Below are 288,358 nucleotides of genomic sequence, written 5' to 3'. Positions count from 1 at the left end.
AATGCTTGAAAATAGCCAAATAGGCTTTACAATGATGGCATGTGTGTGTGAAATCAAATCATGTGCTATTTGCCCACTGAACAATTGGTCAATGTCTCTGAACACTCTAAATTCTACTCACTAAACTGTGAAATGTTGGGTTTCAGGAAATGTAATGATGTGAAACCTCATGTGAGCGAAGGGGACTAACTCCGAGTAGGAATTTTTTGGCATGGATTCAATTGGCTGCTTTGGAGTTCTCTCTGCTACAGATGATCTAATCTACTCTGAACTAGATCTAGACCAATTGTCAAGCAATGAAAAAGCAGCAAATAATTCATTTTCTATGTTCGTTTTAGGTGATGGGTTAGATGCGTCGATGTAGAGGCTAATGTGCATGCAAGAAGTGGATTTATCACCATGGCATATGATGAGGTGGGTTGATGACTGGATACTGATGATGTAGCAGTTGATTAGTCAAAGATGACATGGCTCTGTTGAGTCAGTAGATGACATGGTACGGTGCTCGAGGATGCTGATGTGGTAGCTAATGTGGCTGCCTATATGGCAGCTGACATGTCAACAGGGATCAAATCTGCTGATGTGGCACTTTTGGATGGGGTTGCCACATGTCAAAAAACTGACCAACCCAGTCCTCACCCTAAGGTGGGGTTTCCAATCTGCCACATGTCAAGCATACACTAAGCTTAGGGTGATAAGAAATCTGAAAAGATTCCAATGGACCACGAAGATTTTGTCGTCTCAGATAAGCCGGTGGGAGTAGTTGTCATCGATGTTGGGTTGAGGCGTTGTTTAAAGCGGCGTCGTAGCAAGCTCATTGGTGCTATGGAAGACTGCACATCATCGGGAGCATTAAGCTGTTGTGTGGAGGTCGTGCTGAGAAGTCAAAGAAGCATGCTACACGCTAAGTGTTGTGGAGGCTTTGGTGAGTCGTTGCGGCTCTGTTTATTGAGGAACGTGCCTTGGAGCTCATGGCAGCTATGGCGTTGGTCAACGTGTTTAAGAGTCCCTATGGTATGGAGCTTGTAGAGGTTGAAGCGCCTATTGCTTGGTCTGTAGTAGGAGTCGATGGAGGAGGTTGTGCTGCAAGAGGTCACTAAGGAGCCTCGTAGAAGGAGCTTTCGATACTGCTTTTCGCTCAGGCTAGAGCTACATGCTCTTTAGCTATGTAGGAGCTGTTGTAGAAGCCGCAGGTGTATGGACATTGCTGCTATTGCAGATGGTCAACGATTGATGATGCATGCAGTTGGTGTTAAGGTTGGCGGGTCGACTTGAAGCTTGGAGGCATTGCTTTTGGAGCTTGGGCTGAGCAGGAGACCTTGGAGCGTGTTGAAAATGACAGTCGCCCGTTGTGTAGCCTCGTTTGCATGGCCTCGCTTTGGGCTAAAGAAACAAACATGGAGGAGCTATTGGAGCATGGGTCGTGCCATTGCTAGGACATTGGAGCCACTTTTAGTTGCCTCAGCAAAAGAGATAGTCACGAGAGTAAGTTCGTTGGTCATTGCGCAATTGATCGAGGCTACCGACGACTGGTCACGTTGATGGAGGCTTGGCCTTTGAAGACGTAGGCTGTTGTAGCAGTCGGGAGCTTTGGTTCGGGATTCTCTCTGTTGACAAACTCTCTATCTCTCTCTCTTGAGAAGAGAGATCTCTCATATTGAAACACTTTAGCACTCTGTCAAATAGATCTCTTTGAGAGGGAGTCTCTCTCTCTATCTCTCTATTGCTCTCAATAAGAGAACTCACAAGGAATCTCTCTAGCATGAAATCTCTCAAGAAAGAAACAAACCAAAATCTAGAGCAAAAAACCTTTTTCTCTCCATATGACTCACAAGAGGAACAATCACTCTCTCTCGCATTGGAATTTCTTTCTCTCTTACACAAACAAAAGAACAATGGACAGAAATTTCTTTCACCAACGGAATGAAAGATGGAACTCAATCACTCAATCTCTCAATCTCTCACACAAGGATCACCATGTCTCAGCGAAAGCCAAGGATGCTCTGATACCATGACAAAATATGAAGAGGGGAAAGGAGAAGAGTGGAGATGAGGAGAGAGGGCACAGCTAGAGAGCACACCACAAATGACTAATTATACACTAGATTTAGTTAAAATTGTAGAATATATATAAGACCTTTTAGGGATAGGGTTAGGGTTAGGCCATCTAACCCTTTTCTTTATAGCACTCTATCGGGTTAGTGCTATGCACATATCCAATACATGATGTTGAGCATGGTTTCTCAATAATCTTTTATGTGGTAGACTAAATAGCTTAAAGTTGGATAGGTAGGGATGAAAAGTGGATGGACAAAAGCTTGTGCAGCTAAACTTGCCTGTCTATCCCCTGCTTAAGCTTTGAATCATGGATCCCAATGGGGTTTAACCTACTTGGTGACAAACATGGGCTTGTGACATTTGCATCCCTGCTAGCTTACTCTATGTGTAAGTACACCTGCCCATCCCTCAAATTGGACAAGTATGAGGATAGTGTGTAACCACCCTCATTGCATGTCCTCGAAAGCCCCTTTTTGATGCATCTCAAATTGATATTTTGGACATCTCCTCTCAACCAAGTGATATCAATGCCATTTATGTTGATTAACCACCGATCGACGTTGGGCCGTTAATCAAAATTTTTGAACCCCACCCCTTATGGGCTTTAAATATTTGATTCATAGGCTCCCGCAACCTTCTCTAGATTACCTCAAAGTACACAAAACTAGCTCAAAGTTATCCCCTCCTTATGTATTTGATCTTCATAGACTCCCACAACCTTCTCTATGTTGAGATATCGAGCTCCACTCGCAATATGCCAGGTGACTGTTGTGCATTTATGTCACCGACTTGTTAGCTGCAGATGCAGTTGGTACACTGCCCACGAATAATAGCTGGATGACAACTATCCTTATCTACTCTAGTTCGTGGCTCAGTTAGTATGCCACCTTAGTTAGTTGAGTTTGGTTTGAGACCCACATATAGGGTTCTTCTATTTTCTTGGTACTAGAGTTCTTTTGGCTTTCACAACTAAGAAGAGGAAAACCATTTTCAGCCTCCACCTGTGTGTGTATTCCCTCATTGTGTATGTGAGAAAGCCGCAAGTGAGACTCCTTCCCTCTCTCCCACTATCTTCACATGGTATCAGAGCCTTGTTCGTGGTAAGGAGCTCAAGAAAGCAAACCAAGTTCGCGGTGTCCTGGTAAGAGGACCAGTGTTGCTTTCCTATTTCGAGTTTGGAAGCAAATCTCTGCAGGTGGCACAGCCAGAAGTGCAAGAGTGCACTATCTCAGATTGAGACACTCTTCGCGGTGTGGCAAGAGGACAGTATATGCTGCGGGAAAAGGCCGAAGCCCTTAGTGACTTTATTTTTCTGATTCGAGGCCATTTCGAGGCCCGCGTTTTGAAGACGAAAGTTCTTCACAGGCACTCAGAAAAAGGCCCTGTTTTTGCTGTGCGACCACTGATCGGCTAGTCGGTGAAAAGTTACCGTAGAAATTGCATCGTATGCCTGTGTGCAGAGATATTGAGAGTTGCAAAATCATGCTTGTTGCCTGTTGATGCAAAATCGTCACTAGGAAGTGACTGTGTGGTCAAATACCACTTTCGTCAGTTTTGCAGATCTGCTCGTGTGAGACAGAAGCTGTGTTTTTTGCAGTGACAGAATATTGTGTTCTATAATGGCGTCTAATTCTCTTTCACATATTGTCACTGAAAAGCTTGACAAGAACAACTTCCAGGCATGGAAGTTTAGAATGACGAATTTCCTTATGGGAAAAGGCTATTGGGAGTTCATTACAGGAAATGAAGAAGAACCAGTTCTTCCTAATATTCCCAATCAACAGGAAATGCAGGCATTTAAAGGATGGCATGAGAGAGCTAGAAAAGTTATGTACTGGCTGTCTATCAGCATTTCGGATTCTATGATTATGCATATTCAGGATGCAAGTATGCCAAAGGAGGCATGGGATACTTTGGCAAAAATATACAGCACAAATATGTAAGCCAGGAAAATGCAGCTCAAACAGGAGTTGCATAATGTGCAGAGAAAATTTGAGCATCAATGACTGCCACATGAAGGTGAAGAAAATTGCAGATGCACTTGCTTCCATTGGGTTGCTAGTGGAAGATGATGATCTAGTTTTTGTGACCTTGAATGGTCTAGGAAAGGATTATGCACAGTTCCGGACATCCATTGCAGTCCGTGAAAAATTTCCTGATTTTGAAGAGTTGTTTGCTATTCTAATTTTTGAAGAGTAGAGAAATGGAGGTGCATCTTCTTCAGGAGAAACTTCAAAAAAAACTGTCTTTGCTGGAAGACGTAGAGGCAGAGGTAGAGGAGGCCGATCTGCAGGCCGTGGTAGAAATCAGAATATGCAGCAAACTCAAGAAAACCAGTCCTATGCAGGAGGACGTGGCAACTCTAGAGGTAGGGGGAGCCAAAGAGGCAGTGGTGGATGGCAGAGAGTCCAAAATGCAAGCAACAATGTTGAATGTTACTACTGTGGTAAAATGGGTCATATGGCTAAGGACTGCTACAAAAAGCAGAATGACATTATGAATGAAAAATTGCAGCAAGGCAATTATGCATCTTCCAGTAGATAGGGCGATAACAGAGATGAGCATCTATTTATGGTGTAGTACATGATCAATTCTGTGACAAGTGCAGAAGAACGAAATGATGTGTGGTATGTTGACTCAGGTGCGTCAAACCACATGACAGGTCATGCAGAATGGATGCAGGATGCAAAGAAAATAAAAAAATCAGGATTTGTGGAGACTGGTGATGATACTACACATCCTATTGTGCAGATTGGTAAAATTCCTTTGTCTATGCAGGATGGGAAAAAGAAATACCTGTCTGATGTATTTCATGTCCCGAACATCACCAAGAACCTAGTTTCTGTTAGTCAAATGGTTGAGCAGGGCTTGCAAGTCAGATTTAATCCTCCTGGATGCTTTGTTGAGATATGAAAAATAACGGTCGCTTGATAGCAAAAGGAAAGAAGAAAGGCAGGATGTTTACGTTGGATGTAGACATGCCTGAATTGAGTGCAGCAATGTTTGCACATGGGACCGGTGTAGTTGCAGATATTGATATCTGGCATAAACGCATTGGTCATGTTAATATACAACGACTTAAATTAATGCAAGCCCAAAATATTGTTACAGGATTGCCTAAATTCAAGGTTGCAGAAATGCACAAGGTTTGTGAAGCCTATCAATTTAAAAAACAGGCAAGAAAACCATTTCCTAGACATGTTCAAGAGAGTAAAAAGACATTGAAATTAATCCACTCTGATGTGTGGACTACTAAAGCTACATCTATTGGAGGCTATCACTATTTTGTCACTTTTATTGATGACTTCAGCAGAAAACTTTGGGTGTATTTTATGAAAAAGAAACGTGAAGTGTTTGGGCACTTCAAAGCTTTTAAAGCTATGGTTGAAAAAGAAACAGGACTGCAAATAAAATGCCTAAGGTCAGATGGAGGGGGAGAGTACCTCTCAAATGAGTTTACAAGGTTCCTGCAGGAGCATGGCATAAAGCAGCAATATTCATGCAGTCATACCCCACAGCAAAATGGACTTACAGAAAGAAAAAACAAGCATATTGGAGAGGTATCTCGGGCTATGCTAAATGAAAAAGATCTATCAGATTATTATTGGGCTGAAGCAGTTACTACAGCAGTTTACATAATGAACAGGACTCCCACTGTAGCAATACATGGCATGACGCCAGAGGAGATGTATACTGGTAGGAAACCAGACATTTCTCATTTGAAAATTTTTAGTTGCATTGCCTATGTTCATGTGCCAGATGAGTTGAGGTCCAAGTTGGATCCAAAAGCTGAGAAGTGCGTCTTTATTGGTTATTCCCTGCAGCAGAAAGGGTATAGATGCTATAACCCTTCTACTCATAAGTTTACAATGAGCAGATATGTTGTCTTTGATGAGATGAGCAGCTGGTATAAACCAGTAAATGTGATGATTGATGTAGATGCACAAAATGAAAATGTTGCACAGAATTCAATGCAGCAGTCACAAGATATCAGTGGACCTCTAGTGTCCTCTAGCAATGGTTCACATACTTCACCATGGACAGGCAGATTGAGATCAGGAGAATCTCCTCAAAGCAATGCAGATAGTGATACACAGGTATCACGAAAAGGAAAAGAGAAGGTAGATCAGCCCATGTTTGATGTGAATGCAGGTCACTCTTATGTGGATGGTGAATCCAGTGGCTCAAAACAGAGCATTAATGATGAGTTGGGTATTCCTTCTGTTGTTACACCTAGAGTAAGGAAGACCAGGGATGTTTTGAGAGCACCTGAAAGTGAGCCTATTTCTATTTTGCGCAGGTCTACCAGAGCTAGGTATCCTGTGGATAGACTGAAATATGATGGATTTACAACCATTCACTATGCCTATATGGTCAAAGTGATACAGGAACCAAAACCCACTTCTTTTGAACAAGCCATGGGAAATGAAAAATGAGAGAAAGCCATGGATGAAGAAATGGATGCCTTCGAAGCAAATGCTACATGGGAATTGGTGCCTTTGCCTAAAGACAAGAATGCAATTGGCTGTAAGTGGGTTTATAAGATCAAGCACAATGCAGATGGTTCTGTGAATAGATACAAGGCAAGACTAGTTGTCAAGGGGTATGCACAGACATATGGCATTGAGTATGAAGAAACATTCAGTCCGATTGCAAGGATGAAAACTGTAAGAGCAGTCATTGCTATGGCTGCATCAAAGGGATGGTCTTTACATCAGATGGATGTAAAGAATGTCTTCTTGCATGGTGATTTACAAGAAGAGGTCTTTATGAAGCAGCCAGCAGGTTATGTTCATGCTATTCATCCTGAGTTTGTTTGCAGAGGTTGAAGAAAGCCTTGTATGGCTTGAAGCAAGCACCTAGAGCATGGTCTGACAAGATAGGATAGTATCTTGTCACTATTGGCTTTCAGATTTTCAAGGCAGATTTCTCACTCTATGTGAGAAAAACAGAGAAAGGTATTATGCTGCTTGTCATTTATGTTGATGATTTGACCATCACAGGTGATAGTGATGAAGATATCCTTCATGTGAAAATGCTATTGAAGCAGAAGTTTGAGATGAAGGATTTGGGAGAGCTGCGTTATTTCTTGGGCATTAAGGTGATTAGATCACCAAGTGGGATACAGCTCTTGCAGAGGCAGTATGGATTGGACATGCTATCCAAATATGGGATGACAAGCTGTAAGCCTATTTCAGTTCCTTTGGAGCAGAATGTGAAGCTGAGCACAGATGCAAGTGAGCTTCTGGAAGACCCTACTATGTACAGACGCATAGTAGGAAGTTTGATTTATATGAGGATTACTAGGCCAAATTTAAGCTATGCTGTTGGATTGGTAAGTCAGTTTATGCAGGCTCCAAGGAAACTGCATTTGGATGCGGCTAGACGCATACTCAGGTATGTGAAGTCCACATTGCAGTATGGACTATTTTATGAGGTTGGGGTTCAGATACAGTTGCATGGATACATTGATGCTGATTGGGCTAGTAGTATTTCCGATAGACGATCTACCAATGGATATGTGTTCTCTTTTGGGAGTGTTACAGTCACTTGGAGCAGCAAGAAACAACCTACAATTGCCTTGTCGAGCACAGAGGCTGAGTACAGGGGTGCAGCAATGGCTACATGTGAGGTAGCTTGGTTGCATAAGCTACTTTATGATATGCATCAGTGTACAGATGTGCCAGTTGTCATTTATTGTGACAACATGAGCAGTATACACTTGGCAAATAACCCAGTCTATCATGCTAGAACAAAGCACATTAAAGTGCATTATCACTATGTGCGGGAGAAGGTTTTACTAGGTCTTACTGATCTAGTTTATGTCAGCACAGAGGATCAGGTAGCTGACATATTCACGAAGGCATTGGGTGCAGAGAAGCTGCGCAAGTTCAGAGACCTGCTTGGTGTGCAAGGATTCGGATTGAGCTCGAGGGAGAGTGTTGAGATATCGAGCTCCACTCGCGATATGCCAGGGTGACTGTTGTGCATTTATGTCACCGACTTGTTAGCTGCAGATGCGGTTGGTATACCGCCCACACGAATAATAGCTGGATGATAGCTATCCTTATCTACTCTAGTTCGTGGCTCAGTTAGTATGCCACCTTAGTTAGTTGAGTTTGGTTTGAGACCCACATATAGGGTTCTTCTATTTTCTTGGTACTAGAGTTCTTTTGGCTTTCACAACTAAGAAGAGAAAAACTATTTTCAACCTCCACCTGTGTGTGTATTCCCTCATTGTGTATGTAAGAAAGCCGCAAGTGAGACTCCTTCCCTCTCTCTCACTATCTTCACACTCTATACTAGCTCAAAGTTCTTTGTTTTACACAAAACTAGCTCAAAGTTCTATCCACCACTAACCCATTTACAATTCATTGCATTTCATTACAAAAAACTTAAGATGGTGGCTCTTAGAATGAAAATTCGTAAGAAGTGTGAGATGTGTCCTGGCCCTCCTCCACTATCCATCAACACTCCCCTGGCCCTTGAGGTGGGGGTCTCTCTCTTGTAGCTGACTAAGTTGCATTAATTCAAGCGTTTTTTTCTTAATTCGAAAAAAATGACCAAATACGTGTTTTTTACGATTTAAAACGTTCAAATCTTTTTTGATATTTTATTCGTACGAATAGGTTATTCATACGAATAACCTATTCGTTCAAATCGTATGAATAGCTCAGTTTATTTGTACGAATATACATAGTATAAACTTGAAGCCACTGCCATTTTTTATATTCGTACGAATACATCCACCTTTCTTGCCACCTCAACCACTTGCTTGCCAGCCCTGCCACCTCCTGCTTGCCTACCTGCTACCTCCTACTTACTTTCATACCTACCAGCTCTCGTCATAGGTATCTTATTGCACCCTTGCTTGTGTTGCAGCCTTTCGTTAGTAATTAATATTTTATTTTGTTTTGTTTTGTTTTGTTTAGAACTGGCACTCATCTCTCTTAGGAGAGTTGTGTGTTGCAGTCTTTTTAAATTGTTTAATATTTATTTTATATTGTATTTAATTTTGTAGACGGCTAGCACTCATCTCTCTTGCGAGAGTTGTATATTGCAATCTGTTTTTATCGTGTGTTGCACTTTTAATTATAATATAAATAATTATTTTTTACCTGAGACTGGCACTCATCTCTCTTAAGGGAGTTGTGTGTTGCAGTATCAGTTTGTATAAAAATGTTTGTTTGTAGGAACCCTTAGGCTGTGGCACTCATCTCTCTTAAGAGAGTTGTGTGTTGCAGTCCAAGCTTAGTGATGTTTTCATAGATGCTTATTATGACACTCATCTCTCCCTTGAGATTTGTGTGTTATAATCTAAGTTTAGAGATGTTTTCAAGCACTTAGTCTGACACTCAAATATCCTTTGATAGTTGTGTGTTGCAATCTAAGTTAGATATCATGCGACATGCTCTTAGACACTTAGTCTGGCACTCAACTCTCCCTTGATAGTTGTGTGTTGTAGCCTAAGTTAGATATCATGCAATGTGCTCTTAGACACTTAGTTTGACACTCAATTGTCCCTTGATAGTTGTGTGTTACAGTCTAAGTTAGAAATCATGCAATGTGCTCTTAGATACTGTTATGGATAAATTTGACCAAAGTAAAAAGACATAAATATGAGTGTGTGCTTGTATGTGTGGCAATATGTTGAGAGATATGGTGCCATGAGCACATGTAGAGCAAAGGTATGGGCAAAGGATAAGCTGCCACATGGCATGGAGGAGATATCCCACATGTGAGCAAGCAAATGGATGTAAGTACCCTCACCTATAAAAGGGAGGTTCATTTGAAGGAATATCAATCAAGCACTTTGCACTATCTCAAGATTCTCTTTATGAGTCCAAGTTAATCTATCTTGGAACCTAATTGACTTGAGATACATGTCATGAGCACTCTCTTCATCTTGCTTGCACTTAGGTTGCATCCTCCGTAGATTAGTGTTGTATTAGGATGTTGTCTTAGTGACTAGGAGAGTAGGATCCTCACTTTCTCATGGTATCAGAGCTTAGGTCTAGTCTCCTAGATTAGTTGTAGGTTGCCTTAGAAGCACATGTTTTCTCTTAGGTTAGTTTTAGTTTTAGATTGAAAACAAATTTCCGTCCATATTTCCGTTGAGCTCTTTGAGAGAGAGAGATATAGATTGAGAGAGAAGCTCTTGATTGGACCTCATGCTTGAGTGGTAAGTTTACACAAATCTACATGACTTCTCCTTGCATGCAACAGATCTACAGACCGCCATCAATGCCTTAGTAGCCTTCACAAGCTCCAACGCAGTCTTCCAACAGAGAGCTTGCACAAACAGCCCATCGACAAAGCCAAGCATTCGACGATTGTTCCAAAAGCCATTCGAGGCTCTAGCTCTCAGCTAGCTTCCTCAAAGCCCCTCACGACCAATGAGCGGCCTCCACAACAGCCAGCCCGCTCTAGCAAAAGGAACTCTGGGCAGCAAGGGACCTCCAGAAGCAAAGAAGACTCTCGCATCAAACGGCTCCTACGACGACTCGCTGAGCTCCAGCCTCCTTTGACCATCCATACGCGCTGAGAGATTCACCCGAGGCGAGCAACCAACTGCTCATGTAACCTTTGCTGCCCGTCAGCACAGCTCTCCTACCCGACGGAATCAGCTCACCAACGCTCCTCTGCAATAACCCGATTCAGCGACCTCCATCCTACCATAGGCGTCCGCTCCCAATGTCACGGGCAAGGTGGTCTCCAAGCAGGCTGAGACGAGCTGCGACTCCTCCTCCAGTCATCCTCAAGCTCTCTCCGTCGAGGCCGCATCGTCGCCGTCGTCACCTCAAACCTTTTCTTTGCTAAGGTTCCTACAAAAAGACACGTGGCAGATAAATACTTACCAGGGTTAGCTAGAAGCACCCTTGGTTGAGTTTGAAATCAGTATGGTTAAGATAACCTTGGGTAAAGTTTATGGTTAGTTGGACCATGGTTAGTTAATGTAACCTTGGGTTTAACCAAGTTGGGTTCAAAGGTCACCACAGTGCCTTCTAAGCACACAGCATCTTGTTAAGCACAGTATGGAATTCAGCATGTGAATCCCTGTGCCACATCATCAAAGGCCCTCTTCTTCACAAAAGCTTCAACAAACCATAACTTGCAATCCAGGAAGAATTTACACACGCTCCAAAAAGGAAAAGTGATCGTCTTTTCGAGCTCTACGCACCTGTCAACTCAGATTTTCTGTATGCAATTAGACACTGCCAGATTTGAAAGTATCATCAAACTGGTAAGACCTTTGCAATGGCAATCCGCACTCCAACTGTTGAGAAGTTCACCGGGGATGGATTTCACACATGGTCTACACAAATGAGATATCTTCTGATGCACCAAAAGCTTTGGAAGATTGTAAAAGAAGATATACCCACTGCACAAAATGATGCTTGGAAGGAAAAAGATGAAGCAGCACTATCACTCATTGGATTGCACTTGGGTACATAATTCATCATATAGACTCTAAGGATCATGCCCAGGATGCATGGGATGAGTTGAACACAGTGTTTGGTGCAAAAGCCAAAAACCAAGAAATCCATCTTAAGATTGAATTCTATGGTATGCACATGGGCTTCAATGAATCCATGGCATAATTTGTCAACAAAATCAAAAGCATTATGACTCAACTAGAGGGCATAAATGCAAAAGTAGGAGAGAAAGATGCACTTGCAATTCTCCTTAAAAGCATGCCTGCAGAGTATAGTGCATTGACAACCACTTTGAAGAATTTGCCAGATCCAAAGTTTGAAGAATGTGTATCCTCTCTTCTCGAAAAAGAAAGAGAGTTGAAGGCATCGACATCAACATCGACATCAACACACAACAGCTATAATGAAGAACAAGCACTATTCAGTAAAACATCAGTGAAATGCTACCATTGCAGAAGGATGGGTCACTATCAAAGTGACTGCAGATTGAAGAACAAACCAAAGTGTCACCATTGCAAGAAGCTCGGACACAAGGAAGAAGATTGCAGATTGAAGAATCAACAAGTCAACTACGTGGAGTCATCATCAAGCCATGAGCCAAAAGGTGACATCAATGGAATGTATTGAAAAGCAAAAACCTTGCCAACCTTGCCTATTATGTTTTGTAATCAAACCTGACCACCTGAGAGTAGCTATGAAAGCACCCAGGGGAGGTTTTGACATGTAGAAGCCACACTTGACCACCTTAAGTAGCATGCATGCACTAAGGGGAGGTGATGGAATGTAACTCACATCTGACCACCTTGCAGTAGCCAAAGGATCATGGCACCAAGGGAAGGTGTTGAGAGATATGGTGCCATGAGCACATGTAGAGCAAAGGTATGGGCAAAGGATAAGCTGCCACATGGCATGGAGGAGATATCCCACATGTGAGCAAGCAAATGGATGTAAGTACCCTCACCTATAAAAGGGAGGTTCATTTGAAGGAATATCAATCAAGCACTTTGCACTATCTCAAGATTCTCTTTATGAGTCCAAGTTAATCTATCTTGGAACCTAATTGACTTGAGATACATGTCATGAGCACTCTCTTCATCTTACTTGCACTTAGGTTGCATCCTCCGTAGATTAGTGTTGTATTAGGATGTTGTCTTAGTGACTAGGAGAGTAGGATCCTCACTTTCTCACAATATTATAATAAAATATGGTGTGCATAGGGCCCAGGGTTGAGGTGGCAGGGCATGACCATGTACCACCCTTCCACGTAAGAGGACCCATAAGGTGTGATATACATAATCCATGGTAGTAATATTATAAAATATAAGGTGGCATGGCTCCTTCATGTGCCACCCCTCCACCTAGGCTGCATTTAGTAAGATATGGCTAAAACTCCATGGGAGAAGTAATATAAAATAGGTGGAGATTGATATTATATTGGGTTATTCCCTCCATATAGGATAGACCCATGTGGGGGAGGTATAGAAGGTCCAAGAGTGCAAGTTAAATAATGGGGAAAGTAGGATGAGGTGGTAAGATTCCTTGTGCTAACCCTCCACTTGTCCTCCTAAATGTTTGAACGTATAGACTAAGGAAGTATCATAGACTTGGGATATGGGAGTTGATATATGTGAAAAAATGTAGCCAAGCATTATCGCACACAATTGAGAGTGCGTAACTGCCTATCCCACATGGGAGACTCTTCCACACACACCATGCATGTGGGAGGATGCATTTATTGGGAGAGACCCCCTCTCTTGGCTATAAAAGAAGGGAGCTATTCCTTGATGAAACATGCTCATTCTTGTAAAGCCACCTAGCTAGTACTTTGGTTCCCTTTCTCTTCCTTTCAAATAAAGCATGGTCCTCTTCCCTTGATGTCTCCATCCTTACATTCCTCCTCCCATCATGTACATGCTTCTCTTCCCCCTCTCCCTTTCCCCTTGTGCCATAGTCTCCCTCTTCATTCCCTCCCCTTCTGATCCCTTTTCCCCTCCCATGATAACATTTCACCCTCACGTTCTCCTTTCCTCTATGGCCCTTGAGCGTCGCCATACCTATCCCCTAGCTTCTTGGATTGATTTCTTTTCCGACTAATAATACTTAGTCTGACACTCAACTGTCCCTTGATAGTTGTGTGTTGCAATTGAAGCCTAGTGTTAGATGGTGAAGTCCATGATTAGGTTATACTTAGGTCATTTTTTGTGCAGGTTACATACTTCTTTTTTATGTTTTGATTTTCTATAGTCTGTTACATGATGTGAGCTTGAGTTGAGAGATTATATCTAGGTAATTTCTTAAACTACTTGCATTGTTAATTGTTATGGCTTAATGAGTTTCTTATTGCACCTGACAATGAATTATTTTTTGAATTCTGTGTTGTAGCTTACTACATATGAGATGACTCGTGCAGGTGAGAAGAGGAAGTGTCAGCAACCTGATCTCACTAAGTTTTAGAGAAAGGTGCTGAAAAACGAGAATGTACACTTTGTAATGAATGTCGATCAGCACATCATTGAGACAGCTTTCCAAAATGGTGAAAGCGGTATACAGAATTTTGTGAGGACAATGGCAGAGTGTGGAGGGAGGACCTTACGTGATCGATTTTCATATGTTTTCACAGTAGAGTCTATAGACCATTATTTGTACCACTTAGCAATGAAGGGTTGACGATGCCTCGGTCAAATAGATCGAGACATATACTCATGTGACACAAAGTGAGAGGGTCCTGCTGTAGATGCCAGGGTCACGTACATCAAGAATGCATAGCGAGGTTACAAAGGCAAAGGAGCTGCCTCGACCTCCCTTCCATCAATGCACCCACACCTCCAAGCACAACCGCAACCACAAGCATCAATGCACCCACGCCCCCAGTCAGATGCCGCATTACATCCACCGCAACCATAAGCACCAATACACCCACGTCCCCAGTCACATGTCGCATTCCATCCAACGCAGCCGCAAGCACCACTGCAACGACGCCATGTGTATGCACCAATGCATCGATCATAACATGTCTTTCCCCGTATCCCTTTCTCCCAAGATCTTCCATACCCAGAAGAAGTTCCTCCTCCTGGTCCACATCTCCCACCACATGCACGATCATATTTCACCACATCTTTTGCTTCTCCATTTGTGCCTCCTACCACATGTGCAGATCAGTTTCCATCTCCCGCATACTCACCTGCACGACAAATGCACACTCTATCTACACAAGCAGATACATTCTTATCTCCGTCATTCTCGCCTGCACACGCACCATGCACATCACATGGCTTGTGTGATCGTGTAGCAGTGCCAAGACCCATGCGACCCATATTGTTGTTTCAACGAGACATTCGATTCACGCCTAGTTCAGTTGTGGGCATAGGCACGAAAGGAACAATCAACATGTGCAATATTCTTGTTACTCCCTTTGATCTGCACAAGATTTATGCATATAAGGTACTGAGGGTTTCTGTGCCAACTGACGCATTGAAGGCAAGAGCATTGGAAGAAGCCACGTGCTTGGGCAATGTTGTGCATCTGGGCATCATCCAACAATAGGTCGTCCATGACGATATCCCAATGATACTATTTTCGTTTTGAAATGAAAATCATTTGGAAAGATGGCTAACCTACCTCGGACATGACAGAAAGCGACCATCTCCGGTGTTTCACAAAGATGATAGAAAATACCTGCTAGAGCTCCATGGGTCCGTCAGCATGTATTTGATATTTTAAGTGCACCAGTTCGCACTATTCATTACATGCACCAACACAATGTCCTGCATAATGATTTGCATGCGCAAAACATTATGCTACACTTCTCGGAGTCATTCGAGGAGGTGTATCTGGGCATTTGTGATTAGGGAATGATGACTCCATGCAGCACTAGACAGCACTATCCCACATTACTCAGTGACAACCCCAACACTGTGTGGAGTTCCATTGCTAGGTTTCGTCGCGTTGCTCCAGAGTGCCTCTATACCAATCCCCCACCTTTTGATATTACACAAGATGTATACACCATGTCTCATCACATCCTGAAGATCTTGAACATTTGTGTACCATCACCAAATACGGGACCCGCAAAAGCTTTAATCGGATGTCTATAACGATTTGCAGTTCAGGGAAAGTCAACCGAACCGAATAGACGTCCAAGTACTGCAGATTTTTATGGAGTTTTTAACATTGCTCCAAGATATGGTATACAACTCAGTCCCAAACCAAGGACTTAGACCAGCAAATGACTGAGTCTTTCTTGGACGAGATGTAACATGAGTGACCGATCATGAATACTTGTAACATTGTTATTTTTATATATCATCCAAGTTTGGATCCACTCCATTGTTCAAGTTTATATATTTACAGTGACATGATAAATGATGCGATAAGTAATGTTTAAATATCGTTTGTATAAGTAAATGATGCGATAAAAATGATGATCCAATTGTCAAATATGATAAATGATGCAATAATTAATGTTTAAATATTATTTGTATAAGTGAATGATGCAATAAAAATGATGGTCCAATTTTAAAATATGATAAATGATGCGACAATAAATATTTGTATAGGTTTAATATTGTTTAATTGATTAATATTATTTATCGTTACAAATTAATTCTATCTTATTGTCATTTTTTAGGCTAAGTATGAGCATGGAGGGAGAGAACTTCGAGAACATTCTCCCACAGGATCCTTCCCAACCAGAGCAACCTCTAGTCCAAGAGGGCCTACAAGGTGCTTTTGTGCCTCAAGATGCTAATTTAGCAAACCACCTAAATCACACCAAGGCTCAGGCTATCTTACAAGCGCAAAGAGAGATGTTGGATAGAGAGGAGCTAGGTATTTTCGTTGCTAGTCCAGTGGACGACGATACCATGTAAGGCGACCCGGTCTCTCTTCGATAAGTACACAGACTATGTCCATCAAAGTTTATAAGAAATACCTTGTTTCTTCATTCAAGAAATGCTATGAATAAATATGCACAGCCCAAGTTATCAAACTTGCGGCACAAAACCCTAGCCCGCATCCTTCTCCAACGATTCATAGAGGTGGAAGGAAGCATTCCCAACAACCAACAAATACCCATGTATTTCATTCAACAGGTGTATGTCTACGATGTCTTGCATCGACGCGTGGATTAAAATGACAAGCATCACTTATCATGAGCAAAAAAAGGACGTTCTACAGAGCGCAAGCGAGCAAGGACAAAGAACAGAGAGCTCGTGTCTCAGAGACCTCGTGTGCTAACTCCCCAGGCACACAGTGATCTTGTTAACTTGGCCACATCTGCCATACCTCTCCGTCAACAAGGTGTTACTGCTGAGGAGTTACAAGATCACGTTGCATCACAAGCCAAAGAGATCGAGAACCTGCAAGCATGCGTATAGACGTTGGAGTCTGAGCTTGCATGCTATAAATAGTCCTTTAAAGATTTGGATGCAACTAAGGATACCGACATTTTTTATTTTAAGAACCTCACTAATATAGATTCGCAGGGTGTAGGACCAAGCACTCAGGGAAAGGTAGATGTGGATCCTACTGCATAATTATGTACATTGTAAACTTCATATATAACTTTATAATACTCTTCTTTTGCAATGATGGTTCAAGTGATATAAGTGAGTTAAGTGATTCAAGTGGACTAAATAATATAAGTAGACTAAGTGATTTAAGTGAACTAAGCAACTTAAGTTATTTAAGTGACTTAAGTGATTTAAGTAAACTAGGTGATTTAAGTGAACTAAATGATTTAAGTGATTTAAATGGCTTAAGTGATTTAAGTAGACTAAGTGATTTAAGTGATCTAAGTGCACTAAGTGGTATAAGTGATTTAAGTGATTTTCAATGGATTAGGTGGACTTGTAAAGCTAATGCAGAAATATTAAAATATATCGACATGAATTAGTGCACATAAAAGCTAGATCAACCCTTGAGACTTGAAGATATAAACTTTGATTACACATATGCGAAACTTTCTGATGTTGCCTTGAAAGTATTTGTAAGTCACAAAGTTGTCTCTAACTATTATGTATACCAAAATCATCCACAATCTCAATAATTACAACACAACATCGCTTGTAGCTCACAAGGTTCCAGCTTTCAAGTACAAAAGGAGATGAGATGAATACGAGCATATGCGCTCTTCTTCCATCACTTGACATATTCTTCCATCCATCCCCTCACATACAACATTATATCTGATATAATTAGAGCTTCATCCACCGATTCTATCACCTATCATATTCTTCTATCACTCTATATTGCATTCAGCACAGGTACAATATCGTCTATCTCTTCAACTTCACTATTGTCAGTGAGTAGCTCAAGCTTGTCTTTCTCTTCGCTAAATGCACCCTCAGCAACTAATTCTGTAGTCAATCGTTGTCCAACAATTCTCATTACAGCGACTTCGCTTGCTGCCCTAGCCGCAACATTGAATCCTTTCAACAATCGTAGATTTCCAAAGCAAAATACCAAATCTGCAACTCTTAATGAATTTAAGCGATTGCGTCTCTCAGAATGAATAAAATCGTATGTACTCCGATTTCGCTCACATGCACCCAATGATGCAGTAACAGAGAGCACACGAGTTGCAATATGTTGCAACTTCAATGTCTCTCCACCATATTCCTTCCACCAAGTAGGTGCAATAGTCGTCTTAATAGCATCATAAAACCAAGGATCTTCAAAAGAGTCTTCGCGATTCGTATACCTCACTCCTTGCTTGTAGGCCAGTTTTCCTTGATCTCCCGGAAGTAAGTTTTTACAAACCTCTCGAAAGTTACTTATGACTTCAGGATTCTGTGATTGAGCATGCATTTGATATTGTGGATGTACTGCAAATGCAGCTCCATGCAAAGGGGTGTGTATTTGCTTCCATCTCTTATCGGCCAAATATACCACTTGTTGCTTCTCCCTAGGTGCAAAGCGCACAAATTCTTTAACTTGTCGTATTGCTTCTGACATCTTTCAATACACTTTACCCATAACAAAGGCATCAACGTCGATCATCCTCAATACTGTTACAAATGGCTCTACACCTTCTTTTATTCTTTCGATATTTTTTCAGAATAGAAATGATTGTACAAGATGCATATATTTAGAGCATGGTATTGTGTACTGCGTCTTTTTCTCAAGCTAATTCACCCATTGTCTATCAGCAACAGTCTCGACGAAAGCTTGATGCACTTCCAACAATCTAGCAAGAACTAGAAAAGAAGTGACCAATCTAGTTTGACAAAATTACCTGAGTTACGCTTCACAGAGTGCTCTCTGAATACTACATGCAAGTATTGATGACTCTTTCTAAAACTCACTACAACATTAGCATCTTGTAGTACTGGTTACAAAAATGACAATTGTCCAATATCCTTCCACAATAAGTTAAGAGTATGAGTGCCACATGGTCAGAGTGGGATACTTTGCCATGACCATCTCACCTGCAGTCTTGTAATTCGATGCATTATCTGTTACTAATACAATAACATTCTCACTACCACCAACTTTACGAATTGCTCTTTCATATATTTTTACAATATATGTTGAAGTTTTTTCTTTTAGAGACGTATCAATACTCTTCAAAAACATAGTTCCCTTGGGAGTAATGCATATTATATTTATCAAGGGTCTGACCTGCTTGCTAGTCCATCCATCAAAAGCAAGAGTGCACCCATATGTAGGAATAAAGTCCAATATCTTTTTTTTCAAGTAATCCGTCACAGTTTGTTTGACTCTATCAAGATGATCCGTACGCATTTTATTATAATCTGGCAAAATAAATCCTGGTCTAGCACATGATTTCAAGGCATTACGAAATGTGTCATCTCTCATGACATTGAATGATATACCATTTTTAATAAATGCTTATGTCCATCTTAAGTGCTCTTTATGCACTTGTCGAAGAAAATCCATCCTCCATAGAAGATTATTCTCCCTTTTTTCTCTTCTTTACCTGATAGGCATTAGTCGCATCTAAACTCACCTGTGACCTGCTTGCTAACATATTTATATCACCTTCATATATGGATACACTCCTTACATTTATTGGTGCTTCTCCTTTAACCGTCTCATTAACCTCAGCGCTCACATCTTATTGACTTGAACAATTTCTTAATAGGATCGGATTAACCACTTTCTTCACTTTCTCTAAATACGATTTGCATAACGGAAAAACATAAGACGGAGTGCATGTGCAAGCTCCAACATCACTATCTATTCCGAGAAAATATTGCTTGATGTGAGTAGAACCGCCTATGAACTTGTGTCCACAATATTTACACTGCAAGAAAGAAATCGAGGCATGTACTTTTCGTATCTCCGTCACGTATGATCAAATCTTACCGCGCACCATGCTTTTGAAGTTGCCAAAAACAAAATGCAAAAAAACTAATTTGAGTATACAATAACAACATACTGCAATACACATTTTATAAAAAACAACACATATCCTTTAAAAAACACGTTCAAGCATGCAATATATTAATTGTCATTCAATCACGCTCTTTTAAAAGAATATAAAATATTCATTTAAAAAAAACTGTAAGAATAAATAATAAAAATTAAGGCATTGATTCATTTCTATTGAAAGAATATACTCAAATTGAAAATTATTCATTCACATTCTATAGAAATATTATATATTCATTCAAAAGAAAGTGAAAGAATTGAGTAAAAAAAAGAGATATGGATTCTTTTTTTTTTTTAAGAATACAATCAAATTGAAAATCATTCATTCACATTCTATTGAAAGAATATTAAATATTCATTCAAAAGAAAGTATAAGAATGAGACAACTCTTCTAATAATATTTAAAACTTCCAATTCGTACACTTTAAAACTCTTTGTATTCTTTCACATTCTATTGAAAGAATATTAAGTATTCATTCAAAGAAAGTGTGAGAATACAAACACAAAATAAAATCATATTTCTCATAAGAGATCTAGGAAACTCAACGAGGAGATCCTAGAACTTCCACATACAAAAATTCTCACAAGAGATCTAAGGAACTCAATAAGGAGATCCTAAAACTCCCATAAACAAATTTTATAATTTCATAGATACGAAAACAAGCCCATTTCTCACAAGAGATCTAAGAAACTCAACAAGGAGATCCTAGAACTCCTACAAACAAGTTTCATAGATACAAAAACAAGCGCATTTCTCACAAGAGATCTAAGGAACTCAACAAGGAGATCCTAGAACTCCCACAAACAAATTTCATAATTTCATAGACACAAAAACAAGCCCATTTCTCACAAGAGATCTAAGAAACTCACCAAGGAGATCCTGGAACTCCTACGTACAAAAATCTATCCACATGAGATCTAAGAAACTCAACAAGGAGATCTTACGACTCCCACAAACAAATTTCATAGACACAAAAATAAGCACATTTCTCACAAGAGATCTAAGGAACTCAACAAAACTCTCACAAATAAATTTATCTCACAAGAGATCTAAGGAACTCAACAAGGAGATCCTAGAACTCCCACAAACAAATTTCAAACACATAAATATCTAAAATATTTTTATCATAAGAGATCGAAGGAACTCAATAAAGAGAACCTAGAACTCTCAAAACCAAAAACCTCACAAGAGATCTCAGAAACTCAGAATGAGATCCTAAAGCTCCCTAACAAAAAATCCATCTTATTTTGGATCTTCTAGATTGCTTTCACAACCTTGAGGACTTTTCTTCTTCTTTTCCTTGTTTGATCTCTTATGCTCGGCTGGGGAACCAAGCATGAGATAAGAGTCATTGGCAAACAGTGAGCTTATATGCAAAAACGCAATAACATATTCGTCCTAATACAGGTTTATTCGTACAAATACTTTATTCGTATGAATACCTATTGGTACGAATAAAATTTATTGGAACATTCGAATATGTGGGAATGACGTGGCGATTTATCTTTAAAAACGTGACGTCATCGCTTTTTAAACCGATTTTCGAATCATTCGAGCGATTTTTCTAATTTTTTTGAATCACAAATTTGAATTTTTCTACTTAGGTAGCTGAGTTGCAAGAGTATGGAGCTTTCTACTACCGCTCTTTGGGTTACTTGTTTTCCATGACTAGGATTCTACATAGGTCAAAATTGTTAGATGGTAAGCTACTAATGCTCTAACGATCTCCCTCAGATCAAATCTCACCTTTGATTCTTTATCTTTCCTCTCTCCCTGTCAAATCGTGGTACCACCTTGAGGTGATAGAGAAGCAAGGCCAAGGCGATGATCTTTACACGACCCCCATATACCTCCGATGTCTTCATTTGTTGTTTTGTAGGTTAGCCCTTCTCTAACTTTCCTTTCACGCCTCGACGCTCTAAAACGAACAGTAGTTCATGTTGACCAAGTCTTGGGGTATATCGCTTCCTCTCGTATAAATGTCCACTCTGGGAAGTTATCTTAGTAGGTGTGGCCTCTCTATTGTGCTGGCCAGCAGATTGGTGCAATATTTGCGTCCCTATCTTTCCCCTACTGAGTAGTTGGAGTGTTCGAATGAATTGTTCCGGTAGCAAACTCCTTATGGTGCGTACTATTTGTTCCTAGCGATGTCTTTCTCATAAAATAACAATGGTTTTTTGCCTGCTCTCTGGGTAGCCTTAGCAACGATGCAATTTTGAGAGAGCAAAAATTAGGCATTTCTTGAATTTTTTGAAAGTGCATTTTTCCTATTGGCTCTTCTTCATTGGACTTCAATGCAGAATTTAAAGTGGTTGACTTTCTCTCTCTCCCTCTCTCTCTCTCTCTCTCTCTTTCCTTCTTTATCTCCTCAAGTCTTCTTACATAGGATCTCCACCTTTTCTCCCACACCCTCCGTTCTCTCTCTCTCTCTCTCTCCCTCTCTCCCCCGCCCTTTATCTCCTCAAGTCTTCCTCCACACCATTTCCAGTGGATTCCTTTTTGTTTACTTTTTTTATCTTGGGCAGGCCTTATGAATGATTATCATTCACCTTGTTTCAATAGCAACTATTGACATCCATTACAATTATTACTCATTGTTGCATCTGTATTTTAATTAGGAACCTTAAACTGAGCCAATACTATTATTGATAACAATTGCAATAAAAATCACAGCAGTCGTTTACAAAGAGTATATTGATTCTTTCCGATTGGAAAATATTGATGTGGCGAGGTAGGGAAAGAGTATCACATTCAATTACTATAGATTCCAAGTTGATGGATGTTGAAATCATTAAAAAACTTTTCTTTCAACTTCATTTCTTCCATAAAATTATGGCATTGTGCTTGATGAGAAATCCATGAACAAGTTGATTTAGGGTAGTGGCTGTAACGACAAGCCAAGGACAATGATCAAAAGTTCTCAATTGATTATCCTCCACATGAAAGAGAGGATTTGTTGGGGCCATTCCCTTTGAAATAGGGGGAAGTGACTAGCTTGGGTGTTTATTGGTGTGACATTGGTTCTTTCAAGTCTAAATGAGTATCTTCATATCAAGATTGGGTATTCAATCCACCATGTGCGTGTATGGCATCAATAACCTACACCATGGTTGATCGAGACAGCCCTTTCCATACTAGGGAGGTTGGCATTAGTTTGAGTCTTTTAAATAAGTTCACGTAGCATAAGTTTTTTTGGATAGCTAGAGTAGTGGATGACCAATTGTAAGACTAGACAAGCACTTAAGAAAGTGGAACGGAGATGTTTGTTGGAGTTTAAGTTGAGTGGTGTATGCCCGGAGGTGCATGAGGATTTTATCTTAGATAGTCCATGAGGAACTTTTGTAGTGGCTAAAAGAAGGCTTTGGTAGTTCACGAGGGGCTAGAAAAGAACGTGCACACTACGTGATGGCTCTAATAGTTTATGAGGGGCTTGACAAGAAGTCAAATTCCCTCGTGCCCAAACATCCATGTGGATGGTTCCATGATTGCTTGTGCATAGTCCAAGTGATAATATTGTAAGATGAGGCGCTAAGCATTTTTTGTAAGATGAGGTGCTAAGCATTTTTTGTGGCAACCCTCCACTTGTCCACCTAGATGGATCTTGGGGATTTTAACATTGGGAAAAAGGCCTAAGACTTATATTACATATAGGGATGGACTTTTGTGAAAATGGAGGCTTATGCTCAGATGGAAGATAACCCCTACCCATTTTGTGCACATCGGATGCCAATTAATTGATGAAGAACAAGATAGGGTTGCCTACCGTGGGATCGTCTATAATACGGGGACTGTCCGATACATTCTCTAATAGGGGCACTTACCTAATTCGAGATGGTCTTTAATAGGGGGACTCTTCAATACATTCTCCAATATTCATATAACCTCACATGTAGTGCCACCAACCAAACTTTATTAAGTAGATTACTAGTAATAATAAACTTTTTAAATAAATAAAATACAAAAAGTGTCCAAATAAATACCCCTCAAGGCTTTGTAAATTTGCACAAATTGTTCAAAGCACAACGATGGTGCATGGATAAAACATGTTAAAAGCCAATAACCAAGGAAACATCTTCAAAATATGGAAGTTTTGAGAAAAGCAACTTTGAACAAATCAATGAGGCAATATGGATGCATAAGGCACAAATCAATGAGCTTGGATATTAAATTATGCACTATAGTGTCTATACTTTGACCTTTTAACATCTTTGCATAAGAGTGTCTTGGGAGGATTGAATGTTAAAGTGTTTTCTAGAAGGCATTCATCTAACAAAGCTAGGTAGCCATTTGCGAAGATATTCCAATTAATGATTCTTTTTGCAAATATGTAACATCCTAATAATGAGGAGTTTATTTACAATTTGACCTTTCAACAAAGTGCCAAATGGAATCTATAAAGTGCTCCAATTTCTGGCAGTTTGAACCCATCCCAAGTCACAGAATCCCACAAGTGTCTTGTTTTGATCATGAATGTTATTTGAGAAAAATGTAGTTTTCCTTCAATGTTAATGCTTGATAAACTTGCTGTATGTAGATGTTTTAGAGAGAGATTATGTTGTTCTATTCATTACACCAACTTAAAAGTTCCAGTAAGTTTGCAAAGATTATTTCACCGATAAACAAAGAAATTAAATAATCCTTTTAAGGACTCAAATACATTTGAAGACATGGGCAAGGATGTGCTACAAAACTAGTTAATAAGGGAATTATTGAGGATCAATCTCAACATCATGCATCATGTCTCATAGTGTGAATATGCACTAACCTATATAGAGTGCTAAAGGCTAGAAACCCTAATCCTAACTCTAAGTAGATACTCATTTTGTTCATAATACAAAAAGTCTATACTTACTCAAGTGGTCTCTCTCTCCTCTACGTTTCATGTTGGTGTGTATGAATTGGTTCTTATAACTCCCAAATCCACCTTATTCTTGTCATGGTTTCATAGCATAGCAAAAGCCTATGAGAAAGCCTTGGTGTGACTATGAGTGAAGATTGTTAGATATCAATGCTCCACTCTCATGTAACTACGCAGGAACCAGCTAACTCTACTTGTAAGCCCCCCATATGAGGAGAAGGCATTTAAGTAGCTCGGTTATCCGGTAGGTCCTGGTTTGGACACCAGATGGGGGCCATGTGTGGCATGATGGCTGGACGGAGTTGGTACACTGCCAACTAGGCTACATGCAAGTGTGGGAAGGCATCCCATGACTGACCGCATTGAGGGTAGACGGAGCATTTCCCGAGGCAGCCCACTCTCGGGTTGCACGGCCCGTTCGGAGTCCCAGATGATCCCGGATGGCTGTGGGCCGAACAGAGACCGTAGGGTAGTTGCTCTATTTTGCGCACCGGTTCTATCTCGTGTGGTCGGTGGCCTATTTCGGGACCGACCCCCAGTCGACCGTTTTAGGCGGACTGGGTCGGTCACCCAATTGAGCCCAACCGACTACGACTGGTGGTGGCTATATAAGAGCAAGCCTGTAAAGCCCATTTCATCACTGGCTACAGCAACCCTGATTCCTTAGCATCCAGCCTCCGTCCTCTACTGTTTTCAGCTCGCCATCAAAGCTTCTTTCACAGGAGCGCACGGTTGGGAGGCAGCGCCATCTATTGTATCAGTTCTATAGTAATCAAATTTTTTATTCTCCATACTATCTTTGATTTTTTATTCTCCATACTATCTGTTCTCTCTTACGTACGAGATCCTGTTCTCTGTTGAGCACAGATGTTGTATTGTTTTCTTACATATTATCAGAGCCTGGACTCTAGCAAGAAGATTTGGTAGTGTGTTTCTGTTTGCAAGCAGATTGTGAGAGATGGCCCAGCCCACAAGACTGCGAATCCCACCATTCAGCGAAAGCAAAAAGTTGGACAACCCTAACTATCCACTCTGGAAGTTCAAGATGAAGACCATCCTAAGCGCATACGAGCTTTGGGACACTGCTACTAGGATGGACGTGAGGCCGATTGCGAGACCGGATCCAACCAATGCAGGACAACAGATAGTACCAACTGCGGATGAGATTCTCGCGTGGACAAGAAGAAATGCAGATGCACTGTGTTCTATTGTCTGCAGTGTAAGTGATTCCATCATGACGTTAATTCAACATGTCACCACAACGGAGGAGACATTGACGGTCTTGAAAAATCAGTACGAGACCACGAATCAGACGTGGATTCAGAATCTGGAGACTCAACTCGCGAACGAGAAATTGTCTGAGTCTGAAGCGATAGAGAAGTTCATCACCAGGGTGAAGAATCTATGCGATCATATGACTGCGATTGGCATCACCATCACCAGCGAGAATCTAGCACGAAGGTGTATACGGATTCTCCCACCAAAGTACGACGGTCTTGTTATGGTGCTGAATACGCAGAACAAAAATCCACCCCTCAACTTTGAGGATTTTAGCACGATGCTTCTAGAGGAGGAGATGCGTCAAAGGACGAGGACTGGAGAAGATTCGACTTTCTATGCTGGATCAAAGAAAGGTAAGGGTAAGGACTCTGGTACCCCATCTTCTTCTTATGATAAAAAGAGAAAGAAAAAGATCAAGTGCTTCTATTGCAACAAGGCAAGGCACAAGCAGAATAAGTGCCGAAAGAAGATTGCAAATGAGAAGAACGGAGTAAAGAAAGAGTCTAGCAACAGCGCGCAAGCAGTACCAATAGAGCTGTTCGTAGCAATTGAGGAGATTTGCACGGAGGCAGTTCATGTACCCACGGATGAACCGTGGATCATTGACAGTGGTGCATCGCGCCACATGACCAGTCGCAAGGATTGGTATACCTCTCTACAGCCAGTAGGGAATGACATCCTGGTAGCAGTCGGCAATGATGCAAAATGTCCAGCAAAAGGAAAAGGTACAATTGCTCTCAAGTCAAATGGAGTTGTAAAATAGTTGTCCGATATTCTTTATGTGCCAGATATCAAGAGGAACTTGTCCGTTTCTGCGATCACGGATCGGAACCTCAAAGTTCAATTCGATAAGAATGGTGCACAGATCCTGGATCTTCAAGGAAAGGTCATTGGTAAAGGTACACGGCGCAACAACATCTACGAACTCTCAGCTTTCAGTACGAGCCGATGTGAAGAACACTAAGCTGTGGCATGAGAGGTTTGGTCATCTAAACCTTAGTTCTTTGAAGGAGATGCATAAAAGTGGAATGATTACAGACCTACCAGAAATTTCAGATCTGCCCGATGTATGTGAAGCTTGCATGATGGGCAAGCAGCATCGGCAGCCCTTTCCTAAAGAGGCCAGCAGGGCAAAGGCTCCTCTAGAGCTCGTTCACACGAACCTCTGCGGAAAGATGGAGACAGAAGCTTTAGGTGGTTCCTACTACTTCATGACGCTGATCGACGACTACAGTGAACTCTCAGCTTCCAGTGCTCGAGCCGATGTGAAGAACACTAAGCTGTGGCATGAGAGGTTTGGTCATCTAAACCTTAGTTCTTTGAAGGAGATGCATAAAAGTGGAATGATTACAGACCTACCAGAAATTTCAGATCTACCCGATGTATGTGAAGCTTGCATGATGGGCAAGCAGCATCGGCAGCCCTTTCCTAAAGAGGCCAGCAGGGCAAAGGCTCCTCTAGAGCTCGTTCACATGGACCTCTGCGAAAAGATGGAGATGGAAGCTTTAGGTGGTTCCAACTACTTCATGATGCTGATCGACGACTACAGTAGAAGGATATGGATATACTTCTTGAAGACTAAAGACGAGGCTTTTAGTAAGTTTAAGGAATGGCATGTAATGGTCGAGAAAGAAACGGGGAAGAAGGTAAAGAAATTGAGATCAGACAGAGGTGGAGAATTCACATCAACTGAATTCGAGAGTTATTGCAAAAGTCACGGGATCAAGAGGCAGAAACCCCCGCCACATACATCACAGCAAAATGGAGTAGCAGAATGCAAGATGTGCGTCATCTGTGAAATGGACATGAGTATGATGAAAGGGAAAGATTTGCCAAAGACTTTCTGGACTGAAGCATATAACACTGCAGTTTACATTCTGAATCGTAGCTACACGAAAGCTGTGAACAGGATGACTCCACTGCAGGCCTTTTCTGGTAAGAAACCTTCAGCTGCACATTTCGAGTTTTTAGATGTGATTGTTTTGTGCATGTCCTTGATGCTAACAGGACCAAATGGGAAAAGAGCCGAAAGTGTATTTTCTTGGGCTACAGTGAAGAGGCGAAGGGTTATCGTCTCTATAACCCTGTTTCCAAGAAGGTAATAGTAAGTCACGATGTGATCTTCTCAGAACAGCCGCATCAATTGGAGGAGGATGCTTCCTTCCCAGACAACCAGGACCAGGATATCCATCCAGTACCACCACCAACAGTAGACCGAACTCCCCCAATGGTGCTTGGGAGGATTCAAGATAAAGAAGATGAAGAAGAGCCTGCAGTACCACAACGGCAAAGGCCATTCCCGAAGTAGGTAAAGCAGCTTTTGGACGGCAGAGAACCTCCAGCCATTGAGGAGGAACCATCCGAACACCGCCGGCGGTCCAAGAGATTAGAGGAGCAAAGAAGAGCGGAGGAACACTTGCTCAACTATGCTTTGATGACAGAAGTGATCCGTGCTGATGAACCCAAGTGTCTTGAAGAGGCACAGGACGATGATAGGTGGATGGAGGCTATGCAGTCCGAGTATGGCTCCATAATGAAGAACAACACTTGGGACCTTGTGGATCGTCCACCAAAATGCAAGGTAATCGGCACCAAGTGGGTGTACAAGACCAAGTACAAGTCTGACGGCACGTTGGATAAGTACAAGGCTCGGCTCGTGGCAAAAGGATTCACACAGGTACATGGTTTTGATTATCATGATACTTTCGCTCCCACAGCTCGACTAACCACAATTCGCAGTGTTTTGGCTTTAGCTGCCCAGGGAAGTTGGCCCGTGTTTCAGATGGATGTAAAATCCGCCTTTCTGAATGGGGATCTCAAGGAGGAGGTATACGTGGAACAACCACCAGGTTTTGTGATCCCCGGTTCATCCCCGGTTCAGAAGGTAAAGTTTGTAAACTAAAGAAGGCACTTTACTGCTGAAACAGGCCCCACGAGCATCGTACCAGCGAATCGATGCCTACTTTCTGCAAAACGGGTTCAGGAGAAGCCCATCAGATGCAAATTTGTATATCTTCAGAGGAGGCAGGTGTATGATCGTGGTCCTTTATGTGGACGACCTTGTCATAAAAGAAAACCATGAAGAGAAGATCTCGCAGACAAAGCATTTGCTAGTAAGAGAGTTTGAAATGACAGACCTCGGACTGATGCATTTCTGTTTGGGGATTGAAGTTTGGCAAGAGCCGAAACAGATCTTCATTTCACAGCTGAAGTATGCTGGAGAGATACTGAAGGCATTTGGCATGGCTGAGTGCAAGACAGTTGATACCCCTATGGAGGTTGACGTGAAGCTCTCAAACGAGGATTCATCACCACTGGTGGACGAAGCGAAGTACAGAAGGCTTGTGGGCAGTTTGATTTACTTGCGTAACACACGGTCGGGACATCAGCTTTGCGACTGGTGTACTAAGCAGGTTTTTCAATAAGCCCCAGGAGAACCATTGGAGGGCAGGGATGCGGGTGCTAAAATACATCAAAGGCACACTTGATTATGGCATCACCTATACCAAGGGCAACATCTTGACCAGATTCTGTGACTCGGATTGGACAAGAGACGTGGACAGCATGAGATCAGTGACAGGTTACTGTTTCTCACTTGGATCTAGAGCTGTGTCATGGGTCAGCAAGAAGCAACCCACAGTTGCTCTTTCTTCTACCGAGGCTGAGTACAAATCAGCATGCTTTGCTTCTTGTGAGGCAGTGTGGTTGAGGAGGATTTTGGGGAACATGGGTACAGTGCAAAACAAGCCTACGCAATTATCATGTGACAATCAGAGTTGCATGGCAATTGCAAAGAACCCTGTGTTCCACGCTCGCACAAAACACATTGAGATTTAATATCACTTTGTATGCGAGCTCATCATGGATGGAGAGGTCGACTTGGTGTACTGTCCGCCGACTATAGAGAATGTTGCGGACATCTTCACAAAGGCTCTTGGAAGAGACTTGCTAGAGAGGCATCTTCATCAACTTGGCATTGGACCGAAAAAGTAAGTTTGCGGGTGGACATTGAGGGGGGGTGTTAGATATCAATGCTCCACTCTCATGTAACTACGCGGGAACCAGCTAACTCTACTTGTAAGCCCCCCATATGAGGAGAAGGCATTTGAGTAGCTCGGTTATCTGGAAGGTCTTGGTTTGGACACTAGATGGGGGCCATATGTGGCCTGATGGTGGCACACTGCCAACTAGGCTACATGCAAGTGCGGGAAGGCATCCCATGACTGACCGCATTGAGGGTAGATGGAGCATTTCCTGGGGCAGCCCACTCTCGGGTTGAGGGGCCCGTTTGGAGTTCCAGATGATTCCTGATGGCTAGAGACAGTAGGTTAGTTGCTCTATTTTGTGCACCGATTCTATCGTGTGGTCGGTGGCCTTTTTCGGGACCGACCCCCAGTCGACCGTTTTGGGCAGACTAGGTCGATCACCCAATTGAGCCTAACCGACTACGACTGGTGGCTATATAAGAGCAAGCCCGTGAAGCCCATTTCATCACTGGCTACAGCAACCCTGATTCCTTAGCATCCAGCCTCCGTCGTCTACTATTTCCAGCTCGCCATCATAGTGAGGGTTTCGTGAGAGAAATCGTGCTTTTGAGCTTGTGTAAATGTTAGCGAGCAACTATGAGGATTCCTAAGTGAATGGGAATGTTTATGAGAAAATATGAGTGTTTCTAAGTGAGTGTTGTCCGAGAGCTCATTCAGCCCCGTACAACACCCTATTGCAAATTTAAAGCTTTTGTTTTAAGTCTTGAGTGATCTAGCATAAAATATGGCAACCTCAACACCAAATTTCGTTTTTCCAACGACAGTTAATATTTTGAAGCTTGAAACTCTTCTTACATAAGTTTATTTGACTTATGAAGATGTTTTTCAAGAGGTTTATGGCCAACAAAGGGATCTACCGCCAAAGAGCATCGTTTTAGTGCAATCTCTAGAGTAATCTATAGATCTACTAAAAGAACACATGGTCATTTTCAAGCCTTTAATACAGATCTTGATTGTGCTTGAAGAGTCAGCAGTAGCAACAAGTTTAAATTGAACGTTTGGCCATTTCACTCAACATAAAAGATTTGAAAGATACAAACCAAAGCGAAGTTTGATTTGCGCTTTTCTCAAAATCTCTACAAGCTTCACAATTGTCATGTTTCCTAGAATTTCTTCGACATGTTGATTTGATTCTATGCTATTGGGATGCCTTCTGTCTCGTCTGTGCTCCATGATTTGTTCTCGCCTTTGTTCCACGACTTTGCTCTAGCTCTTCTATTCATTAATTCATTGCCCTAGGACGTGGTGGTTCCCTTATCCCAACAAGAGGTTCTTTTCACTTAAGGGCGTGGCTAAACTTATTTGCTATCTTCGTCTCTTCCTTCCAGCAAATGCCTTGCTCATTCAGCTTCTTTTCACTCATTTGGATCTTTCCTTGCGATCGTGTGACCACTTGTGCCTCCATGTCCGCCAATACCCTAACAATCAAGGCACGGTCATCTTGGTCGCATGCTATTTGTAGCATGTCCAACTGCTTTTTCCACAACCGGCCTTGCTTTTGTGGTGGCCTTCCTTGCCACCATAGAACTAGCATGCTATGTTGGTATTCTTTGGTCTTTCTCTTGTAGGACCTTCTGCCCTCCCTCTCATGGACCTTTGCGGTCCTCTTGTGCTTGTCAAACCAGCACTGTTCGGTCATGTGGTCCGAGCAATTGCAAATGTTGCAATACTTACCTGACCAACACTCATTTGTTGTATAGCCATCCACCTTGCACTTGTGGCACCAAACATCACCTTTTTTGGAAGCATCTTGTATCCCTATCTCCTTCAGAGGCTTTTTAGTTCTTCTTTGTCAAACTTGGTGTCCTTTTTTATCACCAACTCATCGTTGTCTTCTTCTTTGTTGTCCACCTCACATGACTTCTCCTGTGTTCACTAATCCCTTTTTCCATCACAATAGCATTGTGTCGTCGTACATCGTCATTGGGTATGTGATCTTCGTGTTGCGCAATTCCGTGACATTGGTGAGACTGCTCAGCAACTAGGAATGCAACTCTCATGTTGTTTAGCTAATTGGTCAACACTCTCGTTCCCACCGCAAATTCATACACTAATTCGCCCACCTTTTGTTTGATTCGATTGAATTTTGAACTCATGTTGAAGCCTCTTGAAGAAGGCCTCATTCAATTTGTCAAATGTGGCAAAGTGAGCATCTAAATATTGATCAAACCACTCAATGGCTTTGTTTATGAACACGGTAGGAAAGTACATCAATTACTATTCCTCCACATTGACTTGCAATATTACCACTGTTTGCAGAAAACTTTGCACATGGGATTTGGGATTTGTCCCATGTATTTTTAAAATTTAATCCTTATCTTCAGTCCTCTTGTTGCTTTTGCATCTTTGCAGTGGGCTTCCACCGAACACCTTCATTTACAACCCACACTCGTCTTTGTTCACAGTCCAAAGTCCACTTACTTGAGCTTCTATTCCCGTTATCCACTCATCTCTTGGCTGCTATATCTTTGTCGATGTCAAGTGGCAAGCAGTTGATTTGCTTTGTCTAGATGTGCTTTGTGCCTTTGCATTTATTCTAGGTAATGCGGGCTAGATTGCCATTTTTAGGGATCAAGTGATAGCACACTTTGCGTAGAATAAGTGCTAAGTGTATGCGATGATTAAGCAAAACGTCGGGTGCAAGAGTAAACATGTTACTTTGCAAAATGAACAATAAAGAGAGAACAATATACTCAAGCGAATGATAGAATATGTCTATCTATTACGTAACTCCCTAAGAGAGTATACAAGGCTTGTTGACAAGTCAAGGTGGTACTACCCACGCACATATACATTCACTAGCTTTTTTTTTGTGGGAAGAAATCTTTTATTTCTGTAGAATAATTACATTCATAGTTACTTCAAAACGAAGTAGCTACTACTCAACTAAAGATCTCAGTATAAGCTGTATACACATCCTGATCAATCAAACGAGTCTGAAAACAATCGTAGAATGATTGTTGCAGAGATCGTTTGAAAAAAAGAAAGGATGAAAATAGTGGATCACCAAAGACTCTATGATTTCTATCCATCTATAAAGTCCATAGGGTCCAATATCGCACTCATACAAAAAATAAATCAAAACCCTGTCTCTGTGGATGAAAGCCAAACAACCAGAAAAATCTGCCAAAAGTAACAGTAGGAAAACGCTGTCAAAGCCTCTGTCTGATGAGAGCAATGAGATCAGAAGTATTTGGACAGGACCAAAAGATGTGAAACACTGATTCAATAGAGTGCGGGCATCTGTGACAAAGAGCTGAAGCAATATGTCTGTGTGCGAGTAACTGTCCAGATGGAAAAATGCCAAGGAGAACTCGCCATAGGAAAAGCTGTTGTCGAAGAGGGACTTTGTAATGCCAAAGGAGACGCAGCCTTTTTCTCCACCACTTCATTGGACGATCCATATGCCAAACAGTATTTGCTCTGTTGGAAATCCAAGGTGGAGATAATAACACTTTATACAGTGATGACACTGTGATATGTGAGAGCTTCAAAGGACGGACATATGAGGAAGGAGAGCGTAAAATCCAATCCTCAAGCCGATGCTGAATTTCCAAATGAGGTACCGGCAAGTACGGTTGGAGCATTGCTGAAATTTTATGCCATAAAGGACGATAATGAGCTCCCAAGCCATATTTGCGAGCAGCCAAAGAAAAAGATAGAATTGTGCCATCATTTTGAAGTACATCCGCCACAGATGAAATGCCTTTGAAGGAGAGAAAATAAGAACGTCGGGGTTCTTGTATGGCCAAAGGTGGGTGGAATACTTTAGACCAAAAGAGATTCTCTACCCTCAAAGAGTTGCCCGAGAGAGAGTCCCTGCCTTGCCATTCCAAGTGGGATAGAATGTGTTTCCAATCAAGAAGTAGAGAAGAGACAAAAGGGCATCCTCTGATCTTGCCTTGGATAGAGCCAAATAAAAAATCCCACTGAGTAGGCTGCCAATTCCCAAAAGCAGATGTATGAAGATGTAATAAAAGAGAGCGGATCATGAAAGCCCAAGGCTGATCTCCTTGTATAAACTGCATCATCATTTTCCCTCTGTGAGCAAGTAAATGCATTTGAATATTGAGAATGTTCAGACCCCCGTGCATCTTTGGAGAACAGAGACGATGCATGGAGAGTAATCTGAGACTTTTCTTGCCATGTTTTGAATGCCAAAAAATTTCCATGATAGCTGACATAAATGAAACCAAATTTGCCTTAGTGAACATAGTGAGAGGCAGATAAAATTGTATGTATGCTATCAAAATGGATTGTGTAATTCGCAGACGAACATGTAATGGCCAAGTTGCAAGCTTCCAATATTCAAGTTTTGCCCTTATCTTTACTAGCACCCAATCAGTTTGTTGTGAACAGGTGAGTCCCCAGCCTAGAGGATAGCCAAGATGTCAAATGAATTAAGAAGCGGGGACAATTTCCCCGGGCCATAGAAGGTTGTGCCATTCCTGTGCATGTAAAGGCAGCAATTTGGATTTCTGAAAATTTACCCGAAGGCCAGCAGCCAATCCATATGTAGAAAGAGCATGCATAATCATGGACAGATCAGCCCGAGTATTTTTTGGAGTAAAGAATGAATCATCAGCATATGCCTGAGCAATCATGCTGCGACTGCCAAGAATCTCCAAACCGTGCAGCTGGTCAGTGTCCAAGAGGTGATCCAGATATTGCAGCAGTGGATGAGTGGCTATGGCAAAAAGTAAAGCACTCAGTGGACATCCTTGTCTGACAGAGCAAGCAAGAGTCCAGGATGGAGAAATATCTCCTGAAAGTATGCAGGCAGCTTCACTATCTTGATATAGCCAATTGATGAGTTGCTGCATTTTTGTGCCAAAACCCAAAGCCTGCATGGTCGATGAAATGAAATCCCACTGAACTGTATCAAAAGCTTTGGCAATATCAACTTGCAATAACAAAACATCCTGCTGTGTGTATTTGGCATATTCAATTCCGATGTAGGCATTAGCAATGTTATCTGTGATATGCCTACGCGGGACAAAGCCATATTGCGCAGGATGCAACCCATCATGTAAAAACCCCTTTAGCCGATCAACAATCATTTTGGTAGTGACTTTGTAAATTACAGGCATAAGAGTGATAGGTCTCCAATCTGCCAAAGACTCACAAATTTGTTTTTTAAGAAGAAGTTTAACAAGACCTCTCTTCCATGTGTCTGATATTTTTTGATTTTGCCACGCAGCATTCACCATATGTAGTAATGGATGCTTCAAAATAGGCCAGTATGCTAGAAAAAACTCAACTGTTAAACCATCCCATCCGGGGGATTTCCATCTGCCACATTATTTGATCGCATCTGACAGTTCCCTCTCAGTAAAAGGTTCCTCCAATTCCAAAGCCTGAGTAGGGGAAATGATTGGAGAAACATTTTGCAACAGTAAATTTCGTGCAAGCAAAACCTGTTGCGAGGGAGGAGCTGCAGAGCCAAATTGCTGAGAGAAGTGATGCACACAAACAGAGGCAAGCTGTGACCGTGAAGTAGTCCATGATCCATCGGGCATAAGCACTCTGCAAATTTCTGTTTTGATTCTCCTCTGATGTAAACTCTTGAAAAATTCTTTGGAAGAGCAACCTTTATCTGTGAAGGCTCTTTGTCTTGCTCTAGTCTCCCATTCACCTCTCTTTTTTGGGCAGCAAATGGTGCATGTCTTGCCATGGTCTCCCACAAGGGACTTTCAGGCTTTAATCCGACACAGATGCCCAGTCTGGGTTGAAGTTGTTGATTTCCCCCAATGCATGGCCTCACTTTTGCCTAAAATTGCAGCCTCTTTAGGTAAAGTGGTTTGCCCACCACGGCCAAATGGCAACTCAAACAGATTTTGCATTCTCTGGGATACTGATAATCCCACACCGGACTCTTATTCAGTCACGGTGAATAATGTGAACATGGGAAGCGCATTTTATAAACTCAAATGGGGTTTATTTGCAGGGGCCTGTTTTGAATGCAAAAAGTTTGGACACATGGCTTCACAGTGTCCAATGAACCAACATAAAATGCCTCATGTCACTTTGCCAGTCCACATGCCTACTAAAGATGCTCCTACTCCAGTTGCCAACAAAAATAAAAGCAGTAGACAGCATTCTGGGAGTCAGGATAAAGGCAAAGATCTAGTAGCTACCAATGCGAATCTCACTTCACATTCACCTCCTGCTACTCAATCCTTGCCCAAAGGAAAGCAACCTTCAACTGATGGCTGGCAGAGCCCAAGAAAAGTTATTTCTGCTCGAAGAATTCCACCCCCCCCGCACTTGGAATGGTGCATCTTCTAGCGGAAACACCCCAGAGATAAATACAGGAATTGGGATTACATGGGCTGCAGTAACAGCCAGCAGAACACTCTTCCCTGAAGAAGAGGTTGCTGCTTTGCTGTCTTCTTCTCAGGCGACGACTTCTTCTCAGGGGCGAGGCCCCAAAAGCATTTGTCTATGGAACTCATCCACCATGATAACCTCGAAAAAGCCCCTGGCTGCGTAGTGTACTTTACGAACAAAAGAGCCAGCCAATGTGCGTGTCAGCCAGTTGCCTATCTCTGCAGCAGGTGGCATCCGGCCTGGAAAGAATAATATGACTGCATTCTTGGCATACTCTCTGACTAGATCCACAATTTCATCGACCTCAACCATGAGGCCAATTGAAGGAACCGAGTCTTTCCACTCTTTTCTCGTATCTGCAAATCCTTCATGCATTACATCATATACTAATTGAGCCTCAAGCGTGTCATGCATCGGGCCATGCTGACCCTCAACCTGCTTTTGCTTCTTGCAGGGAGCCGAGCACTCCTTTTGAAATGTTTTTTCATATGAATACTCTGCCATGACTTGGTAAGAAAAGGAGCTTGAGAATGAAGAACCTGTAAAAGGATGGTGAAAGCCAAAAAAACCAGTCCCAAAGGAATATCAGAGGAAGCCCACAAGAGAGAAGAGGAAGTGTATAACTGGTAAGGAGAGAGCAAAGGGATAGGTAGGATTTGGCGGAAAACACAGCTAGAGAAGACACCGAAGGGAAACCCCAAAACTAGTCTGGCTGTACGGGAAGGCTGGGTTTGTACGGAAACGTACAGACGTATGGACGCCGTACGGCGGACGTACAAATGTACGGGTGCAGATTATGCAGGGTTGCTGGCGTGAAACGGAGATGCTGACGGAGGGCAAACGGACTGAAACGTACGGAGGGTGGCAGAAATGTACGGACGCACAGAATAGAGCTTCAGAAATGAAAAAAGGTATCGACGCACACACACGCAGGGCTGGAGCGGGATCACACAGGTTTGGTCGTACGGGCTGTCCGTACTGACGTACGGCACCTGTACGACTGCCGTACAGGTGTACGGGCAGAAGGGGGAGCTGTACGGGGCTCTCACGACCTGATCACCTCTCTCACCCACTACACACACACACACACACACCATATACATTCACTAGCACCTACCAGTCATAAGGGTAGGTGCCATCCCTGAGCAGGTCACAGTTTTCAAAGATTTTGTCTTTCAAAATAAGGTCTTCTTCAGGTGGCAGGGTTCTTTTCCCTGTTGATTTTCCGCCACTTGGTTCCATTCCTCCCTCCTCGAGCAGGAGGTCTTCCCCTGTTGAGGGGTTTGTTTCCGCCACTAGGTCGAGTAAGGTGTTCCACTCTACATCCTCCCGTCGATGAGGATTATTAGTTGGAACATACAGGGCCTAGGTGGCATCCCACATCGCCGCCGTAGACAGCTGATCTGGGATCAGCTTCATTCAGGTGTTACTGGGGGTTCCATTGATATCTTATTTATTCAAGAGCACAAACTGGATTCTAGAGATTGTGCCAAGTCAGGCAAGTTGCTTTCTGGCCAAACTTTTTGGTTGCCTGCCTTGGGCACCAGGGGGGGCACTTCTATTTCAGTTTCGCAGTCGGTTCTCCCCTTAGTTGTTGGACACGGAGTCATTATTCCCTCTAGAGCTCAGTGTATTATTCTTTTGATTGGAGGGCGTAAGGTTGGTTTCCTTAACCTGTATGCCTCTAACATTAGAGGGGAACGTGTCCTTATGTGGAAGAATTTGCTCTCCTGGGCCCCCATTGTGGATTCATGGGTGATTCATTATGGACTTCACTCTTTGTGGAGAGCAGCTTGGGATGCCTTCCTTTTTCACTTCTGTGGCAGAGATACTTGGTGGAATGATGCCTTTCTTATTCAGCCACAGTCCCTCATGTTCTCTTGGTCGAACAAGAGGCAGCAGATGCCTATTCATGCACGCATTGACAGATTCTATGTAGATGATTGGGCACTAGACAGAGGTGGATCGGTATGCATTGCTGCTGGGGTTTCCACTTCAGACCACTTTCCTGTTGTGCTGGCTATCTCAGAGCCTCACTTGAGAGGCCGGTCTACCAGCATCAGGATTCCAGATGCCTTTTACACAGAGGAGGACCTTACAGAGGCAACCTTGCAGATATGGGTTTCTCATGTCCAGGGTGGGCAGCCATATCCATCACATGTAGCCGCTACCCTTTTTGGTATTAGCGACTTCTACCGCTCAGTTGCTTGTACCAGGAGACGAGATATTCTCAGACGTGAGATTGGTGTTCGCCAGCAGTTGGCAGCTTTGCAGAGAGAAGAGCAGAAACGGCCTTCAGATGCTTGGATTCAGGAGCGCCTTGCTGCAGTAAGGGCTCATCAGCAGTTATTGCTTGATCAGAGAGCAGAGTATGCCTTTCATGCACGGGAGTCCTTCTGGATTCAGATGGGTGGTAGAGTCAATAAACACTTTTTCTCTACTCTTGGCCCTAGACATAGTAGAGAGAGTGTATCCCAGCTTATTGACTCACATGGGGTTTTACAGACAGAGCCTGATGATGTCTTATGCATAGCTTCAGATTTCTATGCCACCCTTCTTACTGTTGATCCTGAGACACATGATAGAGAGGATGCTAGACAGGCTATTTGGCAGAGCATCCCTGTGTTGGTGAATCCGGGTATGCATGTTCTACTCGATGCGCCTTTCACCAACACAGAGTTCAAGACTGCACTATCAGCCCTTCACAAGGGCAAGTGCCCAGGTTCGGATGGCCTCACCCCGTCTTTTTTCATTGCATTTTGGGATATGATTGGAGACTATATTACTTCAGCCCTGCAGGCCATTTGGGACTTCGGTGAGATGCCTGGGTCGCTTACAGCGGGTCTCATCCACCTTATCCCAAAAGGAGGTTGCAGAAATTTAGTGTCCCAGTGGAGGCCTATCACACTTCTGGGGACTTGTTACAAGATTCTGGCCAAGGCTATCAGCCTCCGATTGCAGCCCCTTCTCCCTGATCTTATTCATGACACTCAGATGGGATTTGTGCATGGCAGAAGCATTTTTTATAACATTTTCTCTTTCTGGGAAGCTTCAGAGTGGGCCATGCAGAGTGGCCAAAATCTAGCCATTCTACTTTTGGATTTTGAGAAAGCTTATGACGGAGTAGATTGGGGTTTTTTGGAGGGCACCCTTCTACGCTTTGGCTTTACTGATGCTTGGATCAGAGGTGTTTCCTCTTTGTACAGATCAGCCCACAGCCAGGTACTTATTGGTGGGGTAAGGGGTGAGAGATTTCAGAATTCGAGATCAGTCCGTCAGGGATGCCCCCTTGCTCCTTTCCTTTTTTTGTTCGTGGCCGAAGCTATGAGTATCTATGTTAGATCTCAAGTTGACATCTTTGGGCTGAGACTTCCCATCAGAAGGGAAGAGGAGCTACTTGACAGTAAGTTGGCAAATGACACAGCAGTTTACTTGGATGCCACTCCACAGACGCTCACTTCTTTCAGGACAGCATTGGATTTATTTTGCTTAGCGGCAGGGGCGCAGATAAATTGGCATAAATCCAATGTCTTTTGGATCAGTGATGAGGACACTCCAGTTTGGGGGCTTGACATAGGATTCACTTGGGTTCAAAGGGGTGAGCCTATCAGGTATTTGGGCTGCCAGGTCGGCTTGGATATTTCTACCACGCAGCAGTTTGCTCCCGTTTTGGAGAGCATCAAGAGGAAGCTTCTTTTTTGGAGCTCAGCCAAGCTGGATCTTGCCTCTAGAGTTGTGGTGGTCAACATGGTCCTCTTGGCAACGGCCTGGTTTGTTTGTTCATGCTGGTGCCGTTCTAGGGACTGCGTCATTCAGCTCAGAAGACCGATCAGAAACTTTCTTTGTAGTGGGCTTGATGGCACAGCAGATGCCTTAGCCAGGGTGGCTTGGGAGACCCTCATCCTCCCTTCACAGGAAGGGGGTCTCAATATTATTGATCCAGATTTACAGTGCAGAGCTTTACTTTGCAAGATGGTGGTGCGGGGACTTATGCTAGGGCAGGAACCGTGGAAGGACTTTCTTATTAGCAGCATACAGAGGTGCACACCTTCTTCAGGAGGAGACTGGATGAGCAGTGGTAGGTGGATCTTCACCACAGCACACCTCAGATCACCTTCGTCCCCTCTCATGGTTGCCATTCTGAAAGCTTGGGCCAGTTTTAGAAGCACTCTTCGGAGGATTCCTCCTTCCTCTCGTGAAGAGATTGATAGGCAACCCATCATGTGGAATGACAGTATTTTAGATGATCATGGCTCTACATGCAGTGGTCCAGGTGGGAGAGGGGACCTGCATCATCTATGGGGTCTTGGAAAGCTTTCCGCAGGCTTCCAGAGGAGACCAAATCAAGGTTGACACGACATCTCAGAGGGAGTGCAGGGAGGATCTTGCAGATTGAGGCAGCCCTTCCAGAGGTTTGGGTAGACACAGATGATATGCCACTCACTTCCTCCACTTGGGCAGGTACTTTTACGAGAGGCGGTGTTCCGCTTCAGGTTTTGGCCTTTCAAGATGCACAGGAGGATGCTTTAGTTTTTAGTGTCCAGGATGGTGGCAGATTGCTCAGGTCCAAGGAGGACATCTTGCTTGAGTCTGCTTTTCAGCCTATCAGGGTTGTAGGTCTTTTGGTGCAGGGATCAGATTCAGAGTGGTTCCTAGACCCAGACCCCCGGCTACTCTCCACCGGTTCTTGGAGGCTCTGGCTCTATAGGGGAGTTCCCATCAGGTATTTGTAGTGGGACCCCGGAGAGTGGGAGTGGATTGACGCAGGGCATCGAGAGAAGAGCATCCCCTTCTTTCGTTACACAGTCAGTAATGCCAGGAGATATCAGCTCAGTAGTAGAGGTTGGAGACCTTCCAGAGTTCCTCATTGGGAGACATTTGATATCACTGTGGATCTGCAGAGGTGCTTCTGGAGGAGACTGTGGAAATCCCACAGGAATAGAAAGATCACTATCTTCTTTTGGCTTTCTATCCATGGTGGGATTGCAGTGAACCTTTGGAGGTCCAGGTTCGGAGCCGACCCTACTTGCCCTTGATGCCTCTCTGCTTCGGAGACTATTCAGCATTGCTTATGGGATTGCAGACAGGCGAGGATGGTTTGGATGGGGGTAGCCAGGATTTTCAGTCACTTTGCCCACTCCCCATTTTTTATGACATGGGGCTCAGTGGCTTGGCTTTCTCTTATAGGGCCTCAGGTATTCTATGAGAGATTTGACTCCTCTCGGGCCATTTCGGTTTGACGTCATCGGACTGAGTCCTGTTCGTTGGATGTGGTACCACACCTTCCTTTTACAGCTGTACATGCCTCTGTGGATACTTCTTGGGAGATTCTAGCGAGCATAGCATCCTGGCATATCTGGAGAGCCAGATGCACAGAGGCTTTGGAGGGTACTCAGGTTCATCCCTCGCACACATTGGCTAGTATCTGGATAGACACCGTACATACTTTGATGGCCGTATGGACGGGTATGCAAGGAGACTCCCATGCAGCCTCAGCTAGGAGGGCTTCTTTCTTCAGGGAATGGAAGGATTCTCCTTTCTTCTCTGAGACTACTACAGGGTTGAGGTGGCACTTTCAGCCTCAGCCTTGGTTGTTTTCCACCTCACTCTGAGGGGGTTTTTTATTTATCCTCATGATTTCATGATGTATTCCGCTTTGAGCTTGCTCTCGCGGGTTTTTTCTCTTACTTAATAGAAGTCTCTTTCTTGAAAAAAATAAAATAATAATAAGGTCTACAAGACAGTGAAAATTTATCATCCAAGAGTTGCAGCCTGCTCTCCGACGTCACGCTCTCCCTCTCTCCTTGCTCCCTAGCTCCTTTCTCAGCCCTCCCCCCTCAGCCCTCTCACCTCCCTCCCTCCTTTCTCACCTCCCTCCCTCCTTCACATGTGGCACCTGGCTGCAATAGCAACTTGCACAAACACCTACTTCGACTTGCTTTTTCCAAAGATGGCATTAAAGGCCTAAAATTCATGCAATCTTGCTGCCCTCCAGGTGGCCCTTAGCTGCCTTCCATTTCTCCTTTTTCACTTAGTTCGTATTCTGTAGTAACAGATGGAAAACTCAGTTCTATCTCCTCCAAGACTTCATTCCTTCAACTTCAGATTGAAGTCCTAACAGCAGAAAAACAAGCTGGACCAAGGCTCCAGATTGGAGTTTAATAGCCAACAAACAGTTCTACCAGCAGCAAATCCAGCTTCAAAAAGGTGCCTTTTAGGGATTCAAATTCAAAAGTGGTGGTCGTTAACCAAGTATAGCAAGCCATTGGATGGTTTCTCTTCTTGGTGCCATTCTAGGGACTTCATCACTCATCTCAAAAGGCTGATAGAGAAATTTCTTTGGAGTGATCTGGATTTTTTAACCGACACTTGAGCTAGGGTGGCTTGGCACACGTGAGAAGGAGGCCTCCATAAAATAGATCCAGACTTGGCAGAGCAGAGCTTTATTATGCAAGGCTGTGGTCAAAGGACTTTTACCATGAATGGGAACCTTGGAGAGAATTTTCATTAGATGCATAGAGTCCTCTTCTCCTTCCACAGGTGGAGATTGGATGGATAGTACCAAGTGGATATTTACCTCAGCCCATATTAGGGATCCCTCCTCCCCTCTTATGGCTGCTATCTTGAAGCTTGGCATAGCTTCAGGAGTACTCTTCGGAGATTTTCCCCTTCCTCTCTACAAGAGATTGATAGACAGCCTACCACATGGAATGATAGAATACTCGATGAGCATGGCAGACCACTTGGTACTTCACTATATGCAATGGTCTAGATGGGAGAGAGGCCTTGTTTGCTTTATGGGTTCTTTGAAGGTGCTTTCGATTTATCAGTAAGTCACATCAGAGGGAGTGCAGGGAGAATCCAACAAATTGAGGAAGCCATACCCTTGGGTTGGGTACTTCTGGGTGATAGACCTCTTTCACAGTCTACTTGGCTAAGGGCCCTTACGAGATCAAGGATCCCACTTTTTTGTTTGGCTTTCTATTCGTAGAGGGATCGTAGTAAATCAGTGGAGGGTCCATATCTAGTCGCATTCGTTACCATTCTACCAAGAAGTCTTTTCATAGGAATGCGAACCTACAAGGATCATCTGGAAGGGGATTGCTAGATTATTGAGCACTTTTATGTGTTCTTTTTTCATGACCTGGGGCTCTGTATATAGGCTCTCTCTTTCAGAGCCCTAGGTGTTTGACAGAAGGCATGACTCTTCCTGGCCTACCACATGGAATGATAGAATACTCCATGAGCATGGCACACCACTTGGTACTTGACTATATGCAATGGTCTAGGAGAGAGGCCTTGCTTGCTTTATGGGTTCTTTGGAGGTGCTTTCGATTGATCGCACACTCCAGTTTTAGTTAGTCACATCAGAGGTCGTGCAGGGAGAATCCAACAAATTTATGCAGCCATACCCTTGGATTGGGTATTTATGGGTGATAGATCTCTTTCACACTCTACTTGGCTAGGGGCCCTTATGAGATCAGAGATCCCACTTTTTCGTTTGGCTTTCTATTCGTAGAGGGATCGTGGTAAATCAGTGGAGGGTCCATATCTGGTCGTATTCGTTGCCTTTCTACTAAGAAGGCTATTCATAGGAATGCAAACTTGCAAGGATCATCTGGAAGGGGATTGCTAGAATATTGAGCACTTTTATGTATTCTCCTTTTTTCATGACCTGGGGCTCAGTATATTGGCTCTCTCTTTCAGAGCCCTAGGTGTTTGACAGAAGACATGACTCTTCCTGGGCTCTTCTGGTTCCATGACACTTGGTTGAGTCATGTTCTCTAGATGACGTTTCTTCCTTTCCATATAGACTTGTGCATGCCTCTGCGGATACTCCATCACAGATTCTGGCAAGCATGTCAGTGTGGCATATTTGGAGATCCAAATGCACCGACGATTTGGATGATTCACAAGTTTACCTACACACACATTGACCAGTATTTGGATATATATAGTACACACCTTGATAGCCATTTAGGGAAGCATCTAGGGATCTTTACAAGCAGCCTCTACCAAAAGGACTATTTTCTCAGCCCACAGCCAGGTACTTATTGGTGGGGTAAGGGGTGAGAGATTTCAGATTTCCAGATCAGTCCGTCAAGGATGCCCCCTTGCTCCTTTCCTTTTTTTGTTCGTGGCCGAAGCTATGAGTATCTATGTTAGATCTCAAGCTGACATTATTGGGCTAAGACTTCCCATTAGAAGGGAAGAGGAGTTACTTGACAGTGAGTTGGCAGATGACATAGTAGTTTACTTGGATGCCACTCCACAGACGCTCACTTCTTTCAGGACAGCACTGGATTTATTTTGCTTGGTAGCGGGGGCGCAGATAAATCCAATGGCTTTTGGATCAGTGATGAGGACACTCCAGTTTGGGGGCTTGACATAGGATTCACTTGGGTCCAAAGGGGTGTGCCTGTCAGGTATTTGGGCTGCCAGGTCGGCTTGGATATTTCTTCCACGCAACAGTTTGCTCCCGTGTTGGAGAGCATCAGGAGGAAGCTCCTTTTTTGGAGCTCAACCAAGCTAGATCTTGCCTCTAGAGTTGTGGTGGCCAACCAGGTCCTCTTGGCCACGGCCTGGTTTGTTTGTTCTTGCTGGTGCTATTCTAGGGACTGCATCACTCAGCTCAGGAGACCGATCAGAAATTTTAACAAGAAAGTGATATTTTCCATTCAAAACGAATCATACAACAGGTGGGAGAGAAAGTACTCTATCCCTAGCCTCAACAATGTGTCAAAAAAGCCATGGTGGTGGTCTAAAATGCCACGACATCCCAAAAGGGGTCAAATGAAAAAATAATGAGCAGTCCCATGTCCTCATGAAGGATAAAAGTCTACCACGAGCTGCCAAAGAGGTGCCTGTACACCGCTCCCACTGACTCCTGAGAGTGAAGATAATCTCCGCCCAAATGGAAGCAAGAATGTCAGCCTCCGTGCATAAATGACCCCCAAGGACAAAAGAACATCGCGAACACCATATCCGCCATAGGGTAATGCTAGAAATCACCTCCCAGGCTGAACCTGCAGGTGAAGTAGGCCTGGAATCCTGAGTTGGTACTGGTATCAAAAATAAGTCTTGTGGCTCCATGATGCTAATATCAGTGGGACCCCGTCTCTGGCGACACTGCATGAAGAAATCGTGGTCTCCTGGCTCTGACTCATAGAGGGCAAAGGCTCCAGATCCTCTCCCCCAAAGGGCAGCACCCCATGTCATCAGAAAGGACTCGGATGTAACATATGAGAGCAACTTGAAGATACCACTCTAGAGCTGGGGCAGCTCCATTTAAAATGCTTACTAGATTCCTCTGCAAGCTGACAACGCATACACAAGGAGGGTCTACCCATCTGCTGAAGCAAGTACCCACAGGTATACCCCTATGAATAGTGAGCCAAAGGAAGTAGGAGACTTTCCTGGCTCTACTAATGCCCCAAAAGTGAGTCCAGTAGCTCTGCAAGAGCTCTGCAGTAAGTCCCTGTGCGTGCCAATGCTGTGAGGCAGATGGTAGGTGATGAGAGTCTCTCTGCTGAAGCCTGTAACCTGCCCTCGTCAAGTATTGGAAAAAAGGAAGAGGACGAGCGCCTACCACCGGAGCAGGCCACGCCCACTCACCTAGGTCCCAGTCAAGCTCCACAAGAGGTCGACCCTGAAAAATCCAAAGTCTCCATCTAGGATCCTCTACCATGGTCAACCTGGATGGATCTGTGGCCCATTCCTTACCCAGGCAGCCAATGACCCTGACTCTCTGCCAAAGGAGCTCCTGTCGATCCAGTGGCTGAGTGGGATACAATCTGTGAGAGGAATCCGTCTCAAAATAAGTAAACGGTGCCGGTCCTAAACGAACTCCAATGCATAGCCCAGACTCACTAAAACAACCTGACCAAGTAGAGATGGGATGAACATAGTCTGGATCTGTAAGCATATCCCTCCACCTCTGAGGAATAGCTCTCATGATCAATAATCTGGTGGCAGCAATCTGTCCAAGTGGCCCGTGTCTATCTCTGATCACCTCCTCTGACATCTCCACACCTCCCCTAAACCAATCTCCAACTGTCACAACCCCCTGAGCATGCTGGCCAAAGGAGTCCTAAGTTTTGTACCAGGGGAAGATCCCTGATACCGAACTAGGGGGTTATGATAAAGTGACTGTCGGGCAATTTCCTCTCTGGAGGAGGGAACTGCTCTGATGAGGTGTTGTCTAAAATGATCCCATATCTAAATAAGCCTCTTCACTAGTGGTGAGGAAGGCTGAGAATGCTGGTCCGTCAGGAAGGTCCAACTGACTCTACCTACCCACTGGCCTGCTGCTCTGGGGGTGCACTGGTGAATCCCATGTAGTAGGAACTGCTTCCACGGCTGATCTCCTGGAGTCAAACCTCTAACAAGAAGTTTGACTAAAAGGGCCCTGCTCTGCATCTCAGGATCAAGAACTCCAAGTCCTCCCTGCGAGGCGGGTAAAATGATAGTATCCCATGAAACCCTAGCCCTAGTGTCCTCAGAACCATCACCACCACTCCACAGGAAGTTCCGGAGCAATCTCCTCACCTAACGGATCGAGTCAGCATGAAAGCACCAACATGACGCAACATACCACATAGTCGCTAGTAGAACTTGGTTGAGTACCAGTGCTCTTCCGGCCAAAGAGAGTCTAGCCGTACTCCAGTAGGCTAGCTTTCTCCGGATACTCTCAAGAACTGGGACAAACTGTTGCATCGGGGACACCTCAATGCCAACCTGGAAGCCTAGATATCTGGTGGAGGTGCCTTTGGGTATCCATACAAAGCCTCTGTCTCCTCCCCATGCTGGTGTATCCTGCTGAGCTCCAGTCCAGATGCCTTTTGATTTGTTCCAATTGACAAGTCCCCTTGAGGCTAGGCAGAACTTGTCAATTGCATCCGCAGCAGTAGCAAGACTATATGCATCTCCTCTAATTGTCAGTGCCGTATCATCAGCAAACTCAGTGTCCAGAAGCTCCTGCTCCTATCGGATAGGTAGATGAAGGCCCAAAGTGCCATGACTGGTAGCTTGCATAAAGTATCCCATAGCCTCCGCTACGAAAAGGAAAAGGTAAGGTGCAAGCGGGCATCCTTGTCATACCGATCTGGATAACTGAAAAGCCGGTCCTCTGCCTCCACAGACCACCATCCTGCTAGAAGAGTGAGAGTAAAGTGAGGAGACCCATAAAATCCATCTATCACTGAAGCCTAGCCTCCTCATAGTGCCCTCCAAGAAACCCCAGTCCACCCTGTCATAGGCCTTCTCAAAATCGAGAAGGAGAACTGCAATCTCCTGCTGACTCTCCTTCGCCCAATGAGTGGCCTCCCAAAAAGTGAAGATATTGTCCAAGATACTCCTATCTTGGACAAATCTTGTCTGAGTAGCTCTGATGATATCTGGCAGCATAGGCTTTAAACGAAGGGCCAAGGTCTTTGCTAGGATCTTATAGGCTGTCCCTAAAAGTGTAATGGGTCTCCAATTTCATAGGACTGTCTTGTCTCCCCCTTTCGGGATGAGACAAATCATACCTGTGCATGAAGCCTCGCCCAAAGATCCTGTATCAAGAGCCTCTGAAAAGGCAGAAAGTAGATGAGGCCCAATCGTATCCCAGAGAGCTCTAAAAAGAAGAGGCGATAGACCATCCTCCCCCGGGCATCTGTCTCTGGGCAGCTCATGTAACGCATCTGTGATCTCCATGAGTGATAGCGGGCTATCCAAAACATGACTCATCCTGTCTGAGACCATCTGGGGGACATGACTCCAAATCTCCTCTCTGGCTCTGATCATCTCCTCAGTGACTGGATCGGCGGTGTAAAGAGTGGAATAGAAACCAGAAGTGATCTCAACAAGATGATGAGGATCCGTTTGAAGATACCCGGCCTCATCCACAAGTCTGCAAAGGCTGTCTAAAGAGTATCTCTAACCCACTGCCTTGAAGAACTCTCTAGAGCATCTATCCCCCTTCTGGATCCAGAAGGTCTGCTGGGAGTAAAACCTGAACTGGGCCCTCCTGCCTTGAATCTCCTCTAGTCTCTCCTGAGCCTCTGAAAGCTGCCCTCTGATGAAAAGAGAATGAGGAAAGCTCTGAATCTCAATCTCTGAAGTCTGGATACCTCCGCTCTAGCGTTCCGATCTCTGATCCTGAGCTTTTCCTTCTCCTCTTTTGCCCTCAACTGGCAGGCCATGCTGACTCTAGCCAAAGCCCCTTCTACACAAATCAACCAGCCCTGATCCTCAGGAGTATCCTCTGTCAACCAAACCTCTCTCAACTGTTCCACGAACTCTGTGTCCTGAAAAACAAAGTCCGGAACTCTCACAAAGCCTATGCTCTCCAATCAAGAGGTAGGGAAAATCTGTAATAGGACTGGAGCATGGTCAGATAAAACATAACCCGGGCGGCTGTCCTCCTTTGGCCTGGCCCCAATGGCCAATATAAAACCTGTCAAGCCTAGCCAAAGAGAGGGAGCCATGGCAAACCCCAGACCAAGAGAACTGAAGACTATCAGCCAAGTGGCGAAAGTCGTCCAATCGAGCTGCATCATGAAGTCCAGCATGCAAAACAAAACTATCCCACTCCACTCTCTCCCTATCAGAAAGTCCACTCTCTGTCTGGCCCGACTTGTCTTCAGAGAATTCAACCATAATGAAATCTCCTCCAACAATCCAAGTGTCTGCCTAAGGAAGGGACTCTCTGAGCTGTCTCCAAAATGCACGTCTGCGGGCTGGATCCGTGGGAGCGTACACATTGAGAACACCAACTGTTGTGCTCTCAATCTGAAGAATAACAAAGCAAGCCCTGCTCTCCACTAGTGTACCCTCGTGGGTGATCTCTGGGGCCCACTTGGCTGAAACTGAAATGCAGACTCCACCCCTCGTACCATCCGCTGGGCTCCAATAAGTCCGGCTCTGTCCTCTGAGTAAGGATCTGCATCTGTCAATCCTGTCCTGGGAGAGCTTATGCTCTTGGATAAGTACAATGTCTGGAGGGGACCCTAAGGAAATAAATCAAAGGGAGTCCCTAAGCAACAGCAATCTAGGAACTCCGGATCTACGACCATCTGCATCTGAAATAAATCTACAGCTGTTCAGTCCTCTCACATTCCAAGAAATGATGGACAGCCTAGACATCGGATGGAAGTGATGGGATGCCAGTGGCAGCAGCACAAATGACTCTCTCTGACGGCACTATCCAAAGTCGATCTCTGATCAAGCTCCAAATCTGCCCCAACTCATGTAAAATAGCTCCATCCAATGGAATAATACTCTGTCTCGAACTGAGGAGCTGAAAGTCAAACCAACCGGCACTCCTGGGCAAATCGAAGTCTCCCTGAACCTCAAAGAACAAAAACAGAAAGGCCCTGCCACCAAAGCCAGGTCGAAGAGTCCTAGGGCAAGAATGAATCTGCGAGCCGAGAATACGGTGAACCGATGAGAACTGAGTCATGCTCAAAAGCTGTCTATCAATCTCGCTGTCGAGTAACTCAGCTGACCAGCTTTCGCTCCCCCGAGAACGAAAGCTGCCTGCAGAGAAACGAAGAATGTGCCCCTCTCTGGATAGAGTAACAGATCCCAAGTATTCCTCTACCTCCTCTGACCGTCGACAAAATACCGGGAGAAGTTCCAATCTAGTGAGGGAGTCTGTGGAGACCCCTCGAGCCAATAGGGACTCAATGGGCAGATCTCTGTCAACCATCCTGGGGTCAGGTCTAGGAGTCAGAAGAGCTGAAAAAGGCTGAGCCGTCCTGACTCTACACCTGGAATAGGTGAGAGGGAGAGGAAGAATCTGCGACGAGGTGCCTGTACGCAAGGGTGACTGAAAATCTCGCTCAATCTCATCTGCTAGGATCTCCCAACCCTCACGCCTATCTAGGTACTGAGCGAAATCTGTGACCGCACTCGCAAAAGATCTGGATAAGCCAAGAGTGAAAAGCTGCGAGGACGAGGCTGTACTGGGAGGTGTGTCTGAGAGGACGCTCCGCATAGCAACAAAAGAAGGTACTGTGTGACAGGGAAGAGAGAGAGGTCTCGAGGGAACCTCATACAGGCGCATGAAATCCTAGGACGGGCTCTGGCTCTGACCTGTGTCATGAAATACCTCTCTCACTGGACTGTTGTGAAGAGGCATCCATCACCGTGTCCGCAGCCTGAGTAGCCTCCAGCTGGATAACTGTCTCAGAAACCAATAAATGAACCTCCGGGGTAGAAGTGTCAAGAGTCATCAAATCCTGAGCTGCTGTCTCCTGCACAGTGTGAGGCCCTGCCTGCAGATGGTCCTCTGCATCTCCCCTTTCCGGGGTCTCCTGCACCCAGCCAGCTTGATTCGGCACATTGCAGCAATAGCTATTTTGAGTCGGTGAAGACAATGTTGACTTAAGCAAAGGGGTTGCACCCGGCCTTGTTTTGGTTCTCCTTGTGTTGGTGCCCTTCGCTCCTAGGCCTTTGTTCATTCAGTCGGGTTCTCTATTGAAACTTTGTCTCTTCATTCAATGGGTTCAACCATTGTCGCTTGTTGCAGAGAGGGACGGGAATGAGCCGGTCACCTTTGGTTCTTTGATTCATGCACCCTAGTCCAAACCACCTCCAAAGGGACGACCAAAGTGGTTTGTGGCTGAGGCGGTTGGGATTCTCAATTGGATTGGGGACAGGTCCTGCCACCCTTGCCCTCCTCCTAATGGTCCATAGGGCCCTAGGGACAAAAGGAGGGATGGCTCATAAAGCATGGGCAAGCTGGCTAGGTGGCCCATCTGCCTATAACATAGGCATTGCCCTGGCAGCATGAAAAATTGACCCGTACCTCCTCTGGTAGGGTTTTCAGGTCATATACAATCAACCATGCCTTTGGGACTCCATCATCTAAGTGTACCAATGCTTCTTGGTTCGTATCTCAAGTACAGTGATGAAATAGCCCCAATAGAAGACAAATGGATCCTTAATGGAGGCCTGTGAAGTGCAACATAATGGAATACCTCGGTACATTAGACGATGTCTCCATATCATCCACTGTGAAACCATGATACCAAGGAATGATGAAAACCAAATGAGATCCAAGGTAAGTAGGCTCTGCTCACCTCTACTTGAGTAATATCCAAGAAGCTAAGCAAGAGTGGGAAAACAATGTTCCCATAGATGGTGGTATCTTGGATGAGCTCACCTTCCAAACCAAACTTGCATGGACCCAATCTCAAACCCTCTGTCACATAGGGGCAAGGCCAACAATGCATCCCACCACAGTTGTACACCATGCATATCATGAGAAAAACCTAAGAAGGTTAGCCCTAGTTATCACAAAAGCCTAGTAAAGATCCAGGGCTGAGGCTGAAAGTGCCACCTAAAACCTGTAGTGAATTCCAAGAAGAAGGGACAGCCTCTCCAATCCCTGAGGAAGATAGTCCTCCTGGTGGAGGCAGCCCAAGAAGACCCCAAAAATAGGGGGCTGGCAGGAGCCCTAGAAAAGGGCATCGAATAAAAACCCTTAGGGGGGCAGGGGACAGGAAGGCCAGAGGTAGACGGAGAATAAGGGGAAAAGCCCTTGTGAGAAGGTAGAAACAGTATAGGAAGAAGACCAGCCCATTATTAATTAGATCCATTTTTATATTTGAGCTTGGGTCTATTCATCTCTATTGTAAATTGGATTTGGTAATGACAATTCAGAAGTAATATGATTCACCTTGTCATGTACGACTTTGGTTCAGTTGTACCTTCAAGAGCTTTGGGTCGATGATGAGAGAGACCCAAGGATTGCAAACTATGTTGCTAAATTTTGTTATGCAATGATAATATAGTATTGGCTTAGTCCTATAGATTTTCGTAATGAGTGTATTTAAGGCTATAAAATAAACATGCATTATTATGCAGTTCTACAAGCTAGCTGGTTCACTGCAACCAACCTGGTGGCTCATTTTTGTAAGCTAGCTGTTAACCAACCCGGCGGCACAGTTCTGCAAGCTAGCTGTTTCACTGCAACCAAAGTGATGTCTCAGTTCTGCAAGGTAGTTGGTGGTTTATTACAACCAGCCTCGTGGCCCGGTTCTGCAAGCTATCTGGTTTACTGTGGCACAGCAAGCCTAGTGGTTTCTTGTCAGTACACTTGGACCACCCCATTATTAATTAGATCCATTTTCATTTAGTTTGGGTCTATTCATCTCTGTTGTAAATTGGATTTGATAATGAGAATCTAGAAATAATATGATTCACCTTGTCATGTACGACTTTGGGTCAGTTGTACCTTCAAAGAGTTTTTGGTTGATGATGAGAGAGACCCAAGGATTGCAAACTATGTTGCTAAATTTTGTTATCCAATGACAATATAGTACTGGCTTATTCCTATAGATTTTCATAACAAGTGTATTTTAGGCTATAAGATATACATGCATTATTACATAGTTCTACAAGATGCTGGTTCATTGCAACCAACCTGGTAGTTCATTTGTAAGCTAGCTGTAACCACCAACCGGTAGCACAGTTCTGCGAGGTAGCTGCTTCACTACAACCCAACTGATGGATTAGTTCTGCAAGCTAGTTGGTGGTTTATTACAAGCCAGCCTCGTAGTACAGTGCTGCAAGCTAGCTGGTTTACTGTGGCACAGCCATCCTAGTGGTTTCTTGTCAGTACACTTATGATAGATTCGTATCTGTGCCAGATGTAAATTTATTATGGAATTAACGGTATATATGAATTGAATCATTTATTTGTGATGTGAACCAATTCAATGGCAAAATGAGGCCGGGGGAAAGAAGAAACGGAATGAGCAGGAATAGATGGGAGTGGGAGGGGAAGAAAGACAGGAAGAGGGGGGGGGGGGGGGGGAACGGGCTATCAGGGAGGGGAAGAAGACAGGAAGAGGGGGGGGACGGGCTATCAGGGAGGAGGCTGAGCAGACAGCAGCAACTCTATGAACATTTCTACAGTGCCTCATGACCCAGATCCCGTTTACCTCAAATTAATGAATCGATCAAAATCTAGAGCCAGAAGTAGAAGGGAGGAGATGATGAATACGTAAGAGAAGCAACAAGATGCCACCCAATCATCATGGGAAAGGAGCTAACCAAGAGTAATGTTCCAGCACAAGGCGAGCTGGCCACCCAGTCAAACCATGCTGGGAGAAGAAAGCGAATATAGATCCCAAGATGTATCATACCAGGGGAAAGCACACGAGATATGGAAATGAAAGAAGTGAGGAGGGTGAGCAGGAGGAAGGAATAGTGAAACAAGAGAGGAGAGAGAGTCCAATTGGGAGGCTTGAGCTACCAAAGCTTACCAAAAATCCACTTTGAGGAGTGTTTGGCTATCTTTCACTTCTAGGAAACACGCACTTGGTTTTCACAATTCACTCTCTTGCACGACAGCCACTCAAGCCTTCGTGCTTGTTGTTTCGTCTTACGACACTCTAACCTTCCTTATGTCTTTTCCTTATCGGAGCACTTTCACGTGCATTTCCCTAGAGGATTGAACAATAGCATGGTGACCATGATCCTGGTATATACGTGGCCCAAGGTGACCTATAACACATCAGGAATTTTGCAACCTACTCTCCCATAACAACATAAACTTGTTTGAACACAATTCTTAATGCTGTGAGGGAATTGAAGTGTTATAATACATGTTGAACAGTCCAGCAAACTCTAAATATCACTCCCAAGGCTTTCTGAAACGGAATTGAGAGGAGATAAGGGAATAGAAGAGAATATGGAAGAAAGAGTAGCATACTTTCATGGAGTGCAACAGTTCAGGGTGGGTCTCCCATTGGACTGCCTTTGTTCCCCCATTGATTCTCACAAACTGCGTCCATTGTCTGCCTCCTCCTTTCGTATTCTTTCTTCCTCTTCTCTATTGTATATGGCATTCAATTGGCGTTCGAGCTACAAACAGAAAAGGAATAAAATCATGCCCTAAAGTAAGATGCAATGAAGGTTTGAGATCACATACAATGAATATGTGATTCCACATGTGCTCATAACTGCACACCTGAGTATTTCTCAGCTTGATGGAAACCAACTCATTTGTGAGGCTTGTAACCCTGTACAAGTATCCATGTTTGTGAGGAATCTTCTCTCTGAGTTGCAATTATTCATTTCAAACGAGCATATCCATTTCAGCTTCAAATACAAAAAGGAAAATTCATGTTCATACTTGCTTTGCAGCTCATGGACTTGACGTTCGAGGTCAATTTCCTGACCCAAAAATGAGACCACCTACATGCAGCTTCATAGGATTGCATGGTAAAAGCTTATGAATTGTCAAATTTATCGAAATTGCATTTTATCACTGCATTTTTCTCTCAGAAATATTGCATCTTTCTTTGACAGTATCATTATGCTCTGTCATCAAATTGTGGGAGACGCTTTATTACTTCCCACCAGCAAATAGATTTCTATTGTAGACAACAAGATATCAATTAGGCTTCTATTGCAAAAGGGAAAATAAGAAAAAGTATAGAAACAAACCGAATATAGTTCTCCATCGCCATTTGGTTTGTTTTGGGAAATTGGGACATGCAAAGAGCCAACTGTGCAACAAAGACAATACCATAAGGTGAAAACTTATGCACAAGGTTTGGAACACAACAAGCATGCTTAAGGAATAGTCTTACAAAACAACATGCTGAAAGAGCAATGCAAATGAATTTATAATAAAAACCTATTAAATCACTTGCATTATACACCCTTTGAATATAAAGAGTTAATAAATATGCATATTGTTTAAACTCTTATATCTACAGATTTGGTTAATAACTTGTAGGTTGCGAGTCGGCATCAATTCTCCTCCTCTACTGCAGATCTTCGACGAGCACCTCATCATCATCCCACGGCAGCGCCTCACCAACAAGCATCCCATGGCCAGTTTGCATTTCTCTTAGCAGCCCTCAAGTTCACGGCTTTGGCATAGCAAGGGCTTCAACCCTATATATACGCCTTCGGGGCTATTGGAATTGTGAGGAGACACGAAGTGGATAACGAACACGAGAGTGTAGTCCACACACAAAGCTCCACTGAATAGTTCAACAATAGAAGTACAAGACTTGGGATATATATGAAACCCAAGTATAAAGTGAAAACCCTAGACTAGAATAACTTAGACCAAGTCTAGCCTCAATACCATACCATTGTATGTTCTATCAAATCCCCCCTCAATGGTATGGCTGAAGTACTCTGGAAACTCCTTAGAAGTACCCAGGGTACCTAAAGTACCATGGTTGCACAAATTCATCCAACAGGATATAGCAACCTATGGGAGTATTACAAGAAAAAAAAATGTCATTTTACAACCCCGCTTGACATTGTTGTAATGTCTCTGATTCCCAAGCCTGTTCAATGACGTACAAACACTTCTGCTGACAGGCTCTTAGTGAAGATATCTGCTACATTGTCCTTAGATGGACAATAGATGAGGCTAATGATGCCATCTGCTATACAATCCCGTATAAAGTGATAGTGATTTTCCACATGTTTCATGCGAGCATGAAAAACAGGATTGTTACCAATCTTTATGCAACTTTGACTGTCACACAAGATAGAGGTGGCCTGATCATCTTGTGAATGATGCAAGTCATAAAGTAGCTTCCTTAGCCATATGCATTTTGTAGTAGCTGCATTTGCTGCCTTATACTCCGCTTCACTAGAAGAAAGAGAGACCCTGGCCTGCTTCTTACTTAACCAAGATATGCATGCGGAATCCAAAGAGAAACAGTAGCCAGAAATGGATTTTCTATCATCAATGTCCCCTGACCAATCAAAATCCCCTGACCAATCAGAATCTGTGAAGCCACATAGATCAAGATCACAAGCATTGGTATAATGCATCCCAAGAGTAATAGTGCCATGCACATATCTGAGAACATGCTTGGCGGCATTCCAATGAGTGATAGTGGGACAATGCATAAATTGACTCAATACTCCTACAACATAAGCAATATCAGGCCTTGTGGAACACAAATAGATAAGACTCCCCACCAACTGTCTGTACAAAGTGCCATCAAACTTTTAGCCTTATCATACTTAGACAGTTTGAGACCCTTCTCAAGAGGTGTAGCTGCAGGCTTACTATTCTCCATGTGAAATCTCTGTAATATACTCTTGGCATACTTAGTTTGGGACATGAAAATACCATCTTGAGTTTGCCAAAACTCAATGCCCAAACAATAGTGCAGTAAATCCAAGTCTGTCATATCAAATGACCGAGACAAAGCCGATTTTACTGATGCAATATTTCCCTCATCACTGCCAGTAAGCATGATATCATCCACATAAAGAATAAGAATTATGATTTCTGATTTTTCTTGAAGCACATAGAGATTTGGCTCAGTATGAGTGCTAACAAAGACCTGTGATAACAAGAACTGATGGATTTTATGGTATCAAGCCCGAGGTGCTTGTTTCAGCCCATATAAAGCTTTGCGAAGCTTGCATACCTTTTGTTCCTGTTCCTTAACCACAAAACCTTGGGGCTGCTGCGCATAGACCTCTTCCTTTAGGTCTCCATTCAAAAAGGCCGTCTTCACATCCATCTGATAAACAGGCCAACCATAACTTGCAGCAAGAGAAATGACAGTCCGAATGGTTGTCATCTTGGCTACAAGAGCAAAAGTCTCCTCATAGTCAATTCCTTCCTCCTGACTATACCCCTTGGCAACTAAACGGGCTTTATGTTTCTCAACTGTGCCATCAAAATGATATTTCAACTTATAAATCCACTTGGTGCCAACTACATTCTTCCCAACAGGGAGATCGACCAATTCCCAAGTGGCATTCTTTTCAATGGACTGAATTTCAGATTTCATAGCATCTTCCCATAATGGGTGTCCCTGAGCATCCTCAAAACACTGAGGTTCAATTTCATCTTCCATAACTGTGCTCATCAAGGCATAATTGACCTGATTTTGTGCTTGCCTTGTACTAGACCTTGTTCTCCCCAACACAGGCTGATTTTGTGCATCCTGAATGGTAGCCCGAGCCCATCTAGGAAAGGGCTGACTGGCTGCAGCAGGCTGAGACTGATCTGCAAATTTTACCCTCCTCCTTTCATAGACAATAGGTTGATTTTCATTGACTGATTTCTGAACTGAAATTTCAGAAGTGCTACTTTCATCAATATGGGGAATTTCTCCAAATGTAGTGGAGGAAGGACTTGGTGTGTTAGACACATGTGATGGCATATCTTTTGACTCAAAATGAACAATATCCAAAGGTGTAGTGTCCTCAATGGGCATATGTAAATCATTAGGCATAAAGCAATCATTTTCATTGAAAGCAACATCTTTGCTTATGATAATTTTCCGTGTTTCAGGATTGTAAAGCCTATAGCCCTTGCTTTCAGTACTATAACCCACAAATATGCATTTGATTCCCTTATCATCAAGCTTGAATCTGTGTTGATCTAATACTAATGCATATGCCACTGATCCAAAAATTCTGAAGTGGCTAACCTTTGGCTTATATCCATAGAATGCCTCAAACGGAGTCCGATTCACCAATGCTTTAGTTGGACATCTATTTTGGACGTATGTGGCTGTAACTACAGCCTCACCCCAAAATACTCTAGGCATCTTTTTGTAGCTCAGCATGCATCTGGTCATCTCCATGAGAGTCCTATTCTTTCTTTCAGCAACATTATTTTGAGCTGGTGTGTAAGGGCATGTCTTCTGATGATGAATCCCGTGATGAGCCAAATAATTCTTATAGGCATGAGACATGTACTCCCCTCCTCTATCTATCCTGAGTGTTTTGATCTTGGCATTAGTTTGGTTCTCAACAAGTGCTTTGAACTCCTGAAACCAATGAAACACCTCAGATTTCTCTTTCATGAGAAAGATCCATGTAAATCTAGAGTAATCATCAATAAAAGACACATAATACTTGGCACCGTGATGTGACCGCACATTCACCTCACATACATCACTATGCACAAGCTGCAGTATATGTGTGGCTCTGACTAATCCATCCTTTTTGAAAGGCAAATGGTGCAACTTTCCCATAATACACCCTTCACAAAAAGAACTAGATGGTTGCTGCAATTTTGGCATCCCTTCAACCGTTTGATTATTATGCAAGTATGCCAAGGCTCTATGATGTGCATGACTAAATCTAGCAGGCCATAAATCACATGAAGATGCATTAGACGCAGCCAAGGCATGCTGCACATGGGGCTTAGCATCCAACTTATAAAGACATCCAACTTATAAAGACCCTTATCATAAGTGCTAGTGGCAACCACTGCATATCCCTTTCTAGGATCTTTAATTCGGCATTGATCATCCTGAAACTCCACAAGCATGTGCTGATCGTGAGCTATGGATGGAACTGAAATAAGATTCTTCCGCAACTCTGGAACATACCAAACATCACGAATATACTTGACTTTGCCATTATCAAGCTTAATGGGAATATGTCCCACTCCTGTAATGTCTTGAGAAGCATCATTGGCACAATTAACCTGCCGCCCATACACAGGTTTGATGCTCCCAAACCACTCCTTATGAGGAGTCATATGCTGTGAAGCACTGCTATCCAAATACCAATTCTCATTCACATTAAGTGAATAGACATCATCATTATTGCTATGAGCAATAGCGTGATCACAATCACAATCCCCCCTGGAAGATATCTCAAAGAGTGTGGCTGCAAATACAAAATTCTGATCATCCTGAGCAAAGTGTGCATGTGAGCCAGATGCATTGTTCTCAGTATGAGCCACAAAATTACTATTTGAGTTTCCTTGCCTCTTCTTCTCATTTGCAATGCGTTTCTGACATTCTGCAATGTAATGGCCTGGCTTCTTACAGTAATTGCCTCTGCCCTTTTTCACCTTAGCATCTTTGCTTGATCCGGCATTATTGGTACTATTATTTGCCCCTTGTGGCTGGTTGTTTTTAGGCTTATATTTCTGAAATTTTCCCCTCTCCCCAGTGGCTAGAGCTTGCTCACTGCCATGAGAGCCACGAGAAAAATTATGAGCTCTTTCTTCTTCCTGCAATAACAAACCAACCAATTCTTCAAAAGAAATAGATGCAGCCGTAAGAGTGATGCTCAATGATGTAGCAAATGTACTATATGAAGGAGCAAGACTATTAAGAGTGATAGAGACCAATCTCTTCTCTTCAATTTCCTCATCAACATTTGCAAGCTGATCTCGCAAATCTGTAATTTTTGCTACATGCTCTGTGATGGTTTGACCATCAATCATTTTCAGATCCTTAAGCTGATTGTTGAGTGCAATCACCCTGGCCATATTCTTAACATTATGCATATAGGACAACTTGTCCCAAGCATCCTTAGAAGAAGTACAAGACTTAGTAGTCTTCATGATGTGCCTCTTCACTGACAAGGAAATCAAGGAAAATGCTTGAGCATTGCGACGGTCAAACTTCTTTTGCTCCTCAGAAAGAGGATGAGATGAGCTAGCAATAGAACCTTGACTGCTAGGAGTACTAGGAGCTGTCACAGGCCTAATTTCATCTCCACTAACAATATCATCTTGCTCATCAACTTCAGGTTGCTCTTCAACTAGCATATCCTGTGGCACTTCTCCATGAAAAGGCTTCAACAAGCTAACATGGAAAGCATTGTGGATTGGTCCACTGCTCAGGTAACTTCAACCTTTAAGCTACCTCATTGATCTTCTCAAGAACTTGAAAGTGGCTGTAGTACCTCATATTCAGCTTGGTGTACAGCTTCACCTTCCCTTTCTTGCTCCTGAGCCATGCCTTAAGAAAACACAGCAACACCCAATCACCTTCTGTGAAGACCAAGTTCTTGCGATGCTTATCTGCAGCTCTTTTCTGCTTGTCTTGGCTGCGTTAGAGGGCATACTTAACCTTTTCATAGGCTGCCCGCAAGTCCTCCACTTTGGTTCAGTGGGGTCATCCTTTAAAAATTGACCCCCTAGAGATCCTACAAACTAGGGTCATTGGTTCCCAAGCATTAGGGTCATGGTGTGCCATCCACCCCCCCTAGAGGCATTAAAATCCCACGCCTCATTTTGCCATGTGTATGTGTGTGGAGCTAGTGTAGCCTCTCTGCTTGCCTTGTGGCACCTAGGTGTCACCTCTGGAAGGCCCTGGAGCCCTTCCTTGCCTTTCCATGCTGTTTTGAGTCTTCACCCCTACCAGAAGTCCCTCATTCTCAAGATGGCAGATTTTTGAAGCTTCTCTCTTGCTGGCTGAAGTCGATTTTCAAGCTTTCTTCGCGACAATTCTCCTCCCATTGGTGCTCTCTGCTGTTGGCATGCTTCTTGGACCTGGACACCTCCATTCCGCGCCATTTCTAGAGGTTTTCTCGATTTTCTTTGCGACAAAAGTCTTCCTTTCTTAAATCTGAGCTCATATTCTTGGATGCCTCACTTCCTGCTCCTGCCTGGTGCAAGGCGCACTGAGAACGGAGGTGCTGGTGAGCTCGAATCTCCATTCTTGTGGTCGCAATCATGGCGGATCTGTTTCAGCTTGCTGAACCTCTCTTTCTTGATCTTTTCTGGTGCTGGAAGTCACTCATAGGCAGCTCACTCCTACCAGATTCTGTTGTCTGTTGCTCAACCAACTTCTGGGGCTGTTCTAAGCTGAAACAGACCCTTTCTGTTGGCTGGATTCTTATCTTCTCTTTCTACTCTTTGCTACTATCATTCTTACTAAGATTCTGCAAGGTTGGATGCCCTGCCATTGGCCCAGGAGATGGTTGTGATACCCTCTTCGTGGGGGTGCAGTGGCAAGCCTTGGGCTCAGTAATGGCTTGGATATATGTGAATGCATTGCTTGGCATGCTGCCAGGTTGTTCTACTTGTGTTATGCATGGCTATTGAAAGGAACCAAGAGAATAGCACTGGGAGTTGGTCACTGGCACAGCCACGGGTTGGCATTGTACTGGGTTGCACCTGCGGGTGAGCTCTTGAAGGGAGCCCCTTGTATTTGAGCTAACTAGTAATTAAATAAATACTGCAAGGGGCACCAAGTGTTGGGGCCAACAGGTGTCACTTTTCATGCTTTTGAGTAGGGGCATTCTAGCCTCCCTTGTCTTAAATGGTTCAGTGATGCTAGGTGGTGAAGATATATGCTCTAAGTTTTGTTTGTGGGCACTGGCAATGTTTCGAGTTGGCTGTATTTCAGTTTTATGAGATCATAGAGTCAGTTACACTGCCCTTTGTCGGTCAAAGGCGGTCTTGACATCCATTTGGTACACAGACCAATCATAAAATACAGCAATAGAGATGACAGAGAAAATGGTAGTCATCTTGGCCACTGGAGCAAAAGTCTCCTCATAATCTATCCCCTCTTCTTGTGCATACCCCTTTGCAACCAATCGGGCTTTGTACTTCTCAACTGTACCATCAGCGTGGTACTTGATTTTGTAGATCCATTTTGTGCCAACCACATTCTTGCCAATGGGCACATCAACCAAGTCCCATGTAACATTCTTTTGAATGGATCTAATCTCAGCTTCCATGGCTTTCTGCCACACCGGATTGCCCTAAGCATCCTCAAAGTGTTTAGGCTCAATTTCAGCTTCCATCACTTGGGTCATGAGAGAAAAATTCACCTGGTTGTTAGCATTCCTAGTGCTGGCCCTGGTTCTCCCCAATATAGGCTGATCTTTAGCATTTGCAAGTGTCAACCTAGCCCATCTAGGAACTAAATTCTCATCTGTTCCGCTGGGAATGGCATCTAGAAGTGCATATGGAGTAACATCCTTTGCACGGCGCTGATACTGCTTCCAAATATTGGGCTGCCTCCATATGATGATACACCTCTGGACATCATTCAGTTTAAGGATGATGCTAATTTGGGTTGTCCAGTTTCAGACTCCCGCAGGGTTGCCACATGTTGAAGGTTTTTTTCCCTCAAATGTTTCAGATTTGCAGCCAACTCATTTAATGCTTTTATCATCAAGCTTGGATCGGTTTTGAGCTGGTACCAAAGCATATGCAACAGGCCCAAACACTCTACAATGATTCACCTTGGGCTCGTACCCATAAAATGCCTCAAAAGACTCAGCAAAAATCATGGCCGAATTTTTTGCACAGCTACTGCTCCTCCCCGCACGACTACCCCTCCCTCCTCTGAGCCTAGCCTCTCCTCTCTCTCAGCCCCCTCCTCCTCTTTCTCAGCTCCCTCTCTCTCAGCCCCCTCTTCTCTCTTAGCCTCTCCTCTCTCTTTGCCCCCTCCTCCTCCCTTGCTGCCCCTCCCTTGCAGCCCCTCACCCCCACCCCTCCCCCCCTCGCAGCCCCTCACCCCCCCCTCGCAGCTCACCCCTCCCCCCTCCCCCCCCTCGCAGCTCCCCCCCCCCCTCACAGCTCCTCCCCCCCCCCCATCGCAGCTCCCCTCGCAGCCCCTCGCACCATCGCAGCCCCCCCCCCCCCCCCCCCCTCGCAGCCCCTCCCCCCCCCTCGCAGCTCCCCCCCCCCTTCCCCCCCGCAGCTCCCCCCTACCCCCCTCCCAGCCCCTCGCCCCTCGCAGCTCCTCCCCCTCGCAGCGGCTCACCCCGCTCAGACCCTCCCCCTCACAGCTCAGCCGCTCAGGCCCCCCCACCCCGCTCACCCGCTCATTGGCAGCGCTCGCCATCTCCCGCTTTTCAATGCCGCCGGTTTCCCATTTCCCGTAATTAAACATGGCCGACATCGTCGAGCATGTTACAGAAGGAGCAACAGCAGCAACATCAATGGCCTCCACGACCGACATGCTGCACTATAGTAGAAGAGGAATTGCATCCTCTTCAAAGGACAGAGCAGTACCCGCACTTGCCGCACTCCCAATCGCAGGTACACCGGTTTCAGCTCCACTATCTCATCTTCCGCCCAGCACAGTGCCCGCACTTGCCGCACTCCCAGTCACAGGTACACCGGTTTCAGCCCCATTATCTCATCTTCCACCCTTAGCCACCTTGTACCCGCAGTTTTTTTCACCCCTCCCCTCTCAGGTCCCTTCTTCTCCTACCCCTTCTCCAACTTTAGCCTTCCCCTCCTCTCCATCCTCGGTACCCGCTTTCTCTCCCCCTCTCCAGCCTTCTCCCTCATCCCCGCTACCCACCTTACCGGTTTCCCCCCTTTCTCCCTCTCTTTCTCCTTCCATGCCTTGCACTGTTTGTCCTTGCCAGCACATCCTACCAGAGCTTCAGCACTTTCAGACCCGCCTCCGAGATGCCCTTCAGATGCTTCACAGGAAGGACGAGACCATTGCTCTACTTACAGCTCAGGTTGCATCTCTTACTGATCGAGTGACACAGCAGGACCGGGAGATCTTGTCTATTAGAACAGATCTTCAGGTCTTACAGGCGACTCATAGGACTCTTGCTGGAGAGATTCATGGACACACAGAGCGAGTGCAACAGATCGAGACTCGCGTTCAGCACTTAGACACATCTCCCACTACAGCAGTAGCAGCGGTTGAGGAGCGTTTGACCTCCCTTCAGACAGAGGTCCAGAGAGCCACAGAGTGGGTGGATGTCGCCCGCCGTCAGCCATCACAGCCTCAGAGATCGACTGTATCAGCTACATTGGCCGAGTCACAGCAGAGGGCCACAAAGGCCCTCAACATTCGCATTCGTGGTATCTTGCCCTCGGAGACAGAGTCCACGATGACACAGGCTGTGACCTTTGTCTCTCAGACATTGGGAGTACAGGATCATGGCATAGTAGGAGCATATAGAGTCGGGAGAGATCGTACTAGAGAGCAGCCCCTCATTATCAGATTCAGAGATGCCCAGGCACGTCTAGCTGCCCTCAGGAGGAGAGGGACACTCAGAGACCACCCACAGATTTCCATGGACGAGGATCTGACTCAGATACAGGTTGAGGAACGCAAGGCGCTCATGCCTCAGAGAGACGCAGCCCGAGCTCAGGGCAAGTGGGCAGTGATCAGGGATGCAGACTCATCACAGGCACCTTGAGGCGTGCTCCCACAGTGCCTAGGGATGACAGACCAGCAGATATGGCCCCACCTCCACCTCCTGCTCCGACCGCCTGACGGGACAGGGCTCATGGGACACACCACCTGTCAGATAGCCTACGCATCGCTGTATGGAACTGCAATGGTTCTTTTACAGCACAGCCAGGCAATCTACGGGGGGCTTTCTTTGGGAGAGATATCATTTTTTTCACAGAGACACACGAGAGTCCAGAGAGACCTTTGCCACGAGTGACAGGATATACATGGAGATCTGCCTTCAGACAGCACACTCGAACATTTGGAGTGAGAGGATCTGGAGGAGTGGCCATTTTGTACAGAGAGCATCTCGATCGGATCATCACAGTGGAGAGAGCGGATTCACATGCCCGATTCTTGTGGGTACGCATCCACCGCAGAGCCCCTCAGCGAGATCTCTTTATTGCAGTTTGCTACTTCCCCCCGGCGCAGTCGTTTTATTCTTCCACTGGACCAGGCCAGTCCATATTTGAGGATCTCTCAGCGGACATTGCAGATTTTTCACATCGCGGAGAAGTCATCCTCTTAGGAGACTTCAACGCGAGGACCTCAAACAGACAGGCCCTCACTTATGACTTCACGGAGGATCCGGTCATACTTCCGGCATCTCACAATGATAGCCTCTGTCGGACTTCATCAGACTGCACAGTACAGCCCACAGATCAGGGACGTCAGTTACTGGAGCTCCTCACCTCGCACAGTATGGTCATTTATAACGGCTTGTCCAGGTGGCCACAGTCTTCCATGCCTACATTCTCTTCTGCTTCTGGGCGTGGCACTAGCGTGATCGACTACATCATAGGTCCCCCGACTCTAGTCCCTTCCATCCATAGCCTTACTATTAGCCCCTTCATGCCCTCTGCCGACCATGCACTCATCCACTTTACTTTGACTCATGTCTCCCATGACCCACCCCCCCTCGTCATCACGACCGCCAATCCTATTATGAGGTTCATTTCGACCACCAGTTCGATGATGTATATAGCCAGAACCTCAGCCGCCTACTCCGTCCTCATCTATTAGATGCTCTACCATCCACGCAGGACCGGTGGGAACTTGTACATTCTTCACTCGTTTCTGCCGCCCACATGTCCTTCCCTGCCACGTGTCATTCGTCTAGTCCCCCACCGGTTGGTCTTGTTCCTTGCAACGGTTGGTATGACGAGGAGTGTAAGGAACTCCGCAGGAAACTTCACCTTGAGACCAAGGAGAAGTCTCCCCTCCTTACCGAAACCAAGAGAGACTACAAGTGGTTGGTTAGGCGCAAGAAACGCCAATTTCTAGCCCAGAATGAGGAGGAGCTGAGAAGCTTGCTTTTCAGCTGTGACTCCAAGGAATTCTGGAGAAAATTCCTCCGCTCGAAGTCTCAGAGCCCCCTTACAGATCCACGTGTCTGGTCTGCATATACTTCAGCTCTATACGATGTTCCAGATCAGCCAGCCATCGATTTATCCCATTCCCCTAGGCCAGCTTCATCTATTCTTTTCACACCAGAGAGTGTCCGTGCAGCAGTCCACCGATTGAAGAACGGGAGAGCTAAGGATCATGATGGATTGCAAGCGGAGTATGTACTCCATGGGATTGATGCCTTAGATTCTGTTCTTTCCCGTCTCTTCAATGAGTCTGTTTGTACAGGCCTACCACAGTCCTGGTTAGGCAATACCATAGTACCTATCCACAAGTCGGGGGACCCTATGGAGCCGTCGAATTACAGGACCATCATGATCGGCCACGTTATGGCCAAGATCTTTGCATCAGTTTTGGAAAGCCGTATAAATGACCATGCCGAGACGACAGGACTCAGAGCCAGAGGGCAGGCTGGATTTCGTAGGGATCATTCGACACTTGACCACATCCTCACACTTAGGGCACTGGTGGAGGAGGCGAAGTCACGAAGGCAACGGCTTTATTGTTGCTTCGTGGACTTCAGGAAGGCATTTGACACAGTTCCGCGATTCAGATTGTTTCAGAGGATTCGCCAAATGGGCTTTAGTGGAGAGATACAGTGGGCTATCATGGCTTTGTATGAGAGGGTCACTGGTCGGGCTCGGACACGTGAGGGGCTCTCAGAGGAGGTATGCAGCACGATTGGGGTGAAGCAGGGCTGCCCGCTCTCTCCTACTCTCTTTGGATTATATATTGATGAGCTAGAGATGTTTGTACAGATGACAGGCGGCGTGGGCTCTACTCTCTCAGGATCCTCCATTCCTATCCTCCTGTATGCGAACGATGTGGTTCTCATTTCCTCTACTGCTCAGGGCCTCCAGGCACATATTGAGGCACTCCACAGGTTTTGCCAGGACAGGGGGTTGACCGTAAACCTTGGCAAGACCAAGGTTATGGTTTTCAACACCTCTGATCGTATTTACAGCACGGATGAGTTTTGCTTCACTTATGACGGACAGCCCATTGAGCTTGTTAGAGAGTACACTTATTTGGGGGCAGTTTTCAGGGGACCGGTCTTCACCATGACATATGCAGCACAAGATAGGATTAGTAAAGGGTATGCTTCGTTGGCTCATCTTGAGCGTCAGTGTTTTCAGTCCCACTTTCAGCATCCCGATACGAAATCCTTGCTTTTTGATACAGTGGTGAGACCAGCTGCGATGTATGCAGCTCCTTTCTGGGCAGGAGACCTCGGCGCTGCAGATTGGAGACGAGTAGAGAGGTTACAGATCATCATGTTCTCTCGGCTCATTAGGGCCAAGGCTACAGTTCCGCACGAGATCATGCTAGCAGAGTTTGGAGCTACTCCCCTTGCATTGGATGCAGCGTTTCAGTCGGTCATGTATCTGCACAGGGTCAGGGAGTTTGGAGACTCAGCAGCAGGCAGAGCTCGGTTGCCATGGTTAGCACTTGCATCTTCTATGGAGTTGGCACGATCAGGGACCCGATACTGCTGGTACTTCAGACTCACTAAGTGGCTCACATCCCTTGGACTAGACATGGATAGACTGCCTCCGTTCCGATACAGCATAGATGCCCCTCATCTCGAGTTGACTCGCCACGAGCTTAGCCAGGTCACGAGAGCAGACTTGCTGCAGCTTCATACGTATCGCACTTGGATTTATCCCACGCAGCTTCCGGTGAAGATGGCCACATATCGTGACCACTTCCTTCGGATCTCAGAGGATGGATTTGTCATCCCACCAGGCTATACAGGTACCCACATGTCCCACTCACTGAGGATTGCCCTCGGCCAGCTTAGAGTCTCTTCGCATTAGCTCGAGATAGAGGCTGGTAGGATGCGACGCATGGAGGATGGACGGCGACCAGGCCGAGAGACCAGGATCTACCCTTGTTGCACCATGGGAGAGGTGGAGTCAGAGGAGCACTTCATTTGCAGATGCCCGCTATATTATGAGATCAGAGGTAGATTCCACTGTCTCTTCACGGATGGCTTTGGACCTCTCTCACGAGTGATGGACTACGAGGATCAGCATTGCCTAGCCCTTTATGTCAGGGAGGCCACTATGCTTCGGCGAGACTACCTCAGAGAGCACAGACCGGAGCGTGATAGAGCCCAGCCTCATAGAGCTCAGGCACACGCCATACCAGAGGACAGAGACCAGGAGGAGCACGAGGACGGCAGAGCCCACACAGGACACATGCCTCCACCATGTGGATGTACATATGAGATGGTTTGTAGACGCCGCAGGATCTTGTTACATAGGGGACGTACTCGCCGCTTCATCTCCAGACGATCCAGGATGATGGCAGCATTTCGGAGGAGACTTACTCATGGAGATCTCGCCCCACCAGCCGCTCACCTCACCTTTGCCCAGATTTGTACTCTCATAGCAGGAGGCAGAGTCGATGGACAGGATTTCCAGTATTATTTTGGTTCTCAGACTCTGTGACACCTGGACTTGTATCTTTGCATTGGCATATTGTGCTCATCCCCCCCATTTTGCCCGGGGGCGGTTTCCCTGCATCTAGTTTACTCTGTATTTAGGCTCAGATTTGACATTATGTACTTTCACTTGCATTATATTGCGTAGCACTTAGATGATATTCGACGATGCCTCTTCTTTGGGGCACGTTGATTTTGTGCTATCTTGTATGCAGAGTTCTTGATGTCCCATGGGCCCATTTTGGCCTCTAGTCGACAATAATACACTTTCTTTCTTTCTTTCTTTCTCCGCCCTCTCAGCCCGTCTCCCTCCCTACCTCTCCTCCCTCTCCTCTGGCTGCCTCCATCTCAGCCGCTCCCTACCCCCCCTCCTCTACCCCCCGCCTTAGCGCTTTCCTCCCTACCCCGCCTCTTCCCTCTGAGTCGCTCTCCTCCCTCTCAGCCCCGCTCCCTTCCCCCTGCCTCCTCTACCCCCGCCTCTTTCCTCCCTCTCCCCTGCCTCCTCTACCCTCTCCCCTGCCTCCTCTACCCCCTTCTCAGCCCTCTCTCCCATCTTGGCCACTGCATGTAAGGAGAAGCTCCAAGTGGTCTGCCAAGCTCATCCAAAATCCTATCATTCCACATGATAGGCTGCCTTTCAATCTTTTCACGGGTGGATGGGGGAATCCTGCGAAGAGTACTCCTGAAGCTGGCCCATGCTTTCAGGATAGCAACCATAAGAGGGGAAGAGGGAGACCTGAGGTGGGCTATGGTGAAAACCCATCTAGTACTGTGTGTCCAATCCTCTCCTGAAGTGGGCGTGCGAGACTGTATGCATCTGATAAAAAAATCCTTCCAAGGCTCTTGTCCTGGCATAAGCCCTCTCACAACGAACTTGCAGAGTAAAGCTCTGCACTGTAGATCTGGGTCGATGATATTCAAACCCCCTTCTCTTGTAGGAAGAATCAAGGTCTCCCAAGCCACCGTGGCTGTAACATCAGTTGTGCCATCTAGACCACTCCATAAAAAGTTTCGTACTGGCCTCTTAAGCTGAGTGATACAATCCCTACAGTGGCACCAACAAGAGCATACAAACCATGCTGTGGCTAGAAGAACCTGGTTAACCACCACCACCCTGGAGGCCAAGTCAAGTTTGGCTGAGCTCCAGAAAAGGAGCTTTCTTCTAATTCTTTCCAACACCGGAGCAAACTGTTGTGAGGGAGAGATGCCCACCCCAACCTGGCAGCCCAAATATCTGACGGAGACGCCCCTTTGTACCCAAGTGAAGCCAATATCATTACCCCAATCCGGGGTGTCATCCTCGCAAATCCAAAAACCACTGGATTTATGCCAATTAATGTGTGCACCTGCAGCCGTGCAAAACAAATCCAAGGCTGTCCGGAAGGAAGTGAGTGTCCTAGGGGAGGCATCCAAAAAAACAGCCGTGTCATCTGCCAACTCACTATCCAGAAGCTCTTCTTCCCGGCGGATAGGAAGCCTCAGCCCATAAATATCAGCTTGAGATCTAATGTAGATACTCATAGCTTCCGCCATAAACAGAAGAAGAAACGGGGCAAGAGGACATCCCTGGCGGACAGATCTAGAAATCTGAATCCTGTCCCCTCTTACCCCCCCAATGAGCAACTGGCTATGGGCTGATCTGTAGAGAGAGGATACTCCTCTAATCCATGCATCTGAAAAACCAAAGCGAGATAGAGTACCCTCTAAGAAATCCCAGTCTACTCTGTCGTAAGCTTTCTCAAAGTCCAAGAGTAGAATGGCCAATCTCTGGCGGCTCTGCATGGCCCATCCTGAGGCCTCCCAAAATGAGAAAATGTTATAAAAAATACTTCTACCATGCACAAACCCTGTCTGCGTGTCATGAATCAAATCTGGAAGAAAAACCTGTAGCCGTAGATTGATGGCTTTCGCAAGAATCTTGTAAAAATTGCTCAAAAGAGTGATGGGTCTCCATTGAGACACAAGACTCCTATTACCCCCCTTTGGGATGACATGAATGAGACCATCTGTGAGTGAGTCCGGCATCTCACCAGAGTCCCACACGCCCTGCAGGGCTGATGAAATGTGATCACCAATCTGCTCCCAAAAAGTAATAAAAAAGGAGGGTGTAAGTATATCTGAACCTGGGCACTTGCCCTTGTGAAGGGCAAGTAATGCAGGCTTGAATTCTGCATTGGTGAAAGATGCATCCAGAGAAACATACATCTCATCCTTCACCAATACAAGGATACACTGTCAAATAACCTCTCTGGCATCATCAATGGCCTGTGCGCCTGGATCTGCAGTAAGAAGGGATGCAAAAAAATCTGAAGCTACACGCATGACAGCATCAGGATCTGACTGTAACACCCCATTTGAGTCAACAAGCTGCGAAACACTATCTCTACTATGTCTGGGCCCATGAGTAGAGAAAAAGTGTTTGTTGACCCTGCCACCCATCTGAATCCAAAAGGATTCCCGTGCATGAAAGGCATACTCTGCTCTCTGATCCAACAATGTCTGCAAATGAGCCCTTGCTGCAGCAAGGCGCTCCTGAATCCAAGCATCTGTGGGCCTCTTTTGCTCCTCCCTCTGAAGGGACGCTAACTGCTAGCGTATACCAATCTCACATCTGAGAATCTCACGTCTCCTAGAATCAGCGACTGAATGATAATAGTCACTAATTCCGGATAAGGCTGCAGCTACCTGAGATGGATGGACAGCTCCACCCTCTATGTGAGAAACCCAAATCTGTAAAATATCCTCCGTGAGGCTCTCCTCTGCATAAAAAGCAACCGGAATCCTGACACTGGCAGAGCGTCCTCTCCAATGAGGCTCAAGAATCTACAACACCACTGGAAAATGATATGAGGTGGAAACCCCAGTAGAAATACATACAGATCCTCCTCTGTCAAGTGCCCAATCGTCTACATAAAATCTGTCAATCCATGCATGAATGGGCATGTGTATTCTCCTGTTCGACCAAGAGTACAGGAGTGACTGTGGCATAATATGAAAGGCATCATCCAACCAAGTGTCTCTGCCACTGAACTGAAAGAGAAAGGCATCCCAGGCTGCCCTCTCCAAAGAATGAATTCCACCCTGTCTGCCTCCCTTTTTGTCTGAAGGCAACTCAACCATGTTAAAGTCGCCACGAATGATCCAAGAATCTGCAATGGGGGCCCAAGAGAGTAACTCCTTCCAAAAGGAGATCCGCTCCCCTCTGTTGTTGGGAGCATAAAGATTGAGAAGACCAATCTTACGCCCTCCGATCAAAATAATGATCCATTGAGCTCTAGAAGGGGAGATAATACCATGACCAGCAACCAAGGGGAGAATAGAAAGAGAGACCGAAATGCAAGTACCTCCCCTTGTGCCCATAGCAGGCGACCAGAAGGTATGTCCTGAAAGCAGTTTGCCAGACTTAGAGCAATCACTGGCATCCAGCTTGTGTTCCTGGATAAAAAGGATATCAATAGCACCTCCAATGACGCCTGGATGAAGCTGGTTCCGGATCAGCTGCCTACGGCGACAGTGTGGAACTCTGCCTAGGCCCTGTATGTTCCAGCTGACTATTCTCATCGGCAGGAGGATGCTGGATGGAAAGGCTTACCCGACCTAGTAGAGGAGACCAGCTTCCCCTAGGCCGAAACACTCCTGCTGAGGGCAGGAAACTCAACAGGTGAAAGGATCCCCACACCTGCTGAAAGGGAGGCCCTGTCAAAAGGAATCCCAATGACCGGGACCCCTAAGGTGGAGGGCACAAACTCCTCATCATCCATGAAAGTCGCCGAATCTGCCAGTGCCGAAAAAGAATTCCTGATAAGCAAGTCTGGCCGAGGAGTGCGAAGAAGACCTGCACTCGTGGAAGATGGAGGAGAAGGACCTGCCAGGCCTCTATTAGCAGAACTGGAGCTGGGGGTTGAGGAAGCCTGTGGCTGGGGTGAAGAGGAATCAGGAGCCCTCATCTGCGCCTGCACTTTCTCGGTTGTCCTGACTGTGGCAGGAACAGTCTGTGGGGAAGAAGTACCTGTAGTCCCCTCGTGGTCAGAAACCAAGGGGTCAGAGACCAAAGTGACTAGGGCTGGTGGATCTAAAGGCCCCTCCTGATGTGGAGCTATAGTGTCTGGGGCTGCAGCAACATCCACCTCTGGAGTCTGGAAGGCGTCTGTCTGAACAGGATCAAAAGTCTCCTCTTGAGGTAAGGGAGCCGCTCTGATAGCTCTCCATCGTGGTACTGGGTGTGCTGTGGGCATTGGGCGCCCTGCTGCCCCTGGTGGTCCTGGGGTGCACGAAGCAGGGTGCCCTGTTGCTCTTGGTGGTCCTGGAGTGCGTGGTACAGGGTGCTGGGAGGTGCAGTCGTGGTAGTACGTGAAGGAACCGCACCAGAAGACCTCTTGGGTCTTTTTTCAGTCTCTAGCAAAATGCCCAAGGGTCCTACAAATCCTGCACTAGTCCTGTCTACCTTGAAATCTTGACTCTCTGTCAAAAGAGAGAGCCGTCTGGATGCTGAAGCATAATGTGGTCATCTGAGATGTTAGGGTCAGAGACAATGACCCTAACACGAGGCACCCCGTCTGCACTGACTGCCTCTGCCAAGGAAGAAGGCATGCCAGGAAGGGAGGGGATCTCCGTGACCACTGCGAATGTGGCTCCGATAGTGGCAAGCAGTCGATGGTAGACCTGAGGAAGACCAGGAAACCTAATGAACAGTGATGTGACCTGCCTGTCCTCCTCGACCGGATCGAAGCCCAAGGTGTAGGGCAAAAGAAAGATCCTCCTAGAACCCAAAGCCAGGTATTAGCTTTGAGAACAAGGGCTGTGGACTCGTGGGAGTCGAAAACCACTTGGAAGAATCCACGTCCCAAAAGTCGAATATCCCTGAGGTGAGGGGCGAGGTCTCCTGGTAACGTCGCCAGCATCCAATCTCTAGCCTGTGATCTGGAAGGGTGTGACCCAAAGATGCGGGCGAAAAGTGATGTGGAGCCCTCTAATTCCACATCTTTCTTGAGCTGCTGTAGCTCGTCTTCTGAAAAAATGACAGTTCTCACGGCCGGTGGAGGTGGACGGAGATTGGCTGAATGGGGATCCATTCGCCAATCGATGTGAAAAGGCCAATTCCAACACTGAAAAAGCTCCGTCCGTGAAACTACTGCCCAGGATGCCCTCAACGCGGGTGCAAGAAGAAGGAGAAAGAGAGGGTAGGAGAGAGGGGAAGGGAAGGGAAAGAGAGGGGCAGGAAGAAGGAGAAAGAGAGGGGAGACGGAGGTAGGCTGAGGGGGAGGAGTGGGGAGCTGAGATAGGGAGGAAGGGGGCGGGGAGGGAGAGGGAGGAGGTTCCCCCCCCCCCAACAGCGGGGGGGGGGAGAGCGTGGGGGAGGGAGGGGGGCGGGGGAGGAGAAGGGGGCAGGGGGGCTAGCGGCGGGGGAGAGGGAGGGTGGAGGAGAAGGGGGCAGCGGGGAGGGGGAGAGCAGCGGGGGGGGGGAGAGGGAGGGCGAGGGGGGGGGCGGGGGAGGAGAAGGGGACGGGGGGGCTGGTAGGGGAGAGGAGGGGCGGAGAAGAAGGGGGCAGCGGGGAGGGGGGCAGCGGGGGAGGGGAGTGGAGAAAGGGGCAGCGGGGAGGGGGGGCTGGCGAGGGAGAGGGATGACGGGGGAGGGGACAGGGGAGGAGAAGGGGGGCGGGGGGGCTGACACGTGGGGGAGAGGTTGGCCGGGGAGGGAGAGGTAGGGGGTAGCGGGGGGGGGAGAGGGAGGGCAGAGAGGAGGAAGGGGAGAGGGAGGGAGAGGGAGGAGGGAGAGGGGGCTGGCGAGAGGGGAGGGACAGGAGGAGCAGCGAGGGGGGGAGAGGGGGGGGCAGCGAGGGAGAGGGGAGAGGGAGAGGGAGAGGGGGCTGGCTGAGAGAGGGAGAGGGGAGGGCAGTAGCTCACGCGGAGGAGCAGCAGCTCAGGCGTTTGTGGCATAAACCATTTCAAAGGCCCACGAGCTGTTGTTCTAGAGGTGGTGGGCATATCATTCGTGGTGCTCAACATGGAAGCCGCGACACCAGAGTATAGCATGCTCTTGGGTAGGCCTTGGTTGCGGCAAGCAAAAGTTAAGCAAAATTGGGAGCAGAACATCATTTCAATGTGGAGAGGAAAGAAGAAAGTGTGCACAGGTCACAATGGGAGTGGTGGCACGTTTGGCAGATGCGGTACGACCTGTGTTGGTCGAGACGGATTGGAGAATGATGAGGAGGAAGCCTTTCTCAAAGCAAATCCGGAGTTGGTTCCTATCTTCACCATTGATGTGGAAGACATTATGGACAATTACATGCATCAAAGTTTTCTAGCGGATGCGGCCAGCACAGTTCTGGAGGAGGCGATTGAGCCCCAGCAAGTAGCAGCGGATTTGGATATACGGGATCTCCTGCAATAGAAGAGAGAATTTGAAGAACGGATGAGCCGAGTCACGCGAGTTCAGGAAGATGCTCTGGATACGGTTTATCTTGGAGCAGATGGAGCATCTAAACCAATCAAAGTCAGCACGTTGTTGAAGGCTGAATTCCGCAGTGAACTGATTGCCCTCTTGCAGGAATTTTCCGATGTGTTTGCCTAGGATTATGCGGATATGAAGGGTCTGGGTCTGAAATTTTACCAGCATAGGGTCAACCTCAAGCCAGATGTGACGCCGACAAAGATACAGAGGTATCGTATGAATCCGCACGTGGCCAAGCAAGTGCGTGAAGAACTAGAGTTACGGGTGGGATTCATCGCACCAATTGAGAATCCAGAGTGGATTTCCCCGATTGTCATTGTGCCAAAGAAAAATAAGAAATTGTAGATTTGTGTTGACTACCGCAAGCTGAATGCGGCCACTGTACCTAATTCATTTTCCTTACCATACATGAATTCTATGCTAGACAAAGTCGCGGGGCATGAGGTGTACTCCTTGGATGGATATAGCGGGTATAACCAAATATGAATGGCTCCGGAGGACCAGGCCAAAACAACGTTCATCACATCATGGGGGGTCTATGTTTGCACAGTCATGTGGTTCGGATAGCGGAATGCTCCCTCGACTTTTCAGTGGGCAATGTAGGAGATCTTCGGTTGCTATTTGACAGATTTCATGCGGATTTTCCTAGATGACCTTAGTGTGTTCGGCACATTCGATGAGCACCTAGAGCATTTGTGGAAGTGTTTCCAATGATGCAGGGAAGTCTCCTTCAGTTTGAATCCTATGAAATGCGTGTTCGCAATCTATAGCGGCAGACTCCTAGGGCATGTGATCTCGACGGAAGGAATTGCGGTGGATCCGGATAAAGTGGCATAATTATGCAAACCCTGGCACCAACAACACCTAAGGAGTGCTTGCGATTCTTGGGCCAAATTCGATGGCATGGCAGACATCTCCGGTTCCTGGCTCACATGGCGATTCCCTTGAATGCATTGGCACATGTGGAACCGAAGGCATTTGTGTAGACCGCAGAGTGTGACCAAGCGTACCGACAACTCAAGATTCAGCTTTCCAGAGCACTGGTGCTACTGTCTCCAGATTGGGAAAAGAATTTCCATGTGTTCGTGGATGCCTTGGATAGGGCTATTGGGAGTGTCTTGATGCAAGAAGATGCAAATAAATGGTATCGCCCAGTCTACTATGCAAGCCGACGGCTCTCAACGGCCGAAAAGAATTATTCTGTCATGGAGCGGGAAGGACTGGGCATGATCTATTCCATCAAGAAATTCTGGCATTATTTGTTGGGCCGACCTTTTGTATTCCATGTTGATCATTCCGCATTGTTGTATTTGGTAAGGCAACAAAGTCTTACGGGCCGATTGGCACGATGGGTGTTGCTCTTGCAGGAATATGATTTTGATGTGATTCATCGACCGGGCTCGTAGCATGCGGTTGTAGATTACCTTTCCTGACTGAAGTCTGGAGAGCTGCCAACAAGAGTAGAGGACGAGTTTCCTGATGCGGAGCTAGCGGCGATTTTTCGGGCGGATCCTATCACGGCAAAGGCCGAAGTCGTCCTAGAAGGACCTTGGTCATAGTATGATGAGATGCTCTCGTTCCTATCTACTAGCATCATGCCCAAGTACATGAATTGAGACAAGAGGAAACGCTTGGCATTGCGGAGCCGATCCTTTGAAGTAGTCCTGGGATAGTTGTACCGGTGACACCTGACAGAGGCGCTGATGCGGTGTGTTCCACCTCATGAGCAGGAGGCAATGTTAATGGAAGCCCATTGTGGGGTTTCGGGTGGCCATTTTGCAGGCGAAGTCACCGAAAAGAAAGTTTTGCAGGCAGGTTTATGGTGGCCGACCATGCAGAAGGATGCCCAATGGTTTGCAAAAAGTTGCGACCTTTGCCAACGGTTGGGCCAGCCCATTGATCGAGATCGCTGTTAGATATCAATGCTCCACTCTCGTGTAACTACGCGGGAACCAGCTAACTCTACTTGAGGAGAAGGCATTTGAGTAGCTCGGTTATCTGGTAGGTCTTGGTTTGGACACCAGATGGGGGCCATGTGTGGCCTGATGGCTGGACGGTTTCAAATAGAGTTGGCACACTGCCAACTAGGCTACATGCAAGTGCGGGAAGGCATCCCATGACTGACCGCATTGAGGGTAGACGGAGCATTTCTCGGGGCAGCCCACTCTCAGGTTGCGGGGCCCGTTTGGAGGCCCAGATGATCCTGGATGGCTCTGGGCCGAACGGCAACCATAGGTTAGTTGCTCTATTTTGCGCCACGGTTCTATCGTGTGGTCGGTAGCCTATTTCGGGACCGACCCCCAATCGGTCGTTTTGGGCGGACTGGGTCGGTCACCCAATTGGGTCTAACCGACTATGACTGGTGGCCATATAAGAGCAAGCCCGTGAAGCCCATATTCATCACTGGCTACAACAACCTTGATTCTTTAGCATCCAACCTCCGTCCTCTACTGTTTTCAGCACGCCATCGAAGCTTCTCACACAGGAGCGCATGGCTGGGAGGCAACGCCATCTATTGTATCAGTTTTACAGTAATCAAATATTTGATTCTTCATACTATCTGCTTTTCTCTCATGCATACGAGATCCTGTTATCTGTTGAGCATAGACGTTGTATTGTTTTCTTACAATCGCATGCCGCTTAACCCCATATTGCCTCTGGAGCCATTTCAAAAATGGGGCGTGGATTTCATGGGTCCATTCAAGCCCGCAGCTGCCCACACAAGGAATTGTTATACTCTGGTAGCTACGGATTATTATACCAAATGGGTGGAAGCTTGGGCTTTGCAGGACAATACTGCAAAGTCGGTCGCAAAGTGCCTATATCGCGATGTGTTCACTCGGTTTGGGTGCCCAATTGAGATTGTCAGCGACAGGGGGACTCACTTTGTCAATAAGGTCATCAAGCGGATGAATTCTTTTTGTATGGTGATTCACAAGAAGTCTTCCTCATATTATCCACAGGCGAATGGATTGGTAGAGTCTACAAATCATACTTTCAAGCGGATTATGTCGCTATTGGTAAATGAGCACCGCACGGAATGGGATGAGAAATTACTGACAGCATTATGGGCTTACCGCACATCATTCAAGGTGGCCACAGGGTTGACTCCTTTTAAATTGGCATTTGGGCTGGAAGCACCGCACGGAATGGGATGAGAAATTACTGACAGCATTATGGGCTTACCGCACATCATTCAAGGTGGCCACAGGGTTGACTCCTTTTAAATTGGCATTTGGGCTGGAAGCAATTATGTCGATCGAGCATATTGTTCCAAGTCTAAGGATTGCAGTGGAGGACAGACAGGCTTCTTCTGCATGACTCTATGGTATTCCGGTTGGATGTTCTAGATTAATTGGATGATCTGTGGTTGGAAAGCTATCATCTCACCCTGGAGGTTCAAGCACGGCGCAAGCAGAGGGTGGATTTGGCTTTGAAGAAGAAATCTTTTGAGCGCAGGCAACTGGTTCTTCTATTCAACACTCACCTCGGAAGGATGCCGGGGAAGTTGAAATTGCAATGTTTGGGTCCATTCTGGGTTTTTCATGATTGTGGATTGACATCGTTTTATCTTGCGGATTTGCAAGGGCACACACTTCCACATCTAGTTAATGGTTTTTGGCTTTGTCCATACCATCATGACGGCAGTCTTCAGTGTCCATTCCCCATCTCTAATGAGGCGCAGATTTCCTGGGTTGAGGTGGAGGCGGCAAAGCTATCGCATGAGGACATGTGGCAGAAGGGTTCGCGGCATGATGACAACAGTCTTCTACGAGGTCCTAGCCTAGCCGCCATGCAACTATTTGTCGTAAGGGTGGGGTATTGGCAATCTGGATTGCAGCTCTTGAGCATTTGTTTGCATGTACTAGTTGCTTGTTGCTTTCTCTTCATCGCACTTACAGTTCTCTTGAGTTCATTCGCCTTCCAGCTTTCATCTGCGTTCAGCGTTATCTCTTTTCTTCTCCTTCGCATCGCCATGGGAATGGCTCATGCACAGTTCCTTCCTCTTCTTCCATTGGTGTATATTGATTCCCAGTCGATTGATGCTCGCCTTTAGCTGTTACGGATTCGAAGTTTCAGCAGCATTGATTGGCAGAGGGTGCATGTTCATCCAGCAGCGTCGGCGCTTTGCCAGCAGTTGGCGGTAGGATATGTTGTGGAGTTTTTAGATGAGCATCAGGAGCTGACGGTTCAATTGATTTATCAGCGTCTCTTTTTGCCTATGGATGGAGGGTTGAGTGTCCATTCCCCATCTCTAATGAGGCGCAAATTTCTTGGGTTGAGGTGGAGGCGGCAAAGCTATCACATGAGGACATGTGGTAGAAGGGTTCGCGGCATGATGACAACAGTCTTCTACGAGGTCCTAGCCTAGCCGCCATGCAACTACCTGTCGTAAGTGTGGGGTATTGGCAATCTGGATTGCAGCTCTTGAGCATTTGTTTGCATGTACTAGTTGCTTGTTGCTTTCTCTTCATCGCACTTACAATTCTCTTGATTTCATTCGCCGTCCAGCTCTCATCTGCGTTCAGCGTTATCTCTTTTCTTCTCCTTCGCATCACCATGGGAATGGCTCATGCACAGTTTCTTCCTCTTCTTCCATTGGTGTATATTGATTCCCAGTCGATTGATGCTCGCCTTTAGCTGTTACGGATTCGAAGTTTCAGCAGCATTGATTGGCAGAGGGTGCTTGTTCATCCAGCAGCATCGGTGCTTTGCCAGCAGTTGGCGGTAGGATATGTTGTGGAGTTTTTAGATGAGCATCGGGAGCTGACGGCTCAATTGATTTATCAGCGTCTCTTTTTGCCTATGGATGGAGGGTTGATCGTGCAACCAACGTGTACACCGGTGGCGATGGAGGCGGAGTTTGGAGTTCATTCTAGGGGCGAGTACAAGCTGAGTGGGTGTCACGATGCTCAGATGAGGGATTTGTATCGCTGGATACTTGAGTCGGTGTTCTTGTAGGCCAAAATTTACACCATCACTCCTCGGACTCGAGGGATGATCGCGGTTGCTGAGGAGCGGGTGGTGACATGGGCTCGAATCCTGAAGGAGTGGGTTCATGTAGAGGCTTTACGGTTGGTGACAACAGTAGATAAGAAGCAAGCGGTGAATTCAAAGATTGGGAAGGTCCTGGAGATACTGCTCCCCTTGCATCTGTAGTCTATGGCACCTCGACGATCGACTGCCTTGGTACTCACTCTTGCGCCTGAGGGGCCTGCACAGGACGAAGATGAGGACGAAGATGAGGGATCTGTTGGAGGAGTGGCTACAAAGCAACGGAGGAAAAAACCTCGTCTTAGTCAAGGGGTGGTCTCTATCCTTGCCTCCTTGACTCCTTCCCATGCAGGTGGCACAACGGGTGTCTTCACCAGTGGGGTGGTGTCCACGCAGCTTTCTGTGTCTACACCACTGGCGTTACCGGTCATGGAAGAACGGGTGGCGGTGACTCCAGCGACCATTGCATCGGTGATTTTCAGCGGTACTCCATTGGTGGGCGGCTCCCTTTCTCAACGGTGGATGGAGCAGCTTCAGTAACGTTTAGTAATGACGACTACGGTGTCCTCTACAACGGCAGTGGCGGTATTTGAGGTGGTGCGGGTGTCAGCACCAGAGGTGTCCACAGCGATCTCCGAGTCTACGGGTGTTTCTCCGGTGTCATCGATCAGGTTTTCTTTTCGAGCGCAGCCTCTGAATGTTCAACTGCAATTTTGTTCACAGTTGCTCGCTCGTTTGGCCTCATAGTATGGTGCGGGTGGTGATTCTGCGAGAGTGACAGGCAGAAGTCACGTAGCTATGGATGGTGGAAAATGAGACTCTGCGGAGTCAGCAGGAGCGGGTGCAGCAACTAGAGGACAAGATGGCGGTTCTTGAAGCCAGGGTTCAGGTGGCGGAAGCGCATTCAGAGGCCACTCACAGCAGCTGCATTCGGAGTATGTGTCGGGCATTGAGCATGAGTTACTACGCCGATGTACTACCGATGCATTGGTGGGGCCTTTCCGGTGAATGTCAGTGTGAATATGAAGCAGATGGGCTTGCTCTTGGAAGCTCTTCAGGGAGATGTGCGGGCGGAATGGGATAGACAGGTGGCAAGATGGAGTGTGTTGTTCCCCAGACATGTCGAGAGCTGGTTCCACATGAACGCCAACCCAAGAAGGACGGAGATGCAGGAGATGGTGCGGGTTCCGGTCGGGTTCCGGTCCGCAAAAGGGTTCGCAGGTGCCGACTAGTTCTGGACCAAAGAGGTCTAGCACATCTTTCGGTGGTGGTGGTGGTGGTGGACATAAGGGGAAAGGAGTGGTTGCGGAGTCAGTGCAGATTGCGGAGGATTGGCAAGCCAAGCATGAAGAGTTGGCATAAGGCATTGTGGAAGCCGTTGTTCGCAACGGCAAAAGAGTGGATGCGCTGAAGCGGCAGAGGCGTTCACTATGTCTATGGTTGGAATTGTGCGCCCATTCCTTCAGTCTAGCACTACCTCCTCGTCCTCCTTGGTGGAAAGAAGCGGATAAGTTTTTGGGAAAGTTTTATAATAAGCACACGCCTTTTCCTAGATTGCCGGATCATCCTTCTTATGAATCGATGGTGATTCAGAGACCAGCGACGGCACAGAAACGATGGCAGCAGCAACAATTACCACCGGGTGCTTGGATAGATGAGGTGCTGCCACGATTGCGAGTCGATGACGATGTCAATGAAGCGCTCGGCAGGAATGCCCCAAAATATGTATTGGTGAAGTCCATGGGTAGCTACATGGAGCAATTACATGATGACTCTCAAAATGCAGGAAGGAGAGTCACCAATGTCGAAGTAGAAGCCTTAGGTACCACGACCAATCGAAAAGTCAATCAATGCGAAGTACCTCAAGCACCGATAGAATAAGCAATGTTGAGGAAGTCACTTCTTGATGTAGAGTGGTCTACATCAAGCTCGATGTAATACACTAATCGCATTAGCTACTTGGAGGACATCTCTTTCACAAAGAGCTATTTTTATTTATTACTACATGCTTAATGTATTTTGGGGTCCCCTGCTCTGCGTAGTCCCCCTAAGATGATATGTATTGAGTGTTTGGTTTTCATTGAGTCTAAAGGTCCTCTGCCTTGGATAGTCCTTCTAAAAGTGTGGCTTCCTAACATGTCCTGTTATGAAGCCAAGGGGGGATGTACTGTGGGAGCCATATATATTGGCTTTGATAGGCCTGGCTTGAGAGTTCCAGGATGTTGGTGCATTGGTCTCCTAGACCTCTGAGTTGGTCATGCATCCATGCATGATGAGCCTCTGAGCCATGCTAGATGAGATTTCTATGTTATGCTCACTAGCCTCTAAGCCATGCTCACTTGCCTCTGAGATTGTGTGGGAACCATGTCTAGTTCTAGACCGGCATGCACAGTTCTGATGACCATCATTGTCATGTTCTGTTCTTGGTTCCATTCCAGTAGTCTCTCACCTTGCCTTCAGGGGGGGGGGTTTGGAATATGAAGCCAAAGTGAGTCAAAAATGAGTGAAACCGAGCTGCTGCTCCTCCCCGCTCCTTTGCTGCCCCCTCTCCTCCAACCCCTCCCTCAGCCCCCTCCCTTGCTGCCCCCTCTCCTTTAGCCCCTCCCTCTGCATCAGCCGCTCCCCCTCCCCCGCCCTCAACCTCTCCCCTCCTCCCCCTTCTCTCCCTCTCAGCCTGCCCCCTCACCTCTCAGCCCGCTGCCCCCTCCCCTGCTCCCTCTCAGCCCTGCTCCCCCGCTCCCTCTCAGCCCGCCCCCTCACCTCTCAGCCCTGCTCCCCCTCCCCCGCTCCCTCTCAGCCCGCCCCCTCACCTCTCAGCCCGCTCCCCTCTCCCCTGCCTCTACCCCTTCCCCCTGCCTCCTCCCTCCCCCTACCTTCTTCCGCCTCTAGCCCCTCCCCCCGCCTCTACACACCCCTTCGCCTCTACCCCTTCCCCTCCCTTCTACCCCTCCCTCGCCTCTACCCTTCCCCCCGCCTCTACACCCCTCCCCTCTACCCGCTCCCTACCCCCGCCTCTACCCACCGTCTCTACTTCCCTCTCCTCTACCTCCTCCTTCCCTCTCTCGTCAGCTGCCCCCTCCCCTCTCAGCAAGCTTCCCCTTCCTCACTCCACCCTGCTCCCTCCCCCCACTTCTGCCTCAGTCCTCCTTCTACCCCGCTCCCTACCCCTGCCTTTCTGTCTTCTCCCTCTTCCTTCTCCCGCAACGTTTTTTTGGAGCGGAAGGAGCCGCAAAAATGTCAAAGTCGGCCTCCTCACCTCGATTGGCGATGGATATTCCGTCAGCCAATCCTACTCCACCTCCACCAGCCACGAAAACTATTACTTTTTCTAAAGACAAGTTGCAGCAACTAAAGAAGGACATAGAGATTGAATGCTCTACCACGTTGCTAGCACGCATCTTCGGGTCTCACCCTTCTAGATCCCAAGCCAGAGACTGAATACTTGCGGCTCTCCCCCCCAGACCTCACTCCACGATTGTTAGATGTTCGTCTTCTGGGACGAGGTTTTCCCAGGCTGTTTTTGACACTCCAGAGGCTACGAGCACTGTGCTCAAAGCTGAGTTTTTACACCTGGGACACAGGAAGATCTTCTTTGATGCCTTTCATAATGGTTTCGACCCAGTGGAGGCAGATAAGGAAATCTTTTCGCTCTTCATCAGATTTCCCGGGCTTCCCCAGGTTTACCATCAACTTCTTTCTATTATTGGGGAGCATTTTGGTGCGGTTGCTGAGATTCCACCCCTCCCTGGGTTGCCATTGACTGCAGCAGAGGCAACCAAGGCTGATGGGGTACCTAGAGCTAGGGTCCTCTGTAAGGATCCTAACCTCATGTTGGACCATGTTATGATCCAGCGCCTGGATGGTTCCTTTTTTTGCCAGAGAGTAGAGATTACAGCCAGGCAGGACCAATGCAGGATATGCAGGACCATTGGACACTTTGTCAGGGATTTCCCCAAGAAGAAGAAAAGGCCCAAGAAGCCCTCTGGTACAGCTATCGCCCCACGGCCTCGACAGGGGGGTGGTACAGGTCTAGCACCTGCTCCTCGGCCTCCCTCCAGTCTCACCTCACACAGTCCAAGACGTTGAAGCTTCGACCTCCTCCCCGGTTGCAGCTTCTCCCCTAGAACCAGCAGTGCCAGACACTCTCCTTGAGGCAATAGAGGTCTCCGCAGCTGGGCAGACAAAGGATCGAGAGCAGTCCTCACTTCCTCCCTTGGATAGGGGGAAGGGGATGCTTTACAGTATTGATCCTCTTCCCTCAGAAGGGATCCTTCACACTCCGGCGTCTGGCTTGCTTCACAGGAACTCATTTTCAGCCCTGGCAGATGCTTCAGATTTCCCAAAGGAGTAGTTTGTGCCCTCCACTTTTGGTGAGCTAGTGATTGGGTTTCCTGTTCACAGGGCTTCTTCTTCAGGCAGCAAGGTTCTTTCCCGTGTTGATTTTCCGCCACTCGGTTCCATTCCTCGCTCCTCGAGCAGGTGGTCTTCCCCTGTTGAGGGGTTTGTTTCCGCCACTAGGTCGGGTAAGGTGTTCCACTCTACATCCTCCCATCGATGAGGATTATTAGTGGGAACATATAGGGCCTAGGTGGCGTCCCACATCGTTGCCGTAGACAGTTGATCTGGGATCAGCTTTATCCAGGTGTTACTGGGGGTTCCATTGATATCTTATTTATTCAGGAGCACAAAGTCAGGCAAGTTGCTTTCTGGCCATACTTTTTGGTCGCCTGCCTTGGGCACCAGGGGGGGCACTTCTATTTCAGTTCCAAGTCGGTTCTCCCCTTAGTTGTTGGACACGGAGTCATTATTCCCTCTAGAGCTTAGTGGATTATTCTCTTGATTGGAGGGCGTAAGGTTGGTTTCCTTAACTTGTATGCCTCCAACATTAGAGGGGAACGTGTCATTATGTGGAAGGATTTGCTCTCCTGGGCCCCCATTGCGGATTCATGGGTGATTGGAGGTGACTTTACCATGGTTGACTTACCGTCCGACAAAAAAGGGGGTAGAGAAGGAGGACTTCACTCTTTGGAGAGAGCAGCTTGGGATGCCTTCCTTTTTCACTACTGTGGCAGGGATACTTGGTTGGACAATGCCTTTCTTATTCAGCCACAGTCCCTCCTGTTCTCTTGGTCGAACAGGAGGCAGCAGATGCCTATTCATGCACGCATTGACAAATTCTATGTAGATGATTGGGCACTAGACAGAGGTGGATCGGTATGCATTGCTGCTGGGGTTTCCACTTCAAACCATTGGGGTTTCCACTTCAGACCACTTTACTGTTGTGCTGGCTATCTCAGAGCCTCACTTGAGAAGCCGGTCTGCCAACATCAAGATTCCAGATGCCTTGTACATAGAGGAGGACCTTACAGAGGTAGCCCTGCAGATATGGGTTTCTCATATCCAGGGTGGGCAGCCATTGCCATCACAGGTAGCTGCTGCCCTTTCTGGTATTAGCGACTTCTACCTCTCAGTTGCTTGTACTAGGAGACGAGATATTCTCAGACGTGAGATTGGTGTTCACCAACAGTTGGCAGCTTTACATAGGGAAGAGCAGAAATAGCCTTCAGATGCTTGGATTCAGGAGCACCGTGCTGCAGCAAGGGCTCACCAGCAGTTATTGCTTGATCAGCTTGATCAGAGAGCAGAGTATGCCTTTCATGCACGGGAGTCCTTCTGGATTCAGATGGGTGGTAGAGTCAATAAACACTTTTTCTCTACTCTTGGCCCTAGACATAGTAGAGAGAGTGTATCCTAGCTTATTGACTCACATGGGGTTTTACAGACAGATCCAGATGATGTCTTGCGCATAGCTTCAGATTTTTATGCCGCCCTTCTTACTGCTGATCCTGAGACATGGGATAGAGAGGATGCTAGACAGGTTATTTGGCAGAGCATCCCTTCGTTGGTGAAACAGGATATGCATGTTTTGCTTGATGCACCTTTCACCAACACGGAGTTCAGGACTGCACTTTCAGCCCTTCACAAGGGCAAGTGCCCAGGTTCGGATGGCCTTACCCCTTCTTTTTTCATTGCATTTTGGGATATGATTGGAGACTACACTACTTCAGCCCTGCAGGTCATTTGGGACTCTGGTGAGATGCCCGGGTCGCTCACAGAGGGTCTCATCCACCTTATCCCGAAAGGAGGTTGCAGAAATGTAGTGTCCCAGTGAAGGCCTATCACAATTCTGGGAACTTGTTACAAGATTCAGGCCAAGGAGATCAGCCTGGGACTGCAGCCCCTTCTCCCAGATCTTATTCATGACACTTAGACGGGATTTGTGCATGGCAAAAGCATTTTTTATGACATTTTCTCTTTCTGGGAAACTTCAGAGTGGGCCATGCAGAGCGGCCAGGGTCTAGCCATTCTACTTTTGTATTTTGAGAAAGCTTATGCCAGAGTAGATTGGGGTTTTTTGGAGGGCACCCTTCTACGTTTTGGCTTTATTGATGCTTGTATCAGAGGTGTTTCCTCTTTATACAGATCAGCCCACAGCCAATTTATTGGTGGGGTAAGGGGTGAGAGATTTCAGATTTCCAGACCAGTCCGTCCGGGATGCCGCTGTCACGGGGGCGTGAAATTCTAAGTACTTTAATGTACTACAAGACCGTGACAACTTTGGTTTTAAAAGTCCAAGCATGGGCTTAATAATGTGTAATTAAACGCGGCATGTTGCCTAGCACATAAGCGTAATTTATTCTTAGGCCCAAAGGCATTCCAAGGAATTAAAAGAGTGGTTGTTGGAAAATGATGATGTGGCATTTTTAATGGGCCCCCTAGAGGGCCATGTACCTTCAATGGCCCCCCTAGAGTTCTAGGTGGCTCTAGTGCCTTCTACATGCTCCTTTGCCATTCTTGGACCTTCCTGGGCCTTCTAAACTTCACATGTGTGGTTTTCTCCCTTTGTTGAGATTTTGGACTGGTTTTTCAGCCTCCTTCAGCTGAATTCCGTTTTTCTTCATAACTCCTCACCTGTTTGGATTCGTCGACTTCCGTTTGGCCCAATGGCTTCCCCTCTGCCTCCCCTTCATAGTGATATGCTTTTCCCTCCGTGCGTTTGGTAGAACGGGCAGAGCTGAGCACTTCTTTTGCTGGTCGAATTTGCAAAAGTGGCTTTTTCTGGACCTTTTTGCTTCTACTGCCTCCTGGGCCCCTCCTCTTGAAAAGCTACAGCTTTCTGTTGAATTTCGAGTGGTCCCACGCGCTGGTTGACTGTTTTTTCTCAGTTTTGGAGGACTTTCCGGCGATGAAACTTCTCCAAAACCTTCTCAATGCATTCCTCTCTGAAGCACGCTTCTTTTGAGCCCAAGAACTCCCATTTCTTCGCGACAAAAGTGCTTCTTTTCGCATTTTTTAGTGGAATTCTTGCTGGTCGGCTCTTGTAAATGCTCTTTCTTCATGCCTTTGCACTCCTCTTTGGCTGAGAATGCAATTGGGCATTGGCTACTATGTCCTCTTCGCGATTGAGGACTTGGTTCGAGTTTTCAGGGCTTGGTGAGTTGTGATTTTGCTGCTGCAATTTCTTTTTGCCATAAGCTATTGGTTGGCCTCGTGTGCCGCCTCTTTCTTGGCTCACAGGTGCCCAGGCAGTGCTACATGAGTCATTCTTTGGTTGGGTACTTTGCTGGTTTTATTTTGGAGCTTTGAAAAGCTTTGTGAATACCATCTGGAAACCACTCAAAGAGAGTGCAGCTGGGGTGCAGTGTGATTGCATCTGGACAGCCAATGGAATTGCACTCGGAAAAGAGAATGCCTTTGGGTTGAGCCTATGGGTTAAGTGCACTTATGTGATGGTGTTCTATGCTTGAAAGCCTTGCGAAGGCTTAGTGAATTGGGGCTGCGTGCTCAGTTGTAGGGAAGGTCTCCCAGATGCAACTTGTAATCATTTCACTGTGAAATATAAAGAAATACTGAAAGGGATGCCACGGTGTTTGGGGCCAATCGGGTGCACTTGTCTATGTTTGTTGAGCAGGGGCATTCTAGCCTCCATGCCTTTTTCAATGGTTTTGTTTGTGAACAAATGGGTAAATGCCAAATGGTGATCATGCAATGGTCAATGGTTGTGATATATGCTTTGTGAGCTGTAAATAAGTGCTGAAGTGATTAAAGGTTTAGTTCCACTGCCCTCTGAGTGATTAGAGGTCAATTTCATTGGTTCCATTGCCGGGATACCACACACTCTTTCTCAAGAGGTGGGCCTCAATAGTTTGGTGGAAGGATACCTTTGCTGCACTTTTTGACAGCTGAATATTACAACCATAAATATGGTGAGTACCCATGAGCAAGAGAGCTCCACAACTCCTCAAAGGAGAAGGCAGGAAAGCCTTAATGATCCAGCTAGTGTACAGCTGCAAGGAGCACAACAAATGCCTTTTGAGTAGGCCACACATGAAGCTATAACTGAGCTCAACGGTGATACTAGTTCTAGCAGTGAGTCAGATGATGCTACTATGTTGAATGCACAGCTTGCAAGTGCAGTGACTGCTTTGACTCAGCTTGCTCAAAAATTGACTCAGATTGTGCAAACAAATGCCAAGAAGAAGAAGAAATCAAGAAAGCGCACGGAAAGAGTGAGTACACACATGCATCAGCTTCTCATGGTGGACCGCACACTCATGCATCAGTTTCCCATGAGGGACAGCCATCATAAATGACTCAGAAAGTGACTTCCAAGAGAGAGGAATCACCCAAAAGAGCACTTGAGAAAGAGGTACAAAAAGTACAGCCAGTGCAACAATATGAGCAGCCAGCACAAGGCCTTGGTTTGGGTACTTCTACTCCTCAAAATAATAATGTGCAGTCCATAAATGTGGCTCAACCACCTCAGCCATATTTGAGGCAGCAACCTGAATATTTTGGTATAGATTCTATCTTTGATGCTATGTTGATTTCACCGCCAATTGGGCATAGAAAGCAAGCCATGTATGACAATGTGGGAATGCAGCCAGGCATGCAAGCCACATCATATGCTCCCATGCCTAATGTTCAGTCAGCCAAGCATGTTTCTCCCTAGTGAAGGGAATGCTGCAAATAGCAGCCATCTTTGGGACAGCCAATATCAAATGTTTATAAATAATTCAAGGATGGTGGTTCTCATGTCAAGTTTGATACATATAATGGAGTACAGGACAGGTACAAAGCCCTCATATTCCTTCGACAGTTTGATGCTGCATTTCTTGGGGGTTTGTTTACAGAAGCATCCAAGATGAGGAAGGTTGCCACATTTTTGAAAGGCAATGCACTTAAGTGGTACACCAACCTTATGCTTCATGGAGATGCACCTGCTACTTGGGTGGAATTTAAGCAAGTGTTCTCTTCTACTTGGCTTACTCCAACTTTTGAAGTTGAAGTACTTTCACACTGGCATGACTTGTCATACAAACTTTGCAAGAATCTTGATGATTACACCCAGAGGTTTTGGGATGTTGTGCTGCCATTGAGCTCTTACAGGCATGTTTCTTTGAAAGAGCAAATAGAGAAAGGTACTGTTGTGGATTACCTAGTGAGCTACGTGATTATTGCATCAAAACCAAGGTGGGTTCTATGACTCAATTAATTGAGAATGCAAGGATAGCATATGCATGGATGTAGAAGAAGAATTTGGGCTTTATGGACAACAAGAAAGAAGACAACTTGGGGCTCCAGGTTCGGAGCCGCCCCTACTTGCCCTCGCTGCCTCTCTGCTTCGGAGACTATTCAACATTGCTTATGGGATTGCAGACAGGCGAGGATGATTTGGATGGGGGTAGCCAGGATTTTCAGTCACTTTGCCCACTCCCCATTTTTTATGACATGGGGCTCAGTGGCTTGGCTTTCTCTTACAGGGCCTCAGGTATTCTATGAGAGATTTGACTCCTCTCGGGCCATTTCGGTTCGACGTCATCAAACTGAGTCCTGTTCGTTGAATGTGGTACCACACCTTTATTTTACAACTGTACATGCTTCGGTGGATACTTCTTGGGAGATTCTAGCCAGCATAGAATCCTGGCATATCTGGAGAGCCAGATGCACAGAGGCTTTGGAGGGTACTCAGGTTCATCCCTCGCACACATTGGCTAGTATCTGGACAGACACCGTACATACTTTGATGGCCGTATGGACGGGTATGCAGGGAGACTCCCGTGCAGCCTCAGCTAGGAGGACTTCTTTCTTCAGGGAATGGAGGGATTCTCCTTTCTTCTCTGAGACTACTACAGGGTTGAGGTGGCACTTTCAGCCTCACCCTTGGTTGTTTTCCACCTCACTCTGAGGGGTTTTTTAATTTATCCTCATGATTTCATGATGTATTCCGCTTTGAGCTTGCTCTCGCGGGTTTTTCCTCTTACTTAATAGAAGTCTCTTTCTTGAAAAAAAAAAAAGAAAGAAGACAACAAACGGGCCGCCAAACACCAGGATAAGGACATCAAATCTGAAAATAAAAATTATGGCAAACGACCGTTTCAAAAGGGAGGAAAAGCCCAATTCAAAGCTGGTCAAAGGCGTGGACAGCCTAATAAACAGCCCCGTACCAAGTTATCTGAGGAAGAGAAAAAGTCACTCATGGAGGAAAACAAATGTTTTATATGCAAAGGAGAGGGACACCGCTCTTATGATTGCCCATCCAAGAAAAGAGACAGGTCTGATGATGATAAGAATGGTGATAAACAGGCTGATCGGAAAGGCAAAAGGTCTAAACCTTCCGTAGGACTTCTTCCAGATGTGATTGGGAGTTTGCCACATGCACATGATGAAGAGGAAACGAAAAAGACTGAGATGTGCATAGCATGGGGAAAAATCAGAAATCAGAATTGTTTGTTTTTCTTTGATTCTGGGGCAAAGGCGAATTTCATAAGTCCTAATATGGCAGGAAGGCTTGGCATCAAGCCTGAGGAAATGGGGCCATCCGGCATGTGTGATATGGCCAACCCTGAACTCAAGACACCTGTCACTCCTATCATTGGCAAGTTGAGGATGCATATCCAAGGATATCAGGATGCAGAGGACTTCTACATTATGCCTTTGCCAAAGTGTGATGCTTTGCTTGGGATGCCTTGGATGTACAGGGTGGAGGCTGATGTGCAGATGAGAAACAAGAAGATTTATTTAACTCATAGAGGCAAAAATCATGTACTTGATGTAAAGTTGAAAGGGGACTCCATCCCTGTAGTTTCAGCTTCTTGTATTTCCAATGTAATAAAGCATCATATTTCCGCGTACTTGATTTTTGTCAAAGAGAACAGCCAACTAGTTCAGGAAGGCTCTACTCTTTCTGCTTTAGATAGAGAAAGGGCTGCTTTTATTTCAGTTTTTCAGGATTGTTTCTCATATGCACTTCCTCAAGAATTACCTCCCAAGAGGCCCGAGGATCATCAAATTGATATAATTCCAGGAAGCTCACCTCCTAATATACCTCCCTATCATGTCAGTAAGGCACAACAGGAAGAGATAATGTCACAAGTGAAGGAACTCTTGGAAAAGAAATTAATACAGCCAAGTAATTCTCCTTACTGTTCCCATGTGTTGCTTGTGCAAAAGAAGGATGGCAGTTGGAGAATGTGTATTGATTATAGGGCTTTGAATAAAGTCACAATTAAGAACCGTTTTCCAATTCCACGCATTGATGATATATTGGATCGGTTGGAAGATTCCTCAATGTTCAGTCGTATTGACCTTAAAAGTGGATACCATCAGATAAGGATACAGCCTGAAGATGTCTACAAGACTGCCTTCCGCACTTCATTTGGATTATATGAGTTCCTTGTAATGCCTTTTGGTTTGACTAATGCACCTGCCACTTTAAATAGAATGATGGACAGAATTTTTAGAGCACACAGAAAGTTTGTGGGCACTTTCTTCGATGACATCATTGTGTTCTCTAAAAATGAGCAGGAGCACAGGAAACATCTCACTAATGTGTTTCAAGAGTTGAAAAGACACAAGCTATTAATAAACACCAAGAAAAGTGAGTTCTTTATGCATGAGATTCATTTTCTCGGTCATATAGTGTCAAAGGATGGAGTTTAGATGGATCCTGCAAAAGTTGAGGCCATAAGGAGTCGGCCAATTTTGAAAAATCTGCATGAAGTCAGAAGCTTTCTTGGGTTGTGTTCATACTATCGGAGGTTTATAAAGTACTTTGCAGAAATTGCTTCTCCTTGCATGCTTTACAAAAGAAAGCTGTACCGTTTCGGTGGGGACCAAAGGAAAATGCAGCTTTTGAAGAGCTGAAGCAAAAGTTGTGTTCTGAACCCGTTATTATCTTGCCAGATCTTGCAAAACCCTTTGCTGTAACTTGTGATGCATGTGGAAACAGCATAGGAGGCACTTTGATGCAGGATGGCAGAGTGGTTGCATATGAGAGTAGAGTTCTCAAAGATGCTGAATTGTACTTGTAGACATACGAGAAGGAAATGTTAGCAGTGATACATGCTTTGACCACATGGAAACATTACCTTCTTGGAGCTGATTTTTATGTGCAGACAGATCATCAGTCACTTAGATATTTTCTCACACAGAGAAAATTATCTGAAAAGCACATGAGATGGGCTAACTTCCTCTCAATGTTTCATTTTCAAATTGTACATGTGCCGGGTAACAAAAATGTCGTGGCTGATGCACTTTCCAGGAAACCACAGCCTAAAGCAGTCTCCAAGAAACCTAGTGTTTCAGCAGTGAGCATTGCTTACAACAATGTGTTAGATGTGATGAAAGATCAATATGTTAATGATGCTGATTTTTCAACTATTTATGATCAGCTTTCTGATGGTCAAAGGCATGATCACTATATGTTGAAAGAGGGTTTCATTTTGATGCATGGACGACTCTGTGTCACTGATCAGATGCGACAGAAAGTCATAATGGAAAGTCATGCTCCTCCATATGCAGGACATAGGGGAATTACAGCAGTGGAGCAATACTTTTATTGGCCATCTTTGAGGAAAGATGTGGAAGAATAGGTGAGAACATGCATGGTTTGTCAGAAAGTAAAGTTTGACAGGCAGAAGGCACCTGGGTTGTTGCACCCTTTGCCAATTCCGGATAAACCATGGCAAAGCATAGCTATGGATTTTGTGTTTGATCTTCCATGTACTCCTACTGGACATGATGGATTGTGGACAATAATTTGTAGGTTTAGGAAACAAGCCCACTTTGTGCCAGTAAGAAAGAAAATTACAGCAGATCAAATGGCCAAATTGTTTCTACAGCATTCTTCAAGTATCATGGGATGCCTGAATCCATAATCAGTGATAGAGATCCGAGGATGACCAGCCTATTTTGGAGAGGGCTGTTTGAAAATATGGGCACTACGCTGAATTTTTCGTCATCTTTTCACCCTCAGTCTGATGGACAATCGGAGCAGGAAAACTCTACCATCTTGGATATGTTTGAATGCTATGTCTCAGACCACAAAAGCAAATGGGAGCATTATTTGCCTTTGCTGGAATATGCTTACAATAATACGGTGCACACATCCACAGGTAAAGCACCTTTTGAAATAGTGGAAGGTGCCAAGAAGATACCTCCCATTTTGCATACAAAAGAGATGGCGACCATGCAGGGATCCTCTCGAGCAGCCTCCTCTAGGAGAGTTGCTTTTCTCTGAGATTGAAGAGACTTTCCCTTCTTTGCTGAGACTTCTATAGGGTTGAGTTGGCATTTTCAGCCTCAGGCTTGGTTTCTCTCTACCTCATTCTTCTGAGGTGTTTTTTATTACATGCTTAGCATGTTGTATTTCCGCTCAGAGCTTGCTCTAGCGAGTTTCTTTCTTACTTAATAGAGTCTCTTTTTTGCCTTTAAAAAAAAATCATGAAAAGTGACACCTGTTGGCCCCAACACTTGGCGCCCCTTGCGGTATTTATTTAATTACTAGTTAGCTCAAATACAAGGGGCTCCCTTCAAGAGCTCACCCGCAGGTGCAACCCTAGTACAATGCCAACCCGTGGTTGTGCCAGTGACCAATTCCCAGTGCTATTCTCTTGGTTCCTTTCAATAGCCATGTATAACACAAGTAAAACAACCTGGCAGCATGCCAAGCAATGAATTCACATATATCCAAGCCATTACTGAGCCCAAGGCTTGCCACTGCACCCCCACGAAGAGGGTATCACAACTAGTGCCCCCAATTCTCTCTTGGGACAATGGCAAGGCATCCAACCTTGCAGAATCTCAGTAAGAATGACACTAGCAAAGACTAGAAAGAGAAGATAAGAATCCAGCCAACAGAAAGGGTCTGTTTCAGCTCAGAACAGCCCCAGAAGTTGGATGAACAACAGACAACAGACTCTGGTAGGAGGGAGCTGCCTATGAGTGACTTCCAGCACCAAAAAAGATCAAGAAAGAGAGGGTTCAGCAAGCTGAAACAGATCCGCCATGATTGCGACCACAAGAATGGAGATTCGAGCTCACCAGCACCTCCGTTCTCAGTGCACCTTGCACCAGGCAGGAGTAGGAAGTGAGGTGTCCAAGAGTATGAGCTCAGATTTAAGAAAGGAAGACTTTTGTCGCAAAGAAAATCAAGAAAACCTCCAAAAATGGCCCAAAATGGAGGCGTCCAGGTCCAGGAAGCATGCCAGCAGTAGAGAGCACCAAGGGGAGGAGAATTGTCGCGAAGAAAGCTCGAAAATTGACTTCAGCCAGCAAGAGAGAAGCTTCAAAAATCTGCCATCTTGAGAATGAGGGACTTCTAGTAGGGGTGAAGACTCAAAACAGCATGGAAAGGCAAGGAAGGGTTCCAGGGGCTTCCAGAGGTGACACCTAGGTGCCACAAGGCAAGCAGAGAGGCCACACTAGCTCCACACACAGACACATGGCAAAACGAGGCGTGGGATTTTAATGGCCCTAGGGGGGTCAGATGGCACACCATGACCCTAATGCTTGGGAACCAATGACCCTATTTTATAGGATCTCTAGGGGGTCAATTTTTAAAGGATGACCCCACTGAACCAAACCAATGACCTTAGAAATTGAAACCACTCTAATAGCACTAGGAGCTGCACTTATTGCACATGAAATCATAGGTACTTTTTGGGCATGTGAAAAATCAGATAAAATAAGGGGGGAAATTTTGGAATTATTATTCAACATTAATATTTGAACAGTGCAGTCCGTTCTCATTTGACATGATAGATCTGGGCCTCTTACACTACTATCTTGGCATTGAATTTTGGCAAACCCAAGGGGGGATTTCTATGTTATAGACCAAATATGACAAGGGGTTGTTGCAGAAATTTAAGATGGAGAATAGTAAGCGTGTGGCCACTCCATTGGAAAAAGGACTCGAGCTGAGTAAGCATGATGAGGCTGAAAAGTTTGATGGTACTTTGTACACGCAGTTGGTTCGTAGTTTGATTTACTTATGCTCTACACGGCTAGACATTGCCTATCCCACAGGGCTTCTCTCTACGCGGCCAGACATTGCCTATCCCACAGGGCTTCTATCTCAGTTCATGCATTGTCCCACAATCACGCATTGGAATGCAGTAAAGAGGGTAACTCCGTTATGTACATGATACACTTACCTATGGGCTGCATTATGCTCTAGATGTGACATTTCTCTAAGTGGCTTTACAGACTCAGATTGGTCAGGGGACATAGATGATCGCAGGTCCACTTCCGGCTATTGCTTCTCATTGGGATCAACATGTATCTCGTGGCTCAATAAGAAGCAAGACCGAGTGTCTCTCTCCAGTAGTGAAGCAGAGTACAAAGCTGCAAATTCAGCCACTATGGAATGTATGTGGTTGAGGAAGCTTTTGCATGACTTGCATCATGCTCAGGATGGTGACACAACTCAGATCTTCTGTGATGACAGCCAAAGTTGTATTGCTATTGGAAACAATCCTGTATTTCATGCTCGCATGAAACACATTGAGAATTGCTATCATTATGTGCGGGATTGTATTACAGATGGCTTCATCGACCTCACATATTGTTCCACTGAGGACAATGTGGCCGACATCTTCACTAAAAGCCTGTCAGTGCCTCTTTTCACACGACATCGACATGGCTTGGGGATACGAGACATACAAACAATGTCAAGGCGGGTTGTAAAATGACATTGTTTTCTTTTGTGCTCCCATAGGTTGTTATATCCACATGTGGATGAATTTGTGCAACCATGGTACTTTAGGTACTTCAGGTACTGCATCAAACTTGTGCCAAGTGGTCATAATTCCACGTCAAAGATGGTTGTCAGCCAAGTAGTTGAAACACTTGCTTGAACTCCACCCAAGTTGCAGAAGCCCTACCCTACAAGAGCAAGTTTGTCCATCACCACTGAAGTGCATTTCCTTTTAGAGAGGTGGCTGCCTTTCTTACCTTTGATGACTGAGTAAATTTCCACCAGCACAAGTTGCATCAAACTATTGCACAAAGGTTAAGGCCTTGAGCCTATCCTGCATTCCATTAAAAGTCTCAAACTTTATTGCAGCTCCACCTTCGATGTCCTTCAACTTACGGTGGCTGCAAAAATGGAGGTGGCATCATTTGTCCCATGCTCTGTGCATTACTGCCACTTCCCATGGTCGGGTTGACCATTCCTAGTCCCATCTCTTTCATTTGAGGCATGCTTTGAACCACTCATCATCCCAGGCACTCCCATTTGCATTCCGAGTTGCATTCCTATATTGCCATACATCATATTTTGCATTTCCAGCCTGCATACCTCCCATCATAGGTTGCTGAAAACTTTGCATTCCTGGCTGCATATTTGCCAAGTGCCAGGCATGCCATGTCTTCTGTGGGCTGTCCAACCATTTCCTGAACGATAGACCCTCCTCCAAAGTACCCTGGATGCATCACCAAGGGAGGAAAGGTTTGCTGTCCTTGGTTGACTGACTGAAAATTATTGGCTTGTTGGGCATTTCCCATTCCAGCATCAACTGAAGGCATCATGGGTGACTGTCTGAGCCTGGGCATCTACCCTTACAAAAGGCAAGAAAAGGTGCATCTAGTGAGACTCTTATGTTTGTTTTCACCAATCCTGGAATACTCTGCCAAAACTCTATGTCTAGCATCCTCTCTGACTAGTGTGTCAAGATTTGCTGATAGAAGGGAGGCATAAAAATCTAAAGCTATACGCAAGATGGCATTTGGATATGTCTACAAAACTTCCTAGAGTCAATAAGCCGAGAAACATTTCCTCTATCGTGTCTCAAGCCAAGAGTGGAGAAAAAGTGTTTGTTGACTCTTCCTCCCATATGTATCAAAAAGGACATGAAAGGCATACTTTACTCTCTGATCTAACAAAACCTACTAGTGGGTCTTTGCTGCAGCAATGCGCTCCTGAATCCAAGCATTTTTAGGCCCTTTTTGCTCTTCCCTCTGTAGGGCTGCTAACTGCCAATGGTTCTCCTTTCTAATAATCCCAAGCCTCCTAGTGGTAGCAATAGTATGATAAAAATCACTAACACCAAATACGGCTGCTGCCACATGTGAAGGGGATAATACTCCATTCTGCAAAACATACTCTGTGAGCCCTCCTCTGTATAGAAGGCATGGAATCCTGATATTTGTAGAGCGGCACCTAGCATGAGACTTAGAAATCATAAGAGCCACTGGAAAGTGATCAAAACTCCTGGTGTGATGCATACCGAGCCACCTCTGTCTAATGCACAATCATCAATATATCATCTATCGATCCATGCATGGATGGGCATCTGCAACCTCCTGTTCAACCACGAGAATATAAGCGAATGAGGCAAAGTGTGAAAGGCATCATCTGTGCAAGTTTTGTTGGAATATGAAGCCAAAGTGAGTCAAAATTGAGTGTACTAGGTGTCTAGGGGGTGTTTTATAGTCTATTGAGTCCTAGACATGCCACGTGTCATATTGGGAGATATCCCATAGACACTGTGACTTTCTAGAGTCTAGTGTCACACTATGTAGTGTTGTATTTATCTTGAGTCATTTACATCAGTCAACATCAAGCTATCAATACATTGTGAGTATTTTGGTTATTGCCTTGCACTTGTACTTTCCTTCCTTTCCATTTTGCCTTTCATTATGCTTTCCGTATTTCCATTCCGTTCCTAGCTAGCTACCATGTCTGTTCATATGGTATTAGAGCCTTCCTTCCTAGCCCTTCTCTTCCCTTCCTCCTTGCTTCTCCATGAGGTAGAGGGTGACTGGAAAGAGAAGCTGCCCTCTCTTCTCTTGAAGGAGCTCCCCTTCCCTACTCGTCTCCATTGAAGGCTTCATCAACATTGGGATTCTCCTCCAATGTTGTCTTCTCCAACTTGAGCTTCTGACACCTCTCTTCCCTTTCCTTGGTGAGCTCTTCTCCTTCCTTCAGCTACAAAGACGTCCTGGAGTGGTGCTGTTTCTGTTGCTTTCTCTGTGACCTGCGGACAATGTGATGCTTCTATCTGGATTTGGAAGCAGAATCACGACTTTGTCTCTTCAAGAAAGTTGTAGAGGACCTTGAGTACTACAATTTTCGTTTTTACATCATTGCAATCCGAGTTTTCTATGAAACGATATAGCTTCTGCAAAAAGTGACAAAAATTATTCATGCACGCGGATTTTGTTTTTGAGCTCACGGGATGATAGTTTCCAGCCTAGTGTCACTATCTTCATCTCCACCTCCAGATTTTTCTACTCCAGTTGGTGCCCACGAAGCTAAGTTGTAGCTAGCCCACGTAGCTTCGCCTATTGCCCACGTAGCTATCCTCTATGCCCGCCATCTAGCAGGCCACGCAACTGCTCTTGCTGCTCACGCTTCTCCTGTTGCCCACGAAGCTCTATCTTCTCGCCATTCGAGCTGCCACATTGCACACCTCATCCGCCTTCTATAACGGTGTGTAGAATCCACACTAATTTGCAGCAAGAAGATAAAGAAAAATGATCTTGATGTGAGGTACGGTTACTTTCCGGCTTCTCCGATTACTTCTCTAATTGCCTATGGTGCTAGGCTTGCACATTGAGTGACTCTACTAGTCCTTGTGGCACCTTCAGCCTCTACATTGATTTTTAGGTGACTCTCCATCTTCTATCTTGAGAGTCATGCCATGACCGCTCCATGTAGCTACCCCATGGACTTCATCGACACATTTTATGGGGCATCCATGCCTAGTGCTACATCGACATCATCATCGACTCGCAAAGACGTGCAAACATGTGTAGTGGCTACTTGGAGGACATCTCTTACTCCTAAGAGATCTATTTTTATTATTCCTACAGCTTGATGTATTTTGGGGTCCTTTGCCCTAGGTAGTCCCCTAAAATGATATGTATTGAGTGTTTGGTTGTCATTGAGTCTAAAGGTCGTCTGCCTTGGATAGTCCTCCTAAAAAGATGTATTGGTTTTCCTATTTTGGTGTGTGGCTTCCTAACATGTCCTGTTAAGGAGGGATGTACTGTGGGAGCCATGTATTGGCTTTGATAGGTTTAGAGGGGGTGTATTGTGGGAGTAATGTGAGCCTTTGAACATGTTGAGTCTCAAGCCATGAGACTGCTTGGATCAACCTCTGAACACGCTCAGAATTTAGCCTCTGAGTTACATAGGGTGCACAATTTGATGACCGTCATTGTCATGTTCTGTTCTTGGTTCCATTCCAATAGTCCCGCACCCTTTTTTTTTTTTCCAAGAAAAAGACTTCTATTAAGTAAGAGAAAAAACCCGCGAGAGCAAGCTCAAAGCGGAATACATCATGAAATCATGAGGATAAATTAAAAACCCCCTCAGAGTGAGGTGGAAAACAACCAAGGCTGAGGCTGAAAGTGCCACCTCAACCCTGTAGTAGTTTCAGAGAAGAAAGGAGAATCCTTTCATTCCCTGAAGAAAGAAGCCCTCCTAGCTGAGGCTGCACGGGAGTCCCCTTGCATACCCGTCCATACGGCCATCAAAGTATGTACGATGTCTGTCCAAATACTAGCCAATGTGTGCGAGGGATGAACCTGAGTGCCCTCCAAAGCCTCTGTGCATCTGGCTCTCCAGATATGCCAGGATGCTATGCTCGCTAGAATCTCCCAAGAAGTATCCACAGAGGCATGTACAGCTGTAAAAGGAAGGTGTGGTACCACATCCAACGAACAGGACTCAATCCGATGACGTTGAACCGAAATGGCCCGAGAGGAGTCAACTCCCTCATAGAAAACCTGAGGTCCTGTAAGAGAAAGCCAAGCCACCACGCCCCATGTCATAAAAAATGGGGAATGGGCAAAGTGACTGAAAATCCTGGCTACCCCCATCCAAATCATCCTCGCCTGTCTGCAATCCCATAAGCAATGCTGAATAGACTCCGAAGCAAAAAGGCATCGAGGGCATGTAGGGTCGGCTCTGAACCTGGACCTCCAAAGGTTCACTGCAATCCCTTCATGGATAGAAAGCCAAAAGAAGATAGTGATCTTTCTATTCCTGTGGGATTTCCAGAGTCTCCTCCAGAAGCACCTCTGTTGATCCGCAGTAATACCAAAAGTCTCCCAATGAGGAACTCTGGAGAGTCTCCAACCTCTACTACTGAGCTGATATCTCCTGGCATTACTGACCGTGTAACGAAAGAAGGGGATGCTCTTCTCTCGATGCCCTACGTCAATCCACTCCCACTCTCCGGGGTCCCACTGCAAATACCTGATGGGAACTCCCCCATAGAGCCAAAGCCTCCAAGACCCGGTCGAGAGTAGCCGGGGGTCTGGGTCTAGGAACCACTCTGAATCTGATCCTTGCATCAAAAGACCTACAACCCTGATAGGCTGAAAAGCAGACTCAAGCAAGATGTCCTCTGTGGACCTGAGCAATCTGCCACCATCCTGGACACTAAAAACCAAAGCATCCTCCTGTGCATCTCGAAAGGCCAAAACCTGAAGCGGAACCCCGCCTCTCGAAAAAGTACCTGCCCAAGTGGAGGAAGTGAGTGGCATATCATCTGTGTCTACCCAAACCTCTGGAAGGGCTGCCTCAATCTGCAAGATCCTCCCTGCACTCCCTCTGAGATGTCCTGTCAACCTTGATTTGGTCTCCTCTAGAAGCCTGCGGAAAGCTTTCCAAGACCCCATAGAAGATGCAGGTTCCCTCTCCCATCTGGACCACTGCATGTAGAGTGAGGCACCCAGTGGTCTGCCATGATCATCTAAAATACTGTCATTCCACATGATGGGTTGCCTGTCAATCTCTTCCCGAGAGGAAGGAGGAATCCTCTGAAGAGTGCTTCTGAAACTGGCCCAAGCTTTCAGAATGGCAACCATGAGAGGGGACGAAGGTGACCTGAGGTGTGCTGTGGTGAAGATCCATCTAACACTGCTCATCCAGTCTCCTCCTGAAGAAGGTGTGCACCTCTGTATGCTGCTGATAAGAAAGTCCTTCCACGGTTCCTGCCCTGGCATAAGTCCCCGCACCACCATCTTGCAAAGTAAAGCTCTGCACTGTAAATCTGGATCAATAATATTGAGACCCCCTTCCTGTGTAGGGAGGATGAGGGTCTCCCAAGCCACCTTGGCTAAGGCATCTGCTGTGCCATCAAGCCCACTCCAGAGAAAGTTTCTGATCAGTCTTCTGAGCTGAATGATGCAGTCCCTAGAACGGCACCAACAGGAACAAACAAACCAGGCTGTGGCCAAGAGGACCTGGTTGACCACCACAACTCTAGAGGCAAGATCCAGCTTGGCTGAGCTCCAAAAAAGAAGCTTCCTTCTGATGCTCTCCAAAACAGGAGCAAACTGCTGCGTGGTAGAAATATCCAAGCCGACCTGGCAGCCCAAATACCTGATAGGCACACCCCTCTGAACCCAAGTGAATCCTATGTCAAGCCCCCAACTTGGAGTGTCCTCATCACTGATCCAAAAGCCATTGGATTTATGCCAATTTATCTGCGCCCCTGCCGCCAAGCAAAATAAATCCAATGCTGTCCTGAAAAAAGTGAGCATCTGTGGAGTGGTATCCAAGTAAACTGCTGTGTCATCAACCAACTCACTGTCAAGTAGCTCCTCTTCCCTTCTGATGGGAAGTCTCAGCCCAAAGATGTCAGCTTGAGATCTAGCATAGATACTCATAGCTTCGGCCACGAACAAAAAAAGGAAAGGAGCAAGGGGGCATCCCTGATGGACAGATCTCGAAATCTGAAATCTCTCACCCCTTACCCCACCAATAAGTACCTGGCTGTGGGCTGATCTGTACAAAGAGGAAACACCTCTGATCCAAGCATCAGTAAAGCCAAAGCGTAGAAGGGTGCCCTCCAAAAAACCCCAATCTACTCTGTCATAAGCTTTTTAGAAATCCAAAAGTAGAATGGCAAGATTCTGGCCACTCTGCATGGCCCACTCTGAAGCTTCCCAGAAAGAAAAAATGTTATCAAAAATGCTTCTGCCATGCACAAATCCCGTCTGAGTGTCATGAATGAGATCAAGGAGAAGTGGCTACAATCGGAGGCTAATAGCCTTGGCCAGAATCTTGTAACAAGTCCCCAAAAGTGTGATAGGCCTCCACTGGGACACTAAATTTCTGCTACCTCCTTTTGGGATAAGGTGGATGAGACCCTCTGTAAGCGACCCAGGCATCTCGCCAGAGTCCCAAATGGCCTGCAGGGCTGAAGTAATATAGTCTCCAATCATATCCCAAAATGCAATGAAAAAAGACGGGGTGAGGCCATCTGAACCTGGGCACTTGCCCTTGTGAAGGGCTGAAAGTGCAGTCCTGAACTCTGTGTTGGTGAAAGGTGCGTCGAGTAGAACATGCATACCCGGATTCACCAACACAGGGATGCTCTGCCAAATAGCCTGTCTAGCATCCTCTCTATCGTGTGTCTCAGGATCAGCAGTAAGAAGGGTGGCATAGAAATCTGAAGCTATGCGTAAGACATCATCAGGCTCTGTCTATAAAACCCCATGTGAGTCAATAAGCTGGGATACACTCTCTCTACTATGTCTAGGGCCAAGAGTAGAGAAAAAGTGTTTATTGACTCTACCACCCATCTGAATCCAGAAGGACTCCCGTGCATGAAAGGCATACTCTGCTCTTTGATCAAGCAATAACTGCAGATGAGCCCTTGCTGTAGCAAGGCGCTCCTGAATCCAAGCATCTGAAGGCCGTTTCTGCTCTTCCCTCTGCAAAGCTGCCAACTGCTGGCGAACACCAATCTCACGTCTAAGAATATCTCGTCTCCTGGTACAAGCAACTGAGCGGTAGAAGTCGCTAATACCAGAAAGGGCAGCGGCTACATGTGATGGATATGGCTGCCCACCCTAGACATGAGCAACCCATATCTGCAGGGCTGCCTCTGTAAGGTCCTCCTCTATGTAAAAGCATCTGGAATCCTGATGCTGGCAGACCGGCCTCTCAAGTGAGGCTCTGAGATAGCCAGCACAACAGGGAAGTGGTCTGAAGTGGAAACCCCAGCAGCAATGCATACCGATCCACCTCTGTCTAGTGCCCAGTCATCTACATAGAATCTGTCAATGCGTGCATGAATAGGCATCTGTTGCCTCCTGTTCGACCAAGAGAACAGGAGGGAGTGTGGCTGAATAAGAAAGGCATCATCACACCAAGTATCTCTGCCACAGAAGTGAAAAAGGAAGGCATCCCAAGATGCTCTCTCCAAAGAGTGAAGTCCGCCTTCTCTACCCCCTTTTTTGTCTGACGGTAACTCGACCATGTTAAAGTCACCTCCAATCACCCATGAATCCACAATGGGGGCCCAGGAGAGCAAAGTCTTCCACATAAGGACACGTTCCCCTCTAATGTTGGAGGCATACAGGTTAAGGAAACCAACCTTGCGCCCTCCAATCAAAAGAATAATCCACTGAGCTCTAGAGGGAATAATGACTCCGTGCCCAACAACTAAGGGGAGAACCGACTGCAAAACTGAAATAGAAGTGCCCCCCCTGGTGCCCAAGGTAGGCGACCAAAAAGTATGGCCAGAAAGCAACTTGCCTGACTTGGCACAATCTCTAGAATCCAGCTTGCGCTCTTGAATAAATAATATATCAATGGAACCCCCAGTAACACCTGGATGAAGCTAATCCCGGATCAGCTGTCTACGGCGGCGATGTGGGACGCCACCTAGGCCCTGTATGTTCCAACTAATAATCCTCATAGACGGGAGGATGTAGAGTGGAACACCTTACCCGACCTAGTGGCGGAAACAAACCCCTCAACAGGGGAAGACCTCCTGCTCGAGGAGGGAGGGATGGAACCAAGTGGTGGAAAATCAATAGGGGAAAGAATCCTGGCACCTGAAGAAGAAGCCCTGTCAACAGGAAACCCAATCACTGGCTCCCCAAAAGTAGTGGGCACAAACTCCTCCTCTAGGAAATCTGAACCCTCTGCCAAGGCTGAAAACGAGTTCCTGTGGAGCAAGCCAGACACCGTAGTGTGAAGGATCCCTTGTGAGGAAAGAGGATCAATAGTGTAAGCTATCCCCTTCCCCCTATCCAAGGGAGGAAGTGAGGAATGCTCTCTATCGTGTGTCTGCCCCAGCCGCGGAGACCTCTCCTGCCTCAAGAAGAGCATCTGGCACCACTGGATCTAGGGAAGAAGCTACAACCGGGGAGGAGGTCGAAGCTTCAGCATCTCGGATTGTGCATGGTGAGACTGGAGGGACAGCTCAAGGTGAAGCAGAGTCCACTAAAGTACCCTCGTGAACTGAAGGAGGGATCTGCACACGTACCGGAACCCACTGGAGAGCGTCGCGTGTTCCTGAGGTAGGTGGGGGTCGAGGAGCAGGTGAAGGACCTGTACCACTCCCTTGTCGAGGCCGAGGAGCAGGTGCTGGACCTGTACCACCACCAATCTGAGGAGAACCACCATGCGAAGGTCGAGGAGCAGGTGCTAGACCTGTACCACCCCTCTGTCGAGGCCGAGGAGCAAGTGCTGGACCTATACCACCCCCCTGTCCCCCTTGTCGAGGCCATGGGGTGGTAGCTGTACCAGAGGGCTTCTTGGGCCTTTTCTTCTTCCTGGGGCAATCCCTGGCAAAGTGTCCAGAGGTCCTGCAAATCCTGCACTGGTCCTGTCTGCCTGAAATCTCTACTCTTTGGCGAAAAAAGGAACCATCCGGGCGCTGGATCATAACATGATCCATCTTGAGGTTAGGATCCTTGCAAAGGACCCTAACTCTAGGAACCCCATCAGCCTTGGTTGCCTCTGCTGCAGTCAATGGCAACCCAGGGAGGGGTGGGATCTCAGCAACTGCGCCAAAATGCTCCCCAATAACAGAAAGAAGTCGATGGTAAACCTGGGGAAGCCCGGGGAATCTGATGAAGAGCGAGAAGATTTTCTTATCTGCCTCCACTGGGTCGAAACCAATATGAAAGGCTTCAAAGAAGATCTTCCTGTGTCCCAGGTGTAAAAACTTAGCCTTGAGCACAGTGCTCGCAGCCTCTGGAGTGTCAAAAACAACCTGGAAAAAACCTCGTCCCAGAAGACGGACATCTAACAATCGTGGAGTGAGGTCTGGGGGGAGAGCCGCAAGCATCCAGTCTCTGGCTTGGGATCTGGAGGGGTGAGACCCGAAGATGCATGCTAGCAACGTGGTAGAGCATTCAATCTCTACATCCTTCTTGAGCTGCTGCAACTCGTCTTTAGAAAAGGTAATAGTTTTCGTGGCCAGTGGAGGTGGAGTAGGATTGGCTGACGGAGTATCCATCGCTAATCGAGGTGAGGAGGCCGACTCTAACAAATTAAAGGCTCCTTCCGCTCCAAAAAAAGCTACGGGAGAAAAGGGGGGCAAAAAAAAGGGAATGGAGGCGAGGAGGGAGCAGGGGGGGGGAGGAGAGGGAGCGGGGAGTGAAGGGAAGGGGGAGGAGAGGGAGAGGAGGGGGCGGGCTGAGAGGCAGAGAGGGGGCGGGGGAGCAAGCAGGGAGGGGGCGGGGAGGCAGGGAGGGGGCGGGGGAGCAGGGAGGGGGCGGGGAGGCAGGGAGGGGGCGGGGGAGCAAGGGGCAGGCTGATAGGCAGGGAGGGGGCAGGGGAGCAGCAGGCAGGGAGGGGGCAGAGAGGCAGGGAGGGGGCGGGGGAGCAGGGGGGCAGGCTGAGAGGCAGGGAGAGGGCGGAGAGGCAGAGAGGGGGCGGGGGAGCAGGCAGGAAGGGGGCGGAGCAGCAGGGAGGGGGAGAGGGAGCAGGCAGGGGGAGGGGGCGGGGGAGCAGGCTGAGAGGGGGAGCAGGCTGAAAGGAGAGGAAGCGAGCAGGAAGGGGGCGAGCTGAAGGGAAGGAGGGGAAGGGAGGGAGCGGCTGAGGGAGAGGGAGGGGCTGAGGGCAAGGGAGAGAGGGAGGGACGGGCTGAGGGAGAGGGAGGGGCTGAGGGCAAGGGAGAGAGGGAGGGACGGGCTGAGGGAGAGGGTGCAGCAAGGGAGCGGGGAGGAGCAGCAGCTCGAGTTAGGCGCTCATTGGGGAATCGGGCTGTATCAATATTGAAAAATACAGTGTGTGATATTTGGGTCTAGCAGCAGTAGAATCCAATCATAAGTCACCTAGTCCCGCACCTTTGACCGTCATTGTCATGTTCTATTCTTGGTTCCATTCCAGTAGTCTCTCACCTTGCCTTCATGGGGGGGTGTTTCAATATGAAGCCAAAGTGAGTCAAAATTGAGTGTACTAGGTGTTTAGGGGGTGTTTTATAGTCTATTGAGTCCTAGACATGCCACGTGTCATATTGGGAGATTTCTCATAGAGATTGTGACTTTCTAGAGTCTAGTGTCACACTATATAGTGTTGTACTTGTCTTGAGTCATTTACATCAGTCAACATCAAGCTATCAATACATTGTGAGTATTTTGGTTATTGCCTTGCACTTGTACTTTCCTTCCTTTCCATTTTGCCTTTCATTATGCTTTCCATATTTCCATTCCGTTCCTAGCTAGCTACCATGTCTTTTCAAGTGTCCGATGGGGTACCGCGTGTTAGGGTCGTTGTCTCTGACCCTAACAGCTCAGATGACCACAGTATGCTTCAGCGTCCAAATGGCTCCTTCTTTAAACAGAGAGTCCAGATTGCAGGGAGACAGGATCAGTGTAGGATTTGCAGGACCCTTGGGCACTTTGCCAGAGATTGCCCAAGGAAAAGAAAGAAGAAAAGACCTAAAAGACCCACAGGTGCGCCTCATAGCTTCACTCGACCTGGCCCTTCTTCACGACCAGCTCTTACTACTTCATGCGCTACTAGATCTTCGACTTCACAGCTAGGACCATCAGCCTCTTGTCCTGGTACTTCTACAGCGCAGATAGCACAGTCAGCACATCTTGTTTCGGTTGTCCCCTATTGGGTTCCTGTCAAAGTTGGGGAGCCAATTCCACCTCAGGCTACCACTGATGGGGCCACGGACCCATCTCTTCAAGCAGGAGACATTCCTGGTTCCATGTGCACATGAGACTACTCCTTCCCCTTCACGTGTTTATGTGCAGGAGCGCTCACCTAGGGAGAACCTTTTGCCAAAGACCCGTGCCTTACTTGAGAACAATGCCAAAGTCATGACCGAGGTCACGCAGATTCATGCCGAGGTCATGCAGCACCATGCAGAGTTATTGCAGCAACCCCCTCCTTCTATTGCACGGCTGTCTACACCTGACAGAGGTAAGGGGGTTATTGGTTCACTCCTCCTTCCGCAAGGCTCCTTTGCACTCCTACGCTAGAGGTACTTCCCAGGAATTCATTTTCAGTTCTGGCAGACTTGGCTGAGTTTGAGGCAGAGGAGGAGTTTGTACCCTCTACGCTCGGGGAGCACATCTTTCAGACATCCGTGGACAGAGTTTCCCCCTCAACAGGTGTGGGTGTGCTATCCCCAGTTGACTTCCCTCCTCTTGATAGGAGGAACTTTTTGTAGGAGAGGGCTTTCTCCGCTACCAAGTCAGGTAGGATCTTCCATTCGGCCTCCTCCTCTCAAAGATGAGGATTATCAATTGGAACGTTCAGGACCGCAGGGGTGTACCTCACCACCGCCGCCGTAGGCAGCTGATTCATAACCAACTTCATCCAAGTGTTACTGGGGGTCCCATGGATATTCTAATGATTCAGGAACACAAATTGGATGTCAGGGATTGTGCCAAGTCGGGTAAGCTTCTTTCAGGCCATACTTTTTGGTCACCCACCTTGGGCACCAAGGGAGATACTTGCATCTCTGTTTCTTCTTCTATACACCCCTTGGTGATTGGACACAGGACCATAGTCCCTTCCAGAGCTCAGTGGATTGTACTTTTGATTGGTGGACATAAGGTTGGTCTATGCACCCAATTCTAGAGGGGATCGTGCTCATTTTTGGAAAGACCTGCTCTCTTGGTCACATATTACAAATGCTTGGATTATAGGGGGCGATTTCAACATGGTTGAAATGCCCTCAGACAAAAGGGGTGGTAGGGAAGGTGGTATTCACTCCCTAGAGAGAGCAGCGTGGGATGCCTTCCTTCAGTACAGTGGCAGGGATGCTTCGCACAATGATGCTTTTCACACTCAGCCACATTCTCTCCTGTTTTCTTGGTCGACTAGGAGATTGCAGATGCGTATACATGCACGGATTGACAGATATTATGTGGATGATTGGGCTCTTGATAGAGGTGGTATTGTTTGCATTGTTGCTGGTATGTCCACTTCGGATCATTTTCCAGTGGTTCTCATGGTCTTAGATTCTCATGTGAGGGGCCACTCTACCATTGTTAGGATTCTAGATGCCTTTTATGCAGAGGAGGGCCTTACAAAGACAGTGTTGAGGACTTGGGTATCTCATATGCAGGATGGGCAGCTTTCTCCTTCAGACTTGGCCGCAGCCCTCTCTAATATTAGCGACTTTTATCTTTCAGTTGCTCATATCAGGAGGGGTGAGATCCTCAGGCGTGAGAAGCTATTGGTTGCCCTCCAGAGGGAGGAGCAGAAGAGACCTATAGATGCTTGGATTCGGGAGCACCTTGCTGCAACAAGGGCTCAGCAGCAGTCACTTTTAGATCAGAGAGCAGAGTATGCCTTTCATGCCAGAGAGTCATTTTGGACTCAGACGGGTCAACAAGCAGTTCTTCTCTACTCTTGGCCCCATACATAATAGGGAGAGCATCTCACAGCTTGTTGACTTATGCGGAGTTCTTCAAACACATCCCAATGTCGTCTTGCAAGTTTCCACCAATTTCTATGCCTCCCTTCTTATAGCAGATGCTGACACTCATGCCACAGATGATGCTAAAGCGGTTATTTGGCGACACTTACCTGGGTTGGTCGCAGGGGATATGACTATCTCACTTGATGCACCCTTCACCAATGTAGAGTTTAGGACTGCTCTCTCTCCCCTTCACAAGGGAAATTGTCCTGGTTCAGATGGACTTACCCCTTTATTTTTTATTACTTTTTGGGATCACATTGGGGATCACATTACCTCAGCCCTACAGGGTGTATGGGACTCGGGTGAGATGCCACACTCACTTATGGAGGGCCTCATTCATTTGATTCCGAAAGGGGTTTGCAAGAATTTAGTGTCTCAGTGGAGACCGATTACCTTGCTGGGTACCTTGTATAAAATCCTAGCTAAAGCTATCAGCCTTCGTCTGTAGCCCTTTCTCCCAGATCTTATCCATGATACGCAGACGGGTTTTGTGCATGGCAGGAGCATATTTGATAAGATCTTCTCATTTTGGGAGGCTTCCGATTGGGCCATGCATAATGGCCACAGGCTGGCCATTCTACTCTTGGACTTTGAGAAAGCTTACGACAAGGTAGATTAGGGCTTTCTGAAGACACACTTACTCGCTTTGATTTCTCAGATGCATGGATCAGAGGGGTGTCAGCCCATAGCCAGGTTCTTATTAGTGGAGTTAGGGGGGATAAGTTTGAGATTATCATATCACTCCGTCAAGGGTGCCCCTTAGCCCCCTTTCTATTCCTTTTTGTGGCTGAGGCTATGAGCTATTACATTAGAGCTCAAGCTGGTACTGTAGGGCTCAGGCTTCCTCTGAGGCAGGAGGATGAACTCTTAGACAGTGAGTTGGCAAATGATACAGCTGTTTTTTTGGATGCCACTCCACAAACACTAACTTCATTCAGGACGGCATTAGATTTGTTTTGCATTGGGGCAGGTGCACACATTAATTGGAATTTGGATCAATGATGAGGACACTCCAGACTGGGAGAATGACATAGGGTTCAATTGGATTCAGAGGGGAGTTTTCGTTAGATATCTCGGATGCTAGGTTGGGGTGGGCATCTCTCCGACACAGCAGTTCGCTCCCGTGTTAGAGAGTGTCAGGAGGAAACTCATCTTTTGGAGTTTAGTTAGATTCGACCTTGCATCCAGATTTGTGGTTGTGAACCACGTATTATTGGCCACTGCCTAGTTCATTTGCTCATGTTGGTGCAGATCTAGAGTTTGTATCACTCAGCTCATGAGACCTATCGGGAACTTCCTATGGAGCATTTAGATGGCACCTTAGATGTAGTAGCCAGGGTGGCTTGGGAGACCCTCATTCTCCCCACTAGAGAAGGAGGTCTCAATATCATTGACCCGAACTTGCAATGTATGGCCTTGCTCTGCAAGTTCGTAGTATGGGGATTGATGCTGGGTCAGAAGCCCTGGAAAGATATTTTCTCATGCAGCATTCAGTCTTGTAACCCTTCTCGTGGGGGAGATTGGATGGACAGCAGCATATGGATCTTTACTTCAGCCCATCTCGAATCTCCCCCTTCCCCTCTCATGGCTGCTATTCTGAAAGCTTGGGGCTGCTTTAGAAACACTCTTTGCAGAGTTCCACCCACCTCTCGTGAAGAAATTGATAGGCAGCCAGTCATGTGGAATGACTCGATTTCGGATGACCATGGCAGGCACTTGGAGTATTACATTATATGCAGTGGTCTAGATGGGAAAGGGGACCTGCTTCTACAGTAGGCGCCTGGCAGGCCTTTACAAGACTTCCAGAGGATTTGAGACTTATAGCAGTTGGCCACCTCAGAGGGAGTGCAATCAGGATACAGGCAGCCATTCCGCCAAAGTGGATTGACACAGATGACATCCCGATCACAGAGTCCACTTGGTGGGGAGCATTTTCAGGGACAGGAATTTCCGTTACAGATTATTGCACTGTAGGATGCACATGATAATACCCTAGTCTTTGATGTTCAGTCGGGAGGCAGACTTATCAGGTCTCCTAATGATATTCTTTTGGAGGTTGCATTTCAGCCTGTCAGGATTGCAGGTTTCATGGAGTGGGGCAAGGACTCACAGTGGTATCTTGACCCCGATCCTATTCTCCTTGCGCTGGGGTCTTGGAGACTCTAGCTATATGGTGGTTCCCCTATTAGATTCTTGCAGTGGGACCCAGGGGAGTGGGAATGGATTGATGAGGGGGACCGAGAGAAGAGCTTCCCCTTCTTTCGCTATACAATTTAGAAATGCTTGGAGGTTTCAGCTCAACAGTAGAGGTTGGAGGCCCTCCAGGGCGCCCCATTGGGATAGTTTTCAAATTTCCACAGTTGTGTGGAAAAACTTTTAGCGTAGGCTCTGAAAATCCCTCAAGAATAGAAAGATCACTCTTTTCTTTTGGCTTTCTATTCATGGAGGGATTGCAGTGAACCTGTGGAGATTTTGGTTCGGGGCTGACCCTACTTGTTCTCGTTGTCACATTGCAGTTGGGTCAGTATAGCATTGCCTTTGGGAGTGCAGACAGGCAAGGATACTCTGGAAAGGTGTTGCTAGGATTTTCAGCATCTTTCATACAGCACCTTTTTATATGACCTGGGGTTCAGAGGCTTGGTTATCTCTTACTGGCCCTCAGATGTTTTTCGAGGGACATGATCCAGATCCAGCTCTCTTTGTACGGCGACACTCAGTGGAGTCTTGTTCCCTCCAAGATGTTCCCTTCACTCCTTTTAGAGCTGCTCATGCCTTAGTAGACACGTCTTGGGAGATTCTGGCTAGCATTGTAGCTTGGTGTATTTGGAGAGCCAGGTGTACAGAGGCGATGGAGGGTATCCAGATTCACCCTTCCCAGGCTATGGCCAGTATTTTGACCGACACAATACACACTCTGATGGCCATATGAGTGAGCATGCAAGGATATTCCAGAGCATCCACTACCAGGAGAGTTACTTTTTTCAGAGTTTGGAGAGGATCTCCTTTCTTATCTGAGTCTCCCTCAGGGTTGAGATGGCATTTTCAGCCTCCGCCTTGGTTTTATATTAGCTCATTTTAAGCTGTTTTTTCCTCATGCATTGCATGATGTACTCCCGCATTTGACCTTGCTCTCGCGGTTTTCGTTCATACTTCATGAAGTAATTTTAGTGAAAAATAAATAAAGGAAGGCATTTCAAGCTGCTCTCTCCAAAGAGTGAATGCCACCTTCTCTTCCCCCCTGTTTATTTGAGGGCAACTCCACCATGTTGAAGTTCCCTCCAATAATCCACAAGTCTGGAATGGGGGCCTAAAAGAGAGAGAAAAATACAAGACCCCTCTATTGTTAGGGGCATATAGGTTAAGGAGACCGACCTTATAACCCCAATAAACAAAACAATCCAGTTGCTCTAGAGGGTATGACGATGCCATGTCCCACCACAAGAGAAAGAAACGAATTTGAGATTGAAATGCATATTCCTCCTCTACTGCCTAGGGCAAGTGACCGAAAAGTATACTTTTGAAAGCAATTTACTTGACTTTGAGCAATCTCTAGCATTTAGTTCGTGTTCTTGACTAAAAAGAATATCAATGTATCCCCCACTAATACCTAGATGAAGCCAATTACGAATCAACCGCCTACGGCAGCAATGTGGTACACCACCCAAGCCCTCGATATTCCAGCTAACAATCCTCATTGACCGAGAAAGTATCTTGGAAGATATTACCAAACCTGGTGGCAGAAGCAAATCCCTCCTATTTGGCTGATTTCTCAGACTAGTGTAAAGGAGAGAAATCTAGAGGAGATATAGCGCCCACTCCTGCAGAAGATGACACTCTATTAATAGGAATAGAAACACCAAGTACCACGTCACCAAACATAAAGGGCACAAACTCAATCTCTCCCAAATCAGCCAAACATGGCGCCGAAGTATGTAAAATCCCCGCCTGCAGAAGAGGTAATGAGGCAATAACTACCTCTTGATAAGGTAGAAGAGGCTGCTTGGACGGAAGATGAGGACCTGGACTAGAATTTGTATGCAAACATCAGTGGCGTCGTCCAAGGCCATGCTTAGGGCATCCCTGGCTTCAACCTCAGAAGGGTCAATGGCATTACTAGCCCCAACTAAACCTAGAATATCAATAGCTCCAACCGGTGTGGAGTCTAAGGCAAGAGAAGGTCTCTCTTGACCTGAAGGTGGAGGAGGAGCTGCAACTCTAATGCAACCTAACGGGGGGCGGCAGGTGTTGGATGTGTTGCTAGTCTTGGACGCAATATTGGTGCTTGACGTAAGGGGGTCTCAATATCATTGATATAGACTTGCAGCGCAGAGCATTGCTTTGCAAGGTTGTGAGAGGATTTATGCCTAGACAAGATTCTTGGAAAGATTTATTTATCCGTTGTATAAATCATGTTCTCCTTCCACTAGTGATATTGCATGGATTGTACCAGGTGGATTTTTACTTCAGCTCATCTCAGGGCTCCTTCCTCCCCTCTTATGGCTACTATCCTAAAAGCTTGGGACAGCTTGAGGAGTACTCTTCAAAGAATTCCCCTTTCTCTCTGGAAGAGATTGATAGGTAGCCTATCATGTGGAATAGCAGTATACTTGATGATCATGCTAGACCACTTGGTACTTCCCATTAGAGCAGTGGTCTAGAGGCCCCACTTCCTTGGGCTCTTAAAAGAATTTCAAAAACCATCTAAGTGATCGTAAACTCCAATTAGTAAGTCATCTTAGAGGAAGTGCAAGAAGAATTGAGTATTGAGGCAGCCATACCCTTGGATTCGGTTGACACAGATGGCAGGCCTCACCATAGCTCTACTTGGCTTGGATATTTTACGGGGTCAAGTATTTCACTTGAGTGAAGGACTATGATGAGGTTCAAACGGGGATGCCATAGTTTATAATGTTCACTTTAGAGGCACGCTGTCAAGGCGTAGGAATGAGGATATTCTTGTGGATGTTGTTTTTCAGTCTCTTAGGGTTTTAGGTCTGGTGGCATAGTTTTTCTTGGCTTCATCATGGTATCTAGAGCCTAACCTAGATCACATTCCTTTGGGTTCATGGAATATCTAGCTCTATGGAGGTGTCTCCATAAAGTATTTGCAGTGGGACTCCGAGGAGTAGGAGTGGATTGATGCAGGACACCAAGAGAAGAGCTTCCCCTTCTTTCATTACACGTTCAGTAATGCCAGAGATTTCAGTTCAGCCAGAGAGGCTAGAAGCCCATCATAGCTCCTTATTGGAAGAATTTTCAGATTTTTATTTGTAGAAATCCTTTTGAGAGAGACTCTAAAAACCCCTCAAGAACAAAAAAATCACTCTTTTCCTTTGGATTCCTATTCATGGAGGGATCACAATGAACCACTAGAGGTCCAAGTTTGGGGTATACTCTACTTGTCCTCATTGCTTCTCTCTACTGAGAAGTCTATTCAGCATTGTCTTTGCGATTGTAGACAAGCGAGGATGGTCTAGAAGGAGATTGCTAGACTCTTGAGCACCTTTGTAGATTCTCCCTTCTTCATGACTTGGGGTTCGGTGGCATGGCTCTCTTTCGCAGCCTCAGGTCTTCCCTGAGAGGCATGACTCTTCTTGGTCTCTTTCAGTTATATGACACTTGGTGGATGTTTCCAACTCGTCTTATAGACTGCACGAGTCGCGGTGTTAGTGGGAGATTCTATCAAGCATTTTAGCATGGCATATGTAGAGATCCAGATGCAGAGAGGCTTTGGATGGCTCTTGGATCCACCCATCACACACATTGGCTACTATTTGGACAGATATCATACATACTTTGATGGCTACTTGGGTGAGCATGTAGGGGTCTTCTCGAGAGGCTTCTATCAAGACTCAGGGAGTGGAATTTTTCTAGGAGTCCACTGCAAGGTCGAGGTGGCCATTTCAGCTTCAACTTTGAGTTTTTTTCTAGCTCAATCTAATGAGCACATTTGTGCCAACTTTGGGTGTTTTCTTCTCATACTCTGCATGATGTAATTCAGTCTTGAACTTTGCTCTCGAGGTTTATTTCATACCTAATGTATTTCAGTCTTCAGCTTTGCTCTTGGGGTTTCTTTCTTTTCATTGAAAAAAAAGGGCCCAAAATGCACTCAAAGCTGTCGGCAATAGGAGCTGGAATTGATATTTACACTGACATCGAAAGATGACCAAAACAGCTTGAAAATAATGGCAAAATGTTTCTTTTTTGTATGCTTGAGTCTGGGTAAAAATAGCACTCAAAACGCAGTCCAAATGACCAAGATACGGGTGGCCTAAATATGGGTGTTTTCAGGCTTCAGAAGTCGACTAATTTGGGTGCCAACGCTCCCGATTTGACCAAAATGTCACCATGACAATGATGTTTGAAGTGGTTTATACAATAGGCTTTTGTGGAGTACATACATACATACATACACACACTTTTTTTTTTTTTGGTAAATCCATGATTATATTATCAGCAAAATTTACATGAGGGTCTCAAAATTTACACACACACACACACACACACACATATATATATATATAGAGAAAGAAAGAAAGAAAGAAAGAAATTTTATTAAAGGTCCACGGAAGGCCATACATGGCCTATGGGACACAAAATCATCCGAAAGGAAAATACATCATCAACGATGCGCCAGCTAGGTGGCCTCATCGTAATACCGCTAAGATGCCAAAAATGGCTACAAAAATCCTAGATACAAAATGAAATGAAATAGAGTACCAAAATTGCCTAGATACAAAATGTAAAATATGGAATATGAGGAACATCGTCTTCCCTAAGGGGTCTGTGATCCAAAGAAATGATGGAAGTCATGGCCATCGACCATGCCTCCTGCCATGAGTGTGAAGATCTGGGCAAGTGTCAAATGGGCTGCTGGCAGTGCCAAGTCTCCATGGAGCAATCTCCTCCGAAAATCTGCCATCATCCTCCGTCGTCTAGAAATAAAGCGACGGGTACGGCCTCTGTGTAAGATCATCCTGCGGTGCTGCCGGATCATGTCATATGTACATCCTCGGGGTGGAACCATCGGTGCTCTCTGGCAAGATGGGCTATCTCTGTGCTCATGGTCCTGCGCCTCGTCCTGCTCCTCATGAATAACCAGGTCTCTGACAGGGATGCGACGGTGCTCTCTGAGGAATCTCTCTCTGTATCTGGTGATCTCCCTGATGAACAACGCTAAGCAATACTGATCCTCATACTCCATAATCCGAGAGAGAGGTCCAAATCCGTGCCCAAATAAACAGTGAAATCTGCCACGGATCTCATAATATAAAGGGCATCTGCAAACAAAGTGCTCCTCAGTCTCCACCTCCCCCATAGTGCAACAAGGGCATATCCTAGTCTCTCGCCTGGGTCTATGTCCGGTAGCTGTACGACGCATCCTGCCGGCCTCAACGTCTAATCTGTGGGAAGATACCCTGAGCTGGCCCAAGGCAATCCTGAGTGAGTGCGACATATGAACGCCGATATATCCTGGGGATATGATGAAGCCATCCTCTGAAATCCTGAGAAAATGGTCACGATATGTGGCCATCTTCGTAGGAAGCTCCGTGGGATGAACCCAAGTGCGAAACGTGTATAGCTGCAACAAATCTGCCCTGATAACCTGACTGAGCTCATGTCGAGTGAGAGGGAGGCGAGGGGCATCTATGCTGTATCGAAATGGTGGCAGCCTATCCATATCCAAGCCCAGCGAGGTGAGCCATGTGGAGAGTGTGTGGTACCAACAAAAAGTATGACCTCTCTCCGCTAACATCTGCGAGGATGTCAGTGCTAGCCACGGTAATCGTGCTCTGCCTGCTGCTGAGTCTCCGAGCGCCCTGATCCTATGCAAGTACGTAACTGACTGAAATGCTGCATCTAGCGCTAGGGGTGTAGCTCCGAACTCTGCGAACGTAATCTGATGCGGTACCGTGGGCTTCGCTCTGATCAATCTGGAGAACATGATGATCTGTAACCTCTCTACTCGTCTCCAATCTGCAACCCTGAGATCTCCTGCCCAAAAGGGGCTAGCATACATGACTGCAGGTCTCACCAGCGTATCGAAAAGTAAGGACTTCGTGTCGGGATGCTGAAAATGTGACTGTGCACACTGCCTCTCGAGAAGAGCCAAGGCGGCATACCCTCTACTGATCCTATCTCGTGCTGCATGCGTCATGGTGAAGACTGGACCTCTAAATGTGGCACCCAAATATGTATACTCCCTGACTAGCTCCACCTCCTGCCCATCAAATGTGAAAGAGAACTCGCCTCTCCTATAAACCTGGTATGACGTGAGAGAGAGAGAGAGAAAGAAAGAGAGAGAGAGAAAGGATCTCTAGATAGACTTATGGGTCAAACTAGCTTATGCACCAACTGAAACTATTGTCAGACAAGCATGAAAAACTAAAATGAAAAAGCATGAAATACATGTGATGACATGGCAATTCAGTTCATGTGTGCTACCAAGGGGTGTGTGCCATTGAAGCATAGTGCTGATGTGGCATAGGGTGTCATGTACAACACGAGGTTAGTATGCCAGTGGAGCAATGACGTGACTACTGATGATGCGGCACTAATGATGTTACCCCTTTGGTTACCTATTGACTATCAGTGTACTAGCAATTGACTATGCAAATTGTAGGTGCAAAATGTCAGATCGTAGGACTATAGATTGGAGAGCAAGCCGACACTGCAAGTCCATGGTCACACATGGCAAGCAAAGGAAAAAAAAGGAGGTAGAGCAGCGACACCTAGCAAAGTGGCGCATGCGGCAAACATGGCCATGTTGTGAAGATTCTAGTAATGGTGGTAGCAATTCCGACGACGGTAGCGCTGATTTTGGCGTTAACACATAGCGGACTAAGTGGGTCAACACATCTTGGGGACTGATGCTAGAAACTAATGATGTGGCAATTGCATGAGTTAGGGTAGATTGCGTGTGTGGAGGGTGGCTCCTAGTGATGCAGAGGACTTTCTTTTGTAGCCTGCAGATGATAGGGCTGAAGCCTCTGGGCTCAGGAGTGGCTGACCCACATAGAGGATTGTGTGCGGGAGACACACCACTACGGGAGCCATGGCAATATGGATGATGTGGCATTGCAAGAGCGGGCACGCTGGCGTGAAATCCAAGCACATGGCAGTGCAACGTGCATGGAGGGTTCTAGGAAGGGAAATAAGAGATCAGATTCCTTGGTGGTTGGTGCGTCGAGGGAGCTTCAAGATCCTGTCTTTCTTTTAAAGTACTCCTCAGTTCTCTCAGAAGCTCTCTAGCACCAGCTTGAGCATCCTCAAGTCACCATCACTTCCTCCCCCTCCACAATGACCACTCCACAACAACACCCGCCACTCTTTCGCCTCTCATCATTACCGTGCTCTCATAGTTGGTTAAATGTTTCTTTGTAGAAAACCTTGTGGCCATTGCATTGAGCATACTCAAGCCCACCTCCTCCTCCATCTCCTCAGTGACATCATCCTTGTTCACACTGATCATCCCCTCCCCCCTGCCCCTCTTCCTCAGCAGCAGCGAGATTCCTCCCCTTCTTTCCACTAGACTGTTAGGAATGTGGGAGAGCCTTTTGCGAAGTTTGTGAGAGCAGAGATAAGCAATTCCTAGGAAGCTTTCCCAAGCCTCTACACTAGAGCATCATCTATGAGGTCCCATAGATATAGTATGGAGAAAAGGTGTTCTCTTAGGTTGCCAAATCTGAAGTCTTTGGAACAAAGGGACGTTTTTCTGTGCCCCTTGCATTTGATGGTTTGAATTTTTTTAATCAATAATTATGATCATTGACATACTCATTTATATCATGGACACCTCGAGAATTGCGACTAGCTTTCCCTCTATCAATTGGAGGTGCCAATTCCTATCCTTCTTTGCGATCTTCTTCTTCAAGAAACAATGGGGTCCGTCTTTCTCTAATATTTGAGAAACAGGAAGAACAAGAGCAACTAACCATTCAAATTTTTACTTGGGCTCACAACTCTAAGCAGACCAACAATAGTTTCCTGCACATGGAAAGTGTTAAAGTTAAATGAGCAGAAGTTGATTCCTTTTCTCAATACAAATGAGATGAAATTCTAACGTTATATACAAACTTACGTGTTGTTTAGTAGTCTGAAGCAAAAGACTTTTTAATTGCGGAATCACAGCTGATACTGGCACACCACAAGCCCCAAAAGAAGGCATGCTTGAAATAGATGGCTGAAAAGAGACCTAGAAATGTGCAATATCAATAAGCACTCTTTGTGATCAGGATTACCAAAAAGCGAGCGAGCCAAAACAATAAAAGATTTATAGATCTAACTAATGATTCACTCTTAGTGCAAAAAGACATGATAATCATCTAAATCATGCCTTGCCATTTGATTTGATATGTAACATGCCTTCATTTGGACTTGTAAATCAAAAGATATAGGGATGTGAAAATGTCATCTTTTGGGCCAAAACAGGGAGCACGTTAACGTGCTCCCTGTTTTGGCCCAAAAGATGACATTTTCACATCCGTGTATCTTTGCAAGTTGTCAAAATTTAGTTGTTTGGCTCAAAAAATGAGTTTTTGACATCCCAGCATCTTTTGATTGTCAACTCCAAATGGCATATTGTTACATATCAAATCAAATGACTAGGCATGAATTAGATGAATATAATATCTTTTTGCACCCTCTTAAAAAAACTATGTGCATCACAATATGAAATTCATGAATTTTTATCCAATTTGTTACACCAAATTTAAAGCAAGGTTTCCCATAGTAGGGACCGAGGAGACATTGTTTATTTTGGCAAAAAAAGTAGCCAAATTTTAACATCCTCTACCTTTTAATTGTGCTCGGGGGTCACTCTTCATAAACCCATAAAGCATATGCCAGCAAACATGTGTTAAAAATTACCCCTATTCTTTCATTTTTACATTTTCTCATGTAATTGGTTAAACCCATGTACGTGTTTATCCCTGACCCTCCCTACCTCCATTCCTGTCACCCTCTTCCCTAGCCTCTCCGCCCTCCTTCTCAGCTCCCTGTAGACACATACAATAATATGGTGGTATAGGATAGACTAGGACTTAGTCTATTTTGGTGTGTAGTACTTGGGTACTAAATATACCAAGTACTTGTACTTCATTTTCATTGAGCATTTCATTAGAGTTTCTGTGTGACCACTTCTTGCTCACTTGTGCTCACAACCTTTCTCCACTTGTTCCTTCATGTGGTATCAGACACTAGCACCCGGTTCCTATCTTGCTTCCTGTCACCAAGCAAGTTCACCTTTGTCCGTGTGTTGCTCCGGTCCCCTAGCGCTCAGTGCGGCTTCAGCTTGGGATTTGTAGCTTGCCATTGTTTGTGTAGACTGGTGACCTGATCAACTAGCAGCTTCAGCCTGTAACTCGGCTTTCAGGACCCTAGCCAACCTATTTGTGGACTTCCGTCAATCCCACGTTGTTTGCTCGTCAGCCGTACAGTAGTCCATATGCACGTCACGCTGCTTGTCCAAGCTACGCTTCAGTCATTCACTCCGTACAGCAGCCAATCCGTACACTTCAGCATCAGCCCGTATAATCCGTGACCTCCAGCTTCCTCTGACAACTTTGAGGATTTTCTACCGGTGTACAGATTTCTATGACGTACAGGTTTTCTCACTTCTGGTGTACAGGTCCATTTGGAGATTTTTTTGTGAGCCCACAGGCACACATTTGCACTTGAGGTGCATTTTGTTGGTTGATTGCAGAGCAGTAAGTTTCACTTTGTAGTGGTTGATGCCATACATGCACTGATTGCACAGAGCAGTCAGGCGCACTTCTCGTTCAGTTGCATTCTTCTTTGCAGGTACATTTGCAGTCAGTGTTGTCTTTGCAGTCAGGATATCTCCAAAGGAGAGCTTTGGTATAATGATGACCGAGGGGGATAAGTTGGAAGGATCCAACTATGCCTTCTTGTCGTCATTCATACTCAAGAACGTTTTGGTTGGCAAGAACTTATGGGATATTGTCAGTGGTGATGAGACTAGGCCTATTGCATCTAGTACTAGCTCATCCTCTACCACCACTTCTACTACTCCTTCAGCCACCACTTCTACTTCTATTGCCGCTCCATCTCCAACACTTTTGGAGGAGCAAAAGAAGTTTGATCGTAGAAATGCCCAAGCTTCCTTCTTGATTGCCTCATCAGTGAAGAGGCACATTATGACAACCATTAAGTCATGCACAAATGTAAAGAATGCGTGGGAAAAGTTGGCAAACATGTATCATGTCAAGAATGAGGCAAGGGTCATTGCATTGACCAATAAGCTCCGAAGATGGAAGAAGGTTAGACAATCACAGAGCACGTTACAAAGATCACTTATCTCATAGATCAACTAGCAAGTGTTGATGAGGAAATAGATGACAAGAAATTAGTCTCTATCACTCTCAAAACAGCTTGGCTCCCTCTTATGGCACATTTGTTACCTCTTTGACTATTATGCTCAGGGCAGCCCCTCTCTCCTTTGATGAGCTAGATGGGTTGTTGTTACAAGAAGAGGAGAGGACCTCCAATTTTGCCTATTCTTCCCGTCAAGGTAAGCAAGCACTTGCCACCCAAGGAAAGGGAAAATTTCAGCAAAATGGAGGTCATTTTCAGAAAAAGAACAGCCATACATATCAGCCCAAGAATGAGGGGAATGCAAGTACAAATCAAGGTCCTAAGGTGAACAAGGGCAGATGCAATTTTTGTAAACAGCCAAGTCATTTTATTGCAGAGTGTCAGAAAAGGATTGCTAATGAGAAACACAAGCAGGAATTTTGTTGCACCAGCTGAAAATGCTTGTCCCTTTACCACGAATCCTTGGGGTTGCTGCACATAGACCTCTTCTTTGAGATCTCCATTCAAGAAGGCAGTCTTAACATCCATCTGATAGACTGACCAACCATAATTTGCAGCAAGAGAAATGAGACAACGAATGTAGTCATTTTGGCTACCAGAGCAAAAGTCTCCTCATAGTTGATTCCCTCTTCTTGATCATACTGTTAGAATTATTGTTATAATTTAGCAGTGACCAATGTAATGTAATAAGTAGGTTAGGGGCAGTTTTCCCTCACTTAGAGGTTTTTCCCCCTAACCACAGTTAGTTCACTAACTACGGTTAGTGAAGGATAAGGTTTTGTCACTTAGACAAAACCTATCACTCTATTCAGTTGTAACACACTCATCTAATTGCAACTATCGTTTTCAGCTCTCTCTCCTGCTCCTGGTCTCACACTTTGCTCTCTCCCTATTCTCACATTTGGTATCAGAGCAGGTTGACCCTACTCCCTGCTCCTTGCCCGAAAGCTTCAGCCCGCTCCTTGTCCGTACAGTCCGTACATTGTACGGATTGCTTCCGTACAACCTTCGTCAGGAGTCCGTACATTTCTGCGCCTACTCCATACAACTACTTCCTCAGCTCCCGTCCGTACTGCACCAGCGCCGTACGTCGTACAAAGCCTTAGCTCCCGCTCATACTGTACTTCTTGCATTGCCGTTCAGCCGCCGTACAACCTGCGTCAACTGATTCCGTACTAGCCCGTACTATACCTACACCGTACCTGTCTGTACCAGCTCTTCGTCCATAATGTTGCCCTTGGTTGCCTTTCATACAAGACATACAGACTGTTCCGTACAATCTTCGTACATTCAACGTACAGCTTGGCCGTACATTCCGTACTGTTTTGCCGTATAGCCTGCAGCGCACAACTCGTCTGTACAGTACGGCCATCCGTACCTCTGTCGTACAGTCACCGCACGGGTCGTACATCCATATGTCAGATGTACTGTTAGTTTCATACTAACAGTTCCGTACATTTGCATTTGGCCTTCTGAGCAGGTTTCATTTCTGCAGGCATTATTGCAGTTGGTCGTCTGGCAGACATTTCTTTACAGATAGCCATTGTTTGGCGTAGTTCTTGTAGAAAATTTGGGGCATTTTGTATTCGCGGGCAGACATTGCAAACACTTTGCATGTGTTGAAGAAATTTGGAGCTGCACTTGAAGCAAGCATTGCAGACAAATCTGCAGATTTGGTCTGAAATTTGGGGTTTTTGCTCAGAAATTGCAGATTTGGGGCTTTTAGTAAATTTGCCCCTTTCTGGTTGCAATTTCAAGCCAGAAATTGGGGCTTTTGTGTTGGGAGAGCAATTTTGCAGGGTTTCAATTCACACTGCCTTTCTGTGAGTATTTTGAAGCACTTTTGGCAGGTTTTGGGAGAGATTGGATGCTCTCGCAGATTTCTGACAGAGACATTACAGAGTTTTGAGTTGCATTTTTAGCCAGTGTTTGGCTGTATTTTTTTTTGGGATTTGTGCACTCCATTCCCAGCAAGGGAATTCAGTGAATCCCATCTCTTCTGCTCTGGAGTGGTAGGTATAACTGCACCAATAACTTGTGCTGCAACTGTACCCTGTGCACGACCTCTGCCTCCTCCTTGTTGGGGAGGGGTATTAGGTGCCACATTTGCTGGCCGGAACTCATCCCCATTTATATAGTCCCACAAATTACGAGAAATCAGAATATTGCATACCATAAAACTCCAGAGGAAGTAGTTGGTACCATCCAGCTTATCCTCTTGTGAGAGACCACTGAACTGGAAATCATTCTGATTTTGTTGGGCCATGTCTGAGAAAGAAAATACAGCAAATGCAAATGCCTCCTCTTGAAACACCTCCTCCACATGCCTGTGAAGGGTGCATTCTTGGTAAAATGCACAGATCTCCTTTTAAGAAGGATGGATCAGTAAAAACTGTTCGAAAATTACAGCTTATCCATAGTGATGTCTATGGTCCCATGGGACTCCATCATTGGGTGGTCATCTTTACTTTGTCACTTTTATAGATGACTACTCCTCACGATCCAAGTACCATTGTGAAAGAGAGCCATGCTCCATGAAGCCCACTATCCTGACTAGTTGAAACGGTACCTCCAACAAATCGTTTGTGGATCTGGACAGCCTGCCCCTTGAAGAAACATAAAAAACTAAGGCATCCTCATGTGTGTCAAGAAAAGCAATCACCTGTAAAGGAACTCCCAAACTGAAAAATGCCCCCATCCAGGTGGAGCAAGTAATAGGCATGTCATCTGTGTCCACCCAATCCAAGGGCAAGGCTGCATCAATCTGTTGGACTCTCCCTGCACTCCCTTTGAGATTAAGAACCATCTGGGCCTGTCGGTCTGCAGGAAGCTTCCTGAAGGCTTTCCATGCTCCCACTATAGATGCAGGGCCCCTCTCCCATCTTGGCCACTGCATGTAAGGAGAAGCTCCAAGTGGTCTGCCAAGCTCATCCAAAATCCTGTCATTCCACATGATAAGTTGCCTTTCAATCTCTTCACGGGTGGATGGGGGAATCCTGCGAAGAGTACTCCTGAAGCTGGCCCATGCTTTCAGGATAGCAACCATAAGAGGGGAAGAGGGAGACCTGAGGTGGGCTGTGGTGAAAACCCATCTAGTACTGTGTGTCCAATCCTCTCCTGAAGTGGGCGTGTGAGACTATATGCATCTGATAAAAAAATCCTTCCAAGGCTCTTGCCCTAGCATAAGCCCTCTCACAACGAACTTGCAGAGTAAAGCTCTGCACTGTAGATCTGGGTCGATGATATTCAAACCCCCTTCTCTTGTAGGAAGATCAAGGTCTCCCAAGCCACCCTGGCTGTAACATCAAGTGTGCCATCTAGAACACTCCATAAAAAGTTTCGTACAGGCCTCTTAAGCTGAGTGATACAATCCCTAGAGTGGCACCAACAAGAGCATACAAACCATGCTATGGCTAGAAGAACCTAGTTAACCACCACCACCCTGGAGGCCAAGTCAAGTTTGGCTGAGCTCCAGAAAAGGAGCTTTCTTCTGATTCTTTCCAACACCGGAGCAAACTGTTGTGAAGGAGAGATACCCGCCCTAACCTGGCCGCCCAAATATCTGACGGAGACGCCCCTCTGTACCCAAGTGAAGCCAATATCATTACCCCAATCCGGGGTGTCATCCTCGCACATCCAAAAACCACTAGATTTATGCCAATTAATGTGTGCACCTGCAGCCGTGCAAAACAAATCGAAGGCTGTCCGGAAGGAAGTGAGTGTCCTGGGGGAGGTATAAAAAAAAACAGCCGTGTCATCTGCCAACTCACTATCTAGGAGCTCTTCTTCCCGGCGGATAGGAAGCCTCAGCCCATAAATATCAGCTTGAGATCTAATGTAGATACTCATAGCTTCCACCACAAACAGAAAAAGAAACGGGGCAAGAGGACATCCCTTGTGTACGGATCTGGAAATCTGAAACCTGTCCCCTCTTACCCCCCCAATGAGCAACTAGCTATGGGCTGATTTGTAGAGAGAGGATACTCCTCTAATCCATGCATCTGAAAAACCAAAGCGAGATAGAGTACCCTCTAGAAAATCCCAGTCTCTTCTGTCGTAAGCTTTCTAAAAGTTCAAGAGTAGAATGGCCAATCTCTGGCGGCTCTGCATGGCCCATTCTAAGGCCTCCCAAAATGAGAAAATATTATCATGGCCCATGCATGAAAGGCATACTCTGCTCTCTCATGAAAGGCATACTCTGCTCTCTGATCCAACAATGTCTGCAAATAAGCCCTTGTTGCAACAAGGCGCTCCTGAATCCAAGCATCTGTGGGCCTCTTCCGCTCTTCTTTCTGAAGGGACGCTAACTACTGGCGTATACCAATCTAACATCTGAGAATCTCACGTCTCCTAAAATCAGCGACTGTATGATAATAGTCACTAATTCCGGATAAGGCTGCAGCTACCTGAGATGGGTGGACAGCTCCACCCTGTATGTGAGAAACTTAAATCTGCAAAATATCCTCCGTGAGGCTCTCCTTTGCATAAAAAGCATCAGGAATCCTGACACTGGCAGAGCGTCCTCTCCGATGAGGCTCAAGAATCTGCAACACCATTGGAAAATGATCTGAGGTGGAAACCCCAGTAGAAATGCATACAGATCCTCCTCTGTCAAGTGCCCAATTGTCTGCATAAAATCTGTCAATCCGTGCATGAATGGGCATGTTATTCTCCTATTCGACCAAGAGTACAGGAGTGACTGTGGCATAATATGAAAGGCATCATCCAACCAAGTGTCCCTGCCACTGAACTGAAAGAGGAAGGCATCCCAGGCTGCCCTCTCCAAAGAATGAATTCCACCTTGTCTGCCTCCCTTTTTGTCTAAAGGCAACTCAACCATGTTGAAGTCGCCACCAATGATCCAAGAATCTGCAATGGGGACCCAAGAGAGTAACTCCTTCCAAAAGGAGATCCGCTCCCCTCTGTTGTTGGGAGCATAAAGATTCAGAATACCAATCTTACGCCCTCCAATCAAAATAATGATCCATTGAGCTCTAGAAGGGGAGATAATACCATGACCAGCAACTAAGGGGAGAATAGAAAGAGAGACCGAAATGCAAGTACCTCCCCTTGTGCCCATAGCAGGCGACCAGAAGGTATGTCCTGAAAGCAGTTTGCCAGACTTAGAGCAATCACTGGCATCCAGCTTGTGTTCCTGGATAAAAAGATATCAATAGCACCTCCAGTGACACCTGGATGAAGCTCGTTCCGGATCAGCTGCCTACGGCGACGGTGTGGAACTCCGCCTAGGCCCTGTATGTTCCAGCTGACTATCCTCATCAACAGGAGGATGCTGGATGGAAAGGCTTACCCAACCTAGTAGAGGAGACCAGCTTCCCCTGGGCCGAAACACTCCTGCTGAGGGCACAAAACTCAACAGCTGAAAGGATCCCCACAGCTGCTGAAAGGGAGGCCCTGTCAGAAGGAATCCCAATGACCGGGACCCCTAAGGTGGAGGGCACAAACTCCTCATCATCCATGAAAGTCGTCGAATCTGCTAGTGCCGAAAAAGAATTCTTGATAAGCAAGTCTGGCCGAGGAGTGCGAAGAAGACTTGCACTCGTGGAAGATGGAGGAGAAGGACTTTCCATGCCTCTATCAGCAGAACTAGAGCTGGGGGTTGAGGAGGCTTGTGGCTGGGGTGAAGAGGAATCAGGAGCCCTCATCTGCACCTGCACTTTCTTGGTTGTCCTGACTTTGGCAGTAACAGTCTGCGGGGAAGAAGTACATGTAGCCCCCTCGTGGTCAGAAACCAAGGGGTCAGAAACCAAAGTGACTGGGGCTGGTGGATCTAAAGGCCCCTCCTGATGTGGAACTATAGTGTCTGGGGCTGCAGCAACATCCACCTCTAGAGTCTGGAAGGCGTCTGCCTAAACAGGATCAAAAGTCTCCTCCTGAGGTAAGGGAGCCGCTCTGATAGCTCTCCATCGTGGTACTGGGTGTGCTGCGGGCATTGGGCGCCCTGCTGCCCTTGGTGGTCCTGGGGTGCGCGAAGCAGGGCGCCCTATTACTCTTGGTGGTCCTGGAGTGCATGGTACAGGGTGCTGGGGAGGTGCAGTCGTGGTAGTACGTGAAGGAGCCGCACCAGAAGACCTCTTGGGTCTTTTTCTCTTTCTTGGGTAGTCTCTAGCAAAGTTCCCAAGGGTCCTGCAAATCCTTCACTGGTCCTGTCTACCTGAAATCTCGACTCTCTGTCGAAAGAGAGAGCCGTCTGGACGCTGAAGCATAATGTGGTCATCTGAGATGTTAGGGTCAGAGACAATGACCCTAACACGAGGCACCCCGTCTGCACTGACTGCCTCTGCCGAGGAAGAAGGCATGCCAAGAAGGGAGGGGATCTCAGTGACCACTCCGATAGTCCGATAGTGGCAAGCAGTCGATGGTAGACCTGAGGAAGACCATGAAATCTAATGAACAGTGATGTGACCTCCTGTCCTCCTCGACCGGATTGAAGCCCAAGGTGTAGGGTAAAAGAAAGATCCTCCTCGAACCCAAAGCCAGGAAATTAGCTTTGAGAACAAGGGTTGTGGACTCGTGGGAGTCGAAAACCACTTGGAAGAATCCACGTCCCAAAAGTCAAATATCCCTGAGGTGTGGGGCGAGGTCTCCTGGTAACGCCACCAGCATCCAGTCTCTAGCCTGTGATCTGGAAGGGTGTGACCCAAAGATGCGGGAGAAAGTGATGTGGAGCCCTCTAATTCCACATCTTTCTTGAGCTGTTGTAACTCGTCTTCTGAAAAAATGACAGTCCTCGCGGCCAGTGGAAGTGGACGAAGATTGGGTGAATGGGGATCCATTTGCCAATCGATGTGAAAAGGCCGATTCCAACACTGAAAAAGCTCCGTCTGTGAAACTACTGCCGAGGATGCCCTGAACGTAGGTGCAAGAAGAAGGAGAAAGAGAGGGTAGGAGAGAGGGGAAGGGAAGGAGAGGATAGACTGAAGGGGGAGATGGAGATAGGCTGAGGGGGAGGCGTGGGGAGCTGAGTTAGGAAGGAAGGGGGCAAGGAGGGAGAGGGAGGAGGGTTTTTTTTTTTTTTTTTTTTTTTGGGTCTCCTGGGGGGGGGGGGGGGGATAGGAGGGAGGGAAAGTGAGGGCGGGGGAGAGGAAGGAGGGGGAGGGGGAGAGGAAAGGAGGGTGGGTTAGGAGGGAGGGAAAGGGAGGGCGGGGGAGAGAAAAGATGGGGGAGGGGGAGAGCAGGGGGGGGGGAAGAGGGAGAGCGAGGGAGGGGGGCAGGGGAGGAGAAGGGGGCGGGGGGGTTGGCGGGGGAGAGGGAGGGCGGAGGAGAAGGGGGCAGCGGGGAGGGGGGCAGCGGGGGGGGGGGGAGAGGGATGACGGGGGAGGGGGCGGGGGAGGAGAAGGGGGGCGGGGGGGATGACGGGTGGGGGAGAGGTAGGGCGGGGAGGGAGAGGTAGGGGCAGCAGGGAGGGAGAGGTAGGGGGCAGCGGGGGGGGGGAGAGGGAGGGCAGGGAGGAGGAAGGGGAGAGGGAGGGTGAGGGAGGAGGGAGAGGGGGCTGGCGAGAGGGGAGGGAGAGGAGGAGCAGCGAAGGGGGGAGGGGGGGGCAGCGAGGGAGAGCGAGAGGGAGAGGGGGCTGGCTGAGAGAGGGAGAGGGGGGGGCGGTAGCTCACAGGGAGGAGCAGTAGCTCATGTATCTCCCTCAAGCTCAATGTGCCTTTCTTTTTCACTACTATGGCAGAGATACTTGGTTGGACGATGCCTTTCTTATTCAGCCACAGTCCCTCCTATTCTCTTGGTCGAACAGGAGGCAGCAAATGCCTATTCATGCACTCATTCACAGATTCTATGTAGATGATTGGGCACTAGACAGAGTTGGATCGGTATGCATTGCTGCTGGGGTTTCCACTTCAGACCACTTTCCTGTTGTGCTAGCCATCTTAGAGCCTCACTTGAGAGGCCAGTGTGCCAGCATCAGGATTCCAGCTGCCTTGCACACAGAGGAGGACCTTACAGAGGCAGCCCTACAGATATGGGTTTCTCATGTCCAGGGTGGGCAGCCATTGCCATCACAGGTAGCTGCTGCCCTTACTGGTATTAGCGACTTCTACCTCTCAGTTGCTTGTACTAGGAGATGAGATATTCTTAGACGTGAGATTGGTGTTCACCAGCAATTGGCAGCTTTGCAGAGGGAAGAGCAAAAACGGCCTTCAGATGCTTGGATTCAAGAGCGCCTTGCTGCAGCAAGGGCTCACCAGCAGTTATTGCTTGATCAGAGAGCAGAGTATGCCTTTCATGCACGGGAGTCCTTCTGGATTCAGATGGGTAGCAGAGTCAATAAACAATTTTTCTCTACTCTTGGCAGAGAGAGTGTAGCCCAACTTATTGACTCACACGGGGTTTTACAGACAGATGCTGATGATGTCTTGCGCATAGCTTCAGATTTTTATGCCGCCCTTCTTACTGCTGATCGTGAGACACGGGATAGAGAGGATGCTACACAGGTTATTTGGCAGAGCATCCCCTTGTTGGTGAAACCGGATATGCATGTTTTGCTTGATGCACCTTTCACCAACACAGAGTTCAGGACTGCACTTTCAGCCCTTCATAAGGGCCAGTGCCCTGGTTCGGATGGCCTTACCCCCTCTTTTTTCATTGCATTCTGGGATATGATTGGAAACTACATTACTTCAGCCCTGCAGGGTATTTGGGACTCTGGTGATATGCCCGGGTCGCTTACAGAAGGTCTCATCCACCTTATCCCGAAAGGAGGTTGCAGAAATCTAGTGTCCCAGTGGAGGCCTATCACACTTCTGGGGACTTGTTACAAGATTCTGGCCAAGGCAATCAGCCTCCGATTGCAGCCCCTTCTCCCAGATCTTATTCATGACACTCAGACGGGATTTGTGCATGGCAGAAGCATTTTTTATAACATTCTCTCTTTCTGGGAACCTTCAGAGTGGGCCATGCAGAGCGCTAGGGTCTAGCCATTCTACTTTTTGATTTTGAGAAAGCTTATGACAGAGTAGATTGGGGTTTTTTGGAGGGCACCCTTCTACATTTTCGCTTTACTGATGCTTGTTTCTGAGGTGTTTCCTCTTTGTACAGATCAGCCCACAGCCAGGTACTTATTGGTGGGGTAAGGGGTGAGAGATTTCAGATTTCCAGATCAGTCCATCAGGGATGCCCCCTTGCTCCATTTCTTTTTTTGTTCGTGGCCGAAGCTATGAGTATCTATGTAAGATCTCAAGCTGACATCTTTGGGCTGAGACTTCCCATTAGAAGGGAAGAGGAGTTTACTTGGATGCCACTCCACAGACGCTCACTTCTTTCAGGATAGCATTGGATTTATTTTGCTTGGCGGCGGGGGTGCAAATAAATTGGCATAAATCCAATGGCTTTTGGATCAGTGATGAGGACACTCCAATTTGGGGGCTTGACATAGGATTCACTTGGGTTCAGAGGGGTGTGCCTGTCAGGTATTTGGCCTGCCATGTCGGCTTGGATATTTCTTCCACGCAGCAGTTTGCTTCCGTGTTGGAGAGCATCAGGAGGAAGCTGCTTTTTTGGAGCTCAGCCAAGCTGGATCTTGCCTCTAGAGTTGTGGTGGTCAACTAGGTTCTCTTGGCCACGGCCTGGTTTGTTTATTCTTGCTGGTGCCGTTCTAGGGACTGCATCTCTCAGCTCAGGAGACCGATCAGAAATTTTCTTTGAAGTGGGCTTGATGGCACATCAGATGCCTTAGCTAGGGTGGCTTGGGAGACCCTCATTCTCCCTACACAGGAAGGGGGTCTCAATATTATTGATCCAGATTTACAGTGCAGAGCTTTACTATGCAAGATGGTGGTGCGGGGACTTATGCCAGGGCAGGAACCGTGGAAGGCCTTTCTTATTAGCAGCATACAGAGGTGCACACCTTCTTCAGGAGGAGACTGGATGAGCAGTATTAGGTGGATCTTCACCACAACACACCTTAGATCACCTTCGTCCCCTCTCATGGTTGCCATTTTGAAAGCATGGGCCAGTTTAAGGAGCACTCTTTGTAGGATTCCTCCTTCCTCTCGTGAAGAGATTGATAGGCAACCCATCATGTGGAATGACAGTATTTTAGATGATCATGGCAGACCACTTGGTGCCTCACTCTACATGCAGTGGTCTAGGTGGGAGAGGGCACCTGCATCATCTTTGGGGTCTTGGAAAGCTTTCCGCAGGCTTCCAGAGGAGACCAAATCTCAGTTGACAGGACATTTTAGAGGGAGTGCAGGGAGGATCTTGCAAATTGAGGCAACCCTTCCAGAGGATTGGGTAGACACAGATGATATACCACTCACTTGCTCCACTTGGGCAAGTACTTTTACGAGAGGTCGTGTTCCACTTCAGGTTTTGGCCTTTCGAGATGCACAGGAGGATGCTTTAGTTTTTAATGTGCAGGATGGTGGCAGATTGCTCAGGTCCACAGAGGACATCTTGCTTGAGTCTACTTTTCAACCTATCAGGGTTGTAGGTCTTTTGGTGCACGGATCAGATTTAGAGTGGTTCCTCGATCCGCTCAGGTCCACAGAGGACATCTTGCTTGAGTCTGCTTTTCAGCCTATCAGGGTTGTAGGTCTTTTGGTGCAGGGATCAGATTTAGAGTGGTTCCTCGATCTAGACCCCCAGCTACTCTCTACCGGGTCTTGGAGGATTTGGTTCTACAGGGGAGTTCCCATTAGATATTTGCAGTGGGACCCTGGAGAGTGGGAGTGGATTGACACAGGGCATCGAGAGAAGAGCATCCCCTTCTTTCGTTACACGGTCAGTAATGCCAGGAGATTTCAGCTCAGTAGTAGAGGTTGGAAACCTTTCAGAGTTCCTCATTCGCAAACATTTGATATCACTGCGGATCTGCAGAGGTGCTTCTAGAGGAGACTCTAGAAATCCCACAAGAATAGAAAAATCACTCTCTTCTTTTGGCTCTCTATCCATGGTGGGATTGCAGTGAACCTTTGGAGATCCAGGTTCGGAGCCGCCGACCCTACTTAACCTCATTGCCTCTCTGCTTCGGAGACTATTCAGCATTGTTTATGGGATTGCAGACAGGCGAGGATGATTTGGATGGGGGTAGCTAGGATTTTTAGTCACTTTGCCCACTCCCCATTCTTTATGACATGGGGCTCAGTGGCTTGGCTTTCTCTTACAAGGCCTCAGGTATTCTATGAGAGACTTGACTCCTCTCGGGCCATTTTGGTTCGACGTCATCAGATTGAGTCATGTTCGTTGGATGTGGTACCACACCTTCCTTTTACAGCTGTACATGCATCTGTGGATACTTGTTGGGAGATTCTAGCGGGCATAGCATCCTGGCATATCTAGAGAGCCAGATGTACAGAGGCTTTGGAGGGTACTCAGGTTCATCCCTCGCACACTTTGGCTAGTATCTGGACAGACATCTAGACAGACACCATACATACTTTGATGGCCGTATGGATGAGTATGCAGGGAGACTCCCGTGCAGCCTCAGCTAGGAGGGCTTCTTTCTTTAGGAAATGGAAAGATTCTCCTTTCTTCTCTAAGACTCCTACAGGGTTGAGGTGGCACTTTCAGCCTCAGCCTTGGTTGTTGTCCACCTCACTTTGAGGGGGTTTTATTTATCCTCATGATTTCATGATGTATTCCGCTTTGAGCTTGCTCTCGCGGGTTTTTTCTCTTACTTAATAGAAGTCTCTTTCTTGAATAAAAAATTAAAAATGCATGGCTCTATGGAGGAGTCCCCACAAAGTTTTGGAGTGGGACCCCGGAGAGTGAGACTGGATTGATGCAAAGCATCGAGGGAAGAGCCTTCCCTTCTTTCATTACACAGTTAGTAATGCCAGGAGATTTCAGCTCAACTATAGAGGCTAGAGGTCCTCTAGAGCTGTCCTCATTGGGAGAGTTTTCGGATTTCTGTTGATTTGCAAAATGTTTTTTGGAAAAGATTTTGGAAATCACTCCAGAATAGGAACTTCACTCTTTTCTTTTGGCTTTCTATTCTCGCAGGGTTGAAATTTATGGAAATGCAGGTTTGGGTCTGACTCTATTTGTCCTCGATGCCTTTCTGCTATGAAGTATATTTAACATTACCTATGGGATTGCAGACCGGCGAAGATTTTCTAGAAGGGGATTGCTAGGATTTTTAACATCATTTTCTTTCTGACTTGGGGCTTGTGGCCTGGCTCCCTCTTTCGGAGCCTCAACTCTTATATGAGAGACATGACTCTTATTGGGCTCTTCCGATTCGCCAAGACTTAGTAGAGTCTTGCTCTTTGGATGATGTTCCATTTTTTCCCTTCAGGCCCATGCATGCCTCCGTGGATACTTGTTGGGAGATTCTGGTGAGTATTTTAGCATGACAATTTGGAGAGTTAGATGCACAGAGGCCTTGGATGGATCCCAAGTCCATCCTTCTCTCACTTTGGCCGGAGTATTTGGACAGATATGGTACACACGTCAATGGCCATTTAGGTGAGCATGTAGGGCTCCTCCCCGGCGACAGATTTGGCCAGTAAGGCTATTTTCCTAAGGGAATGGAGCGGCTCCCTTTTTTGCGGAAACCATAGCAGGGTTGAGGTGGCACTTTCAGCCTCAACCTTACATTTTTGCTAGTTTGCTATGAGGAGCTTTTTATTGGCCTCTTGAGGCTGTTTTTTCTCATGCCTTGACCTTGCCCATGTGGGTTTTGTTCATACTTAATAGAAGTCTTTTTCATGGAAACAAAAAATGGAGGTTAAGATTGTTTTTTGAATGGGAATCTCAAAGAGGTGGTCTATATGGAGCAACTGCAAGGATTTGTGGTCAATAGACAAGAGCACAAGCTGTACAGGCTTAAGAAAGCACTTTATGGGCTCAGGCAAGCACCACATGCAGGTCACAAGTTCTGGAAGGTCTCCAACCTCTACTATTGAGCTGGAATCTCCTGGCATTACTGACCGTGTAGCGAAAGAAGGGGATGCTCTTCTCTCGATGCCCTACCTCAATCCAATCCCACTCTCCAAGGTCCCACTGCAAATACCAAATGGGAACTCCCCCGTAGAGCCAAAGTCTCCAAGATCCGATGGAGAGAAGCTGGGGGTCTGGGTCAAGGAACCACTCTGAATCTAATCCCTGCACCAAAAGACCTACAACTCTGATAGGCTGAAAGGCAGACTCAAGCAAGATGTCCTCTGTGGACCTGAACAATCTACCACCATCATGCACACCCAAAACCAAGGCATCCTCATGTGCATCTTGAAAGGCCAAGACCTGAAGAGGAACACCCCCCCTCGTAAAAACACCTGCCCAAGTGGAGCAAGTGAGTGGCATATTATCTGTTGGAAGGGCTGCCTCAATCTGCAAGATCCTCCCTGCACTCCCTCTGAGATGTCCTGTCACAACTGAGATTTGGTCTCCTCTGGAAACCAGCGGAAAGCTTTCCATGACCCCAATCATGAGGCAGGTCCCCTCTCCCATCTGGACCACTGCATGTAAAGTGAAGCACCAAGTGGTCTGCCAAGATCATATAATATACTGTCATTCCACATGACCGGTTGCCTATCAATTTCTTCACGAGAGGAAGGAGGGATCCTCCAAAGAGTGCTCCTGAAGCTGGCCCATGCTTTCAAGATGGCAACCATGAGAGGGGACGAAGGAGACCTGAGGTGTGCTGCAGTGAAGATCCATCTAATGCTGCCATCCAGTCTCCTCCTGAAGAAGGTGTGCATGTCTGTATGCTGCTAATAAAAAATGCCTTCCACGGCTCCTGCCCTGGCATAAGTTCCCGCACCACCATCTTGCAGAGTAAAGCTCGGCACTGTAAATCTACATCAATAATATGGAGACCCCCTTCCTGTGTGGGGAGGATGAGGGTCTCCCAACCCACCCTGGCTAGAGCATTTGCTGTGCCATCAAGCCCACTCCAAAGAAAATTTCTGATTGGTCTCCTAAGCTAAATGATGCAATCCCTAGAACGGCACCAGCAAGAACAAACAAACCAGGCCGTGGCCAAGAGGACCTGGTTGACCACCACAACTCTAGAGGCAAGGTCCAGCTTGGCTGAGCTCCAAAGAAGGAGCTTCCTCCTGATGCTCTCCAACATGGGAGCAAACTATTGCGTGGAGGAAATATCTAAGCCGACCTTGTCAATCACTGATCCAAAAGCCATTGGATTTATGCCAGTTTATCTGCGCCCCCACCGCTAAGCAAAATAAATCCAATGTTGTCCTGAAAGAAGTGAGCATTTGTGGTGTGGCATCCAAGCAAACTGCCGTGTCATCTGCCAACTCACTGTCAAGTAGCTCCTCTTCCCGCTTGATGGGTAGTCTTAGCCCAAAGATGTCAGCTTGAGATCTAATATAGATACTCATAGCTTCAACCACGAACAAAAAAAGAAAAGGAGCAAGGGGGCATTTCTAATGGACTGATCTGGAAATCTGAAAGCTCTCACCCCTTACCCCACCAATAAGTACCTGGCTGTGTGGGCTGATCTATACAAAGAGGAAACACCTCTAATCCAAGCATCTGTAAAGCCAAAACGTAGAAGGGTGCCCTCACAAAACCCAATCTACTCTGTCATAAGATTTCTCAAAATCCAAGAGTAGAATGGCTAGATTCTGGCCGCTCTGCATGGCCCACTCTGAAGCTTCCCAGGAGGAGAAAATGTTATAAAAAATTCTTCTGCCATGCACAAATCCCATCTGAGTGTCATGAATAAGATCTGGAGAAGGGGCTGCAATCGGAGGCTGATTGCTTTGGCCAGAATCTTGTAACAAGCCCCCAAAAGTGTGATAGGCCTCCACTGGGACACTAAATTTCTGCAACCTTCTTTCGGTATAAGGTGGATGAGACCCTCTGTAAAAGTGACCCAGGCATCTCGCCAGAGTCCCAAATGCCTTGCAAGGCTGATGTAATGTAGTCTCCAATCATATCCCAAAATGCAATGAAGAAAGAAGGGGTGAGGGCATCCGAACCTAGGCACTTGCCCTTCTGCAGGGCTGAAAGTGCAGTCCTGAACTCTGTGTTGGTGAAAGGTGCATCAAGCAAAACATGCATATCTGGTTTCACCAACATAGGGATGCTCTGCCAAATAACCTATCTAGCATCCTCTCTATCCTGTGATTTAGGATCTGTAGTAAGAAGGGCGGCATAAAAATCTGAAGCTATGTGCATGACGTCATCTGGATCTGTCTATAAAACCCCTTGTGAGTCAATAAGCTGGGATACACTCTCTCTACTATGTCTAGGGCCAAGAGTAAAGAAAAAGTGTTTATTGACTCTGCCACCCATCTGAATCCAAAAGGACTCCTGTGCATGAAAGGCATACTCTGCTCTCTGATTAAGCAATGTCGGCTGATGAGCCCTTGCTGCAGCAAGGCGCTCCTGAATCCAAGCATCTGAAGGCCGTTTCTACTCTTCCCTCTGCAAAGCTGCCAACTGCTAGTGAACACCAATCTCACGTCTGAGAATATCTCGTCTCTTGGTACAAGAATGCAGGTGCCTTTTGGAATCCTCTCTCACAAGATTCTATCTCAAGGGATTCACAGAATATATAAAATGATACTTGCTAGGCCCTCAATAGTTTGAAAACATGGGGCTTGAATCAGCAATCCCAGAAATCAAAGCAGACAATTGGCAAGTTTAATGAAGTTACCTCGATTGAAAATCCATTTTACAATGGGTATTGTAACATTCTCTTAGTTCTATGAGGAAGTTTTAATGCGGAGTGGGTAAAAGCGACAACCAATCAATCACTATTCATGGTGGTGATTAACGGTTTAAATTGGAGCTATGTTACGAAGAAGGCAAGAGAGAGCCCATCACCTAGAATGTCCAGAACTGTCTCCAACAAGCCTCCTCTCTGCTTTTGGGGATTGAACATCGATACATTGATGAAGTTCGATTCTCCCCCCATCCATATCCATCCATTTGGGACGTACCATCAAACTGGCCCGTCTATTCCTTGAAAGCACCAAGGAAATTCATTGAAGGGGGTCTTTTTACTCCATAAGTGGCATCTTCATCGCATGTGCGCTCGGTTACAAATCAAGGGATCACAATGAGCGGCATCTCATAGGATCTTGGATCAAGTGTTGATGGAGTACATAGAGCTAGTCTTGAATATTGAAAATTTAGGAGGCAAGGTGTGACAAGGTGGTGCCTAGAAGCTGAAAGAGCTCATTGTCACCAATATTTTTTGGAGGGGCCTGATTGTCTTCATCAGCCACTACGTTTGGGACGATAGAGTACACTTATGTAAGCTTGAAATCTATTCATGCTGCATTCATAGTAGAGATGCTAGGCCTGATAATCAAACTTCGCACTCTGATTACGACAACATACTGCATGAATTGGATTCGATTTGGATTAAAAAGGCTAAGAATATTAAAATGAATTGGACCTTGGCAGCCATTCACAGATACTTGTTGACCGTGGACCCTGTTTTTTTTTTTCCATTAAAAAGACTTCTATTAAGTATGAACAAAACCCACGAGAGCAAAAACTCAAGGCGGCAATACATCATGCGGTGTATTAGAAAAAACCCCTCAAAAGAAGGTAGAAAACAACCAAGGTTGAGGTTGAAAATGCCATCTCAACCCTGTGGTAGTCTTAGAGAAGAAAGGAGGGCTCCCTATTCTCAGAGAAGAAAGGGGAACCCAGAACCGTCTTCGACCTTGAACAATCGAAAACGTTTCTCCTAGTTAATTGGTATCAAGACTACAACCGAACTCCTTGAATACTTAGTAGAAGGAAGGTGCCTAGGCCAAGGAGCTGCACCAGGGTGAACAGGATCTTTCAGAGCAACCTGCAAAAGGAGGAGGATTGGGCGGGGTGACATGGATCATCGCCTTTTTTTATTATTTAAAGAATAGGACTTCTCTAAAGGATGAAAAAACCCCGCGAGAGCAAGCTCAAGGCGGAATGCAATGCATGAAAAACACTACTCATAAAGAGGTAGAAAACAACCAAGGTTGAGGTTGAAAATGCCATCTCAACCCTATACTAGTCTCAAAGAAGAAGGGGGAGCCACCCAATTCTTTGAAAACATAGCCCTCTTGCCGGAGAGGACCCCTGCACGGTTGGCCAAATGGCCATCAATGTAAACATAGTGTCCGTCCATACACTCGCCAAAGTATAAGAGGTGGACCTGGGATCCATCGAATGCCTCTGTGCATTTGGCTCTCCAAATATGCCATGCTGCAATACTCACCAATATCTCCCAAGAAGAATCCACAGCTCTGAAGTGTGAGGTAGGAACATCAACTAGAGAGCATGCCTCAACAAAGTGGCATCGAATCAATAAAGCCCAAGAAGAGTCATGTCTCTCAAAGAAGACCTACAGCCGAGAGAGAGAGAGAGAGAGAGAGAACCAAGCAATTAAATTCCAACTCATGATCCACAATGGAAAGGCAGCTAGGACCAGTAGGGTCAGACCAGAAACTGGATCTCCACGATTCATAGCAATCTCGCCATGAATAGAAATCCAATAGAATAGTCCATAGTCTCCTCCATCTGCATGTCAACTGAAATCTCAAATCTCTCCCAATAGGGTGCTCTGGAGGGGCTCCAACCCCTCTACAACTCAGCTGAAATCTCATGGCATTACTATAATCTCCAAGCCCCCAGGGTAACAAGACTAGGTGAGGTCTATGTATCACTCTGAGTCTAAACCATGCTCCGTCAACCAACAATCCTGACAAGCTGAATGCAATCTCTAATAAAACATCATCGGTCAATCTAGACAACTTGCCTCTTGCAAGAACATCAAAGAACAGGGCATCCTCATCTGCACCACAAAAAGAAATAACCTGTAGAGAAACGCCTACTACCATGAAAGCACCCATCCAAGTAAAACACGAAATAGGCATATCATCTGTATTCAACCAATCCATTCATCAAATTGTTGTATTCTACCTGCACTCCCTCTGAGATTGCCTACTAACTGAGCCTTACGGTCCTCTTGAATATTTTTGAAAGCTTTCTAGGATCCGATAGTGGAGGCAGGTCCCCTCTCCCACTTGGACCAATGCATATAGTGAGAGGCACCAAGTGGTCTGCCATGATCATCAAGTATTCTCTTGTTCCACATGACAGGCTACTTATCTATCCCTTCACTAGAGGAAGGGGGAACTCTCTAAAGGATACTCCTAAAACTAGCCCAAGCCTTCAAGACAGCAACCATAAAATCTTGCGTCCAGGGTTGTGGTGGTCAACCAGGTCTTGTTGGCCACGGCTTTGTTTGTATGTTCTTGCTGATGCCATTCCACTGAGTGTATCACTCAGCTCAAGAGACCCGTAAGGAACTTTTGATGGAGTGGACTTGTTATGATCTAGCCGAGATAGCATGACCTCGGAAAGATCGGTGCGCGTTTTCCCTTAGAGGACCGACTTTTGAAATATTTCATGTGCGTAAATTAAATGGTTAAGGGAAGTAACTGCCAAGGTCCTAGGTGAGGGTGTATTGGCATCGACTAGGTGGTTCTAAGTGCTCAAGCCTAGGAGCACCTAAATGTGTAAGAATGCCAAGGGGCAAATGTTTTAATTGTGCCCCAAGAGAGGGGTAAATGGTGTACCAAGCTAAAGGTCTAAAATGATGACATGTGGCAGGAGGGAACCATCTAGGGATTTGTGGGCTTGTGGATAGGCATGAAGAGAATGAATTACGTATCTTGTGTGCATGTAATCCATGAGAGAGGCTGGGAGGAACATCGAATGCCATCGCCTGTGATTGCCCGTGATTCGAAGGAAAGAAGGCAGAGATTAGTATGTAATGTGCCTATCTTCATTCTTGAAGTTGGTTCGACTATTTTATTGAAGATCTGAATACCAGGGATAGGAGTATCCTCTCAAGACTTCGTGGAGCTTCCAGGGGGCATTTTTTTTTCCCTTCTATACAAATTTTCAGTTTTTAGTTTGCAGTCTATTATTCCTGTACAGCAAAGGGGAATTTGAAGTGTGATATACTTTTGGAGTTTTGGCGTACGAAAAAAAATATTTAAAAATAAATAAATCTATTTTCCCTTTTGAAAGAATGGAGGCAGAGGGACAAGATTCCAGGGTAAATCCTGGTGAATCTAGAGCGCGATCTACGGAACAAGTGTCCCACCACATAGCACCTACTCTGCTGGGTAGGATTTCTGTACTAGAAGATGCCTTACAATAGATCATGGACCAGCAGCTTCAAGTGAACGCTGGTCAAAATGAACTTAAAGGGATGGTGCAAGCCTTGTCGGCTAGACCATCTAGAAATGAAAAGGGCAAAGCTCCAGCAGAGCCAGAGCCCCAGTATACACTCGTCGGAACGTGCGAAGGTCAAGGTACCTAATATTGCCAATTATAGACCGGAAAAGTACGTTGGTCGGATGACCGAGCGTAGTTCTGATGTGATCGAGGTTTGGTTACACAAGTGGGAAGAAGCCTTCGCCATTTGTGAAATCAGATCTGATCTAAAGAAAATCCGCGAGACCACTCACCTGTTTATCGAGGCAGCAGATAGGTGGTGGATAAAACAACAGAAAGATCAGGTTGCCCCTACCACCTGGCAAGGGTTTAAGGCTGAATTTAAGAAACACTTTCTTCCACCTGACGAAGAGTCTCAAGCTTGGGATGCATACAGAAGCCTTCGCCACAGGAATTTGTCAGTGGCAGAGTACACTGACAAGTTCAGGGAATGTGTTATGAAAATAACAGACCCTCTCCCTATGTCGGTTCAGTTAAAAGACTATATCTATGGACAGAACGACAGGATTAAAATGGAAGTTCGGGCTAAATATGTGACTACATTAGATGAATCTATTGTAGTAGCCCTGAACTATGAGGATGCCAGAGGCAGACCTAGTGGGTTTGTGCAAGCAGGGACTCAGCATGAGTACCCGAGAAAAGGGGGATTTCAGAGGAAATGGACTTCAAAGGCAAGTGTCTCGCAGCCAAGTGGCCAAACCGAGCAAGTGAAGCCGGTTGAGGGACAAGCAAAGACAAGTACCACCGTTGGGGTGAAAAGAAAAGTAGCTCCAATGGCAGCCTGGGCTTGGTCAAAGTCCTCGTTGACCCCTGAGCAAAAAGAAAAAGCTAGAAAAGAAGGATTGTGCAAGGATACAAAGAGAGTATCACATTTCAAGGGCAAAATTTCAATAACGCAAAACCTTCTTGAAGATCACATCCCACAATTACCTTGATCCACTTGAGAAGGGTCAGTTCCAGTATGAAAGAATGTCCTTTGGTCCCCGAAAGTATTTCTGAAATATCTGGATTGCAATATTGCACTTCTTGAAAATCAAAGGACCAAACACAAAAAAAATATGGAGGAAACTCTGGAAATCCCTCAGGAATAGAAAAATCACTCTCTTCTTTTGGCTTTCTATTCACGGAGGGATTGCGGTGAACTTGTGGAGGTCCAAGTTCGGGGCTAACTCTACATCATGTCAGTAAATACATGAGAGAAATAAAAGCTCAAAAAGAGCTAGCAAATAACTAGGGATGAGTGTGAAAATGCAAAGTCAAGCCCAGAATCAGAGAAGAAAGGAGAGCCCCTCCAAACTCTGAAGAAAGTGTTCCTCCTAGCAGAGGCTACTCTCGATGACCCGTCATGCTCGCCCAGATGGCCATCAAGGTATGTATAGTATCCGTCCAAACACTGGCCAATGTCTGAGAGGGATGAACCTGGGATCCATCCAATGCCTCGGTACATCTAGGTCTCCAAATATGCCAAGTTGCAATACTAGCCAGAATCTTCCATGATGTGTCTACCGAAGCATGTGCAGATCTGAAAGGAGTAAAAGCAACATCCTGTAGGGAACATGACTCTACTAAGTGTCGACAGATCAAAAAAGCCCCATCTGAATCATGCCCCTTGAAATAGACCCGAGGCCCCGTAAGATAAAGCCAAGCCACTGAACCCCAGGTCATGAAGAAGGCTGAAGTATGGAAAGTACATAATATCCTCGCAACACCCTTCCGGATCGCCCTCGCTTGTCTGTATCCCCAAAGACAATGCTGAACTATCTCAATTGCAGAATGGCAACGAGGACATGTACTTCCGCATTGAGCTTGCTTTGCGGTTTTCTTTCATACTTAATAGAAGTACTTTTTTGCAAAAGAAAAAAACACAAAAGAAATTTTGGGTATCCTAAGGACATACAGTTTTATTTTTGAAGAGACATCCTGATTTCCATACTCCGGTTAGAGGATGAGTGATATTACAAACTTTGAAGAGCTGGTGTGCCAATTTCACAACCTAGGTATTTAAAAGCATATGTTTTTCCCACGAATGAGAGAAGAAAGGCTCAGTTGGAAACACCTTTCTCTTCAAATATTGTATAATTTCACCATTGCTAAACTTCTTTTGAAAACATACGTCACATGACCCAGACATTTATTACTCACCATGTGGAAATTTATCATAATACATGTCATGGCATTCAAGCAACATATGTGGTATGCATACCAATAAAAGAAAAGCACATACTAACAAAGAAGAATACATAAATTATTGAAAAGCAAATAAGTATATCCAGGTAATAATGTGAGGCAGGAGACCTACACACTGCTTTTGTCTTGTGGACACCATACAGGATCCCAAACTTCCAGATCTATGAATTTCTCTAGTTTGCATTGACCATCTCCCTTAAAATTAGTTTCATAAGCTCAAGCAAAACAAGCTGCCAAACATACAAATATTGCAGAGCAGAAGCCTCATTGCAGATCTATGAATTTCTGTAATCAGTTTCATAAGTTCAAGCAAAACAAGCTGCTAAACATCCAAATATTGCAGATAGAAGCCTCGTTATGAACCCCCCAAAAAAAGCAGGTTAATCGAATAAAATTATGCAAAAACTAACATGTGCCCTTACAGGTTGCTGCTGTGAGGTTATCGATGATTGTGCGAGCTCAATCTCTATTTACCCATGATTAATCAAACTGCTACTATTTAAAATTCCATCCATCTAATTCTTTGATCCCAGATTTTGATACCTCAATAGGTTTTGTATCCGTGGATGTGACAGAAAAGCGACCTTTCCTCTGGACTGAACACTTTTCTTCAGAGCTTTGTTTACTGGCTGCAGAAGCATCTATTCCCATCACAATGGAGCACAATATTCTGAACATTTACTGCAAATAGATTTTTCAAAAAAGTCCCATACCAAAAACAGGAAATGGTAATCCTATAGAGCTGCTTCTTGTAGACTGCTGATCTGATGTTGCTACATTACATGCTCCATTCACTGAAGGATCCTCGGAAATAAAGGAATAGGGAAGCTCCTCAAAAGTTTTCATAGCAGCATTGTAGGTTTTCTCTCTGTGCAAAAGTTTAAACACAATCAACACCCCTGTAGGTAAACTCATCGTAATAAATGTCCAAGAAGGGTTACAAGCATTACTCTATGTTGAACTTTTCTTTTCCAGCCTCCTGCATACCATCAAACAGCAGGGCCACTAAGGGGTAGGGGATCATAGCTAAATAAAACAACCACAAAGTCAATCTCAATTGTCCTTCTTATAAGATTTATTTTTTCCACAGAGAAGAAAATTCTATTAATAATCTCCCTAGTGGCATGGACACCAAGGAAAATACACCGCCCCAATGAAGGGCAAAAACAGAAGGATATCCCCCTGGCTGGCTGCTCTATGGAGAATTAGCTCGTACAAAGGGCTGAACATGTAGCCACTCTAGTGGTATATAATGCCATATTATAGCACCATCAGTGACATGAAGGGGCCTAGCTCCCACTTTGCATGATGTATTTCAGCCTTGAGCTTTGCTCTTGGGGTTTCTTTCATGCTTAATAGAAGTCTATCCCATCTACCTCTGAGAGTATGAATGATATCTAGCCAAGTGCTGGCCAATGTCTTCCAGGCTGATATAATTTGCTGCTGCATGGCCTGCTTCTCCTAGCTGTACCAAGTGTCCACACCATCTCCATGAAGCCTAGAGTATGGATGAAGGCCAACCTGCCCTACCAATCTGAAGAACAAACTACCCTGAATGTACTCATACCCACAACTACGAAACCACTCTCCCACTATATCCAAGAAAAAGCTCCTCATGAGAGGTTGTGGGTCTCTTCCCAATGGACTGTCCGATTGCCGACCTGATAAGGTCGTTGAAAAGGATGGGCTGACGCCTCCACTCTTCAAACGACGTGGGATGTCTCTAATAAAGTGTTTCTCGCACTGCATCCCAAGCCCTTGCTACAAATCTCACCTCTGAGCTCCTACCCAATCGAGTAGCCCTCATCCTACAGAAAATCAACCTAGAACTAGGTTCCTGTCAAAAATTCATACTTTTCCCCAAGAAATAAAGAGAGGTCTTTTATATTGACTACAGTAAAAGAAAGTTTCAGTTAACTAGAACAAGTTTCATTTTCCTTTGCATTGCATTGGTTAAAGAGCATTGTGGGACTTGAAAGATCATAGTGGTAGGGAGAGAAGCAAGCTAACACTAGGAATGGAAAGGAAAGATAACAAGAATAATGGAAATGAAATGGAAAGAAAATGAAAGCAATGAACAAGTACTCACATGATACCAAAGAGCTTGATGTTGACTGATTTAATAGACAATGGACAAGTACAACACTATATAGTGTGCCACTAGACTCTAGAAAGTCACAATGTCTATGGCATATCTCCCAATATGACACGTGGCATGTCTAGGACTCACTAGACTATAAAACCACTCCTAGCCCACCTAGAACACTCATTTTAGACTCACTTTGGCTTCATATTCCAACACCCCCCCATGAAGGCAAGGTGAGAGACTATTGGAATGGAACCAAGAATAGAACATGACAATGACAGTCATCAAACTATGCACCCTATGTAACTCAGAGGCTAAAGTCTGAGCATGTTCGGAGGTTGATCCAAGCACTCTCATGCCTTGAGACTCAACATGCTCAGAGGCTCACGTTATAGCATGGCTACATGACCAGCTCATAGGTCTACCACCCTGGAACTCGGCCAGGCCTGATAACGAGACCTATCAAAGCCAAAACATATGGCTCACACAATACATCCCCCCTTGGCTTCATAACAGGATATGTCAGGAAGCCACACACCAAAATAGGAAAACCATTACATCTTTTTAGGAGGACTATCCAAGGCAGAGGACCTTTAGAATCAATGAAAACCAAACACTCAATACATATCATTTTAGGGGGACTACCCGGGGCAAAGGACTCCAAAATACATCAATGCATTGCAGAGTCTTGGATCATTGGGGATGATTTTAACATGGTTGAAATGCCCACAGACAAAAGAGGTGGTAGGGAAGGTGGTTTACATTCCCTAGAGAGAGCAGCTTGGGATGCCTTCCTTTTTCAGTACAGTGGCAAAGATGCTTAGCATGATGATGCTTTTCACACTAAGCCGCAATCAGTCATGTTTTCTTGGTCGAACAAGAGGTTGCAGATGCCTATCCATGCACGGATTGATAGATTTTATGTGGATGATTGGGCTCTGGACAACGGTAGGACAGTATGCATTACACATGGGGTGTCCACTTCAGATCACTTTCCAATTGTTCTGTATGTTTCAGATCCTCATGTGAGGAGTCGCTCCTGCCAGTATCAGGATTCCAAATGCATTCTACACAAAGGAGGGCCTCACAGAGGCAGTGTTGTAGACTTGGGTATCTCACATGCACGATGGGCTGCTTTCCCCGTCAGATATAGCGGCAGCCCTCTCAGATATTAGCGACATCTTAGCTGCAGCCCTCTCTGGTATTAGCGACTTTTATCTTTCAGTTGCTCGTATCAGGAGGGGTGAGATCCTCAGGCGTGAGATAGGTATCCGTTAGCAGTTGGTTGCCCTCCAGAGGGAGGAGCCTACAGCTGCTTGGATTCAGGAGCGCCTTGCTGCAGCAAGGACCCAGCAGCAGTCACTTTCAGATCAGAGAGCAGAGTATGCCTTTCATGCCAGAGAGTCATTTTGGACTCAGATGGGAGGTAGGGTCAACAAGCAGTTCTTCTCTACTCTTGGCCCCAGACATAATAGGGAGAGTGTCTCACAGCTTGTTGACTCAGGCGGAGTTCTTTAGACACTTCGGATGCCGTCTTGATGATTGCCACCGATTTCTATGCCTCCCTTCTTACAGCAGATGCTGACACTCACGCCACAGATGATGCTAGAGTGGTTATTTAGCGACACTTACCTGGGTTGGTGTCAGGGGATATGATTGTCTCACTTGATGCACCCTTCACCAACTTATAGTTCAGGACAGCTCTCTTTGCCCTTCACAAGGGCAAGTGTCTTGGTTCACATGGACTTACCCCTTATTTTTTATTACTTTTTGGGATCAGATTGGGGATCACATTACTTCAGCCTTGCAGGGTGTTTGGCACTCAGGTAAGATGTCAGACTCACTTACGGAGGGCCTCATTCATTTGATTCCGAAAGGGGGTTGTAGGAATTTAGTGTCTTAGTGCAGACCGATTACCTTAAGCTATCAGCCTTCGTCTACAGCCCTTTCTTCCAAATCTTATCCATGATACGCAGATGGGATTTGTGCATGGCACGAGCATCTTTGACAACATCTTCTCATTTTGGGAGACTTCGGATTGGGCAAAGCATAATGGCCACAGGCTGGCCATTCTACTCCTAGACTTTGAGAAAGCTTATGATAGGGTAGACTTGGGCCTTCTGGAGGGCACACTTACTCACTTTGGTTTCTTAGATGCATGGATCAAAGGGGTGTCATGGGTGTTTCTATCTGATATATGGGATGCCAGGTTGGGACGAGCATCTCTCCGGCACAGCAGTTTGCTCATGTGTTGGAGAGTATTAGGAGGAAACTCATCTTTTGGAGTTCTGACAGACTTGATCTTGCATCCAGAGTTGTGGTTGTGAAGGTATTATAGGCCATTGCCTGGTTCGTTTGCTCATGTTGGTATAGATCTAGAGGCTGTATCGCTTAGCTCATGAGACCTATTAAGAACTTCCTATGGAGCGGTTTAGATGGCACCTCCGATGTTGTAGCCAAGGTAGCTTGGGATGCCAAGTTGGGGCGGGCATCTCTCCCGCACAGCAGTTTGCTCATGTGTTGGAGAGTATCAGGAAGAAACTCATCTTTTGGAGTTCTGACAGACTTGATCTTGCATCTAGAGTTGTGGTTGTGAGGGTATTATAGGCCATTGCCTGGTTCGTTTGCTCATGTTGGTGCAGATCTAGAGGTTGTATTGCTTAGCTCATGAGACCTATTAGGAACTTCCTATGGAGCGGTTTAGATGGCACCTCAGATGTTGTAGCCAAGGTAGCTTGGGAGACCCTCATTCTCCCCATAGGAGGAGGAGGTCTCAATATTATTGACCCACACTTGAAGTGTATGGCCTTGCTCTCCAAGTTCGTAGTACGTGGATTGGTGCCTAGACAGGAGCCCTAGAAATATTTTTCCTCACGCAGTATTCATTCTTGTACTCCATCTCATGGGATGGACAGCATCAGATGGATCTTTACTTCAGCCCATCTCAAATCTCCCCCTTCTCACTTATGGAGGGCCTCATTCATTTGATTCCGAAAGGGGGTTACAATATTTAGTGTCTCAGTGGAGACCGATTACCTTGCTGGGTACCTTGTATAAAATCTTAGCTAAAGCTATCAGCCTTCATCTGCAGCCCTTAATGCCAGATCTTATTCGTGAATATAATGTTTTGCGCATGCAAATCATCGAGGTAGGTTAGCCATCTTTCCAAATGATTTCCATTCCAGAATGGAAATAGTATCATTGGGTTATCGTCATGGACTAGACCTATTGCCCGGATGATGCCTGGACGTACGACATCACCCAAGCATGTGGCTTCTTCCAACAGACAGGTTTTGTGCATGGTAGGAGCATCTTTGATAACACCTTCTCATTTTGGGAGGCCTCGGATTGGGCCATGCATAATGACCACAGGCTGGCCATTCTACTCTTGGATTTTGAGAGAGCTTATGACAGGGTAGATTGGGGCTTTCTAGAGGGCACACTTACTCGTTTTGGCTTCTCAGATACATGGATTAGAGGGGTGTCAGCCCTCTACAGATCAGCCCACAACCAGGTTCTTATTGGTGAAGTCAGAGGGGACAGGTTTCAGATTACCAGATCAGTCTGTCAGGGATGTCCTTAGCCCCCTTTTTATTCCTTTTTGTGGCTAAGGCCATGAGCTATTACATTAGAGCTCAAGTTGGGACTGTAGGGCTCAGGCTTCCTCTAAGGCAGGAGGATGAGCTCTTAGACAAAGAGTTGGCAGATGATACGGCTATTTTTTTGGATGCCACTCCACAGACATTAAATTCATTCAGGACGGCATTGGATTTATTTTGCATTGCGGCAAGTGCACACATAAATTGGAACAAATCCAATGGCTTTTGAATCAGTGATGAGGACACTCCATTCTAGGGGATTGACATAGGGTTCATTTGGGCTCAGAGGGGAGTCTCCGTCAGGTATCTAGGATGCCAGGTTGGGGTGGGCATCTCTCTGGCACAGCAGTTCGCTCCCGTGTTGGAGAGTATCAGGAGGAAACTCATCTTTTGGAGTTCAGCCAGACTTGACCTTGCATCTAGAGTCGTAGTTGTGAACCAGGTCTTATTGGCCACTGCCTGGTTTGTCTGCTCATGTTAGTATAGATCTAGAGGTTGTATTGCTCAGCTAATGAGACCTATCAGGAACTTCCTATGAAGTGGTTTAGATGGCACCTCAGATGTTGTAGCCAGGGTGGCTTGGGAGACCCTCATTCTCCCCACAGGAGAAGGTCTCAATATTATTGATCCGAACTTGCAGTGTATGGCCTTACTCTGCAAGTTTGTAGTACGTAGATTGATGCCGGGATAGGAGCCTTGGAAGGAACTTTTCTCACGTAGCATTCAGTCTTGTGCCCCTTCTCATGGGGGAGATTGATTGGACAGCAGCAAATGGATCTTTACTTCAGCCCATCTCAAATCTCCCCCTTCCCCTCTTATGGCTGCTATTCTGAAAGCTAGTGGTTGCTTGAGAAACACACTTCGCAGAGTTCCACCCAACTTTCGTGAAGAAATTCACAAATAGCCAGTCATGTGGAATGACTCGATTTTAGATGATCATGGCAGGCCACTTGGAGTGTCACATTACATGCAGTGGTCTAGATGGGAGAGGGGACCTGCCTCTACGGTAGGCACTTGGCAAGCCTTTATGAGACTTCCAAAGGATCAAAGACTTTTAGCAGTTGGCCACCTCAGAGGGAGTGCACTTAGGATAAAGCAAATACAGGCAGCCATTCCGCCAAAGTGGATTGATATAGATGACATGCCACTTACACAGTCCACTTGGTAGGGAGCATTTTCAGGGACGGGCTTTTCATTACAGATCATTGCATTGCAGGATGCACATGAGGATACCCTTGTCTTTGATGTTCAGTTAGGAGGCAGATTTGTCAGATCTTCTGATGATATTCTTTTCCCGCATTTTAGCTTGCTCTCGTGGTTTTCATTCATACCTAATGAAGTAATTTATGGGGGGAAAAAAGAGATGTTAGCGACTTTTATCACTCAGTTGCTCGGTTCAGGAGAGCTGAGATCCTTAGGCGAGAGATAGGTATCTGCCAACAGTTGGCTACTCTTGAGACGGAAGAGCAGAAGAGGCCTACAGATGCTTGGGTTCAAGAGCGCCTTGCTACAGCAAGGGCTCAGCAATAGTCATTGTTGGATCAAAGAGCAAAGTATGCCTTTCATGCCAGGGAGTCATTTTGGACCCAGACGGGAGGTAGGGTCAACAAGCAGTTCTCCTCTACTTGTGACCCCAAACATAGTAGGGACAATGTTTCATAGCTTGCTGACTCAGACGGAGTTTTACAAACACATCCAGATACCGTCTTGCAGGTAGCTACAAGTTTCTATGCCTCCCTTCTTACAGCAAATCCTGACACTCAAGCCAGAGATGATGCTAGAGTTATTATTTGGCAGCACTTACCTATGGTGGTGACTAGAGATATGATAGTCTCACTTGATGCACCATTCACCAACATAGAGTTCAAGACTGCTCTCTTAGCCCTTCACAAGGGCAAGTGCCCTGGTCCAGATGGCCTTACACCCTCTTTCTTTATTTAATTTTGGGATCAAATTGGGGAACACTAGACTAGAACTCACACTAGAACACACCAAACTGACTCATCTTGACTCCATTTCCTAATAGCCTTTATCAAGCACAAATCTTTGCTTACAACAACTTCTTTGCTCTAGGCCTTTGCAAATAGCTGCACCCACTTCAGGTCAGATTTCCTTATCAATGTCTTCTTCTTTACTTCAAATATGCAAGTACTTCTTTCTTTGGCATATCTTTTTCTTTTGGATTCTTAGTGTAAATTCCCTAAAAATTTTCATTTTGAAAAATCTTCCATGCTTGTCCGTCGTGCTGCTGCTGATCTGCCTCTCCTCATTGCTTGGTAGATGCCACTTCTGTTGATGAACACATGCAAGCTTCACTACTTGGAGATTGCATGTCCGTCATGCTGTTGCTGATGATGAAAATCTCCTTGCCTCTCCTCATTCGCTTGCTAGATGCCGCTTCTATTGATGAACACCTGCACGCTTCACAACTTGGAGATCTATATTGAAACTGCAATATTGACATCACTTCATCGGACCTTTGTTTGTTTGCCCCAAATTTAACATTTTCCCCCTAAAAATTTTCCGTCTGCTTCCTTGAATCTAGTTGCCAAAATGTTAGCTATGAATCATATGCTGCTTACATGTAGGTTGCATTCATTCTAATGTGCATTTAGAGTGTGTGCTCTTGTATTCTGCGAGGCAGTGTGCCTATTTCTAGATTTGCCTACAAAAGCATTCGCTTAGTGGAAGATGGACTCCGAGCTCTCATCATTCCTCATGTGGTGGCTCATTCATAGGCCAAGGATAGAGAGGGATGAATGTGAATTAATATGCTAGTGGACAATGCATTAACTGCTCAAAGGTAGCAAACTCTTGAAGAAAGGAGTGTTCCATTCATTGTATTAACTCTGTGGAAGGCAGTTACAAATAATATAAGCCAAACTCCACACCTCCACACCTTTTATAGACCCACACTCTCAACTTTTCATCTGCTAAGTACCAAGTGCCTATCTTTAACCATTCGTAGCAATGCCACAACTCACACAACTAGTCAACAATTCACACGCTCAAGAAGGTAGATTCTCCCAAGACTTTGGCTAAAATTTTTCCGAAATGTGTGACATGATTCCTTCAAGTATCTTCCATTCAGCGGCGCATTCCTTATAATTTGTCCCTTACGCCAAACGGTCAAGATGACTAGCACAATAGCAAAATGGGTCGGTTGTTCTGCATTCGCTTTTTGTTCTCTGCTTCATCGGACCCCTTCATTCTGTGATACTAAGCATCACTATTACAAGATGCAGCACATTTCAGAGGTTGAGCCACACAGCTCTGGGGCCAGAGGGTTGGGGTTCTAGGAAAGGCAATTGTACGATGGGAAATCTTCCCTACATTATAGCTGGAAATAATGACACCAATTGATGAAATAAGACAAGGAAAACAAAGCTGATCACTTGTCTCTTAAGTACAGATAGTCCATGACAAACAGGCCATCCTCCTTCAAGAAGATCATGCACATTGAAATCTGAAAACCAACATGTAGTATCTATACACCAAGTGCTTGAACTCGGCATCAAAATGTAAGCTACAAAAATGGATGAGAGACTTAACCTTTCAAGACTCATTCCATCAAGAGAAGCAGCACTTGTCTGATCTGATATCAAAGGGTCATTGCATGCTTTAAAATCCTCTTGCACTTTGGAATTCATTCCGGGTCTACCTTTCTCCTCCACTCTTCCATGGCATTTTTGGTCTTTCCTCTGGTCTTCTATATATTTTGTCTGTTTCACAATTTCATACCAACCTGGACTTTCCAATTCTAAATCTCCATCAAACACATCAAACCGGCCTCTGCAAAACAATCCTCTTCATTCTATATTTGATCAGATACATTTTTACAGAAAAACATAGTTTCATCAGTCTAAAACAGAAGTCATAAAATAAGAGGGAACAGCATGTTAACATTTTAAGAGGCCTAGAACATATGCGAGTTAGCTTACATTTGCTTTGGCTCCTTCTTCCCAGAAGTCCATTGTCCTGGCCTGTCAATAGGTAATAGGAAAGATGTGTCCCATTGGTCATGGCCTAACAATATGCAGAGATACTAAAGAATCTCAAGTCATCAACTTTACAGCAGATTTGAGTTCGATTGGTTTCAAGGTGTATTTTACCCAAGCTGCCGTCTATTCAAAGTGAGGGGCTGCAATCGATTAGCTTGTTGCCCCATACTGCTGCCCTGTGCAGGAAAGTTTAGATTTGTGCCATACATGAAAAAAAAAGTATTTGAAAAAAGGAAAAATTGAGCATGACCAGCCAAACATAAATGTTAAATACTTTTGATACGGATAATTGTCTACACAACTATAATACAAACGGCAAGTCCTCCTTTGTAAGAATGACTTGAGACCACAATGTAAAGGTAGTATTGGCACATACTGCTGAAGATTGGGAGGACATACTGATTGAGTCATCATAGTCCTTCCCAGATTTTGTCCTTGAAACCTGTTCATCTCTCATAGATGGGAGATCATCTTCCTTCTGAATCTATATGAATAGAAAAAATGTTCACCTTCATAAGCACAGATTTACAAAACTGTATATCGGTCCAGAGAAGAACCACTTTATCTTGCAACAGGTCACTGGGACCTGGCTAATGCTGGTTCCCCACCCTGTAACAGGATGCAAGAAAAAGAAATATCCAAGCACTGCAAGACATATAATTGCTTCAACAAGTAAATAATTCATCCAGCTCATGCAAACCATCCAGACAGAATACATTCAGCAAGCACTGGCATATATAAAAAATTTGAGGCAACCTATTTTACATGTTCTAAAAATATGCTAAAGAAGGAACCGTACCAAAGATGCCTGAGCCTTCAGGTCTTCAACATCAAAGTTCCAGCAGCTCACCCCCCGTTTATATTCATTCTGGAGAAAACAACCAAATCCTTTTAATCAATATTTTGAATCCTTCTTGGATGATTTTTTCAATTTGTAGACTTGACATTATGAGAACTTGAGCAACAAAAGCAGATAGGTCACTATGCCTGCTGTGAGACGCCATATGAGGAGGAGAAGGGACAGGACCATGTCGGCACAAACTTGTGCCCCATGGGAAGATCTAGGAGAAGATAAGCCTACCATGTGGGCACAACATGGCTGCCACATAGGTAGCACAAGGGGTAGATATCATGCAGCCACATGGGCTGTGTAGAGGTCTGCACACGTGGTACAGCACTATTGGCTGTGTGGGACTGATTGGAGGCGGCCCTATTGGCATAAATGAGCCCATGAATGGGGCTAGGAGAGAGCCCAGTAAAGGGGGGTAGTTGGGGTCTTTTATAGCCCACAACTTGCTGTCCAGCTACAGATGAGCTTGGTGACGGTCCAGACCTTGTCAACCAGATGAGTAAGAAGGCCATCAATAAGGCTGGTAGGCAGTCCTTGGGTCAGATACTTTTGGGGTTGGCCTTACAGCAGGGGAAGATCGGTAGTCCCTGGGTAAGATACTCTCATAGACACCTAAGATTGAGAAAGGACAAATGATGTGAACACCCCGTGAACACCTGATAGAATATTAATGTAGAGATATAATGGAAGATTCATTTTGCTTCTTTTTTTAATAAGAAAAAGACTTCTATTAATTATAAAAAAGCAACCAAGAGTGCTAGACTCAAGCTTACTGTCTAGTAGCTCCTCATCCTGCCTGATGGGGAGTTTCAGGCCAAAATGTCAGTCTGGGATCTGAGAAATTTGTTCACTGCCTCAGCCACAAACAAGTGAAGTAAAGGACCTGTGGGCATCCCTGCTGAACAGATCTAAAAATCTGACATCTGTCTCCTCAGGAAACTTTGAGAAGGACTTGATTAAGGGCATATTGTAAAGTGAGGAAACCCCTCTCTCCTCTCAAGAAGAGATTGCTAAGCTTCCTGTCACGTGGAATGACTTGGGACCCCTAGGTGTTTTTGGCTACATGCAGTGGAATAGTTGGGAGAGAGGCCCCACTTCCTCTGTGGGCTCTTGGAAGGCTTTCAAAAGATATATGAAAAAATGCAGATATCAAATGGTTATCCACCTTAAAGGATGCAGGAGTGCTCAGCACATTGATGCAGCATTATCTGTGTCTTTGTATGCCCCATATTACTGCCAAATACAGTAGAATATCTAGGAATAGAGGATGTGGCAGAAGATATGGAAGGCCTGTTATCATACGTGGTGCTGACTTTGGTGGAAGGATTAGTGCCAAAGTGGCACATTCCCATAATGTTCTCCATCAGATTGTATTTGGGCTCATACAATTCAGCCAGCTTGAGAGTCCTCGGCTTTTGTGCTGCAACACCTGAGGTAATGCTAGGATGCAGTCCATGTATGAATTCAAGCATTCTACTTCTGTCATCAATGCCACAGATGAATAAAGCTAATTTCCACAACTGCTGACATGATTCTTCATTGATCCCTGCTGGGTACACTCATACATCTCTAGATATATTGATCCCAGGCCAGAGGAGATGCAAAAGTCTGGAACATTTCGCTTTTAAATCTTCCCAAGTATCAATTACAATACGATGTTGCAGATGCCTCCATCATGTATGGTATCAAAATGAAGCATAACAAACCTTATTTTTCCTTGATCCCCTTTTGGATACAGTAAGAAATAGTCTTCCAATATGCTTATCCATTCTTCCAGCTCACTGGGTGAACTAGATTCCCCTTTGAATTTGAAAAGGATAAACTTATCTTTAACATCGTTACCGATGTAACCCCCGCCCCCCCTATCGTTACCTCCCTATCTGAGGTCTTACAGTCTAAACATACTGTCTAAACATACTGTTGGAATGTGAGCCCTCAGTGATAAAGTTAAAACGAGCAATCACATCGGCTTTTCTTTAAACATAGCATGCCAATGTGGTGTACGTGCTTTCTTTAGGTGGATTTTGGCGTGGCAATGTGACTTTTAGATTTTACTATTGTGGATGGTCTATTTCATCCTATAAGGATCAGATCGTTCCCTAGGCGAAATGGTCTACTCACACCATATATGTGCCTTGAAGATCTCATTAGAGAATCAAACCGCCAGTCTATTCACGATGAATGGTCCACGCACAGATATATTTATTCAAAAAGGATCTTTACTTTTTCTGCATGAGCTGGGCTGACCAACGAATCTGAGCATATCAATCTGACAAACCACGCACAATAATTTGACATGTTTCAATGAGAACAAGATTAACATCTGTTTTGCAACAAAAAGAAGATGGGGAGACCAACGACAACTTTATCTGATTGGTTTGGAAGCTGCCTTGGTGGCTGCCTCTTCACCGTTGTTCCAAAAAAGCCTCCTGCCAATAAGCAAGTATAAAGGGGTCCTATGTGGTTGTTAGGGAGTCGAGAGAGAGGGAGAGAGTTAATTTACAGAAACTAGAAGAAGCCTTTGCCAATCCAAACCAATCAGATAGAGTTGTCGTTTATCTCCCCATCTTCTTTTTGTTGCAAAACAGATGTTAATCTTGTTCTCATTGAAACATGTCAAATTATTGTGCGTGGTTTGTCAGATCAATATGCTCAGATTCGTTGGTCAGCCCAGCTCATGCAGAAAAAGTAAAGTTCCTTTTTGAATATATATATCTGTGCGTGGACCATTCATCGTGAATAGACTGGCGGTTTGATCCTCTAAGGAGATCTTCAAGGCACATATATGGTGAGTAGACCATTTTGTCTAGGGAACGATCTGATCCTTATAGGATGAAATACACCATCCACAATAGTAAAAGTCACATTGCCACGCCAAAATCCACCTAAAGAAAGCACGTACACCACGTTGGCATGCTATGTTTAAAGAAAAGCCGATGTGATTGCTCGTTTTAACTTTAGTAGCTGCCACTTCATATGTTATGCTCTAGCCGAGATAGCATGACCTCGGATAGATCGGTGGGCATTTTCTCTTAGATGGCCAACTTTTGTAATAATTAATGTGCGTAATTAAATGGTCAAGAGAAGTAACTGCCAAGGTCCAAGGTGAGGGCGTAATGGCATTGACTAGATAGTTCTAATAGGGCTACGGCCTAGGTGCATCTAATGTGTAAATTGCCAAGGGGCAATTGTTTTAAAAGGGAACTCCAAGAGAGGGGTGAAAAAGGATGCATCTAAGTAAGGGCCAAAAATGTGACATGTGGCCAGGAACTATCTAGGGAGTTTGGGGTCTCAGGGATAAGGATGAAAAAAATAACGAAGAAACGTACGTAATCAGACGAATCCTTGCTTGAGAGTTGGCTGGGAGGAAAAACCAGAAGCCATCGCCCGTGACAAATATCAATGATATTAGAGAACTATGGCATGAGTAGCAACGAGTTAGGCGAAGGTCGTTGACATTTGGTATCAGAGCACAGGGATCGACGGAAAAGAAGCGGCGTACGTTGATACCTATTTAATTTTGCGTTAATACGCAAAGCTCGCGAAACCTTGTCGTTCTCCGTTGATTATCTTCCCTTTCGGCTTTCGATGCCTTCGCAACGGAGCAGGTGGTCTGCGTCGCGTCGTTTCAATTCGCCTGCGCCGACGATGTAGATTCGAATCTTGACCATGTAGAAAGTCTGGAAGGACATTCCACTATTTGAGGCTTAACGCAGCGACTGGTAACGGGGCTGAATCGTGAGAATTACTAGATAGCAGAAACGACGACGAAGAGACCGACGGCTTATACAACGAATGTGGCTGCCCGTGAAGCGACGGCTTATACAGCGCAGTATTTTGGTATCGTCAATAGACGACTCGTCAGCGACGGTCTATACAACGAATGGTTGGCGTCGGTGGAGGGTCCTTGCAACGACGTGACGGGCCTACAATTGGTGAAGCGTAGGCTGGTCGTGATAGAACCGGGACGACGGTCGATAGGCAGGAAGCAGAATTGCGGCAGGTTATGATGTATTCCCCCTTTCAAGAGCCGACGGGCTGACCTGACGGAATACGAAGTTAGGATCGATTCCTTTACGCAAGAGGCTCGTGAACGGGAAGGCCTGCAACGTCATTGGTGATGACTGGTATATCTCCAAGGAGCAGCAGCAGCTCGTGAACGGTGTGCAGGAGCAAATTGCTCTGGATTCGAAAAGCCCAGGGAGCAATTTTTCCGTTCGCTTCAGTTTGTCGTTTTTCGCAGAAAAAAAAAAAAAAGAAAACCAGAAAAGGAAGCAGTATATATTTTCCTTTATATTTTATTTAAAAAAAAAAAATATTTCCCTATTGACAAAATGGAACCAGAAGGGCAGAGTTCAAGGGTGAATCCTAGTGAGTCTAGAGCTCAATCTACACAACAGATGTCACATCACGCAGCACCTACATTGATTGGTAGGATCTCAATATTAGAGGATGCTTTACAGCAGATTATGAACCAGCAACTTCAGGCGAATGCTGGTCAAAATGAGATTAGGGAGATGGTGCAAGCCTTGTCGGCTAGACCGTCTAGGATTGACAAGGGCAAAGCTCCAGCAGAGCCAGAGCCCAGTGTACATTCCTTAGAGCGCGCTAGAGTCAAAGTGCCCAATATTGCTAATTATAGACCGGAGAAGTACGCTGGTCGGATGACCGAGCGCAGCTCTGATGTGATCGAGGTTTGGTTGCACAAGTGGGAAGAAGCCTTCGCCATTTGTGAGATTAAATCCGATCTAAAGAAAATCCGCGAGGCCACACACCTGTTTATTGAGGCAGCGGATAGATGGTGGATAAAGCAACAGAAGGATCAAGTTGCTCCAACCACCTGGGAAGGGTTCAAAGCTGAATTCAAGAAACACTTTCTTCCACCTGATGAAGAATCCCGAGCTTGGGATGCTTATAGAAATCTTCGTCAGAGGAGCTTGTCAGTGGCAGAGTACACTGACAAATTCAGGGAATGTGTTATGAAAATAACAGACCCTCTCCCTATGTCGGTTCAGTTAAAAGACTATATCTATGGACTGAACGACAAGATCAAGATGGAAGTTCGGGCTAAATATGTGACTACACTAGATGAATCTATTGCAGTAGCCCTGAACTATGAGGATGCCAGAGGCAGATCTGGTGGATTTGTGCAGGCAGGGACTCAGTATGAGCACCCGAGAAAAGGGGGATTTCAGAGGAAATGGGTTTCAAAGACAAGTGTCTCGCAGCCAAGTGGCCAAACCAAGCAGGTGAAGCCGGTTGAGGGACCAGTAAAGACCAGTACCACCGTTGGGGTGAAAAGGAAAATAACTCCAATGGCAGCCCGGGCTTGGTCAAAGTCCTCGTTGACCCCTGAACAAAAAGAGAAAGCCAGGAAAGAAGGATTGTGCTTCGGCTGCCTTCAGCGACATCAGTGGAAGGATTGTCCACTGAATAAAGATCGCCGCACGGCTAGTATGATAATATCTGAATGCGACGTGGAAATGCAGGAGAGTCCCAGTGCGGAGCATATGCAGATGCAACTGGCGGGACCTTCTCAGAGGTTAGTACCTTGTTTGTTATGTGTATCTGTTGCTAAGTTAGTGACGAGTGCACCTGATAACATCCTATCTAAGCCCGCAGCAACGGGGTATACAGCCTTCAATGATACGGAGCTAATCAAAATGAAAGGGCAAGTGGCCAGTCATGATGTCATTGTGTTGTTTGACTCAGCGTCAACTCACAATGTGATTAACTCCAAGCTCGTGAAGAGGCTGAAATTAAAGACAAGTCCATCTGACTATGCGTACACAGTCAGGATGGCAGACGGAAGTTCAACTGAAGTATGGGACCAAAGGGTTACCCAGTTGGAGCTTCGGATTCAGGACTATACTGAGAAGCTTGATTTTGAAATGACCAAGCTTGCTCATGCGGATATAGCCCTGGGAATGGCGTGGCATTCTAGTAAGAATCCAGCCATTGATTGGAAAAAGCACGTATATCAATTCAAGATGAATGATGTGCTTTATGTCTTGCGAGGTGAAAAAGATATACCTCAGGGACCGTTGGTTTCCGTGATGGAAATCAGGAAGGCTCAAGTAGAGTTTTTGTACCTTTGCACCGCATCGGTAGAGCCGGTGGATGAGTCTTCGGCTAGCACTGATGTTACGCAGAGTGGTGAGATGGCCAAGCTGGCTAATCTTATAACAGAGGAGTTCTCTGAATGCTTTAGGGATGAACTACCTTATGGGTTACCTCCAGAGCGGAAAGTTCAGCATAAGATTGAACTGATCCCGGGGGCAGAACCTGTAAATAGACCTCCCTATAGAATGAGTTTTACTGAAGAAGCGGAGGTGCGTAGACAACTAGAAGAATACCTCAAGTTGGGGCAGATTCAACCAAGTTTCTCACCTTTTGCTTCACCAGTGATATTAAAGAGGAAAAAGGATGATACGTTTCGCCTCTGTATAGATTACAGAGCATTGAATAATATCACTGTTAAGCACAGGTATCCGATGGCTCGGATTGATGATTTGCTAGATGCATTACATGGAGCCGTGATTTTCAGCAAGATAGATCTTAAGTGCGGCTATCATCAGATCCGGATTAGAGCCGAGGATGTGCATAAAACCGCTTTTAGAAGCAGGTTTGGTCATTATGAGTTTTTGGTAATGCCCTTCGGACTTACCAATGCTCCAGCGACCTTCGTCATGCTTATGAACGATTTACTACGTCCGTATATCGGAAAGTTCGTAGTACATTTTATTGACGATATTTTGATATTCAGTAAAAGTGTTACTGAGCATTGTGAACACTTAAGAATAGTGTTCAGTACTTTGAGGAAAGCCAGTCTTTACGTGAATAAAAAGAAAACTATACTGTGTATGGTTAGGCTTGAGTATTTAGGGTTCATAATTACTCCACAGGGGGTAGAAATGGATCCGAAGAAAGTGGCTGCGATACTAACTTGGCCAATCCCTCAGAGTCTGACCGCGTTGCGATCATTCTTGGGATTTGTCCAGTTTTATAGAAGGCATATCAAAGGATATTCCGAAATAGTATCGCCATTGACTGATCTGACCTCAGATAAAGTACCTTTTATTTGGGGACAGAATCAACAAGAAAGTTTTAACACCATAAAACAAGCTGTGGTCTCAGGACCGGTGTTAAAAATAGTTGATCCCCAGAAACCGTTGTTCCTAGAAACCGATGCAAGTGGCATTGCGGTAGGAGCAGTCCTCCTTCAAGAGGGAAGGCCAGTAGCCTTTGAAAGCAAGAAGCTTTCTCCCTCTCAAAGGAATTGGCCAACTCATGAATTGGAGTTGTATGCTGTTATCCATGCTTTGAAAACATGGAGGCATTATCTGTATGGTTCAGAGTTTTATGTGGATGTGGATCATGATACTCTGAAACATTTCTGTAAACAGCCTGACTTGAGGGGCCGCCAAGCTAGGTGGGCAGAGCTCATGCAGGAGTTTAATCTAACGATTCGGTACCGAAGAGGAAAAGACAATAAGGTAGCTGATGCGTTGTCTCGCATTATGCACAACCTGAGTTTCACGGTGTTAGAGAGTGCTCTAATGACCGAGATCAGAGAAACTCAAAAGGTGGACGAGTTTGTTCAGAGCTTATGGCCTAAGGCTCATGTGTTAAAACCCGGGGAAAATGAAAAGGATGACCTGGCATCCAGAAAAGGCCAAACTTATGCAAGATATACCATAAGGGATGGTATGCTAGTTAGAAATGGCAAGGTAGTAGTACCTGGTCAGAATGATCTCAGGCAGAGAGTCATTCAACAATGCCATGATAGCCCGTGTGCGGGACATCCAGGAGTCGAGAAGACATATGATCTCGTGAAGCGAGATTTCTTTTGGCCAAAGATGAAAAAGCATATTCATGAATATGTGACACGGTGTTTCTCGTGTCAGGTAAGTAAGGCCGAGCGGGTGAAGCCACCCGGACTTTTACAACCCTTGGAAATACCACTAAGTAAGTGGGAGAGCATTTCCATGGATTTCATTGTAGGGTTACCTGCAACACAAGGAGGGTATAATTCTATCCTTGTGGTGGTTGATCGTCTAACCAAGATGGCTCACTTCATTCCGACTAGAGAGTCTATTAGTGCCCCGCAAGTAGCGGAGTTGTTTATTAGACATATATTTCGTCTGCATGGATTGCCCAGATCCATAGTGTCAGACAGAGATGTCAGGTTTACCGGTCACTTTTGGACCGCGGTATTTGAGACACTAAGGACTGAGTTGGGAATGAGTAGTGGGGATCATCCTGAGACGGATGGTCAGACGGAGAGAGTCAACCAGACTTTAGAGGATATGCTGAGAGCATATGTGTCATTGAGGCAACATACATGGGACAAGTGGTTGCCATTGTTGGAGTTTGCCTACAATGATCGAAAACATTCATCTACTGGGTTCAGTCCGTTTGAGCTGAACTATGGTTATAGACCAGCCAATCCGACTATAGTTGGAGTACCTCAGAAAGTGCCTAGTGCCGCGAACTTTGTAGTTCAGATGCGGGAGATGCTAGCACTTGCGAGAGCTAATATCCGCCAGGCTATGGATAGAGCCAAGGTGTATGCGGATGAAAATCGGTCTATAAGAGTATTTGAAGAAGGAGAAAAAGTTTTTCTCAGAATTCCTTCGCACTCGAAGTCGTTGACTTCAGGAGAGTGTGCTAAGTTATCACCTCGATACTGTGGGCCGTGGTTAATTCTAAAGAGAATAGGCAGTGTAGCCTATAAATTAGAATTGCCACAGGGGTGTAAGGTGCACCCAGTTTTTCATGTTTCGCGTTTAAAGAAATTTTTGCATACAGGTGACTCACTAATTGAAGGTGTGGTTTTGTTTCAGGAGATAGAGGATATTGCAAGGCGCAAACCAACAAGAATCCTGGACCGAGGAACAATGCAAATACGAAATCGAAAAATACCCACGGTGTTGGTTGCATGGCATGGTCAGCCTCTATCGGAAGCTACTTGGGAATCCGTGTACCAGTTGCGGAGAGCATTCCCAGATTTCATCATCGAGGACGCTGATGCTTGAAGAGGGAAGGAATGTTATGCTCTAGCCGAGATAGCATGACCTCGGATAGATCGGTGGGCATTTTCTCTTAGATGGCCAACTTTTGTAATAATTAATGTGCGTAATTAAATGGTCAAGAGAAGTAACTGCCAAGGTCCAAGGTGAGGGCGTAATGGCATTGACTAGATAGTTCTAATAGGGCTACGGCCTAGGTGCATCTAATGTGTAAATTGCCAAGGGGCAATTGTTTTAAAAGGGAACTCCAAGAGAGGGGTGAAAAAGGATGCATCTAAGTAAGGGCCAAAAATGTGACATGTGGCCAGGAACTATCTAGGGAGTTTGGGGTCTCAGGGATAAGGATGAAAAAAATAACGAAGAAACGTACGTAATCAGACGAATCCTTGCTTGAGAGTTGGCTGGGAGGAAAAACCAGAAGCCATCGCCCGTGACAAATATCAATGATATTAGAGAACTATGGCATGAGTAGCAACGAGTTAGGCGAAGGTCGTTGACATCATACCTATAGTGAACCCTTCTAGCAGATGCCATAAATCCCTCAGGATTTGTCACATGTTCAGGATCATCATCTGAATCAAGGGCTGCTTCAAAAACTGTCTCTATGGGTCTCTTCCCTTCTTGAATCTAACTTTCGTTTGAGATTATCAAACCCTTTATGCAACGTTGAGATTGGTTTTGCAGCCTTTGATCCATTCTTTGATTGCTGAGCTTGATCTGATTAGTCAATTCTGTAAGTTCCTCAAGCATAGGGCCTAGACAACTCGGAATAAACTACTCCTGACATATTTACATCTGGTCTTGATAGATAGCTTCCATAGAAACCTGATTGTTGCCCTCTGGCTCTTAATTTCCAGATCCCAATCCTGAAATCGCAATGTCTGCAATCGATTCACCCTTTATCCTAGGGTCTGATTCAAGGGGTACTTGCTTTCCTGTTACCAACCTTATTTGTAGGCATTTCAGAAGTAGAGAACTCGCAGAATTCAATACTTCCATTGTTCGGATCACAGAATTCAATTATTTCGCCAAACTGAGGGCAGCGTAGCATAAGGGAAATGTGCTCCAAAAGTAGGGCAAATCAGCTTCAATGGACATGATACTTGGCACACCCTTTCAAGCTGTTAGTGCGACTCAGCATGTGATGTCAGAACTTAATTCAATGCAGAATACCAGTAAATCGAACCCCATTGTTACAACAAGTGTGAAGAAACTGTGCATTTAAACAACCACTAAAACAAACCCTTTGTTACAACAAGTGTGAAACTGTGCATTGGTATGTTTATATCATACATGTAAGTACCCAATAGTTATGAAGCTTTGCACAGGCCTTTGAATAAGTAAGGCCACTTTTTCCCACATAAGCGTCTGTGTGTGAGTAGCACGTGTTTTGATGAGGCTTATGGGATGAGCCAGATAACAATGACCACAATGACTATGCCTAAGAATATGATGTGACAGTGGCTTCCAAGAAAAAGCAGCCAGGAGTTGTTTAAACATAAGTGAAGTAGAGAATTCCACCTTGGCTGTGGTGGTTGCAAAAAGATCTCAAGTCAAATGGGCAACAGTCTAAAATGTGAAGACATCATACTAGAATCAAGCAAGCTTTTCTTTATACAAGAACATAAAAATCAATGTAACAGCATAAAAGCATGTAGGGGGGAGAAACGATTACCCGTGAGTTTTCTTCTTGCTCCAGGTATGCAGGTTTTTTATGAGCAAGTCGAACTTCATCTTTTTCCTTAACCAATAGGGACAATCATTTTGTTATGCAGAGCATACAAGGTTTTGTATACATGACAATACTGCATATAAAATATACTAACCCTAAGCATCTTTTCCCGCTCCCAAAGAGGGCAAAGTCCACTAAGAAGCTTTTGTACTAGGTAGTCATTACTTTTTGCTTGTTTAAAGAATGAATGTTTGAGAAGCTTTTCCACAGTTGGCCTCTTGCTCGGATCTTTGACAAGGCACATTGCAAGCATCTCCTTGAATGCCTAAAAAGTAACAAAACAACAAACACGCTTATTGGATCCATGACATAGCACCCAAATCGATTAAACATGATACAGGAAAAGCACATTCCTTCAATATGCACAGCATAATTTTCACATGCCTTACAATACCTTAGAAAAGCGCTTGTCCCTTTCATAATCCAGGCCAGGAGGTGCGTTCTGAATAGTCATTAGGAGTACCTAGTCCAGATATCACATTAATAAAAACAAATGGTAGCAGATATAAAATTACTTTCATGACAATGGAAAAGCAGTGATTATAACCTTCATAGGGGGGTACTTTGAGAATGGTGCATGGCCATGAGCCAATTCCAAAGCTGTTATTCCAAAAGACCATATGTCAGCCCTGCAAGAAAAGGTAAGGTGACATCATTTAGAGAACATTAACACTTTGTTATTATGAGTCCTTGAAGAAATACATTTCTGATAGTATCAATATAAGGAGATTCTGGTGCACTCATGTGACTTTGCCATGAGCATGATTCATGTTGAGAAGTGCCATTATCATAAAAGGACTTGAATGAAGCATAGGTATTATGAAGGGCTTTACATCAAACCTCTCTCTCTCTCTCTCTCTCTATCTATATATATATATATCGTGCCTTGACGTAAATCAAATGATGTTGATAATACACCTAAAATTATAGCCGCTTTTCTGCTCCATGACCTCAGGGGCCATCCTGCCAAGTACGACATTGTAAACATTTCGTTAGAAAGAGGTCTTGTTGTAAAAATGTGTTTCTTAAAATTCTCTATTGGGTTTTGGTGCAATTAAAGATCACCTTGATGCTTACTAATATATAATCAATAATGCATAACTGAAAGTAGATCTTGCTGAGGAAAGACATGTACCAGCAAGGTGTTCCAACAAACGTGTTCCGTGATCGTTGCATGTCCCCCCTTCTAAACATACAAGCTGATACCCCAAAGTCTCCCAGTTTCACAGAACCATTTGCATCAATCAGAATGTTACCAGCCTGCAACAACCAGGCGACCTCATCAATTCGGAATCTTCCCTAATCTTCAGAGTTACCCAAAATAAAAGGCTTTTCAAAATCAGTTCTGAGCACCTTCAAAATCTTCCCTAAATCTACACACGACTTATCCAAAAACAATGCTTTTTGTTCAGATTTTGATAGTAAACAAAAGGCTACAACAGGGGGCAGAAATGATATCAGCCCATGCTTATGTCATAGATTATGAGTAAATTCCAAGTTACTCACATCACCTAATCCTTGATCCGTGTGGAGATTATCACATGATCCTTCTTATCTTACTTGATCATAGTAGTTGCTTGTAAAGATTCAATTCCCATCCTCCTTGCTTCAATCCAGTCCGCTTAGCTTTGGCCGCCAAGTGTCCACCTGACTTTGAATCCAGCCTGGCTTTGACTCCATGCAAAATGAATCCTTGGGCCACCTAGTATTTGCGTCCATACTATCTGGCTCCTAGTTGTACCTCCAATACAACTGTTCACCACTGCTTAATATTTTCTAGCTTCACTTCAATGCCTCTAGCTTTGATCTCAAAAGTTTCCACCTAGCTTTGACTCCTTGCAACATGAGTCATGGCCGACTAGTATTGGCCTCCATGCTGACTGCTCCTAGCTGTACCTCCAATACAGTTGATCAATACTACTTAAAATTTACTACCCTTATAGATGTATTTTTCTCTTCTTTGTCTTGTTTTGTTACAAGTAGCTTGCAAGCCACTTGCAGACCAATAGTTATTGAAACTCAAAATTAGTGTCAACATCTCTAGCCCTCATAGGTGAGCATATCCAAAGTTACTAAAATGAGGAAACATTTAAAGTTACTGAAAGCTTGGGGCAGCTTCAGAAGCTCTCTTTGGAGGATCTCTCCTTACTTAGAGGAAGAGATCAATAGACAGCCTATCATGTGGAATGCCTCAATCCTTGATGATCTTGGCAAGCCCTAAGGCTTTCCTCGTTATATGCAGTGGTCCAGGTGGGAGAGAGGGCCTACTTTTCTTGCAAGGCTTTAGAAGCCTTCCAGAGGAACACATATTTTAGTTGGTTAGTCACCTCAGAGGATGTAGGAGGGGGTCGACCAGATTGATGCAGCCTTACTCTTGGATTCAGCCCATGCAGAAGATAGGTGGCACACCTTTTTTAGGTGGATGGGGCCCTTTTCTAGGACAGGAATCCTACTACAGGTCATATTCCTCTTGCAAGGTACAAAAGAGGATGCTTTGGTCTTTGATGTGCAATCTAGGGGCAGGCTTTCCAAATCCACGAAAAGAGGATATCCTAATGGATACATGCTTTGAGGTGTGGAGTGATGTTTTATGGCTTTTGGCTGGTATTCAGCCCCACAACTAAAGAGCATCCCTCTTGGCTCCTCGAGGGTTTGGCTTTATGGGGACGTCCTCATAAGCTTAAAGTGGGACCCCGAATAGTGGAAGTGGATTGATGTAGGAAATCGCAAAAAGAGTCACACATTTTTTTGGTACACTACTAGCAATGCCAGGAGGTTCCAGTTCAATATCAGTGGTTAGAAGCCTTTCAAAGCTCTCATTGGGAGAAGTGGTAGATTTTAGTAGATTTGCAGAGATCCTTTTGGAGCAGGCTCTTAAATTCTCTTAGGATTTTAAAAATCACTCTTTTGGCTTTCTATTCATGGAGGAATTGCAGTAACTAGTGGAGGTCTAGATTTGGCACTCCCTCCTCCTGACCCTGATGCTTCTCAGATGTGGAATCCATTCAGCATTGCCTTTGGGATTGTAGATAGAGCAAGAGGGTTTTTTTAAAAGGGGAAGAGAGGCTGGGAACCTAAGGGAATTCTAAGGGAAGATCTAGAAGGAGAGGCATGAACCTAAAGGAATTCTAAGGGGGTAGAACTTGAAGAGGCAGGGGACCTAAGGGAGTTCTAAGGAGAGGGGTTGAGAGGGGAGGAGGAAGGGGTGAGAGGGGAGAGGGAAGGGCTGAAGGGAAGGAGCACATGGGGAGAGGGGGCAAGGCTAAAATCATTTTTGGAGCAACCAATGCTTGGAGTTGAAATTTGTTGTTTGGAGAAGCCAAAGCCTGGAGCTGAATTTTGTTTTTAAGAGTCGAGAGGAACACGACAAACAATTGGATCTTGTTTTCTCTTTCTTATGTGAGAACCAATTGTATGCCACTCCAGAGAAAAGCTCATTTTTCCAGTCTAAAATTGAACATCTTGGTCACATTGTATCAGCTGAAGGCATTTGATGAGATCCCAAGAAGGTAGAGATGATAGTGAATTGGACATAGCCTAAAGACATCCGTGAGTTACGATCTTTTCTAGGTCTATGTAGTTTCTATCATGGGTTTGTTAGAACTTGTCGCACAAGGCACATCCATTGGCCAAACTACACTTGAGCTTGCTCTTCGGTTTTTATTCATACTTGATGAAGTACTTTTCTTGGGAAAAAAAAAAGGGGCCTCCGAGCTACTACCATGGGAAGAACTTTGAAACCGCTGCTCCCGGTCGAGTACCATAGGCACCAACTCCTCTCAAGTCAACATATCCATCCTTCCACTGGTGATGGAAGACAAGTGGGAAAACAATGTAATGGGCATGTCCTCAAATGATATCTCCTTTCCTGCCTAAAGAATCTCTTGCTGAAGCTACTGGAGGGCTCTCGCATGGACAATGACTTTGCATGATCCAACACGCTTATCTGGACTTCCAGAGAGACACTCTTCATGGGAGAAGTTTGGTCGTACAAGGACGCCAAGGGCTTCCATATCCCTTTGGATACTGTCATGTGCTTAACATGATTTATAATCTGAGGGGTACGGTTCAAGAAAATGAAAGAACATACCCTAGCATTGACCAATCCCAGAGCTGGGCCATCGTTTCAGCCTCCTTTTGCTCCAAGAGTCCTAGGCTTGCTTCAAGAGGATCTGACCTAGGTAGCCCCGCCAAGATGAAGCCTACAAGATCATATGGCTGCAGGAAGGACTCCATCATGACTCGACAAACACCGTAAATAATCTCATCCAATTGACAGTCCACGGAGAAGGTGGGTAATACGGGAATCTTTACCTTGTTCTCAGCCATCTTTGACAGGGGAGCCATGTTGGAAGGAAGGAGGAGTGGGTGGAAAGAATAGAGAAAGGGGACTGAAGGAAGAAGAGAGGAAAGGGCTGGGCAAAGACGATGAAGAATCTTGCAGACAAAGATACCTTCAAGTCCTTGCAGTCTGGCCCTGAGAACACCTCCTCTTAGATCTAAAAACGGCCTTCAAAAAAGTCTCCCTTTGCTGTACACCCGAACAGTCCACACCTCCTTGCATTGCTCTTTAAATGGCTCCAAACAGCAGCTCAAAACACCTCGCAGTTTGCTGGTTCCAAGCTCCCTCCACGTCTCGGCCAATAATTGTGTCCTCAAATGTAGAGGGAACAAAATCCTCCTCACCATAATCTGCCAAGGCAGAGAAAGAGTTATTGTGCAAGATGCCTAGAGTTGACTGTGTCAAATCGCTGCACTTGGAGAAGGTGATAAGGCAAAAGCCACCCTCTTCCGTCGATCAATGGAGGGAGTTTGGAAGAGGGAGGGGGCTGATGGAGGAAAGGGCAGAATCCCCCCCCCCCCCAAAAAAAAAAAAGGACTTCCATTAAGTAAGAACAAAACCTGCGAGAGCAAGCTCAAAGCGGAAATACATCATGCAATGCATGATTAAAAACACTTCTCAGAAAGAGGTACTTACTGATAGAGGAAGGGGCAGAATTGGAGAGGTACTTGCTGAAAATGGCCATTTGGAGGACCAAGTTCTCAAGGAGGATATTTGAAAACGAATTGAAGGCACCACACTAGAAGTTGAATGCAGCTGGTACTAGGCGCAATATGAGGCTGGAAGGGAGCTGCTACCAGAGCCATTTTGGAGCAGCTGGTAAATTAGAAATTGAAGCAGCGGCAAGTCCTCGAATTGAGTCATGATTTGAAGCAGTAGAGAATGGAGAACAGTTTTGAATCTGCAGGTTTCGATCAGCCAGTGGCTGGAGAAGTGGCACGATTTGGAGAAGCTATCAGCTGGAGAAGCCCTGAAAATAGAGTCGTGAATTGAGGCTGTACCAGGCCCTGGAGAAAGGTGCGATTTGGAGCAGCTACCTAGAGCACAGAAGGAGCGAGAGAGGGAGGGAGGGAGTCAAGGTAGTAGGCTAGGAGAGGAGGGAGGGGGGGAGGCACAACAGGAGCTGAGCTGCAGCAGCTTTAAAGAGTCGAGGTTGACCAGTTTTGTGCTCTCATTTCTGTGGAAAACTCTACCTACTTGAGAAGAGCAACCTTACATCCACTAATCAAAAGTAAAATCCAATGTGCTCTAGAGAGAGTGATGATGTCATGTCCAACCACCAAGGAGAGAAAAGAATTTGAAACTGAGATACAAGTTCCTCCCCTAGTGCCAAAAGCAAGAGACCAAAAAGCATGACCTAAAAGCAATTTACTTGACTTTCTATAGTCTCCATCATCCAACTTGTGTTATCGGATAAAAAGAATGTCAATAGGCCCCCAATAACACCTAGATGAAGCTGATTACGAATCAGCTTCCTTCGACTGTGATAAGAAATACCCCTAACAATCCTCATCAATGGCAGGAAGTAGCCTGGAACAATCTCCCTGACTTAGTAGCAAAAACAGATCCCTCCTATGAAATGATCTCTTGGATTAGTGGAGAGAGAGCAAGAGCAACGGGGAGAGGATCCCCAAACTTGTGTTGGTTGATGCTCGATCAACAAAAAGCAGTGTTGACAAAGGTGGAAGGCACGAACTCTGCCAGGTCTCCTCGATCAGCCAAAGGCAAGAAAGTATTACTCTTAAGCAGCTGAAAAGAAGCCAGAATCCATGACCTTCACTGACAAGTCTTGGAGAATGTGGCCAATTCTCCATGAATGGTTATGATGGACGCAAGCAGGTAATAATCTAAGAAGAAAACATGCCCAATATTGCCATTGTCACTTCATAGGGTACCAATGTTTGCACCGCGATGTCTTTTGGCATGACTGACGAATTGGCACGCTTATAACCACTAGCAAAGGCATCTTTCAAGAAAACATAGTTGAGCTCATTGAATTTGCACTTCCCAAGGCAGATCCTTTAGGGACCAAGGTGCAAGTCAACACTTCAGAAGGATATACTAGTTAAATCCAATTTGTACACTCCAACGCTTGTTAAATACCTAAGGGAGATAGTAGTGGCCACATGGAAGAACTAAGGAGGGGTGTCTTCCATTGTGAACAAGTTGGACTCCAGGTGCATGGTGGCAATGAGTCAATTAGCATTAGGGAGGTCATTTGACAGCCTATAGGACCTTCCCGTGAGGCAATGTGAGACAAGTTACAATTTCGATTTGCAACTACTACGATGGCTACCATGACTATCAATAAGTGAGATATATATGAGTGTCACAACTAGAATAGAGTACAAAGACATAAAAAAAGGCTAAAGTACCGAGGAAGACCAATAAGCACATTGAGACATGGGAAAATAATACATTACAAGCTACGATAAGTTCCTGCATGAGATTAGAACATATCCCAAAACAATAATACAGGAGCTCTCCACAATCTTCTCCTCACCTACCCTGTGGCAGATCATGACTCCCAGTAGGCTTCCTCCTCTCTCCCTTGTGCACTATTACTTTGCAATAATTTCTCCTACTCTCCTACAATAACAGTTTACCGCCTCTTCCTTTCTCTCCTAAAAGTCATGATGGCCGTCTTCTCCTTACAATGGCATCTTCTTACTCGTGACTGGGGAGGTTCTTATTTCCTTTTGTCTCTACAAGGCCTTCTTCCTATCAAACCTCCTCCTGGCAGCCCAAAGTCTTCTCTTATTAGAAACTATTGGATTCATATTCTAGCACAAAGGTTGTTCATACAAAGCAAACTTCTCTCATAACATATGTTTCAGACTGGATAAAACTTGTAAGTTTCTCTTTAGAGCTTGGAATTCTATTTTCTTCTACTTAAACTCAAGTATAAACAATATGAAGTGAATTAAATGCATCATGCTCTACCAAGCTTGTTAAGGATCCTCATTATTGCTAAAGATTATCATTATTGACAAATAAAGAGTCTGGATAAATATGGTGATACCTTGATATCACGATGAATATGTCCTTGCCGATGCAAATAATCAATAGCCTTCAATGTCTCTTTCAAAATTGTAGCAATTACAGATTCCTCAAATCCGTCGGGATAGGATACTTTCATTATGTGCAAACATGATCCACCATCCATGTATGGCATAACAACCCAAAGAAAGTGGTTGACAATGAATGAACAATAAGCCTTTATGATATTTGGATGGTCAATCAAGCTCATCAATTGAGCCTCTTGAGAAATATCCTCCTATTCAACAAGACAAGTCCACACCACCAGTCATGAAAACCCAAAAGTTATAATAAAAAGACCTTGGAGTTATGGTAATAAAAAACTGCCCTTCTACATACATAATATCTTCTCTTTCTCTATCATAGAGCGATGACCAAGGCCCCATCACCATGTTGTAAAAAATAACACACAAATTTGAAAAAGAAAAATTAAGCTACAAATATGTTAGTGTGTACACATATATGATGAATAAGTATCTACATAAAAATTTGTGACTAAATTAATAGCTCATGCTTTTTTCCCCAAATAAAAGAAGCTTCTATTAAAAAACTTGAGAAAATGATACAAATCAGCAATCCACGGGATGCTTGACCATGGGCAGCTGGCTGCCATGCAACCTACTTCTCAAGGTCCCAACACATTGCCTAGAGTATCCCAAAAATAGGCACCCACAACTAGGGTGGAGGGCTACACAACCAACAGATGGCTCCATCTGTGATGAGAGAGTGGAAAATGCCTTGCAGAAAGGCTCTGAATTTTTGGTAGTCTTCCTAGACTGTTCCATGCACTGTTCCCAAGTGGCACGCAAGGTGCAGTTGATCTCGTACCCTTGACAAGGGTGGTAGAAGGATGACTCTACTTCCCCCCCATCACTAAACTGCAGCATGCTACCCATATATTCCAGGCAATAATGCTGGAGCATGCTACCCATATATTCCAGGCAATAATGCTGCAGCATGCTACCCATATATTCCACTGCGTCCCAGATGCCGTCCTCGAGATTGAACTCTAGTCTCCTACTACCAAGAAGGGGGGACCAAATCGTGAATTTCTAGGTGTGTGACACCCAATCCTTCTGTATTGCGGGTTGGAGAGACCATCTCGATGGGGAAATCATGACCTCCCTTGGTCAACCAAGCTGCCATTCCTCGGATGAAGTCCCATAGGATACATCGCATCTTGGACACCATCCTGAGGCAACACTGTTAGGTCCTCTGAGCCGCTGGACAAGTCCATAGGTTAGTGAGCTATCGTCTCAAGGTCCCCAACATCGCAACAATGACAAACCCATCCACCATCTTCTGCTCCAACCATGGTCCTATGGGCAGCCCTCCATGAGGTACAAACCCATGTTCCTTCTCCCGCCTTCCACCCTTTCTCTAGAATCCTCTTCCCTCCTTATCCCACCGATCTTTCTTTTCTTTCCCCCTACCTTAACATCACACCTTAATTTTTAGACCACCTCACACCTAATTTTAGACCACCTAACCAGTCCACCCTCCTATGGAAACAAGATTCACCCCAACTCGTAAACTCAAACTCATCCAATTTTTGGGTTCAGAGGCGTGTTCCCGTCAGGTATTTGAGGTGCCAAGCCGGTATGGGTATCTCTCCATCACAACAGTTTGCTCCTATGTTGGATAGTATAAGGAGAAAGTTCTCTTTTGGAGTTCGGCTCACCTCCATAACTCCAAAAGCTTTTTGTGGTGCAGATGAGGATGCCCTCCTTTTTTATGTCCTTGCAGAAGACGGACTGTCTAGATCAACAAATGATGTTTTATTAGAGGTTGCATTTCGGCCTATCAAGATTGTTGGTCTTGTGGAGCATGGTTCAGACTCAGAGTGGTACATAGACCCTCACCCACGTCTTGTTACCCTGGGTGCTTGGAGATTGTAGCTTTATGGGGGTGTTTCCATAAAGTTCTTGTAGCAGGATCCTAGGGAGTAAGAGTGGATTGATAAAGCGCACGAGAGAAGAGCCTCCCCTTCTTTCGTTATATTGTTAGTAAGGCCAGGAGATTTCAGTAGAGTTGTGGAGGTTGGAGGCCCTCCAAAGCACGCCATTGGGAGAGGTTTGAGATTTCAGCTGACTTGTAGAAGAACTTTTGGAAGAGACCTTGGAAATCCCTCGAGAATAGAAAAATTACTCTCGTCTTTTGGCTTTCTATTCATGGTGGGATTGCAATAAACCTAGTGGAGATCCAGGTTGGGGGACGACCCTACTTGTCCTCATTGCCTTTTTGCTATGGAGTCCTTTCAGCATTGCTTATGGGATTGCAAGGATTATGCGGAGGAAGATAGCTAGGATTTTCAATACTTTTATTCGTCACCCCTTCTTCATGACTTGGAGTTCAGTTGCATTTCTCTCTCTTTTGGGACCTCGGGCCTTCTACGAAGGACATGACTCTTTTGGGCTTTTATCATTATGATGCCACTTAGTTGAGCATGCTCTTTGGAGGATATTCCTGGCTCACCCTTTAATGTTGTGCATGCCTCTGTGGAATCTTCTTGGGAGATACTCGCCAATATTGCAGCGTGACATATTTGAAGAGCCAGATCCATAGAGGCATTGGATGGATCCCAGGTTCTCCTTCTCACACTTTGGCCAGTATGGATAGACACTATACATACACTATGTCATGGGGACGTCAATTACATGTGTAGCTAAGCCCGTGGCTACTTCCGTGGTTTACTTTGGCTGAGGGGACTGGCCTAGAGGAAGCACCCACTTCCTAGAAGTCCCTAGTCCAGCACTCCACTCAGAGTCTTCATTGGCATTACGCCCCTCCACCGTGGCTGTTTGTCCACTCTCCGATGATTATGCCCTAAGAGGCTTGTATTTAGCATTTTGACTTTCGGGCTGAATCTGTTTTGTGATTACAGCCCGCCGGCCTTTAGGCCTGCTTGTACTCTCGCTTTCAAGTAATATAACTAGCACTACTTTTTGCGCAAAAAAAATAAAAAGAACTAGGTACTAGGCTATGGGGTGGCCATTACATCAGTTTAAGACTGAGGGTCTTTAGGTTTTGTCTTAAATTCTCTAATCACTGCAAGACCGTCACGATAGACTGCCCATTTTCCTGCTTTCCTGGCTGCCCGAACCTTAGCAAGCTCGGTAGCTTTGTTCTTCAGTTGGGTTCTTGTAAGCTCCTCAGCAATCCATATCTTTGTCCCCTTCAGCTCATAGGATTGTTGTAGAATCCTCTTCCTAAGTGTCTTCGAGTTGAAGGTGATGACAACGTGTCCATTCCTGGGCAATAAATAAACTGGGGAAGACTCCTCTTCATCATCATTCTTGTCATTAGTTGGGCTTGCTGACCAATCAATGGCCGGGACTGCTGCCTTGATTCTTTTGATTGCCTCCTAGAAAGTGTCATTCTCGTGCTGCCAATCAGATATTCCCCCTATTCAAATCTTCAGAGCATTCTCTTTCCGAAGGTGATGTTCTTGGATCTCTGCTTGAATGTCAACCTTGGGTTCAGCTGTCACTTTCACTTGGATGAGCTCTCTAACCGTGGAAATCAGCTGTGATGTTGGGGGCTCAGCTTTACATGTCTGTACGGCTGCTGCAATAATCTCCTGCTTCCCTGGGCCTTCCAAAGCTTCAATACGAGCTAGGGCTTGGGTGAGCTAAGACCTCAGGTCTCGCACTTCTTGCTGGAGATGGTAAATCTGCTCTTGCAGCTTGGCTGGCGTCGGGGGAGGTTGAATCTTATACTTGGAGTACGTCCTGTCAAAGGGAGCAGGGGTTGTGGCTGCCATGGCGGAGTAGAGCTTGGGGGGATGAGGGGAGGATGGGCTGGCCATATCGACTATCCCCCTTTTTGGCTGGACTAACCCCTTGGCTGGGCCTGGGGTACAGCCCAGCCAAGAGTGGGGAGAGGAAGAAGAAGAGTCTCGACCTGAGCGACCTGAGCGACCTGAGCAGCGAGAAAGCGATGATGACCTGAAGGTTGAGCGACGACGGAGGGGCCTGAAGCGGCGGCCTGAAGCGATGACGACCTGAAGGTTGAGTGATGACGGAGGAAGAAGAAAATTCTGGAGATTGGACCCTCAGCTGATTCATGAACAGGAGATGGAGGCTGGGGTGGTGGAAGAGAGAGAGAGAGAGAGAGAGAGAGAGAGAGAGAGAAAGAAAGAAAGAAAGAAAGAAAGAAATTTTATTAAAGGTCCACGGAAGGCCATACATGGCCTATGGGACACAAAATCATCCGAAAGGAAAATACATCATCAACGATGCGCCAACTAGGTGGCCTCATCGTAATACCGCTAAGATGCCAAAAATGGCTACAAAAATCCTGGATACAAAATGAAATGAAATAGAGTACCAAAAATGCCTAGATACAAAATGTAAAATATGAAATATGAGGAACATCGTCTTTCCTAAGGGGTCTGTGATCCAAAGAAATGATGGAAGTCATGGCCATCGACCATGCCTCCTGCCATGAGTGTGAAGATCTGGGCAAGTGTCAAATGGGCTGCTGGCGGTGCCAAGTCTCCATGGAGCAATCTCCTCCGAAAATCTGCCATCATCCTCCGTCGTCTAGAAATAAAGCGACGAGTACGGCCTCTGTGTAAGATCATCCTGCGGTGCTGCCGGATCATGTCATATGTACATCCTCGGGGTGGAACCATCGGTGCTCTCTGGCAAGATGGGCTATCTCTGTGCTCATGGTCCTGCGCCTCGTCCTGCTCCTCATGAATAACCAGGTCTCTGGCAGGGATGCGAGCAGGGATGCGACGGTGCTCTCTGAGGAATCTCTCTCTGTATCTGGTGATCTCCCTGATGAACAACGCTAAGCAATACTGATCCTCCTACTCCATAATGCGAGAGAGAGGTCCAAATCCGTGCCCAAATAAACAGTGAAATCTGCCACGGATCTCATAATATAAAGGGCATCTGCAAACAAAGTGCTCCTCAGTCTCCACCTCCCCCATAGTGCAACAAGGGCATATCCTAGTCTCTCGCCTGGGTCTATGTCCGGTAGCTGTACGACGCATCCTGCCGGCCTCAACGTCTAATCTGTGGGAAGATACCCTGAGCTGGCCCAAGGCAATCCTGAGTGAGTGCGACATATGAACGCCGATATATCCTGGGGATATGATGAAGCCATCCTCTGAAATCCTGAGAAAATGGTCACGATATGTGGCCATCTTCGTAGGAAGCTCCGTGGGATGAACCCAAGTGCGAAACGTGTGTAGCTGCAACAAATCTGCCCTGATAACCTGGCTGAGCTCATGTCGAGTGAGAGGGAGGCGAGGGGCATCTATGCTGTATCGAAATGGTGGCAGCCTATCCATATCCAAGCCCAGCGAGGTGAGCCATGTGGAGAGTGTGTGGTACCAACAAAAAGTATGACCTCTCTCCGCTAACGAGGATGTCAGTGCTAGCCACGGTAATCGTGCTCTCCCTGCTGCTGAGTCTCCGAGCGCCCTGATCCTATGCAAGTATGTAACTGACTGAAATGCTGCATCTAGCGCTAGGGGTGTAGCTCCGAACTCTGCGAACTTAATCTGATGCGGTACCGTGGGCTTCGCTCTGATCAATCTGGAGAACATGATGGTCTGTAACCTCTCTACTCGTCTCCAATCTGCAACATTGAGATCTCCTGCCCAAAAGGGGCTAGCATACATGACTGCAGGTATCACCAGCGTATCGAAAAGTAAGGACTTCGTGTTGGGATGCTGAAAATGTGACTGTGCACACTGCCTCTCGAGAAGAGCCAAGGCGGCATACCCTTTACTGATCCTATCTCGTGCTGCATGCGTCATGGTGAAGACTGGACCTCTAAATGTGGCACCCAAATATGTATACTCCCTGACTAGCTCCACCTCCTGCCCATCAAATGTGAAAGAGAACTCGCCTCTCCTATAAACCTGGTATGACGTGTTGAAGACCATGACTTTGGTCTTCCCAAGGTTTACAGACAACCCTCTGTCCTGACAAAAGCTGTGGAGTGCATGGAGATGTGCCTGTAAACCCTGCTAGGAGGAAGAAATAAGAACCACGTCATCTGCATAGAGGAGAATTGGTATCGTGGATCCTGCCAGTAAAGAACCTGTACCACCCATCGTCTGTATGTACATCTCTAACTCATCGATATAGAGACCAAAGAGTGTCGGAGACAAAGGACACCCCTGCTTCACCCCTATCGTACTGCGTACTTCCCCCGACAGCCCCACCCGTGTCCTGACTCTACCTGTGACTCTCTCATACAAGGCCATGATCGCCCATTGAATCTCCCCATTGAATCCCAAGTCACGAAGTCGCTGGAAGAGTCTGAAATGCGGCACAGTGTCAAATGCCTTTTTGAAGTCCACGAAGCAACAATAGAGCCGTTGCTTACGTGACTTCGCCTCCTCAATCAAAGCCCTGAGTGTGAAGATATGATCTAGAGTCGAGTGCTCTGCACGAAATCCTGCCTGCCCTCTAGCTCTCATGCCTGTCGCCTCGGCATGGTCATTTATATGTCCTTCTAGAATGGTCGCATAAATCTTGGCCATGACATGGCCAATCATATGGCGGGATTATTTATGTCTCATATTTTCAAGCACCACGGGATGCCTCAATCTATTGTCTGTGATCGAGACCCCCGTGTGACCATCCTTTTCTGGAGAGGTTTGTTTGAGAACATGGGCACTAGGTTCTCAGGTGAGCTCGTGAGCTGCTGCCCCCCCTTCTCCCTCTCCCTCTCTCATCCAGCCCCCTCTCCCTCTCTCCCCCTCCCCCTCACCCTCGCTGCCCGCCCTCTCCCTCCCCTTGCTTCTCCTTCTCTCCCAGCCCCCTCTCCCTCCTCCCTCCCTTCCTCCTCCCCGCTCTTCCTCTCCCCCCTGCCAGCCCTCCTGCCCCCTCGCTCTCCCTCCTCACCCTCCCTCTCCCCACCCGCTGCCCTCCCTCCCCCACCCCCTCCCCCTCCCCCGCCCCCTCTCCCCACCCGCTGCCCCCCCGCCCCCTCCCTCCCCCACCCTCCCTCTCCCGCTGCCCCCCCGCCCCCTCCTCCTCCCCCGCCCCTTCCCTCCTTTTCCCTCTCCCCCGCCCTTTCTCTCCCCCCCGCTGCCCCCCCCGCCCCCTTCTCCTCCCCCGCCCCCCCCCGCCCCCCCTTTCTCCCCCCTCCCCTCCCCCACCCCCTTTCTCCCCCACCCTTCCTCTAACCCCCCTGCCCCCTCCCTTCCTTCCTGCCCCTCCCTTCCTCTCCCCCGCCCACCTTCTCCCTCCCCGCCTTCAGTCCCCTTCCTCCCTCCCTCCTAAACCCCCCCTCTTTTCCTTTTCGTCGCCTACCCTCTCCTTCCCCGTCAGTCCTCTCCGTCCTCTCTGCTTCTCCTCTTCGTCCCTCCCTCTCTCCTACCCTCTCCTTTTCTCCTCCTTCCTACGCCCGCTTCAGGGTGTCTTGGGCAATAGTTTCACGGACAGAGCTTCAACAGTGTTGGAATCGACCTTTTCACTTCAATTGGTGAATGGATCCCCATTCATCCAATCTTCATCCACTTACACCGGCCGTTAGAACCGTCATTTTTTCAGAAGACGAGTTGCAGCAGCTCAAGAAAGATGTGGAATTAGAGGGCTCCACATCACTTTTCGCCCGCATCTTTGGGTCACATCCTTCCAGATCACAAACTAGAGACTGGATGTTGGCGGCGTTACCAGAAGATCTCGCCCCACACCTCAGGGATATTCGACTTCTGGGACGTGGATTCTTCCAAGTAATTTTTGACTCCCACGAGTCCACAGCCCTTGTTCTCAAAGCTAATCCCCTGGCTTTGGGTTCGAGGAGGATTTTTCTTTTGCCCTACACCTTGGGCTTCGATTCCGTCAAGGAGGACAGTCAGGTCACATCACTGTTCATCAGGTTTCCTGGTCTTCCTCAGGTTTACCATCGACTTCTTGCTACTATTGGAGCCACTTTCGCAGTGGTCACTGAGATTCCCCCCCTTCCTGGCATGCCTTCTTCCTCGGCAGAGGCAGTCAGAGCGAACGGGGTGCCTCGAGTTAGGGTCATTGTCTCTGACCCTAACATCTCAGATGACCACATCATGATTTAGCGTCCAGATGGCTCTCTTTCCATAGAGAATCGAGATTGCAAGTAGACAGGATCAGTGCAGGATTTGCAGGACCCTTGGGCACTTTGCTAGAGATTGCCCAAGGAAGAGAAAAAGACCCAAGAGGTCTTCTGGTGCGTCTCCTTCACGTACTACCCCGTCTACACCTCCCCTGCAACCTGTACCACACACTCCAGCATTACCAAGAGTAGCAGGGCGCCCCGCTTTGCGCACCCCAGGACCACCAGAGGCAGCAGGGCGACCAAAGCCTGCAGCACTCCCAGTACCACGTTAAAGAGTGGTCAGAGTGGCTCCTTTACCTCAGGAGGAGACCCTTGATCAACTTCAGACAGATGCCATCCAGACTCTAGAGGGGGTTACTGTTGCAGCCCCAGATACTACAGTTCCACATCAGGAGGGGGGGACTTCAAATGCACCAGCCCCAGTCATTTTCGTTTCTGATCACCAGGGGGCTACCGATGCTTCTCCCCCTCAGACTGTTCATGCCACAGTTGAGGGAGTGTTTGCACAGATGAGGACTTCATATCCTTCTTCAGCCCAGCCACAGGCCTCCTCAGCTCCCAGCTCCAGATCTGCTGATAGAGGCCTAGCAGGTCCTTATCCTCCTTCCTCCACGAGTGCAGGTCTTCTTCGCACTCCTCGGCTAGACTTGCTTCTCAGGAACTCTTTTGCGACACTGGCTGATTTGGCGAATTTCATGGATGATGAGGAGTTTGTGCCCTCCACCTTAGGGGTCCCAGTCATTCTGATATTAGCGACTTCTACCTCTTAGTTGCTTGCACCAGGAGACGACATATTCTCAGACGTGAGATTGGTGTTCGCCAGCAGTTGGCAGCTTTGCAGAGAGAAGAGCAGAAACGGCCTTTAGATACTTGGATTCAGGAGCGCCTTGTTGCAACAAGGGCTCATCAGCAGGTATTGCTTGATCAGAGAGCAGAGTATGCCTTTCATGCACGGGAGTCCTTCTGGATTCAGATGGGTAGCAGAGTCAATAAACACTTTTTCTCTACTCTTGGCAGAGAGAGTGTAGCCCAACTTATTGACTCACACGGGGTTTTACAGAAAGATCCTGATGATGTCTTGCGCATAGCTTCAGATTTTTATGCCGCCCTTCTTACTGCTGATCGTGAGACACGGGATAGAGAGGATGCTACACAGGTTATTTGGCAGAGCATCCCCTTGTTGGTGAAACCGGATATGCATGTTTTGCTTGATGCACCTTTCACCAACACAGAGTTCAGGACTGCACTTTCAGCCCTTCATAAGGGCAAGTGCCCTGGTTTGGATGGCCTTACCCCCTCTTTTTTCATTGCATTCTGGGATATGATTGGAAACTACATTACTTCAGCCCTGCAGGGTATTTGGGACTCTGGTGATATGCCCGGGTCGCTTACAGAAGGTCTCATCCACCTTATCCCGAAAGGAGGTTGCAGAAATCTAGTGTCCCAGTGGAGGCCTATCACACTTCTAGGGACTTGTTACAAAATTCTGGCCAAGGCAATCAGCCTCCGATTGCAGCCCCTTCTCCCAGATCTTATTCATGACACTCAGACAGGATTTGTGCATGGCAGAAGCATTTTTTATAACATTTTCTCTTTCTGGGAGCCTCAGAGTGGGCCATGCACAGCGGCCAGAATCTAGCCATTCTACTTTTGGATTTTGAGAAAGATTATGACAGAATAGATTGGGGGGTTTTTTTGGAGGGCACCCTTCTACATTTTGGCTTTACTGATGCTTGGATCAGAGGTGTTTCCTCCTTGTACAGATCAGCCCACATCCAGGTACTTATTGGTGGGGTAAGGGGTGAGAGATTTCAGATTTCTAGATCAGTCCGTCAGGGATGCCCCCTTGCTCCTTTCCTTTTTTTGTTCGTGGCCGAAGCTATGAGTATCTATGTTAGATCTCAAGCTGACATATTTGGGCTGAGACTTCCCATTAGAAGGGAAGAGGAGTTACTTGACAGTGAGTTGGCAGATGACACAGCAGTTTACTTGGATGCCACTCCACAGACGCTCACTTCTTTCAGGACAGCATTGGATTTATTTTGCTTGGCGACGGGGGCACAGATAAATTGGCATAAATCCAATGGCTTTTGGATCAGTGATAAGGACTCTCCAGTTTGGGGGCTTGACATAGGATTCACTTGGGTTCAGAGGGGTGTGCCTGTCAGGTATTTGGGCTGCTAGGTCGGCTTGGATATTTCTTCCATGCAGCAGTTTGCTCCCGTGTTGGAGAGAATCAGGAGGAAGCTCCTTTTTTGGAGCTCAGCCAAGCTGGATCTTGCCTCTAGAGTTGTGGTGGTCAACCAGGTTTTCTTGGCCATGGCCTGGTTTGTTTGTTCTTGCTGGTGCTATTCTAGGGACTGCATCACTCAGCTCAGGAGACCGATCAGAAATTTTCTCTGGAGTGGGATTGATGGCACAGCAGATACCTTAGCCAAGGTGGCTTGGGAGACCCTCATCCTCCCTACACAGGAAGGGGGTCTCAATATTATTGATCCAGATTTACGATATAGAGGGTGTGGGGACTTATGCCAGGGCAGGAACCGTGGAAGGCCTTTCTTATTAGCAACATACAGAGGTGCACACCTTCTTCATGGGAGAGTCCAGGATTGGGATCCTGAACATGTATGCACCAGCGTGCAAACAGCACCAACCGGCCTTTTGGAGGAAGTTGATAGAGTGTCTTCTGAATGTAGACTCCTGGATTGTTGGAGGGGACTTCAACAACCTAGAGTTTGGGGAGGACAAGCAAGGCGGTGCCTCCTTTGAGATACCAACAACGGAGCGGAGAACCTGGGAGCAGTTCATTTTCATGATCACTCGCAGAGACCTGTGGCGAGAGCCATAGTTCAGCACGATACCTGGTAGCCTTCTCTTCTCTTTCAGACAGAGGAGACATGATGGACTGCTTGAGAGGCTTGACCGCTTCTACGTTGGGGACTGGGCACTGCATAGAGGCAGCTCTACCGGGATTTTGGCAGGTACCACAATGTTAGGCCACTCTCTAGCAGTACTCCACTTAGAGCAGCCCTGCTGAGGTCTTCCCCAAAAAGGGTCCGCATTCCAGAGGACCTCCTGCAAGATGAGGAGATTCAGAAGGTCATGGCAGAGATTTGGCAGCACTCAAAGACAACACCTTGCATGGGTGGCCGATGCGATCCAGAGGAGCAGTGAAGAGTTGCAGGCTTATGCCCTTTAGTTGGAGAAGGGCTCTTCAAGAGCGCGAGCGGGCACCGGAGAAACCTCACCTTCATAGAGAGGCTCAAGGAGTAGGACCCAGGATCCCAGTGGCTTAGTGGTAGGTTTGAGAGCGCGCGCCTTGAGCTTCAGGACACGGAGCTTCGGCAAGCTAAGTTGTCCTATCACTCCTCTCGGGCCCGATGGGTACAGCAGGGGGACAAGATGACGAAGCAATATCCGGATTTGCAGTGTATGGCCTTGCTCTGTAAGATGGTGGTGAGAGGATTGATGCTTAGACAGGAACCTTGGAAGGATTTTTCCTTACGCAACATTAAGTTCTGTACACATTCTGTTGGGGGAGACTAGATGGACAGCTCGAGATGGATCTTTACTTCAGTCCATATCAGATCTCCCTCTTCCCCTCTCATGACTGTCATTTTGAAAGCTTGGAACAGCTTCAAAGGCACTCTTCGGAGATTTCCACCCTCCTCTCGCGTAGAAATAGATAGGCAGCCTATCATGTGAAATGATTGTATATTGGATGAGCATGGCATATCACTAGGAGCATCACATTACATGCAGTGGTCTAGGAGGGAAAGGGGACCTGTCTCCACGGTGAGGGCCTGGAAAGCCTTCATGAAGCTTCCAGAGGATTAGATACTCTTATCAATCAGCCACCTCAAAGGGAGTGCAATCAGGATTCAGCAGATAGATGCAGCCATACCAGGGGAGTGGATGGATACACATGACATGCTGATCATAGAGTCCACTTGGTTGGGTGCTTTCACGAGGATGGGTATCCTCTATAGGTTATAGCCTTGCGGGATGCACGGGAGGATGCCCTTGTCTTTAAGGTTCAATCGGGAGGCAAACTTCACAGATCTTCAGAGGATATTCTTTTAGAAGTTTCCTTTCAACCTCTCAGGATTGCAGGTTATATGGAGTGGGGCAGGGATTCACAGTGGTATCTTGATCCTGACCCCGTTCTTCTAGCACTCAAGTCTTGGAGACTCTGATTATATGGTGGTTCCCCCATTAGGTCCTTGCAGTGGGACCCTGGGGAGTCGGAGTGGATTGATGAAGGGCACCGAGAGAAGAGCATCCCCTTCTTTCATTACATAGTCAAAAATGCCAGGAGATTCCAGCTCAGCAGCAGAGGTTGGAGGCCCTCTAGAGCTCCTCATCGGGATAATTTTCAGATTTCTACATATGTGCAGAAAAACTTTTGGAGGAGGCTCTGAAAATCTCTCAGGAATAGAAAAATTACTCTTTTCTTTTGGCTTTCCATTCACGGAGGGATTACAGTGAACCTATGGAGATCCAAGTTCGGGGCTGAGCCTACATGTCCTCAATGCCACACAACAGTTGAGTCAGCTCAGCACTGAAGAGTCATGCCTCTCGTAAAACACTTGAGGTCTGAAAAAGAGGGCCATGCAACCGAGCCCCATGTCATGAAGAAAAGAGAGCGTATAAAAGTACTCGGTAGTCTAGTGATCCCCTTCCAAATGATCCTCGACTGTCTGCAGTCTGCTGAATCAACTCATCAGGAGAGAGGCAACGAGAACATGTGGAATCAGCCCCGAACTTTGACCTCCACTGTGAGTCATTGTAATGAATAAAAGGCCAAAAGAAAAGGGGGATTTCTAGAGTCTCTTCCAAAAAGATCAATAAAAATCAAACTCATGGCATTACCAACCATGTATCGAAAGGAGAGATTCTTCTCTCGGTGCGCTGCATCAATCCATTCCCACTCCCCAGGGTCCCACTGCAAATACTTTATTGGAACACCTCCATAGAGCCAAAGCCTCCATGAGCCCAAGGGAATGTGATCGGAGTTAGGGTCTAGGTATCATCATGACTCCAAAGAACACTACTCCACATGACCTACAACGCTGGTAGGCTGAAATGCAATATGTATAAGAATATCACCCTCATATCTAGATAATCTGCATCCCCATCTATCCCTCATAGTCCCACAACCTAAAGTGGGATTCCTGATCTTGTAAAGGCTCCCAGCCACGTAACCTAGAGCGAAACCTATCACCTAAAAGAACCCAATCCAAGGGTATGGCTGCACCAATCTACTAGATTCTCCTCTCACTTCCTTTGAGGTGACTTACTAACTGAAATGTACAATCACCAGGAAGGCATCTGAAAATCCTCCAAGAGCTTACAGAGGCAGGACCTCTCTCCCAAGAAGACCGTTGCATGTAGTGAGAGGTACCTAATGGTCTGCCATTCTTGTCATGTATACTATCATTCCACATGATTGGCTTCATGTCAATATCTTCCTAAGAGGAAGGGGGAGACTCTCTAAAGAGTACTCATGAAGTTGGCCCAAGCTTTCAGGATGGCAGCCATTAGAGGGGAGGAAGGAACCCTGAGGTCAGCTAAAGTAAAGATCCATCTGATACTATCTTTCCAATCTCCACCAATAGGAGGAGTGCAAGACTATATGCATCTCATGAAAACATCCTTCCAGGGTCCCTACCCTGGCAAGAGTCCTCTGACCACCACCTATTGAGGCCACCTTCCCACTTGGGTAGGATAAAAGTCTCCCAAGCCACCTTGGCTCTCGTCTCTCTTGAACCATCTAGACCACTCCAAATAAAATTCCTTATTGGTCTTTTGAGCTGAGTGATGCAGTCCCTAGAATGGCACCAATAAAAGCAAATAAACCAAGCCATGGCCAGCAATGCTTGGTTTACCACCACTACCCTGGAAGCGAGTTCAAGCTTAGCTCAGTTCCGAAAAAGACGCTCCCTTTTGACATTCCCCAACACAGGGGCAAATTGCTGCAATGAAGATATGTCCACACCGACCTGATAGCCTAGGTATTTGACAAGAACACCCCTCTGGATCCAAGTGAAACCAAAGTCAGCCTACCCGATTGGAGTGTCCTCATCACTCATCCAAAAGCCATTGGATTTGTTCCCATTAATGTGTGCACTCACTGCAATGCAAAGCATATCCAAGGCTGCTCTAAAGGAAGTGAGATTTTATGTGTGCATCCAAAAATATAGTAGTATCATCAACCAGGTCACTATCCAAGAGCTCAGACAATCTCAGCCCATAATGTCCTCTTGGAATCTCAAAAACCTGCTCATTGCTTCAGCCACAAATAAATACAAGAAATGGGTAAGAGGGCATCTTTGATGAACCGATATGAAAATATGAAATCTCTCCCCCCTTTCTCTTCTGATGAGCATCTGACTATGGGCTGATTTGTATGAGGAGACCCCTCTAATCCATGCATTTGTGAATCCAAACCATGCAACGGTACCTTCCAAAAAACTCCAATCTACTTTGTCATATCCCTTTTCAAAATCCAAGAATAATATGGCAAGGCACTGGCCACTCCGCATAGCCCAATTTGAAGCTTCCCAAAAAGAAAATATAGTACAAAGAATGCTTTTGCCATGAACGAAGCCATTTTGCGTATCATGAATAAGATCGAGAAGAAAGGGCTGCAACAGCAGACTGATTGTTGTGGCTAGAATCTGTTGGAATATGAAGCCAAAGTGAGTCTAAAATGAGTGTTCTAGGTGTGTTTTATAGTCTAGTGAGTCCCAGACATGCCATGTGTCATATTGGGAGCTATCCCATGTACACTATGGCTTTCTAGAGTCTAGTGTCACACTATATAGTGTTGTACTTGTCTATTGTCTATTACATCAGTCAACATCAAGCTCTTTGGTATCATGTGAGTACTTGTCCATTGCTTTCATTTTCTTTCCATTTCATTTCCATTATGCCTGTTACCTTTCCTTTCCATTCCTAGTGTTAGCTTGCTTCTCTCCCTACCACTATGATCTTTCATGTGGTATCAGAGCCATGTTCCTAGCCCATGTTCCTAGCCCTGCGCTCTCTCTTTCCCTTTCCCTTCCAAGAGGTTGAGGTGAGGGAGGCCAATGAAGCTACTCTACCTCCTCCTCCTTGAAAGGCTGCCCTCTTCTCTCCTTCCTTGAGCTCTCTTCTCTACGCCATGATCTACCACCTCTCTTCTCCTTCCTTCAGCTCCATCTTTTTATGACCTGTGGATGATGTGACGCTTCTATCCGGATCTAGAAGCAGAATCACGGATTTGTATCATCAGCAAAGTTGTAGAGGACCTTGAGTACTATAAATTTAGTTTTTACATCATTGCAATCCGAGTTTTCTATGAAAAGTTACAGCCCTTGCAAGAAGTGACAAAATTTATTTCTGCGCGCGAATTTTGTTCTGGAGCTCAATGATTTGACAGCCCAAGCATGATGCAGCTAGCTCAACGTGGAGCTGTCCATCCTCTTCATCGTTGACCTCTGCTCCAACCTGCCATTTGCTCCTTCTGCCTGATATTCTCTTGGAGCTGCTACCTGCAAGTTGGTGCTTGTATTGTGCCCGTCATTCTCTTGGAGCTGCTGTCCTTCTACCTATGTCTGCCATGAAGAAGTTCCAGACTTGCTCCAGCTCATGAAGAACTTATCAAGGTGATCTTTCCATAGTTACACTTACATTTCTACTCTTTTCCAGCCATGGAGTCTTCCAAATCAACTACCATTTCGTTCAAGAAGTTTAATGGTAAGAATTTCCCTACATGGCAAGCAAAGATGCGTCTTGTACTTATGAAAGATGGAGTGTGGAATGTTGTGTGTGGCAAGGAGAAAAAGGCACAATCGGATGAAAAGAAAATTGCACAGTGGGAGAATCTGAATGACAAATCTCTTTTTCTCATTGTAAGGATCATGTCAACTTGGTTGGGGCTGCAACAAGTAAAGACGAAGAAGAAGATGATGCTTTGACACCAACTCATGCTCTTACTGCCGACATCAGAGATCTCTCTCTCTATTCAGAGGTCTATGTACTAGATGATCGGGACTTTTGTTTCTGATCTATTATTCATACAGCTTGATGTATTTTGGGGTCCTCTGCCCTGGGTAGTCCCCCTAAAATGATATGTATTGAGTGTTTGGTTTTCATTGAGTCTAAAGGTCCTCTGCCTTGGATAGTCCTCATGAAAAGATGTATTGGTTTTCATATTTTGATGTGTGGCTTCCTAACATGTCCTGTTACGAAGCCAAGGGGGGATGTACTGTGGGAGCCATATGTATTGGCTTCGATAGGTCTCATTATCAAGCCTGGCCGAGTTCCCGGATGTTGGTATATTCCTAGACCTATGAGCTGGTCATGTAGCCATGCTATAATGTGAGCCTCTGAGCATGTTGAGTCTCAAGCCATGAGAGTACTTGGATCAACCTCTGAAAACGCTCGGATTTTAGCCTCTGAGTTACATGGGGTGCACAGTTTGATGACTGTCATTGTCATGTTCTATTCTTGGTTCCATTTGAGTAGTCTCTCACCTTGCCTTCATGGGGGGGTGTTGGAATATGAAGCCAAAGTGAGTCTAAAATGAGTGTTCTAGGTGTGTTTTATAGTCTAGTGAGTCCTAGACATGCCACATGTCATATACACTATGGCTTTCTAGAGTCTAGTGTCACACTATATAGTGTTGTACTTGTCTATTGTCTATTACATCAGTCAACATCAAGCTCTTTGGTATCATGTGAGTACTTGTCCATTGCTTTCATTTTCTTTCCATAACATTTCCATTATGTTTGTTATCTTTCCTTTCCATTCCTAGTGTTAGCTTGCTTCTCTCCCTACCACTATGATCTTTCAGAATCATGTAAAATGTTCCCAACAAAATGATGGGTCTCCATTGGGAGATGAAATTTCTGCAACCTCCATTTGGGATAAGATGAATGCGACCCTTTGTAAGTGAATCAATCATCGTACCAAAGCCCAAATGCCCTGTGGGGCTGGGGTAACATGGTCCCTAATCATATACCAGAAAGCAATAAACAAGAAGGTGTCAATCCATCTGAGTCCGGGCATCTATCCTTGTGAAGGGCAAGAAGTGGAGTCCTGAACCCGTATTGGTGAAAGAGGAATCAAGTAAATCTATCATGGGGTTTCACAAATACTAGAATATATGCCCAACCATATGTCTGGCACCCTCTTTGGCAGGTAAATCAAGATTTGCTGAAAGAAGGGAGGCATAAAATCTGTAGCACTCTGCGTGATGGCATCATGATTTGTCTCTAAAACCCCATTAGAGTCAATAAGCTGAGATAGACTCTCTATACCATGTCTCAAGCCGAAAGTAAAGTAAAAGTGTTTGTTGACTCTTCCTCCCATCTAGACCTAGAAGGATTCTCATGCATGAAAGGCATAGTCTGCTCTCTGATCTAACAAAATCTGCATATGAGCCCATGCTACAAGACGCTCCTGAATGCAAGCATCTGTAGGCCTTTTCTGCTCTTCCCTCTTAAGGGCTGCTAACTGTCTACAGAGACCCCTCTCCTGACTCAGAATCTCAAGTCTCTTGGTTTTAGCAATAGTATGGTCGAAATCACTAACACTAGACAAGGCTACTGCAACGTGTGAAGGGGATGACACTCCACCCTACATATGAGAAACCCATATCCATAGAACATCGTTTGTGAGGCCCTTCTCTGCATACAATGTATGGAATCCTAATACTAGTAGAGCGGTGCCTCTCACGAGGCTCAAAAATCATAAGAACCACCGCAAAGTGATCCAAGGTGGTAACCTCTGGTGCAATGCATACTAAGCCTCCTCTGTCAAGTGCCCAATCATGAATATAAAGTCTATCTATCCGTGCATGGATGGGCAACTACAACCTTCTGCTCGACCAGGAGAACTACAGCAAATGCAACAAAGTATGCATCATCTATCCAAGTATCTCTACCACTATACTGAAAAAGAAAGCCATCCCAAGCTGCTCTCTCTAGCGAGTTATGCCACCTTCTCTCTCCCCTTTTTTGTCTGAGGGTAACTCCACCATATTGAAGAAACCTCCAATAATCCAAAACTCTACAATGGGGGCCAAGGGAGAAGTTCCTTCCAGAACAAGCCATGGTCCCCTCTGTTGTTGGGGCCATAAAGGTTGAAAAGGCCACCCTATATCCACCAATCAACAACATGATCCTCTATGCTCTAGAGGGAAAAATGATACCATGTTCGACCACAACGAGGAGAAAGGAGCCTGAAACTGAAAAGCATGTTCCCCCTGGTGCCCAAAGCAAGAGACCAAAAAGTATGACCTTAAAGTAACTTACTTGATTTTGAGCAATCTCTGACATCCAGTTTGTGTTCTTGAAGAAAAAGCATAACAATGGGACCACCAGTGACACTTGGATGAAGTTAATTGCAAATCAATTGCCTGTGACAGCGATGAGGTACATCACTGAGGACTTGAATGTTCCAACTAACAATACTCATCAATGGGAAGAACTAGGATGGAACACCTTACCCAACCTAGTGCCAGAAACAACCCACTCCGGGGTAGTAGGCCTCTTGGCATATGCATGAGCGAGGGGAGGAAAATCCTCAGGGAAAAGAGTCCCAAGAGACAACCTATCGACACGAAAGCCAATGATTGCATCTTGAAAAGTGAAGGGTACAAAGTCCTCCTCACCATAATCTGCCAAGGTAGAGAAAGAATTCATGTGGCACCAGAGTGCGTAAGCCCTTTGCACTCGAATGATGTGGAGAGGCAAAAGAAACTCCCTTCTCTTGATCAATGAAGAGCGTCTGGAAAGCGGATGAAGAAGGGGTATACTCAAATGAGGGGTCAGGACCTCAAAGGGTATCAGCATGAGAACAATCACTAGTCCTATCCAAGACGGCATTTGGTATAGATTCTGGAGCCTTAAGGCTAGATCTGGTGCAACAGTGGCCGCAACCTGAGTATTCCTGACTGGATCAGGGGTGCCAAAAGGCTCAATGAGGGTGGGGTTGGGGTGGATGAGGGCCCCTCCTGATCTATATGTCATGGAAAAGCCACTCTCAATCAAACCAGAATCCAACGTGGGCCAACAGTAGGTGCGAGATGTGCAATTGGAGTCGGACATTGAGACATGCCAAAGGTACACTCTATTGAGTATGAGAGGGAGCACACTGGAAGCTTTCTTATGTCTTTTCTTCTTCTTTGGGCAATCTCTAGCAAAATGCCCAAAAATCTTGCATATCCAACACTGCTCCTACCTGCTTGCAATCTCAATTGTCTGTCAAAAAAGAAAGCCACCTAGGCACTGAAGCATGATGTGGTCATCAGAAATGTTAGGGTCAGAGACAATGACCCTAACTCCAGATACCCCATCCGATCAAATTGCCTCTACCGCCGAAGAGGGAAAGCCAGGGAGGGAGGGATGTCAGTGACCACTCCAAAGGCAGCTCTAATTGTGGCAAGGAGCCGATGGTACACTTGGCGCAGACCTGTAAGTATGATGAAAAGAGAAGTCGTTTGCCTCTCCTCCTCTACTACTAGGTCTAATCCAAGAGAGAAGGGTTTAAGGAAAAGTTTACATGAACCGAGCACTAGGGGGCTAGCACTCAGCACAATGTTCGCAGCTCAAGGAGTGTCTAATGTGTACCCCAACCACACAACTCACTCAAAGAAGATCTCTAAACTCAGAACAACAACAGAGAATTTGAGTGAACTAGAAAAGACCAATGCATTACTCTAGAAGGAGACAAGGAGGGGACAATCCCTCAATACAAGCTAGGAGGGCACAAAGGCACAATTAGCTGAGAAAGAAGAAGAGTGTGCACTCCAATATGAGTCATCCACTATAGTAGGAAGTCGAGGATCTCTCTAAACCCTTCAACAAATGTGTGATGGTATTGATATAGACTCCCTAAGGTGAGTAGGAACCTCCTCCATAGTCATCCACCAACTTGTCTCATCAAACCCGAAATTGTAGCAATCTGAGTTTGGTATAGTACAAAAGATCCACGCACCATCTGTCAAATCTCTCTAGTGAGGATGTAGAACACAATACAAGCTTTATTTCTTCTGAAGACAGCAAATAGATCAGATGGTGCGATTTGAACGTAGGTGGCCTCCAATATGGAAAGGTGTTGCTAGGATTTTCAGCATCTTTCATACAGCACCTTTCTATATAACCTGGGCTTCAGTGGCTTGGTTATCTCTTACTCGCCCTCAGGTGTTTTTCAAGGGACATGATCCAGATCCAGCTCTCATTGTACGGTGACATTCAGTGGAGTCTTGTTCCCTCCGGGATGTCCCCTTCACTCCTTTCAGAGCTGCTCATGCCTCAGTAGACACGTCTTGGGAGATTCTGGCTAGCATTGCAGCTTGGCATATTTGGAGAGCCAGGTGTACAGAGGCGATGGAGGGTATCCAAGTTCACCCTTCCCAGGCTATGGTTAGTATTTGGACCGACACAGTACACACTCTGATGGCCATATGGGCGAGCATGTAGGGATCCTCTAGAGCAGCACCACTGCCAGGAGAGTTGCTTTTTTCAGATTTTGGAGAGGATCTCCTTTCTTCTCTAAGTCTCCCTCAGAGTTGAGGTGCCATTTTCAGCCTCCGCCTTGGTTTTTAATTAGCTCTTTTTGAGCTGTTTTTTCCCCCTTATGCATTGCATGATGTACTCCCGCATTTTAGCTTACTCTCGCGGTTTTCATTTATACTTAATGAAGTAATTTTCTTGAAAAAAAAATTCTGGGTAGGTCTCAGTGACCCCTACAGTCAAGGAGGTAGCTCCTAGAAAGGGGGAAGTATCCAATGTCAGGTAGATGAGCTCCACTTGTGGCATGCTATTTCTTTCCACTTACCCACATCATGGGCTATCTACCATAACACTGGTGTGACCTGGATCATCATTATGGCCACGTGGCAAGGCCTATATGGCAAGTGGGTCCATAGAGGCATCTACAGCCAGCTAACCAGACCACCTAACTTGAGTAGCATTATTATGGTTAGAATCATGACCCAACTGCTCGTATAACCATGTATAGACTTAGCTAAGAACTCATACTAAGACCCTATAACATTAGACATGACAATCATCCACCTTGGTTGCACAATCTCGGCAACAAGCCATTTCTAGTCCCTAGCCTATGACCTAGGGTGGGACCCATGGATGCATGCAGTGGAGCTCTCATACTCAACATCCTTTTGTAACTGTAACAACTCGTCTTTCGAAATGATACACATTCTTGCTGCCAGGGGAAGTGAATGAGGATTGGCTGGATGGGTCGCCATTCGTCAATCAAAGGCGAAAGGCCGATTCAAACCATTGTAAGATCTATCGGTTGTTAGGAGAAGATAGGAAGGATGAGCTAGAGGCAGGGTGAAGAAGAAAGGACCTAAGAGGAAGTTGACGTAAGGGGGGGCTTGAGGGTGATAGTGAGGGGCTAAGGGTGATAGGAAGGGCTGAGGGGGAAGGAGGGGCTGAGGGGCCACCGACTAATGTAATTTGTGGATATAATACCAGTTTTGAAGACGAAAACTAGCTTGCTCCCGAGCTTGGTCAACTAGTGAGGGACTGGATTGACGCTGCCCCAATAGCTATCAGAGGAATTGACCCATGGCCTCCCGAGTGTCCAACCCAACAGTATGAAGAAGAATGGCAAATACCAAGATTGTCCCCATGGGTAACGGGGCAACGACTAGTTGCTAGCAACGCCGTTCAACTCAGTATTGCTCGGCCACCTACAAACAATGAGCCCGAAGATGAAGGACATGCAGTGATTGCCAACATAGCAGAACTCTTTGTAGGAGAGCCTTTGCACCTACTCTGAAGAAGCCTGTAACAGAGAAGCAACAACAGCGACAATAGCAGCAGCTTTCCTGAGACCATCATAGGCATGAGGTGGCATCTCTAGTATCAATCTTGGTTCTAACTTCTTATCAAGTTTTTCATTTACCACGGGTTTTTTGGCTTTGCACTCCGCATCGATGCCTTGAGTTTCTTCTCTCATACTTAATCATACTTAACATACTTAATAGAGTCTATTTCAAAGAGGGGGGGGGGGGGGGGGGGGATCCAACAGCTTTCCTCCCTTATTCAGGGTCCAAAGCTTCTAAAAGTCATCAAATTGTCCAGCTCTAGGATGAGCTCTTCTATGGACGCATCGGAGAATCCCTTCCAAGGCTTCGGTATTGAGGGTTTCCCAGGATAATTCATGATGGAAAAATGTGCCTCCCACTGACTCAATCAAGGATGGACATAGTCTGAGGGTCAATCCTTATTCTCCCCCAAATAGATCTTTCGAGAAAAGGACAGTAACACATTATGCGCCCATTGTATTTCCTGTAGCAACAACACTTGATGTGTATTCTGCTGCTGAACAAGGAGAGTGCAACACGTGTACATCTATGTGCACCATCTATATAGGTGGTGCAAAAGGACTAGGTGCAAGATCATATTGAGGAATTCCATTGCTATGATTAGTGTTGGTATTGATACGATAGCTTTGAGAAAAGTGGGGAGAACAAGGTGGAGCTACGACCTTCGACGCAGGTTTGGCTAGAAAACGCTTGAAAAAAAGCTAGGTTCAAGATGAGCAAGGATGAAGCGCGACAAGGCTTGATATAGGGCGAATAAGTAGGTGAATAGATTGTAAGAAAAGCAACTACTTGTATGTGTGCCAAAACTCCGCAACTGCATGCTTTTCCAAAGTCGCATAGTTGGATAGCAATCACCATAAAAATGGAAAGCCATGTGGCCAAAAAGTCAGTGCACTAGGCGGCATATACCCACACACATGGCTAGAACGAGCAGCATGCACACGCATGCAACACCAAGTATGGCCCAAAAATAGGTGCATGCAATCGAATGCAAGTGGGATAGCCCATGCAATTGACAAATCTGCCATGCCACCATCTCAGAGTGTCACATACATCCAAATCGTCATGAGCTGCTCCCATCTACTACTCCCATGCTTCACCTAGAGAATCAAGCCTACACAAATTTGCATGTCATTTCAGACATATGTCAACGCTCAGAAAAACAGGAACTGAAACCGGCCTTAGGAAACACTCCAAAGCGCAGTGAAGAGGTAATAACCAGCAAATACTTAATTTTCATCCATTTAGACATTCCCACAACAAGCCAAAATAATTTCAAACACAACACTCAAGACCTAGATTGCCCTTGTCCTACACTAGACACTAGACTGGTAAAAAACTTAGCGCCCCTTTCGGTATTTCTTGATCATATATTCAGAAGGCATCCAAATACAAGAAAAGCATTGTCGTGCATCAGCCCAAAATCAGCCAACTGAATAATCCATTGATAAGGAAAAGATGGAAAGACAACCAGGAATTATGTACTTCACCACGTCAGATGGGTGAGACTTCATAGGGATCAGCTGCAATGTGGGCTCGTAGATGATGAGCTTATGAACCAGGTTCCAGAGCAGATATCCAGAGCACACAAATAACAAATCAATCTCCCACACAATCTGATTAGAACACACACAGACTCTTTGAAAGAGGGGAAAGACTACACAGCCCGAAACAGACTGAACTTAGAACTGAACTTCCCCCCAAAAAACTCAGAACACAGTCAGCCTCAGAGTACTAAGAACCCACAGCCCACATGAAGGTTATCTTTGAGACTTTTCAAGACATCAACCCACAATTAAAATTCCACAGCCATGACTCATAAGCCTCCATCAAGAGCAACAGTTTGTAACTCTTGGCGTGATCATAACTGCTCCTCAGCATCTCCTTCTCAAACACCGAGCTCCAGCATTCCTTAACTCTCCCCAAAGCTGCAGTCAACAACCAAACAGTGAAAGGGACTGGCTAGCAGATCACATCAATCATCTCTGCTCTTACACAACTACATCCAGCGTCTGTATCTTTCTCTTGCTCGTAGAGTACTCCACACTCATAGCTTCATGTCGCCAACAGTCCTCCAGCAGAAAATCATACCATAGCTATTCCTCAAGCTTTTACTAAGCAATAGCTCATAATCAGCCACCTACAAGCCCACACAGAAGACATCTCAAGCAACAGCCTCAGCCTCTTCTATTTCCCGTATTGTATGCTTTCCATCACTCAAGATATTCTGCTCAAAACCTCCATGATAGGTATACTTCTCACAGCCAAGAAACCCACGACTCCAGTAAGAGTAAACAGCCCATTGGAAAACAGCGCCAACTCACAGCTTCTCTTTTCATGGTGTATGCTCCCCCTCTATCGTTCAAAATACTCTAGTGCGCAGTAGCCACGCTCAGCCATGCTTCTCTGTCTCGCCAAGCCTCAGTACTCCACACTCATCTTCAAAACCACAGTCTACGCTCTTAAATTACCTGCTCTGCCTCTGCGCAAGGACTCCCTGCAACCGTGTGTAAGCCTTTCTCTCACGAAATTCTCCTCATCTGTGGTCCTCCCACACTCCATCACTGCACTCCAGTCCACGATCTCCTCCACTCCTCAAAGGTCCCCTCTCGTCACAAATCCTCCATCCAAGCAGCAGCTCCTTCCCAAGACCATCCTCCCTTCGTGTAGTCGCCACCTTGCCCTTCAAAAGCCTTCACTATCCATCAGTCCGCGTGATGACCAGCCTACGACTCTCGTTGCACCACCCGCATCGTTATCCAAGGATCTCCCTGGCTTGCATAGTAACGATGCCCCAACTTCCAAAGCTCCTTGCCAGCCAAGGTCTCTCCAGCTCCCGTAGTAGCATTGCCTTTCACCATCAGCCCTCGACAGTCCTTCCCCTTTGCACAGGCCCACGATCTACTTTCCTAGCTCATTGTTGCGCTCACCATCCCGACCTCTGAACCACCCATAAACCAGCGCGATCCCCTTCCAAAAGCTATAATCGACCTCTCCTCTCCAAAGCTCATCCGGTAGCACTCAGCCTCCCCTTACAAGAAGCTCTCGTCGCCATTTTCACCCCCCCCCCCCCCCCCCGCTGTCTCCAAAGCTTCCTTTTTGCGCAATGATCCTCCAGGTGCCCACGAACTCCTTCCTGAATCCTCCTGCAAGCTGTCACCTTCATCTACGTCCAGCTCGTTGACTAGAAGCATCCCTTCATCCATCACGTAGCCACCTTTGCATGAGCAGGATGCCTTCCTAATCAGTCCAGCCACCTCAGCCTAATTTGCCACCTCATAAGTGACATTTTACCACTCTCAAGACATTTCCCCCAAATCATGTTAAATGCACATTTTGGACCTTTAGTCACACAATTCCCACACACATTAGCATGCACATTAAAGCTTGCATGCACCACCCGGCACACACATGAAAAACCCCTTGACATGGGCACCAAAACATATCAAATTCCCGTAACATGCAAGACCATGTTGACTCAGGAAAATATTAAAAAACCCTTCATGACTTGACTTTACATGACCCCAAAAACATTTCACTTGACCACACACTAGACACCCTTGCTCTAGAAGTCTGGTACAACCACATTGCATTTCATCATTTCCCATGAAGTCCCTACAAAACACACTTTATTATCTCAAAAAAATATACATCAGTCCATCATGCTTGTGAAAGAAAAATCCACAAATGCCAAAAGCCCACACCTACCCTAGATGTGTACAACTATGTGCTTACCCACAGCTATATACAGTGCTGAAAAACTTGATACAGATTTTGTCCTATCATTTTGCCTATCCCCAAGTCTGCAGACATTCATGTCTTGCAGATAGAGGTATATAAGATTTGCATTTCTTCAAAGATATCCTCATCCATGAGGTCTTCCGGCTTATCTGGTTTCATCACAGCAGGTCCACAGCCGCCCACACTCATGATCCTATGAAAGTATTTCTTTAGTCTGAAGCCATTAATTCTATTCTTATGCTGCTGACCATCCAAATCCTCAAGTTGATATGATCCATTTTTGAATTTCTTCGTCACACGAAAAGGTCCATCCCATCACGTCACAAATTTCTTCTTGAAGGTACAATCCAGACTACTGTTGTATCTCAAAACTAGATCACCCTCCTTGATTTTCTTATCCCTGAATATTCTGTTTGCTCTCTTCTAATTCTCCTCTTGAACTAAAGCATAATGTTCCTTCGCCTTTTGCCTATCTAGTTGTACTTCCTGCAAATCCAATAACCGGTTCTGGAAAGTAGAATTTGAATCCTCATTTATCTTCATTAGCATCTGTAATGCAGGAATTTCTACTTCCAAGGGCAACAGAGCTTCTTTCCCATAAACAAGATGAAATGGTGAAAATTGGGTGCCTTCTTTTACTGCAACTCTGTAAGCCCATAAAGCCCAGTGCAAAGCAAGATCCCACTCCTTCTCATAGGTTCTCATGATCTCTCCCATGATATTAGTACACAAACCATTAAATTTTTCATTCATCCCATTACATTCAGGATAATACGGACTTGCATATATGTGTTTAATCTTCCGCTTACCACATAATAAATCTATCAGTTCACTCCTGAAACCTAGACCTCTATCAGAAAGCAACTCCAGTGGTACACCAAATCTACAGCAGATATCCTCATACACAAACTTACATACAGATTTTGCATTGACAGCCCGTACTGCTCGTGCTTCAGCCCATCTCGTCAAATAATCCACAGCTGTCAGCATATAACAATTACCCCTGGCTGTCATGGGTAGAGGACCGATGGCATCTATTCCCCATTTCTCGAAAATATTATAAGCAAGTATGATATTTCTGAGTTCTGAATGTAAGATCCTCTTACTCATTTGCTGACATTGTAGGCATGACTTGTACCAATGTCTTATGTCTCTCTAGAGGGATGGCCATACATATCCTTCTGTAAGTATTTTTCTCAGCATGATTTTGAAAGCAAAATGTCCTCCACTATCACATACTCCCTCATGATTAGCTTGTAAAATATGAAAAACTTCCTCATGCCAGGGAATTCTTTTGAGCACCAGATCAGCCCCTTTCATATAAAGAACATCATCTATCAGACAATAAGAAGTACAACTTTTAATAAATCTGTATTTTCTTTGTTTCGGAACTTCTTCAGGCACTTTACCAGTTAATAGGAAACTTTCCTCACAAGCTAATGTCTCCCTTCCTTTGTATAAGGGCTGATGCACTCCTACTGCATCAACATAGGCTGCTGTAATTTCCTGCGCAGCATCATGTCCATTTACATTCTTACCTCTTTCAATATGCTGGAGTGTCCAGGCATCCAATTGATTTAACAATTTCTTCACCGCACTTATCCATCTCTTCAGATGAACATGCTTAACCTTCCAGACACCTAAAATTTGCTTCACAACCAAGAGAGCATCTCCTTTAATCATGAGTCTCTTAATACCCAGACTAATGCATACTTTCAAACCTTCGAAGAGGGTTGCATATTCAGCTTCATTATTACTGTTGGCTTCAAGCTGAATTGCCATTTTCCGAATCTCATTTCCTCCAGGATCATAAATGACAATTCCTCCTGTACTTTTATTTAAACTTTTTTTGTAAGATCTATCAAAGTGTAAAACAAATGCATCCTCTAGTACTTTTCTTCATTCATGTCAGTGTTCTTCTCCACATCTTCAACTAAAATAGGTCCTTCCTTACAGGTGAGGAGATCAGCCAAGGAAGCTCTGGTAGAGTTCTCAACCAAAGAGGTAAAAGAGTACTCCTGTATCTCTACTATCCATTTAATCATGCTCCTGGAGATGTTTGTACTATTCAACATATGAGGCAGTAGTGAACATGAGGTGAGAACCACAAAAGGCCTGGACAATAGATAAGACCGAAATCTCCTACACGCATACAAGAGGCTAGCCAGAACCAATTCAGCCGCTGAATACTTCCTTTCTACTTCACTCTTCACCCTACTGGCATAGTAGATTGGCCTCATATATTTGGAACCCTCTCCCTGTTGCAAAAGAATAGCACCAATAGCATCTGGTCCCACAGACGGATTCACATAAAAAGTCTTGGAATAATCTGGTGGCTTTACACTTGAAATATGAGTCAAGGATTCCTTAACTGCCTCAAACACCTCTTCACTCTCTGTCGTCCATTTCAGAGGCTCAGATTTTACCACCTGCTGAAGGGGATACAAAATCTGAGATAACATATGAATAAATCTCGACAAATACTTCACTTTCTGGAGAAAGGTATGCAACTGCTTGGTATTCTCAGGAGAGGACAGCATAACTAAAGCTTTTACTTTACCCTGGATCCGGCTCAATCCCATTCTCAGATACAATATGCCCCAATATTTTAATGCTGGTCCAAGCTAACTGAGTTTTCTTAGGACTTAACTGACCACCATTATTATCAATCTCATAGAATACCTGATCCAGCTTTCCACAGTGCTCCCTTCTTCCACTGTACACACAGATGTCATCAATAAACACTTTACAAAATTTATCCAGAAAGGGTGATAAAATCAGATCTGAATTCTCCTGATAGTGCGAGGGGCCGTTGGTAACTCCAAAAGGCATTTTCCTGTAACAAAAACAGCCCCAGGGGGTAATGAAGGTAGTCTTGATTTGATCTTCCTGGCTATGGCTATCTAGAAGTACCCTGAATATCCGTCACACAAGCTGTACATTTCATGACCCGCCACTTTATCAAGAATATCATCCAGAAAAGGCAGAGGATAGTGGTTTCTCTTTGTCACTGCATTCAAAGGTTTGTAATCAACACAGACTCTCCATTTGTCTACACCTTTTGGCACTATGACCACAGGACTTATCCAATCAGAGTGAACTACAGGATAAATTATTCCTGCCTTGAGAAGCTTATCCACCTCTTCCTTCAGCACATCTCTCTGTTCCGGGCTTAATCTCCTTATTTTCTGAAAAACAGGTTTGGCACCTTCCTTCAGCTCATCCTCAGAGGCTTCCCTTTAAATCCCCTGATCTCCTCATAAGAAGTGATAAACAAATTGGGGTATTTCTGCAACATCTTTAAATATTCTTCTTTCTCCTCAACATTGAGATCAGGATTCAATGATTGCTCAATCAACACCTGGGTTGATTCTTGAGAACATTTGGGCTGCATTAAATCCTCGATAACATCAAACCTATCCACTTCTTCCTCACTGAACCCTGTTACTCCCACAAAATCCACCTGTGATTCCTCATCTATCAAATCTACCAATGCTATTGTTCCTTCATCACTTTGTGAAGTCACCGAACTCTCATCCTCACTGCTGGATTCACTTCTCTCTTCCTCTTCACTTGCTGAATCTGAAACTTCAGCCCTGCTTACCATATCGAAATTCAATTTCTTCCCATTCGTATGTACATAAAAGATTCCTTTCTGCCAATTCTGAATTGCACCTACCTTCCTCAACCACGGCCTTCCAAGAATCAAAGGATAGGCTCCCAACCCTATAGGCTCCCAACCCTACAGGCATTACATGACAATCCACTCGACATGAAACACTGAATGCCTCAACCTCCAGACCAGGTACTATCCCTAAAGTCTTCACCTTGGAGTGGTTTGCCATTCTGATGCGATAACTAGAGAAGCGGGATATCTTCAATCCTAATCTTTCCACACAAGCCTGGGTAATCACACAAATCTGTGCACCTCCATCTATATAGGCCTCTCCAAAACCCTTTCCTTTATGCCAGGCTTCTACAACAAGTAAAAGATCCGGCAAGACATCAGCTTAATTGTACCTTTATGAGAGTTCTTCTTTGCTGGATTTACAGCCCGCCTCCATTCTTTTTTAAGCTTTGGGCATAGACCAATCATTTGAGCAAATGTAATGTCCAGTTTCCTCGCTGAAAGATCTTCCACCAAATCATAATCTCCCTGCTCTTTCCCCATGGGATAATCTGCAGTTCTGTACTTCCTTCTGGGCTTCCTGCTCTTCTTCTTTTGGTAGGTCATCATCTCCTCAGACTGCTTCCCCTTCTTTGCACTCGGACCAACCTCCTATTCTCTATCTCTCTTTCCTAATGGCATGACATCTTTAACTTCCTCCAACTCCAACAAGCCAAATGTAACTGCCTTACCTTTCCCTTTCTCTTCTGCAGTGGTTTTACAGATTCCAGAGGTACTAGGCTGACCTACATCTTTTACTTCTACACTATGATCATTCATCCTATTATTTAACCCTATTGGCAATGGATAAACATCACCTCCAGCACGAGGAGGCTTATCACAGTGTGTGCTGTAATGTCCCCACTCTCCACAATTAAAGCACTGGACACAAGGTGCAAATGACCCTTGACCTCGTCCTGCCTGCCACGGGCCTGAATTATTTGAAGAAGGCATGCTGCCTCTACCATAACCACCCAATGATCTACCTCTTCCCCTACCATTCATCAAGTTCAAACTCAAACTCTTCATAAGCTCCGACATGTCATGAATTTCTTCATTCATATTCTCCTCCTTCTTGACTTCAAGCTTCCGTATTTCTGGCTTCACATGAGAGATAATTTCAGGCACATGCTGAACCATTGGCATCTCTTGCATCATTTGTGACAATCTTATATGCTTCCTCTCCTTCTCTTTTGCTACCCTGAGAGCATCCTCATAAGTGACCAGCTCTTTACATTCAATCTTTATCCTGATCTCCGACTTCAGACCAGCAACAAACCTATCCTTTTTTATAACTCTCGGAGGAACTTCAGGTAATAAGGCCACCTGCCATTTATTCCACAACACAGTGAACTTACCGACATACTCATCCACTAACTGAGGCGGCTGTTGCTGCAATAAACATAGCTCTCTCCAAATGCCATCAGGATCTCTAACACACATAAACCTGTCCAGGAAAGCTGTCCTCACCTCTGGATAAGTCGGGTTTCTGTGAGCACCCTGATCATCACGCATCCTTACAGAGAGTCTGCAGCCAAGTTCTCGCTTCTCCCAACAGACAAAAGGATAGAATCTAAAGAAGGACTTCTGGAGCATTCCTGTCTTTAATAAGAGCTGTGAACTCCAAGCACTCTAAAAATCTCTCTGGGTCTTCATTGGGCAATCCATGAAATCAAGGAAATTCATGAGCCATCTCTCCTCTTAACTGACTTCTCTCAAACACACTTCCAACCAGAAATACCACCCAACCTCTTCTGCGAAGAAAGCAAAAAATAATCACTCTACTGAAGAAAGCTTACCCTGCATCTGACTGGCATTCTTCTTCCTAAGAGCAATCACTTTCAAAGCCTTTTGAACCTTAGCACGGAGACGTATCACCCGAAGTTCAACATCAAGGCATCTCTCTCTCCTGTGTCCACACTCCCCACATAACTCACAATGAATCACTCTCATACAAGGCTTTGTCTTCATAGTTTCAATCCCTAACCACACAGAAATTCAAGCAACATTCCCCAGCCAACTCTTCTGGGCCGTTTTGTCTTGACTACCCCATCTCAATACAAAACTCCTCCTATCCCCAACAAGATCGCCAAAAAAGATGATAAGGAAAAGATGGAAAGACAACCAGGAATTATGTACTTCACCACATCAGATGGGTGAGACTTCATAGGGATCAGCTGCAATGTGGGCTCGTAGATTATGAGCTTATGAACCAGGTTCCAGAGCAGATATCCAGAGCACACAAATAACAAGTCTATCTCCCACACAATCTGATTAGAACACACACAGACTCTTTGAAAGAGGGGAAAGACTACACAGCCCGAAACAGACTGAACTTAGAACTGAACTTCCCCCTAAAAAACTCAGAAAACAGTCAGCCTCAGAGTACTAAGAACCCACAGCCCACATGAAGGTTATCTTTGAGACTTTTCAAGACATCAACCCACAATTAAAATTCCACAGCCATGACTCATAAGCCTCCATCAAGAGCAACAGTTTGTAACTCTTGGCATGATCATAACTGCTCCTCAGCATCTCCTTCTCAAACACCGAGCTCCAGCATTCCTTAACTCTCCCCAAAGCTGCAGTCAACAACCAAACAATGAAAGGGACTGGCTAGCAGGTCGCATCAATCATCTTTGCTCTTACACAACTACATCCAACGTCTGTATCTTTCTCTTGCTCGTAGCGTACTCCACACTCATAGCTTCATGTCGCCAATAGTCCTCCAGCAGAAAATCATACCATAGCTATTCCTCGAGCTTTTACTAAGCAATAGCTCATAATCAGCCACCTACAAGCCCACACGGAAGACATCTCAAGCAACAGCCTCAGCCTCTTCTATTTCCCGTATTGTACGCTTTCCATCACTCAAGATATTCTGCTCAAAACCTCCATGATAGGTATACTTCTCACAGCCAAGAAACCCACGACTCCAGTAAGAGTAAACAGCCTGTTGGAAAACAGCGCCAACTCACAGCTTCTCTTTTCATGGTGTATGCTCCCCCTCTATCGTTCAAAATCCTCTAGTGCGCAGTAGCCACGCTCAGCCATGCTTCTCTGTCTCGCCAAGCCTCAGTACTCCACACTCATCTTCAAAGCCACAGTCTACGCTCTTAAATTACCTGCTCTGCCTCTGCGCAAGGACTCCCTGCAACCGTGTGTAAGCCTTTCTCTCACGAAATTCTCCTCATCTGTGGTCCTCCCACACTCCATCACTGCACTCCAGTCCACGATCTCCTCCACTCCCCAAAGGTCCCCTCTCGTCACAAATCCTCCACCCAAGCAGCAGCTCCTTCCCAAGACCATCCTCCATTCGTGTAGTCGCCACCTTGCCCTTCAAAAGCCTTCACCGTCCATCAGTCCGCGTGATGACCAGCCTACGACTCTCGTTGCACCACCCGCAAAGTTATCCAAGGATCTCCCTGGCTTGCATAGTAACGATGCCCCAACTTCCAAAGCTCCTTGCCAGCAAAGGTCTCTCCAGCTCCCGTAGTAGTGTCACCTTTCACCATCAGCCCTCGATAGTCCTTCCCCTTTGCACAGGCCCACGATCTACTTTCCTAGCTCATTGTTGCGCTCACCGTCCCGACCTCCGAACCACCCATAAACCAGCGCGATCCCCTTCCAAAAGCTATAATCGACCTCTCCTCTCCAGAGCTCATCCGGTAGCACTCAGCCTCCCCTTACAAGAAGCTCTTGTCGCCTTTTTCAGCCCCCCCGCTGTCTCCAGAGCTTCCTTTTTGCGCAATGATCCTCCAGGTGCCCACGAACTCCTTCCCGAATCCTCCTGCAAGCTGTCACCTTCATCTACGTCCAGCTCGTCGACTAGAAGCATCCCTTTATCCATCACGTAGCCACCTTTGCATGAGCAGGATGCCTTCCTAATCAGTCCAGCCACCTCAGCCTAATTTGCCACCTCATCAGTGACATTTTACCACTCTCAAGACAGTTCCCCCAAATCACGTTAAATGCACATTTTGGACCTTTAGTCACACAATTCCCACACACATTAGCATGCACATTAAAGCTTGCATGCACCACCCGGCACACACATGAAAAGCCCCTTGACATGGGCACCAAAACATATCAAATTCCCGTAACATGCAAGACCATGTTGACTCAGGAAAATATTAAAAAACCCTTCATGACTTGACTTTACATGACCCCAAAAACATTTCACTTGACCACACACTAGACACCCTTGCTCTGGAAGTCTGGTACAACCACATTGCATTTCATCATTTCCCATGAAGTCCCTACAAAACATACTTTATTATCTCAAAAAAATATACATCAGTCCATCATGCTTGTGAAAGAAAAATCCACAAATGCCAAAAGCCCACACCTACCCTAGATGTGTACAACTACGTGCCTACCCACAGCTATATACAGTGCAAAAAAACTTGATACAGATTTTGTCCTATCAGCGTTCACAGGCACTTCCGTCCTGCCATGCATCAATTTCAGTCTCAGAAAGGCAACCCAGTCTAGTGCAATATCCCATGGCAGCCTTACCTCTGATTTTGGATGATAGTTCTAACCTGGTAGCTATGGGAGCCTTGGTAGGAGACAAATCAGCCAAGTCTGTCATGGCAACTCTGATACCCTTCAGGGGAGTCCTGGCAAGACAAAGACCAGCAAAACAACCAACCCTAGCTGTTCCTGGCACACAAAAAGGCTAGTTGCAACAAGGCAATAGGATCTGAAGATTCTGAGGCAGTAGGAGAGCTTCTGGGAAGCAATCGACTGACCTGAAGGCTCTGGGAACCCTTAACAGCAACAAGCTAAAAGGCGAATCTGTCTGGAGTAGTTCTCAAGCAGTCTGGCAGTCAAAATCAGCAGCAACTGGAGTGGATCTGGAATGGAGAAATCAGGTCTAGCAGCTCTGAAAAGCCTCTAGCCCGTGCGACTCCATAAATCCTTCTGCCCAAAAGCAAATTAAGTTGCCTGGAAGCTCCAAACTGCCTGCAAAAGTGCTATTTTGATAGGTGCCTCGCCTAGAAGGCTCCTGGAAGAATTGCAAATCAGATTTTGGGCTTTGGGAAGGCATGAACAGCAGGCATGTAGCAAAAACGAACTGATCTGGAGGCTCTTGGCACAAAAGCGAGTCTGTTTTTTACCTTTCGGCAGCCCTGGCAGCCCACCAACAATCCGCAAACTGCCCTGGTAGTCGAAAATCAGCAAGGCAATGTGATAAAATAGCCCTGGAGCACTTTCCCAGCTTGTGACTTGCCTCTCCCTGTTCTTTAGTGGTCCAAAAACAAGCCTCAAAGCAAATTTTGACTTTTTGCCTTGGCCCACAAGCCAGCTTGCCAAGCGTGGCTCCTAGAGCTATTTTTAGCTAAAGGGATTTTTACCCCTCTCTAACCTTTAGTCCCTTGCCTTGGCCCATGGAATTAATTGCACTGGGGCTAGGGCAGTCACCTTAAATTCCTAAGGCTTAGAAATTCACATCCCCGTGAGAGACCCCCTCTTGAATTAAAGCAAACGTCCCCGTTTGCACCAAACTTTTTGCTTTGTTCCATCAGAACCTGTAGCAAAAGTCCCAAAAAAAGTAGAAGCTCAAAGCCTCAGTTAGTTCAAAAACAAAACGAGGCATCCTTCCACAAACAACATACCTACTTGCTCAGACAAGATGCTCCGTATGGCCATCCCATTAGGACACATATAGATGATTTATCCTCTCATGGACATCCTATAGGACCCAGAGCAAGAGGTTCATCAAGAGCATATGCAAGCACTCAATGCAATCAAACAAGCACTTCTCAAGATGATTTACCCACTTTATGGCCATCCATCTGGACCCACAATTGTTGGTACATCATGAGTATACAAGATCAATCAACATACATCCCATGCATTCTTTCCAAAGACGTTCCTCTTGAATGATGATTTACTCACATCCTCTTATGGCATGTCCTGAAGGTCCATAATCCGTGGTACATAAGGAGCAAAACACAAAAAAGTTCACAATCCAAAACACAAAGATTCACCGAAAGTGAACCAACAACTTTGGCATCAAGTGCCATCAGAATTATGTGGCAGTGATTGCAGTTTACCACTTCCTGTTCTAGCAGGTAGGCCATCCTTCCATAGCTAAGCAAATCAACAGTTGCAGACCCAAATACAACAAGACAATATAGAGCCTTGAATCCAAATTCAGCATGGTCTCTCTGGGTTCACATCTCCTCAATACAAGACTCGCAAGCTTGGATAGCATCTAACACACACACAATAGAGAAGATAGAGGTGCTTGAATAGTGAATGAAACACCACCTCAAGATTAGACACCTCTAACCTGAAGAATCTAGGATTGACTCCATCCTGGAGTGTACCTGCAACACACCCATAGGTCGGTACTCCCACACTGGAACACTAGAGATTAGGCTATTCATGCATAACCACCCAACCGTAGCTCCCTTATGCTCACCCCCAAGCTAGAAGCAAAGCAAGCTGAGCAATCGTCCTTCTAGGTAAGACTGCATGTCCAATGCCACACAGTCCCACCTGTGCACATATGTCACTAGGGGAATATATACCTGCAGGATGAACTCCAACCCAGTTGCTCATTCTTGAAAGGCCCCACTCCCAAGAATGGCCCAAATGAGCCTAGGCTCACTCTTTTATAGGCACAGGATGTCCTAACGTGGACATAACAGATCCGACATTTCTTTGAATCAATTTCAAAGGAGATAGCCCGCCTACCATCCTCATCACTTGGGGTTCTCTGGTGAGTACTTGAGGATGATGGCCTGATCCTCCCTCTGTGTATGGACTTTATGATGTGGAGCCCTGATAACCATCCCAGAGGACACTCTATTTTCTTTGTCATACCACCCACCACACCATGAGCCTGCTAACTGGATTCTGTGCATGAACGAAGGCACTACACAACTTGAACCCCTTTTATGTCTCTAAACTAATTAGAAATTAAGTTCACAGTGTTCTGGATCTAATAGATCATGACCTTGCTACCTCCCACATCCACACGTAAAAGGCTCGAAACTTTTCTGCTGTCCTCAATTGACTTAATGATATTGAGACAGGACCCCGGGGCTAAGGCTGTTGAAGTGACTGGTCATCGAATCCACGCATGGCAGTGGTAACATAGACACAGCTCCCTGCCATGTTGAATGTTTATTTTTCCTAAGCAGCCCACCAAAAATGTCAATTGCCTGATGGCTCTTGTTGCTTCGTTTTCTGAACATGCTACTGAGCATTTCTTAAGAATGATCTAGACGTTGGCGTTATAGGGGCTGCAGGCCACGTCGCTACTCTTGAAAGAGAAATCGAGTAAAAGAGGGAAAACTTTTCTGTTCCTTGGTGTCAAGTGCCAATATACTGGCGTCTACGTGTGCTTACTAGAAAAGATCGAAAATAACAATACGCTTTCAATTATAAGAGGGCATGGTTGCGTGAGCAAGACTGTTGAATGAAGTTGCGACGTCACAGATAAAAAGTAAAGAAGCAGCGAAACTGAGAATACAGCATATTGGCGTCTACGTCTGCTTACTACAAGAGATATAATGAAGCAGCCAAACTGAGAATACAGCATCCCGTCACCCTCAAAACTTCAGTGAAAAAAAACGATGAACGAAAACAAACATCGGAATTCTTTTGCATACGTGTTGCTTGTCTGTTGATATAAAAGAAATGGAGACTTACCAAATTGCAATTACATCTCTCCAAATCCAAACACTTGATAGCAACGATATGGTCGTAGCGTTTACAAACGGCTCTGTACACAACTGCGCTAACGCCATGACCAACCTCCTCTAGCAACTCATAGTCTGAAGCTTTTGTAGGATATATTCGCTTCTCGGCGTTTAAGTCCATAGGATCACAAGAAAGGCATGCAGTTTTTGCAGGAAAGCGTCTCGATACGGATTGAATCACATGGCGGATGACACGCGATGATGAGTTGAACCCGCTAGCTGCCTTTTGTTACTGCTCTATGCCAATATTGGCACCACCAAAAACGAAGAAATGCGCTGTTCCCATGCGTGTGCAACGTCAGGCCGTTTTTCGAAGCAACTGAGGTGCAGAGAAAGGGGATTGAAATCCGTCAACTTGGGGTCCTGAAGTTCGTGCTGGAAAGCTCTCGCGTGTACCAGCTAGTGCCGGAATGCTTCGCAATTGTCGCTGCGCTGCTAAAGTCTCTATTTCTTTCCACGATCAGTAAAATGCGTACGACGAGAATCCGTTGCGAAAGTTAAGTGCGGGAGCGAGTTCTCTTGAGCTCCCGGCAGTGGAAAGTCGCAATTGGAAAGATAGAGAGTGTAATCTGTCCGGCGATAAGTGCTCAGTACGAGGAACGGAAGTCAAAATTCTTGTAAACTGCAAAGACGTGTGTTGTAGAGCTGCAAGCAAAGAAATGCGTACGAGGGAAGTGAGAAGGAGGGGATCTCTCCGATCTCTTATAAGAATGTGAAGAAGAGCAGGAGCAAAAGGTGAAAAAGAAAGAGGTAGAGAAGGAGGAGATGAGAAGCGACGGAAGAATTGGTCGAAGAGGTTGCGAGGTGTAATGGCGATTTTGATTTGATCGACGACGTCACCAAAAAGAAAACCTGGCCTTTGACCTGTAAAGAGCATTGTCAATTCTACCCACACACACAAGTACATGCAATGTCACCACCACCTTTCATAATCCCTTTTTGTCCCTCATCATCATCCTCCTCCTCATCATCGGTCACCCGGTGTCCGGCACAAGTAGGGAGCGCGCTGATGACTATGGCTGGTGACAGTGTTCACCCAAAACCGAGGTTTCATGTCAGGTGAATTGCTACATTTAGAACCAAAAAAAAAAAACTTTGAAATTTTGGGAGAAGAAGGTTTTTGATTTTGAGGCTGTTTTAGTTATATTTTGCTGAAAAAAAACCTGCAACGTCTTGGAAAGAGCCTTGTCAATGTTGAAGTTGAAGGCTTTTGTATTGGTTTCCAAAAATGTTTTGGGTGAACACTCGTCACCGGCCCAAAGTCGACCGAAGATCAATCTTGACCGCATATTCCATCATGATGACCTCTCCAGACGTGCTACCTTATGCAAGGATGCATCCCCCCGCCCCCCCTCCCACCGGCTACTACTACTCTCATCTTACTAGCAATTGTAGCAATCTTACCATCTGTTCCACTCACACTGTAGCATGCCCACCACCTTGCGTACTATGCCGTCGAACCCATCCAATCACAATAAGCCGCATGGAATACCCCACTAAATGATCGAATCATGTCACATCACGTAGTCTCCTCCCTACATTGTTGACGATCGGCAATCGCGAGACAGCCACCACCATCCCCAACCAGAAACCAACAAAACCGACTCAACCAATCGCCATTTTCAATGGTTTCCTCCTCGGAATCAACTCCCACTATCAATTCCATACTCCCTCTCCATCTACATCTAAATAATCGTAAATAGCAAACTACAAAGTGACCACTTGGACTACACAAAAGAACAACACTTTGTACATCAAACCAGTCAAGCCAGTAAATAGTAGCAAATGGCCTGGTCAAAATTGCTAAGAAAGAAATGTGGCTCCTTCGCTTCCTACCAAAAATGTAGTGGCGGTCATTGACAATCAAAAATGTAGTGGCAGTCATTGACAACAAGTCAACAACCAATGAAACCAACTCCCTGTTTGCTCACCAGTTTCACATTCCTACTGCAGATTCCCTACATCTCCATAGGGGCCAAACCTTAGCCTTAATTGTACATTCCTACCTTGATGTTCCTCATTTCCCTACCTCAAACATAGGCTCCTATCTTCAAAATGTAAATTCTTGCAGACCTCCCAAACTCTTTCCTGTAGGCCCATGTAGTGCAAGCGCATTCTTGGTGAGCATTGCTCATGGCTGAGATTTGCTCTTGACACTAGACAATTGCTACTTAATGTTGGGTGGTTTTTGTTTATTCTAAATCTTCTTAGGCTTTTCACTTCATATGATATTTTAACAAGGTGGCAAAACCACTAAAAATCCCATTATAGAAAAGGTGGATGGAGGAGAGAAGCAAAGAGGAAAGGGAGGAGGGCCCCTTAATAGGGATGGGCATTGGTGGAGGAAATAGGGAATCAAGCTAACCCATGGCATATTTTTAATAAAGGTCATCGAGGTTTAAGACTCTTAAATCTAGAATAAATCACGAATGTAATCACCACATAATTCTCACATTAGCATTAGTTAAAAATGCTAACCTTATTCAAACTTTTACCATGTGGAGTTTCATAACTTAATTGACCCAAAGTGGGACAAAAAAGGTTTTTCAAGCTCAACCCCCCCCCTCCGCCTCTCTCTCTCTCTCTCTCTCTCTCTCTCCTCCCAATAAACCATTGAGCAATGCCCACGACCATTCATACTCCCTCCTCTTATCAAGTACACATAAATTTAGAGATAATGGCCCAAGTAGGGGAAGAGAAGGGAAAACATGACCATTCTAGAGATAATTTCAATTGACAACAACCATCAAGCGCCATTTATAAGGTGCAACAATAACATTGTTCCTTGTACATCAAAGCCATTGATGGCCGATCTAACTGCAATTTGACATGGTTCTCAAGCTTTTGCATCTATTTCCAACGTACATAGCACTTTATGCTTTTAGCTGCTATATATTCCTACTAGAAAATTTCCTAGTCTTCCTTTTTAAAACAACGTAAACTTTTGAGTTTCATAAGATTTTGTGTTGTGAGGAAGGCTTCATCACTACTTTTCTCATATGGCCTTGGGTGACTAGTACAACATTTATAGCACAAGGTGCTTTCAGCTCCCACATATTGCCACTCTACTTTTTAAAAAACTGTAACTTTATTATTGTTATATTTCGCTAGATTTTGTGCATGTGGAGGAAAGATTCCATGAAAGTATTAAGAACAAGACTGTGTACTCTTAACAATGCATCTTATCACTACTTTTTGTGAGGTGAGGCCAAGGGAGGAGTGTTAACCTTTCTTTTCTGAAAACAATTGTCTTACTTTCTTAAAGGACATGGTGGGCTCCATCGAATCTTGCTAGTTGTGTATATGGCCCACTTGCCCCACTGTATCACTTTATAGCTAAGACTCTCCCCTAATCACTTTAGTCACCACTGTATCACTTTATAGCTAAGACTCTCCCCTAATCACCATCCTTTGGTTAGCCAACACTCCTGAGATCACAAGCTTACATGTAATCTTTGCATATGCACCTCTAAAACTATACTCATTGAAACTTTCATATCTTTAGTCTATATTGCAACCATGCAAGCATTGCATCATCTTTTACAACAAGACTCTTGTGTCCATTCAATGCACGTATGCATGACTTTATTAAAATTTGGCATCGCTACCTTGTATTGGGATGCATCACAACTTGCATGTGAGGGTTAAAATGAAACTTGAGCCTTGTTCTTCGTCCCCTTGCCTCAATATATTTTGTTTGGTGTGGTTTATTGGCCATATACAGATTATCAATAACAATCAATATTGTTGCACAATCCCAAGATTTTGTATGGAAATGGAAAGTAGATACACTTTGAAGTGATATATTTGATTTGACATATGTGTATGAAGTCTTATTCAACCCCTTGAACCTAGTTTCATGCAATTGATTCTTTTTTAATATTGGGGATTAAAACATGTTTGCAAGGAAAGTCATTACAATGAAGAGGCATTACACATATTTCAATGGTTGATTCTTTGGATATTTGTTGTACTTTAATGAATAATGAAACAATTAAAATATATTATCACCAACCCACAATATGCATTCCGACTTCATTTTCATTATTATTCCGTGAATACATGATCTTCTAAAGTATGCTTCTTGCCATGGATAATAGCTCCAAGCTAAATCAATCCACAAAATATTCAATATGAAGAGCCTCCTTTGGTGACTTGTGTAATAAATATGAATTCCACAATAACAAAGTAGTTTGGACAAATACCTTTAGAATTATCACCAACCCACAATATGTGTTCCCACTTTATTTACATTCTTATTGACTAATCTAGTGGTTTTCTAAAGCATGCTTCTTGGCATGAAGAATAACTTCTACCTTAGTCAATGCACAATATGTATTCGAGCCTCCTTTTATGGATTGGGTAGACCAATTGTCATTTGTAGCCACTAGTGGTAACAAGAGAGGTGGGTAGTCATCATAACAAGACTTATTGTATACAAAAGAATCATAAGTGCTCCTCGATGCAAGTAGGTACAATTTCAAATTTTGCCAAATCTTGAAATATGCAGCTAAGAGGACACTTTTCAAGTTGATTTACTTTGATGTACAATTTATGTATAGCTTTTCTAAGATTTTGCGTATGAGTGCATATGCACATACACGCTTGTGTACAACACATATAAAACATCAATATAAAATCATAAAAAGTGATACACCCATGTGTATGACACACTTATGTGCATACACATGGAGACATGTGAGCATAACTTTTCTAAGTTCTATATTGACATCTTATGTGGGCTCTACACAAGCATGCACATGTGCACTCTCTGATGCATGTAGCATACTTTTGCCTGCCTGTACACACATATGGACACAAAATTACAAAAGTCCCTAACATTGACTTCTCTTTGGTCAAAGCATGATTGCCTATAGCCAATCCCCAGGAGTTCACTAAGAAAAGGAAATAGTTCAACAAAAGGGGTTTTATTTTCTTATGGAGTTACAAAAATACACATATATAAGGAATATAAGGGCTACTTAAAAACCCTTTTGTTAAATACACATGATGTGGGGGGGTTTTACATAGTGAATGCCGTGGGTGCCAATCATGAGACTATTTCCAGAGTACATTGCAATGGGCGTTGGTGGGTGGGATTACAAAATTGGCAGTGGGCTCACGATGACAATTAATAGCATCATCGAAATTTTCTAGCGGCATGATTATATCATTAGAGAGTCCCAATTTTCACCTCTATACTTTAATAGCTCCATCTCTTTGCAAACTCCTTAACTACATATTACTACTACTATGATTAGATCAATCATGCGACATGGGGGTTGTAGTGAGAGAGAAACCTCCAATGAAGATGGAAAGGGATAGCTTCTATGAGAGATCCCAAGATTTGGATCATCAATCCTTGAGAGGCTCATCACCCAATATAGTATATAACACAAAGATAATATTGAAATCCTGTGTTGTAGATGATAAGGTCCTCTATGATATGAAAAATAGAATGAAACATACTTCAAGGTGGCCTAAAGTAAGCTCCCTCTAGCTTTCTTTATGTGGTGATCAAATTGCCCATACTGCATAATAACAATCTGATGTGTGCAAACCTACATCCTATCCCATTCCCCCTAAAACTTCCATTAATGGCTTGTACTTTACTTCTTTTCTAGTGATAGCCTCGTTTTAAAATCTATCTTTGACAAAAGATGAATGCAATGAAATGTACTGATATTTTTCCATTGCAATTTATAGGGCAATGGGAGTCTTTTTGAGGGATTTTAAGTAAAAGGATATGTGGGCATAGGCATGGAGTTTCATGAGCAAAAATTGAGCTAAGGAGGAATGGTCTTACCTTAGAGATTGACCTTGATAAGCACTTGCCTTCATAATTATTAGCCATTGAACTGCTTTGCATCTTTCAAAGCTCTCATACGGGGCCAAGTGACAATATTGTTTTGAGTGCTGCAATGAGAGTAGTTAAGAGAAGGAAATTTTACCCCATGTATTTGCCAAAACATATTTTGAGAATGACAAAAATCTCATAATCTTTAGTCCTTTTGGCATCTTTGAAAATTTAGAGCCAAACTAACATCTAAAGGAGAGGATTAATGGAGCATTAGAGGTAGTATGAATTTTTTTCCAAACCCAGTGTAAATGGGAGATGGGTAATAAATGGAATTAGAGCTTCTAAACAAGATCAATATCATTATTTTCAAGTATTCAAGTATTTTTAGTGATTATTTTTGTATTGAGGTTAATTTTGTGTGTAGATATGAAGAGGTGGGGTATATGGATGCTAGCAAAGAGGTGCCAATTATCTTTTGTTTGATGGGCTTGTTTGATGTGTAAAGGATTTTAAAGAGTTGCTGGCACCTTACTTGACTCAAGGTGTTCAAAGATCTTTTCCAAATTAGGAAATTGTACAGCTTTTCTAGGGCTTTTGAAGACGGACTTCAAAGTTTCAAAAGTTTGGCCCTTGAGCTTTCCCAAGAGCAGGTAAAAAAGAGATTGTACCCTATCATTATGGACATTGGAAAGAAAATTGTGAAAGCTAGCCATCATTTTCATGATGACACCACCCCTTTTTGCTTGTTGAGATATATTCTTATGGATTCTTTAGAAGAAGGGTGTGGGTTGTAAGGTAGGGTTACAAGGTACAAGAGATTGTACCCTATCATTATGGACATTGGAAAGAAAATTGTGAAAGCTAGCCATCATTTTCATGATGACACCACCCCTTTTTTCTTGTTGAGATATATTCTTATGGGTTCTTTAGAAGAAGGGCGTGGGTTGTAAGGTAGGGTATGGGTTACAAGGTACAAAATGGGACTAGGTTTTAAGCCAATGCATGAGTGGGTGTAGCCATTTTTTTGAAGTTCAAGGAATATATTGCATATAAATAGCTTGCCCTATTCATAACTTATGCATTTCTCAACGGAATTTGACAAACTTGACGTCTATAAGAATTTATACATTTTGGACTTGAATTTGAGATCTATAAATTACACAATTAGCATCTGGAATTAGATTAGTAAACTATTACAAGTGTTATAATGCATATGAAGCATGTATCTTGGATTGTATAGGATATCCAAAATATTTTTACTTTTTTCTACATATATCTGGAATCAATTCTTCATTTGGAAGAGCACTACTTGATCATCCCACAAACCAAGGAGGCAACCAATTGAGAAGCTTTGTGATGCTTTAGGGGGTGTTTAATATTACATTACAATTGTGCGCATACATTTGAGGGCAGGCTCAATATATTTTTCTAATTTGGTTGGAAAGGCAAACTTTTTGAAAAATACAGTCCACACTTTCGGAGCTACTACATGGTGGTCTTAGAGCTTTTATATTTGGTGATATTTGTAGCTTAACTCACCCATAAATGGATGTACTAGAAAAAACTCAATTGATACATGCGATGTGCCCTTTGAATAAAATACAACATTATTTATCATTATGCATTGGTTCTTTTCCCAATCACTACCTTACAATGAGGCCCATAAGCATGTCAGAGGTGGTTCAATTTTTTAATTCATAGCATCATGCTTGCTAGCAAGCCATTTTTCCTTTTGCTTTTTCGCAACCAATTCGGGTCTCTTTAGACTCATTAAGAGGGCACAAGTTGGCGGCATGTACATCCAAAGGCGGCAAACCACAATTGTTGTTTTTTGCCCAACATTTGATATCTCTTGATTTTGCATTCAAAATCTCACTTCTCTTACATTGATAAAACCCAAATAAAGCACAAAATGCACACTTGTGTCTCTCACCTACAAATCATGACTTGTGCAAACCATTCTCCACCATGCTTCAATAACCCGATTCTCTTAGCATCTGTGACCTATCCCTTTCAAGCTTTCCACTTCTTTTGAAAATTATTTTCCTTGCCTATCTATCTTGGCTTCTTTCCATTTGTGCACGTATCCCTTTCGAGGACATTCACCCCCATGCTCTTCGTGCTCCTCTCTTGGATGTGAAACTCATGAGATGTTGGAAGAGTGTGCACTCAATGAATCCTTGGGTGCAAGGTAAAGTTTCTAAGGACACAAGCCTAGTAGTCCCTCAAATGAGTTGATAGTGCTACCTCAACTTGAGTTCTTTGTTCTGATGGCACTACTCAAATGCTACCTCTAGGGCTCGCTATTCTGCAAGGAGGCATTTTTTTGGGCATTCTCTCCCTCCACATTCATTGCAAAAGTGTTTTTTGTCACTATTTGGATATTGTATCATCAATTTTTATGACCTCCAACATCCTCCTTATACCTTGATCCTATATAACTCTCACAACCTCTATCTAGTTCTCTTACAACTCATGACAAACTGCATCGCACGATGTGGTACCTTATTTTAACTAAATAAATTGAACCAAGAAATGAGAAATGATTTTTGTTAGACTAGCTATCTTGTGAAGAAAAACAAGGACTCGACTAAAGTTTTGTGATAGGAATTGAAGCAACCAACTAGCTTGTAAAGAAGGAATCACTTGAAGCTTTGCGATAAGAATCAAGACTTGTGCACATTTCAGCAGATTCTAGACCATACTATCCAACTTGAAAGATGGCCTTGACAATGTGAAAGGGATGCATAGCTAAGATTAGCTACTTGCAAAAAGAGGGTGACATTAGCTATGTTATTTTCCTCTCAGGCAAACAAAAAATGGATTGGGCACACAACATCGAATATGTTTTCCATTAGAAGTACCAACATGATTGCAAAAAATTAGTCATCAAGTGGAAGTGATGTAGCCTGCTATGCGAAGCTTGTGGGCATATCTCAACACAAACAAGAAAAGGAAGCGAGGAAGTCAACTCTATAGTAGTGACATTGTTTTTGGCACAATAACACAAGGTCCCAATCTAGCACATGAAAAGAAACCCCAAACCTAGGAACAATAGTAAATCGTTCGTGTTACATGTTGGCCTTTGATGAAATTATAAATATTACCCAATACATTGATGCCACATCCAATAGAGCAAGATTAATACTGTGTTTTCTTTAAACTGCAATGGGGAGATATTTATAATTTAGGCTTGCACCTCTTTTGGGAGTTAGTGGCTTTGTCCACTTACTTCCATTGCTTGCATCTTGCTCCTTCTTCAGTACTAAGTTTCTTTGTCATTCTTACAGCCTCTATAGAACATCCCAACTTGAATCTCAATAGGCCCCACTAGAAGAGGTATTCATGTAATTAATCATGGGATTGTAAAAGGGAATTCATTGCCATCTAAATTAATTTCTATGTAGTGGAAATACTTTAAGATGATCAACGAGGGTCACCTATGTCAAAGCATGTTAGCACTAGACTTTTTGGCACTCACCTTGCTGATGAGGAGATGTGAATGGATGTAAATGCAAGTAGGTGGTATCTGTTATGCCTTGTCTAAAGGGAATTCATATAAGGGAGTGAATGAGAGGTAGATAAGGTTGTCTTGATTGCTATTGCAAGAGAAATATGAACACAAATAAAGATTCCATCATTAAATGGCCTTAAGCATTTCCATTCCCTTCTTGAGTAATTTCTTTCCATATGTACCAGGCAACTTGTCTACTTGCTTTATATTTGATGATTCATCCATGCGTTGCAGCCCATGTTGCACTTGCTTCCCATTGACTTGCTTTTGGAAATCTAGAAATGACAATCTATCTTTCAAAAATGTGAACCACAATAGCATGTTGAGATAAACAATGAGCACCTGGACCAGAACTCGGACTAGAACTCAATGATGAATTGGTAAACTTATTAAAGAATACGATGGTCTATGTTGGATATGCCAATAAAGTGATGGGAATAATGTGAACCAATTCATAAAGAATGTCAAGGATAAAGAGTGCAAGAGCTCATCAATGACAAAGATATCAGCAACAAAGTGATGGATGGATAGTGGGATTGGAAGCTCAAGTTAGTGGAATCTAGACTACGAATGAAGAAGAGACTCAAATTGAGGGAAGTGGCAAATTGAGCTTTTGAGGCCAGATATGACACTGAAGAACGAAGAGAGGAAGAAGGGGAAGACAAAAGATCCAACTCTCAAGGATAATTAAGGAAATTATGGCAAGAACTTAGAAGCAGATCCCCACCCAAGTTGTATGAAGGATATGTTTGAAGCCCACTGCATAGTTACAAAGAGGTACAGTGGCAATGATGGGAATAAAGATAAGGATAATAGGACGAGAGGGTGAGAATCCATGATCCCATGTGCAAAGTTTTGTGTAAAGAGTGGCAATATTACAAGTTAATACAAAGGAAGAGTACTTTATGTACTTTTCTCACCAAGGTTTGTAGACAAAGCGATTGAGTGGTTTGATTAGTATCCATATTATGACTTTGCCACATGGGATTAATTAAAGGAATAATTATTGAGAGGCTTTGATACAAGTTTAGCAAGGAATACGTTATGCTAAAACTCAATAGAATCAAACCAAAGATAGGGTGAATGGTGCATGACTTTACATTTCAAATGAGGCTCCTGACCAAGCAAGTAATCAATGTACAAGATGAAACGACATTGCGTCCTGTTTATGACAACAATAATTTTGGGAATGTGGTGAGAGTATGTCCGATAATGGACATGGGTCTTTGGACATAGAGCCTTTGGCAGTGAAGGTATGCCCATTAGTCAGTGGTCTATGGGAGTCACCATGGTAGTTAAGCTGGCTCATGCATGCATGAGGTCACATGGTACTACACATGCAGGGTATCCAAGGGGTTAGCTATAAATAGCTGGTAGTAGCTATGTATGGCTAGATCATTTGGATTAGTGTGTGATGGTCAAGATTAGCATGGAGTGCCTATATGGTGGCATGGTTGGGTGGTTAGTGGCATGATCTCAATTCTCTTCTCCTATTGGTGTCATTGTAACATTGGGATCAGAGCAGAAGATCCTATTGCTATGCTTCCATCTTGTTGCTACTTGCTTCTATCATCATGAGGGAGCTTTGTTGCATCGCTTGATACCTTCAGGCAAGAGAGAGAAAGTACAAAATAGGCCTGGTCAACCATCTTCTTGCAACAACCGTCCACTTTTCTTAGGTTAAATTTTGTCACTTCTTGTAGAGGAAATATCTTTTGATACAGACCTTGGATCGAGACAAAGTACCAATCAAAAGTGTAGAGCTTGAAGTCCTCTACAATTTTTGATTAGAAGGCATATCAAAATTTAGCTATAGCATGAGATATCTATGACACCCTACTTGCAATTTGAGGGTGTCCCGTTTACCTTGGAACTGATTATTTGCAATTCGTTTTTACAATTCTAGTCCCATATATCAGGTTGCCCTGACTTCCTAGGCCATTTGTTGTGTGAATAGAGTAGAGGAGGGTGTTAATTATCCATCCAAAAGTAAGAAAAGACCTATCCTAACGTGTATTTAGCCTCAAAAGCTCTTCTTTTAACCATAAAAATAAAAAAACGGCTTGCTTTCTTCGTGGAGTTTATTGTCTAGAGAGTTTCTTGCTAGCTTTGGTTGCCCATTTCCACTTGTTGGATCAAGGTTCATAGAGTTCTTCATTAATTTTGATTTTTTTAATTTGATATTATTTATTTTTGTATATATTCTAGACACCATGGAGGAGCTTGGTCTATCTATGTCTGCTTCTATGGGTGTTCCGGTATTCCATTCGAAGTAGTTTGTGCCTATGGATCTAGATGTGGGTGTGGAGCGTGTACATGATGTCATGCATGAAAATATCGAAGAGGACTTGTTGGATGATACAGTGAGTTGTTTGTCTAGTTTTAGAGTTTAGAACGGTGTCATGAAGGTCTATAGAATAAAGTTGATAATATTCTATATATTTTAAATAATATTTAGCATACTTTAGGTTTGTCGTCATCAGTCCCATACTTGTCAATCATGCTACCTTGGTGGTCAAGTCATGTGTCTATCACACCACCTAGTGGGGAGGGAACTTTGGTGCAACCTATAGTGTCACCTATTATCTCTCTAGCCTCTTTGGGAGTGAGTGGATCTCATGATTTTTCTTTTGTCCCAAAGGATTTGAAACCTCCCACTTTTAATGGGAGGAAAAAGAGCAAAATAAAGATGCGGCCTCCACTTTCTTACAAAAGTGGCAAGACTTGCATAGCTTGCATCATACGGTGGGACATCTGCGTGCCTTGGAGGCTAGTTTGTTTCTTAGATGCAAGGCTATGAGTGGTGGCTCAGTCTAACAGAGTGTGACATGATACCCACCTCTTGCGCACAGTTCGAGACACTCTTTCAAAAGGACTTTCTTCCAAAGAATGAATTGAACAAAATTGGGATCTATGCAAGATGAATAATCAACCCCTGAAGCTTACCCGAATCAATGATGTCAAGAAACTACATGGATTTATTTGTGGGCATGGCTCTAATTATAAAGAGTAGGTTAAGCAAAATGAGCCTAAGTCACTTGAGGAGGTAATTAAATTTATCCAAATCTTTGATGACACAGTAGCCAAAGGAAAACGAGCATTGAATGCACAGAAGTTGCCTAGTGCAACTGGTGGTTTTTTGTTTCCAGGATCCCATGAATAAAAAGGAACTAATCATCACACTGAGTAATTGAAAAAGATCAAGAATCTCACTTCTTGTCTTTTTTATAGTACGAGAAGGCTACTTGAAGGTTTAATGCCTTTGCCTAGGGCAAAACATGCTATAGATGTTATATCGGGTTCTAAACCCATCAGTTGACCTCCTTATTGGCTAAGTCAGCAATAGCCTCAAGAGGTAGAATGAACTACTTGAACCGTGGTTTCATTTGGCCAAGTGTGGCCCGTTGGGCTTCATCGATTGTATTAATGAAGAAAATGGATGGGTTTATGTAGTTGTGAATAGACTATTGTGGTCTTAACACAATCAAGATTAAGAATAAATATCATTTGCCTCTCATTAATGAGTTAGTTGATCAACTCAAGTGTGCATGATATTTTCTTAAGATTGATTTGCATTTTGGTTATCACCAAGTATGCATACAAGAAGAGGATGTTTTTAAAAATGCTTTCCGCCGTAGGCCACTACAAGTTTTTGGTCAAGCCTTCTAGTTTGACCAATGCTCCTTCTACCTTTATGATACTTATGGATAAAATCTTACAACCCTATTTTGGTAAGTTTGTTGTGGTTTTCTTAGATGATATTCTCATCTATGGTAAAAAGAAAGTGGAACATCTTGAGCAATTGCAATAGGTTCTTACACTACTCCAAGAGAAAAAATTTAATTAGCTAAAGAGAGAAAATATGAGTTCTTTTTTATCAAGGTCGCCTATTTGGGTCATATTATCTTTGCAGAAAGGATACGTATGGATCCAAGTTATTTTGAAAGGGCTTACACTGACTAACCTAGTTGAAATACAATTTTTTCTAAGATTGTTGGGGTTTTATTGTTTGCAAGTTCAAAGATTGTCGTTCCTATGATGGATCAGCTAAAGGGGAAGGGAAAGACATTCATGTGGGGGGAACCCAACAAAGGAGTTTTGACAAACTCAAAGTGACAATTGCTACAACTCCCCTCTTGAAAGTAGTGGATCCAAATCAGTCATTTGTGCTTGAAATGAATGCCAGTGATCATGCTATAGGTGCTATCTTGCTTCAAGGTGATTGACCTATAGCTTTTCAGAGTAAATAGCTATTATTCAGCGTATGAGAGGGAGTTTTATGAAATAGTCCATGCGTTAAAAAAGTGGCAACATTATTTATATGATGCCTACTTTGAGATAGTATTTGATCAACAGGGTATCAAATGGCCATCGTCCTAAAAAGAGTGGAAGGTAATAAAGCTCACTGGGCTGAGTTGCTCTACGAGTTTGACTTTGAACTTAGGTATCACAAAGGTTGATACAATGTGGTTGCTGATGCATTGAGTTGCTAGAGGAAAGGGCATCTAGTATGGAATGAATTCTAGACTTTGAGGCTATGGTTGGCTCTTTGCAATAGTCTAGACCTGTAGCTCAAAGGCGGCTTGACGTACTAAGCCTACAACCAAGAGGTGAGCTACTAGCTCCAACCCTTATGCATTGTTTGCGAGTGCATTCCATGGATTGATTGGACTCCCATTTGAATTTGTATCTTATCAAGGCTTGGGGCTTACAAACTTGGTTAGGGGTTGTTTCACTTGGTTAATGAGTTGAGCTTACTTAACTAAAGAGTGATTTCTTGGAATCACTAAAGGGAAAGTGCACGATCTGCATTATTCTCGAGTATGGCATGCCATGAAAAATAGGAACCCTCATCCTCAAACTCTCTTACAAAGGAGATTATTGGCCTCAATCATGAGACAGGGATGCCCATAGATTTTAGTACATCTCATACTTCGCAAATGAGGATGAGAAGATTCAGTGAAATAATTTTTCCATCGAAGATGGTCACTTGCTTTACAATTGTAGAGTATGTGTACTGGCGGACTTAGACACACGACACCAAATTGTTTATGAGTGTCATGATAGTCCAAGCATGGGTCACCCTGGGATACTTAAGATTTATGCACTAGATAAAAGGCACGTTTATTGGTCTGGGTTACCTAAGGACACCTAGGATTATGTTTAAAGTGCACAAAATATCAAACCAATAAGGCAAAACACCTTAAGATATGCGGCCTTTTGAATCCACTTGAGATTCCTATCGGTGAGTGGGAAAGTATCTATATGGATTTTATTGTGGGATTACCTAGAATGACTAGAGGCTAGTTAACCAAGATATGTAAGCTTATTCTAATGAAGAGAGGCTTACCTACTGCTTATATTGTAAGTGATAGGGATGCCAAGTTTTGGCGGGTAGTATTCAAGTGATTGAACACTCAATCAAGTATGAGTACTGCAAACCATCCATAAAGTGAGGGTAGGATGAAAGGGTTAAGTAGGTTCCAGAAGAAATGCTTCATGCATATGTTAATAAGAAGTAAATAAATTGTTAAGAGTATCTTCCTCTATTGGAGTTTGCGTATCAAGTAGGGGTATAGTCCATTTATTTTAATGTACTAGCAGCCTTGAGCCCCCATGGCTATTGGTCTTGAGAAGAAGAAATTGGCAAGAGTTAAGGACTTTATTCAGGATCTCAATGAGATGTTGAAGATAATCAAAGATAATGTTAGATGGGCCCACGACCATGTTATACATTATGCTCACAAGAATCGTCACTAGGTGACCTTTGAAGAAGGGGTAAAAGTTTTTTTAAGGCTTCCTGAGAATTTTGAATCCTTAAAGGCTAGCATAGTTCCTAAACTATCACTGAGGTATTATGGTCCATTCATAAAGGCTAGTGTAGTTCCTAAACTATCCTTAAAGGCTAACATAGTTCCTAAACTATCCTGAGGTATTATGGTCCATTCATAATTACGATGTCCTTACACATTCGCAGGTTTATTGAGCAACCTCACCAACAACAAGGAGCTATGCAACATGGAAATCACCTACCTAATGAAGGCATATGACAAATTGCTTTACAAAGGAATTGTGATTAAAAAAGCAGTCAATAGTGAACCCAAAAGAAAGAACAAGCCTATCTTCCATGTGGTGGATAACAAAGAAGAGGAAGAACATGATCTACTAGTTAAAAAGGACACAAAGTCCAAGAAAGGGGAGTTGAAAAAGATTATAAAACACACGATGGATAATGATCTAGTTGAATATTCCTTAGGCTTTCAAGTTCAACCAGATTCTCACACTACAACTCTATCAAGTTGTTCCAATAAAGATATGTGCTTAACATTCTCCGATGATTTAAGACATAGTTAGATAGCTCGTGGCCTCAACCATGGAGTTAGGGCTTTGTCTCTCCAAGTTTACATGTACCTTGGATGCTCGACAAACTATAAGCGCCATTCCTTGTCGCCAAGTAGTCAAATATATGTGTTAGTCATAATGCATTTCAGATTCTTCTCTACTCTCAAGATGTTGCCATCCTTTATTCTTACTTAAAAATTCAAATTATTCAAGGATGATTGGATATGGACTATTAAAGGGATATTGATACCCATAGGTCAACTTCAAAACATGTACTCATGTTTGTTACAACATACTAGCTATCTAGTATTTGAAGGAACAAGATAGGGTGGCATTATCATTTGTAGACGTAGAGTATATGGATTCAGATGCCACCACATAGAGGGAAAGTGGCTTTGCAGCTCACTAAGAGGGCTTGAGAGTCACTTTACCTTATGATAATCATGCTTGTATTTTGATGCCTAGAACGAGAATTAATGCTCCGAGGAGACCTCAAGTACCAATTCATTGAGCACCATGTCATGCTATGTCTTCTCACTCTCAAGATCACAAACTCAAAGCACATGCTAGTAGATATAATTACAAAGGCTCTTTTGATGACCACCCACTATAATCTTTGTGGCCTAATTGAGCTCATACAACCTTCATGACTCAAAATTATGTAGTTTAAAGTTAGAGTTGAGGGGGGGGTATTGAAATAGTTAGTTCTACTTGTATTGTTGGGTAACTTTTACTTAGTCGTGTCGAGGTTAGGTTTAAATAAGGTCATGGGTAACTTTTACTTAGTCATGTCTAGGTTAGGTTTAAATAAGGTCACATCTACTGGGAACTGACTATTTGTCAATCTCAATAACAATGTACAGTCTCAACTCATACAGTCTGTACTCACAATGATCAAAATCTTCTTTTATTATTCACATGTCTTCGCATGCATTCCATTCCTACAACACTTTCTATTTATAATAGCACTAAGTAAGAGGGGGATCAAGGCCTAATTCAAAAAAAGGAGCCTATGTGAATCCAAAGAATGGCGAGATGCTCATCTCAAGAGTACAATGACAGAGGGATCTATCTATGTAAATGTGACATGGATCAAAATAATCGTCAAGATTTTGTAGTAGTAAATGTGATCTTTTATAGCACAGAAGGTTTAAGCATGTCAACCTAAAGAAATGGGAAGTGGCAAGCAATAAGTAACTCATACAAGGAGTTAGCTACAAGAAATCAACTTAGTCATAGATGTGTGCCAGATACGTTTATGGTGGCAAAGACCACCATGAGGGATTTGGATGAGGCTACAATTAACTCATAACGGAGTTGCTGGGGCTAGTCTATTTTGACATATGGCATAACCATAGGGGGTCGAGTTATATATGTTGATTGTTGTAGCTTTGAAATTCCTTCTAGCTACATTTTAATTACATCCTAACACGCTTCCACCACTTACATCCTAATAGGCTTCCATTTATTGCCTGCACAAGTGAAAGCCTTACACTCGTTGCTTGCAATACATTTAGCTTACATCCTAATCAACTTCCAGTTATTGCCTGCAACAAACTTCAGCTACTTGAGGAGGAGAGATGGAGAGGACAATTCCTTCTAGCTATATTTTAATTACATCCTAATAGGCTTCCACTTGCAACAAGTAAAAACCTTACACTCGTTGCTTGCAATGCATTTAGACTACATGCTAATAAGCTTCCACTTATTGCCTACAACAAACTTCAGCTACTTGAGGAGGAGAGATGGAGAGGACGGTTATCCACAGCAAAAGGGGGAGGATGAAAAAGAGATGAGGATGATGATGATCATGTGGAGGTTTTATTTTTGCATTGTTGTGTGCTACTTTCCGTCTCTTATGTCCATGTGTTACTACTCCCAAGGACTATCTAGAATGCCATTCACTCGCTTGGCCTATGGTATAAATGCTGACTTCTCCATGCTGTAGGATTGAAGAGTTGCTCCTTTAACTAAACCATCAAAACTAAGGTTATAGAATTAGCCATTGCATACTCATCTACAATTGAGTTAGCAAAAGGACACCGGTAGATTAATGATTATGCTGTGGTCAACCATCAATCTCATGAGAGATAATTCATCAATTTGTGGCATACCTAGTGTGCAATCCTTGCCTCCTTCTCCAAAATTCCAAAGGCTCTCAAGCTAGAGTAGATGTTCCCATTCAGACTGGGAAAAGTACCTACCATTAGTACGATAATACATTACACAGCGCTACAGGGAAAGCCCCCTTTGAGGTCATCTATGGGAAGGTATACATCGTTTCTCCATGACTAAAAAGTAGATCCTTGCCTTTTACATTATTTTTATCATGAAATTTAAGGCATATTAGATGTTCCGCACCAGCTACGCACCACAATCACATAGATTCCTAGCCAATTCACTAGGCTCATCATTATGCATTAAATACTCGGTCCGCATTTTGATTGTAGGTTACCAACTCTAATGGAGCTTGAAATACTCACAAGGCTTTGTGGAGAAAAGGTAGCATACACATATGAAAGATGAGACCGATCCCCATGTGGCACAATGTGGTGGGTGAGGCTAATGCATGAGTGGCAAAACATGGTGGGTGAGAGGCATGGAGGACTATACAACATTGGCAAAGTACTTCACAACTCTAAATGGTAGAGCCTATACCATAGCAAAGTGTTAGTACTACCAATGCCATTACCATAATAAAGTTTTAAAAAATCAGTCCAATGCAGTGCATTGCTAGGAATTAACGCACGCTAAGGCTATGGGTGTCTATTGCTGCACATAGTGCATATTTAACCCAAGCTTAGCTATTTGGACGATCACGATAAACTTTTACACCCTAAAATTGATGGCTGCTCATGGGACAAGCCTTGCTCATGATCTCTTTTGGTTCCCGTTGCCTACTAGAGATGAAGCCTTGGCTAGGATTCAAAGCCAACCAGATATGTTAGCAATCTCTCCCTTTAAAGAGAACCTCATTGTACATGACATTTCTAAAGATCCATTTGCCTACTCCCCCCATTCCATGATGCACGTCACAAGAGTGCAATCACAGTGGCTTTCTCACTAAAGTTGATGATATCCATTATGCATGCAACCCTTTCAAAGCAAATACATCACAAATTGGAAGATTAGTCAATATATCAAGTGTCTCTAGATCTTGTCTTGATGCATCAATAACTCTGAAGATTAGTTAATACATCAAGTTTCTAACTATGCAAATCCTCTCTTGATATGTCATTATAGTTTGAATGTGATCTAATTTCATAGGATATCTCACTTAAGAAAACATTTGGGATCACTCCTTTATGATATAATTTCACATGATAGCTCACTTAAGAAATGTTAGGGATCACTCTTTTGTGCTACGCTCTAGCATGAGCACTTGCATCACCTAATTAGTGTTAACATTTAGTAGCTAACTTTCCCATTTCTAAAATATTCTCTCTCTTTGAAAGCCCTCCAACTTGTTTTAATCAATGTTGGCAAGTTGTGACACCAAGTCACAGTTGAGATGCAACTTGTAGGATTGATCATTGCTATATTTAATGGGTTACATATTATATTCTAAGACTTTCGAATAGTTTTTTCTCTGTGAAATTTTGTATCAATACACTAATTTGGCACCAATAATATTGATGGGATTTTCATACATATGCCTCATTGTGGTTTAGGAGTGGTCCAATGATGTACTTCCACAAACTCACTAGTTGAGCAACCATTTCCATCTTGATGAGCACATATCCTATATTCAAGTATAATTTGTGCAAGTGCACTATATATATTTTTACCTCATCTAGTAGATTGGCCACTTTGTGCCTTGTTTAAGCTTATGATCAATGCTGCTATACTTCCTTAGCAAAGCTAGTCAAATGTTTCCACCGATTGATAGACGCATGGAGAGTTGTAGAGAGTTTGGGGTTGGAACTCAATGAAGGTTAGGATTGTCTAATAATTTATTTTTTGGCAAAAAAGAAAGGGAGTTGAAAATGTCAATCTATTAAGTAGAGTGAGGAAAACAATCTCTACTAGCAACACTTTCGAAATAGTCATGGAGTAATCATGTTGTGAGCACACTGCATACATCCATTAAGCAAAATAGAAAAGATCAAGGGTGAATGCTTCGAGGGTTGGAATAGCCAAGGAGGCAACCCATGGTTGATGATTTTCTGTGGGAGAGGGCATTTTCAGTTAGGCAAGGAGAAGAAGGGAGGAAGGATTGTTGATGGTGAGCAGAAGTTCTGGAAGTTGATGACACAAGGGGCTAATAAGGAGAAAACATAATAATAAGGAACGAGGACCATGAGGGCATTGTAATGGAGCTTTTTGTACATCAATATAATATAGATAACAATGGAGCTTTCTATGCTTTGAGATAACTATCCTTGGAAATAGTGTAAAGCATGACATCAAAAGCAAGACCTTACCAAGTGCATCTAGATGTCACGCTTTGGAAGGTGTGGATCTGAGTTGAAATAGGAAGATATCCATAAACTAAAAGAACCAGCTTTCTCTGGTTGGAAAAGTTTAGATCCAAAGTGAGATACTTACACTTTTGTAAAATGCAACATTAGGAAACAATCAGGTTACTCAATGCTAGAAGTCTTTTGCATCTCTTGGTTGACTGATTGGTATAGGGATTGTTGTCCACATATGTTGAGTGCCAATAAACACTTATGGCTCTCTTATGTTGAATTGATTGGGGAGGAAGAGCCAAATATTAACATCATATATGGTCTCACCATAAGTGGCTATAGCTAATGAAATGCTCCTTCTTTTGGCTTGTGCACAATCTGAACAGATTAGCACATGTTTTCCTTACACTTACATTGAATGAGAGCACTCAAACATTAACATAGTAAGGAATAATTCCTTATGCCTACATTGAATAAGAGCACTAAAAAATTAACATAAAAATGATAAGTTATGAAATTGCATTTGAAGATTAAATCACAAACCTAAGAGCAATCAAGAAGACCAAGCATATTTCTTGGTTCTATTGCACTTCAACTCCTCCCTTTGAGGTTCTTTGATCTAGGTCTCCCTTGATTAATGTGCGTAAACTTCCTTGCATTATCTTTCAACTTCCTGCATTGCCACACATCCCATGAATCTTTTCTCTAGTCACCCTCTAAAACGATGAATTAATTATCAGTTGTAATGATCTTGCCCAACTCAATGCCTTCAAGCGAGACATGTGGACCAAAATTTCCATTATTAATATAGGGGAGCTCCACTATTGCTTTCAAATAGAAGTTTACCTTGGCATTGTAAGTAGTCTTGCTACATGAAAATGTCTAGATGTGTAGTGAAATAGATTTTACCAAAATAACTATGGGTTCCTTCACTTTGTCACATTAATGTGATTGGAAAACGATGGAGGAGCATGGTTGGATATTTGTCCACAATATTTCTTTTCATTTTATCTAAAAGGGTGTGACGAACATCAATCCACAAAAGAAAACATACCTACGATCTTTGTTGCTATTGCAACCTCTTAGAGAAATGCTATATGTTATTGTTGAAACTCATATGAAGGTCTCTCAATGATGCTTACATGCTATGTTGTGTCATAAATGTATCTCTTATGACATTTACATGCTATGTAGTGAGTCTCTCAAAATTATTTCACATGGTTGATTTTTAATTTGCACACTTGATCATGAGAGCATGGTGTCAACAACCATATGTGCATATCTTGTGCCTCTTCCACAAAAAACTCCCATGTAACAAGCATATAAAATGCATGTCTACATCAACTTGTTGTTGGGTATTGTCAGAGTGATGGTAGGTTGCAAAATAAGGAGGCGATGATGTTGGGATAAGGTTGTTGGGTAAAGAAATCAACATGGGACTTGCCAAAGAGTCACGAGAGCAACTTCAAAGTGGCATACTAAAGAGAAAATACACAAGGCCATTTCAAAGTATCATTGTTCAAACCACAAATAGGCCCTCATCTTGTTATGGGAAAGCTATGGATGTAACTTTAATGTGAGGCTTTGTTCGGATAATATTCTTTTAGAGAATTCAAAATCTCCGCCCCCCCCCCCTCCACCACGCACAAAGTTTTACCTTCTAATCTAGATGACATAAATGTCCTTGATCTTGTGGGTGTGCTTGGGTTAAGGGATGGCAAACCCATGCATCTTTATGATGAGGGCATCGGGTTGTGCAAGGCCTATGATGCATGGAGGTATGCCTTCAGCAAAATAGGTAAGAAACACGGGTGGGGTCATCATGGTCATTACTAGTAATATCCCTTGTCATTATTAGTTTTGTCTCATGTGTAGTCGTCAATGATGCACTCAACTTACGATGGGGCTTTCATGCCTTGTTTGCATCAAATGGGGTGACTAACAATCTCAAGTAAATACATTGTGCACTCGACTAGGCCAAGGTTTGCACAAGCAACATGACGAACCAATAACTTTGTAGCCGTGGAAACACACTCATATTTCATAAGTTGTACACCCTCTAAGTGGGAAAGTTTATGTCTTTTGCAAGCATAAGAGGGGCAAAACCTTGTAGGTTATAGCTATACCCATGCCCATATTGCTGGCCCAAACCCTTGGATGCGTGCAAGTCGTGTAGGTGAGTTTATCATAGGCTTTACCATAATCTTAGGTCCTTTGCAACAAGTAAGGCACTCTCCCTTAGCCTTGTAAATGCCCTTAAGGTGACACCATCATATTGAAATGCAAACAAGAGGATCATGGAAGGATGTGCTATTCATGCAATATATGGTAGCATTAACAAGTCCTTTGGGCAAGTTTACAATAGGCTTTAATATAATCTTAGGTCTTTTGTAATGATAGTAAGGTATTCCTTTAGCCTTATAATTGTCCTTAAGTAGGGGAAGGTAACACCATCAATGCAGCAACAGGCTCATAAAAGCGTGTGCATGCAAGAGATGGTATGTGACATTAGTAAGGTGGTTGTGCTTGGCTTTAGTCGAGTTGGAGACATTGACCAAGTTGCCATTTCTCATCACATCATAAGTACAATGGAAGAATAATGGCCTTATGTTACAATGTCTACCTTTGTCTAGGTCAAATGTAAATTTTGACTTGGGCATACATTAAGCTATGGTCAACTTGAGCACTTGAACATTTTCCATGAAAGACGTGGCTTTGTGTGTGTGTGTGTGTGTTAGTCAAATTCAAGGAATTGGATTAAAATACATGTAGCGAATGTGATTTGGAGTGCATACGATAACATAAGGTCACATGATCCTCAGCCCACCATCATGCCTACACCACAGTCACATGGGATGGGGGGGATAAAGGTATTCTTGGCTAGGTAATCTAGTTTCCTCCTCTTAGAAGGATGCCATGCGTGTGTATTAACGTAACGATATAAGGGAAAGGGCCTGCAAGTAACCTTTGGTAGCCAAGGCTTGTTAGGTTGATGGAGGCCCTTTTTTGGGTGTCAAGAGTGATGGTTCTATTTCCATTTAGCTTGAATGCTTGCATTCGGGTGCGGGTGAGGACATTTGGAAGCCAAATTAATTATGAGGCTCCATCTTTCAAAAGTGCTATTGGGTGCACATTTGACTCTAACAATTTTTGATGGACTTGAATGGCCATCGGTGCTTGGATGAACTCTATGCAGGCTGACCAATCAATTGGGAGTTGCATCGTCTTGCCACTCTCCAACCTTATTACAACAAGTAGCTACCCTCTCCATCGATGTGTGACTTGAAAGTGTGCTCTGAAGGTGCTTGGTTGGCCACCATCGCACCTGCTTATGCGAAAGCAGGATCGATGATGTCGAAGGTGATGTTCTCCTAGTATGAACAGTAGCAACGAATCCTTTTCTACCGGTGCTTGTGGTTCTTGCTAGTGGCAGCGACCTTGATGAGATGGGAGGGAAAGGGAGAGGCCATTGCAGTGTGAGGGTAACGAGGTGCTAAGCTCCCGATAGCTTGAAAATGGCATGCAATGTGGTGTGATGACTTGGACCTGGATGAGGAAGGGCACCAGGATACAAGGTGGGGTCAAAGCCTTAGCGGTGGGAGATTGATTGTCCACCTAGAATTTCTCTCTCTAGGAAACTTTCTCTCTCTTCGGGGGGGGCGTTTTGGGTGTTAGTCCCATGGGTTTTAGTTTTGAAGGGAGGTGACTTCTACAGTTTTGTTTATATGTTGATGAATAGAGTGACAATTAGGGCCATTACTGTGAAAACCCTGTATAATGGATAGGTGAGAAGGCCAACCACTTTCTCCACCATGTTTCCTCACTTAAAGCATGCTGCTTGTCAACTTGGTAAGGCTCTTTATGGGCTTAAACAAGTGTCATGTTCCCGATGTCTCAATACTTATTCAAATTTCATAATACGTGGATTTCAACATTGCTAGAATGATCTAAGTTTGTACACTTGCATTGCCACAAATCCCATGAATTACTTTCTATAGCCACCCTCTAAGTTGATGAAGTAATTATGATTTGTAATGATCTTGCCCAATGCCTTCAAGTGAGACATGTGGACCAAATTCTCCATCATTAATTTAGGGGAGCTTCACTACTGCTTTCAAATAGAATTCCACTTGGAATTGTAAGTAATCTTGCTTTCAAATAGAAGTCCACCTTGGCATTGTAAGTAATCTTGCTACCTAAAAATGCCTAGATGTGTAGTGAAGTAGATTTTACAAATAACTATGGGTTCCTTCACTTTATATAATTTGATTCACATTAATGTGATTAGAAAACCATGGAGGAGCATGGTTGAATATTTGTCCATGATATTTATTCTCATTTAACCTAATAGCATGTTAGGAACATCAGTCCACAAAAAGAAAAGATACCTAAGAACTTTGTCACACTATTGAGAAATGCTATTGAAACTCCTATGAAGGTCTCTCTTATAACGTTTACATGCTATGTTGTCTTATAAAGGTCTCTCTTATGATGTTTACATGCTATGTAGTGAGTCTCATAAAGGTACATTATTATTTCATATGGTTGATTTTTTATTTGCACACTTGATCATGAGAGCATGGTGTCAACAACCATATGACTGAGCGTGTGCACATTTTGTGTCTCTTCCACAAAAAATTCCCATGTAACAAGGATATAAAATGCATGTCTACATCAACTTGTTGTTGGGTGTTGTCAGAGTGATGGTAGGTTGCAAAATAAGGAGGCGATGATGTTGGGATAACGTTGTTGAGCCTCTTAAATAAATATACATGGTAGGTTGCAAAATAAGGAGGCAATGATGTTGGGATAAGGTTGTTGAGCCTCTTAAATAAATATACATTTGGTAAAGAAAGCAACATGGGACTTGACAAAGAGTCCCAAGAGAAAGAAAATGAAAAGCTTCAAAGTGGCATACTAAAGAGAAAAAGCACAAGGCCATTTTAAAGTATCAATCGTTCAAACCATAAATAGGCCCTCATCTTGTTGTGGGTAAGTTATGGATGTAATTTCAATAAGAGGCTTTGTTGAATAATATTTCCCCCACACACAAAGTTATTCCTTCTAATCTAGATGACATAAATGTCCTTGATCTTGTGGGTGTGCTTGGGTTAGGGGATGGCAAACCCATGCATCTTATGATAGGGCACATTGGGTTGTGCAAGGCCTTTGATGCATGGAGGTATCGCCTCGAGTGAAATAGGTAAGAAACAATGGTAGGTTCATTGTTAGTAATATCCCTAGTCGTTATTAGTTCCATCTCACATACACTCATCAATGATGCACTCAACTAACGATGGGGCTTTCATTCATTGTTTGCATCAAATGGGGTGACTGACAGTTTCAAGTAAACACATTGTGCTCTCTATGAGGCCAATGTTTCCACAAGCAATGAACCAATAAATTTGTAGCTGTGGAAACACGCCCATGTTTCATAACTTGTACACCCTCTAAGGAGACAAGTTATGTCTTTTGAGAGCATAAGAGGGGGTAAAACCGCAGGGGAAGGTAACACCATCAATGTAGCAATAGGCTCATGAGCACACAAGAGATGGTATGATAACATTAGTAAGGTCGTTGTGCTTGGCTTTAGTCTAGTTGGAGACATTGACCAAGTTGCCATTTCTCATCGCATCATAAGTACAATGGAAAAATAATGGCCTTATGTTACAATGTCTACCTTTGTCTAGGTCAAATGTAAATTTTGACTTGGGCATACATTAAGCTATGGTCAACTTGAGCATTTGAACACTTTCTATGAAATACATGGCTTTGTGTGTGTGTCTTGGTCAAATTGAGGGAATTGGATTAAACTCCATGTAACAAATGTGGTTTGGAGTGCATATGATAATGTTAGGTCACACGATCCTCAGCCCCCCATCATGCACACCATGGTCACATGGGATGATATGAGCACACCGTGGCCATCATGCCTTTGATATGAGCACACCATGGCCATCATGCCTTTGATATGAGCACACTGTGGCCATCATGCTTTTGATATGAGCACACCATGAAGGCGGACAAGTTTGTTGTTCATTCAAGTTCGGGCGCCCCCTTAGGGCCCCATTCCCATTGGACGACCCATGACTGGGGGCCTAGTGTGAAGGGTATCTCTCTCTAAGAGGGAGAGCTTTCCCTCTCTTCGGGGGAGGGGCGTTCTAGTTTCGAAGGAAGGCGACTTCTACAAGGACTTGCTCTTTCCTTTTTTTTCTTTTTTTTTGCTTCGCAGCTCAGGCACCCTTCTTGTTCTCCTATCCTTTTCCTTACCCACCGCTCTTCCTCCCTTCCTCCCCACTCCTCTTTTCCCCTCCCTTTCGCGCATTTTGTAAGTCCCATTCCTTCCTCTTTTAGGTTTGCATTTTTTGCTTGCACAACTTTCCGGTCAATTTTTGAAGCCCCATCCCCATAGATATCCTGCACGCACAAAGCAGGGAGAGTGTAGATGGTTCGAAGCGAGCGACCAGAACACTCTGATTATAGCGTTTCACAACCTTAGCTGCGGCATATTTTTCCACCACCTGTAATTTGTTGCACTTGATAAACCCCAACCCGACTCCCTGACCCTGTCAACCCATTGCGTTTCTCTGTTATCAAGCACTCATTGATCAAATTCAAGGCTTCAACTTTCATGCATAACCTAACGTGTTTCTTGCAATTTGCAGAAGGCTTGCTTACTGTGTTTTAGACTACGAAGGCTCCGATAACGGAAGGATCATAAGGTCGTCCGCGAGTAAGACGCACTTTCTTCTAGACTTAGGTGTAGAATTATGAGCTTCGTCTTTCGAGGAGCACGGGGAGATTTGGAAAGTGGCTTTGGCAACTTCATTCCAGAACGTCGCAGTGTGGTACAGACCTTCCTTTTTAACAACCTGCATGGTTCTCTTATTCTTGTATTAGTGGTAATGTTTTTCTAAGTTACGTAGGCGATAAGTTTGTTTGGGCTGAACGTACACCCCATCGCACATGCAAAGAGGGTCTAAGCTTCTATACCAACCGTTTTTACTTCAACACCAGGCAATTTTGAAGAAGTGAAACAATGCAAGGTGTTGGCATGAGTGATGTGTATGGGCTGCCTCTTTACTAGTACAGATTCCACAAGTGAATGTTGGTGTGTAGATCCCTTCACACTAGTACAGAAATGCGAAATCACATTGCAACATCCTTCTCATCAGAACTTCAGAATGGAGGGGCTCGTCTCTTTTGACATCTTAACATTGTTCAACTCGATATTAAGTGTTCTTGAGTAATCTGCTTTTACAATAGCATGCTGTTCGGTTTGTATCACTGCTTACCTTTAAAATAGTGGGTTGCATTCATTGGCTTAATAACAATTACATATATATTTACCTGCCCCTGCCTCCATCCCCTCTGCGTGTGTGTGTGTGTGTAAATAAATGAATAAATAAAAATATATATGTGCGTGTGTGTACATATATATACAAATATGGCTTTGGATGGAGGCAGGGACGGGTAAATATGTATGTAACTGAGAGAGAGAGAGAGAGAGAGAGAGAGAGAGGGAGAGAGAGAGAGAGATGATTGTATTAAAGTCCTTTTAAGTCCTTACAGGGTCTATGGGAAAATATAGTGGTCAAACAATCCAGTGAAAGAAAATCTCACTACTCTTCCTATGAGAGTATTTGCTGAGCTATTTTGTGTGCTAATCTGAAAACTTTGCTGCGGTGTTCCAAGATTTCTTTCAGGTAACTTCCAAGCTTGTGGGCTGGCTGTTCCAATAGATTCTTCAGATTATTTCTACCATTTCCATGATTCTCCCTGATGTGTGCATATGCTCGACACTTCAAGAGCACGTGCTGTTATCTCCCATGCGGGGCAGATTTTGCATAACCTTTCCTCTCTTGGTATCCTGGGTTGCATCCATCTGCCGTTCTCCACTTCGGCTCATGTCAGCTGATCCTTAGTTTGCAGATTAAATGCCTTTTAAACATTGAAATGTCCTCTTGAAGATATTTCTGCATTGATTAACTATCCATCGGATTAACAAAAATCTAAATTTGTACGATTGGATATATTCTAGTCTTACAAAGTATAACTGTCCATCGGGTTTTCTGTTTGTAAAACTGCATTTTTGTTCCTAGATCGTGCCATATCTTCTGTAGCATTTTCTGCGTTACTAATTCTCCTGAGTTTTCTAGCCTTTATCCCCCATAGCTCCATCTATTCCTCTCCATCTCTGTACCAGCCTGCGGTTGTAGTGGCCTCCATTGCTTTGTGTGGTATTCGGTGTGCATCCATCTTCTTAATCTTGTTGAAGTATCCGAGATATTGGCATAGTGCTCTCCCTCCAGTGGTATCATACCTGTTCAGAAAGTAAGATGGGATATGGTGTTTGTGCCTTTAGTCCCAGCTCTTCTCACTGTTTCTATTATTTTCCAATATGTTCTGGAGAGCCCAGGTGCCCAGGCTGGGCATTCATAGAGAACCATTGTTTGCACAAGCACAGTATATACAATTTTTCTCATCTTTCAATTCCATAAATGTGCCTTCCTGCACTTATTTTGGAAGAAGTAATGCTTTTAAACCTCCCAAAATCCCCCGTTCCACACATGTATTCCATTTGTAATTGTCTGTAAAATCCAGCCCTAGATATTTGTATGCAGGGACTGTTTCCAAAGTGTCTCCTTCCAGTATGAAATTTATCTGCTTATTTCCAAGTGTGCTTGCATACCACTCTTTTCTTTAGCAAGAAACCACATCATCTGCATAAATTAGCAATAATAATGCATAACCAGCTACCTGGACTCCGTCTTTGCTGTTTTTTGTCAGCCAATGTTCCAGCTCATAAATGAAGAGACCAGAGAGAGTTGGTGATGAGTGGCATCCCGGCTTGACCTCTTTGGAACCAGAATCATTTACAAGTGCTTGTGCCAACACAGCTAGGACTCTCGTAAAGTCTGTATGTAGCTTCTCTGAGTTCCAGAGGGACTTGAAGCTTTTATAGTCTCTCCCAGAATTTTGTACATGGTAATGTGTCGAATGCTTTCTTGAAGTCTGCAAAGTAGCAATAGATAGCCCCTTTCCTTTTCTTTGCTTCCTCAGTTGGTGCTCTATGGTGACCACATGAGCCACTGTTGAGTTGTGATGGTGCCCTGACCCCTTGTGCCTCTGCCCATCTGCTGATTTTTTAAATCAAGAATGGTTCCATATAACTTGGCCATCAGGCTGCTCACCATGATGGCCTTGTAGTTTTTTGGCCATCTTGCTGTCCCCTCCCTTGTCGATAGGCACAATCTTGCTTAATTGCCATTATGGGGGAACGTACTCCTTTAATGCCTTATTCATGATCAAGGTAAGCATCCTCTTCGTCTTTTCCCCACCCGATTTCAGCATTTGAGCCACCAAACTTGAGTGTCTGGGGCCTTTCCGTTTGGTAGCCTTTTGAGCCCACTCTCGACATCCTCTTTTGTTATGGCATTGTGTGCTGCATTGATAGAGAAATCACGATTGACCTTTTCTTTTCCATCCCTCTCGTATAGTCCTTTAGCAAATTGTGAACGGGACACTTATGCCATACGTGCCCTGGCTTATGTTTCTAACACCCGAAACATTTTCCTTCCTTAATCAACTTCCTCTTCTCTTCGTCAGTCATAGAAGGAAATGGCACCCATCTAGGACATGATTGGCTCTTCACATTCCTTACAAGAGCTTTACCCTTCCCTTTATTATTCTTAAACCGGTTTGGTTTCCTAAAAGTGGGTATATTGTTGGTCTTAGATGATGACCCATCCTCTTTATTGAAGGATTTACGAGGATTCAATTTCCTCTTGGCTATTTCAGCCAGCTTAGTGAGGTCCTTAAGCGTGGTCGGGTTAAACATTTCAACCTCGTACCTTACTTTTGGGCTTAAAGCTGCTAAATACTTCTTTCTCCTGTCTTCCTCACTCTTTTCGGGTAACTCTAGAGAGAGTTTCCAAAATCTGGCTGTAAAATCTGCATTACTCTCATTATCGAACTGCCTAAACCTCTCCCAACGGAAGGTTAGGTTCTCTTCATGCCTCGGTGGCATGAAAGTGGTTTTCAGTTGCTCCACAAATTTAGCCCATTCATGAATAGGCTCTTTTCCTGTTTGTAACAAGGACCACCACATTAGAGTATCCTTCTGCAGATGCAATGTGGCAAGAGCAAGCTTCTCTTGCTTGGTCTTGTCTTGATGGGCAAATTATAGCTCAAAATGGCGAATCCAATTGAGGATTTTGTCAGCCTCCCTTGCCCCATCATATTTGGGGAACTCAATTCTCTCTCGTGGTTGGAATTTGGACCTCTTGGAAGGGGTACTCAACTCTTCATCCCTGAAGTTTAAAGTCCTCTTAGTCCCTAATCTTGTCATAATGGACTGCTCAATCATATTGCTAAGCTGAAAAATCAGCTTATCAACAGGAGTCTCTTCTCTTCCTCTTGCACTTGGATTATAATCCATGTGTACTGGGTTTTGAGTTGAAGGCGTGACCTCATCACCTTGTTCTTGGCTGGTCTCATTTCTTCTTTCATTACGAAAGGAGAACTCCCTATCAAGAGGTTCTTGAAGGAGAGACTGCTGTAAATCTATTTGTGGGTTATCATACTCAAGATGTGTATAACTCTCACCTAATCCATCCTCTTCAAGAGGGGGTGAAGGTGTTCTTTCTCTCTCTTCTTGGGGTAATGGAGGAAAAGGAATAAGTTCATTGTTATATGTCCCTTTCCCTTCCATTTTTTCCTTTTAGTAATATAAGAGAGAAAATGTCTTGCTGTAATTTCAAAAAAAAGAGGTTTATTTTACAGCAAAAGTCAAGTGTTGTAGAGTTGGTGGTACTTATCCGACTCCCGCTTCGTTTGTGTTGAGAAGACACTTAAAATGACCTCCTTTCCCTTCTCTTTCAAGCTTTTCTTCTTGTATTTCTGCTGTAAACTGGTACGCTCCGTTTGGGCTACTTGTTTTGACGGATTGGAGCTCTAGATACCGTTATAGGGGGTACTTGATGGGTGGATCACCCCCAAGAAATCTTATTCCGATCCGACTTTCCGTTGGGGAGAACGGGGGATCCCTTTTCCTCACGGTTTAAGGATTTTAAGGGTGCATTCACATGGGTGTGGGGGGGCGGGGGGCAGGACACCCCGTTCACCGTTCAAGACCAGAAATTTTCAGAAAAATCCCTTGTCTCAGAACCTTGGAGATCGGTCGGTCGTGATCCTCTTCTGCAACTTCTCTTGCGACTTCTGTAGTCCGCAACTGTCGCCCTCTTCTCGTCCCGCTCGTGGATTGTCACCACTCTGATACCAAATGTGAAATATCCACACTTTTCGAAAATGCAATGTGTGCAATGCATGCAGAATTTGAATGCGAATGGCCCTCCAATGGGGAAGAGCGCCCTCGTGAGAGTACTTGTTTCTTTTTTTCGATCTACATGCAAGGTGGGAGAGAGATGACGGATGAATGCAATGTGGTAGAGAGAATGCTACGTGAGATTCCCAATGAAAGGGTGATACCCTTTCATTAATGTCCCTTGAGATCACTCAAGTTCCATCTTCCCATTTACACCTCTCCTTATCCTATGACCCATGCACCTACCATTCAATGCACTCTAATGCACCCTTTCCCTTTCCTATTGCCCCTAGGACCTAGACATGTGTGTGCACATCTTTATTACTAATCATTGGCCAATGTTACATAGTTTTGGTGGTACTATTTACACCACTTGATCGATCATAAATACAAACATATAACCGCACCATCAAATTGGCGCCTAACAATAATAAGGTTCTAATGACTATTAATTAACTAAATAATCATTTTCTCTTGTCATGACACACGATGCTTTCCTCTCCTAGTGCTTTCCTGTTTTTCTGCGTCATGCTTTGTCCCCTTATGTTCCATTGACATTGTTCTATGGTAGGATTTCAAAGTCTCCTCATCAATCTTGAAATATTCCAAATTATATCTCGCCTCTGGAGTCTGGACTTATTATCACATAATCGATCACGTTTGACCCCTGTGTGGTATTGCAAGTATACTCCCCTGTGTCTTTTAAGAGTGATGTGCCATTACATATTTGCAGCCCAAAACAACCACACAAGGTCAGCAGCTGCCTCCCAATTTGGGTGACCTCTCCTGTGTCTCTTGATGTCCTTCTCCATTTGCTTTCCTTATTGCCTTCATCCAACTCTTCCATCCATACAGGGTCTCTCCCCTCTGTAGTGATCATACCTTGCCTTGAGCCTGTTCTTGCATTAAAGCCACCTGCTAAATAGTTGTGTGATATTTGGAAGACCTGGCTATATATCCTCCCAAATGCATGAGTGGATTCTCTGATGTGACTGTTGTGCTTGTTATCTGCCATGGGCATCCTCAGCCCATGGCATGTTGGCTGCCCAGTCAGCATGTGGCCACGTGGACTCCCATGCAGGCGGCCATGTCAGCTGGCTGCTACGTGGAATGCCACGCAGGCAGCAGCAGCCAGCCTCAATGCAGGCGACAAGCCAGCGAGGATGCCAGGTTAGCAGGTGACATCAGCCACAGGTGGTGCCACATCAGCAGCCATGTGGTGGTTGCCAACCGACATGTGGCTGTCAGGACAGAGAACAGGTGGGCCAGCTCCCTGCTTGGTCAGTGGGCAGCAAGCTGGTGGTCGGTCCATTTTCAGGCCCAAGGGGGGTCTATATAAAGCAGCCCTTTGGCCCTTATTCTCCATCCCACACCTGGGCACTTCAGCCTTCAGTACAGCAGCAGCTAGGCCTCCCCGCAGCAGACCAGCAGGGTAGCCTTAGCCCCTTCAGGGATCTAGTGAGGATTCACCTCCTCCAGTTAGTCTAGTTCTTGCCCAGTTTTGTAGTGAGGATTCCTGCCTCCCATGCGGTTGTATTCAGCCTTTTGGGCATTTATTATTCAGTTGTATCTATTCCTTTTTGGAGGCTCACTATGTTCTCTCCCTTTGATTCTCCTACTCACATCCACAGCATCACTTCGTGTATTGAGTGTATTATCTTGTTGTTTGCAGTTAGTGTTGAGCAGGAGAGAGAGTGAGTGAGTCTATCACCCGCTACATTTGTATCAGAGCTTCAGAATTTTTTTCCTGAGATAGGGAGTGTCAGTTTAGGGGCAGCTCTACTGTTTTATGGTCCAGACAAGATCCGGTAAGGATACCATGAGCGCCAGTGAGCAGTCCAACACAGGGGGGAGGGTTCACTGCCTCAACCACCGCCACCACCCCCACCATAGAAGCCTGCAGATGCTTCCATGATGGCCATGATGCAGACCGTGATGCAAATGTAGCAGAAAGAGTCGGAGGGTCTCCTCAACTGCATGGCCCAGCAACACAAAATGTGGGACGATCGTGAGCAGGCCGCCAGAAAGCGTGATAGACCAGCTCGGGAGGTGGGAGAAGAACGCGATAAGGAGGCTCGGAAAGCCAAGGAACTCCGAGACCACGGGGCTTAGGAGGCCAGGGAGCGCAAAGAGCGTGCCGCTTGGGAGGCGAAGGAAGAGCGGGACCGCAACTCCTCCTTGTTGTACTCTGACCATCCGGGGAGGACAAGGAGAGGCCCCCACCGCTATTCAAGCCTTCTTTTTTAGGAAAGCTCAACTTCACGCGTATGATGGTGAGCAAGAACCTTTGGTGTTGACATCGTGGCTCAATCAGTTTGAAAGTTATTTTTGTGTGATGGCCATGAGCGGTGCATCCTAGCATCCATGCACCTTACAGGCGAGTTGGTCACCTTGTGGCTCAAGTGGCAGAAAGACCACTGTGATGCAGATGAGAGGTCTTTACAGTTGGATGGAGTTCGTGAAAGACCTCAGATCACGATTCTTGTCACTAGAGTACTTGGAAAGGCTCTAGCGTCAATTCTATGAGCTACCCTAGGGGGACACCGAGACGGTGAATCATTATGCCAACAAATTCAATCAGGTGTTTATACAATTTTGTTGTTGGAGGATAATAAGAAGCTAAGCAAATTTTTCCATGGGCTGCGTTTAGACATCCAGTGGTATGTTAGAAGTTTCAGGCCACGGGGTTATGAGTGTGGAAATGAGCTTGCTCAAAACTTTGAGCTCATGCACAAGGGTCAAGGATCGAGGACTCCTCTCTAGGTGATGGTGGGAATGGCCAGCAGAAGAAGAGCTAGATGACGGACAGCAACGGCTATGGCGGGTACTTGGATGCAGCGAAATGAGCACTCTATGCCAAGGAGAACCGATGCTTCCATTGTCATGTGCCGGGCCATATTAAGGAAGATTGCCCTCTTTACTAGAAGCTTCTAGCAGTAGGAGCTGCGTAAAGTGGTTCAGCAATAGCTTCAAAAACCTCAATAGTCATTGAGGAGCTTGAAGATCAGCAGACTACAGGGACAGCCTCAATAGTCATCAAGGAGCTTGAAGATCAATAGAAGGGAGAGCCTCATGAGTTTCCCACCATGTTTTAGTTCCATGGACAGATTGGAGGTAAGAATATCCTTATCCTGGCAGATTCTGGCAGATCTAAGGTCATCATCTCCACCCAAGCAGCTAAGTAGGCTCAATTGCCTATTACGCTAACGGAACCTATGGTCTTGAATGGTGCATTTTTTGGGCAGCATATAGAGAGCAACATGCACATAGCTTCAGCCACTTTGACGATCCCAGGGTGGGTACAAGGTTGGCCACTCAAGGTCGCACCTACTCATGCATCGGACGTCATCTTGGGAACACGATGGCGGCACCAGTTCGAAGTCCGACCAGATTATCAGCACCAAGGCTTGGATGTCAAAATCCTAGGCCATAGGTCGAAGTTCATCTATTGGCTTAGGGTGTTCTGCGTCGACCTTTGATATTAGTCATTCTAGGGGCTCGAGACCGGCGATAGCAAGACACAGTATCACAACATGATAAGAGTCCTGCAGCAGGCAACAGGGTTACAACAAGACCATGTTGCCTCTTCTAAACCTAGTTTTCCTCCATCCCTATCACTTATATGCACTGAGGAAAACCACATGGAGCATCATCCTGAAGCGTTAACTTACCTCACATATCTTACCAGAAGTTAGCACCGAAGCCAGGAAGTCCCTGCCTGTAGATCAGGATTCATGCGCTTAGCAACCATTTCCGGATTCATGAGCCAGGTATGCGAATCAGGATTTATCAACCACTCACCTCCATTAGCACAACGGGAGGCCACTCTCATATGTTGGTTTGAGTTTCAGCAGAAGGGGATGTCACGGGCATCCGCAGGTCGTGGCATATTCCTCTTTGGAGGCCCACTATATTGTCTCCCTCTAATTCTGTCACTCACATCCACAGCATCACCTTGTGTATCGAGGGCATTATCTTGCATTTTGAAGCTAGTGTTGAGCAGGAGAGAGAGAGAGTGAGTCTATCTCCCACTACATTATGGGTGATTGCGGGGATACGAAGTAGCATGCTACCGCTTTGATGTTTCTATTCTTTGCCACTATTTCTACCCACATATATTGCTTGTGTGGGTCCTCCTTGACGACCTTGGCCGACTATGCGTGTCTAATCTCGCTTATTGTGGGCGCAGATTGAACATCGTCCCTTCCCCCTGTTTGAGTACTCTGCCACGGTAAATGAGGAGGTATAATCCCCAGCAGGTTTGGAGGTATTAAGGGAACCAACCAGTAGGCAATCAAGATGCAAAGATTGGAGGTATAATTCCCAACAGGTTTGGAGGTATCAAGCGAGCCAACGAGTAGGCAATCAAGATGCAAAGATTCCCAAAGCGTAGTGGCCGCACTTGGATTAACTGAACTCCCATCTCTTGTTGATGTAACTTGCAACCCCCCCAAATCATCTTCCTCGTATATATGTCTTGGTGTTCCATATCGAAGTATTGGAGCTTCATTTCCTTAACGTTTCTATGTCTCTTGGACTATAAAATATATCAGTTTCTAATATTTTCTCTCCAGTGCGATGGCCTTGTCTAAAGTCCATCCTCCCATATTCCATACTTTGATCATGAGGGTCTTGAGTTCGTATTTTTGTTCCTCCACTCTTTACCCTTCTCTATGATGATGGCTTTTCCATCTTTCATACAAGCACTCTTCTCCTCTTTCTTTCCACTCTTGAATTTTTCGAGCTCTTTGAATGTATTGACTTCGTGTGAGGTCCTTATTTACCCATATGGAATGTCCTTTGCAATGGTGCTTCTGGTTTAATACTCTGGGACTGCACTTTTTTCCCTAACGTAAATGCACCTTGTTACCTAGATATGTATAGTTTTTGAAAGACATGGGTAAGGACTTGTTCCATGTCCTCATGCTCGCTTTCCTCTATCCAGAGAGAGAGAGAGAGAAAAAGAAAAAAGAAAAGATATGTTAATGCCCACAGAAGGCCTCGCGGGCCTATGGGACAAAGTGACACCGAAGAGAAAAACTCATACAAGCCACAAGGGGCTGAGCCAAAGGGTGCGCTAAGACCCTTTGCTGAAATAAAAAGAGCTCATTGGTTCAAACAAAACCAAGTACAAAAATAAATATATATATCATATCATATCATGTGCTATCTGCTAACGGGAGCAGGCTGAGACCTGGAACTGGAACTGGACTGGAAACTCAGAAACCGAAATCGGGCAGTGTGGTGGCTCGTTTATGAGCGGTGAAAATGTCTCGAATCTGAGTCTCTCTGGCTGTCTCGTACTGTGGCATTGGAGGGGGGCGTGGTCTCCTCGATCTCTAAACCCGCTGAGCTATGTTCAGAGTGACCCCTCATCTCGGGCGGTCCCATGTGAGAAAAGCTGTGATAGGGCGAACCTCAATTGAGTGTGCTCTGGGCGGTCTCCGTGTCGTGGGTGGCCTCTGCAGTCCTCTCTCGGTAATCCAAGAGGTAGTCCTCTCTCGGTAATCCAAGCTGCCTGCATAGCATCTAGCTCCTCCTGGAGCTGACTCAGAGAGAGAGAGAGAGAGAGAGAGAGAGAGGGTTAGGGTGTGAGGAAATGATGCTCAAATGAAGACATGGCAAAGGCTTTCATTCATTCATCAAGTGTAACAAGACAAGTGAAGTACAAGCCTTATATAGGCTACTCACTCACACACTAGCACCTAGTGCATATGGGATAAGTCTCATGATGACACGTGGCACTCACACAAGACTCATTCACATAGACTAGTACTAGATGACCTAGTACTTCACACTAATACATCACATCACCACACTCTTTGGCTATGATATCTCCAACACCCCCCTTCAAAGCAAAGAGTGTGAGACCCAACACGCAAAGAGTAGACCGATCCCCCCTCTATTGCAATACTGCAAATAGTAAGTGCAACTATCCAACATCTCCCGTGTGATAGTGACTTCTCAGTCAGCTTGCAACCGGCAAGGGCAAACCATCACTTGTCATTCCCCCTTTCTTTGAACTGGGTGGTCAATACCATCTACCAAAGTAAAACACAATACAATCATTTTTAAGAGACGACCTAGGGCAGAGTACCTCTTATTGGCTCCAAATACATTCAATTTAGAGGGCCAACTCAAGGCTGAGAACCTTTATGTGACTCAACACAAACACATAGCATCACCGATGATCATCTACCACCTCAGAGAGGGATAGATCATGTAATATAGTAGATAAAGCTTGCTCCTTAGGTCCATTAGATGTGGTGTATATATTCTCGAGCTTGTCCAGTGTCTCCTTGGCTGAAGTAGTGAGGTCAAGATGATGAAGTAGTTTGTTAGCCAACCTCAAACCAATAAGCGCAAGTGCCTTCTCATTCTTGTCATCCCAAGCTGATTGGTCTTCACCATGAGGATGAGGCTCCATGTGGGCAAACTGAGGTAAGAACGTGGCAGCACCAGATGAAGAACCAGCAAGTATGGTGGCTAGTCTAGGACTCCAAAACACAAAACTAGACTCCATGTATGCAAAAGTTTGGCGGCTGTCGGTGCTCCAAACACCAACCCTAATCAAAACACAGCAAGAATATGCTTCAAAATGTAGAACTGAACCACGAAAGGAGCCCTTGTGGTCGAGATAACTGCTCGAAATGCTGCAGGTGTGTAGGTATTCCAAAGCACAACAGAAGGTCCGAAATCTGCAAAGCAGCTCACCAGGGCACTCCAAAGTGCTGGATTCAAAAAATCGGCAGGTGTGGATGTACTAGAGGCCAAGAAACAGCTCCGAAATGGCTCTGTTATAGGTGGCTATGCAGTAGCCGCTCAGAAATCACTAGATTCGGCGATGAATTTTTTTTAAAGATCCTCGAATGACCAGACGTGCAGGAAACACCTTGGGAAGTGAGCTGACCAGCAAGCAGGGAGGCTGCCAAACAACGTAGAGCACTTGGGACAGCTCCTAGGAATTCCGGATGGAGGCGGCAGGCTGTGAAGACTCTAAGCTGATGCAAACGGGTGCAAGGAGGAGGTGAATAGAGGCGAGATAAGCTGAAAGGGAGAGATAGCTAGAGGCGGAAATGAATAGGGGGTCTAATTGGGTGAAAGCAGCAAGAAAATGGAGGGAAAAACAGGACGCAATGGAGCAGGGTTGAGGCGGCTGTAGGGTGCAGGAAGAAGGGCTGAAGTAGAATTAGGGTTAGGGTGATGACGTAGCAGGGCAGGTGTGGCTAGGTCATGTCAACGTGGCTCTGATACCATGTTAGAAACATGGTGGAGAGAGAGAGAGAGAGAGAGAGAGAGAGAGAGAGTTAGGGTGTGAGGAAATGATGCTCAAATGAAGACACGACAAAGGCTTTCATTCATTCATCGAGTGTAACAAGACAAGTGAAGTAGAAGCCTTATATAGGCTACTCACTCACACACTAGCACCTAGTCCATATGGGATAAGTCCCATGATGACACGTGGCACTCACACAAGACTCACTCACATAGACTAGTACTAGATCACCTAGTACTTCACACTAACACATCACATCACCACACTCTTTTGATATGATATCTCCAACAAGATCAACGTCCTCGGGAGGCCTCGCGGGCCTATGGAACAAAGTACATCAAGCAAAAATAACTCATTCAAGTCTTGAGGGGCTGAAGAAAAGGGCGCGCTATGGCCCTTTTTGAGTGCTATACTAAGCTAAAGAGCTCAAACAAAACTCAAATACAAACTGAAAGCTGAGACTCAAAAGCCAAAACCCGGCACGGTAGTCGCTCTCTGGTGGGCTGCAAGGATATCTTGGATCTACCTCTGTCGAGCTGTGGTAGGGGATGTGGTTCCTCGATCTCTGGATCCGTTGAGCTATGTCAAGAGTGATGCCTTGTCTTTGGTGGTCCCCTCTGAGGAGAGCTGAGATATGCTTGACGTACTTTGGCCCCTCTCCGTGTCATGCGGTCTGGCCCCTCTCCGTGTCATGCGGTCTTTGCGTCCCTTGCTCGATAGTATCGTGTCGACTTTCTCTGTCAACCCATACTGCCCTCATATCAGCTAGCCCTCCTCCACCCCATCGCGTCCGGGACATAGTTACCAAGGAACAGCGTTCCGTCTTCCTAGAACGTGGGAACGTCGTTTCCAGGTGGAGTGCCTACCGGGAACGCCCGGGAACGTTCCCAGTTATGGGAATGCCAGGGAACGTAGCTGGAACAGCTAGGGAACGGCCGGAACGTCTAAGGTTTGGCGTTCCCAGTTTAGGGTTGTGCAGGGGCATATATAGCCTCCGACGGGGGGGTTTTCCCACTCTCTACCCTCCCTCCCACTCCCTTCTACTCCCTCTCCTAAGTCCTTCCACTCAGGCCCCTCGACTCCCACTCCCACTCCCTTCCACTCAGCCCCCTCTCCTTCCACTCCCTTCCACTCAGCCCCCTCTCCTTCCACTCCCTTCAACTCAACCCCTCTCCTTCTACTCCCTTGAACCTTCTCCACTCAGCCCCCTCCCCTTCCACTCCCTTCTCCACCCCTTTCCACTCAGCCACTCAGCCCCCTATCCTTCCACTCAGCCCCCTTTACTTCCACTCAACCTCCTCTTGTCACGGGGGCGTGAAATTCTAAGTACTTTAATGTACTACAAGACCGTGACAACTTTGGTTTTAAAAGTCCAAGCATGGGCTTAATAATGTGTAATTAAACGCGGCATGGAGCCTAGCACATAAGCGTAATTAATCCCTAGGCCCAAAGGCATTCCAAGGAATTAAAAGATTGGTTGTTGGGAAATGATGATGTGGCATTTTTAATGGGCCCCCCTAGAGGGCATGTACCTTTAGTGGCCCCCCTAGAGTTCCAGGTGGCTCTAGTGCCTTCTACATGCTCCTTTGCCATTCCTGGATCTTCCTGGGCCTTCCAAACTTCATATGTGTGGTTTTCTCTCTCATCTTCTCCCTTTGTTGAGAGTTTGGACTGGTTTTTCAGCCTCCTTCAGCTGAATTCCGTTTTTCTTCATAACTCCTCACCCGTTTGGATTCCTCGACTTCCATTTGGCTCGATGGCTTCCCCTTTGCCTGCCCTTCGTAGTGATATACTTTTCCCTCTGTGCGTTTGGTAGAACGGGCAGAGCTGAGCACTTCTTTTGCTGGTCGAATTTGCAAAAGTGGCTTTTTCTGGACCTTTTTGCTTCTACCGCCTCTTGGGCCTCTCCTCTTGCAAAGCTACATCATTTTGTTCAATTTCGAGTGGTCCCAGGCACTGGTTGACTGGTTTTTCTCAGTTTTGGAGGACTTTCCGGGATGAAACTTCTCCAAAACCTTCTCAATGCATTCCTCTTTGAAGCACACTTCTTTTGAGCACAAGAACTCCCATTTCATCGCGACAGAAGAGCTTCTTTTCACATTTTTCAGTGGAATTCTTGCTGGTCGGCTGTTGTAGTGCACTTATGTGATGGTGTTCTATGCTTGAAAGCCTTGCGAAGGCTTAGTGAATTGGGGCTGCATGCTCAGTTGCAGGGAAGGTCTCCCAGATGCAACTTGTAATCATTTCATTGTGAAATATAAAGAAATACCGAAAGGGGCGCTACGGTGCTTAGGGCCCATCGGGTGCACTTGTCTATGTTTGTTGAGCAGGGGCATTCTAGCCTCCATCCCTTTTTCAGTGGTTTTGTTTGTGAACAAATGGGTAAATGCCAAATGGTGATCATGCAATGGTTAATGGTTGTGATATATGCTTTGTGAGCTGTAAATAAGTGTTTAAAGGTTTAGTTTCACTGCCCTCTGAGTGATTAGAGGCCGGTTTCATTGGTTCCATTGCTTGGATACCACACACACTTTCTCAAGAGGTGGGCCTTGGTAGTTTGGTGGAAGGATATCTTTGCTGCACTTTTTGACAGCTGAATATTACAACCATAAACATGGTGAGCAAGAGAGCTCCACAACTCCTCAAAGGAGAAGGCACGAAAGCCTTAATGATCCAGCTAGTGTACAGCTGCAGGAGCACAACAAATGCCTTTTGAGCAGGCCACACATGAAGCCACAACTGAGCTCAATGGTGATACTAGTTCTAGCAGTGAGTCAGATGATGCTACTATGTTGAATGCACAGCTTGCAAGTGCAGTGACTGCTTTGACTCAGCTGGCTTAAAATTTGGCTCAGATTGTGCAAACAAATGCCAAGAAGAAGAAGAAATCAAGAAAGTACAAGCACGGAAAGAGTGAGTACACACATGCATCAGCTTCTCATGGCGGACCGCACACTCATGCATCAGTTTCCCATGAGGGACAGCTATAAAAAATGACTCAGAAAGTGACTTCCAAGAGAGAGGAATCACCCAAAAGAGCACTTGAGAAAGAGGTACAAAAAGTACAGCTAGTGCAACAGTATGAGCAGCCAGCACAAGGCCTTGGTTTGGGTACTTCTACTCCTCAAAATAATAATGTGCAGTCCATAAATGTGGCTCAACCACCTCAGCCATATTTGAGGCAGCAACCTGAATATTTTGGTACAGATTCTATCTTTGATGCTATGTTGATTTCACTGCCAATTGGGCATAGAAAGCAAGCCATGTATGACAATGTGGGAATGCAGCCAGGCATGCAAGCCACATCATATGCTCCCATGCCTAATGTTCAGCCAAGTATGGCTTTCCCTAGTGAAGGGAATGCTGCAAATATACAGCCATCTTTGGGACAGCCAATATCAAATGTATATAAAGAATTTAAGGATGGTGATTCTCATGTCAAGTTTGATACATATAATGGAGTACAGGACAGGTACAAAGCCCTCACATTCCTTCAACAGTTTGATGCTGCATTTCTTGGGGGTTTGTTTACAGAAGCATCCAAGATGAGGAAGGTCGCCACATTTTTGAAAGGCAATGCACTTAAGTGGTACACCAACCTTATGCTTCATGGAGATGCACCTGCTACTTGGCTGGAATCTAAGCAAGTGTTCTCTTCTACTTGGCTTACTCCAACTTTTGAATTTGAAGTACTTTCACACTGGCATGACTTGTCATACAAACTTTGCAAGAATCTTGATGATTACACCCAGAGGTTTTGGGATGTTTTGTTGCCATTGAGCTCTTACAGGCATGTTTCTTTGAAAGAGCAAATAGAGAGGTACTGTTGTGGATTGCCTAATGAGCTACGTGATTATTGCATCAAAACCAAGGTGGGTTCTATGACTCAATTAATTAAGAATGCAAGGACAGCATATGCATGGATGTAGGAGAAGAATTTGGGCTTTATGGACAGCAAGAAAGAAGACAACAAACGGGCTGCCGAACTCCAGGATAAGGACATCAAATCTGAAAATAAAAATTATGGAAACGACCATTTCAAAAGGGAGGAAAAGCCCAATTCAAAGCTGGTCAAAGGCGTGGACAGCCTAATAAACAGCCCCGTACCAAGTTATCTGATGAAGAGAAAAAGTCACTCATGGAGCAAAACAAATGTTTTATATGCAAAGGAGAGGGACACCGCTCTTATGATTGCCCATCCAAGAAAAGAGACAGGTCATATGATGATAAGAATGGTGATAAACAGGCTGATCGGAAGGGCAAAAGGCCTAAACCTTCCGCAAGACTTCTTCCAGATGTGATTGGGAGTTTGCCACATGCACGTGATGAAGAGGAAACGAAAAAGACTGAGATGTGCAGAGCATGGGGAAAAATCAGAAATCAGAATTGTTTGTTTTTCTTTGATTCTGGGGCAAAGGCGAATTTCATAACTCTTGATATGGCAGGAAGGCTTGGCATCAAGCCTGAGGAAATGGGGCCATCCGGCATGTGTGATATGGCCAACCGTGAACTCAACACACCTGTCACTCCTATCATTGGCAAGTTGAGGATGTATATCCAGGGATATCAGGATGCAGAGGACTTCTACATTATGCCTTTGCCAGAGTGTGATGCTTTGCTTGGGATGCCTTGGATGTACAGGGTGGGGGCTGATGTGCAGATGAGAAACAAGAAGATTTCTTTAACTCATAGAGGCAAAAATCATGTACTTGATGTAAAGTTAAAAGGGAAGTCCATCCCTGTAGTTTCAGCTTCTTGTATTTCCAATGTAATAAAGCGTCATATTTCAGCGTACTTGATTTTTGTCAAAGAGGACAGCCAACCAGTTCAGGAAGGCTCTACTCTTTCTGCTTTAGATAGAGAAAGGGCTGCTTTTATTTCAGATTTTTAGGATTGTTTCTCAGATGCAGTTCCTCAAGAATTACCTCCCAAGAGGCCCGAGGATCATCAAATTGATATAATTCCAGGAAGCTCACCGCCTAATATACCTCCCTATCGTGTCAGTAAGGCACAACAGGAAGAGATAATGTCACAAGTGAAGGAACTCTTGGAAAAGGAATTAATACAGCCAAGTAACTCTCCTTACTGTTCCCCTGTGTTGCTTGTGCAAAAGAAGGATGGCCGTTGGAGAATGTGTATTGATTATAGGGCTTTGAATAAAGTCACAATTAAGAAGCGTTTTCCAATTCCACGCATTGATGATATATTGGATCGGTTGGAAGGTTCCTTAATGTTCAGTCGTATTGACCTTAAAAGTGGATACCATCAGATAAGGATACGGCCTGAAGATGTCTACAAGACTGCCTTCTGCACTTCATTTGGCTATGTGAGTTCCTTGTGATGCCTTTTGGTTTGACTAATGCACGTGCCACTTTCAATAGAATGATGGACAGAATCTTTAGAGCACATAGAAATTTTGTGGGCACTTTCTTCGATGACATCATTGTGTTCTCTAAAAATGAGCAGGAGCACATGAAACACCTCACTATTGTGTTTTAAGAGTTGAAAAGACACAAGCTATTAATAAACACCAAGAAAAGTGAGTTCTTTATGCATGAGATTCATTTTCTCGGTCATATAGTGTCAAAGGATGGAGTCAAGATGGATCCTGCAAAAGTTGAGGCCATAAGGAGTTGGCCAATTTTGAAAAATCTGCATGAAGTCAGAAGCTTTCTTGGGTTGTGTTCATACTATCGGAGGTTTATAAAGTACTTTGCAGAAATTGCTTCTCCCTTGCATGCTTTACAAAAGAAAGCTGTACCGTTTCGGTGGGGACCAAAGGAAAATGCAGCTTTTGAAGAGCTGAAGCAAAAGTTGTGTTCTGAACCCGTTATTATCTTGCTAGATCTTGCAAAACCCTTTGCTGTAACTTGTGATGCATGTGGGAACAGCATAGGAGGCGCTTTGATGCATGATGGCAGAGTGGTTGCATATGAGAGTAGAGTTCTGAAAGATGCTGAATTGTACTTGCAGACATACGAGAAGGAAATGTTAGCAGTGATACATGCTTTGATCACATGGAAACATTATCTTCTCGGAGCTGATTTTTATGTGCAGACAGATCATTAGTCACTTAGATATTTTCTCACGCAGAGAAAATTATCTGAAAAGCACATGAGATGGGCTAACTTCCTCTCAATTTTTCATTTTTAAATTGTACATGTGCCGGGTAACAAAAATGTCGTGGCTGATGCACTTTCCAGGGAACCACAGCCTGAAGCAGTCTCCAAAAAACCCAGTGTTTCATCAGTGAGCATTGCTTACAACAATCATAATCAGTGATAGAGATCCGAGGATGACCAGCCTCTTTTAGAGAGGGCTGTTTGAAAATATGGGCACTACGCCCAATTTTTCGTCATCTTTTGACCCTCAGTCTGATGGACAATCGAAGCAGGAAAACTCTACCATCTTGGATATGTTTAAATGCTATGTCTTAGACTACAAAAGCAAATGGGAGCATTATTTGCCTTTGCTGGAATATGGTTACAATAATACGGTGCACACATCCACTCGTAAAGCACCTTTTGAAATAGTGGAAGGTGCCAAGAAGATACCTCCCATTTTGCACACAAAAGAGAAAATCTTCGAAGCTGATCGTTTTGTGGAAAGCCTTGAAGAGGCTTACAAGAAGATCAAATATGCCTTGCAAAGAAGTCAGGAAAAGCAGAAAAGAGCAGCAGATAAGCACCGCAGGGAATTGGTATTCACAGAAGGTGATTGGGTTTTGTTGCGTATTCAGAAGGCAAGGCTGAAAAATAAGAAAGGCAAGGAAAGGTTGTATACAAAGCTGAACATGCGTTACTATGGTCCTTTTCAGGTTTCTGAAAAGATAAACGAGGTGCTTACAGGCTGAAGTTGCCTCTGCATTGGAAGATACATAATGTCTTTCATGTGAGCTTATTAAAGCAATATCATGGAGATATTCCTGAGGATTTACCTGGTGAGGTGCAGCTTGAAGTGGAAGAACATGATGAACTCTGGTCCCAGAGCAGATTCTGGCACACAGAGATAGAAAGCTCAAGGGTAAAGTTATCCGTCGCTACTTGGTAAAATTTCAAAATTACCTATCACTTGATGTGAAATGGATGGAGGAAGGTGAACTGGCAAATTTACCTGGGATATTGCAGCTTTACCTTGATGCTTTCCAGTTAGAGCTGACTGCGGTCCGGGCTCCTACAGGTAGTTCAGCAAAGCGAGCGTCTGGAGCATTACTTGGTGTTCGAGAGGGAGGTAGCACCTCCACTCCCTCAGTACAGACGGGCTCACCGTGATTTCATGAGGTTGCTTGATGACACTGTATGTTTCATCCGAGATACTGAGCTGACAGTATTTCTGCTGTGAGTCTTTAGATATTGATGCATCTTGACTATTGATCGTTAGTGTATATGGATGGATGCATGCCTCTCCTAGCCATACTTTCATTGTCTCTGTATACTATAGCTGAGGCTTTCTTGTATACTCTTTTATGCTATATTTCATGCTCACTTCTGTGTTTTGGGACAACAAACTGTGGTTTGCTGTTTCAAGAGAGGGGTATGTCACGGGGGCGTGAAATTCTAAGTACTTTAATGTACTACAAGACCGTGACAACTTTGGTTTTAAAAGTCCAAGCATGGGCTTAATAATGTGTAATTAAACGCGGCATGGTGCCTAGCGCATAAGCGTAATTAATCCCTAGGCCCAAAGACATTCCAAGGAATTAAAAGAGTGGTTGTTGGGAAATGATGATGTGGCATTTTTAATGGGCCCCCCTAGGGAGCTATGTACCTTCAGTGGCCCCCCTAGAGTTCCAGGTGGCTCTAGTGCCTTCTACATGCTCCTTTGCCATTCTTGGACCTTCCTGGGCCTTCTAAACTTCACATGTGTGGTTTTCTCTCTCATCTTCTCCCTTTGTTGAGATTTTGGACTAGTTTTTCAGCCTCCTTCAGCTGAATTCCGTTTTTCTTCATAACTCCTCACCCGTTTGGATTCCTCAACTTCTGTTTGGCCTGATGGCTTTCCCTCTGCCTCCCCTTCGTAGTGATATGCTTTTCCCTCCGTGCGTTTGGTAGAATGGGCAGAGCTGAGCACTTCTTTTGCTGGTCGAATTTGCAAAAGTGGCTTTTTCTGGACCTTTTTGCTTCTACCGCCTCCTGGGCCTCTCCTCTTATAAAGCTACAGCTTTCTGTTGAATTTTGAGTGGTCCCAGGCGCTGGTTGACTAGTTTTTCTCAGTTTTGGAGGACTTTCCGGCGATGAAACTTCTCCAAAACCTTCTCAATGCATTCCTCTCTGAAGCACGCTTCTTTTGAGCCTAAGAACTCCCATTTCTTCGCGACAGAAGTGCTCCTTTTCGCATTTTTCAGTGGAATTCTTGCTGGTCGGCTCTTGTAAATGCTCTTTCTTCATGCCTTTGCACTCCTCTTTGGCTGAGAATGCAATTGGGCATTGGCTACTATGTCCTCTTGGCGATTGAGGACTTGGTTCGAGTTTTCAGGGCTTGGTGAGTTGTGATTTTGTTGCTGCAATTTCTTTTTGCCATAAGCTATTGGTTGGCCTCGTGTGCCGTCTCTTTCTTGGCTCACAAGTGCCCAGGCAGTGCTACATGAGTCATTCTTTGGTTGGATACTTTTCTGATTTTATTTTGGAGCTTTGAAAAGATTTGTGAATGCCATCTGGAAACCACTCAAAGAGAGTGCAGCTGGGGTGCAATGTGATTGCATCTGGACAGCCAATGGAATTGCACTCGGAAAAGAGAATGCCTTTGGATTGAGCCTATGTGTTAAGTGCACTTATGTGATGGTGTTCTATGCTTGAAAGCCTTGCGAAGGCTTAGTGAATTGGGGCTGCGTGCTTAGTTGCAGGGAAGGTCTCCCAGATGCAACTTGTAATCATTTCACTGTGAAATATAAAGAAATACCGAAAGGGACGCCACGGTGTTTGGGGCCAATCGGGTGCACTTGTCTATGTTTGTTGAGCAGGGGCATTCTAGCCTCCATTCCTTTTTCAGTGGTTTTGTTTGTGAACAAATGGGTAAATGCCAAATGGTGATCATGCAATGGTTAATGGTTGTGATATATGCTTTGTGAGCTGTAAATAAGTGTTGAAGTGATTAAAGGTTTAGTTCCACTGCCCTCTGAGTGATTAGAGGCCGGTTTCACCTCTCCTTCTACTCCCTTCTCCACTCAGCCCCCTCCCCTTCCACTCCCTTCTCCACCCCTTTTCACTCAAGCACTCAGCCCCCTCTCCTTCCTCTCCTTCTACTCCTTTCCATGTGATTTGATGACGTGTCATAGGACGTGGCGTTCCTGTTCCCTATCTGACCCCCCGTTCCCGTTCCCTGGTAAATATGGTCTTGGAGTTAACTCGAATGCACAGAAATCTGTGACATGCCTATATGCTCGGTCTGCCTCCACAACTTGTGGCGTTGTCATCTGTTGCTGCTCTTTGATCTGTCGCAATAGTGTTTGTCTGTGTCGTTGCACAGAGAGAGAGAGAGAGAGAGAGAGAGAGAGAGAGAGAGAGAGAGAGAGAGAGACGTCTTTAGAAGCCCTCGTGGGACTATGAGACAAAGCACACACACCAAAAGGGTCAACTCCAAACATCAATTATAGACTGAGAGTCTCTTGGGAGTGCATATAACCACTTCCAAAGTTATTATAGATTAGCTACATTATACTAGGTGAGATAGTCAGCCTGTATTATATCAGTTTAAGATTGAGTGTCCTTGGGTTTGGATTTAAAATCTTCGATAAGTGCTTTTCCATCTCTGTAGATAGGCCATTTCCCTTCTTTGCGAGCGTCCTTCACTTTGTTCAATTATATGGACTTCATCTTGAGCTGAATCGGGGTGAGCTCCTCTGATATCCATACCTTGGTGCCTCTCAACTTATTTGCTTGCATGAGAATCTTGATACTTGCTTTCCTGTCATTGAGTACCACTTTAGCTTGTGTCCCAATCGGAGCCACAATGGTTATATTCTTTAAGTCCCATTCAATGTGAGGGGTTGCTGCTATGATAGTATGAATTTTTCATGCTAGGCTCCCTTCATGCCAATCCTTAGGTAATCCTCCAATGCGTAGACATCGAGCATTAGCCGCCCTTTTTTCTTGTTCTCGCACCTCTCCATATACTTCACTTTTGTTGATTTTGCTGTCCATTGTTGCTGAAATTTCCTCTTTGATCGATTTGACCTCATTGGTAACCCTGTCATGGACTTTGGTTACCAACTGTGGTGCAGGTGCTGCTGCCATGTGTATCTGTAGTATTTCCTGTATGATGAGTTTGCCATTGTTCTCCATCTCCTTTACTTTCTTCCCGAGAGCTGCAACCATAAGTCTAAGATCCCTTACTTCCTGCTGTAGAAAATATATCTGCTCCTGTGGGTCTGAGCCAACCCTCTGCTTGCAATGCAATGTGTATGGGCTGGGTGTTGCTGCGATGTCGGAGTAGGAGGGTTTTCTGATAGGGGTTGAAATAAAGGGGGAGAGAGAGAGAGAGAGAGAGAGAGAGAGAGTAAAGTTGCATTGTTGCTTATGTATGCCAGTGTCTTCAGTACGTGTGGTTGGATAGTATGTGTGTATACTGTGCTAATACTTGTTTCCAAAATTTGGCAGAGGTTTCATGGAAATGGAAGGTCCATCAATGCGAATTCGATGGCATTTCTTGTCACAGGTATGCCATGCTTTGTTTCTCAGATACATAGAAGTTTGGTTTTTTAAAACTTGTATCTCTACCTACTTTTAACAATTTTGGTCCTTATTTCCAGTGCAGTTTCTTTACTGTCATTTCCATTAATCTGTGGCTTGTTGTCACAGTGCTTTTGCTGTTCATGATTTTAAACTCTCATCAAATGTCACCTAACTTCTTGGTATGCATCTATTTCATTCACCTGCTCTTTTATTCATCTCATGAAATTCCTGGCTCAAGTATAACGCAATGACTTTTTGTAATGAATGTCCTGGTTCAGCCCTGTGCTGTCCAAAGGTATCTTTCAAAGATGCCATATGTTTTTAATGGCTTGAAGTTGGTTATTATTTACTTTGGAGTGTTTTGAGAAGGTATTCATCTTCTTTGGGTTCTTATTCGTTCTAGGAGTCAGTATATTTCCTTTCTTGTGTGTTGAATTTGGTTGGGAGATGCATGCATTGGTGTAGATAGGCAGAGGGACAAGCTATTGATGTTATCCTATTGTGCAGCTTTGGCTTGGGATGGGGGTTTTCCTCATGGCAACGGGTCTACGTATGTATGCTATGTGCCAGCAGCTCCAAGCTCAAGCACAAGCGCATGCTGCAGCAGCTGCAGCCGCAGCTGGAGGGTTAGTTGGTCACACCGAACTTCGCCTTCGTATGCCTCCATCCATAGCATTTGCGACAAGAGGACGGCTACAAGGCCTGAGACTGCAGCTTGCTCTACTTGATCGGGAGTTCGACGATCTTGGTCTGTCTGCCTTACTAGTTTTTACATTCCTTTCAGTTTAACTTAATCCATACTCTGTAGTACTTAAAGAATGCTTGCTATTAGTGGTAGTTGTGAATAAGTACGAGTTCATGCCCATGCCTGTGGTATCGAGACTGCTCCCTGCAAAGGTCCACATATTATGTTGATAACATGTCCCATCCTAAGTTTATAAATCTGGAGTGTGGTATCCCCAAGAAAATTCCGCTGCCCTTTCTTTTTTTTTGCTGTAGATGTATGGGGTTTAGGAAGTTAGGCCGTTAGACCTTGGTAGTTTTGGAGCCACTTTTCCCTTTCTTCCACGTCCATCTGAATGTTTGAACAACATCTAGTCAAAAGCTTGTTGACACAGGCTGTGAAGAGAGCTGGAAGCTGCATGCAGTCGATGAGCGTCTAGCCCTCCATATATGCTCTCTAGCTAGGGTGCCCACAACCCTTCACAAAGTACCATGTATAGAAAGGATACATTGGCATATTGGAATACATTGTACTGCCTTGTAGTGTCTATTCTCAGATTATGCTGGCCCATCTAGGGTGGCTTGTAAACTGAAGGGAATCCCTGCTTAGTGGCACTGCGGGATTTCACCTCATGTAAGAACGATAGGGGAAGGTACAAGTTATAGCATTAGAATAAACCCTTGCCCAATTGCTTGGCTTCCGTGCATCTCCATGATAAGGCTGCTAGCTGTTCATGTTTGTTTCATTAGCCACATGTATTGTCTACACACGTGTGCTAGCCGACGAGGGGGTCTACATGGGCTCTGCGGTGTAGAGAAAGAAAGACACCTTGTAGGGCTGCCAACTTTTCTCCGAGAACTATTGCTGGATGCCATTTAGGCTGATGTATTAGCAGACATGTTCTCGGATTCATCTAGATATATGCTTCTACCGTAAGTTTCACCTTGTGAAGTTTTCGTCCATGTTGCGTCTTGTGATAATTCTTTCTATCTTAAGTGGTGTGTTGCCCTATCAACTTGATTGTCTAAGCATTTTTTTTGCTTAGATGCTTATTTGGGAGAGACGAAAATGAAATCGTTTAGTCTTCACCAGCAATTGCAGCTTGAATGAAGAGATTGTGGACGACTATTTGATTAGCCTTCTCCTTTAGTGCTAGCCTTCGTCACGGCTGAGTCTGCCCTTCACCTCCAAAGTGCCAATAGAAACTTAGTTTGAAGACCTTTGTATAAATGGATGCTCAAGTATGTGTGGGGGTGTGGATTTGTATGTATGAGTGCATATGTTTATATTATGGTCTACACGCACTGTTGGGCGTTGATGACATTAGTGGGGATGTCATAGTAGCTAGTCCCTGCTATGCGTCATGGTTGTAAGACAGGTTAAGACACGACACATCAGAAAAGCTTTAGACACAAGTATCTAAAGTGACTTAAAGATAAGACACGTACAACACGCCATTGGGGTTATAATAATAAATATTTAGTTAATATATGTATAAGTGTACAACTTGCTAGCATAGCTCACTGCAAGTACAATCAGCTACACTTAAACAATGCAAGAAGTAACAATGCACTTGCACAATGTAGTTAAGAGTCAAAACTCGTCACTCAAGACTTAAAAGTTAAAGTTAAGTCTCACAACTCAAGATCTTGCAAGTTAAGAGTCACGACTCAAGAGCTTGCAAGTCACGACTCACAACTTTTAAAAGTTTGAACTGAAAATTGAATCTTGATATTCAAAAATCCGGATAAACAACTTAACAAGAGCCTAGAGGGCTACATAGATTATATGCCAATCATCATAGATCAATAAATGTAAATATCATCGCAACAGTTTGTTAGTCACATGTGACATGAATGAAATCTGCATTCTATTCATATAACGGAAAGGAAACTTTTCGGCTCTCAAGAGTTAAATCTCTCAAGATTCATCCTAATCCGAATCTGCGAGGTCGCTGCGGCTGCTATATCCAAAGTCACCATCAAAGATAGTATGGTTAAGTCAAACTCAATGTTTGTTGTTACACCCCATCCACCAAACAAATAAAAAAAAGGAAAAAAACAGGAGTGTCTAAAGGTGTCTTAAGGTAAGACACGTGTCTTAAGTGTCTTTAAACATGGTTGTTAAGACACTTGTGTCTTATGATACGACACCTAACACACGTGTCTTACCTTTAGACACTCTTGTTTTTTCTTTTTTTGTGTGTGGGTGAGTTTGACTTAACCATGCTATCATTGATGGCGACTTTGGATCCAGCGGTGGAGTGACCTCGCAGATACGGATTAGGATGAATCTTGAGAGTCGAAAGTTTCCTATTATATGTATCGAGATGTAGATTTCATTCATGTCACATGTGACTGACAAACTGTTGTCATGATATTTATGTTTATAGATCTATGATGATTGGTATATAATCTATGTAGCCTCTAGGCTCTTGTTAAGTTGTTTATCTGGATTTTTGAAAATCAAGATTCAATTGTCAGCTTAAACCTTTAAAGTTGTGTCATGACTTGCAAGCTCTTGAGCTGTGAGTCTAAACTTTATCTTTGAAGTCCTGAGTACATTGTACAAGTGCTTTGTTTAAGTGTAACTTATTGTACTTTTAGAATCTAAATATTTATTATTAGAATGACGTGTCTTACATGTCTTATTTTTAAGACACTTTAGACACTCGTGTTTGAAGCGTGTCTAATGTGTCGTGTCTTAACGTGTTTTACAACCATGGTGTCTTATCATAAGAGTCGTGTGTCTTAACAACCATGCTATGTGTGATGGAGTTTATGGTTTTCAACCTTATGAGTGACAATCATGAGATTGAAATTGCACTATGTTGTGTTTTTAGAGGATGAGTTTGGGCATTTCCTGGATTCATCTAGATATATTGCTGGATGCCATTCAGGCCGATGTAGACACAGCTGGAGCATATGGTCAGACCACATGGTGTACCTTTAAAAGCAGTTGGGTCCTCGCCCTGCTGTATTTGCTGCCACACCTACTCATGAAGTCCCTGCTGCAGATGAATATCGGCTGAATTTCCCACAATCCAGGGCCCCACTAAATCATGTTTTGCAAGCATAGATTTTGTAGAAAAGGTCCAGGAAAATATGTGCCACGTGTTCCACCTGTACCAGCATTATCTGCACCTCTCAGAAAGTGATCTAGGAAGGTGTTCCGTTGAGTCTAGTCCCATCTAAGGCTTGATAAATCAAGGAAGCACCACCTTTCTATGGCGAAAGGGATCTCTATCTCAGGTAATTGACTTATCCATTTTGGTGGATTTGGTGACTTGCTCTTTTGGAATGCAGGAAGACTAGGACATGATCCGGACGATCCTTTAATTCTTGCCTTCATGGAGCAGTACGTTTAGGGGAGCCCTGTCTTGTCAACCTCCTCATGCTAAACCATTGGCTGTAGATCAATCTCCTCATGGCTTGAGGGATTTTACATTGAGCCCTGCTCTTATCTTTGCAGGCTGAGGCTTGTAAAATTTCGGTAAGATTTTATTTATTTGTTTTCAGGTTTGAGTTCTTGGATTCTAGAAACCAAGGCCGTCTCCGTGCAAGGGCAGGCCATATAACGGTCTTTAAGCAACAATGCACTTTGTTGTCAGCTGCCGCTTCAGCACCTTGTTTCATATTGAAAAATTTGCAGCAAATGATGGAGGGCATGAAAAGATAATGGCAACTGACTGTAGAAGGCCGGTTGAAGTATGTCAAGTGTTTAATAATGCTGCTTTGATAATTGTGTCCTGCCTTTTAAATTGGCACTAGCCGTAGGCTTAGCTTTACAGCACATCTTCGTTAATAACTTGCACCAACTGCTGTCCTTGTGGCAGCATGCCTGGTGTCATTCTCTCCCATATCTCCTATGCAAATATTGCTCAAAGATATCTCAAAGATATAAATCTGTCCATGCATGTGTTATTTGAGAATGCTCAGCTTCAGAAGCTTGATGAAGAATTTCTTTATATCATTCATTGACTGCAAACTCAGAACTTTGTTGTCCTAAAACAGTAAATGGACAGCAAAGGGTTATTGTAACCTTTGCAAATCTTGATGGCAGCTTATGCTTGGAGAACATGATGGAATTTTTACTCATGTAGTACTTGTATATTCTTTAGTTTTGTTTCATGTCCTCTTTGAGGGCCTGATTTGAGGGATGCACATTTTTTAAAATAACTGAGGCTAGGTTCTTACAGGGTAAGCCCTGCACCAGGAGACTTCCGACGACCAAATGTCTCAAGATCACTATTAGATGACGTGTGCGCAGATATGCTCAATGACCACCCCCCCCCCCCCCCCTCCCCCGCCCACACACACACACACCAGCTCCACTCGATTGAAGTCTAAGTTCACCAAAGCAACTTGCAAACTCTCCTGTTTTGATGGCTCCCCAATCTCTAAGACAAACTCTTTAACTAGGCCCACCACATATTCCCTCTAGCATCATGTGATTGGACCATCGGAAAATCCTTCAAGTAGGCTGACTACTACCTCACTGGAGCCATGACACTGACTTCCACATTAAACAAATAGAAAGCTTTAAATGCCTTGTTGGGCTTAAATGCCTCTTTAACAATGAGAAACATGCTTCTACAAGAGTCGGTCATTCGTTCACAACTTGAAATCTTCTGGGAAATCAGTCTGTTGACCTTGAAGAGTTAAAGGGCCTATGATGCTTTTTTAGTCCTCAAAAGATGTCTTCGTTAAGCTATCTTTCCAAATTTTGACTGCTCCCTGTTTTAAAAGTAATCTTTTAGGGACATCTGCACTTGGCTTGGTGGTTGCAGTATTGTTTATTGCCTGTAAATTCTTCTCTTTGCTCTAGTTTTAACAGTTTGACTTGTCTACCGTTGTTGGAGTCTTCAGAGTGACTTAGAATAATATTTGTATTGTTCGACTATACTGCATCTATAGTACCTTGTAAGTGCAGGAGTCTTTTCTGCTAAACGTGAATGGTAATTTTCTCAAGGGGCTTTTAGTAAAAGATGCTCCTTCATAATAATTTTTATTTGGTCGACTTTCTAACAGATTATGATGCATTAAGAGCATTGGATGGAGATAACCCACCTGGCGTGGCATCCTTGAGTGATCCTGAAATTAATGCTCTTCCACTTCATAAGTACAAAGGACCATCTCACCAGGCTGCCTCTAGTAACCAGCTCAGCAGGCAAGTGTTTTGTAGACTAGGACCTTTCTTTTTTTAGTTTGGCTGTATTTCTGGGAATAGAGCAAATTCTGTTCTTCCTGTCTTCCCAACCCTATACGAGTTTTTTCTTTGCAGTGGCTTTTCTTTTGTTCTTTTCTACAGCAAATTGTGTTCTTCCTGTCTTCCCAACCCTATATAAGTTTTTCCTCCTCTCCCATGGGAAAAAACTTTTTGGAGCCAAGAGGGCCTTGATTATGTAAGTTCTTCTCGCACGACGAGACCTTTCCGGAGCCAGGGGGTGCCTTGCTGCTTCGTTCCTCATTTGATTTAGAGGCCTAGCATGGCACGGGAGGTGTGCATGGCTGAGTCACACCTTTTGCATGTGTAACATTAGGAAGTAGCATCTTTCTTGCATGTTGGGTAATACCTCCTTCACTCTGAACTACATTGACATAAGCAATGATGTAACACATATGCATTTTAAGCTGCTTGCCAACTTAGAATTTAAGATTTTCCCTCTTTAGATCATCTTTGATTTTGATACAATTTTCGTGAGAATGATGAGTGAAATCTATGCTGATAGAAAATGGAAACATTACAATTGTAAGATTCTTAGTATACGGATGTGTTCAGGGAGTTACATTTTGTAGCTACAAGCTATCAGATAAAATGTTTAGACTTCACAAGCAGTTGTAGCTTGAATGAAGAGATTTTGGACTAACTTTTGATTAGCCTTCTCCTTTAGTGCTAGCCTTCATCATGGCTGAGTTTTCCCTTCACATCCGGAGTGCCGACAGAAACTCAGTACGAAGACTTTGTATAAATGGAGGCTCCAGTATGTGTGGGTGTGTGGATTTGTATGTGTGAGAGCATATTTTTATACTATGGTCTACACCCACTGTTGGGCGTTGATGACATCAGTGGGGATGTCATAGTAGCTAGTCCCTGCTATGCATGATGGAGTTCATGGTTTTCAACCTTGTGACTGACTATCATGAGATTCAAACTGCACTATCTTGTGTTTTTAGAGGATGAGTTTGGGAATGTTCCTGGATTCATCTAGGTATATACAAGCTATCAGATACTTTATAGGCTTGTTTGCATAGACCCCACACACATACTTCTTGTCTGCTAGCAGTACTAAATCCATAGTTACCTGGCAACAGCATTCCGTCCGTCTTCGTGGAACGTGGGAATGCCGTTCCCAGGTGGATGGCAGTGCAAGACGTATGGGAACGCCTGGGAACGTTACCAGAAGTGGGAGCCCCTGGTAAACGTTCCCAATCGTTCTGGAAACGCGGCCAAAATGCGTTCCGGGCTGGGTCTTTGGCGTTCTAGGTTTAGGGCAGTTTTGGCGCCTCTCTACCCCTACGATCTATAGTAATCTGCAATTCCCTGGCTTAAAGCTTGAAAGTTTATGAACATTGCCCATTACAAAATGCACATTGCAATTTGCGTTGATGTATATTTCAGTTTTGTAAGGATTTTGTGTCTGTAAAAGTCTAAAGCTGAAATGGAAAGCTTAGAGCTTGGTATTGTTAGCATATTTTGGTATGTTTCCATGTGATTTGATGACGTGTCATATGACATGGAGTTCCTGCTCTGGTTCCCCGGTTCCCTCTTCGCGATACGTTCCCATTCCAACCCCCCACATTCCCGAAACGTTCCCTTTCCCTGGTAGGCTGGTAACTATGACTAAATCTCGATGTTCCTCAAGGTTTCACAAAAACTCTTTGTAGGAGTCCAGCTTATTTGGGGCTCTCATAGTATCAATTCGTGGGTCAATTATTCAAGGTGCTTCATGCCTTCTGATGTATTCCCCCTTTCCCTTGCATTACAATGTTCATGGTTCTTTGCACAATTCATGTGGTCCTTCAACCTGATGTCGCAACTATATTTCAAGCTTTAGCATCACAATTTTATCTTCCCTTTTCAATGCTACAAATATTCATAATTTAATGGGTACCTTTTTAGTGGGAGTTGTGAAAATCATAAGGACAAATATATATAAAATCATACGGTATGGAAAATACTTTTACATTAGTTCTGAAGAGGAGGAGAGGGTTAAAAAGGAGGGGGAGGACAGTTCAATGAAGCTAAAAAAGAATCTGTGTCTTTAATTGAAATGAACGTGCATGGGTTCTATTCAAGTTTCTTAGGATGTGAAACCTTCAATGTGTGGGTTTGTGGCTCATAACATATTAATTTACTTTTGCAGTGAGAATGGCTCTCCTTCACAGCAAGCTCCATGTGGAGCTTCAAGCGAGGCAGGATTGGTTGGGTTCTCTCTCTCTCTCTCTCACACACACACACACACTTTTTTTTTTTTTTTTGGTAAAATCCATTGTATTTATATTCTCATAAATTTACAATATGGGAAGACTCCCACACACTAGCAAAGAACTCCGAAAGAGAGCCCGATAGAAGAACTCAAAAACAAGTAGAGAACACTTCAAGGCTAGTAGCATCCAAATCCCTTGCAGCAAGACTGTCATGTAAGGATTGCTTGAGGGACATTCTGAAGAAAATATATGCCTGAGGAAACTGTTGACCCATCCTAGAATGCAGTCTCTGTGTCCAGATGGTCCATAATACCCAAAAGCGAGTCCAATGAAAGAAAAGAAGTAATGGAGACATCTGAGATGAGAGGCATCCAAACATCCAGAAAAGTTTCCCAAATCTGATAGAAGGGAACCGAAGCCGCAGTAAATGAGAAACATGAGTGATCAATGTGCGAGAGTGCGGGCAAAACCATAATAAGTGAGGAACTGTCTCGCGGGGATGAGAGCAACGGGGGCAGAAAGGAGAAGCAATGCGGCGTGCTGCCAATTTCACCCCAATGGAAAAGGCTCCCACTATACATCTCCAAAAGAATAGCCTCTGTTTCAATGGCAATTTGGCTTTCCAGATTTTCATGAGTCGGGATCACACACACACAGAGCCACACACACACACAACATTTACACAAGCCATAGGTTGCATTCTAAGTGGGTTTCCTTGGAGTCTGGTTTGCATGATGGGTTCTTGTGGGTACATGACCAGGTGCGGTTCTTACGTAAATTGTCTGTAGCACCAACATTTTTATTAAGGGTCTCTTCCTGCAATTGTGCATTATTTGTCATTTTGAGCTCCTAAACTCTTCCAATGTTGGCATATTTTGGTTAGTTGCATGCATATGTGTCTTTGTCTCTAAACCTCAGCCTACTCTTTTGCATACTGTTTTGGTTAATGTTCTCCTGCTCCCTTGTTTCAGGCCATCATTTTCCTGCTAAATTTGCCCTATACCGGCATGATATTTTATTAATCTTTGAGGGCTTAAGTAATGGCCAAGGGGGGTCGTATGGAAGGCCCAATTGGGGCTTAGCGGCTGATTTATTGGGCTGTTAGTGTTGTGCTTATGCAGAACTGTAATTTCCACTGATACTCTTAACTAGGATTTCAAATAGCCTTTTGAAACTTGTACACAAAGGCAAACAAAAATTTGCACAAAGGAGAAATTTCATCAAGTAGGGAGAGAGTCTGACACGGGTGTGTGAATGAGGTCCAAGGCTTTCTCTATTTCCAAAGATCCTTAGCCTGAATTACAAAATTTATTTCTGGGCGGAACCAAAAGTGACCCTACAAATTCTAACACATACATCCTACTTTCTTAAAGCCTGGCTGAGGAGTTACCCATAATTGGCTACCACCAGAAGATTGTAGTGGCCAAAACCTTGAAAAGGGAGTAACTGAACAAAAATAACCAGGCACCAATCTATCTCATAGGAGTTGTCACAATCCATATTATTACAATAGATCCTAGCAAATCTAATTTTAGAAACTTCAAAAATTTAGACAACTCCAGTAAAAGTCAACTGTTTAGATTTACGTCCACATCGTGAACAGGGCTGTATCATCTGCAATCTCTGAGTCCAAGATCGGGAGGCACATCCCCACTCAGCCAATGCCTATGAATGGAGGGAATACCCCAATGCCTCTTTCACAAGAGCACAAGGAAGGGGACTAGAGGACAGCCTTGATGCATTGAGTGGGAGACTGTGAAGGCGTGCCTTGTGTGCTCCCCAATGAGAACTTGGCTGGAGCTGCCTGCATAAAGGGTAGAAATCCTCTGCGCCAGTGGTCTGAAGAGCCCAATTTTCGTGGGGTGCCATCGAAGGTATCCACTTTGTCATAAGCCTTCTCAAAATCCAGCAGGAGGGTAGCAAGAGGCTATGCCTCTTCGATGCCCAATCTACTAATTTCCAAAAATGGAAGACGATGTCCAAGAAGCTCCTTTCTTGAAAATATATGTTTTGGCGTCGTGGTGATATTAGGGAGGTGTGCACAAAGCTGCAAGCTGAAGACAATGCCTAAGATTTTTGTAGGAAGTGTTCTATAATGTGATCAAGTGCCACTAGCGGATGTTAGCTTGGTCCCCTCGCTTTTTGAGATCAAGAAAATCTAGCCTTGTGCAAGCAACTCTTGAATCGAAGATCTCCCTAGTGTGGATGCCCTCCCAAAACGTTGGAAATACATCTGTACAAGCTGTTCTCACTCGGTCATTTTTGCACTTGGAGGGCCTTGAGGGCTTCCAATCCTTGAAAGGGGGCTCTATCTGTGCAATAATTCCCGGGGTGACCATAGAGGGGATGTGGGTCTAGACCTTTTCTTGGGCTGACAGCACCTGCGGGGTCTCCTTCTCCCCATCCTCAGACCCATTCACACAATTGGTCTTATTGTGAGATCAAACCCCTCCGAGGCCAAGGGCTGACCCGTGGAGATGTAGGCATCCTCGTTTTGTCCCACTTTCGTGGGCCAGATATCTCGGCTCCTTTCTAGAAGAAGGTGCCTCCATCTGTGGATATCCGAGGTTGGAAAGATGTGCTTTGGGAGCATGATAATATCAACTGTCCACCTGACAAGGGCTCTTTGGTGCTCCTAACAAAAAGCAGGTGCTACAGCTATTGATGTGCCCAATCATCAAACCATGCATGTTCCAGCTCATTAGTGTTCAACCCATGGATACGATGGGGACAAACAAGGACTTTTGATGATTGAATGCTTGCATTGCTATGTCTAAGCAAGTGGACTTTGATGGGGAAGTTATCTAGATTGCAAAAGAGCTCCAGACCCACCTTGGGGGTCAAGACTCCTAGCCTGACTGCACATATTGGTTCAGAGGTAACTTGTACCCATTGGAGAACTAGTCAGGATAGTTAGGTTCAGCCTAGGTTAGTAGTTAGGAGGCAATCTTAAAGGCCAGCTCTAGGCATGCCACAAGGGCTAGCTTTGGGATTGCCTTGGCAGCCAGCAAGGACTGACTGGTCAAAGGCTGCCCAACCAAAGACTGACCGGTCAAAGGCTGATTGGTCAGCCTGACCCAGCCTTATGTAAAGGGCTTTTTGGCCCTTTTTAGGCATTTAATTCTAGAATGCAACTATGTATGAAGAGAACACTGTGAACAGGTAGGGTGGACCCAAACCGATACCAAGACCTCAGTGCACATAATAAATCCATCAGTTCACTCCTGAAACCTGGACCTCTATCAGAAAGCAACTCCAGTGGTACACCAAATCTACAGCAGATATCCTCATACACAAACTTACATACAGATTTTGCATTGACAGCCCGTACTGCTCGTGCTTCAGCCCATCTCGTCAAATAATCCACAGCTGTCAGCATATAACAATTTCCCCTGGCTGTCATGGGTAGAGGACTGATGGCATCTATTCCCCATTTCTCGAAAATATTATAAGCAAGTATGATATTTCTGAGTTCTGGATGTAAGATCCTCTTACTCATTTGCTGACACTGTAGGCATGACTTGTACCAATGTCTTATGTCTCTCTAGAGGGATGGCCACACATATCCTTCTGTAAGTATTTTTCTCAGCATGATTTTGAAAGCAAAATGTCCTCCACTGTCCACATACTCCCTCATGATTAGCTTGTAAAATATGAAAAACTTCCTTGAGGGTGGACCCCCTTGCTTGGGGTTATGGGCATTAGTGACCCGACATCTGGAAACCACACCCCACCTGAGTACCCAAACATGGGACCAATCAAATGCACAGATTGCATACTGACCTAGGAACCATTCAAGAGAATGTTCCCTGAGCTTTGGGTGTGGGCCTGGCAGCATGCCAAGAGTAATGGAGGTACAAGATAAGACGACAAACAAATGAGCTCAGTATGGCTCAATTATGACCTTAGAGTACATCAATAGATAGTCCAAGCTGTTAGGAACCCGTGGGTGCGATCAGAATTGAATTCCGACAACTTTGAAATTTTAGGGTTTTTGGGAGTGACACGTGGCAGACTGCCACATGGAATCTGAGCTGGCAGGTCAGTCCACCTGTCCCACACATGTGGTAGCATGCATGGCAAGTGGTAGGGCATGCAGGCCAAGTGTCTGGCCCCAAATTTGGTAGATTTGGGGCAGGTTGTGGGCTGTCCTCTTTGGGACTGCAGCCCGCCAAAAATCTGGGACAAGTGTCCACCTTCCACTCTAGGCCTGGGGGCGGGGGTGGGGGGGGCTGAGCCTATAAAAGAAGGCCTCTCCCCTTCATTCCACATGAAAATTCGTCACTTTTCTTCTCCCTCCTTTTGGATGATGCAGCAGAACCTCTCCAGCTCCTTGGGTGCAGCCAGCTTCTCTCCAGGCCATTCTCTCACCTCAACAGCACTTTCTCTCTCTACAACAGCACATTCTCTCTCTACAGTTCCAGCCCCTCCTCTCTAAACATCTGCCCCCTCTCAGCTCTTCTAGAACAGCAGCAGCATCCTCTCTCCTTCTCCTAGCCTGGAGCAGCCACAGCCCCTTTCTCTCTCTACTGCAGAATTTCTCTCTCTACTGTTCCAGCCCCTCCCCTTGCAGAAATCTGCCTTTCTGTGCACCTCTGGAACAGCAGCAGCTTCTCTCTTACATCCCCTCCCTTGGGATCAGCATTGGTACTCTCTCTCTACAGCTATCACTCCATAAATGCTTTCTCTCTCTAGCCTACAGGCTGTTTTTCTACGCTGTTCTCATTCCAGCCCCATTTCCACACTCTCCACACCCAAGGTAGCTTCAGAGGCATCAAGGACTTCATCTACAAAAGGGTCGAGTCACGAAGGGAGCCTGTATTGTCAAGTTTATCTCATTTACAGCACTATTTCATGTTGTTTCTACTATCTTTCTAGAAACTAGTGCTTGCCTCTAATGTTGGCTGTAAGTGGTGATTGTTGCAGGCTTCTTCCTTGTGGATTGGGCAAGCCAAGAGTTGAAACCTGAGCTTGGAGTCCTCCTTTTTGTTGTCTACCTTGTACATATGCTCTTGAGTCTTGTGTCTAGGTCCTAGGTTTTCACTGAGTTCATCAGTTTGGAAGGTGCATTGCACCTTGGTCTTGTATCTCCATTTTCAAGAATAAAGTGAACCTGGATAAGGGGGGGGGGGGGGGGGGGGCGTCTTGGCCCCTCAATCATATTGCAATTTCCAATGATGTCACTTTGTGTTTAAGCTGTATAAGTCTTAATTCCAGCTTAATTGCAAACTCTTAAGTTCAAGCATATGTGTTTGGCAACTCGCAATCATTTCATTCAACGCCTCTGCAAAATCCGTTGTCTGAATTGATAGAAAGCACCGAGTAGTTTACATGGAGGGTGGAGAAGAAGCGGTCACGACAGAGGAGCGGGCCGGTCTGGGGGCGAGGGAGGGGGGAGCTGAAGCTTAGCGGAGGAGTTGGAGGGGGGTGGTGAAGGTGGAGGCCGAGCCAGGGAAGGCGGGACGGAGGAGGGGAGGATGTCTGGCACTAGCCTAGACTTATTTGTGTTGAAGGAACTTGACCTATGTCTTGTGGCATCAATTATGGTGAAAGATCCAAGGACTCTTTGCTTTTAGGAGAAACTGGGTGCTGAGGGGATTGCAAATCCGATTGCTCTCCTTGTGGGGAGGCATTTGATTGAGGTCCCATTCTCATTTGTGCTGCCTACTACGGGCCTGTCTTCTATGGTTCTTGACATGACTCCAGTGCTCCTGTGTGACCTGACCTGTTTGTGCTGAAGGAACTTGACCTATGTCTTGTGGCATCAATTGTGGTGAAAGATCTAAGGACTTCTTGCTCCTAGGAGAAACTGGGTGCTGAGGGGATTGCATATTTGATTGCTCTCCTTGTGGGGAGGCATTTGATTGAGGTCCCATTCTCATTTGTGCTGCCTGCTACGGGCTTGTCTTCTATGGTTCTTGACACGACTCCAGTGCTCATGTGTGACCTGACCTGCAAACAAACACTAGAAACTAGTCATAGAACCATAAAGGAATCCGCAGGCTTGCTCACCACCCAACCATGGCATCCTAGACTGGGATGCCCCCTTCGAGCCACAAGCTGAGCTGCTGGCAACTGGCACATCTCGCAACCATGATCCCAACCAGCCTGGTGTCCCATACCACCAGGTGGCGCCCTCAAGGAGCCTTGGATAGATCTGCTGGGCCTTGGGCTAATCTAGCAAGCAGGTGTGCATCCACACACAATCCAGGATCCAGACCAACAGGGGAGAACTGACTTGCTCTGCCCTGCTCTTCTGAAAACTGAGCCCCTGGGCCCCTTATATAGGCTTGGGCCCCGGGCGGCTATTTATAGCCGAAACCCTAACTCGTGCCATTTGCCCTTGCAACCCAACCTGAGAATCACCTGCCTAGCCCCTAGCCTCCCCAAGCTACGTGAGCTAGTCCTGTGCACACGTCAGATACAATCCGTGCACATGACAGTTCTCTGTTGATCTCTTGCCATTTTTGTTGTCGTCCACTCTAATCCAAGCCCCCTCTAATGGGGTAAACCATGGGGTCACTGACGAGGCTACGGCTCCCAACTTTTTGCGGGGGGGTTGCTTGCCCCTACCCTTTTGTTGGCGATTTGGAGGGCCTTCGGGGCAATGGGATGGGCGGCTCACAAGGGCAAACCTTGGCTCGTCTGTCTACAGCATAAGCACCGCCCTGGTAAGCCTGAAATATCGACCCTCCACCTAAAGATCCCTCCATCCAAGGTCTCTAGAAGGATCTCATGGGGAGGATGTCTAGGTCATGATCAACACCTTTGGGACTCCATCGTCAGAGAGTACTGAAGCTCCTGTGGTCAAGGTCACAAAAGCAGTGCCAAAACAGGCTCTTCATAGAGGACAAAATAGATGTGTACTCCTTTTGGAAAGCTTAGGAAGTGGAGTGTAATAGTGTACCTTGGTACATAATGCATTGTGTCCATGTCATCCACGTGAAACCATGGTACCAAGGGACAAAGGAGAACAAATGAGGACCAAGGTAATGGGCTCTGCTCCACCAGTGCTTGATAGTGTTTCTAGAGCTAAGGTGGAGTAGAACACCCCTCTTGTTGAATGTGGTCACTTCCTAGAGCTAAATTCACATGGAACAAATCACGAACCTGTCATCATGTGGGGGCACAAGCAGATGTGATGGCAGAAGAAACGTGTAGCAGTCGAATGGGCTGCATGACGGCCCAACACGGGCTGTAAGCAATACTGCTAGGTGAGGGACTTCACACCAGCAGGCTTCAGGCAAGTGCCTGCTCCAACCCAATGGATCACCTCCTGTGTTTCTGCACCACAGCTTGCAAAGGCAAGGATCTTTGAGGAGCTAGATGTACTTCTTTTGGGGCTTCTCAGCTTTCTTAGCATATGGAGACATACTATGGTCTCTCTGCTGGCATGTTATGGAGTGTCTGCTTCCCCTCTATCTTGCTCCACCAATAAATTTTTGCTCTCTCTCTCTCTCTCTCTCTCTCTGACACACACACACACACTTAGTGCCTGTATTTGCAACCGATTTCATAGGTGCAGGCCTCTTTCATTTCATGTAAACTTCTGCAATTTGATGTGTATCACCCACGTATGTGGGCATGCACAGCACATGTATGCTCATTCCACATGCATGCTTAGATCTGTGCCTGTTGGCAGTGTTTTCCTGGGCACACTTTGTTTGATCCATTTTTCTCGGCTGGTATGAATATTGCGCTTCTCTCAAATGTAGAAAGACTTTGTGTGTGTGACATTATGCCGTGTTTGCATTGTGCTATTTCAACACAGAAAAAGACCGACGTTTCTTCTTCGGACACCATGAAAGGGCGAGAGGAGGAGTTGACATGTAGTGTGTGCCTTGAACAAGTTGCTGATGGGGAACTCGTCAGGAGTCTTCCATGCCTCCATCAAGTGAGTACTATGAAGGTGTTGCTTAATTTTATTCAATTAATGTAAATCACGTGCATTTTGTCTCCACTAAAGTTTCTGCAAATATTGAACATACTTCTATTCTATGGCAAGCAGTTCCATTCGAGCTGTATTGACCAGTGGCTGAGACAGCAGGCTACTTGCCCAGTGTGTAAGTTCAGGCTGGGCTTATGGCAAGATGGGTCCAACTCGGGCACTACAGCATATATGGTCTGAAACAACTTTTAGACCAAGCTTTTTTGTACGTAATTGATGTATACTATCATTGCTGCCAGCGGCACTGCCCAAGCCTTAGACCAGTCTATGCAACTGCGATGTAGAGTTATGGTGGGAAGATGATCTTGAGCATTTTGTAATCTGTGCTGGAGGTGCTTTAATCTCTATATGCCTCCCTTGTCTGGTAAGGGACATCTTGCCAGGTTCATACAGTTTGCGATCCTGCTCTTCAAAGCATACATGTCCAACCAGCTCATATTGATATTATGCTGATGGCAGTGATTTATATCCAAATGAGGTTTTTTGACGTGATTTTTGTTTGGCCAGCTGGTAGTGTTTGAGAGGAATATTTCCGAATTGCAGTTATGGTGTGCATGGATACAATTTTGTTTTTCTTGGCACATGTATAATGCATGGTGCAATTTAATGTTTTAACTTTAACCCTGACAGGCCATGATATGCAAGTTGAGCCTGATCTGTTTGAGAATGCACATGCGGTGATCTATGGAAAGCATTCATTCTGAGTGACCTACCTTTTCTACAAGCTGGATGCTACTTATGCTTTGGTCTCATTCTCATATACTGCAATCATCAATTCTTTTTATTCAAAGAAAGGAACCTTCTATTAATGCTTGAAAGATTTCATAGAAGACAGCAGCCTCGAAGGAGGAGCTAGGGCGTCAGGGGGGGTTGCCTCGTGGAGTTCCCTAGGAGGAGGAGCTAGGGCGTTAGGGGGGTTTGCCTCGTGGAGTGCAATCCTCTGAATGCTCCGACCCTGTATCTGGTAGGTCAGGAAGATCTCAGTGTCCTCCCTTTGTCAACCAAGTCACCATTCCCCACGTGTAGTCTTTGTGAAGACTCTACATGCGTGTCATGATTCTGAGGGCTCTCATCCAGATCCTCGTTGCGCTACGACAGCTCCATAGGCAATGTGGGAGAGTCTCCAGGACACCATGTGAGCAGCAATGGCACTGTCCCTCCACCCCTCCACTCGCATCTGCTCAACCACGGGTCGATGGGTAAGCCTCTGTGGGTTGCCAGCTAGAAGAAGTATGAAATCTTTCTCGACCGCAAGCTGAATCACCACCGCGTTCAAAACCTGGAGCAACATATCGGGGCACTCTCTGGGTCACCCAGTGTCTCTCCGTCGAGGGAGTCCATCTCGACGAGTCCATCCGAAGTCTCTTGTCAATCCGTGTGGTGTAGGAAAAGAAAGGCACCTCATCTATCGTCTCAGCTAGGTCGCTCCTGGAGGGCTAGAACCACTCCCTCGGGTCCCACTGGACCTCCCTCAGGGGTCTACCCTCCCATAGTCAGAGGTACCATCTAGAGGTGTCTTGCTTTGAGATACTGGGAGGATCAATATGCCACTCCTTTCCCAAGCGTCCTATCACTTTGATCATATGTCAGTGTATCCCATCAAGACTCCCATTCATCTCAGGGTCACTCCTAGTGAGGGGCTGAAGTAGGCCTCTAGCTCCTATACGGAAGAAGCCGGGGTGCGTGCTGTCGCGCTGTATCAAAATCCTCAAGGGAACCCTAGTACGGGAAAATTGTCCCAACCATCTGCTCTCTCTCCAAATGTGAAGTCATTCCCACCAGGACTATGGAATGGCTGAGTCGATCTCGCCCACTCATTGCCTTGTCCCTCTCAGATGCGCTAGGGCGTCGAGCCTTGCCTCTGCCTCCATAGGTAGTCTGCTCCAGTGACCAAAAGATGCTGCACCACCCTCCCACTGTGCCCAACCAATGTGAGTCCGTTGCCCAAGCATACATGCTTTTTGATCTTTGACCTCTGGGTGCCACAGAAGGGATTGATGCTCGAACTCCTCTTTGCATTTGGGCGGAGCACGGATGAGACCCCTTGCTAGTCTCTACCAAACCCTGTGAAGACTCCTCATCAAGGGGTAGCCCTTTCTCGTAAGGGGGGCCTCTGAGAAGATTCATCTATGTGAAGGCTGCCACTGTCCCCTAGTGTGGGGTATTTCTCAGAAGCCCTCTCTGTAAGAGAACCTTCCAAGGCTTGGCACCTAGGGTGAGGCCATGAACCACCAGCTTGCCCAGAAGAGCCCTGCTCTGCATCTACAAATCAATGATACCCAAGCCTCCTAGTGCCTGCGGCATGATCATCGTCTGTCAAGCTACTCAGTCCATAGTGTTCCTTGTGTCGTCTGAACCTGCCCAGAGGAAGTTTTGTACCAATCGTCGGAGCTGCCCAATGCATCCTCTCTGAAAGCACCAACAGGAGGCAATATACCAGGCAGTGGCAAGGATCTGGTTTGCCACTAAGGCGCAACCAGCGAGGGAGTTTGGTGGAGCTTCAATAGAGAAGCTTGTGTCGAACTCTCAAGGATCGGGGCAATCTGTTGCTCTAGTGTAATGTCAGCACCCGAGGTATCTCGCTGTCTGGTCCCGCGGTATCCATCTGAAACAAAAGTCACTCCCCTACTCATGGATCTCCTGTGTCTTCTCAAAGCCCGTGAAGAAGCCTATGGATTTCGTTCAATTGAGATCTGTGCCCCCGAGGCCTCACAATAGGTAGCCAAGGCGCCTTTGACTCTCTCAACTTGCTGTGGTGTCCTCAACATACAATGCTGTGTCATCTACAAACTCCGAGTCAAGGAGCTCCTCCTCTTGCTTGATTAGAAGCCTCAACCATGTGAGACTTGTCACCTGTGATCTCAAATAGTAGCCCAGAGCCTTTGCTGCAAACAAGAAGAGGAAGGGAGCTAGTGGGCAACCCTGGCGAATCGAGAGAGAGAGGAAAGGCCTTGCTTGTGTGTCCTCCGATAATCATCCGACTAGAAACTCCTTTGACCCATTTGTTTGAGAAACCCAATCTCCTGGCAAACTGCTATGAATGAAGAAATGGATGCTTTGTATAAGAATAATACTTGGGAATTATGTGACCTTCCACCAGGAAAGAAGGCCATAGCAAACAAATGGGTATACAAAGTGAAGCACAATCCAAATGGAAGTATTCAGAGATACAAAGCCAGACTAGTTGCAAAAGGATTTGCACAACAATATGGTCAAGACTATGATGAGACTTATATTCCAGTAGCAAAGATGGATTCCATAGGGTTCTTGATATCACTAGCGATACTCAGCAAATGGAATGTGTATCAGCTCGATGTCAAGAATGCATTTCTCAACGGTTACCACATGCAACAACCAGCAGGTTATCTTGAACCAGGAAATGAGAATAAGGTTTGCCATCTCAAGAAAAGTCTCTATGGCTTAAAGTAAGCACCCAGAAGTTGGTACAGCAGAATTGACAAGTATTTTGTTGATCTGGGATACATGAAGTCCAATGCAGATAATACTCTCTACTACAAAGTTCAAGGGGAAGATATTACTATTGCACTTTTGTATGTAGATGATCTGATTGTGACAGGAAGCAAGGATAGCTTCATCAGGAAATTGAGACAAGACTTATCTGCAGAGTTCGACATGAAACATCTTGGACTTATGTACTTGTCTTGGAATTGAGTTATGGAGAGATTTAGATAGCACATTCATGAGTCAGCTCAAGTATGTTGACAGTCTTCTGAAGAAGTTTGTAATGGCAGATTGCAAGATTGCAGCCACTCCCATGGAACAGAGTTTAAAACTTACTAAAGATTCAAAAAAGCCTACAATCAATGACAGATACTACAGGCAACTCATCGGATCTCTTATATATATCTCACAATCACACGTCCAGATATTTGTTATGCAGTGCCCTCGAGGAAAGACCACTCCACCCTGTCGTAGGCCTTCTCAAAGTCTAAGAGAAGGATGGCTAGTGGTTGTGACTCCTTCCTGGACCAAACCACTGTCTCCTAGAACGTGAAGATGTTGTTCAGGATGCTGCGCTCCTAGACAAGCCCATTCTATGTGTCATGGATGATGTTGGTAAGATGAGGTCGTAACCGCAAACTTTTGGCAAGGATCTTGGATGGAGTATCAAGCAGAGCGATCGGCCTCCCCTCTTTCGGGATCAAATAGATCCACCCCTTGCACAAGGACTGAGGGAGAAGGCCTGTGTCGAAAATCTCCTGGTAAGCTTAAAGGAAAGGGGTGGAGATAATCTCCCACAAGTTTCGGAAGAAGGCTGGAGTCAAGCCATACTCCTTCGGGCACTTTTGGGTCGGGAGAGCCTTGAGGGCTTCCCAGAGCTCCTCATCTGTGAAAGGCTCCTCAAGTCTGTTGCATAAGTCCTGCGAGACTACTGTCAGAACATGATCCCAAACTAGCTCTCGGGCCACAAGACCAGTTGGGGTCATTCTCTCTGTCTAAAAGAGCTGGCTATAGAATTCGGTGGTCATGTCAAGAATCTCTTGTGGGTCAGCGTGCACGATACCCTGCGAGTCTCGAAGACGTAGCTATGTGTCGGTCGATCGAGGCCCAGTGGTTTGAAAGAATTGCTTCGTTGCAATCATCAATTCGTGCAGGTACATCTTATATTCTTTAATTTTTGTATCACAAGATGAGCTTGGTCTATAAAAACGAACAATGCACACACAGACCTGGAATATTGATATCTAATATGCCACCTGTGTTTTGGCCTAATTCTGATATGCTTGGAAGTAAGCTGAGTGTAGTAACACCATCTCTTATTTAAAATTTGGATTGTGTGATAAAGTGAGAACCCTTTCATGTCATTACTAAGTGTTCAAATGTGGCTACTCTGAGAGAGAGAGAGAGAGAGAGAGAGAGAGAGAGAGAGAGAGAGAGGATAAGGTTGTATTAAAGCCCACATGAGACCCTTCAGGATCTATGGGAGAGACACGAGTTAAGTTGAGCTGAGCTGAGGTGAGATTGAGTGGACTTTCGTAAAGTCCAATTTCAGAACGAACTAAATAAAAGTCCTTTTTTTTGGAATATCATAGATCCATTGTTTTTTTCCATATATTTCAAAACAAATATTTCAATATTTTTACTCACCCACTTGCATAGAGTAATTTTGATCATTGGACACATGAGAAGATAAGTGTTTCCTCAGAGAGGTGGTGTACATATACATCGTCTTGCGTACATATACACCGTCTTGCAAGTGAATATTCACCATTAAAATATGAAAACAAAATAATTAAGCCAATAGAGTAATTTTGATCCTTAGACACATTAGAAGATAAGTGTTCTCCTTGAGAGGTGGTGTATATATACACCGTCTTGCACGTTAATATTCACCATTACAATATTAAAATAAAATAATAGAGCCAATACTTTCCACTTGTATACAATAATTTTAATTCTTAGGTACACGAGCATAGAAGTGCTCTCTGAAAGAGGTGGTGTACATATACTCCGTTTTGAAAGTTAATACTCACCGTTAAAATACTAATATAAATTGTTTTGCATAGACACCAAGATGGTAATAATACTCATCATTAAAATATTAAAACAAACTAGTCAAAAATATTCATACACATCATTGAGAAAATCAAAATGATTTTTTTATTTCAAAATCGGATGTACATATATGGAAGTCTTTCTATTTTATATTCTCTTCTTCTTTACAATTTGTTTGGAAGAGTTACAACAATTCCATTTCCACTCTTAGAGGTTCTCGAGCTTCAAGGCATTTAGCTCCCAATTCTCTTTTCATTGGATCCTCTACATCTACTTGTGATCAAGTTTTTGTAGGAAGCCAAATGAGATGGGTAAGGAGAGGGTTGTAAGTCTAGGAGGAGAGATGTTGATTGAAGGGAACAATAGTGGGAAGAGTAGGAATCAAGATGATCAAAACATAGAAGTAGACCATGAAGCTTCAAGGGAGAGAAAAGATAAGGAAAGGAAAACGTAAAGGGCATACAATGAGGGAAGAGGATTTTGACATGAGTGGCTTGCAGATTTTTGGTGGGTGGAGAAGGTGGATGGTGGTAAGGTGAGATGCAAGGTTTGTGAGCTAGTAGAGAAAAAGCCCAAGTTGATAATCACAAGTTGAACAAACATGAGGGTGGGAGATATGGTAAGATAATAATTGGTGATGAGGAGTTTGACACTAAAGTGTGCAATAGAAAATCAACACAAGGAAAATGAGAAAAAGCATTTTAAATCTTTGGATGATAAAGAGTTAAAGACTGAAAACTATGTGTCTTACTTATCTACTCAATTGCAGCTTTTAAAACGAGTTCAATTTGCCACAATTTTCCAAATATTAAAACGTGGAAGGCCAATGATAGACTTTGAAGAAAAATATTTTCTTTACAAGTTTTCGTCAGTACCATCTATCATAAGAAACATTGGTTTGATAGTGTAGGTTGGAAAGGGTAGAATGTATGAATGATATATTTAAAAATAAGGTGAGATCCTACTTACAAGAAAGTTCCTTCTTTTTTGTTTGCTTAAATGAGGTCATTCCAAATAAAAATACTCAATGGATGGCTATATTATCAAAAATTACAGAAGAGAAGTAAACCTTCTTTGTTTATCGAAGATTCAAGGTTCAGCTGATGCTAAAACTTTAGTTGAGACAACATTGTCTAGCTTAAACACTTATGGGGCTAGTTTTACAAAAATTTCTTCTAAATTAGATTGTGTGGGATGTGATGGTGCTAGTTTGCTCTAAGGCAATCAAGATGGTCTCATTGTGCACCTACTCTCGGATCACGCACCTTTTGTGCTAGGATTTCACTGCATGACACATAGAACAAACCTTGCTAAAAAATGGTATCCAAAGTTAGAATTGATGCAAGCTTAGAAGGGTTAATACATGATGCCTACAATTACTTTTGCTGCTCTCCCAAGAGATTTCATGAATACAAATAAGAGTTGAAGGGCTTAAGTGAGAGAATAAAACTTTTACGAGATCTTGAAACCAGATGGATATCTTTATATAATCCAATTGCTAGGTTATTTGAAGAATATATAACCCTTGTGCAAAAAATGAGTAAGGATAGTGTGGAAAACATGGAGGCTTTTATAGTTATTGAAAAACTATAAGAGCTTGAAATTGTTCTTGGAATTCCATGTTTTCTTGCTCTCTTAGAACAAATGAATATTCTTGTAAAACTTGTCCAATCTAAAGTAATTCTTTCTTGAATGCATACAAACCACTAAAAAGATAATCAAGGAAATGTATGACCTAGAGAGGGGGTTCAAGTGTCGTAAGAAATTGGTATATGGGAGCGAAAATGAGAGTTGGTTGGTTTTTGATAAAGAAGGTGAGCTTTGTGTTGTGGTCAAAGAGAACCTTTTCAAAGTAAGGGGAGGGTGTGCATTGGAGAATCGCAGACATTCAAGAAGAGATGTTGTAACAAATGACATCCTTTGGGCAACCATTCAGCATGTAAAGCAACAAGCTAACTCTATAGCAAGAAACTACTTCAAGAACTTGAAAATAGATTTCCCCCCTCAAGAGTTGATGAAGTCTGTTTCCATTGTGTATCCTCAGGGTGGAATAACAAAGAATGTGACGCAAAATTTGAAAGGCACTTGGACATTATCAAGAGCATGTATTGCAAATCACAAGACTTAAATGTTTGTACCATAAATCCCATTTTATATGAGGAGAAACTAAACAATCAAAGCCTTTTTGTAAAAGATGACCATGAAGGCACATGCACAAAAAGCCTCCAAAGAAGATGTGAAGAAAGTAGATTTCTTATGGAAAAGACTATCACAAGGCCCTTTATTGCTTCTACATATTTCTAAATATTCAAAGCTTTCTGAACATGTAATGGTGATGATTATAGGTAATGCAGAAGATGAAAGGACATTTAGCAAGCTTGAGCATAAAAAAAACAAGAAGCAAAAATAGGCTTGATAGTCACTTGGACTTGTGTGTGAGAGCTTATGAACAATACTTCTATACATTGTCCACATTTCTTTTCAAAGAGGCATTTGAGGCATGGAATAGTTCCCCAAAGAGGATGAGGTATCACTCATGTTTGATGGGGAAAATGCAGACAATATAGAAGGTGAAGACTTAAAAATGGAGTAATCAAAATGTCCAAGTTTGGGCATTTCTTTTGTAACAATGTCATTACAAATTTAATATATTGACATTGTATCATTTATTTAAAATATTTTTTATAAGCACATTGTGTAGACTGCCTCCATATAAAGATTTGCAATTCATTCTTATATGTAACCATGTTATAGGTGTTATACTTGGAAAAGCATTAAATTGAATTCTTTTGCAATTAATATACTTCGGGTAATTCCTTCTTATATGTAACCATGTTATAGGTGTTAATACACTTTGGCAAAGCATTAAGCTGAGTTTTTTTGCAATTAATATTTGCAAATCTTCTTAATCACATTATCTCCTTTTTTGTTGCAAAAAATTATAGATAGCACAAAATGTGGGCTTGAAATTAAACAACTCCTCTCAAAATAAACGTTTTGAATAGAAAAGTTGTATTTATGTTATGGATGTTGATATACTTTGAAAAGGATTGATTGTTTTAAATTCTTACTGTTGCACGCAATTTAAAGCAATGTTTCAAGAATAATGTAAGTATTTATAGTATTAAGATAGTGAAAGAATAGGATAAAATAATTTTAGTATGTGAGAATCACAAACACTTCTACCATAAAAGTGCATTGGTATGGGGATCGAGATAAGTTCTGTTACAAGACTTGACCATTTATTCTTGTTTATGTTGGATTATCATTATCATGTGGTCAATAGCGTTTTTTTTTTGGAAACCCTCTCCTTGTAAAATGATCATTCGCTTGGTGATACATCTTTGTGAGCGAGTCCCCCTCTACCTCCAAGCAAGAATTTTTGAGCGAAGGAGAAATCGAGCCAACCCACAAAATGAATTGAGTGCTTTGTGTGCGCATAGCAACAATAGTACGTAATTGCACACCCCTCTAGCTTTCACAAAACATTAGCCAAAAAAGTTCTCTCCTTACATAGTACTAACATAAGTTTACAGCGAGGAGATAACAAGAGTGTACATTAACATAAGTTTGTAGCAAGGAGGTACTAAGAGTGTACACTATGCTATACTATAGTAATAGATATAAGTTTGCCATCTCACAATACTAATGCCAAAATTACATTCAAGGCAAAAGAAGTTATCTCAACACCATGTTGTCATGCCCTATATGTTGGCACATTGCATCTCCTTGAAACTCCTTCCCCCAAGGGCCTAAAATAACTCCACCTTTGTTAGTGCCGCTTGATGCATGACCTACTGTGCATGTGGATCCAAACCCAAAACATTCAAAAAGATGTAATACATGTGCTTGCAAGGAACATACACCATTTGCTTGCCTTCCCTCTTCTAAAATCCTTTGCAACTGCATCGTGGCAATTTTGATATTGGTATAGAATGATTCACACCAATTCCTTGTCCAATACCACAAATGTACTATGTAAGGCCAAATCTATTTAGCTAGAACAAGCTGGTGTGGCCTATTTTATCTAAGTTTTTTTGCATTTCATAGTAAATTTAGGAGTGTTTGTCTATGATGATCTCGTCCATAGCTAGATCAAGTAAAATAATTGTTTTAGCTAGAACATACCGTAGTGGTATGGCCTATTCTAGCTCAATTTTTTTTCCTTTCGTTGCTCTAACAGAGGGTTAATGGATCCTTGTCAAACATTCGAGAATTTGTAATAAAATAAATAAAATTTAAGCTAGATGTTTTGTGTGCTTAGCACATTTAGGAGTGCTTGTTTGTCAAGATCTAGCCCATAGAGTTAAAAAAAGCAAAAATCTTTATTTGAAATAGGCCACGCTGGTGCGACCTGTTGTAGCTAAGAAAAATTTGCTTTTTGTTTTTCTAATTGATCCTCATCACAGGCACTAAAAAATATATAATGAAATCACAAATTTTTTTGGTTAAAATAGACCATGCTGGCACGGCCTTGAAAATTTGTGATTTTAGAGCATGTTTTTGAGTGTACGACTTCCATGATCTAGCCCTTAGTCTCCTTAGTCTTTGCACTTGATTGAATATTTTTTGCATATTGTAGATTTGTGAGTGTTTTTGCGCATAGAGCATACGAAATCATACGAAACTTTGGCCATGCAGACGAACTAACCCCGGTGAGACCCCGGTTTAAAAGCCCCAACCCCTTCCCTCAGATCCTTCGTAAATACATGTATATATATATATATATATATATATATATATATCGTTGTGTATTGTTAGTCATATATATAACTATGCATATGGTATTATTGAGTACTATCTATTAATATGAATGGGTTTTTGTTTTGTTTGGGAGTACGTCTCTATAGGCTAATTTGTTTAGTATAGTCTGTGTTGATATTATCCTTGCAGAGTTCACTTGGGTTGCTGTCATGGCCTCCTCCCCAAAAACAAAAGCAGCTTCGACCTCCCACGTGCCTCGGAAGAGACAAGTGAAGGGCAAGCAACATGTAGAGGAGGTTGTAGGAGATGATGAGCCACTCTCCGTGTTGCTAGCACAAACAAAATGCCTACGTCAGAGTGCTTTGAAGGTAGCACAAGCAAAACAATCATGGGGAACTGCTCTAAAGGTAGTGACTTAATGTGCCTGTGTGTAGGCAATCAACATTTGGAGGTGTTTCACAGGACTGGCTGAGCCTTCGTGTGCTTGTACAGGTCCTTCTCAAGATGAAGGAATTCAAGGTGCATCACAAGGACGCAACATTCAAAAATTGGTACATGTGCATTATGAGTGGATGCCGCCTCATAGGCAAAGAGATTTGTGGTAGGTGGCCCTTCAACATGCACATGAAGAAGGATCATGGTTTGGCGCCCATGCTGCCGCTCTCAATATACAGACCTAAGGGTGGACTTCTTAAAGGACATGTGGTCGATCTTCGTCATCATGATCGCTCCATCAATCGTTCGATGGATGGAAGGAAGAGGTACGACAATGCTCGCGAGCTAGGGCTAAGATGTCAGCTAGATTAACATGGGAGTCTAGAGTCGACAAGAACGGCATGGATAAGTATGATTGGATAGAGGTAAGCATTTCCTAGAGGATGGAGGGATGGGAAGCGGGCAAAGAAGAGAGATTAAGGGGGCAAGTGGAATGTGCAGAGAAGAGAAGGGGTTTGCCCAACGTGGGCAAGATGTCCATTTACGTTGACACTTCCGAGGATGAGTGCAAATGTTGTACTCAAGGTTATCCTTCTCTGTTATGTTGTTTCATGTACTTAAGCTAAAACTAATTTTGGCGCTATCCTAATTCCGGAGTGAATGCTATCTATTAAAACATTTTCTTTATAGAACGATGTTATCCTTCTCTCATATGTCGTTTCATGTTCTAAACCAAATCTTGATGTTTAACATGTTTATGCATTATCAATCTTTTAAAACAAAAAAGGTTTCTTTTCAATTAGCATTCATTTCAATCTAATGTTAGCTCTTTATTTATCGTTTTGAATGCAATCATTAAGATGGGTACGAGTTTGAGTGCAATAGTAAAACCACTAACTTCCTTGATCGAGGATGTTCATTTACGAGTACGAATGTGATAATACGTTCTTGCATGTATCATCTATTGTATGTTTGTAATGACTCATGTTTGGCCCTTCTTGATCTTATCTTTTCCTTCAGAGTCATGGAACACCCAAATCCTCACCTATCTTCTCTCAATCCGTCCCCTGTAGCTCATTTTTCTGCAATCGTAAGCATGGATGCCCTTCAGCTTCATGTGGAGGAAAAGATCGCACATGACTCCGAGTGGATCAAGACCAATAGTTAGGCACACGTGCGCCGTTGGGATGGAGCCACAAGACGCTTGGAGAAGCGTGCACTAAAATTTTGCATGGGTTTACTTGAAGGACCTGAAGAAGCTCTGGTGTGTTAGGGACATGCTTGATATCTACAAGAAATATCATGTTAAAGATATAATGGGATGTGTGCACGTCTTCTTGGATCGTGGATACATCGATGAACAAGAGTATGATTACATACAGCAGGAGGTTGAGGAGGAGGTTGCAAGTGACCCTCCCACCAACGACGATGAGAGCGGGAGTACCAGTGATAGCAATGCAGAGCAATAGAGTTTTTTATAGCAGAGCTCACTGCGTCGTTGGAACTGAATTTATTGTGATGGATATGTTGTGTGGCAACTAATACAACATATGGTCTCCTTTAACACTAATGTGAAACATGTTCAAAATGATTGCCAAGTGTTGGTTATATGTATGTCTTCTAGAAAGTTATAATCGTGAATGGTTGCAATGCGCTGTTCAAATGCACAAAATATAACTTATGTGAAATGGTGGTTTCAATGTTGACACAATGTAAGTTTGAAGTTCGTATGCTCATCGAGGCTTGGTCATTTCTGAATTTGACATGTACGCCAGATGTTTGCACATCTCGTGGGAATAGAAAAGTATGGTTTTTCTAATGTCTACGCAACACCTTTTTGAAGTTGAAATGCCTTTCAATGCAAATATTATTTTTTCATTACACACACGCACCAAAACCTTAAAGTTTAGATGCATCTCGATGAACAATCGTTTGAGAGTGGTGGTTGGGTTGGTACATTGTGCGCTCCAATGCCTTTGTGGTTTTCTTCCTCGAACATTATTGTGGTTGCGATTCCTTGGCATGGGCAACCTTTATTTAAGTGAGCCACCAAGTATGCCCACCTTTATTTTGGTTGCAATTCTGAAGCGTGGGAAAGTTTTTGGTAGAGAATCTCCAGGTACAATACAGAGGAAGCGAGACATATATATATATATATATACAGAGAGAGAGAGAGAGAGAGAGAGAGAGAGAGAGAGAGAGAGAGAGAGTATGTGTGCGTTGTTTTTGTGATGACACTTCTCATATGATGTGTGTGTTGTTTTTGTGATGAGAGCTCAGGGACTTGGATGCTATATGCAAAAAATATTTCCTTGTTTGGAATATGGCATCCTCAACAACAGTTGCTGCATCAGGGGTTCATCAGCCCAAAGGCAAGCGGTGTATTGGAGATGTTTTTGGAATTCAAAAACCAATAGAGATAATCGTAGAACATAACAATCGACCTCCTTCTTCAATTTGCCGCCAAGCACGATAATGAATAGCATTCCCTCTCGACTTGGTACTCAATATAGAAGCCAAAAAGGAGGCTCTTTTTACAAACGGCTCCGCAACATGCAGAATGCATTAAACGTTGAAAAAGACTAGATGATGGAGGAGCTCCTACACAGGAGGACCTTCATATCCATCAGATGGACGTAAAAACGGCATTCCTGCATGGTGACATTCAGGAAGAAATTTACATGCTCCAAGTACCGGGCTATGAGGACTCTTCTCGTCCAGAGCATGTTTATCGTCTTCTCAAGTCTCTTTCTAGACTGAATAATGTTTGCAAGTTATATGCTTATATGTAACATGTTGAAATTTTTATTTGTTTATATGCTATGTTGATATGCTATATGCTATATGCTACATGCTATATGTTTATACGCTATATGCTAGATGACATATGTTATATGTTTGTATGCTTATATGTTGTATGTTTGTATGTTTATATGGTTATATGTTTTATGTCATGTGCAACTATGTTTATATGTTACATGCTTGTATGTTATATGTTTATATGCTTATATACTATATGATGATATATTGTATGTTTATATGGTTATATGGCATATGTTTATATGTTTATGTGCCGTAAGTTAATAATAAGCCCATATGCTTGTATGCTATATGTTTATATCCTACATGCTTATATACTAGATGTGCAGATGTTATATCTTTATATGCTTATATGTTATGATAGCATAAGGTCATAAACAACCCTATCAACATCCCCTGTTTAAGGACATAAGAGAATGCATGCACATCCAATGCTTTAGAACATGGACATAGGACCCCACGCATATGAACATAGCATATAAGAACATAAGAGCACAAAAACATCAATCGTATCGTATGTTCATTTAAGCATATGAACACCCGAGCATATGATCATTTTAACATAAAAACATAAGGATTTAAATCACTTGAGTGCTTGTCATTTCAACATATGAATGCGCGCCGTTGAAAATAACTTATAAGGACATAAGAGCATAAGAAATAAAATTTATATCGTATGATCATTTAAACATATGAAACCCCAAGCATATGAACATTTTAACATAAGAACATAAAGATTTAAATCACTTATGTGCTTGTGATTTCAACATATGAAGTCGCGCATATGATAATAACATGTATGGACATAAGAGCTTAAGGATATAAACATCCTTATCAACATCCCCTGTTTAAGGATATAAGAGCATAAGCACATAAGAGCATGCATGTAGATCCAACGCTTTAGAACATGGACATAGGACCCCGCGCATATGAACATAGCATATAAGAACATAAGAGCATAAAAAAATTAATCGTATCGTATGTTCATTTAAAAACATGAACACTCGAGCATATGATCATTTTAACATAAGAACATAAGGATTTAAATCACTTGAGTGCTTGGCATTTGAACATATGGACCTGGGCAGTTGAAAATAACTTATAAGGACATAAGAGTATAAGAAATAAAATTCGTATCGTATGATCATTTAAACATATGAAACCCCAAGCATTTGAACATTTTAACATAAGAACATAAAGATTTAAATCACTTACGTGCTTGTGATTTCAACATATGAAGCCGCGAATATGAGAATAACATATAAGGACATAAGAGCATAAGGACATAAATCGTATCGTATGATCATCTAAACATATGAACACTCGAGCATATGATCATTTGAACATAAGAACTTAAAGAGTTAAATCGTTTATGTCCTTGTCATTTCAACATATCTACCCGCGCAGTTGAAAATAACTTATAAGGACAT

General features: G+C 44.7%; 2 protein-coding genes across 7 annotated transcripts; one reads left to right on the top strand and one right to left on the bottom strand.

Annotated features, from left to right (window-relative positions):
• Positions 1-53,999: 53,999 nt before the first annotated feature.
• LOC147893677 (serine/threonine-protein kinase BLUS1-like) lies at positions 54,000-208,779 on the bottom strand. Of its 2 annotated transcripts, none has more exons than XM_087386068.1 (21): positions 207,961-208,779; positions 170,961-171,215; positions 164,732-164,856; positions 164,515-164,559; positions 164,144-164,225; positions 163,991-164,059; positions 163,691-163,861; positions 163,540-163,605; positions 152,782-152,850; positions 152,359-152,466; positions 152,094-152,158; positions 151,923-151,964; positions 151,534-151,773; positions 143,010-143,164; positions 142,840-142,925; positions 118,673-118,786; positions 118,527-118,578; positions 54,850-54,911; positions 54,536-54,597; positions 54,371-54,422; positions 54,000-54,264 (listed from the first exon to the last, which is right to left on the bottom strand). In XM_087386068.1, the coding sequence occupies exons 1-21, from the start codon at positions 208,129-208,131 to the stop codon at positions 54,178-54,180; spliced, it is 2,178 nt and encodes a 725-aa protein (XP_087242194.1). In that variant the 5' UTR covers positions 208,132-208,779; the 3' UTR covers positions 54,000-54,177. The 2 variants fall into 2 exon arrangements, 1 of the variants encoding a protein (XP_087242194.1); XR_015542235.1 differs by having other exon boundaries at positions 54,177-54,264; positions 54,536-54,607.
• A 25,463-nt stretch (positions 208,780-234,242) lies between these two features.
• SDIR1 (RING/U-box superfamily protein) lies at positions 234,243-274,066 on the top strand. Of its 5 annotated transcripts, none has more exons than XM_087385835.1 (9): positions 234,243-234,406; positions 234,744-234,926; positions 257,276-257,333; positions 257,477-257,529; positions 257,858-258,098; positions 263,105-263,235; positions 265,433-265,489; positions 273,276-273,398; positions 273,513-274,066. In XM_087385835.1, exons 2-9 carry the CDS (start codon positions 234,849-234,851, stop codon positions 273,630-273,632), a joined length of 861 nt encoding a protein of 286 aa, XP_087241961.1. In that variant the 5' UTR covers positions 234,243-234,406; positions 234,744-234,848; the 3' UTR covers positions 273,633-274,066. The 5 variants fall into 5 exon arrangements, with proteins under 5 accessions (XP_087241961.1, XP_087241960.1, XP_087241959.1 ...); XM_087385834.1 differs by having other exon boundaries at positions 263,105-263,247; positions 265,445-265,489; positions 273,513-274,065; XM_087385833.1 differs by having other exon boundaries at positions 234,245-234,406; positions 265,433-265,498; positions 273,513-274,065.
• The last annotated feature ends 14,292 nt before the right edge of the window (positions 274,067-288,358 follow it).

This window comes from Dipteris shenzhenensis, chromosome 15, assembly GCF_047967505.1.
Source record: "Dipteris shenzhenensis isolate YYH24624 ecotype China chromosome 15, Dip_SZ_1.0, whole genome shotgun sequence".
NCBI classification, from domain to species: Eukaryota; Viridiplantae; Streptophyta; class Polypodiopsida; order Gleicheniales; family Dipteridaceae; genus Dipteris; species Dipteris shenzhenensis.
Note: the sequence above shows the minus strand (reverse complement) of the source record. Positions and strands in the feature narration are given on the sequence as shown.

What these genes read in the sequence shown, in the direction of transcription:
- LOC147893677 (XM_087386068.1), bottom strand. Translation starts at nt 208,131, where the DNA reads ATGGACTTAAACGCCGAGAAGCGAATATATCCTACAAAAGCTTCAGAC. An exon ending in CCCAAGTAAAAATTTGAATG is followed by an intron (nt 54,912 to 118,526) that starts GTTAGTTGCTCT and finishes TTTGTTGCACAG; the next exon opens with TTGGCTCTTTGCATGTCCCA. An exon ending in GTCCATGAGCTGCAAAGCAA is followed by an intron (nt 54,423 to 54,535) that starts GTATGAACATGA and finishes ATACTTGTACAG; the next exon opens with GGTTACAAGCCTCACAAATG.
- SDIR1 (XM_087385833.1), top strand. Translation starts at nt 234,849, where the DNA reads ATGAGCTTCGTCTTTCGAGGAGCACGGGGAGATTTGGAAAGTGGCTTT. An exon ending in TTCCAGAACGTCGCAGTGTG is followed by an intron (nt 234,927 to 257,275) that starts GTACAGACCTTC and finishes AAAATTTGGCAG; the next exon opens with AGGTTTCATGGAAATGGAAG. An exon ending in CTTCAAGCGAGGCAGGATTG is followed by an intron (nt 265,499 to 273,275) that starts GTTGGGTTCTCT and finishes ATTTCAACACAG; the next exon opens with AAAAAGACCGACGTTTCTTC.